Here is a 273841-nt window from a genome sequence, read left to right on the forward strand (position 1 = left end):
ATAAATGAGTATTTGAAAGTTAAAGAGGAAAGTTCATATGGAACCTTCAATATTAGATCATTATGTTGATTTCCCTTAGTAAATAACAATGCTCATATTTTTACACTTCCTTTGTCCTAATCTTTTGGAGCCCTGTTAGTATAGTGGTTATGCCTTGGATTGCTACCCACAAGGTCAACAGTTCAAAACCAACAGCCATTCCTCGGGAAAAAGATGCAGCTTTCTACTCCTGAGGAGGACTTGAAGTCTGCGCTGATGAAGATCTACGATTGCAGCTTTCAGTATGGATTGTAACTCAATGTAAAGAAAACCCAAATCCTCACACCTGGACCAGTAGGTAACAACATGATAAATGAAGAAAAGATTGAAACTGTCAAGGATTTTTGCCTTGCTTGGAACCACAATCAAGTTCATGGAAGCAGCAGTCTGAAGATCAAATGATGCATTGCGCTGGGAAAACCTGTTACATAAGACCCCCTTAAAGTGTCGAGAAGCAGGGATGTTGCTTTGAGGACTATGGACCCCCTGACTCATGCCATGCTATCTCTATTGCCTCGTGTGCATATGGGAGTTGGCACAATGAATAAGGAAGACCAAAGAAGAATAATTGCATTTCAATTCTGGTGCTGGTGAAGAATATTGAAATTACCATGCACTACCAAGAGAACCAACATATCTGTCTTGGATAAAGTACATCCAGAATGCACCTTAGAGGCAAAGATGGCAAGACTTGGCTTCATGTACTTTGGACATATTTTCACAAGAGACCAGTCCCTGGAGAAGGACATCGTGCTTGGTGAAATAGTGGGGTAGTGAAAAGAGGAAGACCCTAGTTACTCTAATACCTAACAACTTCTTTTAATTTTAATCTGGTAGAGTTCATCATTGACTGGTTCTCCCAGCATAATCCCTAAGTCATTTAGTTCTCCTCTGGTGGATATTGTCTGCTTTACATTTGAATTAAGGTCAGGTGTGTATGATATGCTTAGGCCCCACCTTTTTCTTCTCAGAACCTTTAAGACATCATTCTAGGTTAAAAAAAAAACAAACCCAAAACAACCCAAACCTACTGCCATTGAGCCTATTCTAATTCACATCAACCCTATTTGTACATAAAGGATAGATTGGAACTGCTCAGTAGGGTCTCTGAAGTTGTGAGTATTTATGGGAGCAAACAGCCTCATCTTTACTTTGAGGAGCAACTGGTGAGTTTGAACTGGCAGCCTTGGCCACCAGCCTTGCCCAATGCTTAATCCAAAGCACCACCGGGGTTTCTTAAGGAAGACACAGATAAAAGGAAATTGTTTTAAAATGACAAATACCTCATGGACTACTAAAATACTGAAGCAGTTTCTAGTAAAATCAGGAATAATTCAATATTGTTTTGCATTCTTAAGAATATAATAAGAAAATAGAGTAATGCATAGGAAACTACTGATTCAATTTCTAATAAAATTATGAGGAACGCAGAGATGTACATTATCACTCTTATTTCAAAAGAATTCTGGCGGTTCTAGCTAATCTTTAAGAAACTAAAATAGGTTAAACAGTAGAAGGAAAAACCAAAATTATCTCTCTATGCAATGTGCCTTACTGACATCCTTGAACAATTCTAAAGCCCTGGAGCCCAACTCCTACACATTTCTTATATGGATCAACTAGAACTCTTACTTAAACCATGGTTGGATTTTTTTAAATTAAATGCAATCTCATTAGATACAGATCTTTGTCCACTCTTAACCTGTACCTCCAAAGCCTCATACAAAACCAGTTAACTATTATATCTGAATAAATGATTTATTTTCATTTATCTTGTCTGGAGTGCAAGAAGAATTTTCAGTTTCAGTTTTTCATCAGCCCATGGAAAATGGACATATTTAAAAATATTTTATTTGTTTAATTTTTATTTCTTCATCTGTTTTCTAGAATAAATTCTAATTGCATGTGTATGATATTCCAGCACAAAGAAGGGGAAAGGGTGGGGGGAGAGGGAGGAAAAGAAAAAAAAAGGAGGAAATGGCGGGGGGAGGGGAGGGGAAGCCGGGCACTAACCCATCCAGGGGGAGAGTATTGTTCATGTCGCCACAGATTGGAAATGTGTATGCAGACCCAACCACAGTGCACCCGACCTTGAGGGCAACGTAGCCATGTGGAGAAAGGCATGAAAAGACTGGGCTACAGGGCCACCCCAATCAGAGCCAGGTTGACCCCAATCAGAGCCAGGTTGACCCCAACCAGAGCAAGGTTGACCCCAATCAGAGCCAGGTTGACCCCAATCAGAGCCAGGTTGACCATCCCCTCACCCCTTCCCTAGAAGCATGTGCTACAGAGGACAACACTAAGCCTACAGGTTGGGGAGAAGGGCCGGCGTGCCATGCCCACACAGAAACCAAGAAGGAAAAAGAGAAAGGGACAGTCTAGATCCTATATCTACACACCAAGCCCGGAGGAGGATTTCCCTGCACAGAGCTGCTAAGGCACAGGGAGGACTGTAGGGCCAACAACAGCTCAAGACATGATGTCCCCTCACTGGATCATACCATGACAGAGGACAATACTGGGGGCACACAACAGATCAGCAACAGGAGCAAAGCCAAACCACAAGGTCCCTAACAAGTCCCCAAAATAGACCAGGCTAGGAGGGGCAGCTCCCAGAATTCCCCCAGGATCAGTGGGGGACAGTCATAAAGGTCAGTGAACAGACCTGAAATTATGTATGTTTTTTTTCTTTCTTTTTAAAAAAAATTGATCTTTTGTTTGCTTTTTGTTCAGTCTCTGTTATTGCTGGCTAGGCTACTTATATAAGATAGGCATGGGAAACAGGCTTTAGGAGAGAGCTATGGGATCGATGGTCCCTTAGGGACTGCGGGGAGAAGGAGGCAGGGGAAGGAGCAGTGAGCAAACAATGCCATAGACGGAGGAACAACTAGGAAACTAAAATCACTAACAAGGAGGCCATAGAGATCCTGGAGGTGTTGGAGCAACAGAAACCTAGCTGAGAGGAGTGTGCTGGTGGGGCAGGAGGAAGGTAAAGGAAACAGGAATGATCTAGGAAGCAAAGCTATGGATAGAGGTATAAGTATAGGCATGTACATATGTACATACATTAGTTCATAAAAATAGAAATAGTCGTCTAGGTGCATATATTTATATAGCAATACACTGAGGTAGTGGATGGACTTTGGGCATCTGCTCATAATCTCCCTCAATGCAAGAACACTTTGTTCTAACAACCTGGCATTCTGGGCTGGTCACCTTCCCAGCACAATGGCTGAGACAAAATGGATGCACAAGCAAGTGTGGTGCAGAAAGCAGATGGTGCCCAGTTATCATTTTGAAGGCTTGAAGTTAAACAAGCAGCCATCTAGCAGAAAAGACACAAGCCCACATTGGAAGATGCACATGGCTGTGCAATCATGAGGTGCCACCAGGATGGAGTAAAAGGCATCAAAAAACCATATTGTTGAGAAAGAGGGAGGTTGGGACAGAGACCCAAAGCTGATCGTCAACAATGGGACATCCCCTCACAGAGGGGTCACAGGGAAGGGATGAGTCAATTAGGACATAGTAAAGCACCAGTGAAACACATAATACTACTCTGGTTCTTTGAGGCTTCCTCACCCCCCCCCAACTATAAAGACGCCCCCCCCATAATGACGCCTTTCACTGCGGGCTAGACTGGAGCATGCGCATACATACAGTTAAGAGATAAGAGCCCAGGGCACATGGAATCCAGGAACAGGAATGAGGGTAGCGATACCAGAAGTGTAGGGGGAAAGTGGGGAGAGGAGGGGCGGAAGGGATATCCAATCATGATGATATACACATAACCACACACACACCATCCTGGGGGGCGAACAACAGAAACCACGGAGGAAAGGATGCGTTGGTTCGTATAAGATATGAAAATAATAGTAATTTATAATGTATTCAGGGGTCACAAGGGTGGGGGTGGGGAAGAAGAGCAAAAGAGCTGATATCAAGGGCTCAATAGAAAGTAAATGTCTAGAAAATAATTATGGCAACATATGTACAAATGTACTTGATGCTATTGATGTATGGATTGTTGTAAGAGCCCCCAATAAAATGATCTTTAAGTTAAATAAATAAAATAATTGCATGTGTAGCCTCATATCTGTCTTTCAAAATCACTGAGCTCTTCCTCAGTATTTTCCATTTATATTTCCATGTTGTGATATTTCTTTTTAATGAAATTAATAAGGATTTATTCATATTCACATAATTAATGGAAGACCTGAAAATAGAATGAAAAAGTCCCAACACCTTGACTTCCATTCCAATAGGTACTATGAGGGAAATTCAAAAATTGGGTTTTCATTGTTTTAAAAAATCATTTTATTAGGGGCTCATACAACTCTTATCACAATCCATACATACTTCAATTGTGTCCAGCCCATTTGTACATATGTTGTCATCATCATTCTCAAAACATCTACTTTCTACTTGAGCCCTTAGTATCAGCTCCTCATTTTTCCCTTCCCTTCCTGCTCCCCCACTGAAGCCTTGATAATTTATAAATTATTATTATTTTGTCATATGTTGTGATCTTTCTAAAGATTAATCTGTTATAGTCTACAAATTTGATTCACAGTAGTTACCAGACCCACTTCTCCATATTTTAGCTGTTGAATGCTTTTGTTTTGATTTGCATCTCTTGAAGGACTAATAAATGATACCTTTTACTAACCAGGAAGTCTCACTAAGGTCTCCTCAAGCTATTTTATCTAAACAATTGCAAACTCCCAGCCCTCATTTATCAGCAGCTCCTCACATCTTCCATATTCATTGAGTCAATTCTGATTCAAAGCAACCCTCCAGGACAAAGTTAAAAATATCCCATAGGGTTTCTGAGAGTAACTTCATTAAGACAAATCCTGGTGGTGCCATGGCTAAGCATTTGAGGCCCACTGAAAGGTCTTCGTTCGCAGCCTCAAGGAAATGAAGGAGAAACTCTTGCAGCTACCTAGAGGAGGGCTTATGTAGACAGAAGAAAAAGTAAGAGAAGAAACTTAGAGGGAGTAGCATGCTGGTGTTCTAAACCATAAGTACAACAGCATGATTCGAGTGGAGAGAGCAAGAAGAAAAAGCTAGGAAATATATGAGACAGACAGATATAGGAGGGGCAGATCGCGTGTGTTTTACAGGATATTGTGCTGTACACGAGTCGGACAACAACAACTGAGACATGAGATTGGAAGAATTAAGAGTTTATTAACAAAGAAGCAGTAGAAAAAGAAGAACCTGCGCGGGGACCAGCAGCCTGAAAGAAAGAGCGAGCTTGTCTGGCCGGTCCCCTTGCTTACAGACTTAGGCTTTTATATCCTACAGTTCTGGTTCTACCTCAGTGTAGTCCACCTCCCAGTACTGGCCCGGGGAGTGGCCGCGCTCTCGATGCTGAGGTGCTGGGTGAACCCGGTGGGGGTGTTTACTTGGGCGCAAGTGATGCACTTTCCAGCAGCTGCTTGAGTCCACTTTTGGAGGTGTGGAATTTTGTACCTTGTAGACAGATGTCGGTACAGCTTGGTTCTCACCAAATGAGTGGTTTTCTGAAGATGGCCCACTAGTTTTTTTCCAACTGCTTCTGGGACTAGCCTGCGGTGGTCGGGTAGGATTAGCCATCCGTCTGGGTCCTTGATGCAGGCCAGCAGGGCTGCCTTTTCCACCAGTTGTTGGGCTAACAAATTCAGAATCAGACTAGACAGGGTGAACAGGCAATTTAGGTTGGAGCAAAGTGGGTGGCTTCTTACCTTTGACTAGGGCCACTGTCACTCCCAGGTTCTGAGCACCCACGGCTGCTTCCTTGGCCGCGTGGTCAGTCAGGTTGTTTTCTTTAATTGCTTTTGAGTTTCCTTGGGTTACCGCACAGTTATGGATTGGCTCCTCGACCATCTTGTCGCGCCACAGGGGTGCAGGGTTGAGAGTGACTGTTTTGGAAAAATGGACACTGGGTGGGTTTAGCAACAGTACCTGGTATTGGAGCACGCGGGCATTTGTTATCCAGTGGTCAGGTGAGCTTCTTAGCAGGCTTTGCACCGAGTGTCCTCCGTGACAGTAATGTGCTGGCCCAGCATGAGCTTTAATGCTTCCTTTACCAACATTGCAGTAGCTGCTATGGCCCACATACATCCTGGCCAGCCGGCAGCTACCGGGTCCAGCTTTTTAATAGGTTGGCCACGGGTCTTCTCCATGGTCCCAGGTGCTGCTTAAGGACCCCCTTGGTGAGCCCCTTACTTTTGCAGAGCGAGAAGAGCTAGGGCTGGGGCCGACAGAAGGGCCCTTTAAAAAATTTTTTTTAAAGGCAGCTTCTTGCTCAAGAGTTTTCAGGACTTCCTGCCCCTCTCCTTTTTTGCTTTCATACAGTAGCTTGGCGATTTCTTCAAAACCAGTTAATCACAGACGGCAGGTACCCCACTGCGCCCAGGAATTAGCGTACCTTGTCCTTTTTCTCTGAAAAAGGTATCTGCAAGACCACATTGATCCTGTTGTTAGATAACTTTCTTTGCCCCGCCTGGAGCTGATAACCCACATATGTGGCTGTTGTGACACATGGTTGGGCCTTTTTCTTTCTTCCCAGGGCTTTTGGTCTTTTTCTTCCCGCAGGACAGCCACCATGGTTTTTGCCATCTGCCTTGTGGAGGTTACAGGTAGATCCTCCCTGTTATTATAAATTTTTTGGGCTATCTTTATTAACTTACTAAGATTTTTACCTTCAAACCCCTTAAGCTTTTGCAGCTTTTTGCAGCTATTTGGGGCTGATTGTGCTACAAGCGCTATATTTATGGCCCGCCGATTTTCAGGGGCCTCAGGGTCGATTGGGGTGTACAACCTGTAAGCCTCCATTAGGCGTCCAAGGAAAGCGGCTGGTGTTTCACCCTTAGCTCTCTGCACTGTCTCGCTTACCTTAGACAAATTAGTGGGCTTCTTAGCAGCCCCCTGGAGGCCTTGCCACAGATATTGGCGGCACCTGGTCAGGGCTTCCCTGCCCTGTGCATCATTGGGGTCCCATGCAGGACGCTGAGTGGGAAACAAGGCTTCTTGCAGATGGGGGGCAGTTACTGGCTGGCTGTCAGCCCTGAGAAGGACCCTATGGGCTTCCTGCTGGACTCTCCAGCAGTGAATAAGACCTGTAAGAGTTACTGACAAACATCCCAGGCAGGTTGGTGGGTGTGGACGACAGTTTCCAGTAAAGAGATTAAACCCTGGGACTTATCAGAAAAAGATGGATTTTGTTGCTTCCACTTATAAAGATCACTAGTAGAGAAAGGAACATAAAGCATAAAGGGGACTGCCTGATCTGCTCCTGGGGGTGGAACAGTTTGTCTTAATGGGAAAATGCCGACTGGAGCCTCGTCCGGTTTATTTTGCTCACTCTTGGTGTTTACATATATTGTTTCCCACCCCCACCCCCCAGGTATGGGGAGGACTGAAAGGCGCAGACATTACAGGGGCAGGCGCCGGACCCATCCTGGCCATCATGTATGGAGGAAGGGCCGGGGCCCGGCTGCCTCTGGGGGGGCTTGTGGCGGCAGCCGAATTTCAAGTTCTTCTTCAGCACTCTGGAGGACTGGATAAAGTTTCTGAGGCTTCCTGTTTTTAGCTTGGGTTTCCTTTCCATTGCCACCAGGACCTGCTTAGGGGGAAGAAACTTTCGAAGATATGGAGGAGGGTTAGGGGCTATATTAACCCACACATCAATGTACGGGATTTGGTCCGGGTGACCTGGTTTTCCATAGACAAACCTTTGAACTTGATATAGGAGGGGCAGGGAATAGGTGCCCTCTGAAGGCCAGTCGGGTACTCCCCCAACTCAATCTGTCTCACAAAAGAACCTGAGACGGAATGCCTTAGTTTTGAACCCGTAGTTTGACATAGACCTTGTAGAAAAATCAGAACAATTATTTACGAGGCACTGGAGCGGAGTCGACTGCTGTTGTCCCGTGATCTTTACTCCAGCTGCTTGAAATCAAATAATAACGGGTAATGAGCAGGAGCAAGAGCAAGCCAGCCAAGGACGAAAACACCGATAAACAAGGAACAGCTATCTTAGACACACAAGACAAATAACAAAATAATACCAGCAGGGCATTAACTTACAGGAACAGGAGAACACAGGGACGTCTCCCTGGTCCTTTGGGAGTGTCCGAATGATGCGTCCAACTGAACCTATTCTCCCAATTCAGGATGTGCACACCAATTTCTATAGTGCTCAGGATGGGGCCCAGCCACTGGGGCGGAGGAACATCTTTCCGAGGCCTTCCCCTAGTTGCGGCGCTGGCTCAGGAGATCACCCGTTCCCAGGGTCTCGCTTGTCCTGCTGATGCACAACCTGGTCACCAAGGATCTCTGAGGAACCTCCAAAATGTTGTACATGAGCCGGACAAGAACAACTGAGACGTGAGATTGGAAGAATTAAAAGAGTTGAAGAAGAAGAAGAAGAACCTGCGCAGCCTGAAAGGAAGTGAGAGCTTGGCTGGCCGGTCCCCCTGCTTACAGACTTAGGCTTTTATATCGTTTCATCAAACAGTTGAGCTGTGCAGCTAAGCAAGCAAGCTGGTACAGAAGCAGATCTTGTGGTTAAGCAGCGCAGCTGAGCAAGCTGGTATAGAAGCAGGCTTTGAGGTTGCACAATTTCCTGGTACAGGATCATCTTTTGCTGGTTCTAGGAACAAGGGGCTATTTGTTTTTTTTTTCCGAGAATGCTATAAGGCCCGTGGTTGCGCTTTAGGACTGGTGCAGAATGTTTGCTTAATATAAAATGGCTTTACTTAAGCTAACTATTACAATTGTAGATACTTGATGTTTACTCTAATGAGAAGGACGTCATTGGAGGTCTTTGATCAGACGTAGACCATGACATGACATATGTTAATGAAATCACTCTACTGTGCTGATGAAGACCAGGGTGAAGGCAGGAGACTAGTGAACACCTATTATCATTCCCAATTGAGAGATTACGTAAACCGAGACTTGGACAAAAGCAAACCCACACAGGTAGTTGCAAACCAAGAGCACTGACATCACCTGGAAGTTAGAAATATAGAATCTCAGGCTCCCCCATCCCTACCCTACCCAACACCCAAACTCCAAGACCAAACTTATTGCTATCGAGTTGATTGCTGACTCATAGTGACCCTATAGGACAGGGTAGAATTGCTTCTGTGAATTAGTAAGACTATGACTCTTCATGGGAGTAGAAAGCCCCATCTTTCTCCCATGGAGCCACTGGTGGTTTCAAATTGTTGACTTTGTAGTTAGCAGTCCAGTGCAGAACCACTCCACCACCAGGGTTCCTTCCCACCCCAACTCAGAGCAATTGAATTAGAATCTGTATTTCAGAACCACACCTACATGATTTCTGTGCACATTTAAACTTGAGGAGTGTTGGCCTATACTTGTTGTTGAAGCTTAATCATCAGAGGAGAGATCATATCACATCAAAGTGATATTCTGAAGAAAGATTTATTTGGTAGCAAACAATGCACAGAAAACTCAACTATCATAACCTAGACATTAAGGTCAGATTGACTGAAATAGGGTAGTGACTGCAAATAGGATAATGAAATATGGTTATTGAGTCAATTCTGATCCAAGGCAACCCTATCATCTGGTGGCTTTGAACTACCCTCCTATGGCTAGCAGACTAACCCACAATGCCACCAGGATTTTTCTAGGGAAATAAGAATTGCCCTAAAAATAATTTTATCAAAAGAAGGAATAGATACCAGAATTTTTTATGAGGAAAAAAAAGAAAAGCAAAACTAAGCCCACAGACCTTAAGCACTGATGAAATATAGCAGAGTGGTGATGAAAAAACACAAAACATTAATGAATGAATGATTTAATACTAAAATGGAGTACCGAGTGAGAAAATTTTTGCAATCATGAAGTACCTCAGCCATAAATGTCTAGCTGCTTACTCAAGTAGTGTAAATATGAGACTTTAAAGACACATTATTTCCAGTAGAGAAGTTACAATGATTGGCTCTTAGTTCTGCTTTTAATTGAAGGGAGGGTTTTACAAAACATGGTTTTTTTGACAAATTGACTTCTTAGGTATTATGCTAGGCAGGGTTCTCTAGAGAAATAAAACCAGGACACTTATGATTTTATATATATTTATATAGATAGATTTATACGACATAAGAAATAAACAGCTAATTAGTCTATAGGGCAGTACAAATGACTCAGTGCAACTCACTTCCATGAGACAGCTAACATACTGGTTATCCTTCAAGTCGAAGGCCACCAGGTATAAGTCAAGGAAGCTGACAGCTGATTCTTCTTTGGAGCAATTCAGGTAATCTGGCCACAGGCAGCAAATAGCAAAGTAGGTCACTAACAGTCAGCCAGATGACAGGGTCCGACAGTCCCCAACTCAAGTGATATATACTCCAGCAGCGTGGTGCAGCAGGTCTTGAAAGAACCTCATACTACAGTGACACAGTCCCCGGGTTGGGTGTCCCACAGGTAGTATATCTCACAAGTTGAAGCAGAGAACCAGCTAAGCCAGTGGCTTAAGAAAGGCAAGGTTCACCGAGCCATTTCTCTCTCCACCCTTCAATTAATCCCACATGTGTTCATTGGCCAGGTTGGCACAATAAACCTACATAATTACAGGTATGTTTGTCTGTTGAAAAATAGTGGTGTATATTTAAGGGTCAAGTTGTTCTTTTCATGAAGTGTCTTTAGCTAGCACATTTAGAAAATTTCTTATTCTGTCAAGATTCCTATCAGGAACAATTGGCCACTTTGATTTATTTAATTTTTGGTTTTGCATATGGCACAAATGGCTATGAATTTTTTAAAAAAATTAACAGTTGACATAAATAGTAAAATATGACTTTGAAATTTCCAACTTGGTTTACAAAAAAACACAAAGCCAAATACACTGCCATCAAATTGATTATGACTTACCTTATAGAAGAGGTTAGAACTGCCCCTCTGCATTTCTGAGACTGTAACTCTTTATGGGAGTAGAAAGCCTCCTAATTGTAGGTCTACCCTGCCCTATAAGGTCATCATGAGTCAAAGTGGACTCAATGGCAGCAAGTTTGTTTGTTTCTTTGCTTTTGATTTAACATGTAGGTAATTTGGTGAGAGTGAGGATCAGATAAGCTTGTCATCATTGTTGTCAAGTGCTGTTGAGCAGGTTGGCCACAGCTTAGTCCTGCATTGTCCTCATAATTGTTGCTATGTGAGTCCATTGTTCAGTCATGGTGTCAATCTGTCCTGCTGGAATCTTCCTCTTTTTCATAAACCTTTTACTTTATCACGTGTGTTGTCTTCCAGGAACTTGTCCTCCTGATAATGTGTCCAAAGTACAGGAGACAAAGTCGCTCCGCTCCACCTTCACTTCAAAGGAGCTTTCTGATTGTGCTTTTCCAAGTCAAATTTGTTCTTTTGCGGGGCAGTTTATGATACATTCTGTATTCTTTGCCAACAACATTTGCATCGAATCTCCTTTAGTCTTGCTTATTCTCATACTCATTTTTCAGCTTTTGCGTGTATCTGCGGCAATTGCAAATACCATGCTGAGGAAAGTGGTTACTAAACAGTACGTTGGGGAGTTGAGGGTAGAAGATCAAAGGGATAAACCTGACTTGAACAGTTCAAACCTCATCAGTTGATCTCGCCTCTGATGCACTCTGGACCTCATCTCATTTTCAACATTTTCTGTATTTTTTTCTTTGTTTTTTTTCAAGTAAGGTTTATTTCAAATGTATTATGTCGTTGGGGGTCACTGCCTTGGATTTGTGTTATCTGTTTTTCGGTACATGAATCCCAGGATTGGTGAATCTATAGGACAGCAAGTAGAACAAGGATTTCTGGGGGTGACATCCAGTGCTGGTGGCAGTGGCCATGGGAGTAAATGGGAGCTGATGTCAAGAAGTCCAGGAAGGAAAAGAATGTTTGGAAACTGATTGCGGTAGCAATTATTCAGTACTGCTTGATGTGATGGAGCTATGGAATGATATATGTAAAAATTCCCAATTAAAAAATTTTTTAAATACCATGCTTTGGGTCAGGCACACCCTAGTACTCAAGGTGATGTCTTTGCGTTTAACATTTTAAAGAGGTTTTTTGCAGCTGAAATGGCCAATAAAATACATTGATTATTTCTTGATAATTGCTTTCATGGTCATTGAATGTGGATACCAGTGAAATCAAATCCTTGGCAACTTCTCTCTTGGCTCCACTTATCCTGTTGTGACTTAATAGTTTCGTTGTGAGGGCTTTCGTTTCTTTAGTCTGGGATCTTCATCAGGAATTGAGCCCAGTGCTCATTGCTTTCAGCCAGCGATGTTGTGTTGATTGCATCTTGTAAATTGTTAACATGTCTTCCTCTAGTCCTGATGCTGCATTTTCTTCCTAAAGCTTAAGTTGAGAATTGTTCACGTGTGCATATAGGGCCCTGGCAATCTTCAGCAGGTGATACAGGAATCTCGAAGTGGAAAATTCCGGCAGCTGAAACAGTCACTTGTGATTTTGAAGTCAAATACCTAGAGTAACCTACTCATGCAATTGAGCTAAGTGGTTCAAATATTGAGGGAGGAGACCAATAGAATACCATGCCCACCTACCTAGTCCTGGTGATGCAAAGCTTAAGCTCTTGGCTGCTAAGCAAACATTCTGTGGTATGAACCCAATAGTGGGAGAAAGAGCTGGCGGTCTGCTCCTGAAAAATAACCCCAAACCAAACTCACCACCAAAGAGTTGATGCTGACTCATAGCAACTCGATGGACAGGGTAAAACTGACCCTGTGAGTTTCGGAAACTGTACCTCTCTCTGGGAGGAGAAAGCCCCGACTTTCTTCAGAGGAGCTGTTGGTGGTTTCAAGCTGTTGCCCTTGCAGTTAGCAGCCCAACACATAACCCCTATGCCAACAGGACAGCCCTGAAGACCCACTGGAGCAGCTCTTCTCTGACTTATAGGAGAACTAAGTTTAAATTGTGTTGATGGCCCACAACAACAACATAAATGTTAGACGAAGTCAAACAGATGGATCTTGTCGTTGTCAGGCGCCATCACATCAATTCAAACGCTCAGTAACCCTAAATACAACAGAGGGAAACACTGCCATCCTCACAATTGTTTCTATGTTTGAACCCATTGTTGCAGCCACTGTGACACTTTTTCATTGTCCCACTACTTTACCAAGCATGGGGGCCTTCTACAGGGACTGGACTCTCCTGATCGTATGTTCAAACTGTAAGATGAAGTCCCACCATCCTGGCCTTTAAAGAACATTTTGGATGTACTCCTTCCAAGACAGATGTTTGTTCTTTTGGTCGTTCACAATACATTTAACGTTCGCTGCCAGCAGCAGAATTCCAATGCATTGCTTCGTCAGCCTTCCTTATTCAATGTGTAACTTTCACATGGATCTGAGGCCATTGAAAATACCATGGCATGGGTCAGATGGACCTCAGATGTCAAAGTAATAGTCTTGCTTTTCAACACTCTAAAGAGGTTTTGTGCTGCAAATTTTGCCTATGAAATGTATCTTTTTATCTCCTGACTGCTGCTTCTGTAAGTGTTGATTGTGGATCCAAGCAAGGCAAAGTCCTTGACAACTTCAGTCATCTCCCCGGTGTTACAGGTTGGTCCAGGTGTGAAGACAGTCGGTCCTCTTTATATTGAGTTGTAGTTCATGCTGAAGGCTGCAGCCCTTTATCTTCCTCAGCAAGTGCTTTAGCTCCTCCTGACTTGCAGCAAGTGCATAGAGTCAGCTGGGTGTAACGAACCACCCAGTGATTAGGACAGTTAGAACAATACCATTGTGTGAATGAGTGTGTGTCATTTCCCTCCTAGCTGTTTGTTGTAGCCTAACAAAAGTAAACAAGGGAATGGGCATTTGTAATGTAGAATGCCTTGTTTTTTATGTACTGCATTGTTGCTGTAATTAGATGCATGGATAGGGGCTCACTCAGAGTGACCTTCTATGTCAGAGGTCAAATTGTCACCCCGGCTAGTGTAATCCTCATAAATGCTGCTATGTTTGGACCCAGTGTTGTAACCACTGTTAGCGCCTTGAGGTTGTTATTTTGTTGTTGTTGACATTCTACTTTAACAACCATGATGTCCTTCTCCCTCCTAGTGATATGCCCAAATTGAGCAAAAGAAATCTTGCCATCTTTATTCTAAAGAGCATTCTGGTTGTACTTCCTCAAAGACACAAACCATTCAAAACTCACTCAGAGCACTTCTTACAAAAAGAATACATCCCAGCAGAGAAAAATTAGCTGAATACTTTACAATAGTTAGATCGCCTCGAAATAGGTTGACCATTTGGATATTTATAATATCATTCTAAGATCACATCAGCCAAACATTTAAACAACTAATATGATGGCAATGGCTGGAACAGCTTCTCTTTTGTGAGGCCTGTGATATTCGCTGGTATTGATTGTGGGGGGAAATGCCAGCCCCCCCCTAATCTCGGGTTTGATAGGCGCAATTGTATGGTTAATCTCTCTCTCTCTCTCTCTCTCTCTCTCAAATAGTAAAGTCCTAGAGAGCATGAGAAATGAAAGAGAGATTGGAATAATGGAGTCAAGACACATTTCATGGTAGCATGCTCTGCTCACCTCAGCCCTGCTTGGTGGTCCATGTGGAGATAGGATGGGGAGCAGGACAAGGGGAAAGGGAACCGGGGATGGAGGAAAGGAGAGGAGAGGGAGAACTGACCAGAGGCCAAGAGGGATCTTTATTGCTAACCCAGCCCTATATACCTTTTAGGGGAGTATAAACCCCCTAATTACAGGTAAAGACATACATCACAGGAAGGGGTTGTACTATAGGTAATATACAGCAATGAAAGGAGGACAATCTAGGGATATACACGCAGCAATAGGAAGAGGAGGAATTGGGGGTATACATGTGACAAGATGGGCGGATCCTAGATTCAGGATAGCAGCCTAACTTTAGAAGGCACTGAGCAGGTTTGACCTGTTCTCTAGATCTCCATAGAAACCATTATCAGTAGGGTGCAAACCCCACCTACTGGGACCAGACCAATGGTCCCATAATTTAAAGAAATGGTATAATTCCAACACCTTCTCACCCAATGAATTTAGGGAGAAGTAGCTTATTGTCCTTAACAGCAGGGAGTGGGCCCTACCTGTGGTGGGACCAGTCAGTAGTCTGGCAGCTGACTGCTTTCCGGGAGGTAACTTGACAATCATTTACCATTGCAAGCAGTGTCCTAAGTCTAACATATATTTGGGGGAGATGACTTGGGAGAAATCTTTGTTTCCCATAATTGATGATTTTATGAGCCTTTCGTGGCCCTAAGGGTGAGCGTTCTCCACCCATTCTAGAGGAAGTAAGTTGGGAGGGGGAGCAATGGTAGAGAAAAAAGTTCATAAGAACTCTGAGCCAATGATAAGTATTTACATATAATCTCCTCCCTGGGGGACAGACAACAGAAAAGTGGGTGAAGGGAGACATCGGACAGTATAAGATATGACAAAATAATAATTTATAAATTCTCAAGAGTTCATGAGGGAGAGGGGAGTGGGGAGGGAGGGGAAAAAGGAGCTTATACCAAGGGCTCAAGTAGAAAGCAAGTGTTTTGAGAATGATGAGGGCAACAAATGTACAAATGTGCTTGACATACAATGGATGGATGGTTGGATTGTGATGAGTTGTATGAGCTCCCAATAAAATGATTATTTAAAAAAAAGATCAACTCTGAGCCATCAACCTACTTCTAAACCAGCAATCTAAAAGATGCCAGGAAAGTAAAATTTGTAGCATCATAAGCACAACAGACAAAGCGCTTACACTCTTCACACAGCTGTCCAGGAGGCCAGTTTTGTCTCTTGGGGGCTCCTTAGCCCCGAATGCGCGTCTCCTTTCATTGTGCTGCTGGAGTGGAGCTCTAGGGCAGGGCCCCAAAGAAACCTTGTGCTTGTATTACTGGCTCAGGCTCACAAGATACAGCACAGCAGTTTAACTAAATAAGCCACTGTCATGATCTTTTCATGTCTGCGGAAGATTGGGCTTTTATTTCTCCAAGGTTTTAAGAAGGGCTGATATGTAATTTGTCGTTTGATAAAGAGTGAAAGAAAAGAATAGTGGAGTGACTTCCTGGTGCCTTGCTGGTGTTTTTGTTGCTGCCATGTAGTCAGGCAGCTCTGATTCATGATGATGGCCCTTCACGACAACTGAAATAAACATTGCTCGGTCCCCTGCCATCTTTATGACTGTTGGCGTCCATTGCTTGCGTCCATTGCGGACATTATGTTAAACCAAACCAAGGAGGTTTTCCTTAGCTTCCACCAAACCTCCACTTTACCAAGCATGATGCCCTTTTCCTGCCCCTGCTTTTTCCTGATGATGTGCTCCAGGTACGTGAGCCCAAATCTTAGCAGCAGTACTTCTAAGCATCATTGAAAGGTAGGTCCTCACCATTTCCCATGCTGTTGGTGTTCAAAACAGGCCTATCCGCAAATAGCTGAAGCCCAGTTAGGGCGAGAAACAGGGTGGGGAGAGCAGAGGGGCGGCTATTGTGACTGATATCTTTGGCATTCTAACACCAGGTTCTGTGTTAGAATGTGAAACATGTTTTAACGAGGAGCACAGAAATGAAAAGTATTGGAGGAGGGAGGGGAGAAAGGGGAGTTGGCATCAAAGAGTTCAAGAAGAAAGAAAATGTTTTGAAACAGATGGTAGCAGCAAAGTACAATTATGCTTGATTTGATTGAATTATGGATTATTATAATATCTGTAAGGCTCCCAATAAAGTGATTTTTTAATACCTTTTTAAAAAATCTTTTTATTGGGGCTCATAAGGCTCTTATCACAATCTGTACATACATCAATTGAGCAAAGCACCCTTATACTTTCGTTGCAATAAAGTGATTTTTTTAAAAAAGAAGGAAAAGTAAAAGCAAAACCTTACATAACCAGTCTAGCAACTAGCAGCACTCACAAAGTTTGCACAGGCTGTAAATACATAAAAACAAACAAAAAACCAACAGCTACCCCCCCCAACAAAACACCACCGAAAAAACCGGACATTGAATTCTGGTTGCTAAATGCCAGCTCAGCCGGAGGCAGTGTATTCACAACACACACGCACTGGCTTGAAAAACTGATCTCTCGCAGCTGGAGAATTCAAATAGATGACAACCAGACTGTTAATCATTTCCGGACCTGGCAACCCTAGTCACAAACAAGTTCCTGCTGAAGTGAAATCACTCCTCTGGTTTGCATTTAGCACCACTCTCACTTCATGGTGCAGTTTCTCCTGCCTGGTTAAGCCCATGGAAAATTGGTGGGCAATTCTGCTGGTAACACTCTTTCCAGCCGTAGCTCCCTTGAGCTGGGATTTAGCCGATTGTGTGGTGGACGGAAACTTCAGGATACAATTCAATGGCTGAAGGCTGAAGTGCCGACTACGCTGACTGTGGTTATGAAGAGGGTGAGTGCATGAGTCTCTGAGGCGCTCTGGTGTTCATGTTTCTTACACTGCGTTTGAGAGTGTAGAAGGCAAATCTTGCCATTCTAGTTAACCACTTAGATTTGCATGAGGGTTGTTTTTAGGTGACGACAGGTGAAAGAAAATGCAAGAAATTTAAGTGTATGATTAAGCATCCATGAAAAATAGGATGACTTCAGTATTCTCTTAAAAGAAATCATCTTATTAATTGAACAACTCATTTATTGAATTGAACTGTTATTGATATGTTGTTATACGCTGAAGTAACGTTGGATTGTTCAGTAAATAGACTGGTGATAATTTTATGAGAATGAAAAGACATCAATCATTTTGATTACTGATGGAAATAAGAGCTAGAATGTGAATAAAGCATTTGGCGGGGGCGGGTAGACTTAAAATGTCAAATAATTCTAATCCTAATAGAAATAATGTGTGTTTCTAATCACAGGGCAATTTTTCTTTCTTCCCCTTTTAATCTATTTGAGATCGTTTTCTGAATAAAAGCTATACTGATGGTTCAATTATTTTATTTTTTAAAAGAAAAACAAACAAACACTAGAAGGACTTTCATTAAAAGCGTCATTTCCCCCCCTGGTTTATTTCAAGGAAAATTTCATTTCAGAAAACCATGCAGAGTTCTCTGTTTTTGAAACCTAGAACATCCCTAGAAAAACTTGGAAATAGGTACCGATTTTTTCTCTTTTTAAGGTTTCACTTATATTAATGGAACTTAGAAGATATTTTCTAGTTGGTTGAATACATTTTCTTAAGGTCTAAGTCCATGTTGAATCAAAAAGAAGTAGCAGATAAAATGTTGACCTGAAAGAGACTTAAATGCACATCTTAGAACTCACTCTGATCCAAACAACCTCATTTTCAGAGAACTTCAATGAAAACTTTGCTATGTTTGAAATAGGATAAGAGTGGGCGTGCCTTTTTACAAACTTTTCCACCACTGTGAAATCTGGAAACCACCAAATGCGAATGCACAGGGTAGCTGTAAAATATAACGGAATATGATATCTCTCTTAAAGAGGATGAGGTGAACCTCTGTTTATGAGGGGGCTTCAAAAGTGTATGGAAAATATGGTTGAGTTTTTCTATAAAATTTTTGAAGCGCCCCTGTATTAACATAAGACTCGTCCAAGTTATATTTTAAAGTAATAATAATAATAGAGTAAATACAGTATATTTCACCTTTTCTACAATACATGCCAGTTTCTTAATTTATTCTATTTGTAGAAGAGAATATATTTATTTGCCAAACCATTTACAGTGATTATTTTGTGGGACTACTGAATGAGACTGCTTACTTTGTACCTTATAGATGGTAGGATGTAATTGGCAGGAACTTTGTTTTATTTACTACGAAATCCTCAGTGCACATACTGGTGTTTGGCATATGACACACAGTAAATAGTGCCGAATGAATGAGTAATTGTTATTGTTAGGTGCCATTGTTTCCCACGTACAGTTATAGACCAACAGTGCAACAGAATAGAGATTCACCTCGCCTTTTTTAATTGAAGGTGTAAAATTCCATTATAGTTAATCACTCCCTTGTTTGTTAGAACTTGGTGGTTTCTAGGTTTCACAATGGTGAAATAGGTTGTTATCAAAACACTAGCCCTGGCTTAATAACAATATGCTCATTGATCCTAGAACTTTCTTGTGCTAACCTCATAATCTTAGCTTTGTTTGAGCCCATTGTTGCAGCCATTGTGTCAATTCCCTCTAGATATTTGGTACTGAGGGTGGTTCTGGAGAAAACAATTCTAAGGATGAGTTTTCTAAATTGGTTCTCGAGCCTGGCTAGTTTTGAAGAACTGATGACTTTGCTTGGAAAGAGGACACTACGAGTCAATAGTGCCAAATGGCTACAGAAATAAGCAAAATATTACCACCAATAGAGAAAATATTTGTGAGAAACAAGGGTCTTGTGATGGCATATTGGATGATTTTCAAAGGTTTTATGAGAATGAGGAGAATAAGGAATCAGGTTGGTTTGACTTCCTTTCACTAGGGCAAGTGGTGAAAGAAAGAGATGAACCCAGGGCTGCTAAGTCACAGCTTAACCTTTTGCACAAATGATTCGAAAGTTGCTGCTTGTTCTCTGAAAGAGAACCTTATTTCTTGTAGCAACAAAGCTGATATTGCTAAAAATAAAATCCGGAGACTTGTCGTAAGAGGAGCTGAATTACAACAACGATTGAATTCTCGACCTTGAAAGCTAAGGGGAGGCATTGATTTGGAAGAATTCTTGGCCAAGTGAATGTCATTCTCCCTCAACCAGTGGAGAGGGTCATAGTCCTCAACCAACTCCAAGTCCGACGTCACTTTACAAACCCATAACTTCTGGAATGAAGTATATTCCACTCCCCTTGTGGAAGCACTGCAATGTACTACCAAAATATATACTGGTATCGTGTCGTATCGTGTCCCTTCCAACCCCCAAAGAGATCTATGGTTTTTTCACCAGAGTTCCTGGGGGAAAGGAAATACTCAGACTTTTAAGGGAATACTGGATGCTGGCTCTGACCTGATGTGGATTCTAGGAACTCCACAGCATCACAGTGGCCCACCAGTCAGAGTGGAGTTGTAGGAAGGACAGGTTATTAATGGATTTTTAGATCAGGCTATTCTATAGTAAGTCCAGTGAATCCCAAAACCCATCCTGTAGTGGTTTCCCTATTTCCAGACTGCATAATTGGAATATAAACACTCAGCAACAGGGACTCTATATTGACTCTCTGACAAATGGAGTCAAGGGAAAAGCCAAGTGGAGGTCATTGTAAATGCCCTTGCCTAAGAAAATAGCAAACCAGAGCAACACTGTCTTCCTGAATGGTTTGCAGGGATTAGTGCTCCCAGAAAGTACTTGAAGCACACAGGAGTTTTGATTTCTATCAGAGAGTACTCAACGTGCCTATTTTGCATGTGCAACAAGACAGATGGATCTTGGATAAAGAGGTGGATTATAGTAAATTTTAACAGGTGGTGACTCCAGTTTCAGCTGCTGTTCCAGATGTGGTTTTACTGCTTGAGTGAGTTAATATATCTCCTGGTACTTGGTATTCAGCTGTTGATTTGGTCAATAATTTTTTTCTCGATTTTGATTGTAAGGAATCACTCGTAGTTTGTCTTTAGTTGTCTTCACTTGCTACCTAAGCATATGTCAATTCTCCAGCGTTGTAGCATGGTTTAATTCACAGGGACTGTGTGAAATTGGTTGACTAGAGAGACAAATACAAAGACACTTACATATGTGTCGGAGCTTTATGTCAAAGAGTTGGGACCGATTGACAGGCTAGACTTCACCCCTCCACTTATTTATCAGGTTGACATGAAATTATGTAGCTACCACAGAGACCTTGATAATTTTCTCCTTACACAACATGTCACACCAGTCCCTTACATTAATAACATTATGCTCATTAGCCTAAGGAATGAATATCAAGGATTCGACACTTACAAAAATACTTTTGTGTGTTAGAAGGTGGGAAGTGAACACAACAAAAATTCATGTGTCTTCTAACCTTAGTGAAAATTTTAAGAGTCCAGTGGTGTGGGGACAGGTCAAGTTATTCATTCTAAAGTGAAAGATAAGTTAATACATCTACCCCCTTCTACATCTAAAAAGGAGGCACAATACCAGGTGAACCTCTTTGTAGGCAACATATTTTTCATTTAGGTGTGCTACTCCAGCCTATGTAAAAAGTAAGTTAAAAGCATCTCGTTTTGAATGGAGCCCGGAACAAGAGAAGGTTCTACAACAGGTTCAGGCTGTTGGGCAAGCTGCTCTGCCACTTAAGTTCCATGACCCCACTGATCCAATGGTGCTTGAAGTGGCGGTGACAGATTGAGTTACCTTTTGGAGTCTTTGGAAGGACCTTATCTGTGAATCAAGACACAGACACTTACATTTTTGGAGCACAGCCCTGACATCCTCTAAAGATAACGACTGTCCTGAGAAGGAGATATGTGGGCATCTTGGAAAGTGGACAGTAGCAGCACTTCATCTCCTTTCTGTGACATCTGTGATGAACAATGGTGACGGAGATCCTCCCAATGGGTAGACCTGGTTGTTAATGTTGCTTGGAAGGAGAAATGGCCACATTGCAGTTCTATACTGATTGACAATCTGGCTGGCTAATAAGGAACATGATTGGAAAATTCATGATAAGAAGGTTTGAGGAAGAGGTTTGTTGACAGGCCTCTCTGAATGGACCTAAGAAGTGAAGATATTTGTACCTCATGTGAATGAGCACCAAAGAATGACCTCAGCAGAGGAGACTCATAATGATCAAATGGATAGGATGACACATGGAGACCAGTCAATGGAAAGCAGTCATTGTCTTTACTCAGTTAACCTTGCCATTGCCCAGTGGGCTCCTGAACAAAGTGGCAAGGATGGAGGATATACATGGATTTCTACTCATCAAAGCCAACTTGGCTAAAGTCACTGCTGAATTCCCAATCTGTTGGCGGCAGAAACCAACACTGATTCCCTAATATGGCACCATTTATCAAGGCTACCAGCTAGACACTTGGTGGTTGATTGATTATATTGAGCTACCTCCACCTGGTATAGACACTCTCGATACAACTCTGTATTTCTTACATACCAGGCCTCTGACAATGCGTACTAAATGCAAAGGAAGCTAGTCACTTTAGATACTGTAGTCTATTTAAAGCTTTATAAAATGTCTTCAAATATGAATAAGTTACGTAGAAAGAGCACTGGTTGTGCAATGGTTTAGTGTAGGGCCGCTAAAGGAGAGGGCAGTGATGTGAACCCCCACTGGTTTCTTCACAGGAGAAAATGCCTGGCAATCGGTGGGTAAAGATTTCAGTGAAAGAGGTCTTACTCTGTCATACAGGATTACTGCGAGGCAGAAGGGACGGGAGGCCACACAGCAACAGCAATAACGAAGCAGTAAATGCAAGAACTCATTGCACTCTTTAAAAAGGTATAAGGAGACAGCAACTTCACATGGACGATGAAAGGTAGCGATTATCTGACCTTAGTCTGAAACAGTCCTTCTCAAACTTCACCCCAAATTAAAATTATCTGAGGATTGTCCTGGTTTCCAGATTGAGAGTTATGAAAGCGTATGCAAAACTTTTCCTTCAAACGATTTTTAGAAATGATAATTGTTTGTGGTCGTATTAGAATTGGCATTCTGAGTCCGTTGCATGATTTTGTGGAAGAAAGCAAAATTCAGAGTAGATCCAGAAATTCAGAATTATTAATGGAGATCTACTTCTTCCATCTCCTCTGTCCTCAAGAACTCCGATTCTTGAAACCATATTCTTAGACCACAGTACTATAAAACTGGAAATCAGCAATGGAAAGAATAAAGAAACAAAGACAAACAATTGGAGATTCAACAATATACTACTCAAAAAAATACTGGGTAATAACCCAATAAGGGATGAACTTAGGGAGTTCCTAAAAATTAATAAGAATGATAACACAACATATCAAAAACCCAGGAGATACAGTGAAAGCAGTTATCCGAGGTCACTTTTTAGTAATTAATGCACACATGAAAAAAGATGAAAGAATCAAGTTCAACACCTTAACACAACACCTCCAAAAACTAGAACAGTCAAGAACATAAACTGTCCAACATCAAAAGACAAGAAATCATAAAAATAAGAGCAGAAATAAATGGACTAGAAAATAGAAAAACAATGGGGAAAAAATCCACAAAGCAAAAGTTGGTTCTTTGAAAAGATCACCAAAATCGACAAACCACTATTAAAGTCAGCAAGGGAAAAGAAAGAGCAGGCGACAGTATCTAGAATTAGGGATGAAACAGGGGGAGTCACAACCGACCCAAATGAAATAAAGAGTATGAGTACTCAGTACTATGAAAGACTGTATTCCAACAAATTTGATAAGCTGGATGACACGGACAAATACCTAGAAAAACACTTTTTCCAAATTAATGCATATGGACATTAAGACCTTGAACAGACACATAGCAAATGAAGGAGTAGACAAGGGCATCGGGAAACTCCCAACCAAAAACTGGAAGGTCCAGATGGCTTCACAGGAGATTTCTACCAAGTATTCAAAGAAGAGCTGATTCCAATCCTACACAAACTCATCTAGAATACAGAAAGGGACAGTGAACTCCCAAACTCATTGTTATAAAACCAGCATAACCCTGTGACCAAAAGCAGGCAAAGACCCCCAAGATAGAGTGCTACAGACCAATATCACCTCGTTAACATAGGTGTAAACATTTTCAATACAAGCTTGGCCAATAGACTCCAATAACATATAAAAAATAATACATCATGACCAAGTGGGATTCATACCAGGGATGCAGGGATGGTTCCACATTCGAAAAACAACATAAGCCACCACATTAACAAGAAAAAGGATAAGAACTATATGATCAGATCAATTGATGTAGAAAAAGCATTTGACAATATTCTACACCCATTCCTAATACAAGCTCTTAAGAAGATAGGAATCGAAAATCCTCAACACAAGAAAGGCCCTATATGAAAAACCAATAGCCAATGTTATACTCAATGGAAAATAGCTGAAAACATTTCCACTGAGCAAGGGATCCGACAATGATGCCCCTTATTCCCACTCTTATTCAACATTGTGCTGGAAGTCCAAGCCAACGGAAACACCAACGATAAGACAACAGCAATTGGGCAAAGAAGAAGTGAAACTTTTGCCATTTGCAGATGATGTGATTTTATATATTAAGAATCCTAAGGGGTCCAAATTGGATTACTGGAAACAATTGAGTTTAAAAGAATAACTGGATACAAGATTAACAAACAGAAATCAATTGGATTCCTATATACCAATGATGAGTATACCAAAAAACACATCTAGAGAACAGTACCATTCATAATAGCCACACAAAAGCTGAACTACATAGGAATATACCCAACCAAAGACCCAAAATACTTGTACAAAGAGAACTACAGAACATTATTACAAGAAAGCAAAAGGGACATAAACAAGTAGAAGAATATTCTGTGTTTGGGGATTGGAAGACTTAATAATGTGAACATGTCAATACTACTTAAAGCAATCTACAAATTCCAGCATAATTCTTTAAAGAAATGGAAAAACTGATAACCAAGTTCACATGGAAAGGGAAGAAGCCCAGGATAGGCAAAAGAACTCAAAAAGAACAAAGTAGGCAGTCTTGCACTGTCTGGCTTCAAAACTACTACATAGCTACAGTAGTAGTATGTTAGATACATAGGCCAATGGATCCGAACAGAAAACCCAGAATAAAAACATCTTCATACAGACAACTGATTTTTGACAAAAGCCCCAAAAGCATTAACTGGGAAGGAAATACCTTCTTCAATAAATGGTGCTGGAAAAACTGGATATCCATCTGCCTAATGTCCCTAGTGGTGTGCACCAAAGGGGAAACATTGACCCAGGCTTCTGGGCGCATCTTGGGGACCCAGGTCAGGAGTCACATGGAATGCTGGGGCATTGAATCCTGGATCTTCAGGGCTCACGGTATGCTCCAGAGGCTGCATCAGTGAGATCCGATGTGGAAAATCCACTGGGTGAACTGGACTCTACCTCAGACACACATGTACTGTGAGGACTTAAGACTAACAATTCATGGTGCCTGAGGAAGTGGAAGACAGTTGTATCAAGATTGTTGTACTGTTAGTAGGCAGACAAACGTGGTCTTGCCACATCAATTCACTGTATGCTGTATTAGATAGCTACTATTCTGGCAGACCTGTGATTGATACTCCCATTGTTTTTGTAAATAGCATCCAGCCATGAAAGGATTGACTCTGTACCAGTGAATAATTAAGGTACTGTGATATAGAGTTATCCCATACTGGCCCAATATCCCTCTCTCAACAGTGCTTTTAAAAATTAGTACCAGGAGCTTATCAAAGGCAACATTAATGGAAGATCACATTATGCCATAGGGGGATGATCAATAAGACTCTCTACCATAAATTAACAAGGAGAATCTGGAAGGGAGCCAAAGAAAGATTTTTTTTTTTTAAAAAAGCAAAAAACATAGATCTAGGAATGGGTTTTGGGCTTGCTCTAAATCCTAACTCCAAGTTAAGAACAATGTGTTCTTACATCATGGCCCTGTCAATACTCGCTCTCAGGAAGGGACTATAGAAGATATGGGTGCTATAGCAAAGTGTGGTGCCCTGCTATCAGAAAATAGCACCTGGGATCTTTAAGGCTTATTTTCAAACAAGCAGCCAGCTAAGTAAGATGTCAACTAAGTCCACATGGAAGAAGAACACCAACATCAGTTACCAAAGGATTATAAATCATACAATCTGAAGCTGAAGGAGGAATAGTATCAAAGCCTACATTGTGAGAATCTGGCTTGAAGTAGGCCATGGATGACTTTGGGAGTCCAAGATACATTTGTGGGATCTACATAGAAAATAAGCTTCTGATGATTTCCCTCTGTCCATAACAGAGGGATGGGAGGACAGTGGGTACCAAACAGAGCGCACTGGAGAAATGACTCCAGAAGATCCAAATGACCAACCTGACTTGAATGGTTAAAACCTTTTCAGTTGACTCCCTACCACTCTGATGCATGTTAGGCCTGATCTGGTTTTCAACATTTTCTGTATTTTTGTTTGTTCATATTGGGGTTTATCTTAGATGTGTTATGCCATTGGGGAACACCGTCTTGAATCTTTGTTATGTTTTCCTGTTTTTCAGTATATCAAACCCAGGATTGATAAACCTATAGGGACAATAAGTAGAATAAAAGTTTCCGTAGGGTATGGTGGTGGGGGTGGGGTGGGGGTGGGGTGATGTCAAGGAGTTCAAGAAGGAAAAGAATGTTTGGAAATGGATTGTGACAGCAATTATACAACACTGCTTGATGTGACTGAACTATGGGGTGATCTATCTGTAGAACTCCCAATGAAATGGTTTGGGGAAAAAACGAGAAAGATTTAATAAAAATGAAGTTACATAAAAATCTGCAGTCCAGAATTAAAAGTAGAAATCTAGCTGTGAACTTACAACCTATCTATATACTGAAAAGATTTCAGTGTAATGACTGACATATTATAGGCGCCCATGGCACCCAGATTTGGGTCTTTTACAAGTCCATTTCCCAATCAAATAAACCTGGGATTCTTGGAGAGGGTCCAAGTTTGAGCCAAGACATTTACAAAAATACCCTGGGTTGTCTTGATATATTAAATAGCAAGGAAGCTCTTAAAGCCAGTTATGATGATTTATTAAGGACTCTAGTACCAATATGGAGGAGCTCGGTGGCACAGTGGTTATGAGCTGGCCTGCTCACTGCAAGGTCAGCAGTTTGAAACTAGCAGCCGCTCCAAGGGAGAAAGACTGGGCTTTGCACTCCAGTTAGCATTAGTCTCAGAAACTCGGAAGGCAGTTCTACCTTGTTCTACAGGGTCACCATGAGTAGGCACCGACTCAATGGCAGTCTTTTAGTAACACTGTGAAGAAGCTCTCCTTGGGCAAAGATGGGGCAGATTGAGTTTCAGTAATGATAACAATGATAACAAATTGTGTCCTCATCTATTGCAAGTCACTTTGAAATGTAGTTTAAAGCGACACACTTTTATTATATCACACAGTTCCAGAGAGGCATTCAGAGGAGCTAGTTTATTAGTCCTGTTTCAGCTGTTGGCTGGGGCTGCATTCGTCTGACTCTGGCTTTGAAAGGGCTGCTTCAGCTCACACATATTTTAGCAGTTGACAGTTTCTTATCATGTGAGCCTCTTCATAGGGCTCCGTACAACATCAATAATGGCATCTTCAGATTTAGTGAATGAGTGAGTGAAAGAAAAGATGGAAACTGTTATCTTTTATAAAATAATCTCTCAGTTTGTTGTTCACAAAGACCAACTCGGGTACAATGTGGGATGGGACGATACAAGGTGTAAATTCCAGAAGGCAGGAATCTTTGGGGCCATCTTGGAGACTGGTATCCATACTATGAAACCAATCATATGTCCTTATCTCTTAGAGTTCCCAATCATATTTAAACAATAGTAGCAGAACCAAACCAAGCTAGTTACATCTAAAGATGACAGAGAAATGATCTATTATTTTGCAAACAGGTGTTACACTGACATTTTCCCCATATGAACGGGAGCGTTGGAACCAGATAGTAGATGAGAAGTTTTTGTCTTATAAAATATCCTCAGCTTATAAACACAATATGAAGTGATAGTATTGTCATTTTTTCATATTGCAACCTCTAGCAAATGAAAGAATGTAGACATTGGACATCAAATTTTGCTAATTGTTTTGAGTCTTGTGCTCTTTCAAAGAACTGTCTAGATCAGTGATTATCAACCTTCCTAATGCTGTGACCCTTTCATACAGTTCCTCATGTTATGGTGACCCCCCAACCATAAAATTATTTTCGTTGACACTTCATAACTGTCATTTTGCTACTGTTATGAATCATAATGTAAATATCTTTTATGCAGGATGTATTTTCACTGTTACAAATTGAACATAAGTTAAAAATAATTAAAGAACAATGATTAATCATAAGCCATCATGTAATCTGATATTGTGAAATATTTATGTGTTTTCCAATGGTCTTAGGCGACCCCTGTGAAAGGGTCATTCGACCCCCAAAGGAGTCACGGCCCACAGGTTGAGAACCGCTGGTCTAGATGTTATCAAAGTGACAAAGTGTATGTCTGTACGAGACACACAGAGGCCAGTGAGTTCGTGGAGCAGAAACAGCTCAGGACTGGAAGGCGAGATTGGTTGCCCAACTTACCCAAGGAACTGAACCCCGATCTATCTGATCAGGCCTCTGTATTCAGCCGTCAGTTTTCAGGAGAAGTGGCCAGAGGAATGTGTTGAACTATAGCACATGGATACTGAGATAGTTAAGGGTTATATTGGGGCAACCTGGTCAATAAACACATATGGGGTTAATGAAGGGCGGAGAGATAAATGACTCAGTGAGCGTTGCCTTTTGAGTTCTCTGGTCTCTTGCTTTCTGATGCTCGGACCAGGGTGCAGCTGCCTTAGCCAGTTCCCTGCTTCAGTTGGCAAGGCTCACTTCCTGCAAGACTTCCTTGAGGAGAAGCCACATGGACCTACCCCGAAGCAGCCCTGGGTGCTGGGCAGCTGTGTGGAGACCCCTGCCACTGCTGAGACGCTTTCACACTCACTGACTCGGCTTTCCTCCTGCAGTCAGCATCATAATGTGTGTTTTATGAGATTGAGGAGGACTTTGTAGATCTGTGTCGGACATATGGACTAATGTTGGACTTACGGACTTGGGTAGCATTGGGTTGGGATGTTTTATTAATGTATACTTACCCTTTATATAAAACTCTGTTTTATACATATGAGTTTCTGTGGATTTGTTTCTCTAATGTACCCAGACCAACACAGATAAAATCAGGAAAAATCCAGACTCAAGGAAACTATAGGTAAATGGCTTATATTATGCAATAGAAAATTCTAAGGAAAGAAAAAGGTGGAAGGGGAATTGATAGATTAAAAACAACATACGAGAACTAGTCTTAAACTACGGGCAAGATTATCTACTGCAACAAAGGATGAAGGCTTGGTTGACAGGACACTGAGAGGAAATGATAGAAGTCAGGCCAGGGTTGGGACTGTGATCCAGGTGGGCGCCTGGAGGGCTTTCTGAATGCCTGCCAGATTTTCCTTTCTTGTTTTAATTGATGGCTTTATAAGTGTGATCACTCTATAATACATCTCCAAGACATTCATTTGTTCCATGTGTTTCATAACAAAAAAGGTAAAAGCACACGCACCATAATTGTTTCTGAAGGTAATGCATTAATGCAGTAAAGCAGAGGTGTCAAACTCAATGAAAACGCGGGCCACTTGGTGCAGCAGGCAAGATTCATGCGGGCCGCATCACATTGACAGATTTTGTTAAATTTAGATTTTGAAGTGAGGATTCAGGAATATGGAGGGGATAATTAAAACACGATATAATTGCTTTTATCTAAACATTAATTTTATTTAATGTATTTATAAAATGAAAATTATTCTTTTTTACCCAAAACTTGCCAGCACTTTCCTCCTACTAGCTTTGACTGGAAAACATAACAAAGAACAAATAAAAAGCACAAAATGTTGGACAGCTGACAAAAGTGATGCACAATCGTCATGGCTTCCCTCTAAAAATGTGAACTAGCGCTGCCGCTGGGTGTGATTCATAACAGCGCAACCCAGAGTGCCCTTTTTAACCTTTCCCTATTGGGATCTGTTTACATGACGCGACACAGAGTGGCAGGCACGTCGCTTCCAAATGTCGCCGGAACTGAGTGAGCGCGTTTAGGCACGTCCACAGGCCCCCAGGAAAGGCACTGGGCCACGTGTACACTCGTCTTCGGTAGTTAAAGGGTTAACGAGGGAATTGTGTGTACGGTATTGCCTCCATGTCCCCTAAGTGCTATTTTCTTCATCGCAATTGTTTCTTTTTTCATTTTATTTCAGAGCATGGCAGGCCACAAAAATTTCCTCGGGGGCCGCATGCGGCCCGTGAGCGCCAGTTTGACACCCTAGTCAAGTATTTAAACGAGGGAAACATTTGTACAGTGAAAAGTCAGTTTTCCTCCCTATTCATCTGCCAAGCCTTAACTTTTCTCTCTCAGAGCTAGCCACTGCCACTTGCTTCTTACGTATCTATCCATTCCTACTCAACCGCACTAACATATTCTAATCTACAAATAGCAGTTGGCACAAACAGGGAAGAGCTCAGCCACTAGTGGGATGGCTGACAGTCGGAGGCCACTGAGAGGTGTCTTGGAAGACAGGTCTGGAGGTCTGTTTCTGGAAGGGCGCAGCTCCAGGAGGCCACACCAGCGATTTAAAGAAGCCGGCACCTTTTCCAGACACATCCTCCATTAATTCTCAGGATGCAGATGCTATTCAAATTGATTTTGCAGGAGCATATTTTTCATAAAGTTCACACGGATCTTTTTCTTGGCTGAGTGTTCAATGTAATCAAACCTACTCACCCTTAGATTCGGACGCGGTTCCCTGGGGGAGGGTGGCCTGCAGGGTAAGAAAGCGGGCGTTCTCAGCACTTTCTTTCCCTCCACGAACCCAGCGGAGAGTTTTTATGACAACAACATACCGTCGACTGTAACCTTTGTGCCTCTTAGCCGATAGCGGCCACGTATGATAATAAGTTTCACAGGGAGACAGATTTACAGGCGTCCACAGTTTTTACACTCTGACCTTGGGTTAGTGAATGTTTTCTAGGGCATCAGATTAAAAGATGGTAAAAGAAAATCTGGTTAAGTGTTCGAACTATCTTTTTGCTTCGTTTAATCGGTTTCACTTCTCAATCTCTTAAGTAGTATTTATTGGATCCCTACTAATGTTGTCACCATGAGTTGAAATTAAATCGACAGCAACTCACTTGGCTTTTGGTTTATTGCACAGTTAGAGCTCCTGGATGGTGCACACAGGCCATGCACTTTGCTGTGAACCAGAAAAACGTTGACGGGTGAGTCCATCCGGAACACCCCAGAAGAAAGACCGCTGATGTACTTCCCCAAACGAGCTGTGGATGACCTTCCTCTGGCACATACGGGCTCATCTTGATTTAGAGTTGGCTACACAGCACGTGGCTTGTAGGGAGTTAAGCAGAGTGTTCAGTGCATCAGATACCAAGGCATACAGACTTTTCAGTCTCACAGGGGATTAAAGCTATACATAGCTAGTGAATAAGGCAAAAATATATATGGCTGTGTGCTTTCAATATGAACCCTGGTGGTCTAGTATGTTATATATATGTTCTGTGAGTACACGGGAGAAAGAGGAAGCTTTGTACTCCCATGAAGATTTACGGTTTGGAAGCCCACAGATGTTGCTCTATTCGGTCTTACAGGGTCAGTCTTAGTCCAAGTGGACTGATGGCAGTGAATCGATTTTGGATTTTTGAATGTGCTTTAGTGATATACAGCCACGATGTAGATAGACCATTTTCAGCTATCTTATAAATATGTATGCATAGTAAGTCATGTGGCAAAGTCTCCAGAGGACCGGCAAGATACAGTGACGAAAGTACACGAGGAGACAGTAAACCAAAAGCAGTTGGAAGCAGAGGTCAAGCTGGTTGCTGGGCATGATTCTTCACTGCAGTAAGGTGTGGAGCTGAGTTTTATTTTGTTTTTTGAATAGTTATAGATTCTCAGGCAGTAGCAGAAACAGAGCAGACACGTTCCATACACCTCTCATCTAGCCTCCCCAGTGGTAGATCTTCTATATTCCAGAATGGTCTCAAAGTTGGGCCATGGAAGTTAGCACAACCTACAGAGCGAATGCCGCTTTCACCACTTTTACAGGCGCATAGCAGGGTGAGGTTACACTCTGAGCATCACCTTTAACAGGCAAGACAAAAGAGGGTCGACGAGTGAAACCAACCAGCCAACCATCCCGCTGCTGTCGGGTTGTGTTGACTTGATTTCCACTCACATGTATCAGAAGTGTGCTTCAGAGGGTTTTCAACAACTAATTTGTAAAAGGGTATTGCCAGGCCTTTCCCCAAGTTCTCCCTGAGTAGACTCAACAGCTTACTTCTTTGGTGAGTATCTGAGCACGTCAACCAGTTGTACCATCAACTGAAGAGAACCCAGAGTAAAAGCAAAGTTTCCCAGCGAGCAGTCACTTTGAAGTGTTCTCTTTTCTTGGTTTTTGAATGCTTAGCCATTGCACACAGTGCGATACATTTCCACCCTGTCTTCCTCATCAGGGGTTGGCTTGCTACTGCCCCCAATGGCCCACAATACTCATATTATCTTATTCCAGCAATCTAACTATACATTATGTAGCATTAAATGTCTAAATGTAGCAGTGTTTATGATTACCATACATGGTGGTGGTGTTGGTGGGGTGGCAAGGAAGAGGGATTTCGGTGGTGAGAAGAGAAAGATTTCAGGTTGGGGTCTCTGTACTATGTCCAATAGACTGTGTGTGTGTATGTGTGTGTGCGCGCGCGTGCGCACATGTGTGTGCATAATGCATTTGAAGACCACATTCCCATGCTAGGAACATGTTCAATCATAGCTACCATTCTAATGTTCCATACTGTCACGGTGCACAGTGCCAATACTGAGAGAAAATACCCCTTTGCTGTTACTAATTCCACAAAGTAAAAGCTTGGCTAAGTAAAATACTCACCCATTTTACTCTCTGGCCTATATAAGAGATAACAGAAGATGGGACTTCTGAGGAGACACGGGACTGATGAGGACAGTAGGGTGGAGAGGTCTATAAAAGAAAGGTATTCGAAAGAAACATACCAAGATGGTAGTGGTTTTCCACAGGTGGGGGAATTACCAGCGTTACTATTCATTCTCCCTCTGTTCTCCAATTCTGATTTTTCCTTTGCATCTTTCTGAAGTTTCCATTGATTCTAGAATTTTAAAAATGTACATCTGAGTTTTTGAAGCAGTTTCTACGGTTGGAATCAGAGTAGATGGCACAAGCGTGCTCCTTTGAGGCAAGAGGTGAAGTGGATTCTAGGCCCTCTAGTCTCATAGGAGAGCCTTTTGCATACAAACACATGCATGCACATGCATGCATACAAGCATGCCCACACCTTGCTGTGAGGTCTGATTTATTTGGTTGATGATTAAAAACTAAATGGGACTCACTCACTCTCTACTCACTCACTCACTCACTCACTCACTCACTCACTCTCTACTCACTCACTCTCTCTTCACTAACTCACTCACTCTAAAAAAAAAAGATAAAAAAAAAACAAAACTAAATGGAATCCGTTACTCTCCATTGATCCTGACTCATGAGTGACTCCGCAGAATCATAGGTATCTCAATGTCTGTGTTTTTGGCAGACGAGTGCCAGGTCTTTCTTCTGAGGTATGTCTAGATGGGCTTGAGCCTCTAAACATCTGATTAGTGGCTGAGCGCATTAGCTGCTTGCACCATCCAGGCATTTCAAACATTAAATAAAGAGAGGTCCTTATACTGATAGCAAAGATGTAGCCTTGTCTGTGGGTCTCCAAATGGGGTGTGAAGTTATGGGTTCCTGCCGGGCTACAAGTGTCTTCTGCCCCAGGTTGATGCTATCATTCTGGAAAAGTTATATAGGAAACTTGGTAGGCCAGCTCAGATAGTTCTTGCACCTAGCTTGGTATCAGCAAGGGCTCATGTTCAACATGGGGAGAATGAAGGCAACGCCTTTGACCTTTGAGTGGTATCTCCCTGAACTAAATTTCTTTTCTTGGATGGTTCAGACACTGAATTTGGTCCCTCATCCTGATCACATATCATCCAGCTCAATTTCTGCATAAAACCTTAACTAGCAACGATTGACCTTCTAGATCCTTCCTATGTTATGCTTTGTTTAGAAATACTTACGTCGGGTCCACAGCCTATATAGTCTGAAGTCCATACTTCTAATCTGTTTATCTCACTGAAAGCCAAACCAAACCAAACTCACTGTCATCGAGTAAATTCTGACTTATAGTGACCTCCTAGGGCAGGGTGGGGTTCCCCCGTGAGTTTCAGAGGCTGTAGCTCTTACTGTAGTAGAAAGCCTCATGTTTCTCCTATGGAGTGGCTGGTGGTTTTGAACTGCAGACCTCATGGTTAGCTGGTCAGCATATAACCATTAGTAATTATCCTCTCCTTTTGTGACTTTTTTTTCTTTTAAATCATTTTATTGAGGGATCTTATAGCTCTTCTCACAATCCATACATATATCTATTTTGTCAAACACATGTGTACATATGTTGACATCATCTTTTTCAAAACATTTTTTTCTACTTGAGCCCCTGGCATCAGCCATCAGCTCCTCATTCCCCCCCTCTCTTCCTCCCTCCCTCCCTTATGCCCCCTTGATAATTTATAAATTCTTCTCTTTTTTTCATGTCTTACACCGACTGCTGTCTCATTTCACCCACTTTTCTGTTTTTGGTCCCACTGGGATGGGGCCCATACATCGATCATTGTGATCGGTTTTCCTTTACCCCGCCCCCTCCCCCAATCTTTGCTCTTCTAGTATAGCTGTTCCTCAGGGGTTTATCTGTTTTGAATTCTCTGTGTTATGAGCTCTTATCTGTAATAGTATAAATGTAGAATTGGGGTCATGGTAGTGCAGTGGGGGTGGAGGGGCAGGCAGGAGGAAGCATTAATAAAGAACCAGAAGAAGATTGTATTTCATCAGTGCTATACTGTACCCTGACTGGCTCTTCTCTTCCTTGTGGTTGTTCTGACAGGGGGTGTCGAATTGACTCCTTATGGACTTTGGGTCTCCACTCTGATCTCCCCTCATTTCCATTAATATGCTTTTTTTGGGGGTCTTTGATGCCTTTTTACATTTTCACTATGTGATCACAACTTTGTAAAATGCAGTCCCTGCCTTACCTCAATTGATGAGATTCCTGTCTGACTACCATTCACTCCATTGTCCATCCGTTCTGGTGTAATTTGAACACTTAACTTTTTAGTTTTTATGATTCGTGCCCTTTTTATCAGTATCTTTATAAATCTGATCTTTATTAGTCTTTAGGGGTGGAAACATGACACCTTAGAACAATGAGAACATCAACAAATTTCACACCATCCCATGATGTAGTATATATTGCTAGCAATAAGATGCAAGAAAGGAACAAAAACAAGTATGTGGTCATCGTTGGAATGCAAATTCATTGTAAATTGGGGATCGGTGAAAGCCACAATCTGCTTAAGGTGGAAGCCTATCAGAGAATGAAACACAATGCTTTCTACTAAATTGAATGATACAAAAGTGATTGTAGAAAACTCTCGAGACCTGGGAAAATGAATCAGTCCCATCTAATTCCAGCTCTCACAGGCTTTACTTTAGGGTTTGTAGGCAACTATCATATAAATAACCACCATTTCCATTGAGTACATATAGATTCATCGCGCCCCAACATGGGGTTTCTGAGACAGCACTTGTTGACAGGCGCAGGTAGCCTCTTCTTTCGGCTTTGAAACCACTGTGGTTAGCAGTCCACAGCTCATTGGACGGTGGCACCAGGGCTCCTTAGGATACTAATAGATAGTGATTTTTAGGAAATGCACTACTAAATAAATCTTTTTTCTCCTTATAGATATAATTATGTTAGCTTAAGCACACTAATGACATAAAAGCCAAAGAATGCTTCAGCTTGTTTATTCTTCATGTTTTAAAAAATTAAGCAACTTTAGGCCCCATAAAATATAGATGCTTAGAATTTGTCTGTTTCTTGATTCTTTTTATAAATCATTTTATTGGGGCTCATACAACTCTTATCACAATCCATACATACATCAATTGAGTAAAACACCCTTATACATTCGTTGCCCTCGTCATTCTCAAAATTCGCCTTCCACATGGGTTCCTGGAATCAGCTCATTTTCCTTTTCTCCCTCCCTCCCCGCTCCCCTTCCCTCACCTACTTTTCTGTTGCCCATCCCCCAGAGAGGGGGTTACATGTAGATCTCCCTTTCTACACCCCCTTCCCTCCCCATGTTGCCACTCTCACCTGAGGGGTTCATATGTCCTAGACTCCCTGTGTTTCCAGATCCCAACTGCACCACTGTGCATCCTCTGGTCTAACCAGGTCCACAAGGCAGAATTGGGATCATGATAATTGGGGGGGAGGAAGTGTTCAAGAACTAGAGGAAGGTTTTGAGTTTCATTTTTGTTACACTGAACCCTGAGTGACTCATCTCCTCCCCACTACTCCTCTGCAAGGGTGTCCAGCTGTCTACAGATGGACCTTGTGTCCCCATCACACACTCTCCTCATTCACGATGATATGATTCCCCCCGCCTTTGTTGTTTGAAACCTGGTCTCCTCGGCCCTTCATGATCACATATGTTGGTGTGCTGCTTCCATGTGGGCTTTGTTGCTTCTGGGCTAGATGGCCACTTGTTTACTTTCAAGTCTTTAAGTCCCCAGACGCTATATCTCTCAATAGCCGGGCACATTTAGCCTTCTTCACCACACTTACTTATGCATGCACTCATCTTCAGCGTTTATGTGGGGACAGTGATCACACAATGATGGTTTTTGTTCTTTGTTGTCTGCTACCTGATCCCTTCAACACTTCGTGTTCACTTAGGCCATGTGCTTCTTCTCTGTGGGCTTTGTTGCTTCTGAACTAGATGGCTGCTTGTTTGTCTTCAAGCCTTTAAGACCCCAGACATTATATCTTTTTGATAGCCGGGCACCATCAGCTTTCTTCACCATGTTTGCTTATGCACACGTCTTGTCTTCAGTGATCATGTCAGGAAGGTGGGTATCAGGGAATGACCGTTTAGCTGGGCAAGGTGTATTGAGGGAGTGTGCACGAGGAGGCCCAATGTCCACCTGCTACCCTACTACTGAACCTATAAATATATGCACATAGGTCTATTTACCCATAATCATAAATATATTTACATATGTACATGTCTGTATTTAGGCATCTCTGTATGCCCTTTGCCTCCTACTCCTTTCCTCTATTTCCTTACGCTCTCCTCCTGTCCCACTACCATGTTCAGCCTTCATTCTGGTTTCAGTCATTCCTCTCAGTTACCTTGCCCTTGGTCATGTTTCTTGATACTTTTAAAGCAAGAGAGGGCGATTTTCAAAAAGAATGATGCTTTACTGAAGAGTATAAGACCATAAGGCAACTGCTGCCAATTGAGTGCCACTTGCTTGAATACATATTATTTTCAGGTTGGACTTGCATCTAAATAAATGTTGGTGTTGCAAAAGCACGCAAGAAATAGATCTTTTCTTCAGGACATGTACTCTAGTAAAAGCAAAACAAAACTAGGGGAAGGTGTTTAGGTGGCTCTCCCTTCTGCGACAGTAGTATTCAAGAAAGCAGAGTAATTGAGTGGATCTGGGAAAAGCGATAGGGTGATGACATAAGTATGAACTTTGTGAGGAAACTATTGTTATTCTTCTGAACTGCTTGTTAGCCTCAGCTAGAATAGAAAAAAGTTCATGGTCCTGCATTATCTTCATGTACGTGTCCACTGTGGTAGTCATGTGTAAAGCTTGCCGACGCAGGGACCCATCCTCCAGCACTTTATCTGACAGTATCATCTTGAACAACAGCATTTTCAATGGTCAGTTTTCAAAAGCAGATCGCTAGGCTTTCCTTCCTAGTCTGCCTCAGTCTGTAAGCTGTGCTGAAACCTGTGTACCATGGGTGATCCTGCTGGTATTTGAAGTATTGGTGGAACAGGTTCCAGAATCCCAGCAACACGCACGCTACCAGAGCCCGACAAACTGGCAGAGGGGTTGTGGTGACAGTAAAACGGGGTCCTTCATATCAATGCCTGTGCCAGAGGCATACCCAGAATGTATTTTTTACAAATAGGAGGTTGTGATGCCCCTAGTTAAAAGCTGGGACTAAGGAGAATTTTGTATAATTTAACTGGTAGGGAAAGACAGTAGAAAAGTTGATATCTACTGTAGAGTAGAAAAGATGTTACAACTGGGCAGTTAGTGGACACTCTCTTCTTGTTACACTTATTTGATCAAGAGGCAGTTTCATTACCACCCCAGCCAAACTCACTGCCACCGAGTCATTGCCAACTTGCAGCAAGCCCATAGGACAGGGTAGAACTGCCCCCGCGTGTTTCTGAGTCGGTAGCTCTTTATGGGAGTTGAAAGCCTGTCTTTCTTCTGAGAATTTATTTAGAGACATTAATTAATTATGATGGGTGGAGGAGGAGACTTAACAAAATAGAGGGTTGTAGAGAAGAAGAGTTTTTTTCTTTGAGTTATTGTTAATCCTCCAGGGTTCCCCTTTCCAAAGGTTCCCCTTTACAGGTGAGACCTGAGCAATAAAGATTGGACCTTGGTGGCAGAGAGATCTACATGTAGCAGCTGCTGGGAGGCACTGAGTTCGGGACTGCTCATATCTGGGAGACGCCACTAATAGATGCTCCGGGTTTAGCACTTCATTTGTTAACTCTCTGCTATGAGACCTAACTTTGTTTATTTAGAAATTGTAGCTATTATTTTCCCTCCTCCCACCTCCACGGGGATTTTATGATTCGTAGACTAATCAGTATCATGAATTCAGAACTTTGTGGATGAAAGATTTTTAGTTAGTTCAACATGTTTGTAGTGGCAAAAAAAATTTGGATGGGCTCAAGAAATCACATGTACTTAACAAAGCAGTATGCAGGCAAGCTCTACCTGTGCTCCTTCTGGGCCTTAGTGCTCTGAGGACTCTGGGACAGACAACGTCTTAGGTCAGTGACACAGTCCCCATTGTCTCAGAGCCAAAAGAGCGAACTTGATTATATGGTTGAATGAAAACAATTCTGAGTTTACTATCTACTCATCATGGCTTTTTCTACCCAAGTTTTGTATCAGTATATATTTAACGAGATTGCAAAAATGCATGAGTTGGTTGAGAGCAGTGGTTCTCAACTTTCCTCATGCTGCTACCCTTTAGTACAGTTCCTCATGTGGTGGTGACCCCCAACCATAAAATTATTTTCATTGCTACTTCATAACTGTCATTTTGCTATTGTTATGAATTGGGCGACCCCTGTGAAAGGGCCGTTTGAACTCCAAATGGGTCATGACCCACAGGTTGAGAACCACTGGTTTAGAGCATCATGTAATCTAATGAGCCCATCTGTTCTGGATGTGTATCCGTTCTTCATTCTGCAGATGTTATTCTACTGAATGGTGGTGGTGGGTGAGAGGGGCAATCAACAAACAGGTCTTTGTCCAGAATTTAAAAATATTTTCACTGAAGTAAGGTCTTAAACAGCTAGATAATAGTAAAATGAAACCACATTGGAAAACGGACATTTAAATTGGGTAAGGTTGGAGCTTTTATGTGACGGAAAGACCATGGACCTTTCGAGTCAGATCACCAAGTTTGGAACACCCCCACCCCCCTCTGCCATTCACTCTCTTGTGACTCTTGGCAGCCATTTTCACTTTTTCTGAAACTTTCTTATAAAATTAGGGACAATATCGTGTTAAAAAATATGACATTTAGGCTCTTCTACCCTGACCGCTCATTTCTGCCAGTGTGCTATTCCAGCTACTCCAGGATTGCTCCCAACTCCGGACTTGATTAGCCATCAGATGTTCCCTGATCCTTACAAGATCTGGGCAATTGAGAAAGACCGTGTCTGCAGGTGGAAGGAAAGAGAGACAGAAAGGAACACTGATAACTGGTTACTGTCTTAAGGGGAAGGGACCAGGAGCACAGTCATTCTTGGTCAGCACTGCTAGGAATAATTACTGGCCGGAAATCAGCCCCATGAAAGAAACCTACAAAAAGTGCACAAAAAATTATATGATTCCAATCAAAGCAAGATTGAAGAAGAGAGACCAGAAAGAACAAGGTATTTTAAGTTCCTCTATAATTAACATATCATACAGTTGCATGGGCTTACATATGGGGGAAAATACACAATCAAAACAAAACACGAAAGGACCCAAGAGCAATGACACAATAAAACAGAGAAAAACCTCAGTCAAAAACAAAGTGGAAAATTTTTAATGGAACAATTATATATTGGAGCACGAGGGTCACATTTTGACTTAACTGAAATTGCAGTGATCTGTCCCATAAAGCACTCTTTCTGTTAACAAGGCCTATTCCATCTCCGGTCTGTACCTAGAGGTGATTCATCTGAGGCTTAATGCGCTGGGGGACATAACAAATGAGTTTTGAGATTTTACTGTCACCCAAAGCTTTCTGAAAACCACGTGTTCATAATTTAGACTCTAATACCATTCCCTTCTCAGGTTTGGCTTTTGTTATTTGCCAGCCTTAGATCACACAGGTCTGTGTGCTTATTCCATGTGGATTTAACTGACACCTCACTTAGATGGCTGCTTGTTTTAAGATAAGTCTAAGACTCAAGATGCTATTCTTTCTGATAGCTGGGCACTATATGCTTTCTTCACCCTATTTTGTTTCTTTCTTAATAAATCATTTTATTTGGGGCTCTTCTAGCTCTTAAAACAATCCATACATCAATTGTATCAATCATAATTGTGCATATGCTGCCATAATTTTCAAAGCATTTGTTTCTACTTGAGTTTGTGGTATCAGCTCCTCTTTTTTCCCTCTTCCCCCACCCTCCAACCCTTATGATCCTTTGAAAATGATAAATTATTATTTTGATATCTTACACCGTCTGCTGTCTCCCTTGACCCATGTTGTTCGTCCCCCTCGGGGAGGGTGGGTGTGAGTTATATGTACCGTCACCCTACTCTCATGGTATCGGTACTCCTGTTACTCTTCCTAGTAGTTTTATCTGTCCTGGATTCTGTGTTTTGAGAGCTCTTATCCGTATTAGTGTACATACACTTGTTGAGCCAGATTTGTAAGGTGAAATTGGGATCATGATAGTGTGGGGGAAGAAGCATTAAAGAACTAGAATGTTGTGTGTTTTGTTGGTGCTATGCTGCATCCTAGCTGACTCATTCCTTCTTTGTGACCCTTCTGTGAGAGAAAGTCTAATTGTCTACAGATGAGTTTTGGGTCTCCACACCTCCCCTACCTCATTCTCATTGATATGATTGCTTCTTTGGGGTCTTCTGATGCCTGATACCTGTTCCTGTAGACACCTCATGATCACACAGGCTGGTGTGCTTCTTCCATGTGGGCTTTGTTGCTTCCCAGCCTGATGGCTACTTGTTCATCTTCACACCTTTAAGAACTCAAGCACTATATCCAGGCACCATCAGCTTTCTTCACCACATTTGCTTATGTACCCATTTTTACTTCAGTGATTGTGTCGGGAAGGTGAGCCTCACAGAATGCCAGGTTACTAGAACAAAGTGTTCTTGCATTGAGGGAGCACTTGAGTAGAGGCCCAATGTCCATCTGCTTCCTTAAAGCTTACCATTTAAATATATGTACACAGGTCTATATACCTTTTGTTATATATTAATATATTTACATATGTACATGCCTAAATTTATACCTCTGTAAATGTCTTTTGTCTCCTAGTTCTTTCCTATTTATTTTTACTTTCCTCCTGTCCCACTGTCATGTTTGACCTTCAGTCTGCTCTGGTAATTCCCCTCAGCTACATTGCACTTGATCACCCCCACCAGACGTTCTATACCCCACCCCCTCAATTTTAGATCTCTTGTTGTTCCATTGTCCTTGGGTTTGTTGGCTCCCCGCGGAGTCTTTGTCCTTGTTATTTTCTCCTTGGGATTGTTTATCCTCCCTATTTTATATGGATAGACATGAGGGGCGGGGGGGAAGCCTATGAATAGTTCCAGGTCTGTTTGATGACCCTTATGAATGCTTTCCAATTGGGTCTGGTGAAGTGTCAATCCCTGCTCAGGATTCTGAAGTTTATTTTCAGGATTCTTCGGGGACATCTTTGCTTTGCTGCCTGCCTGCTTGCCTGCGTGCGCGTGCTTTCGTGTGTGTGAGAGAGAGAGAGAGAGAGAGAGAGAGAGAGAGAGAGAGAGAGAGAGAGAGAGAGAGAGAGAGAGAGAGAGAGAGAGATTGAGGGAGGCTTAAGGCTTGGCGGGCCAGGATGCAGTCCACTCTCTCCCTCACTCTCTCTTCTTATTTTGTTCCCATGTGGCGTGGGCAAACTCACCCTTATTTTCACTGATTGCTTTATGGGGGGCAGGCATTGAGCATTTACATATTTCCTTACTCCAGAGCTGCATGCGACAGCTTCTTTGAAGTGGATTGATCATATCAAGGATGATTGGAATTTTCAGTCGTCACTTTGGGAAACCTGGATCCCATTGATCTTCTTTCATGCATTTAACTTTATATTTCTTTATTCATGTACGTTGCATTACTGTTTTGTGTGGTGATGTCTAAAACTGTTAGCTGGAGAGATCACTGGTGCTCGGTGCTCACGCCGGGCTCCCTGCAGGCAAGGAGGGGAAGCCACTTTGGCAAGGGTGGTCCCTGCGGGCCCCACCACCTGAAGCCAGCGGGTAGCCCCACTGGGGGAGGCGGCGGCTGCGCCTGGTCCATGTGGATCATTTCAGGACACCCCCAGGAAGCGGAGAAGACACCCCGTGGAACAGGAGAGCATATTTACAAACCATGCATCTGAAAGGATATTTGAATCCAGAACAGAAAAATAACTTTTTCCAGTGCAACAACCAGGCGAAGGATTTGACAAGAGAGTTTTCCAATGAAGATATACAGTAACACTTGGGAAGATGCTCAGTTTGATCCCAGCATATGGTGATTCTACGGGAGAGAGTAGACGGTGCTGTGGGGTTTCCAAAGCTGTGATTGCTCCTGAGGAAGACTGTCTCACCTTTGTCTGTTAGAGCAGCTGCTGGGTTTGAAATCCTGACCTTTGGGTTTGTGGTGGAGCCCTTGACCATGGCACCCCCACTCCTTGGCTGTATGACAGTAAATATATAAGTCATCTGCATGAACAAAACCAAAAGTTAATTCAAAATGAAACGTATAATGAATCTGAAAACAACAAAACAAAGCTGTAAGCTGTAATACGAAGAAAAATTGGAGAGTCAGAGTGTAGATCACAGGCCGCGGCCCTGCTAGCCTGCTGTTCTAGTGGGCCCTACGCATGAGCGAGCTGATGATTTTCATCACAATGGCACCCACATAGACACATGTTTGTGACTCACCTATGAAACTAGATGGGGCTCTCTTTCTGTTTTGACTTTTTAAAAATGGAACCGAGAGCTTGACTTTGATCTGTAGAGAGTGTTTTTTCTGGTTTTCCACTTGTCAGGGGTGTGTATGGTTGTTGGATTTGGAGGTGGCCAACCATTGGGTTGGGGGCTGAGAACCTTTACAGTCACGCTGACCAGCTGTAGCTCTTTGCTTTCGCTGAGTTCAGCTCTTACTGGCTGTAAGAGAGTTGATACTCTCAGTGATGACTTCTGACTGTAGCTAATCCTTAAAGGGTCTGCAGTTTAAAAACAAAGAAACAATAATAATAAAATAACCATTTTGGTCATCTATTGCTGGGCAACTTTCATGGGTTCTTACAGGTTCCACATCAGTTTATGATTTCTCACGATTCTGAGAGCTGAGTGCGAGGTTCTGGGGGGTGGCTAGGTTTTCCAAGCACTATTTCTTCCTAGGTTGATGCAGCAAGGTCACTTGGGCTCTAGGCCCAGGAAATGAAGCCATGTGACTTTGGCTCCATTCTGTTGGCCACACCACAGTCGTGATTCTGAAGAGGGATACTAAGTATATTATGGGCTGCTAGAACGATGAACAAGTCTATCTTGGAAGAAGTATAGTAAAACATTCCTTAGACAAGAGAATAGAAAAACTTTGTCTTGCTTACTTTGGATGCATCATAAGGAAAGGCTAATAGTTAGAAAAGGATATGATATGTACACTGGTACAGATAGAACTGGAAACACAGGGAATCCAGGGTGGATGATCCTTCAGGACCAGTGGTGAGAGTGGTGATAATGGGAGGGTGGAGGGAGGGAGGGTGGTAAGGGGGAACTGATTACAGGGATCTACATATAACCTCCTCCCTGGGGGATGGATAACAGAAAAGTGGGTGAAGGGAGACGTCAGATAGTGCAAGTCATGACAAAATAATAATAATTTTTAAATTATCAAGGGTTCATGAGGGAGGAAGGAGCGGGGAGGGAGCGGGAAAAATGAGGAGCTGATGCCAGGGGCTTAGTGGAGACCAAATGTTTTGAGAATAATGAGGGTAATGAATGTACAAATGTGCTTTACACAATTGATGTATGTATGGGTTGTGATAAGAGTTGTATGAGCCCCCAATAAAACGTTTGAAAAAAAGCAAATATAAAATAAAATGAAAGAAAAGGATATCGTATTTAGTAAACGAGTGGGTCAGTGAAAATGAGGAAAGTCTTCAATGAGATGAGGTGACACAGTGGCTGCAACTGGGTTCAACCATAGCGGAATTTTTGAAGATTCCTTTTCCTCCGCTTTGCTAGCACAAACACTTTAATTTTTGTTTCTGTGACAAGAGAAGTCTCTACTTTTGTAGCACATACAACCTCAAATCTGGAGTATACTCTCACTGAAGAGCAACATGAAAGAAAAGATAACCAGCAAGCAGAAGGAAATAGAGCATTTCTCTTCAAAGGGGAATTTGATTCACAGCAATTTAGGAGAATAGAGCAGAAGACAGACAGACAGACTGCCACAATGGGACAGAGTGGAACGACTCCTTTGGGTTCCTGCGACTGCACATCTGCACAGGAGCAGACAGAGTGGATTTGAATGTACCAACCTTGAGTTAGCAACTTGATGTGTCGCCTCTAGGCCACTAGTGCTCCTATCGGAACGCCACTCTGTTTATTTTGCTTTATTTCTGCTTTTGAACAGAAAAAGTAGCAGTGACCCAAATGAGACCCCTGGGGCACAGTGGTGATAGATGTTCATGGCGGGAGCTGGACTAGAAGGTTTCCTGTGAGGCTGGGACTTTTCTGCGCCTGATGCAACAAATAGTTTTTCACTGAGCTTTGTGTGTGTGTGTGTGTGTGTGTGTGTGTGTGTGTGAAAAAGTATTACTATGCTAAACTTCCAACAAGTCTCCCAGAAAGGAATCCAAAATCCATACTAAATCCAAATCAAGCTTGAGACAATTTTCTGCAGGAAAATAATACATGTATTAAAATTATTTCTTAGTGACCACTAACTATTATGACTCATTAGCATCTTCATACATTAAAACAAAGAAACACACCCACAAACAAACAAACAAAACATCAACTCCTACCCCTCCCCCCCAAACTGACCATATGGATTTTTATTAGATGAAAAGTCAGCCAGTCATGTCCATTTTCAAATCAATAGGCTTACGTTAAAAGTTGGTGGAGTGTGTATTCTAACACTATGCTTAATCAGGATTCAGCCAGTGATAATGTTCACAAGACCTAAATTTAAATTTTGTAGCTAGTCTCTGGACATGGGCCAGAAGACTTTTAGAAACAAGATTGTCAATTGATTGGAATATTTATGAAATATACAGATTCCTGGGCCCCATCCTAGAAGTTGTGATATAAGAACTCTGGCATCAGTAGTGGGATGGTAGGACCCTGAGACAGTTTCTGAGGCAACTTGGGAGCCAACCAAACCAATCCAAACCAAACAACTTGTCTTCAGGTTGATTCTGGCACAGTTCGATGCCAACACACGAGTGCTGGGGACTAAATGCCACGAGTAAATTGATCAGATATCTTCAATTTTGGGAGTGCCCTGCTATTTTGGCTTTCTGTCCCTTAAAAGCTTGATCTGAGAAGAAGATACGGCAATCCTAACATATAAATTGACTAAAGAGATACGTTAGAAGACAGTCTTCAGGATGGATCAAGAATCTGAAGAATGTTAGGTTTCAAGGTCTCTGTCAGAGCAATCCAGCCTCTAGCAACCGAAGGGTCAGCGGGTGCAATTGTATGGTGATAATAGGCAACAGGATGTCTGCTTCTGTAGGGAGATAAAATCAACCCTTGCTCACTTGAAGGCTGCATAGCTGTTAGGGGAGAATCTGTGAGAGCCATGTTTAAAGCAGGATACTGTACTTGGACTTTATTTCGAACTTAGAAAGTGGAGGCTTTCCCACTGTGGAATACTAGCTTTCCAGATTCCCTCTTATAAGTTAGGGAATACAATCCTCATCGTCTTTAGCTCAGTGTTCGTTTCCCACAGGTCTCCAGATTTCTAAGAGTTCCTTTGTGGTGTTCCTAGCTGCTAGTCCTTGAAAGATGAACAGGACTGGGGTGGGGGTGGGGTGTAGGGACAACACAAATCAGGAGAGATGTATTTGCTTCTGAACCTGAACTATGTACAGATCATCAACTCTTGGAAGAGAATGAGCCAAAAGGAGGAAGGGAGATTAAATGTGTTCATGGGAAAACAACCTCAACAAAACACCAATATAAATATGAGGTGTCTAGATTTTAGTTTTTTAAAATACAGTAATTGATTTTACGTTTGTTGTTATTGTTGAGTATACTCAGGAGACCAATCTATTAGATTGGCACATGTACAATTCAACGCTCTCGACTTGCTTCTTTGAGTTGTGGCCCCATTTTCACCCTCCTTCTAAATTTTCTAATACATAAACCAGTGCCCATTATAATCATATTGCGAAACGGGTAAGTGTTTGTTAGCAAATGTGAGCTCACTGGGCAGAGGTTCAGAGTGGACCAATGGGGACGTGCTCCTGTTTTAAAGTCGGTACCAGGAATGAATAGGCAGCATTGTTGTTTACAGCACTTGTAATAAGGCCAGTATCACCCTGCCCAGGTGCTTGAGCCACCTGTGCCTATATACAGGGCTCCACCGCCTCCACCCACCACAGCCTTTCTCAGGGCCACCTAGCTAGAAATCCCCACGGAAATCCCAAAAACCTTTGGATGGCACTTCAGAGCACAGTCAGTGATTTCTTTTATTCGGTATAACTTTTTGATGGAGATGCACTTATTTGTTGTTATTTCCAATGCATAGAGGAGGAAACTGAGGCCCAGAAGGGTCACGGCATGTGCTCAATGTGTAGTTTTGCTGTGACCCCAAGTTTCAGGTGCCTTGCCCTCACGACAGTAACTCACCCAAGAACAGACGTCAGAGTCGTGAACTCTCTCTGTGATGCTGGGGAGCAGCTCATTGAATCCTCAAGATACTCATTTTATTGACAGAAGTTCAGAATTACCACCTTGCTTGGCAGGGGGTAACCGAGGTCAACACGTCATGTACAAACCCACAGGCTATAACCTGCAGCGTGAGGAGGTGTTGTCCAGATTGTCCAGGACCACAGTCCAAGTCTCAGAGGAGATTTTGATGGCGGGCCAGGATCAAGAATGAAAACAACATGTGCACTAGCAGGTCTGCTTGGATATGCCCAGTGTACTCATTCATACAAGTATAGAGATGCCTCGATTATCTGCAGCACTGGGTGGCAAACATTGTTATGTGAAATTAGCATGAGGACAGATTTAGGGGTCTGCAGTCTTGGGCCTGTTGCTCCCCACCTCTCCTCTCCGCTGTGGCTTAGCCCAGTGGCTGCCAAGGTCTCTCCTATGACGATATCCTTGGTGGTGGGCCGGAATGGGCACACTGGGCACACACAGTGACCTTTTAGGACTCAGTATACTCACCTATGTAGTGGAAATAAAAATGAAGAAATCCACCTCCCCCTCCACCCTAAGAATTCTCAAAGTTGTCATGGAAAGTGTCAGGTGGTGACGAGTAAGCACAAATTGGGAGTCAAGTATCCTTGTCTGTTACCAAAGACAGCCTCCCACCAGGTCTCCCAAACCCTGATTTCAGGACCGGAATGGGAGCCTGGGATAGGGTGGCCTCAGGCTGGTAACCTAAAGAGGGGGTTCCGTTTAGGGTAAGGGAGAAACATTTTGGGACCCGAGGCTAACTCTTCAGGACAGAGTTCAGATGAGGTAGGAATTGGAGCTGCGAGGCTAGAGAGGCGTCGTTCGGAGGGGCCAGTTCCAAGTCTGTCCTGGCCGGCGGGGGCAGCAGATGACCGGGGGCGGGGACAAGGTGAGCTGGGAGTCACGGTTCTAGGCGTGGGTGGCAGCCGAGCTCAGGAAGCTGACTGCTGGCACCCCAGTGAGTTCCTGCGCACGCCAGTCTAGGAACGATGAGAATGCACATCAAGGTAAACGCTGCCACTTTCTGTTCCAACCCTTTACGCTCCCTTCCTGGGCTCCCTCGGGAATGCTGGCAGCCAGTGGGGGAGGAAGTGGGCGCAGGAGGGGGATGCACCGGAGCGCAGCCACAGCCTCTGGGAGGGTACAGGCGAGAGGAGGGTATTCTGAGTGGCCTGGAAGGCAGGCAAACCTCCAAGAGGCTTATCGCTCAGCTGTTTCTTTTGGACTTGCGTCCAGTGTGTATGAAAAAGCAATGCCTTTTGCTGAGCACCTTGGAGTTCCAGGCACTGTACTGGATGCTCGACGCAGGTTAGTTAGTTCGTTTCCACACAGTCTGCTTGAGGCCGCATGCTCTGGGGCTCCAGGACCAGAGAACTGCCCGGCTCCACTGCTTGCTTTCTGGCAAAGACCTTGGGCGAGCTCTTAAACTTTGTGCCCTGGCTTTCTCATCTGTAAAATGAAAATAACTGTTATACTTTGCTACTTAGATATAATGCTGTATGGCATGCACTTACAAGAATGCCCAACGTATTATAAAGTGGTAGGAGAGAAAATAAAGCAGATTGTAAGACGGAGTCAAAATTGACCTGAGGGCTGGGTGCAGCTAAAAAAGAGTTTGCTACAGTTTGGGGAAGGTGCAAATTTTTAACAGTGCAAGTGCCTGGGAAGAAAGGTCTGGCGAACTACTTCTGAAACATCAGTCATTGGGCTGTATGGAGCTCATGAAGCAGAGTCGACTCTACCAGCAACTGGTCTTTTGACTATTGTTATTATTTCGTTTTCACAATAACTGTATGACAACCAGGTATCCAGCCTCCTTCCATTCCGTGGTTTATAGGTAGGAAATGGGTGGAGAGTCAGAGTTGAGAATTGAACCCAGGTCAGTGTTTTAAAACACGAACAAGCACCGAGTTTCTGTCTATGCAAAGGATTTGGATCATGTGTTCCTAAGGAGAGCTGGCGTACCCTTAATGGTCAGATTCAGCATCTCTTCTGTAGTGTGCAAGTTGTTTCATTTTTCATTTGCTTTGGATTCTTCCAAAGCATGAAATAGTTGGCTTGACTGGTCCTCCTCTTCTGGGTGTAGCTGTAACCATCTCTTTGGCTCACTCTTGGGTTGGTTCCCCAGCAGGGGCTGTAGACTCCTTGAGGTGGAACTTAGAATGAGCTTCCTTTTTTGGCCCAAGACTCAGGACTGGATAGCATTAGGCTTATCTTAATAGATGTGAATAGCAACCAGGGCTATTCAAATAAATAGTACTTTGAGATGACTGTAACCTAGAGGAAAGAGACTCAGGCGGTGTATTAATGAATTGCCACATGTTTTGGTTTTACCTAGCCTATTTTCCATTCTCTGTCACAGCTAATTTGGGGACAGGACCTCTATGCCAACACTATAGAGCAGTTAGTAAACACTGTACCTGAAATGTCTTGCTTCTTCCGCCCCCTCCCCCGCCTCTCTGGATTCTTAATACCATTTCCATTGGGCTTTAACTTGTAAAAATATAACTGGGTTTTAAATCATGGGTTTAATGTATATACTAATGAACTCAAATAATCTCAGAGTGACTCTTATTATATTTCTGGAACAATTAGATAATGCTGGACCTGAATATGGCTGTCCTTTCTGCTATCTGGTTATTTCTTTGTATCACACCATAAGGCTGTATAGCAACTCTTTCAGCGATAATGCTCATTCTTCAGTAAGGTGTTCTGATATGTGTTTTAATACTTATCTTTGCACCTTTTTTGAAGTTTTAAATACACATAATTCAGGATCAAGTAATTCCATAAGGTTTGTTACTAAAAAAAAGTAGAATCTTCCTTATTTCTTCTTTTTCATCTCCTTTAGCTAGTTAGTATTTCTTCATGGCCTTGGCTATAGAAAAAACAGGTAACAGAATTTTGAGATCCCAATGACTTGTTTATTACAAATACCATTTAAACAAACAAACAAACAAACAAAATAAACAGGGATTATACACTTGGACTTGGCTGGATGGAATGGGATCCACAGGAATCAAATCAACCCTATCTGGTCGTGTACTGGCTTGCACTTGGGCTGATCTTCGCAAGGTCAGTAGTTTGAAACCGTTAATGCTTCTGCATGAGAAAGATGAGACTTTCTGCTCCCATGAAGACTCATAGTTTCGGGCCACTGCGTCCGTTTCCGCAACTTTTAAAAATAAACAGGAAAATCCTGTCGTGTTATTTAAAAAACAAAATGCAAAAAAAAAAAAAATCCTGGGTTCGGAGGCCGCCCCGCTCGCCCCGCCCCCACTCAAGAGCTGTGCTTCTGCCGCTTCCAGAAGCGCCTGACGTCGTTGTGGCCGGCCGGCCTGACCACCATGAGCCTCTTGACCGAGTTCTCATGCACGAGTATGCCCAGCTCGCGCGCGTGCGCCAGCAACAGCTCCAAGTCCACCTGCGACAGGAACTGGTTGTACAGGAAGCCTGGGGTCCGCAGGGCAGGTGGGGGGGAAGTGGGGGGGAGAGAGAATACATTCTGAAGGGTCATATAATCAACACACACACACACACACACACACACACACACACACACACACACACACACACACACACACACACCCCTGCAGTTATATTATGTCCTATGGGTACACTGTGAGTCAGAATCAATTCAAATGCAGTGAATCCGTGAATGCAAAGAGACAATGAAGAATCTCCATATCGCAAGTTAGAATAAGATCAGGACTGACTGTGGAGCAGAACATCAATTGCACAGATGCAAATTCAGGCTGAAGCTGAAGAATATTAGAAAAAAATGTATGAGAGCCAAAATACAGCTTTGACTTGCACCTGAATTTAGATACCCTTTCAAGAATAGACTTGGCACAGGAGCACTAATAATTGAAAACCAGAGAGTTGTGCGGTGACATCAAGAACATTACATATGAAGATAGTAAAAAATCACTGATATGACAAGAAAGAAAGAAAAGACCAAACGTGATGTCAAGAGAGAGCTAAAACTTGCTCTAGAATGTAAAGAAGCTAAAATAATTGGAATAAATAAGTAAAAGAGTTGAACAGAAAATTTCAAAGGGGCTCAAGAAGGCTGCACTGAAATGTGCAGAAACCTGAATTTAGAAAACCAAAAGAGGAGAAGATGCTCAGCATTTATCCATGGGGGAAAACTGAAGAAAAATTCAAGTATTGAAAGATTCTATGGGCAAAATATTGAAAGACACAGGAAGATGAAGGAATACACAGAGTCACTTTACCAAAATGAATTTTGGTTTAACATCCAACCATTTCAGGAGGTGGAATTTGACCAAGAGCCAATGGTTCTGAAGGAAGATATGCAAGCTGCCCTCAAGGTATTGGTGAAAAACAAGGTTCCAGGAATTGACAAAGTAACAATCGAAATGTTCCAATAGCAAATGAATGCATCGTTGGAGATTTTTACTCATCTGTAGCAAGAAATTTGGAAGACAAATGCCTGGTCTACTGATGAGAAGAGATCAATATAATTAATATCACATGCAAGTAAAAATAATTTTGAAATGGTGTCATCAAGACAGGGAACTACTAGAAATTAAAGCCAGATGTAGAAGAGGCTGTGGAATGAGGGCTGTTGTTGCTGATGGCAGACGGATCTTGGCTAGATGTAGAGAACAAGAAAGATGTGTACGTTTTGTGGGCTCTGCAAAGTCATTTGACTGTGGATCATCACAAACTATGGGTAGCATTGTGAAGAACAGGAATTCCAGAACACTGTGCTCATGCAGGAACGATACATAGACCAACAGACAGAGCAGAAGAAAGTTTAAACTTAGGAAAGATATGCATCAGGGTTGCATCCTTCCACCATGCTTATTTAATCTGTATGCTGATTGAAAATAACTCGAGAAACTGGATTATATAAAGGAAGATTCATTAACAGCCTGCACTATGCAGATAATACGACCTTACTTGCTAGAAGTGACTCACTCTTACTGCCATCGAGTCAATTCCAACTCATAGAGACCCTGTCGGACAGAATGGGCTGTCCTTGTGGGGTTCTGAGACTGTAAATCTTAACAGGAGAAGGAAGATTCAGCTTTCTCCCATGGAGGGACTGGTGGATTTGCAGTATTGATCTTGCAGTTAGCAGCCCAGCCCTCAACCCTCTACAGCACCAAGAGATTTGAAATACGACTGAAGAAGGTCTAACACTACACGGCCATCTCTATGGATTTCACTGCAACATAAAGAGAACAAAATTCCTGCTGGATGGCTGAGCGACGTCGTGATGAACAGAGAAAAGAAGGAAGTTGCCTAGGATTTCATTTTCCTTTACAATCAATGTCCATGGAAACAGCAGTCAAGACATCAAAAGATGCATCCTGGGTACATCTGCTGTACAAATGTTAAAGGGCAAAGGTGTTTTCATCCATAGTAATGTTCATTCTGTCCATAGGTATGAATTAATAAATGGAACAATGCTTGTACTATTTATTTTTTCATTTCATAAAGCTCATTATACTTTTGATGAAGTATTAAATTTCTCTTCTCTCATGTTTTTTGCTTCAGTAAACAAGCACACAAGTAAAAAGAAAGTGCCAAAAACCAGAGGGTGACATGGCGTCATTCGTTTAGCATTGTGTTATGGCCAAATTTCCACTAGATATGATGAGTGAATTATATAATTCCTCAAAATGTTCAAAGAGCTAAAAATATTGTTAGAACAATTGCTCTAAGAACAGCAGAAGCAGGAAGGGGTTTTTCAAGGATGAACATAATATGTTCAGAGAAGAGAAGTCGCCTAACTATTTCTACTATATCAAACACAATGACTATTGTCTAACTGGCCTGCCTAAAGGAATGGGATCCTACTCCTACAGAGAAAAGATGGTTAAGGAGAAATCACAGCCGATGATGCTCAGATAAAAGCGAAGAAGAAATTGCCAGTGAGGATGCCAATCATGAAGCAATATGGAATATCTTAAATAACAGTTTTGATTTTTGTCAGGATATTATTGAATATTTTTCAACTCATAATCTAGTTTTATGCACCTCTTTTAGTATTACTTAAGTATTAACCATATGAAATAATAAACTACCTGTTGATATAGCTCTTTTTATACTTACAATGGTCATAGGGCATCGAACCAGTTGCTAAATTATTTGAATCTCACCACTGCATGTACTGGCAGAAGGGTGAACACAGCTGTCTTGGAAGACTTACAGCTGGAGTACTCCTTAGAAGCAAGGATTGGGAGACTTCATCTCACACGCTTTGCATCAGTTCCTGAGAAGGGATATCACACTTGGTATTGTGTCAGTGAAAAAGAGGAGAACACTCGCGGAGAAGGATTGATGACGTGCCTGCCACACTGGGCTCAAGCCTAGGAAAGGCTTAAGAGTGATATTGGCCCACGTAGTATTGCATTCTGTTGTACACACGCTCCCTATGAAGTGGACCTGATTTGTCAGCACCTAAAACAGCATCAACAGCAAAATAGCACTTCCATGAAGACGTCTTGATGTTTTAGGTTTGATAATTATGTACTGATATTTCAAATGTAACATGAAGATAGACCTCTTTTGGCCTTTGAGGTAGTTAGTTTATTGTGCCAACCTGGCCCATAAACACATGTGGGATTAATTGAAGGGCAGAGGGATAAATGGCTTGGTGAGTCTCACCTTTCGAGTTCTCAGGTCTCTTGCTTTGTGATGCTCGGATCAGGGTGCAGCTGCCTTCGCCAGTTCCCTGCTTCAGCTGGCAAGGCTCCCTTTCCGCAAGACATCCCTGAGGAGAAGCCACATGGACCTACCCAGATGCAACCCTGGGTGCTGGAGCAGCTGTGTGGAGACCCCTGCCAGCGCTGAGATGCTTACACGCCCACTGACTCATCTTTCCTCCTGCAGTTGGCATCATAGTGTGTGTTTTGTGAGATGGAGGAAGACTTTGTGGATTGGTGTCGGACATATGGGTTAGTGTTGGACTTGTGGGCTTGGGCAGCACTGGGTTGGGATGTTTTCTACGTGTGCACTTAACCTCTCTCATGCATGAGTTTCTGTGGATTCAGTTAGGTCAACATTATTCTGCCTTCTAAAACAGTGGTAAGAGTTGATTTTGTGTGGCATACTATGTGTACTTTCCAGTTATTTTATTAATTTTTTTGGGGGGGTTGGGTTCATGCGTGGGTTTGCAGAATTTTCTATGGAGTTTCCTTCAACTTCTCTCACCCCCTGTTCTTGGCTAGATGTCTAGACTTCCTCACAAGATGCTTCAATGGAAGAGCTGTTTCAATCACTTGTATCTTCCTGAAGGCGGCCTTTCCGGGGCCTTCTGCTCCTCTTGGCCAATTTGAACTGATGTGTGATTTGAAACTGTTACCTTGGGCTCTGCCTCCTCACCGCAGGGATTCCTTCCACCTCTCTGCTGTGAGGTTTGCCTTCCTGTCCCACTTCCTATCCGTTTTTATTTGCCTCCATCATTTAGTGAAGCAAATTTTCCAGTGGCTTTCTGGGAACGGGGTACGTGTAAAGTAAATGGAATTGATACCTTCCTAAAACAAAGTGGGAGAAGTATGATGCTGTTTGTGCTTGTAAAGATGTACAGCCTCCGAAACCCAAAGGGGCAGCTCTGCTCTGTCCTGTAGGGTCGCAGTGAGTTGGCACTGAATCTTTGGCAGTGGGTTTGGTGCCTATTTTCCTTTGTCTTAATTATTATCTAGGCTGTAACTTTTGCTTGAGCAGAAGAGATCACCAGGTCTTTTCTCCTGCAGAGCTGAACCACCAACATTTTGGTTAGCAGCCAAGCACCTGACTCATTGGGACCCGTGCACAGTGGAATGAAAATCTGTTCAGTTCAGTTTGATCCCTTTGATCACACACCTGTGATCTATGGAACTTTTACCAGCTGGATTTTGGAAGGAGATCAGCAGGTTTTTCTTCCTACTAAGTCCACCTTAGTATGAAAACTCCAGATTCCTTTTCTTTAAAAATGTTTACTAGAAGTACACCCCTATTTAATTATAAATTATTCTAATATTACAAATAGAAATTTGTACAGAAAATTCTCACTTCAACACTTTATACACTTAATACACACTTAATAGTTTTTGAAAATCAATGTCAATTCCTATTGATGCTCTCAAGATGTTCGGTCTCAACTCTAAAACTTTTCTTTGTATTGCTCAGTTTCCCACGGCATTCTCTCCTTTTTAGACTTTTGGTTGGCAACTGAGTGTTGAACTATTTGCACTACCCAGGGACTCTTCTGTAATACAAGCATCACATAGTCAAGTCTGCCTTAGTATAAAATCAGGAGCTCCATGTCTGACATGCCCTGGATTAATAGAAGCGTAGTCTTCACATATTTAAATGACTTCATAATGGGATCTTCTCCACACCTCAGTTATGGTGATTGTACCTTCTTTCAAGTGGCAATCTCAGCTTTTGCCTGGCATCTGTAACTGTTGCCCTTTTCCAAGGTGTGGGGAGGGAGTGGCCGTGTACTACCCCTGGGAATTTTCTTCTGATGGACTGACTTGGCAACCTGGCTTTTACCTGGTACCTGAATTACAGACAGCCAAAGGTCTGTTTCCTGGTGCCAGAATTACAGGCAGCCAAAGGTCTATTTCCTGGTGCCAGAATTACAGACAGCCAAAGGTCTCTTTTGTTCATCTTGATAGTGACAGGAGTGTTGGTATTTATTTTTATTTTTGAGTGTTGGTATTTTTGTTTGCCTTGGAGGCTGAATACTTTCTCAGGGTTTGTGAGAGAGAAATGTACTTTTTCCTCTGAGAGCTGCCAGTTGCACTTTATTTTGAATGGAGGGAATTTACCTGTTGCACAGGTAAATGCCACCATGGGCCTGGTTTTCCTGTATTTTCTTTATGGCATATTTGGTTGGTAGCTGAAGTCTGCCTGAGAGGACCTGTCATCAGGGTCACCCAAAGTAAACAGGTTTCAGTGGAGCTTCCAGACTAAGAATGGACTACAAAGCAGGAATTGGCTGTTTATTTCTGAGGGATTCGCCTCTGAAAGCCTTTTGGATTGCAGTGGACCATTATCAGGACTGTTGAGTTAGTTAAAATTTATTGTGCCAACCTGGACGATAAACACATGTGGTGTTAATTGAAGGGCAGAGGGATAAATGGCTCAGCGAGCCTCACCTTTCCAGTTCTCTGGTCTCTTGCTTTGTGATAGTTGCACCAGGCTGCAGCTGCCTTAGCCAGTTCCCTGCTTCAGCTGGCAAGGCTCCCTTCCTGCAAGTCATACCCAAGGAGAAGCCACATGGACCTACCCAGATGCAGCCCTGGGTGCTGGAGCAGCCGTGTGGAGACCCCTTCAGCGCTGAGATTTTTACACACTCACTGACTCATCTTTCCTCCTGCAGTCAGTGTCACAGTGTGTATTTTGTGAGATGCAGGAGGGCTTTGTGGATTGGTGTCGGACATATGGGTTAGTGTTGGACTTGTGGGCTTGGGCAGTACTGGGTTGGAATGTTTTCTTGATGTGCACCATGCATAATTTTATTCCAGGAAGACTCAAAGTGCGGGGAAGTGAATGATGTGGGCGATCAAAATTCTCTCAATTTACTGATGTGGACTAGAAGGTTCTTACCGTGTGTGTGTGTGTGTGTGTGTGTGTATGTGTGAAACTATATATATATAATCTTAAATCATTTTATTGGGGGATCGTATAATTCTTATCACAATCCATCCATCCATTCATCTTTCCATTGTGTCAAGCACATCTGTACATTTGTTGCCATTATCATTCTCAAAACCTTTGCTTTCTACTTGAGCCTTTGACATCAGCTCCTCATTCCCCCCCCCTCCTGTGTGAAACTATTGCCACTGGATCTCTTCAAAATGTTGACATACTCCACACAGAGAAGTCATTTTTGACTTGAGCAGACCACGTGGCCAAGGGAAGAAAACATCCCTATTGGTCATATAAGTGTGATGCGTATAACAGATTTTTGGGTGACCTAGGGAAAAGCACACCGTGTGTGTGTGTGTGTGTGTGTGTGTGTTAGACCAGCTTGACTAGAGAAACAAATTCATAGACCCTTATATGTGTATGAGAAAGAGCATACTTTATATAAAAGAGCAATTTTATATTGAGAAAACATCTCAGCCCAGCCAAGATCAAGTCCATAATTCCAATATTAGCCCATAAGTTCTATATTAGCCCATTAATTCCTATTTGGACTCACGCAGCACATACAATGGATGCCAAATGCCGGAAGATCACAGATCAGTGGGTGAAAAGTCTGCTGGCAGCATCTCGGTGCTGGTGTGGCTCTCCATGCGACTCCTCCAGCGCCAGGGCTCTGGTTGCCATCAGCATGGCTCCATGTGACTTGTCACAGGCTGGGGAAGCAGAGGGACAGAGTGTCCCAGAATCCTCATGAGAAGGCCACGCCCACACAGAGGTATCATAGTATATGATCTGATTGAGAAGCTAGGCTCTCCCCATTCACTCATAATAGCCTCAAGTTGACAGGTAACTGCCTCACTGTGTGTGTCCTAGGGATTTTTTCTTCCTTTGTGTGCAAGTTTGACATCTTGTTCTTCCCTAGTATCTGAGCGTGTTGGGATATAAAGAAACTTGGGTCAGGTAAAATTGTTTTACTTGTTATCAAAGGATGATAAAGTCTGGAAAAGGGTCGCGGCTTTAGGAAGGTTGAGAAGCACTGTACTATACAGCCAGCTGGCAATAGTCCTAGATTAACTAGTATCCCAGCAGTCCTAACGCACTGCCATCAAATCAACTCTGACTCTCAGAGCTTCTGTTCCTATGTAAGGCTTCAAAGGATGTAAACCTTTCCGGAGAAGATAGTTTCATCATTTTCCCTTGAATGGCTAGTAGGTGTGAACCATCAAACTTGAGGTTAGCAGCTCATATATAACCCATTACACACACCTCCAAGGTGCCGGTGAAAAAGAAACCCGAATCACTGTTGTTGAGTCCATTACAACTCACAGTGACACATGCGGCAGTGCAGGTCTTCCCCGGGGGTTTCTGAGACGGTAACTTTTATTAGCAGTAGAAAGCCTCATCTTTCTCCTATGGAGGAGCCGATGGTTTTGAACTGCTACCCAGGCAACTAGCAGCCCAACTCATGTTAATTTTTTTTAAAGGACTCAAAACTCCTGCCATAGAGTAGAATCTGACTCATAGCGAGCCCTTGTGGCCTAGTGGGTTACTCACTGGGCTACTAACTGCAAAGTTGGTGGTTTGAAACCACCAGCTGCTCCATGGGAGGAAGAGGAGGCTTTCTATTTTGGTAAAGAGTTACAGTCTTGGAAACCCACTGGGGCACTTTGACCCTGTTCTATAGGGTAGGGAAAAAAGGCTCGAGGATGCTCATTTGAAAATGGACGAGGGTATGTGAACTGAGGCATACTTGGATATGTACATCTACTTCTCAATTACTGCCTTGCTTAGGTTCCAAAGCTCAGGCTGTTGTGCAAAAATAAAAATCATATTATATAAGAGTCGGGTGTGCCTGCTCTTTGATGCTGGTGTCTCCTCAGGCTACTCACGGGTAGCCTGTGCTGTATTGTGGGGTGTGTTGGGGGTATGATAGCCTCCTTAGCCACCAGGCCTTCCCCATCACTGTGGCTTCCGTGGAAGTGGGGTATGGTGGCAATGATACTTGGGTGTTGCCTGCCACCCCCAGAGAATCAGGGGTGCAGTATTACCTGGCCACACTCCAGCTCTTTCTTTGGACCCGCACGACTCACCTTACCACCTTTGTGCGCTGCTGGCCCTGAAACGGACTCTATAGGACAGAGTGGAACTGACCCTGTAGGTTTCTGAGACGACATCTTTATGGGAGTAGAAAATCTCATCTTTCTCTCATGGAACACCTAATGATTTTAAACTGCTGACTGTGGGGTCAGCAGCCCAGCATGCAGCTCACTATGCCACCAGCTGTCATTGGTAAAGAAGAGTCAGTGAAAAAGAGGAACACTCCCGTCTAGCCAAATTGACACTGTGGCTATAAGAATAGACTCAGACATGTCGATAATTGTGAGGATAATGCAGGACCAGGAAGTGTTTTATTCTGTTCTGCTTGTGGCCACTCTGAGTTGGAACTTCTTGATGGCACCTAACAATAACAACAACCACAACATCAATTGTAAAAACCAATATACTAGTAAGATCTAAGTTATTAAATCATGATGCCTACATCACACAACTGTAAGGAGATGCTTCACACATTGTAATAAATTAAGTAGACTTAATATCTCCAGAAGTCAATGAAAGGTAATTTATTCTGGAAAAGGATGTTCTCTTTTGTTCTATGTCAATCATAAGGAGTTTCTTAAAAGTAGAAAATATTTCTAAATAACTTATGCCATATATTATAAGGAATGCATTTTATGTAAGGGAAAGAGGTAATTTTGTCTTGAGGTTAAGCTAGCAGTTCCAAAATGAGAAAAATAAACAGGACAAGCTTAGAGAAAAATAGAATAGAAAGGCTAGCCAACAATTGCTGCAGTACTGCTGCCATGGCTTCCAACCTTGTGGCAACATGTTACCTCAGCACAGCAACATTACAGGTGAGAGTTTTGTTTTTGAAATTAGTGCTAGCAAAATAGACCAGTACTCAAAGTGACCACCGATTTCACAGACTGTTGTTAATGAGTTCAAACCAAACAGGGCCTGCTACACCCATTGATATTGGCCATGTATTTCGTTGGGGCTCTACTGGGAAAATCTGATACCTTCTTGGATTTGGCAAATTCTATTTTGAGATGTTATATGCACTACAAAGTAATCAATTCATCAACTTCACAATAAATATTGGATTCAACTTCAAAATGCAAAAGAGCTCAAGACTTACTGAGGTTAACCTCCAGATAGTCTGTAGAGACAAAGTTGAACGAGAACAGTGTAGGAATGTTGACCAACCACTTCAGATCCTACTTCTGACACCAGAAAAATGAAAAAGCCTAAGTGTGCAGAGCAATACCAGAGATTAGTATAACAGAATATATTTGCTGTGAGTAGATATGACTTGAATCACATAGTGTCAACTTGAAGGTGTCATGGGCTCTGACAAAGGAGCGTGAAAACAGGTGATCTAAACAGGCTCTGGGCAAGGTAGTTTCCTGATGGTCTTAGTAATTTTCCAAAGAAGCATAACACCTAAGGTGAAACAACCTCTACTAGGCTGCTTACTGGGCTTTTGTTTGCCTTGAAGGTGACTTTAGGTCAACAGTTGCTTAAAGTCTCAAAGTTCAAAATGACACCTCAGGGTAAACGACCTGAGTGTAGCACCTCAGCTCCATGGACCCGGAAATTTAGAGTTCCAGAAAATTAAAATGCTTTGTGTGGATATGTATTCTCATTTCCCTTGGGTATATACCTAGTAGTGGAATTGCTGGGTCATATTGTAAATATGTTGACTTTTTGAGGGGTTTCTACCCTGTTTTCCAAAGTTGCTGCACTAGCAATGCATGATAGTTCCATTTTCTGCACATTCTCATCAAAACATTTCTTTAAACTTAGTATAGTCATCCTAGTGAGTATGAAAAAGTATCTCATTGTAGCTTTGACTTGCATTTCTCTACTGACTAATGGTGTCAAAGATCTTTTATTTTTTTAAAATAGTGTTTTTGTACTTCATCCATATATATAATTTAATGGTTCAATCATATCCAGAAGAGTTGTACAATCATTACCAAGATCAATTTTAGAACATTTTCTTCTTCCTTTTACTCATTGTTATTCATGAAATATACTTTTTAATTGTGGCAAAATTTACCCAACAAAACATTCTGCAATTTAACAATTTCTACATGTTTAATCAATATTCTTCATTTTGTGCAACCATTATTGATATCCCTCTGCAAATTTTCTACCACCGTGAACATAAATTGCATGTCCCCCTAGGCAGAAACTCTTCTTCCTTCACCCATGGTAACCATTGTTCAAGTTTGGTTTTCTTTTCCTTTTTTTAAAGTAGTTTTTTGATATAATATTCACGTATCATACACATACATAATTAAATCTGTTTTTAAAAGAGTTGTATATACATCATCACAATCAGTTCTAATGCTCCCTCCCCTCTCCCACAATCATTGTTCCCTCCCCTCTCCCACAATCATTGTTCCCTCCCCTCTCCCACAATCATTGTTCCCTCCCCTCTCCCACAATCATTGTTCCCTCCCCTCTCCCACAATCATTGTTCCCTCCCCTCTCCCACAATCATTGTTCCCTCCCCTCTCCCACAATCATTGTTCCCTCCCCTCTCCCACAATCATTGCTCCCTCCCCTCTCCCACAATCATTGCTCCCTCCCCTCTCCCACAATCATTGTTCCCTCCCCTCTCCCACAATCATTGCTCCCTCCCCTCTCCCACAATCATTGCTCCCTCCCCTCTCCCACAATCATTGCTCCCTCCCCTCTCCCACAATCATTGTTCCCTCCCCTCTCCCACAATCATTGTTCCCTCCCCTCTCCCACAATCATTGCTCCCTCCCCTCTCCCACAATCATTGTTCCCTCCCCTCTCCCACAATCATTGTTCCCTCCCCTCTCCCACAATCATTGTTCCCTCCCCTCTCCCACAATCATTGCTCCCTCCCCTCTCCCACAATCATTGTTCCCTCCCCTCTCCCACAATCATTGTTCCCTCCCCTCTCCCACAATCATTGTTCCCTCCCCTCTCCCACAATCATTGCTCCCTCCCCTCTCCCACAATCATTGCTCCCTCCCCTCTCCCACAATCATTGCTCCCTCTCCTCTCCCACAATCATTGCTCCCTCCCCTCTCCCACAATCATTGTTCCCTCTCCCCCTCTTCACCCTCTGTTCCAATAAACCATTGCATCAGCTATTGTCTCTATGCATCCACTCCTTCTATGCCTCACAAATTGGGAAACCTAACAGAACAATAAAGACACAAAACAAAACAGAACTAACAAAATAATAATAATAATATAAAGATAAAAATAGAATAATAATAAACAAAGGTCACCATCATATTACAAAAGCCAGAGAAGAAATTTTATGAAACAATCAAGAAATATGTGAACCTAGAGAAAATTCAGGTTGGGTTAAGAGGGAGGTCAACTGATCAAGTATCATATTATCCCATGATTGGTCCACCATAATCAAGTAAAACTTTTTGAGTCCCCTCCCTGGGGCTCCAGGAGATCTACCTGAAGCTTAATCTGACTAGATACTCTGCAGATGGGATTTTAGGCTCCTACTGCCCTTCCTAGCCTTCTAAAAATTGGGTGTTCACATTTAAACTCTGATACTTTTCCCTTTGTCACGTTTGCATTTTGTTATCATCATCTTTGAATCACACAGGCTGGTGTGCTTCTTCCTTGTGGACGTAGTTGACGCCTCACTCAGATGGCTGCTCCTTTTAATACAAGTCTTTAAGGCCCCAGCCACTATTCCAATTGATAGCAGGGCACCATCTGCTCTCTTCACCACACTTTGCTGTGTCACCCTTACCTTCAGAGATCTTTTCATAAAGGTGAGTATTGAGCAGGTCCATATTATCAGAACTAACTGTTTGTGGATTGTGGTTAGAATTAAGTGGAAGCCTAGAAACCATCTGCTTGTCCCAGGGTTTTGAATGGCTTTGGTTAACTTTGGTGGTCATATTATGACAAAAACCCAAACCAACAAGAAGAACAAGCACAGCAACCAACAACCAGACACAAACAACCCCAAAGAAACAGAAAGTATTCTTAATCATCTCCCTGGGGTATGAAGCAATGGTATTGATAACATGAAAATTTATCCAATGACAAAGAATTGAAGGTACTTTGATATGAGGAGTTTATGCCAGTACAGTCCAATTTTAAACCGCAATCCATGAATTGTTGCTTTGTACAGATTGATTTCCTAACTGATTCAGCTCTGTTTACATTGATCATGAGGGTTAGTGCTAGGGGCAATTTCCCTGTACTATTTCTTACAAGAGCAGATCCATGCTGTGTTAGTCTGGGTACTTTAGAGAAACAAATCCACAGAAACTCATATAAGAGAGAGTTTTATATAAAGGGAAAGTGCACATCAAGAAAACATCCCAAACTAGTGCTGCCCAATCCCACAAGTTCAACATTAACCCATATGTCCGACACCAATCCATAAAGTCCTCCTCCATCTCACAAAACATACAATGACACCGACTGCAGGAGGAAAGCTGAATCAGTGAACATGTAAGCATCTCAGTGCTGAAAGGGGTCTCCACACGGCTGCTCCTGCACCCAGGGCTGCATCGGGGTATTTAATTTTGATCCAGGTCCTGAGGTTTTCATCTGAAACATGCACACATTAACCTTTACACACCAGTTTTTATGTACTTTCTAGGGGATTATGCAATGTGAGGACATGGTATATGGCAAATATTTTGTGTGCTTGACTGCTATTGAGTCGATTTCCTCCAGGACAGCGTAAAATTGCCCCTGTGAGTTTCTGAGACTGGAAATCTTTTTGAGAATGGAAAGCCTTGTTTTTCTGCAACAGAGTGGCTGGTGGTTTTGAGATACTGACCTTTTGGGTAGCAGTTCAAGATATAACCACTCTACCACCATCAGCACCTCCTTCCTAGCTGCCCTGCTTTGGATAAAATGTGTTTACATAAGCAAAACACTTATGAAGTTCTCAGTATAGCGCTAAACTGTTATTTGTACTATTTTTATTGAACGGATCAGTGGTTAGGTTGGTCTTTGAATATGAAAACATCTTCCTTCTTTCTGGGAAGAACAGATATACTCCCCTGGCCTTTTAAAGGGCAAAAAAATTCCCTGTCTCCATCTTTTCTTTTACTTCTTCATTCCCACTTGCTTTATCTTTTCTAATAATTTCAATTTATTTTGTATTGCTCATTTGTTTACATTTACAGAAATCTCTTAGAAATCACTTTAAATAAACTGGATTAAAATGATAAAAAAATTAAAGGGCAAAGAGGTTTTGGTAAATCGAATCTAGTAATCTTCTCAGAAAAGAGAATTTTCTTCCAGAATAGATTTGTTTGTTCAGGTCCATCCTTGGACAATTAATCCTCTTTAACCTTTGTCTCCACTATTAGTCTCCCCTTTAGAATAATGTAAGAAAAGAAAACAAACCAGGTACCCTAAGCCTTTGTCCTTACCTGGCCTTCTGACAGGGGCAGTTTTGCTGTTTGATCCAAAGGTCAAGCAAGTAGATATTGTTGGTTTGGAGAGGATTGTCCTGAATCTGACAATTTTAAATCCTCTTAATATGAGCTAGAGTTTATATAACAGGCCTCAAAAGGATAATCAGGAGGGAGTTCTGACCCGATGTAGGAACCTGATAGATGGAATTTTTATTTACCAAGGAACTCAGGGGCCAGTCACAGGCTCAAGTCTGTGTCTCCCATGCTCCTCACTCTCACTGTCCTGAAGGAAACCACATTCCTGAGAAAGCACTTAAAGCAGACTGATTTCCACATTGTCTTTTGCTGGCTCGGAGCCTGAGGTGAGGAAATACTGAGTGTGTGGAGTGTGCGGAAGAGAAGCTCCGGCCTTGACCCTGAGGGAACCCAGCAAAGTCCTTCTCTGCGGGATCTCCGAGAGCCCAGCCCCCTTTCACTGTAGGGACAGCTGTTGTCAGGGCTGGCCGCAGAGCTGCTGCGAGACACCGAGATGCGTTATTTTGTCCCCTGTGCTTTCTGACCGATAGACAGGAATACTTTTTGCACCTGGGCTTGCAACCAGAGAGGGCTAAGACAATCTATGAGCATTTGAGGGAAAACATTATTTTTTAAGGCTGTTTTTACTTCATTTGTTTATTTAATTCCTCTTTTATAAATACCTTTTGGGTCACTTCAAGGTCTCTTCCTTATGGATAGAATATATTTCTTCTCCGTTTACCAAGTTAAAAGAAATCAAATCCAGAAGAGACATCTTAAGAGTCATAAGACTGTAGAGATGGAAGCTTATTCTGTAATTTCACTCCTCAGCGAGGGAGAGAGGCAGGGGGCGGCAGCAGTGCTTTCCTTACGGAATTGCACCGAAGGTTCAGCTAACTTCTAGAAACAACATCGGGACTTTAAAAATCAGGTGTAACAGCATGGAGAAGAAATTAGAAAATTTGGGGGGAGGAGACGAGCCAGTCAGGATGCAGTGTAGCAATGATGAAACATATAACTTTCCTCTAGTTCCTAAATGTTTCCTCCCTACCCACTATCATGATCCCAATTCTACCTTATAAATCCAGCTGGAGCAGAGAATGTACACTGGTAGAGATAGGAACTGGAAACACAGGGAATCCAGAACAGATGATCCCTTCAGGACCAGTGGTGAGAGTGGCCATACCGGAAGGGTGGAGGGAGGGTGGGGTAGAGAGGGAGAACAGATAACAATGACCTACATATAACCTCCTCCCTGGGGGACGGACAACAAAAAAGTGGGTAAAGGGAGACATCGAACAGTGTAAGATAGGATAAAATAATAATTTATAAATTGTCAGGAGTTCATGAGGTAGGGGGAGCGGGGAGGGTGGGAGAAAACTAGCTGATGCCAGGGGCTTACGTGGAGAGCATATGTTTTGAGAATGATGAGGGTAATGAATGTACAAATGTGCTTTATACAATTGATGTATGTGTGGATTGTGATAAGAGTTGTAGGAGCCCCCAATAAAATGATTTTTTTAAAATCAGGAAACAAAAAGAAATTAGAAAATTTTATTCCAGCAAATGATAAACCAGACTAGGAAGAAAGGCCTCTGATTTCAACTTCTGAAACAAGAGCCAGTGAAAACCCTCTGAATGTATCATGGTCCAAGACTGCCATGACCCTGGGCCAGAGTCAACAGCAGGCAACAGTCGCCACCCTCTCTTTCATAGACAGAGCTGCTGAGGCTCACCTTGAGTCTCCCTCTTCCTACGTTGTTGGCTGGTGTGGTCCGGCCAGTTCTGCCTTAGCGCAACCCTACGTACAATAGAAGGAGCTCTGTCAGGTGCTGTGCCATCTTCACATTTGTTCCATGGGAACCCATCGTTGCAGCCACTTGGTCAATCCATCTGGTAAAGAGTCTTCCTCTTTTCCAGTGACCTACTTTACCAGGCCCGATGTCTTTTTCCAATGTCTGTTCTCTCCTGATAACATATCTAAAGTATGTTTGATGTGGAATCTCACCATCCTCGCCAGTAAGGTACATTCTGGCTGTATATCCCCCCTAGATGTGTTGGTTCTTCTGATCGCCCATGGTACTTCCAATATTTTTTGCCAGCACCATAATTCAAATGTATCAGTTCTTCACTAGTCTTCCTTATTCGTTTCTAGCATAAGTAAATATTTACATGTATTTTTGGAAGAGTACAGAACAAACTATATCAGAGATTGGCTTTGGAGAGGGAAATTGGTTGGCAGGAAAACAAGGGTAAGAGGCAGATTTAATGTTTCCTTATATCAATTTTTGTAGGTTTGGGATTTAGTACTATTTGTAGCATTGGCTATCTTGAAAAAAACAGTCATCAGGACCTGGCTTACCAGGTCTCAGGAGTACAGACCAAGATTATGAGCAAGAACTAATTACAGTATTATATTGAAATAACATGGCAATTGGGTACATATTTGCAAAGGGTTAACAGGAAGTGATTACAATTAGCTTTTTTATTTTTTTAAGTGAACTGCCTATTTCTAGGTATAGCTAAGAGTGCTGATGATCCTTTATATCTGGAAATTACTGTAACAACCTGTGAGGTCATTCACCTTGAGAAAAGGACATCATGTTTGGTAGAGTGTCAGCATCAAAGACCCTCGGTGAGATGGATTGACGAAGTGGGTGCAGCAATGGGCTCAGACAGATCAATTGTGAGGAGGGCTGAGGACCAGGCAGTGTTTCATGCTGTTGTACATAGGGTAAGGCTGAGTCAGAGCCAACCCCACGGCAGCTAGCAAGAACAACGACCCCTTTCAGATTCTCTTTCTTACATCCTCTCTTGTTCCCATCTTCATCCCTCTCTTACCTTGTCCTGATTTGTACCATTGTCCAGTGATCTTAAATTCCATGCCCTCTGACCCACCCCAAACTTCTATTCCCTCCATGAAGAATTCTGAAGACCTACGTATTCTGAGGCATGGTAGGCAAAGCTCAGTTTAATAGGGAAATCTATGGAATGTGGTCCTGCGATTTCCACTCGAAGGTGTCAAATACTATATTAATCTGTGTTCCCATCTACCTTCTACCATCCATCTATCATCTTGTACCATCCTGGTTTGTCTGTAGCAATGTTAATACAACTATGCTTTCAAATACCAAGAGGATCACCATTGTGGACAAATCTCACCGGAGCTTTCAGACTGAGAGAGAATAGAAAGATAGGTTTGCCAAGCGACTGGTGGTTTCGAGTTGCTAACCTTTTGGATTGCATCCTAACTCATAAGCACAATGCTACCAGGGCTCCTCTGGTTTGTCACTTCACCTAAATTTGGCTATTGAGTATGAGCCACCGGATGTTTTGTTCTGAACACTTATCTAATGAGCTTGCCAGGGAGACCCCATGGATGGGATGTTGGAGAGGACACAGCTAGCTACAAGGTAGAAAACGAGTAGTAGTTATGTGCTTGCCTGAGTTCCACATGGTCAGCAGTTTGAAACCACCAGAGGCTCCACAGGAGAAAGACTGGGCTTTCTACTCCTGTAAATATTTCCTGTCTCAGAAACCCACAAGTGGTTACCATGAGTCAACATTGACTCTGGCAGTGAGTTTGGTTTTGGTGAATTGGAAACATTTGTAAATGAGAGCTGCTGTTCTTTGCCCGCGGCATTGAGAAAAGGAGATGGGGGTTGCGGAAAGAAAGCTTCTCATTTCTTGTTATGCCATAGGCTTTCTGTGTATAGCTTTGGAGGGGAACTATATCCGTGGGTTCCCAAGTTCTATTTTAAATTGGTTCATTTTGTTGCTCTTTCAGTAATCATTGGGTTGGGCCCCGGGGCAACAGTGTTGACTGGCACGGGGTTGGTAGAATCTTGAGAAGAGAGGCAGGGGTGGGGGAAAGTGGATTGGAAAAAGTAATTAATTTGTGGTATGTGAGGCCTTGTGAGTAGGGAGATTTGGAGGTCAAGAGGTATTTTCCTATGGAAAACAAAACAAACACACATAAAATGAATTTTCCGATATACCAACCTAAAGCTAATTTTACCTTTGACATTGTGAATGATAATAATAACAGCTCATTGTCATTGAGCCATAATAAGTCCCACGCAGACTTTTCGTCTTTAGTTTGTCTAATACTTGCGATGACCCTGTGAGGTAATGCTATTAGTGTTTCAGTTGTAGAACACTTGCCTTCCACAAAGGAGACCAGTGTCCAATTCCTGCACTTCATTTGTAGTCTTCTCTCATCTGTCAGTGATGACTTACAGGTTGCAATGAGGCTAGATAGGTTTGAGTAGAGCTTTCAGACTAGGAAGAACCATCCGCCTATCTAATTACAAAAACCAGCCAAATTCCTAGTGGCGCACAGTGGTCTGATGCCACTGATCATGGAGAGGGCACAGAACTGGACAGCCTTTCCTTTGTTGTGCATGGGGTCGCCAGGACAGGGCAACTCAATGGCTACTGACAACAACATGCGCTGGTAGTTAAGTACACTGCTGTCATCGAGGGGGGAAAGAAAACTGAAAATCTCTTTAAAGTAAAAACAAAGAGTTCATTACAGTGAAGTAGTGTTTATTAAATTGAGGAATCAACAAAATCAGCTCCTAACAATGTGCTCTGGAGAACAACGGAGATACGAAGCTTTACTAAATCAGAACTACCGGGGTGTATTTGTAGATTTGGGGTATATTTATTGTTAATATTTACAAAGATTCAGGGGCTTGAGTTTTATAACCATCTCTTGAGTTCCTTTCCTTGACCAGGATGACTCTGGATGACAACATGTTGCTCATTTTGAATTTCATGGAATATTAAAAACTATAGATACAGAGTGTTGTAAAAGGGGTTCAGGGACATTTTTTTAAAAGTAGTTTTATTGGCCTATAGTACACTGACATAATTGAATCATTGATTCATATTCAAAAGAGTGGTGCAAACATCACCAATTAATTTAGAACATGGCCTCCTCTGTGGTTTGCTCCCCATTTCCCCCCACCTCCTGCCCTGCCATGTCCCTAGGTAATTAGTAATCCAGTTATAATCCCTATAGATCTATCTATCCTGGATTTCATATGCAGAAAATGATACAAAACACAAACAGGAAGCAAACAAGCAAAATAAACCCCAAATAGTGACTCGATAAAATATAGAAAAATCTCAGTCTACAGGAAAGCAGGAGCTATTAAAAATGAAAATAGCTTTAAAATGGGTCAAGAGGGAAATCAAATGATAAATTGTTATACTTTAACTTAACTACCTCTGCCATAATTGACTTTACAATGTCTAGAAATGTTTTCTGAGAAACACTAAAATCACCTGTTTCCAACACTTTAGACCATTGAAGCCAGAAGTGGGAAACATCTGGCCTTTTAGCATCTAAGATCCTTGAAATCACCAGCTGACATCATAACATCACCCATCTCACCACCGAGCAGCAACTCCAGACATCACACTCTCAAAGCCAAAGTTTGCCATTGAGTCAATCCGACTCACGGTGACAGTATAGGACGGGGCAGACCTGCCCCTGTGTGTTTCTGAGATTGTAGCTATTTGCGGGAATAGAAAATCCCATGTTTCTCCCCTAGATCTGTTGATAGTTTAGAACTGCTGACCTTGTGATTAGCAACCCAACATATAACTACTAAGTCACCAGTGCACCTTAGCTATAACATTACCAAAAACTAAACTAAACTAAACTAAAAACACATTCATTGCCTTAGAGTTGATATTGACTCATAGTGACCATATAGAACAGAGTAGAACAATCCCTGTGAATTTCTGAGATTATAACTGATTAGGAGTAGAAAGCCCAGTATATCTCTCTTGGAGCTGCTGGAAGTTTCGAACAGCTGACCCTGTGGTTTACTGCCCAACTGGTAGCCACCATGCCACCAGGGCTTCTAGCTAGCACCTTAGAGGTGAGTGGAATGAATGTTTGGCCAACATGGCCCATGAATGATGTTATAAATATCCAAATGGCCCATGGCAGAAAAAGGGCCCTCACCCCAGAACTCAACCAAAGGAGCAGTACTGGGGTTAGATCTGCATTGTCCTGGTGGAGTCTGTTACCACACAAAAGCTAAGAGCTTGTTGAAAGACTACAATTATCACAAGTAGAAATGCTAAATATTTTTATGTTTAAAGAGATAAAAAAGGTCTTAATTCAGAAAAGCTTTAAGCAGGTCTCTAACATTAGTGTGTTCTAACTGTGAATGCATCTCTATGAAACAAAACCAAAACTTGTTTCTTTAACATCTTATATGAGTGAGAAAAACCACAGTTTTCCCTAGAATTGCTTACTTCTTGGTCAAAGGTACAGAGAAAATTGTACAGAAGTAACAGGCTGATTTTATGACAGAAAAATACAAGATGGAATCATTGATGACTAGGAGACATTTGGATCAGACCTTAAAAATGTTGGTCAAGTCAAAAGTCTTAGTTAGGAATTCCAGGCAGAAGTGGAATAGTTCACTGTGGGACTACTAAATTTGCAGGTCAGGTAGCTGGGATATGAGACCAGGTTTCATAGCACCCCTGGGTTCTTTTGCCAGTTCTCCCACAGAGAATGCAGATGTGTTTGTAAAGTGCGCGGTCCCTTTTCACAGCACCCTCCTGTATTTTACATCCCTTGTCAGTGTGGTGGAAACTTGCCAGTGTCGGGACGTGGTGCAGGACAGTCTACATCTTATAGGCCTCCCATGGATGCCTGCATGGACTCTAGGGGAGCCTGGACATTGGAAGCCATGGTGCCCTGTGGAGTAGAGTTCCCATTGGTGGTAATCCCTAGCCACCAAGGCCCAGCTCCCTCCACTGGTGGCTGTACCGAAAAATAATTCCAGCTAGTTGGAGAGAGATCCAGCACCAGGGAAAGAGAGGAACTGTTAGAATCTGCAATGCATCAGGTTCCAGGTGGTTGATAGAATTGTTCCTATTTTGTTTTGAGAAAGGAGACACAAAACTCCTCACCCTGCCACAGGAAATGGAAACAGGCATTTCTGGGTTTCTTGGGGACTTCCTTTCCAGTCTAGATAACCCTCCGATCAGAAGCCCCTCTTCCCTGGGACATCCATTATAATGGCCCATTTATACCCTAGGACCATGTGTAAATGGTTAATTTTGACTTGTGCAGGAATCCAGTTATAAGCACAATAGTGGAAAGACTGTACTTTCCCTACATGATACACAGGATCAATAAGGGACTTTGGTAGTTTCATTATATCCTTCTCTTACCCCAACAATGATAACCTCTGGAATCTGTTCCCTTCACCTCAGAAACCTACGACCTCCTTTAACTTACCAAGTAAAATTGCGTCTCCCATATCCCTCTTCTTCAACTCATTAAAAACGAATGGCTTCCTATGGTTAATTCCACCACTTGCAACCTACTCCTGAGAACCTGACCCTAGTCATCCTACTAACACTCTCTCCTCATCTACACACAATACTTTTTCCAATACCTATCAGTCCTCCCCTAACCCAAAGAGCAAGCCACTGCCCCACTACACATACCAGAAGATTATGCTTCACCTAGAGCTGACCAAAGATGTGACGCAAGCAACAGCCATCACCAGCAGCTACCATAGAAAATCTAGAGAAACAAAAGTCAATCACTGAGGATGATACAAACCCAACAGTTTACACAGAAGAAGCAGCCCTTGAAATGCCAGTGAAAGAATGTTGAGAATATTACTGAGCATTGTATAGGAAATTAGAGCATCAATCCTGAAAACAAATGAAAAAAACAGAGCTAGTAGGATCCTCACACTGAAGGGAAGTTCAGGAGTTAAGGAATAATATAGCATAAATAGATAAAGAGGTGAATGATATCAACAATAGAATAGAATAGAAGATTGTAAAACCCAATAGAGTGGAAGAAATGGAAAACAGCATCTGTGATCTCAAATATAACCAAGCAGAATTCAGCAAACGAGATAATCAGTCAATCAGAAAAGCAAAACAATCTGAAGCAAGCCTAAGGAGGATGTGGGATTCCTTTAAGTGATACAATATTTGAATTGTTGGGGTCCCTGAACAGGAAGACATAAATAAATAGTAAAGTAATTCTTGAAAGAAAATTTCCCCGGTATCACAAAGGAGGAGACAATAACTATTCAAGAAGCAGAGAGAACACCAATTAGATTACACACTCCTTACCCTACCCCCCAGGAAAAGCCCCCCAAATACCATGAAGACATATAGTAGTTAAATAATCCAATTTTGGAAGAGCAGAGAATTATGAGAACAGCTAGAGAGAAGGAAGCAGTCACATATAAAGGTAAACAGATAAGGAAAATTTAGACCTCTCCACAGAGACCACACAGAAAAGAAGACACTGGCGCAATGTGCTCTGAAAGTTGAAAGACAACAACTGCAATAGAAGAGTCCTGCATCCAACAAAGCTCTCCATCAATTTTGAAGGAGATATTAAAGTTTTCTCTAATAAAGAAACATTTAGAGAATTCAAGAAAACAAAACCAGCATTACAAAAAACACTTTCCAATTCTTTATGGGCAGAAAACCAACAACCAGAACATTCAAACATGAGACTACCACAGGGTATAACACCACCAAGAAACCAACACACTGAAAATAGTACCCCAAACATTACCGATCTGGTGGAGAGAGAAACACAAGAATGAACTCCTCACACATACACATCACCCTATAAAAGGGGAAGAGAGGAAAATATCAAGCACAAATAGGGTGGCAGCTTGGATTAGACAAGAAAATCTATCAATCTGCTGCCTTTAAGAGACACGGAGACAAACATAGACTGAGAGTCAAAGGATAGTGAAAACTTCACCAAGGAAATGTCAAAAACAACAAAAAGGCAGGGGTGTCAATACTAATGTGACATAACAAGAGATAAGAATGGGCTTTATTACATAATGCTCAAGGGATCAGTAGACCAAGAACACATAAACGTAATAAACATATCTACGCTCAACGAAAAGACTCTCAAAATTCATTAATAAAATTCTCAAAGAGATGAAAAGAGAAATCACAGATCAACAATTATAGTTGAATATATGAGCTATCAGAATTAACACAGGAAACACACTCTGTGCATGATAAAATAGATGAATGGGACCTATTAAAAATAAAACACTTGTGTACATCAACAGTTTTTAATAATAGAGTAAACACAGAGCCCACATACTGGGAAAAGATATTTAGTAACAACATAACAAAGGTGTAATTACTAAGATATACAGAATTTTACAAGCTTACAACAAGGAAAAAAACCAACACCCGCCCCCCCCCCCAAAAAAACCACCCCAAATAGCTCTCTGGGAAGATGGGTAAAAGACCTGAAGAGATGATTCACAAAGGATGACACTCTAGTGGCTAATAAGCACATGAGAAAATGCTCCAGGTCATTAGATATCCAGGAAACGCAAGTCAAAATAACAACGAGTTACCACTTAACACCAATGACTGTAGCTCAAGTAAAAAAAAACCGAGAACAACAAATTTTGGAGAGGCTGTGTTGAAATATGAATTCTTACCCACTGCTGTTTGACTTGTAAATACATACAGTCACTGTGGAAGGTGATATGGCAATACCTAAAACAGACAGCAATTTACTACCATTACTGGGCATATACCACAAAGAACTAAGAAACAAATCATGAACATATGCTTGCTTCCTCACAATCACTGCAGCACGGGTCATAATATTAATAAGCTGGAAACAGCCAATTTTCCATCAGTAGAAGAGTGGATTAAAAAAGACCTCTCTGGTACACAATGGAATACTATGCATCCCTAAAAAAGTGATGAAACCATGAAACACCTCAACTTGAAGAGGGATCTGGAAGACATTTTGCTGAATGAAGTTAGTTTATCACAAATGGACAACTACTGTGAGTCCACAGCAGTAGGAACAAACAACAGAATGGGACAAACTCTAGCTTGCAAGCCGTCCAGTCTTCTAGCTGGGGACCAGAGAGCCTGGTAAAGAGCTGGATCATTGCTAGTGAGGCACACATCATCCGCTCCAGGTTAGTTGGCTGGAGAGCACCTCATGACGGCTGGGATCAAATGGTCAGGGGACAAGGGGGATACTGCCTGCTGAGTGGTAGCCATGTGTATCTGGGGTGAGGTCTATAGGAGAGGTAGGTGGCCCTGTCAGAGGGATGAGGCTTACTGATGGGACGGGCAGCACAGGAGAGGGAAGAGGAAATGGTCAAGCTTGCGCAAACATAGGTACATGTTTGTTGAGGGGAAGAGAGGAAGGGCTGACCGCCAGGTGAGGGGGAAGAAAGATCAAGGACGCCCTGAGAAGGGTCTTTAGTGGCGTGCAGCATTAGGGCAGTGTTGACCTAGAGTGTCTAGGGTGTCCCAGGAACCCAGACCGGGTGCCGTGGAATGTCGAGAAACTGAATTCTGGATCTTTGGGATGCACGTCATGCTCTGAGGCTGCATTGGAGAGACCCCATGTGACACTGGTGCACTGGACACTACCAGCCAACTTGTAACCTGAGGACTTAAGACAGAGAACACACCGTGTCTGAGGAACCAGAGGCTGCTGCACGTAGTGTTGTTGGTAGTAGAACAAGCTCTTGTTACATCGATGCCCTGTGTGCTCCATTAAGATTCCTTTATTCTGGCAATCCTGTGATGGCCATTCTCTTATATTCTGTTTATTATTTTTTATATTAGGGTGTATCTCAGAGGTATATCACCATTGGGGATCACCCCTTTGAAGCTGTATTATTATTTTTGGTAACGAAACCCAGGGACGGGGAGCCCACAGGGAAAGAAAATCTAACAAGGGTTTTTGGGAAGGGGCGTATAGAGCGGTGGGGAAAATAAGAGGAAGATGGTGTCAAGAAGTCCAGGAAAGAAAAGTATGTTTGGAGACTGATTATGGAAGCAATTGTACAATTGTGTTTGCCATGATTGAATTATAGAATCATATGACATATGTCTTAACTCCAAAGTTACAGCAAATTAAAAAAACAAACAAACAAACGGAGATCCAGGAATGAGTTTGGGGCTCACATTAAAGCCTAGCTCCAACTTAAGAATAATCAATTCTTACCTCCTGGCCCTGCTCCCCTTCATGAAAGGATCACTGAAGGTAAGTGTACTATAGCAAAGTGTGGTGAAGAAAGCAGATGGGCCCGGCTATCAACTGGAACAGTGTCTGGGGTCTTAAAGGCTTGTATTCAAACAAGCAGCCATCCAAGCGAGGGGTCAACTAAGTCTGCATGGAAGAAGCACACCACCTTGTGTGATCCAAAGATGACAATTGCATGATTCAAAGATGGTGAGGAGAAAAACATCCGAGCAAAAGTTATGAACACCCAATTTGTGGGAGCCCCAACCCATCTGCAGAGTGTCTAGTCAGACTGAGTCACTGGCAGATCTGCTTTTGTCACAAGCAAGAGTCTTGAACAGCCTTACAATCAGGGAGAGACCATTGTCATCTTGATTATGCTGGATCAAACTCCACACTTGGCCAGCTGACTACCCTGTAGATGCTACCTGAATTTGTTCTGGGTGCAAGTATCTCTTAGTGGTTCCATGACAGAAATTTCTTCCCTGGCTTTTTGAATGTGAATGGGGGTCTTTACCTTCTTAAGTTATTTGTATTTTTCTTTTGGAACTATTATGATTTTACCCTTACCACCTTAGTGAGATTTTGTTTTTGTTTTCTGTTGGGTCTCCTAGCTGTGAAGCACAAGTGGAGTGGATGTATAATGATAACTCATAGAAGGGGATATTGGGAATATAGGGCTGGGGTGGGGGTGATAGGGAGGGAAAGGGAATTTTGGGAGGAAATAATGAAGGCAGGAGTGGGGAGAGAACACTAGAATGGATTGTGGTTACATAACTGGTTTTAAAGGTGATTTAACCATGGGGGTTGGGGGGATGCTCTAAAATTGATGTGGTAATGATTGGATGATTGAACTCTTGAATTGTATGATATGTAAGCTCTGTGCCAATAAAACTGTTGGAGAAAAAAAAAGAGTTAAAGTCTTGGAAACTCATAGGGGCAGTTCTACCCTGTCCTATAGAGTCACTATGAGTTGGCATCGACTTAGTCAATGGTAGTGAGTTTGGAGTTGGAGGTATATTAAAAAATTTCTGTTTAAACAACAACAAATGTCTTAATTCTAAGAATGCTCTTCCTCACTGTTCAGAAGTGCTTCTGCAAAGAGTCATGCAGCTATCTTTTAAAAAGGAGGGAGTAGTTAAACATTGCTTGCGTCATTCATGCCTATATACCCATTGTCACCAAGTGGATTACCATTTCTAGCAATCCAGTAGGTTTTCCACGGCGATAAATACTGACGGAGTAGACTGCTTTGTCTTGCTCCTGTAGAGCATCTCATGGGTTCAAACTGCAAACCTTTTGGTTAGCAGCCAAACTCCTGAACACTATGCCGCCTAAGCTCCTCATTTGTGCACCTAGATTTTTCAATGAAAGACCCTTTGTGGAGCTGTGTTTAATTGTGAATCAGTGCATATAAGTTTAATGAAATTAATTTCATATCTGTTTCCTCCTTTAAGTTCCTTGAGAGCAGATACCTTATCTTCCTTATAAATGAATTTGTGGTATGTACCCTGAAGATGGTTCCTAGGTATCTGTTGAGTGAGTTAGTAGATTACTCTTTGACAATGCTGACTCTTGGAGGACATACTAACTTCCTAGTGCTTTCCAAAAATAAGGTGCATAATAAATGGTAGGAGAATGGATGTATGAATGGAACGATAAAAGTATTTGAATAGTAGCAGGATTGGCTTACCAATTATAAAAGACGGTGTCATTTCTTTTTTTAAAACAATTTATTAGGGGCTCATACAACTCTTATCACAGTCCATACGTATACACACATCAATTGTATAAAGCACATCTGTACATTCTTTTCCCTAATCATTTTCTTTTTTTTTCATCCTCTTTTCTTTTTTTACATTTTATTAGGGACTCATACAACTCTTATCACAATCCATACATATACATACATCAATTGTATAAAGGACATCCATATTGTATAAAGCACATCCATGGTGTCATTTCTTGTAGTAAATGAATTCTAAAAGTCCACTGTCTAGTTCATTCTAAATTCTGTGACTCTGGATTTTTCTAATTTTATATGCTTTTAGAATACCACCGATTTAATAAATGTTTCAAATACAAATTGAAGTTTGACTCTTATAAAAAGTTTAAGTATAAATAAAACCATACAAAAGGGTCAAGTGGGTAGAATAATTTACAGTGACTGACTTAGGTCCATCTAGAAAGTTTTCCTTGTTTGTAGATGACAGCTTTAAGTACACAAGAACCAATCCGTCAATTGCTTTTTGTTTGTTTTGTTTTGATTCTGTACAAGCTTTAGCTTCTGACTAAGGACTCTTCTGTAGGAGGATTCTTGCCTTCCGTGTGAGAGACCCAGGTTCCATTGTTGGAAAGTGCACCTCGTGTGGAGACACCACCCACCTGTCATCGGAAGCTTACATTCTGCGATGATGCCAAACAACTTTCTGTGGGGCTTCCAGACAGGAAACAAATAGCCAAAGAAAGTCCCATATATCAGAATCATCCAATCTGCAACTGGTCATGGGGATGGAACAGAGCTGGCGGCATATTGTTGAGCAAGGGCTCAGGGGTTGCTCTGATAGCAGCTAACAATTCAATAGTGAACAGATTTATGTTTAGTGTTGATGAATAGCAAACTCAATCCACCAAAGTTTAATATGTAAGGGATTTCACTGTACGCAGCCTTATTGGTGGACCTTATCTGTGGACCTGAGGAACGGGCAATAATGGATGTATAACATGTCTTCAGCTCCAGTACTTCATTACCAGTGGCGCCCTGGGAATAAGTGTGAGCGTAAGGTTTCAATTCCATTGCACTAAGGAGGAGTTTGAAATAGCTCCATTGTAGATTCTATATCTCACTTTCATCTCTGCTCTTATGTACAAGGTTGGCAGTTCAAAACCACTCCATGAGAAAAAGATGAGGCTTTCTACTCCTGTAAAGACTTACTGTCTGAGAAACCCACAGGGGAAGTTACGCCTGCCCTATAGGGTTGTTATGAGGATTCAGCTGATGGCAGTGGGTTTGGTTTGGTTATATCATGCACATACAATGCGAAATTACTTACAACCACACTTAGATTCTTTTATCCTGTAGAGTCGGGCATTTTTATTGTAAGAGAAGGAGTGGCCATTAATTGCTTTGGTAAAATTGTGGCTCCTGGGTCGTCAGCTTGTAAATTTGTAGTAGGCATACAGGAGCTGAAAGAGTGTTGTCAACGGGAGAGATTTTGTTAGGAGGCGGAGAGAGGACCGGTGTACCCCTGGAATTTCTGCTGCTGTTAGCCTCTGACGTATAGTGACCCTGTGCACAATAGACCGAAACATGCCTAGATCTGCGCCAGCTTCCCAATTGTTGCTATGTTTGAGTTCACTGCTGCACTGTGTCAATCCGCTCGTGGAGGGACTTCTTTTTTGCTGATCCTCTACTTTAGGAAGCATGATGCCCTTCTCCAGGAACTCCTGAGCACACATCCAAAGTACTCGAGATACAATCCCTCCATCCTTACTTTCAAGGAGCACTCTGCCTGTCTTTCAAGACAGAGTTGGCATTAGGGACAGTCATAGAGTGTGTAATATGCAGCAATACGGCCGTTGCGAGCTATGCTTACAGAACACGCATGGACTCCTGCTGGGGCTGTGTCTCTCCAACTTCCTACGGAGTTCTAGCGAAGTGGGATTTCAGGAGTATACATTTTGAAATTTGAGGATGATGATATTCACTCAAGATTATGGTGTAAGATATCAAAGTAATGCTTTGCAAATCTAAGGGAGTATACCAGTTGTATCTTTAGCTCCTTGCTAGCATATGTCATAGAGGAATTTTAACATTTTCAATGAAATTATAGACCAACTAATTTTGTGAATATGCTTAAGTTCATAGTTGGCTAATTGTACCTATTTTTAATAGAAACCTGTAAATGTTAAGCTTGCTAAGATTGACCTTGAGGCTTTAATTAGTGCCTGTGATGTTCAACTACATCTTCCCTATCTGAGTCATTGTGGTTATATGGTCTTTTCACTTACAGAATATTAAATTGATGGCATTTTCTGTTCAGTCGCAGAAATCTTGGATTGAAGGAGTATTTGACAAGAGAGAATGCAATACAGTCATACCCAGCTCAAAAGACCCTCACAGGTACAATTTTTAATTAAAAAGAACTCTAAAAATAAATAGAATTCCATGAGAGACTGTGAAACCTAGTTAGAGATATGACTATTTAGCAGGTTTGATATTAGCTATTTTAAAAAGTATTCATTTATCTTCAATCTCTTTTTTCTCTTTATAAAAGCAATACTTTGTCATGGTAGAAAATTTGCTAAAAACAGGGACCTTGTCAAATTGCACTTCACTTCAACCTCAGTCCACAGCAGCATCTTCCACACTTGAGAAATATCTGTTGAATGAATTAATAAAGAGGAAAACAGTCAGCTATAATTGATGGAAGTGCTCTTAACATTCTGGTGGATTCTATTTCATTCTTTTCTCTTTGATTTACTTATTCTTCTTGATGAAGGTAAAATAACAGGAAAATATCTATTGCTACATACTTCCGGTAAGGTTGGGGTAAATAAATTTCCTGAGAGTTGACAATTATTGTGATTGTTTCTTACCCACAAATAAATTGCTGATATGATGGTTCTTTGGGGGTATTTCAGGCCACTGTACGGAGACTATGCAAACAACGGGTTTTAGTTCCATGCTCCTCCACAGATTTTCATAATAGCCAATGGTCAGCAGCCTGGAATGACTTGGGGCTGAGTCGTCTAAGTTCTTGACAACCCTTTGGAAGCTCTACTCCAAAGAGCAGTCAATGAAAGAGAGGACGAAAGGGCTATGGAAAATTCCCCAGAGCAATCATGTCCATGGAATTAAGATTGGGTGGCTTTACCCTTGCTCAATAAATAAATAAAATGAAAAGGCAATATTTTAATTAGGGGCATCACTCTATTTTTATATTTATTGAGCATTAGCCTTTGTATTCATTTGAGGTTTAAAAAGTACACCCTTATGATTATAAAGGGTAACTTGGTGGGGTTTGTGCAATTCTAGTCCTTGAGGGTGATTCAAACGCAAAGGTCTTTCCCTCTGTTAAATATTTTCTAGTCCCTCCCTTCTTGAATTACCTATGCTTTGTGAGTCTCGTGTTAGGAAATTCTCATTTTATGTGCTTACAGTATGCATATAGAAAGCCAGGGTAACCTTGTTTTTCCCCCTTAAACTTTTATGACACTTTGGAATGCGATGGTGGGTGCAATGGAAAGCAGATTTGAGTTCACATAGCTCCCGCAGTCTGTAAATGGAGCATGATCCTCACACAACTACCTTGAAACTGATGATAAAGAAAAGCTTCAGGTTATTGGCCCACAGACTCAAAGAGAATATTAATCATCACAGTGCCCGGAATGGCCAAAGAAACATTGCATTTTATGAGGGAAAAAGTCCCCAATTTTTTGGAGGTTATTTTTAAAGTTAATGGACATTTATGGTCATTCTTCCGAAGTCATTTTTCATTCCCTTAGATCCTCTCAGGATTCTCAAAAGTGTAACTTTCATGTAATTTTATTCATTATATTGCACAAAGGAGATAACATTTATTTTTTATTAATTCTTAACTGATTCTTTTGTAGCTTCTAACCAGACACAAATCTGATGGGCTCAATTACATATTTCTTCTTTTTCTCATTTTCAACTTGTTAAAATGAAACTTTTGGATTTCAGATTCCTGAAAAGCAGGGAAAGGAAGATATGAGAAGCCTAAATAGTAGTTTCTGAATAATTTGGAGTAACCTTAAGTGATTACTTTTTCTTCTACTATATTAATTACTTATCTTTTATTCTATCAGAGTTAGTTGTTGAAACGTCTTTATACCTAAGATATAATCTAGGATCTAGCATTACCCCATTACCCCCTAAATTCAGAAGTTTCTTCTGAATCATTAAAAAATAGATTGTTAAGGATAATACTTATAATTGTACTAACTTCTCCTTGTATTGGTAGTATTTTATGATTTAAAAATTGCTTTTATTTTACAATTTCTTACTTGAGTTTCAGCAATCATCATAATTTACTAGTAATAATTAAGCTAGCATTATTATACACAGTGCACAATACCTTACACATATTATCGCAGGTAATCCTTCGGGTAACTTTATGCACCAGAAATTATTATTCTGTCTTAAATGTAACAGCAAATGCTTACAGAAATTGTTATATTAATAATGAGATTGAAATTGAGGCACTGCGGTTCCAAAGCCCAAGTTCCCTTCATACAGATCCTTGTTGTGAGGTACTGCGCAGGGGGTTCTGACTCATCGGGACCCATGTATAACAGAGTGAAGCACTGCTGGTCCTGTGATATCGTCACAATTATTCTTCTGTTTGAGCCTATTGTGCAGCCACTGGGTCAATCCATCTCATCCTAGCATGTATGATATCCTTTGCCCGGGCCTGGTACCTCCTGCTAGTGTGCCAAAGTATGCAAGAAGGTGTCTCATCTTTCTCTCTCCTAAGTAGCATTCTGGCTATATTTTTAACATACATTTGTTTATTCTTTGGGCAGGTCATGGTATATTTAATATTTTTCAGTGGTATTATAATTTAGAAGCGTCAGCAGCTGCCATGTAATTATGTTTGGAAAATGACATATTTGGGAAATTATATATGAGTATTTACCAAATATTGATTTCTAGACCATGGAAGATAACAGATATTTACTGTATGCACATTACACATGTTTCACACATGTCAGAAACTAACCAAGGTTTTCATTTAATTAATTCAGATGTACTGGAGGGTGCCAGGTCTGCCAGAATTTAATCAGGTAAGATTTGGATGAATACTGTTATTTAATTGTTATTTAAACCTAATTGACACAGTTTCTTCACATCTTCCCCAGAAATCTCATTCCTCTTCCCTCCTTTCCCGCCCTCCACTTCAGGGCTGAACCGTTGTCTGGGGTGGGGTTGGGGGGCGGAGAGAGACTAGCAAATTCTGATCCCTTGTGGTTTGTAAGGGTTTAGAGAGAAGCAAATAAAGCAAAGTGTTAAGCCACAGCTTTATTAAAGCATAGGTAGGATCACTTCCAAAGAAATGAAGCAGTTCCGTCTCGGGAGGTGAGAAGGACTCGTTAATCATAGAAAATAACACTTTGATTCAGGAGAGATACCAGGCTTGAGAACAGATGAGGTCAGGTCCAAGGGAAGACTTTCAAAGGTCAGAGGGCTGCAGCTCGATAGGTGATCGAGCAATTTTCTAACTAGTTACACAGCTTGTCCTTGGGTCTCTATAAGATAGTCAAGATAAACAATCCTGAGGAAAAAGCAATGGGACCCATGGTTCTTGGGGAAAAGGAGAGAGGAGAAGTGGGGGAAAGGGAGGAGGAAACCAACAAACCCAGGGACAAGGGAACAACAAGAGATCCAAAATCCATGTTGAGGAGGGCATAGAATGCCTGTTGGGGTTTGATCAAGGGCATTGTGGATAAGAGGAATTACTGAGAGTCATATGAAGGTCAAACATGAGAGTGGGACAGGAGGAAAGTAAAAGGAAAAACAGGATAGAACTTGGAAGATAAAGACATTTATAGAGGTATAAACATAGGCATGAACATATGTAAATATATTAATATATAATGATAGGGACATAGCCCTATGTACATATATTTATATTTAAGTATTAAGGAAGCAGACAGACATTGGATCTCTACTCAAGTACTCCCTCAATACAAGAACACTTTGTTCTAATAACCTGACATTCTGTGATGCTCATCTTCCTGACAGGATCCCTGAAGACAACATGGGTATATAAGCAAATGTAGTGAAGAAAGATGATGGTGCCCAACTATTAAAAGATATAGTGTCTGGGGTCTGAAAGGTTTAAAGATAAACAAGCGGCCATCTAGCAGGGAAGCAATAAAATCGACATGAAAGAAGCACTTCTAAAAGTTGTAAATAAAAGATGAACACAGAAAATTTGTTTTCAACATTTTTGCGATTTATTGATCTATTCTTTCTATGGAGTAACCTTGCCACAATTTAATGAACTGGTCAAAAAAGAAAAGAAACTACATAGACTCGAATCAAGTGCATTGAACTAGAAATGTACTTAGAATACAGTAAGTGAATAACGGTCCCATCAAAGAGTAGTGTATTAGCCCTCCAGATATGAACTGTGCCTTACTCATTTGCTTGCATGTTGTGAATAGATGATCCTATTATACACCATTTTTGATTAGGAGATCTTGCCTCCCTGTATTCCATATATTGGGAAGTAGCTCTCCTCCCTGTGTTGTTGAGCTCATTGAAGTATGGAACCCCAATGTAGTCATCCATATCCTGACTTCTTGTTTCCTCTTCATCCTGTCTCCTTGAGTATTAGGACTGTACGATTTGAACATGTCCTTTGTTTTCATTCATAATCTCTTTGGAAAAACAAAACCAACACAGGTGGCTAAAAAGACTCAATATGTAACAAATAACGCGAGTAACCTCTTCCTGTGTGCTGTCTGTAGCGGCAGCTCATCAATATTGCTGATCATCTCTTCCAGATGTGGTTTCTGAACAGTGAGAATTGCAATATTTTCCAAATTACAGAATGAAAGTGAAGGAAAGGACATTAAAAACCCTTGTTTTCTGCTATGAACTTCAGAGACATTTCAAAGTGAGAATTGGATAGGCATAGCTGTAATCGATAGAACTGAATATTCTGTTCTTTCTATATTTTTAAGGATTACAAGAAAAATATTAAAAAGTATTATTTAGGACCTTCATTTAAAGCAATATTGTGAAAGGCAAAACGCACCCTAAGCCATTGTCATTTTTTAATTTAAGGGTCATAAGTCACTGATTAAGACCTCTGACTAAAGTAACAAAGCTTATCCCAAGAAAAAAATACGTATTCAAATTTCTAAGTTTACTCTCTAAACAATATCCTGGTCCATAGTCTCCCATCTGATACTAATGCCTGCCAAGCTCTTCTTGGAAGAGTTAGTAGTCCTCTGAACAATTCTTCAATTGAAACCTTGGTGAATATTTTCTAGTGAATTTTAAAATACAGTTCACCCTATGGACTATGTAAGGAACATGATTTCTTAGTAAATATAATCTTTAGCTTTCATTTTAAAAATCTGGGTTTTTTGATGACAAACATATCAAATATTTATATATTATTTAATTTTTGCTTAGAGTTAAAAAGTTTTAACATTTGTATTTTTACACATAAATGCAATTTTAGTTTTTAGTCTTTTTAAAATTAAAGTTTATATACAAGGATTTTTAAAAATCATTTTTTGGGGGGGCTCATGCAACTCTTATCACAATCCATACATACATCAATTGTATATAGCACATTTGTACATTCGTTACCCTCATCATTCTCAAAACATTTGCTCTCCACGTAAGCCCCTGGCATCAGCTCCTCCTTTCCCCCCCTCCCTCCCTGCTCCCCCTCCCTCAAGAACCCTTGATAATTTATAAATTATTATTTTGTCATATCTTGCCCTGTCCGATGTCTCCCTTCACTCACTTTTCTGTTGTCCATCCCCCAGAGAGGAGGTTATATGTAGATCCCTGTAATCAGTCCCCCCTTTTTACCCCACCCTCCTTCCACCCTCCCAGCATGGCTACTCTTACCACTAGTCCTAAAGGGATCATCTGTCATGGATTCCCTGTGTCTCCAGTTCCTATCTGTACCAGTGTACATCCTCTAGTCAAGCCAGATTTGTTAGGTAGAATTGGGATCATGATAGTGGGACAGGAGTGGCAGGGGAAGAAGCATTTAGGAACTAGAGGAAAGTTGTATGTTTCATCATTGCGACACTGCACCCTGACTGGCTCATCTCCTCCCTGTGACCCTTCTGTAAGGGGATGTCCAATTGCCTACAGATGGGCCTTGGGTCCCCACTCTGCACACCCCCTCTGTCACAATGATTTGATTTTTTGTTCTTTGATGCTTGATACCTGATCCCTTTGACACCTTGTGGTTACACAGGCTGGTGTGCTTCTTCCATGTGGGCTTTGTTGCTTCCTGAGCTAGATGGCCGCTTGTTTACCTTCAGGCCTTTAATACCCCAGACGCTATATCTCTTGATAGCTGGGCCCCATTAGCTTTCTTTGCCACATTTGCTTATGCACCCGCTTTGTCTTCAGCGGTCATATTGGGAAGGTGAGCACACAATGATATAATTTTTTGTCTTTGATGCCTGATAACTGATCCCTTCAGCACCTTGTGATCACACAGGCTGGTGTGCTTCTTCCAAGTGGGCTTTGTTGCTTCTGAGCTAGATGGCTGCTTGTTTACCTTCAATTCTTTAAGACCATAGATGCTATATCTTTTGATAGCGGGGCCCCATTAGCTTTCTTTGCCACATTTGCTTATGCGGGTGCCTTGTCTTCAGCGATTGTATCCAGAAGGTGTCAGTTTAATAGAACAAAGTATTCTTGCATTAAGGGAGTACTTGAGTGGAGGCCCAATGTCCATCTGCTACTTTAATATTAAATCTATAAATGTATGCACATAAATCTATTTCCCCATCCTCATATATAAATATATTTACGTATGTACATGCCTTTATTTAGACCTGTATAAATGCCCTTTGCCTCCTAGCTCTTTCCTCTATTTCCTTTGACTTTCCTCTTGTCCCACTATCATGCTGAGCCTTCATTTGGGTTTCAATAATTCCTCTTGGTTACATTACCCTTGATCACGTCCTACCAGGCTTCATACATGCTCCTCACCACTGAGTTGGATCACTTGCTGTTCTCCTGTCCCTAGGTTTGTTAACACCACTTCCTTTCTCCTCACCTCCCCCTCTCCCATGTCCCCCGGAACTGTCGGTCCCCTTGTTTTCTCCTCCAGATTGTTCATCCAGCCTATTTTATTTAGGCAGATCTGTGGAGATAATAACATGCACAAAAAAAGACAGAGCAAAACCAAGCAACAAAGGAAAACAAAACAACAACAAAAAGCCACTGACAAAAAAACAAAACAAAAACCCAACACCACCACAACAAGAAAGAGAAGCTTGCAGTTAGTGCAAGGACTGTTTGTTGGCCTTTAGGAGTGTGTTCCGGTCGAGTCTGATGTGGTGCCAAGCTCTGACCCCAAAGTCTATTTTTGGTATTCCCTGGGGACTTCGTTGCTCTGTTCCCCTTGCTGTTCTGTTGCATACTCTTAGTGTTTTGCCTCGGTGTGGTGGGATCAGATTGGGCGCAATTTCCACTCTGTCTCCAGTGTGGTCCCCTGTAGGGATGTTGTGTCTCATATTGGGGCCGACCATATGATCTTCTCTGTGGATTGGCTGCTCTGAGCGGGAATCTCATTGTCAAGGCTTGGTGAGCCAGGATGTGCTCCACTCTCTCTGCCCCGGCCCCCTTCATTTGCTCATGTGTGTTCTAATCAGACACTTCCCTCTATCTGAGCTGCAGCCTCAGTGTTATACTTTGAAATAAATTCTTCTGCGGGGAGGGGTAGGTATCCACGCAGTTGGGATTGTGGCCGGCCACTCAGACCTCTCCACTTGTTCCGTACTCCATGCTGGCATGCAGCATTCACATCTTGGAGCACTGGGTTGAAGTCTGGCCCCTCTTTCCCTGTGGAGACATAAACAATACCCTCCCGTTGGTGGGTTAGTGCCCTGTGGTTTTTTTAAATGACAACCATACCATAAAATGTTTATTTATTATTTAATTTTTGCTTATAGTTAAAATTTTTTCATATTTGTATTTTTACACTAAATGTAATTTTAATTTTTAGTCTTTTAAAAATTAAAGTTTATATATAAGGATGTTTGTTTAAAAATCATTTTATTGGGGGCTCATACAAGTCTTATCACGATCCATACAGCCATCCATTGTGTCAAGCACATTTGTACATTTGTTGCCATCATCATTCTCAAAACATTTGCTTTCTACTTGGGCCATGGTATCAGCTCCTCATTTTTCCCCTTCCTCTATTCTCTTCCTTCTTGAACTCCTTGCCATCAGCTCCCTGTTACCCCTCCCACCACTGTGCCTACCACACACCCTTATTCCACTTGCTGTCCCTGCACATCAAGGATTTATTTTCCATTTTGTTTCAGGGAAGTTATTACTACTGGAATTCCTAGCAGAGTGATGAAAATCTCTGCTGTGTCTGCAGTTAGCATTCTATCTCAGAGTCCTGCTTTATTCTTATGGCCAGTGTGACCCTGGAAAAGTCGCTTAACCTCTTCAACCTATGTTTCATTCATTAATGTCTGAGGGGGGGCTTAAAATGTCATAGAATAATTGAGTGAAAAGATACTGGTATTTCTCCATGAACCTTTCCATGCCATATATCTAATCCAAAGGCCCACATTCAGTGCCATCGAGTTGATGTCAACTCATAGTGACCCAATAGGACAGGGTAGACCTGCCCCTGGGGGTTTCTGAGACCGTAATTATTTATTGGAGTAGAAAGCCTTATCTTTCTTCTCAGGTGCAGCTCTGTCTTTCTCCTGAGAATGGCTGGTGGGTTGAAGTTCCTGACTTTGAACTTAGTAACCCAAACAGTAACCATTAAGCCACTAAGGCTCCTAAGCCACCTATATAAGGCATAGACACACATATATACTCATACACACATCTATGCAAATTAAACATTTATGCATATATTTAATAAGACATATAACCCAGATATACATTTTTATGTGAAGTTTTAAAAGTTGTTAATTTGTTCCAGCTATACATTACCTTAGAAACATTTTGAACGATTTTATCTGTACACTACTCTTAATTTGATTTTGATCTTGACTTTTAGGTGTTACTGTGGACGATTGATTGGAGACCATCATGGAGTAGATTATCCCTGGACTGTCTCATCTGCCAACAGAGATGAAGATGAAGAATGGTCCGTGGAAAAACACACAACCAAAAGTCCTACAGACACCTTTGGCACGATTAATTTCCAGGATGGAGAGCACACCTATCATTCCAAGGTTTGCTGATAAAACAATTGTTCTATTGGTTTTTAGCAAAAATAGTTACCAAATGTGCTGCTATTGCCAAATGGAGACAATCAAACCTGGTTGGCAAATGTGAACAAATTTATGGCCTCCTTATATTTCCTTTGGGTCTAAGGGAATTGTTTCTTTCCAAGTTGCTTTGCAATCAGATTTTATCTGAGCTTTTCTGGCAAGTATCTACTCTCTGCTTCTCCAGAAGAGAAATACCTTTCCTTGAGACAATTGTATTGCAATGTACCAAGGCTTCTTTTTTGAAAGGAATGCAAAAAAGTTAAGAGTGTGGCTTTAGGTGAAATATCGCAATTAGCAGTAATTTATAGCCAAGCACACTTTGCCAAGTGTCCTTGGAAAGGTTATTCTAGGATGGAAATAGAGGAATTTCCTTCTGTACTTGACCTTTTCAGCCCAGTATTTCTACTGTCCTTAACATACTAATTTTGCATGTGATTTTCATAATATTAAAATGTGTTTTCTCTTGAGCCTGTTAACCACCTACTGCTTTATTAAACAGAGACAGGTTTTCATGGGGTGACTGCAGGTGAATCTCATGTCAACAAAGCTTGAAATCACCTGGTACCATCTGCTCAGATGGATTTGAAACAATAGTTGTAAGTAGTACAATCATCACACATAACCTTATCATACCGTCGAATAGTTACCAGTCTTCTTAGATTTAATTTCATTTGTTGAGATTTACCCTAAAATTAGCAGGTAATCTGTCTTCATCCCCCTTTCCAGTCATTTTTGGGAACTGGCTCTCAGAGAATCCTGGATGCAATTTTTCCAGTTTGTTTTAGTCTTCTTTTTGCTTTTGTGCTTAATACCGTAGCCTTCATTCATTCATTTATTCACTCACTCATTCATCAACAAAGTCGTTCACACTGTGCCTTCCTCCAAGGAGCACATGACATTCCAGGTGCCGGTGCTGCTTCTAGTTGAGGGGAAACAATACCCAGTTTTCACAGATGGCGATGACGCGGTGAAAGGGAATTTGGGATGCTTTGAGTGCACTAAGAGGGCTTCTCCTACTTTTTGGCATGGACAGGAGAATCACAGAAACCATCTGGAAATGAGAACAGCTAAACTGAGATTTGAAAGACAAGTGAGGTCACTGTATGGTTAGGCAGAGAGGTCAGGCCACTCTACACACAAAAAATAAAGGTCAAGGGAGAACGTGAAACATTGAGGAAAGCTGAATATATGGTTAGAATAGATCTCTTGGTCATTAATGTGCCCTTATGTGTATCACTAGGTTGTCTGTACATGAGGCGATGGTACGCAGGGAGTAACATTTCCCTGAGGTTTGGAGAAAGGGCCATAAGCTTCACGTCCCCCAAAGAAGCCCTTATTTTATTTAATCTTGTATAAGCCGTAATATATTCATGCAGATTTAGATCATAATCATATTTACTTCATGCTTATATTGAGCTGTGAGAAAGTTTGCAAGAGCTGTACTCTCCCCGCTGATGCATTCCTTGTCGGAGCCAGCCGACGACGAGTCGAACAGTCCTGACAGGGAGAGTGAGGATTAAGGATAAAAGAGAGGCAGAAAGTATTAGGAGGGCAACAGTGAATACTGAAGCCCCAAGTTTATTCTACATACTCCTTTTATCCATGCAGAAACAACCCGGGGTTAATTATCTCATTGTTAAGCAAGCACATTTGATACACATAGCAACTCTATCTTCTGCCAAGCCAGACATCCTTGAGAAAATTAAACAACCTGTTTTTCCAGACCTTGCATACTTTCTTGTTCCTGACAGTCTATTCAAAACATTAAGTCACAGAAGAAATCAGCAAACACTGACACATAGGTCATGAGAATTCCCAGCTGTTTCAAGGCTGAGTCTTAATGGCTTCAACAATTCCTTGTGTAGGTGTTCGCCTCTCAGCAAAGGCTATGAGGTGATCCTTTGCCAGTCTGATTTAGCCTAAAGGTTGCTGTTGTTTTTAGATGCCTTCAGTCAGTTTCAACTCATGGTGACCAGAGGTAAAATCGAATGGAACTGCTTGGTCCTGCACCATCCACATGATTGTTGTTATGTTAGAACCCATTAAGGATCTTTTTTGTTGACTCTCTACTTTGCCCCAAGCATGATGTCATTTTCCAGGGACTGGTGTCTCCTGTTAACTATAGCTGAGATGTAAAGATAAGTAAGCAGATGGTGGTGCAGTGAGGTATAGTCTTTGCTTGACCTTTAACACAGCCTGTTGTTAAGAATCCCGGTAGGGATGTTGGGTAAGCGTTGGACTGTTCACCAGAAGGTCTGTGGTTCAAAGCCACCGGCTGTTTGGTGGGAGAGATAGGACCGTCTGATTCTGTGAAGATTTACAAAGTCTTGGAACTCCTAACTAGGATTCCTAGGAATTGGAATGCACTTCATGGAAGTGCTTTTGTTAAAAACAAAAACAAAGCCATTTTTGCCCAATAGGTATATTCTTACATCTGAGGGAGTCTGAAAGTCTTCTAGAACTAAAAGAACAGTCGGGCAAGCAGGGCACCACATAGAAATAATTGAAGGTGAAAAAGAAGAGCTACTTCCTCCTCCCTCCGGTTATTATGTTGAACAATATAAGCCATGGCATGAAACCATGGAGAGAATTCCAGCTCATAGTGACCCGACAGAACCCGGCAGAATGACCTCCAAGATGGTGAAGCAAATTGTCATGTCTTTCTACCACAGCGGGCAGGTGAATTTGAACTGTCAACATTTTAGTTACCAACTGAACAGATTAATCAGTGTGCCAGCAGGACCCCTTATGTCACAAAGATCACTTTCCAGTTTTCTCATTGGTTCAGTATTTACTAAAGGGCTGCGGTTCAGTTTCCTCACTCGTAATTTGAAGCCTGGTTCTCCTCAGAATCTTCTTGTCTCTTACATTGTGATAGCAGCAGCATCTCCATGTTCAAGAATTTGAATATTTTTATTGTCAACTAAAGGGGATATATTTTAAGTAATTAAAAGAAGAATTAAAATTATTAAAATTTTTATGATGTTCTATAAAACAATGTGATAATTCTGATTCGTATGCTTGAAGGTATGACCTGTGATTGTTTTTGGCATAGCTTTATGACTCATTGATTCTTATTGACCTTCATTCTGGTAACTAGGACTTGTTCTTACTATTGGCTGGCATGGATTTAAACAAGCGAAGTCATGTGCCTATGATGTGCATGGTCCCGAGGTGACTTCATCTGCTGGGAAGACAGCCGTCAATCAGGCAATAACTTGTAGGCCCAAAGCACATGCTTTGAGGACTCCCAGTTGTATGTCCCTCAGTGCTTGTGACTTCTGGTTTGCATTAACTATTCAGAAAAGACTGTTTTGTAGAAAATACCTTTTTTTGGGAGAAGCTGTTTTCAATAGGGTAATTGCACAGAAAATATATGAATGAGGAGCATCTAAAACTTTCCGTCCATTTTAGATGCATGCTTCTTGATTTTAATTTAAATTGTGTGACTGCGTGAAGGGTTAAATTAAAAGCGGTAACATTTATACAAATTCCACTTTTACCCTATTTCTCCAAGATATTTATTAGCAGGTTTACAACAGCAGGGGTTTGGGCCAGCTATTTGAAGCATTTCTTTCGTCCCTCAGACCTTTTACAGAACACTGCCGGGCCAATCTTGAAAACCGCAGGAGATAGTGACTTACCGGAATTCCCAGTAGACGGAGCTTCCCGAGGACGTGGGCTCTTTAAACACTTGACCTCTGAAGTCACTTTCTTCCAAGTTTGGGTCCTTTCAGTGGCCTTGCGAGGCGCTTCTTGTTGTTATTTTACATGTTGTGTTATGTGCATGTCTTTCAGTACATTAGAACATCGTATGACACCAAGCTGGATCGTCTGTTACATTTAATGTTGAAAGAGTGGAAGATGGAACTGCCAAAGCTGGTGATCTCTGTCCACGGGGGGATACAGAACTTTAAAATGACCTCCAAACTGAAAGAGATATTCAGCCAAGGTTTGGTCAAAGCTGCAGAGACAACAGGGGCGTGGATTCTGACGGAAGGCATAAATACTGGTAACATATGCTCCCCTTTCCTCTTTTCCTTCCTTCGTTCTACTCCGCGGATAATGCAGCATGACACTGAATCGCTGCGTGGCGCACCCTTAGGGTATGTGGTGTGTGAAGGAGAAAAAGGAAAAGCCTAGTGGCTGGTAAACGCAGAAGAAACAGAGGGCTACCCTGGAAGGTGATCTGACCATTGTCAGTGGCAATGTGAACTTTTGGCAAAGAGAAAGAATAAGCTTTGATGGGTTTCAGACGTTAGTGAAGCTAGAAGGGACAATGGCTCCAAGAAGCTGTGTCATATGTGCGGGAATGAACTTTAGCTTAATTCATGTTATCCTTGTCAAATTCTCATACACTGGAAATCAGTGATCTGTATGATCATTGCAATCAATATCTTGGACAAGAACAGATAATTACCCCATATATATATATATATATATACATGCTTCACATACACATTATATTATGTACACATTATTATACCCAGATTTTTTAAAGCTATGAATTTAAATTTTTTCACAAAACAACTTGATCACCTTCAAAGCATTCTCCATTTCACTTAATACATTTGTCAAATCTGTAATTCCATTCTTGGAAACATTTTTCAAACTCGTCTGTGTGGATGGCTGACAGTACTTCCCTTGTTTGTTTCTTGACCTCCTCTACATTGTCAAATCACTGTCCTTCCATGTCCCTCTGCATTCGCAGAATCAAAAAGAAGTTGCGTTGAGCAAGGTCAGGTGATCAGGTATGTGGGGCAAGAGAGGCATGCTGGTTTTTGCCAAAAACTGATGCACTGAGAGGTGAGCTGGTGCATTGTTGTGGTGGCAAAACCAGTCCCCTGTCTGCCACAAATCAGGCCATTTTTGTCACACACCACTAAGCAATCTTTTCAGAACCTTTACATAGAAAGCTTGATTAACAGTCTGAACCAGTGAAACTAACTCCAAATGCACTATGAGTTGACATTTTCATACATTTGGGAAGTTGACGGACATCCAGTGGAGCTTCTTAAAAATTTTTTTGGGGGATAATCCCTCTTCTATGTTTCTATAGCTATATATACATATAGGTATATATGCATACACACATAGAAGCATATATCTATATTGCTTCATATATATATGAAACAATTTTCTGCTCTTTGCCAATGTAAGGGAGCCCTGGCTAGGCAGTGGTTATGGGGTGGGTTGTCATCCGCATGGTTGGCATTTGGAAAACATCAGCTGCTCCACAGGAGAAAGGACTTTCTTCTCCCGTAAATAGTTTCATTCTTGGAAACCCATAGGGAGGTGGCTGTGAGTCAGCATTGACTTGATGGCAGTGGCAAAAAACCCATCACAGCCCACCTCTTCACTTTATGTATAACTATGCAACTAACAAGGTACTTGTGTTAGGCTGGGGGGACTAGAGAAGCAAATCCAGGAATACTCATATATGTGTAAGGCAGAGCTTTACATCCAGAAGTAGTTATACATCAAGTGAACCTCCCAGCCCAGTCCAGATCAAGTCCCTAAGTCCAATAACACTCCTTACGTCTGATACGAGTTCATAAATCCCTCTTCTGACTCACACAGCCACATTCAATGATGTAGCATGCAGGAAGATCACTGGGTACAAAGTCTTGAAGAGCCAATGGTGGTGGACGCATCCGCAGGGCTCTGGCTGCCATCAGCATGGCTCAAAGTAGCTCATGAAGCGGAGAGAAAGGGTGTGGTCCACTTCAGGGAGAAAGAGGAAAGCCAGCCTTGAAGAGCCATTTATCTTGGTCAGATCAAACTGCAACTTGATTGACAGGTTAAGCTCTGGCCACATGTTTCTACAGGAGCCATGTTGGCTCAAAATACCTATCACAGCTCACTCCTTCACTTTTTTTTAATCAAATTGAGATGAAGTTATGTAACTACCACCATTCTTTCATCTCTATTTCCTTCTCATGGATTCTCCTTTATCTCCCTTAGAATTTCAGGTAGGGGCATTTTAAGGCTAACTTTACCCTTTGCCCTGGTATTTATGAGCTGGCTGCACATTAGAATCATCTGGGCAGATTTTAAAACCAACGCAACCCACACCACACCACACCAAAATATCCACAGATACCTAGACTCTTCCCTTAATGGATTAGCTTCTTGGAGGGTCCTGCTTGTGAAGAATTTCTATTGCCTAGCTGGGGCTGAGACCATGCCACCATAAGTACTCTCTCAGCAATCAGTTATTAACTTGTGGGTTTCAATTTTTCTCTGTGTTTCTTCTTTTGGATCTTCCCACTCGGACTGTAGCCAGTACCTCCTATGCTACTTTGCCCATCCTTTTAGCTCAGCATAAGATGGCATGAAGTATCTTTTACATTTTTAAACTACAAGCACTCATTTTTGTTTCTGTAGTGTACGTGGCCTGCAGCACTTGCAAGATTTACCTATAGAATCATACTTGTGAGAGCTTGATTTTTCCAATCTTGAACGTCTTCCGCCTCCACGCGGTCTTACTCCTTTTCCATCACTCATTTGAGTGGGCAGCATTTGAGGTTCCCTTCACTGACAAAGATGCTCAGGTGAGAGAAAGCTGAGACTGTCTGCTCCCATAAAGATTGACAATCTCAGAAATCCACAGGGGCCAGTCTACTCTCTTTCCTAGGTTGCTCTGTGTCAGAATTGGTACTATAGCAGTGGCTTTGGTTATTGACTTTTTTCCTAACAAGTTTCCACCTTATACAGACTTTAGCTTAGAATATTTTATGTGGGCACTTAAAAAGTTCATATTAAAATTCAATTTTCCCACAAACATTATGAAGCCACTCTAAATTGCATCTATTGCCTTAGAGGTTGGGGATGAGTCTACTGCATGGACTCATTTACCACTCCTACCAATAAGGAGGGACCTGAGAATTAGTAACACATTTTGGTTGAACAAATAATTCCTTTGACTGAAAAGAAATGAATGACACAGATGGCTGCAGAAAAAGTAACCTAGCAAAACAAATTAAAACCTAGGGGTTTGTCCTATCACTAATGGATAACTCAGGAGTCCACCTTGTACCTTTCATTAAGGTAATTGCTGGTTCACATGCTTGGTAGAAAATGAAGTTGGCAGAGTTCTAAGTCCATTGTACACTATGTGTTTTATTTCCAGTTTTAAAAAAACCAGAGCGGGGCAGTGGGAGGGATAGGGATGGTTCACAGAGTTCAGAGAAAGGTAAACATGGGCAAAGATTTTCTTTGAATAACTCACTGCGTTGAATGCTTTCTCTTAAAGATTCCCCCCCTATTATGCTACTTTTATATTAGGGAGAATCAAGGAATAGAAATACAACAGTGTGAAGACAATTGTAATAGTTCCTATGAACCAAAGCAACGGGAAATAGAGACTCTTAGGGCTTGCTTAAGCAGCAATCAGGATCTGACTCGATTGGACCACCGCTCCTGTGTGGCCGGGCTGGTGAAGGAGTGGTCCAGGGACCAGCAGCCTGGTCTCCAGGGGGGCTTGTTGGAAATGCGGGAGCTCAGGCTGCACCTTAGAACCGAGGAGGCAAAATCTGCATTTTAAAAATCATCCCGCCAATGAAGCGAGGCCGCAGATCCAGGATGTTTGGTGACACAGTGAATAAAGTTAGAGGGAAAAACACGGACGGACCTTTATGATGTCAGGGCCGGCCTTGCTCAAGAGGGAGGATGCTCAGAATTTTCTGGCCAGGGGAAAGAGCGGTCATCGGTCAGCTTTCATGCAGCACATGCCCATGAAGAGAGGGGCACTTTCCAGGTGGAGAGACCAGCACTAAGGAAAGAGGCATTGAGAGGGAGTAGAAGTAGGCAAGATATTAGAAGGGAATTCTTCAGAGCCAGCCATTTTTCCTAAGCTTTCACCTTTTGCATTACAGGTAACTTGCTTTTCAAAAGTTCACTTTACTTTGACGAAAGACTTACATTAGTACCTGTTTGCATGGACTGAAAGCAATTCCAGGCGGATTTTTGCTTTCAAAAAATGTGGGTGGATACAAAAAATAATAAAAAAATAGAAATGTGGGTGGTGGGGTGGTGGGAAGGGGTTAAAACTATCTTTTAGCACTTAGTTTTTCAGGGAGCCCTTGCAGAGGCAGTGCCTACCCTCTCCCTTCCAGGAACCTGCGTCTCAGCCTCAAAGCTCCATAGCATTGACTGGTGTGAAAACTCTATGTTAGAGTTGCTTAGGGTGAATATGTTGTTTAATATGAATCGATAGTTTATACTTTATGTCTGAATAGCTCAAAATAAAATTCCCACAGAAATGAATGATACTTGCTTCTTTGCGTTACACCATTTCACCCAAGGAAAGTTTCACAGGAAAGTCAATTTACAGGTGGCAGGAAAACCTGTGCTTGCTTACGTGTTTCTTTCTGGCAGCCACGGTGCTTCTCATGACTTAGGAGGTAAAGTATGACTTGTTGTTCACAGGCGTGTCCAAGCACGTTGGCGATGCCTTGAAAGCCCATTCCTCCCAGTGCTTGCGAAAAATCTGGACCGTTGGAATCCCTCCTTGGGGTGTCATTGAGAACCAGAGAGATCTTATTGGAAGAGATGTAAGTGAAACATTACTTCACACTAAGTGGGAATGAACCTACATCCATTAACTAACTTATTACTTCACTTGGCTGTCTTGTCAATAACTCAAATGTAATACAGGTTGTCCCCAATTATGACAGGGTCTGAGCAGATAAGTGTTAGTCATTTCCGACATAAGTCAGATACTTCATCAAAAACAACAACAGCACATCATTAATGTCTTATTATCAGCAGCTGTATAAATCCAATTGTTACTTGTTTTGGGATATTAGAAATATAACATATAAATTTCAAAAACTCACCTCTGCTTTGTTTCCAGCTCATGGTGAGCCTGCAGTTCCAAGTAGTCCCTATAGTTTTTTGAGGCTGTAAATCTTGATGGGACCACAGAGCCTCCTCTCTCTCTCTCTCTCTCTGAGAGGCTGGTGGCTTCAAACTAAGTAGTTCAAATTTACATAGATATTTTAATGCATACGTGTATACAAAAACCCATACAAATTGTGAGAATTTTCTTTGCTGATGAAGAGGAGTTGGACGATTCTGTCATTTTTTTCAGTTGGGTTGGTAACTTCACAGTGGCAGATTATGGGTGATCTGGATGGTCTGAGGGAATGGGGATGGCGTTTCTAGTCAGACAAATAACAGGAGCTGTCCATATATTGTTCTGTCATTTTTTCTTCATATATTTCGTGGTAGTATCTCACAGTTTCCCAAAACTTCCTGTTAACTTTAGCAAAGAGAACAACCTTTGGGAACATGTTTTCAACCCACTGAAACTGCTCATTTAGTTTAGGAGAGGCTCCACCTAATACTTCTTGTGACATTGTGGACACCTCTCCTACCGCTTTCTCAGTTTTTCTGTCTTCGTAAGCCTTTCTTTCCTCGTCCAAATCCAGTAGGTCCTGATTTTTCCATTTCTTTTCTAAATATTCTTTGAGCTGTTCCACATCAAGTTCTAAATTCATTGTTGCCACACAGGTAATTGTTTTTTTCACCCAAACTTTCCATTAGATTATCTGATCAAACACTTACAGGGTATCCGCAGAACTTAGCAAATTTTGTTTGGCCTGCATGTGTTTTTCCTACAGCGTCTTTTCAGGAAGACGTATTAACAATAAGTTGTGTATAAAGGGGAACACTTTAACCGCTGCTCATCATATTCCAATACGGGGCAAGTAGGGACAACCTGACTCCATCTACAGAGTGTTTGAGAAGAAAATCTCTGTGGACCATTACCGCTTCTTCACTGTTGAAAACAACTCGGCGGTCTAGTTGGGAGTTGCTGAGGCTGGGGAGTAATCTTTAGTTCCGACCCTTCCTTGTCTTTGCTGTCTCTCAGGTGGTTTGCTTGTACCAGACTCTGGGCAACCCCCTCAGCAAGCTCACCACACTCAACAGCATGCACTCACACTTCATCTTGTCTGATGACGGCACTATGGGCAAGTATGGAAATGAAATGAAGCTGAGGAGGAATCTGGAAAAGTACCTTTCTCTGCAGAAAATACACAGCCGTGAGTACTGAGGAAATGTGGATGCGTGTGTGTGGGTGGGGTGGGGCCGGGAACTGTGGTGAGCAAGGCACTCCATTGGTTATCTACAGAGAATGTTGTTAGTCGCCGCTGAACTGGACCCTGGCTTAGAGTTACTCCGTGTACAAATGCTGCTTAGTCCTGCACCACCCCCATGGTCATTTGCAGATTGCACTCTTGTGATCCAACTTTCATGGGCTAATGGCAAAGCCTTTCATCCTTGCCTGTTTTCCTCTGAAAACTCCACTGAAACCTGCTCACCATGATACCAACGTAGAACCCTTCACTGCCAGATGGTGGTGGCATGTGAAGTTCATTGGTTGGGAATCAAATGCAAGTCTTGTGAATTGGAGTATTATACCACGGAACCCTCAGTGTCCCCAAGTCAGCCCCTGTCCTAGAGCAGCTGGAGAGATGAAATGAATATGTGTGAACTCACAGCCAGAAGGCCACTGACAGCAAGCTAAAGTAGAATTGTGGGTGACAGTAATGAGAGGAAAACCTTTGGATTAAAACATACTTAGGGGATGTTTCACACAAGAATCAAGGTTTTAACTGAAGCTTGGAGAGCTTTCAGGAGTGGATGGATATTAGGAAAAAGAAGTGTTGATGTGGGAAAGAGGATGGTGGTAGAGCAGTCAGGACACTAGCCTGAGAAGAGTGGACAAAAGCTTTGATGACCATGGAAGATGTCATTTCTTTTCTATTTTTTGTGTTGTTTGTTTTCTCTTTTCTTTATTTTTTAGTCATTTTATTGGGGCTCGTATAACTCTTATCACAATCCATCCATCCATCCATTGTGTCAAGCACATTTGTACATATGTTGGCATCATCATTTTCACATTTTCTTTCTACTTGAGCCCTTAGTATCAGCTCCTCATTTCCCACCCCCTCTCTTTCCCATGCTCCCTCCCCCATGAACCCTTGATAATTAATAAATTATTATTATTTTTTCATGTCTTACATTGACCGATGTCTTCCTTCACCCACTTTTCTATTGTCCATCCCCCTGGGAGGGGGATATATGTAGATCATTGTGATCGGTTCCTCCTTTCTCCCCCCACCTTCCCCTTCCCCTCTTGGTATCGCTATTGGTACCCTCTCATTATTGGTCCTGAGGGGGTTATCTGTCCTGGATTCCCTGTGTTTCCAGTTCTTATCTGTACCAGTGCACATACTGTGGTCTAGCTGGATTTGTAAGGTAGAATTGGGGTCATGAGAGTCGAGAGGAAGAAGCATCAGAGAACTAGAGGAAAGATGTGTGTTTCAACAGTGCTGTGCTGCACCCTGACTGGCTCCTCTCTTCCTTGTGACCCTTCTGTAAGGAGATGTCCAGTTTCCTACAGATGGGCTTTGGTTCTCCACTCCGCACTCCCCTTCATTCGCAATGATATGATTTTTTGTTCTTTGATGCCTGATACCTGATCCTATTGATTCCTCATAATCACACAGGCTTGGTGTGCTTCTTCTGTATGGGTTTTATTGATTCTCAGCTTGATGGCTGCTTGTTTATCTTCAAGCCTTTAAGACCCCAGACATTAGATCTTTTGATAGCCGGGCACCATCAGCTTTCTTTACCACATTTGCTTATGCACCCATTATGTCCTGTGATCATGTCAGGAAAGTGAGCATCATGGAATGCCAGGTTATTAGAACAAAGTGTTCTTGCATTGAGGGAGTACTTGAGTAGAGGCCCAATGTCTGTCTGCTACCTTAATACTAAGCCCATAAATATACGTGTATAGATCTATTTCCTTCTATATATATGCCTGTATTTAGACCTCTATAAATGCCCCTTGCCTCCTAATTCTTTCTTCTATTTCCTTTTACTTTTCTCTTGTCCCACTATCATGTTCAGCCTCCATTTCAGTTTCAGCAATCCCTCTCAGTTACATTGCCCTTGATTAAGCCTTACCAGGCATCCTATGCCCTTCTCGACATCGATTTTAGATCACTTGTCTCCTTGTCTGTCCCTGGATTTGTTAACACCCACTTCCTTTCCCTGCCCCCCGCACCATGTGTTGCTCGCTCCCCCGCCCCCACCACCCCTGTGCCCCTGCCTGCTGATCCAATTGTTTTCTCCTCTGAATTGTTTAACCCGCCTATGTTTATCTAGATCAGTGGTTCTCAACCTTCCTAATGCCATGATCCTCTAATACAGTTCCTCATGTTGTGGTGACCCCCCCCCCCCAACTATATAATTTTTTGATTGCTACTTCATAACTATAATTTTGCTACTGTGATGAATTGGGAGACCCCTGTGAAAATGTTGTTCAATCCCCAAAGGAGTCACCACCCACAGGTTGGGAACTGCTGATTTAGATAGACATGCAGAGACAAAAAAGCACAAAGACATGACAGAGCAAATCAAAATAACAAAAGAAAACAAAACAACCAAAAAGCAAGACAAAAAAGTCTATAAATAGTTCAAGGTCTGTTTGTTGACCTTTAGGAGTGTTTTTCAGTCAAGTCTGATGGGGGTGCCAGCTGTGGCCCCAAGGTCTATTTTTGGTATTCCCCGGGGACTTTGCTGCTTTGCTCCCCTTGCTGCTCTGTTGCACACCCTTAGTGTTTCACCCAGGGCAGATGACATTTCATATGAGGGTAAACCTAGATAGAGTTTTTAGACATAGGGATCGTTTGAAGGTGTCACAGTTGTGTTGTGTTCACAGTGGTGTTGAAGAGACCTATCTGGTTTTCTTGAGAGAAGGGGCTCAAGGAGGGCCAGAGTCTGTGACTGTCCCTGGGTAGAGAAGTGGTCATCTTTACAGAGAAGATGAGGCTTCAATGTTGCCAGGTGAGAAAATGCCCTGGGGCAGGGGGCATAGCTGACCCTTTCTGACTTCCCTATTGCCACAGGCAGACATACCTTCACCCTTTTTCTTTCTTTACTTACCTGGCAACAGCCACTTAATCAGCACTCTGCTTCTCTGCTGACTTTGCTAATCCATTGCCTCAACCACACAGAAGGCACAGACAAAACTCACGATTAAGGGGGTTTATTGGGAGCGTTGCTAGGTTACCAAAATCAGGATCAATAAACAGTAATGATGCAGTCATTGGTCTTTAACAGTGCTTCTCCTTAGCCAGCAGCCAAGTCTCTATCTCTGGTTCTGTCTCCTTTAGCTTCTGCCTCCATGGGCCAGAAAGCCTGCCTTTATGCTGCTCTTCTGCTGTGTCCATGGTCTGTGTGCCACAGCTTCTGTTGCCCGTGGTCTTGACCTCTGCCGAGTCAGACAGAGATCTTCAACATGCACTGCTGGAAGACTGTGTTTCTCCTTCTGACATAGCTGTAGATATATATATATATATATATATATATATATATATATATATATATATATATATATGGAGGAGTGGATTCTCTCTTTTAGCAGTCCATGTTCGCAAGGAAACAAGAAGTGCACTATGGCTAGAAGGACCATATTAAGTAACTAATGATCTCTCACCAGGGGATTGATGCCTTTTAGTTCGATGTAAGAGGAATTGAAGGAGTCACTGTGTGAAGCAAATGGTTAAAATGCTCAGCTTCTCACTGAAAAATGGAAACTTTAAGACTATCCAAGGTGCTCTGTAAGAAAGGCCTGGTTATCTGCTACAAAAGACTCCCCAGTCTTTGGAAACCCTAAATAGCACAGTTCAACTTCGACACACAGATGTCTCCGTGAGATCGACACTGACGGCAGTCGGTAGTTGTAGTGGAACAGAAGGTGAGCTCTGCCTCATGTGCTCATTTGGATCTTCCACAAAATACTGGTGCATGTCACGTCGCAGCCTGAGTGCATATGCAGCGTTTGCGATCTCATTTTTTAAAAAGGGGTAGCTGCTCTGCTTTTGCTCATTGTCCCTGCCTATGGGTTTAAAGACCCCAAACCCAGACTCTTGCAGCCCTGGGCCATGGGTGGGATACATGGCCGGTAGAGGACATGGCTCTAGGCATGGGCTCTCTGGATCTGTCTGGCAGGTGGACAGTGGGGACTGTAGGGCTGTTGCTGCTGCTCAGATAGGTGGTACTGAAGGTAGAGTTTTCTTCCTACTTGATTCTTCTCCATCCACTTCTGGCTTCTGCTGTCACCCTCTTGGTCACCAATAGCTGCTGCCTGTTCCTCCAGCCTCTGACAGCAGCGACAGCAGCAGCAGCAGCGTTAGCCGGAGCCACAAAGATGATTGGCAGTGGGCTCCCCTAGGATTCTAATACGGTGTTCATACCATGTCCAAATCACCAATGTCCTGTATCACAAAATGTTCTGTGGACATTAACTGACACCTACCTGTCTTCTCATGCTTTGGAGCAGAGGCTCAGGGAATGGGAATCAAGGAAATCAAGGTTCTCGCTAACTTTTGACCATTACCTGGTAAATGCTGAAGCTCCTTTTAGGTTCTGGCTTTGATGCCCGAGGCAGCAGAGTGTAGCCACATCAGGCAGACAGAAGCATGGTCATTTACTCCCCTGTGACCTTGCGTAATGGAGTTAACATCTGGCCGACTCTGTTTTCTTACAAGAATGAGAGGAGTTATCTATCTCATATTACCTTTATTGTGATTAAAACAAAAAAGTAAGAAATATTACTTAGTTGTATCTAGAATAGTGTCCACTGCATACCACATCCTTAATAACTATCTACTTCTTCTTACTCCCTTTCCTCCTTTGTCAAAGAGGTCATCTCCTAGGTGTGGGAGAGAGGCGAGAACGATGAGGATTGTTGTCAGTTACATAGTGTGGCTGTAGGCTTTTGAGGCTCAATGAGGTCAGGTTCAAAGGAGAAAGGATTAGGCATGTGGTGACTGTTGATCAAAGGGAGGGAGGACAGGCTGCAGAAGAATCCCTGCTGGGAAGACCCAGGCTGGGGTCTGAAGTCTGAATGACCGGAAATGTTGATACCAAACCAAACTCACTGCCACTGAGTCAATGCTGACTCATAATGACCCTTGTGGGCTTCCAAGACTGTAACTGTTGACAGGAATAGAAAGCCCAGGCTCTCTCTGCTGTTGCTTTCGAACTGCTGACAGTATGACTAGCAGCTCCATGCTTAACCACTACACCCCACAGAGCCGAAATGTTGATGAGTCACCTCTATTGTCATTGCTAACCATACACATTGTTCCAGGTTCGATGCAGCATTACAATGCAAATTCAAAGTCTTCCTTAGTCCCAGGTCATGTCCCCTTAATGAAATAAGAAAAGCAACTCTGAACTTACCCAAAGCAGTGGGTGACAGTTCTACTCTCCAGACCTTGAAATTGAGAATTTACCCTCAAGATTTAGAGATTCATAAGAATACGGAGGCAAATTGCAGTAGATTGGTAACAGTTGGGGATTTATGGAGAGTTAATATAGAAATAACAAAAATAAAGAAGTCTCTTATGATACACACTCAAGAAAAGAAAAGAAAACAAAGTCCCAACAAAGACAAAATTCTTAGGTATCAAAATGGATCATGCATTAGGCTTTTAATTACAAGACCAGCAGTTCAAAGCCAGCAGGTCCTCCGAGGGAAACAGTGAGGCTTTCTCTTCCTGTAGGGTTACAATTTCAGAATCCCCCAGGGTACTTCTACCCTGTCCTATAGGGTTCCTATGAGGAAGAGTTCACTCGGTGGCAGTGCGTTTTAAAGCTGATCTTCGTACCTGATGCGCTACATCATGGAGGTAGTTCCAGCACCTGTCAGTTTGAGGTATGGTGGTGGCTTGCATATACCTAAGATTCTGGAAGCTATGGGATTGACATTTACAACTCATACAACGGACAGGTTTCGGTGGAGCCTCCAGGCTATGCGATTTGAAGTAAAGGTCAGTGTGGGGGAAAGGACAGTCCCCCACAACTAATCGCAGGTTCGATAGGCACAATTGTATGGGTAATAGATCGATAGATTATAATAAAGTCATAGAGAATAAGGAGAGATAGAAGAGAAATCGAAATAATGGAGTCAGACACATTTCATGGTAGCATGCTCACCTCAGCCCTGCTCAGTGGTCCACATGGAGAGAGGAGGAGGGGAAGGATGACAAGGGGAGAGGGCCAGTGTGAGAGGGAGGCTAGAGAGAGAGAGAGCGAGAGAGAGCTCTTTATTACTAACCAAGGCTTATATATCTCTGGGGTGTGTTCAAGCCCCTTAATTACAGGTAAAGACATACGTCACAGGAAGGGGTTGCACTATAGGTTATACAGCAATGAGAGGGGGACAATCTAGGGACATACACACAATAGGAAGGGGAGGGATTGGGGATACACATGTGACAAGATGGGCGGATCCTAGATTCAGGATGGCAGCCTTCTTCTGGATGTCACTGAGTAGGTTTGACCTGTTCTCTGGCTCTCCATGGAAACCATTATCAGTAGGGTGTGAACCCCACCTACAGTGGACCAGACAGCACAGTCTGAATGCCTTCAGGGAGAAGACCTCTAAGCATCTGAGCTCCCACCAGGTGCTGGCAAACAGCCTCTAATGTTTGGCATATCTCTGGGGGAGACAAAGCTGGGGGGAAGTCTCTTTATATCCCACAGGTCAGTGAAAATCCTATGGATCTAAACATCACATGCTAGAATCGTAGATATGAAGACATTAAAAATACATGGTGACTTTAGCAGTTGGGAAGAGCAATTCAATGGTCATGAAGATTGTGGGTGCAGCACTGGGCAACACTTTGTCCTATTGGACTTAGGATGGCCACATGTAGAGCCCACGCAACAGCCACTAACAACTAGCATGTCCAGATTTGTCTGTGAAGTGGTTCAGAGGGATTTGCGGTGATAGACAATACTTAAATAGTTTGATAGTTTCTTTCATTTATCTTACTGTGGCCCTGAGGCAATTCCCAAATTAAAGACTGAGAAGAGATACAATGCTTTACTGCCTGCATTGTATTTTTCAGGAAGCCAGACTTTATGGAATCCAAGGCAAGCTCTTGATAATGGCAGAAAATGCTTATAAAGAAAAGAATACACACTTGATAAAGTTGTAGTAGGAACCCTTCAGACAACGGAAATGCAATGAATATAGGCTTTGGTTAGGTTATTATTATAATTATTTTAAAAATAGTCCTTTATTTCTTTTTGTTGTCTTTCTTTTAATAAAGCAATATTGAGTTATGATAAGAAATTCAAACAGTGAAGAATGGGGAGTTAGAAAAAAGAAAAGCCTTTTAGGGATATACATGCAATAGGAAGGGGCGGGATTAGGGGTACACATGTGATACGATGGGCGGATCCTAGATTCAGGATGGCAGCCTAACCTTGGATGTCACTGAGCAGGTTTGACCTGTTCTTTCATTTCTCTTAATGTGGCCCTGAGGCAGTTCCAAATTAAAGACTAAGAAGAGATAGTAAATGACAGCCAAGGGCTGTCTTTTCTTACTCCCATATCTCAGATATAACCACAATTAAATTTTATTGAATATGGAAGGTCGATAATTTTGGTTATGAGTGATGGATATTGTGGGATCCAATTATTGTTCTTGCTTTTAGTCATACTTGAAAATTATCATAAAGAAAAGTTAAAATTTCCTGATGACTACTTATAGTCTGGAGTCCTGGCTATTGCAAAGGAGCCCTGGTGGTGTAGTGGTTACGAATTGGGTTGCTAACTGTAAGGTCAGCAGTTTGAAACCATCAACTAGCGCTTCAGGAGAAAGGTGAGACTTTCTACTCCCATAAAGAGTTACAGTCTCAGAACCTCACAGAGGCAGTTCTACCCTATCCTATAGGGTCACTATGAGTTGGCATTAACTCGGTGGCAGAGTTTGGATTTTGGTTTTGGATGTTGTAAATGGTTAAGCTCTTGGCTCCTAACCAAGATATTGGCAGTTAATGCCTACCCAGAGGAGATCAGAAGAAAGGTCTGGTGATCAGGCTCCAAAAGATCATAGACATTGGAAATCCCATGGGAAACAACTCTTCTCGGTCTACTCTGCATAGATGGGGTTTTTATGATACTGTATTGGCTTGATACTAACTAGTACTTACATTTTAAAATATGCTCAAAGTTTGTCAAGTAAAAGCTTGCAGGTGCTTTCCCCATATTTGTCAAATACTATATTTGAAATCCAAGTCCCTCACTTGGTCTTAAAGTAAGGAAGCCTGAGCAAAGTAAGAGAGACATGGCAAGGCAAGTGATGTGCATATGGTACTCAGAAGACTTGTGTCTGGAAGTTCAAATAGATGAGTGGCTTACCTGGACATCTGTATAACCTTGTGGCATGGTTTGTGATTTGAAACAGGGACAAGGCAAGGTGTGCCTGTGGTGGGTCTGGTGGTAGAAGGAGGTCCCAATGTGATCATCTCAGTGTGGGAGACTGTGAAGGACAATGATCCAGTGGTGGTGTGCGAAGGCACAGGCCGAGCTGCTGATCTTCTGGCTTTTACCCACAAACACTTAGCAGATGAAGGGTGAGTTGTTGCTTTCCATTGTTGAATTCATGGAGGCTATGAATTTTTCTCTTTTAGTTCTTTACACCATGCAGTTATATGGGCCAAAAGTACTGGTAGTGAAACATTTTCAATGTAAGTCAAGGGGAAAAAAAGATAAATTGCATCGGGCAATTTGCTGCAAAAGACTTCTCTAACATTAAAAAAAGTAAAGATATCCTTTTGAAGACAGAGTTACACCTGACCCACACCATGGTGTTGCAATTTACCTCACAGGTTGTAGGAAAACTAGGTGAAAGACTGAAGAATTGATGTCTTAAAATTATGGTATTGGTGAAGAATATTGGTTATACCACAGACTGTCAAAAGAACAAACCAATATGTCTTGGAAGAAGTACAGCTAGAATGCTCTCCAAAGCGAGGATACTAATAGTTTCCCCTCTCATAAGATGGACATGTTGTCAGGAAGGACTGATCCCTGGAGAAGGACGTTAGCACCATGCTTATGAAAGTAGAGGATCAGCAAAAAGAGGACTTTCAATGAGATGGATTAACACAATGGTGGAAGAATGAACTCAAAACCAGGACTGACTGTGATGATGGTGCAGGAACAGGCTGTTGAAACCAACTTCATGGAACCTAAAAAGAAACAATCCTGGTCGTTCAGAGATTGAGATTGGAGTTCATTTATCAGTGATGAAAAAAAAATTCTTAATCAACAACCCAGTTCCTGCCAATGATGAGAGCTGATGCTTCCTTCCCTGAAGAATGGCCTGCTGAAGCTTGAGTCCCAACGGAGCTTGAGAAAGGAGCATTTCTTAAGGGAAGAAGGCAGAATGTGCTCAGGCACTTGGCCACTGTAACCAAAACAGCCCGACATCGAACCAAGATCACCTTCATTTCCTTATATTTTAAAAACCTAGTATGAATTGCTGTATTCATTTCTCCAAAATTTGTGGAAAATTGATGTCCTGGCCATGTAGAGCCTATGTTGTCCTTATTTGGGAGTTGTATATATTTTCCTTTCAAATAGGAAGGTAATTTTTCTTTAGCTATTCCTATATTCAGTGTGATTCTTTCCTGCTGCATATTTCAGCTATGTAAATAAATATGGTGCCTGAGAACAAGGATGCAGTCCTTACTAATTTACTTAGTAAGTTCTCAATCACTGCTTTTGAAGTAACTGCTCTGGGACCCTTTCCTTCCGATTTCTCTCCTCCTTAGGACCCCTGTGCTCTACTTACTCTTTTTTCCCCTTTCTATTTATTTTTTTTACACTCTCCCCTTCTTAAAAGCACCCTAGATGATTAGTTCATAAATATTTTGATGTCTGAGGTATTTTTGAGAATCTCTTACACATAATTTCTGGAAGTTCATAGCCCTGTTCCACCCCTTACTATGGAAATCTTTCAGCCCCTGAAAATTGAGAAAGAGGAGAACCATTATTTAGGAAGCATTGAGTTTCCATTTTGAGGATGGGAAATTTGGCAACAGATACTGGTGATGGTTGGCACAGCATAATTCATGTAATTGATGCCACTGAATTGTACATGTAAAATATATTAAATTAGTAAATGCCGTGTTATATATATATTTTACAAGAATTGGGGGTGGGGGAGCTCTGCTTCTGTGTCCCTATTTTAGGGCCCTGGAATATCATTCTATTTCCACTTTAATATTCAGCCTCATTCAGAGCCACTGCTTCTTTTTGCTTCCTGCTGACTTGCCTTTCTGGAGAACAGTCTATAGAAATTGTCTCAGTTAGGTGGGAGGTTGGTTTTTCTTGTTCTGATATTTCTGGATCATTCCTTTCTCTGGGCTGTGTCCAACCACAACCATTTTTCTCTTTCCTAGGACTCTTCGTCCTCAGGTGAAAGAGGAGATCATTGACATGATTCAGACCACTTTCAACTTCAGTCTAAAACAGTCAAAGCACCTTTTTCAAATTCTGATGCAGTGCATGGAGCACAGGGACTCGGTGAGTATGAGGGGTACGTGGTTTGGTGGGAATTAAACATTTCTGATTTCTAACAATTATCCTATTTCCAATTATTTTCACAAAGTTTTTTTTAAACTTTATATTTTATTTTATTTATTTTTAAAAATCTTTTAATTGGGGCTTATAAGGCTCTTATCACAATCTGTACATACATCAATAGAGCAAAGCACCCTTATACATTCGTTGCACTCGTCATTCTCATAATTCACCTTCCACTTGGGTTCTTGGAATCAGCTCGGTTTCCCTTTTTTCCCCCGTCCACCTCCCTCCCCGATCCCACCCCTGGTCCCTTGATAGTTTATAAATAATTATTATATCTTATCTTACACTCCCCGGCGTCTCCCCTCACCTGCCTCCCCATTGCCCATCTCCCAGAGAGGAGGTTACACATAGATCTCCGAGATCGGTTCTCCCTTTCTACACCCCCTTCCCTCCTGGTGTCGCCACTCCCACTGCTGGTGTTGAGGAGTTCGTCTGTCCTAGATTCCCTGTGTTTCCAGATCCCTACTGCACCGCTGTACATCCTCTGGTATAACCAGGTCCGCAAGGCAGAATTGGGGTCATGATAATTGGGAGGGGAGGAAGTGTTCAGGAACTAGAGGAAGGTTTTTAGTTTCATTGTTGCTACACTGAACCCTGAGTGACTCATCTCCTCCTCACTACCCCTCTGGAAGGGATGTCCAGCTGTCTACAGATGGGCATTGGGTCCCCATCATGCACTCCCCCTCTTTCACGGTGATGTGATTCTCACCACCACCACCCCACCTTTGTTGTTTGAGACCTGGTCTCCTCTGCCCTTCACGATCACCTGTGTTGGTGTGCTGCTTCCGTGTGGGCTTGGTTGCTTCTGGGCTAGATGGCCGCTTGTTTGCTTTCAAGCCTTTAAAGTCCCCAGACGCTATATCTCTCAGTAGCCGGGAGCCATCAGCCTTCTTCACCACACTTATTTTCACAAAGTTTTAAAACATGGAATTAAAAATGATTTATCACTTGACTATATATAACTCTACTGAACTTGGCCCACATTTAAGTAAAGTTGGCTGCTTTTTTAATGCTCCCCAGCCTTGAAATTCTAGAATCTACTTGGGGTGGGGAGTAGGGCAGAAAACATACGTAACATAGCAGTGTTGAAGAAAAGATCTCAAACTTATTGAAAAAGATGTGTAAGTCTTGCCTGAGGGTAAGTGAAGTCAAGTCTGCTTCCATCATAGTATCCTTAGTACATGCTGCAGGAGATCATTGAGGAGGTAATTACACAAGGAGATAGGTGAGACTGTATCCTGAGATAGAAAGTGAAGTCTGCTGTGGGCTGTAAATACAATGAGGAATAAAAGGAAAAGAAAACCTCACTGCCATTGCGTTGATTCTGACTCATACTCACGCCCCGAGGGTTCCTGAGATTGTAACCCTTTACGGAGCAAAATTCCTCCTTTCTCCATTGGAGCAGCTGGTGGTTTCCAACAGCTGACCTTTAGGTCAGTCGCTCAGTGTGCAACCCACGGTGCTGCCAGGGTTCCTTCAAAGTGAGATGGAAGGGAAGGGCTTAGTGTTTTAGAGTACTTCGATCAAAGTATTTTTATTAGTGATTTGGATCAAAGTTTGTTGGTGATATGACCAGAAAGATGTGAATCAGTGTGATCTTTCCAGAATTTGAAGGCTAGGCCAATTTATATAAGATTAAAAAAAATGATATTTCAGTACCTGGCCTTAAAAAAAAACAATTTAGGCTAGAGAAAATGGGGCTAAATACATGTGAAAAATGACTTGCGATTTTTGTTCAACTAATAACAATAACAATAATAAACCACATTTACAATTAGCTGTGTGTTTTTATATACATTCATATATGAAATAGCTCCATGAATTCAATGTGCCAGTGATTGTTTATTTCAGCTTTAGAGATGATGAAATTATAGCCCAGAGAGCTTAAGTAAAATGCACAGAATCATGTAGTTAAGAAATGGTAGAAGAGGAACTTGAGCTGAAGACTGGTCCTCTATGTAGTTCATTCCAGAATTCCCAGAGTATTTGGCAAGTTAAAGAAAAGAAAGATTAGACGCTCTACCTTTGTGCTTGTCTCTTCCTGTTTTCAAGGGGTGCAGTCATGGATGCTCTAGTTGTAAATTTTGTGCCACAATATCAATCATAAGCCTCTCTTCCTTTTTCATGTGTATATGTATTACTATGAAACTTCCTCTGATAAGTGCTTTTTCTATGTCCCATAAGTTTTGGTATGTCATATTCTCATTCTCATTGGTTTCTAGAAATTTCCTAAATTCATTTCTGATCTGGGCCAGTACACACACCTTTTACAATATAGAATTATTTATCTTCCAATTGTTTGCTCTTATTTTCAACATCTTCCTTTTGTTGATTTTCAGCCTTATGGCACAGTGGTCAGAGAGAGAGCATATTCTTATTTGGGAACTTTTATTTGTGATTGCTTGTTTTTCTGTATCTGCTCTTATGATATTCTCCTTTTCCTCAAAGTTGGATAGTTTAACTATTATGTGCCTTGGTGACTTCTTGGGATTCAGTCTAGCTGGTGGTGTTTTTTCAGCCTCCTGAATGGTTGTCTGGTTTTCATTCATTAAGCAGGGGAACTTTTCCTCCATGAATTTTCTCACTATTGTTGCAGATGTCTTCTTTGTTGTGTCTATCTCTGGTAATCCAATTATTCTGATGTTGTTCCTCTTTGTAGCATCAGACATAGCTTTTAGGTTTCCTTTAGATTCTCTAATGATCTTTTTAGATTTTTGTTCACGTTTGTTAAAGTCTACTTGGGTGTCCTCTAGGTCACTGGAGGGTCTCTGCCTCCTCCAGTCAATTGTTGAAGTCCGTGAGTCTGCTACTGTTTTTTGTTATCTCCTCCCTAAGCTCTTGTATTTCCATTTGGTGTATGGACTTTATCTCATTCTTTTTCATCCCTTTTCTGTATTGTTTTCCTTATATCCTATATGACTTCAAGCAGCATTCTGAAAATTTCTTTCTGTGGCAGATCAATGTCTGCTTCTTCTATGCACGTTGTTAGGTTCAGGACATCTTCTGCCATTGCCCTTTGGTTCTCCTGTTGTTTTTTTGTGTTTTTTTTCGTTGAGGTTATTGGGGCTGATTGCATTGTCTATGTTGCATTGTTTTAGAGGAGCCAGGTGCCATTTTCCAGGGAGTCGAAGAGCACTGGCTATCTCTGGCAGACTTGAAGGAATGCTTCTTTGAACTGCCTGTAGCTAATGTCACTATGGAATTGGCCTACCACTTTATCCTTCTGTGGCTTCACTCTTTCCCTAGTCAACCACTATTCTGTTATTTGGAGGGCAAGTTGGATAGTCCTCTCTGGGGACAGTGGTTGGTTTGTTGTGGATCCACGAGCATGGTGCTGTACTCCTGGTCTCATAAGAAGTTGTGGTGGTATGACCCACGGCAGCTTGGGGCTCTAATGAGAGCATGTGTGGGTGCTGACTGCAATAGGAGTGCCACAGAAGTCTGGCGGGATGTCTGCTTTGGTGTAGAGCACTGTAAATGGTGGACAGAATTGCCCTGGTCAGGAAGATGCCTTTGGCTGTTTGGCAGAGGTTCCTACAGCAGTGTGGAGCATTGGTGAATGCTGGCTGAGCTGCCTTAGGCCATATGCGGCACTGCGGCAGGCAGGAGGAAGTTCCCTCAGTCAAGTGGAACCACAGAGGATAGATAGGAGCTCCCCCAGCCACACAGGAAGGATTTCCCCCCAAAGAATGTGCGCAGGGTTTCCCCAGCCACATGTTAAGCACTGTAGAGGGCGGGCAGGCAGAATTTCCCCAGGAAATAGGTGGGCAGGATTTACCTCAGAAGAAGTTCTGTGGAATATCCCCTGATGGCGTGTGGGCAGGCTTTCCCTGCCTTGGGTTATGTTGCAAAGTGTGGGACTTTCCCAGTGGGTCGAGGGCAGATGTAAATGCCCTAGCCTAAAGGGAGTTGTGTGGAGGTTGTCAGTGGCGTGTGAGAGAAAAGGGAAGAGAAAAAGAAACAAAGCCAAACAAAGCCTGGTGAGACTGTGGGGAGGAGGAGGGGAAATAGAGGGAAGAGAGGGAAACAAAAGTTACAATCTAGATGAGCCCCTATTCCTAACGGTGGAGCTGGAGTGGTTTAATCCCTGCCCCGAGGTAGCAGCAAACTGTGACTGTGTTGCAATAAAGCCCCTGTGCCAACTCCAAGTGATCCCAACTCTGGCTGAGACATTGCGGGGCTAAGGTCAAATCCAATCGGCCTCCACTGTGGTAAGCCAAGCGCCCCCAGCTCCTGAAAACCTAGTGGATCTGTGCCTACTTATCGTTAGGATGCTTCTGTGACCCGGCAGTGTGGAATTTCCCTCTTAGTAACTCTCCTGTGCTGATTTCTACGGAGTTCCTCTGGTATGTGTTACTCAGTTGCCATCTTCCCAGAAGTCCCCCGAAAATAATTTTTTAAACTGTAAATTGTTTTTGACATTAATGAAAACTGTTTCCCTTCATTCATTAGCTCAGGACAGAAATCTGTGGGTACTTTTGAAAGCAGTGCTTTGCTGGGTCTTTCAAAGGCATGGTGTTCTCTTTTTAATTGTTGTAGATTACCATATTTGATGCAGATTCTGAGGAGCAACAAGATCTCGATTTAGCAATCCTAACAGCTCTGTTGAAGGGTGAGTATCTGAAGTGGTTACAGTTGTCCCATTGAATGGCATGTTGTGTTTTTAAGCAGATATTTTGAATTTAATATAAGTATGCATTGCTTAACATCCATGATAGGTTCTATGAAAGAGAACCTTAGGCTATTTGGACGCTGTGGAAACACCATCTTATAATATACAAACAGTCCCTGTACAAGCCATACTTAAATCCCTGTAAAGCCTATTATATTAAAAGCTGCAGACAAAGCTGTAGGACTGTAGCCACCGGATACAGGAGACAGACCTTCTTGGTGGGCAGCTAGGGCAGGTGGAGGCTATGCTCTTGGCTGAAATCAGGGTGCGGGACCTTGTAGATGTCCAGGTAATGGGGGCAGGGGTGAAGGGAGTTTTCAGAGTACTGCTGCTGGTGGTGGCCTGGGCTGCCAGAGCTTCCTTAGTCTAGGTCACATGCTGTCACTGCCACTACTGCGCAGAGTAGTTGCTTCAGCAGGCAGAGAGGAGCCACAGCAGGGACTGCGCTGTGCCCACAGGGGTTGCTGGGTGGGTGAATGAAGACACAAGGAAGGGAATGAGAGGGTGGCTTTCCAGAATTGGGATGTGCCCTGGAGCACTTTGTGTACTTTCTCACTCCAGGACTTTGGGAACTTTCATATCATTACTCACTGTTATCAAGTAGATTCTGACTCAATTCAAGTGACATAAGTATATAAGATTTCCAAGACCAGAACTCTTTTCATGTGTAGACATTCTCTTCTTTCTTCCTTGAAACAGCTGGTGTGTGTGTGTGTGTGTGTGTGTGTGTGTGTGTGTGTGTGTTGAACTGCCGATCAACAAAAGGTGAGTGAGTTTCCTTTAAACAAAACCTAACAAAACAGGACAGACCAGAACATCTTCTGGGATGTACATATATGTGGTTGGATGTTGCCCTAATGAACACAGAGGGACAGATATCTGAATGTGATTCCTTTTACCCTAGGCACAAATTTATCAGCTCCAGAACAATTAAATCTGTCAATGGCATGGGACAGAATGGACATTGCCAAGAAGCAGATTTTAATTTATGGACAACATTGGAAGGTGCGGTGAAAACTTTACTCTTGGAGATTCCTTTAGCCCCTCTGTCTTCTGTTAGAGCTCCTGGTTCCTTATCCCATGCTGGCCTTTTTCTCGAGTAACACCTTGTTTTGGTTGGCAAACATCTCTGAGTCACTTCATGAGAGTGGGAGTATGGATGATATACATTTTAAAGATTTACATATCTGAAATTATTTAAATTTAATATTGGGAAACCTTTTTTCTTCAGAATTTTGGATCCTTTGTTCCCAAGCCCCAGTGTGCTGGTCTGTTTTCTGATCTCCTATCACCTTTTTCTTTTTTCTCCCTTCTCTGAAAATTTTTAGAATATTTTGTTTTTCCAGTGTTTTGCGATTCATAATGACATTTTATGAATGTGTTCGTATCCATCATATTGGGCGCGTGATTTCAATCTGTCAATCATGTTTTCCTGTGTTATGGAATTTCTTCTCTATTTGCTCTACTTTCTAGAATTCCTCTTATTTGAGTATTGGACTTTATGGACTGCTGTTATAATTTTCATAGCTTTCTCCTTTCATAGGTTTTTGAGGTTTTAATTTCCAAACCTTCTATAGAGTCATTAATTTCTGCTAACATGCTATTAATTTCGAAAAGCAACTCGATCTGTAACTGTATCCCCTCCAATTATTTCTTCTTTTTAAAATAGCATGTTGGATGCAAACTCTTTTAAAAATATTTAATGATATTAATGATAGATGTTGATGTCCTTTTATTTTTGTGTTTGGGGTCTTTTTGTCTGGATGGTTATTATTTAAGATTGGTCATTAGAGCTCATTAGAAATGCTGAGACTGGAGGAGGAATTTGTTAATTTTAACCTTCAGAGAAGGATGGTTTAGCTGCTATTTATTGGGAATACTCTGTTATTGGCATATATTTTCTCTTGTGTTAGTCACATTACCAGAAAATAATCATTTTATTTCCTGCCTGGAAGGTAAATGCCTCTTGATGGGAACTTAGCAGTACACTGCAGGGGGAGTGGTTGTGGACTGGGAAGGCTTCACCACTGAGGCTTCCATATGTTTAGGTCTTTCACCTGAATACTCATAGAATTCTGTGATATCAGTCTAATTTATTCTTGACTTTTCCAGAATTCAGTAGTAGGCTTTCTGGAGACTTCAAATCAATCACCATTGGTCATCTGTTTTCTAACTTCCAAAAATATTGTACTCTATCTTTACTCTTATTCTCTTAAAAAATCATTTCACTATAATTTAGGGGAGGGTTGTGTAGGAGTAAACTCATATGATTTGTGTTCAATATACCATGTATAACTAGAAATAAGTTGTAGTTTACGTGGTTCAAGACCATGGGATGAGTTTTCACATACGTAGGGCTTCTTTTATGACGTCAAACTCATTTCCCTCTCCCCTTCTCTTGCACATTTCTTAGTAAGCTTGCATTTCATCTTACTCCATCTGTTTCTTTTAAAATTTAAACTTATGTAATTCTCTTTACAACTTTTATTTATTTCTACCCCTTGAAGCCTGGCTCATTGGAACAAGCAATGTTGGATGCTTTAGTGATGGATCGAGTAGATTTTGTGAAACTCTTAATAGAATATGGAGTAAACCTCCATAGATTTCTCACCATCCCCCGGCTGGAAGAGCTTTATAATACTGTGAGTATTGGGTCATTTCACCAATCAGCTCCCTGCCGTCTCATTTATTAGTGAGTTTAAGGTTTACTGTGTTCTTAAATGTTCATGCACAAAGATAGTTATAGAGTACAAGACTTCCCAAAGAAGAAATGTTCTTATCATTTCTGTTTTATCCTATCATCATTTTCATATTTCCAATTTTAATACCCCATGGTAATTTTTGTGCTTACGATTTTAATAAAACATGCTTGAAGAGGTACTCAGTCATTACATAGCACACCACGTAACGATATAGACAATGCTATAGAGGTGTAAGCTAAGAAAATATAGAAGTAGGTGTAATTAAAGCAAAAGACATGAATAAGAACAAATGGATTTTATTGAGATATTGAAGGCATATCAACTTAAGGCCACTGCTAAAATTCTTTTCCTGACAAACATCCGATGGAAACTCTTTGTTGCTATAAGACACACTTCCTCAGTGTGAAAATACCAACTGCCCAATGCACCTGACTTCAAATGATTTCCCTTTTGGTTTTAGTGGATTTTGCCTTTTACTCAAAGCCATAATCAAATCTTGTCTTCGTCGTTACTCAGGTTTATCCATCTAGTGTTCATCAGTGGCGAATTGATTTTGAGCACACACATTTTCATATTATTGCTTTCTCAGTGGAAGTACCTCGTCTCTTTCATTAGTTTGTAAACAACCTACGAAGAAAAAGCTAATATTCTTTCTTTACTGAGTTCTTTAAATCTTGATTAAACATAGTACGTGTTTAATAAATATTTGTTTTTAGACTGAAGTTATATGATAGGATAGATTACAATAAAATGTTCATAAATACTAAATGTTACTTTACATTTCATAAGATTAGAAAAAAATTTCCCCCTGCCTCTTGGCACATAAATTTAATTTAATCCTTCTTTCCCATCCTCCACCCCCACGCCCCCCCCCACACACTTTGCTTTGAAAAATATTTCAATGTAATTAGATCTCTTGAGAAACACCTTCCTTAAAGTTAATTGACTTAAGCTTTACTGCTAAAGATATTGATGAAAAATCTCAGATTGGGTTACTTATATATACTGAAACAATATTCTCCCCTTAGCACATAGTAGTCTTAGGGATAATTCTTCCTTTTGTTTATTATAGAAACAAGGATCTACTAATATGCTCTTACACCATCTTGTCCGAGACGTGAAACAGGTAACCTGATGGTAAAGGTGTGGAAAGATTGTTTCTGTGTGTTGTTTGGCTTTATGACAGGGAGGGTTTGCAAAATACAGATTTGGATTTTTCTAGCAAATCATCTCTTAAAACATGTGAATCTGAACAATTTCTTTACTAAACCAAAAATTTCCCTTAATTTTACTGTATATTAAGTTACCAAAATTTTTTAAAATTTAAAACTTTATACTCTGTACCTTCTGTTTTAATTATCAAGAATTTTTATTCACATCCACAAAAAAATTGAGAGTGCCTTTTAATTGACATCATGCTTAAAATCTCTTAGCAGCACATTCAAAAGTGTTTTTCTACCACAGTTCTTAAAACAATCCTCTTTCTAATATTTAATATTTGATGGAGAGAGTGTGGGTTTCCTGGGTGTATTGACTTTGCGGGGGGGGGTGGGGGGGTGGAGAGAATTGCAGGACTTCAGAGGAAGACATTTAACTGGCAAATCCGTAGTAAGCAAATCCATGTGGATGTTAATTTAGTGAGTGTTGATTCCTATAAAAATGAAGCTGCCTTAGTGGTGTCACTTGTAAAGCATCCAGCTACTACCTGCAAGGTCAGTGGTATAAACCCTCCAGCGACCCTGGGAGACAGTTTCTGTAAAGATATAGTCATGGAAACCATATGGGGCATATGGGGGCAGTTTTGTTCTAGAATGTTTCTATGAGTCAGAATTGGTTTCCAACTTTAGTGTTTTGTTTGCCTTACTCACGGCTTACGTGTGTCAGAGACTGTATTCATGAAGCACTCTAGGTCCCTCTAAAATTTTACAATGAAGTAGATTGTCATGAAGAGTCTGTCTTTCTAAGACAGATCTCAAAGGGCCGAAATAATCTTCATCTTGATGAAGACTCATTGCACTAGTAAATTTGTGGCTCGGCCCTCCTACCAGCAGGAACATTAGTCTTTGGACAGCCTCATGCTTGCTGTTTCCTTTGACTCTGTCTTCCCTTGTTCCCTCTTCTTTCTACGTCCTTCCATGCTCTTCTATGACATGTGACCCATTGAACCCAGGGAGAAGTGTTAGAGCCATTCCCGTGAAGAGCGAGGCTATTGATTTAACCTCAACTTCATGTTTGATCATACAAGCTCACCTCCTGCGTGGTTAAGTTCCAAAGACCAGGCCAATTAAATAAAAATCTGTGTTAAGCAAAAATGGAGGATGATCACATCATCTCACCCCCTCACCTGCTCTCTGAACATCCAGCCGAGCTGGACCCTGTAGAAGTCACCTACCAGCCTCACCTCCCATGCCCTCATGTCATCTTATGAGAACTTGGCCCCAATTGCCACCTGCCTGGAAGGTCTTCCCGCTCTTCCAGAGCTAGGGTGGTCCATCAGCCCCCCTCTCCATCCCTGCATCCCTTCCTCATTTTCAGGATGAGTGGTCCTGGCATCTTAACAGCCACAAACTGCCCTTGGTAGTTTGGTTGGGGGAATGGAGGACATAAAGGAAGGCAGGAGGGCCTGGATTCCATGGGAGAGGATGCATGAAGCCCACTAACTCTTTGCCCCAGCATCTTCTGGTTCTTGCTGAGTGGCCTTGCCCTCTTCCATCTTCATGTTTCCTATGAGAATTAACAATCCAGAGCAGAGAATATGATGGCCAGGCTCTGTATCCCCTAGCCTAGCCCACCTTTACCTGTGAGGGGCTGCTCAGGTGCCAACCGGCTGACCTGGACTCTTGCAGGCCCTGGCGCCCAAGGGCTCCATCTCACAATGTTTCTGTTCACGACCTGGCTCACCTTTGTCATCTCTTGGGGCTGGGAGTTGAGGCCAGATGTGGAGCCCACGTCCCATGCTGAGGGTATACCTTCAGGATATACTGGTTATAGCTGCCCCAGGCTTAGCCCCGAATGGGCACTCAAAACCTGCCAGAGTGTCCAGTCACTGCTGGTTCCATTTTAGCACCCCTCATGATTAACCAATGCCCCTCCACCTCTGCTACCTGGCACCCTGGTAGCTCAGGGAGACTGCACCCCTCACTTCTGAGTGGTAACATACGATACAATAGGAACTGCCTTTCTGTGTGTACACAGAGTCTACTCATGAGGGGCCTCTGGAACTGTTATTGACAGATGCTTGCCATTGATATACAAAACAGCTGGATGGTGGATTTTTTACTGTTGTAAATGTGAAATGTTGGATAATGAGTCAGGACGTGAAGACTAGGTATATATTTTCCCAGGGGCAAATAAAATTTGTACCTGTGTTTACATGTATTTTATTCTAAATTGCGAGTGCACATGTGGATGCATGAGAGCGTGAGCTAACACGGATGCTACCTTAATAGCAAGTAGCTCCTAATGCAGCTGTTCCTATTACTTGATCAGTTTATAGAGCTTATTTAAAAATGTGAATCTACTCTTTGAGCAAGATCGATTGGGTTATGGTGAAAGAGATAAAAAATAGAATTGAAAGTTATAAATTTTAACTTGTTGTTTTTGTTACAGAATACCCTTCTCTCAGACTACAAAATCACCCTGATTGACATTGGACTGGTCATTGAATACCTCATTGGTGGAGCATACTGCAGCAGCTACACCAGAAAAAGCTTCAGAGCGCTGTACAACGGGCTCTACAGAACACGCAAGGTAGCAGCAACGGAAGGTGCCAACAGAAGTAAAGTTGAGGAGGATTAGCATTTGTAGTTTTAGGGAAAATGATGGGAGCATCCAGACAGGGTTTGCTTTTAAAATGGGCCCTCTGCTCATCCTTTACGGAGAAGCTCCTGCATGTCAGCTACCGTGCTAAGGACAGGCATGCTGGCTGGATGGGAATACAGCTGGGGCTTTAGAAACCAGAGACTGCAGGCGTGTGAGTAACTTGTCATGGGACAGTACACACTCCTGCATTCTATGTGCTATGTGACCATATATGCTGTGTTATTCATGCGTTATATTGATAGATACAACATGGACCATCGTGACAGAGAAGGAATTGGATGAGAAAGGTTATAGGAGGGTGTAATCAGTTCTCTTTTTCACTCCTCTTTGTTTCTTTTTTGAAAATACAGAGGTCAAAAATTTACCAGGACTAGATGTTTAAACCACAATGTTCCACATCAAGGGTTGACAGATTGGGGTAATTACACAGAGATTGTATTGGAAGATAGATGCAGAATGTACTTTCAAGACTAGGTTAGAAAGTAAAATGTGCAGGTTATATATTTTAAGTCTAGAAATGAAAGGTTAGAATTGCCAGTTGCTAGATTGGCAGAGATAACACTACCCATTTCTTAGAGTTGCCTTTATAGACCAATAACTAGAGAGATTAATTCTCATTAGAGGACAGCGAAGCATTAGAAAAGGCAATTGGGGTCAGCCAGAGTGCAATGTAGGAACAACGAAACACAAAACATTCCTCTAGTTCTTTAATGCTTCCCCCCCACCATCATGACTCCAGTCCTACCTTAAAAACCCGACTAGACCGGAGCATGTCCTACACTGGTCCAGATAAGAGCTCTTGACATAATGGAATCCTTACAGATAACCCCTCAGGAACAGTAATGGCAGTAACAATACCATGAAGGTAGGGGAAAGGTGGGAGGAGAAGGGGGAGAAAAGGGGAACATTGCAAGGATCCATGTATTATCCACCTCCCCTCCCCTCGCAGGGGGACAGACAATAGAACCGTGTGGGTGACAGAGACAGCGAATGGTGTAAGATATGAAAAAAGTAATGATTTATAATTTATCAAGAGTTCACAAGGGTGGGAGGAAGGGAGAATGAGGGGAAAATGAACTGCTACCAAGGGCTTAAGTAGAAAAAAAATGTTTTGAAAACAGCGATGGCAACATTCGTACAAATGCATTTGATAAAATTGATATATTGAGGTGCAAGAGCTGTAAGAGCCCACAATAAAATTGTAAAACAAAAGGAAATTGGGAGAACTTTTTGGTTGAGGAAAATGAGAGATAGTGAAAGGTGAAGAGCTGTGGGCATCAGTGTGTTTTTGCAGTGATCAGGAAACCTGTGTTGTTGGAGAACCCAGAAACTGAGTCTGAAAGGGAATTTTGGTCTACCAAACTCGAATGCCAAACCAGTTTTGACCTTTGTTTTAAAAGGATCAGGTAAAGTAAAAACCACCAGTGCCTTTAATAATTGAACAAACGAAGCAAAACAAAATAAAAGATAACCCACAATAATAAAGAAAATGTTCTTTATTAGGATTTCAGAGGTATTGGGATACACTGCAGGAGGGAGGGATTAACTGCTTCCTGTAAATGGAGTATGTGCTTTGTGGTGAGGTTGCCAGGGGCAGGTATGAAGATTTCTTAGTGCAAACCCCTGTGGAGGTTGTTAGGGGATGTTACTATAGTGCAATGGTGTTTGTCAGAGAATGTTGCTGCTGTTAAACACCATCTAGTTGGCTCTAACTCATAAAAACCTTCGAAGTAAACGAAGAAACATTGCCCAGGCCTCGCCATCTGCATAAGTGTGGGGACCTTTCTAGAAATGACCCACCAATATTAAATTATCCAGTTCTCAGGTCCTTCTCCGCAGAAGGAGTACAGAGAGCGTCGCATTTCATAGTGTACTACATTGAAGCAGTTGTCAGTACATGACTTACTTAAAGTTAGAGAGAATTCAGTTTCATGTCTAGTTTTGCTAATTAACTAATTTGGAGCAAGAAATTTAACTTCTCTATGGTCCAATTTCTTCACCTATAAAATGAGGATATTAATATGCCTCTTATACATTTGATAGAGGAATTAAATAATATCCCAAGCCCATATTCCTACCACATAGAAGGTGAAGAGTAACTATTAACAATGATAATCAGTATGATTATTATCATGAAGCTGTTAATTTATATCATAATACTATTAATTTGGTTATTATCTTTTAAATGTCTTGTTCTCATAATTTTGATGTCTAATTTTTATACATAAAATTCAAACTAAGAATAAATAAAGCAATCTAAGGCTTATGATTTGTACCTTTTAAAACATTAATTAATTATTTTATTGCCGTGCGTAGCTTAAAAAAAAATCTTAGTCCATTTGAATGCTGCCTTTTTTGTTTCTCATTGATGAGTATACCATAATAGCAGGGAGTGGCTACTGGGTCAAGCCACTGGAAACCCAGTGAGTATCTCATGTAACACCTGGAGAAGTTACAGTAACAGTCTAACTTAACCTTAACCTTGGAGCTGTTTGTGGGTAGAGGGTTTTTCTTATCAGAATGGGAATCTTTATTGCCTGTTCTGAGCTTGTTCCAGGGATAAACTGCCCATTGATGTCAATGGAATTTCCACCCAGAGAAGGACTGCAGACACATGATTAGGAACAAGAGAGCATGCTTTCTTACTAGTAGGAAATAACAATGTGCTAATAAGAAAGAGGCTTTTGTTAGGTGAACGTTTCTCAAGGGAGGTTAAATACTCATCATGGATGAAGACAGAGAAACCCAACACATTTGTTTTCCTTAGAAATGAACTTAAAAAAAAAGAAATAAGCTGTTGATTGTTACAACTATCATTTCATTTTCTCTTTGTGCTTTATTTTAACAATAAAACAACAACCAACACCAGAGCATGAGCAGCTGTACTCCGAGCCTTTCCCAGTCCACTCTGCACCGGAGACGGCCTTCAGGACACAGAAACGAGTCTGTAGACATCACATCCCATTCGCAGTTCATTAGAACGGCCCAGCCTTACAAACTCAAGGTATCGTTTACTTGTTTTTAGACTTGGAAACAGCATTGGTTTTGCAGACTGTGGCTGTGTCTTCATTTAAAGGTGGACAAAGGGAGGCACACACAGAGGAACCATTTATAAGTACCCTAAACCTGTTCAAGTCAAAAGCATAACACAGTTGTCCTCTAACCACAATGCACAAGGGTTCAGGACAGAGGAATGGCGATTAATAGACAGCCTGGGCTTGTACTTCAGCCCCTCTTCTGTGTTCCATCTCCGCCATGTCCCACGAGTGACTCAGAAAAGTAGTGCAGTGTCACCATTGGACCAATACCACACCCTGTTGCTTTATCCTCAAGGTTAATTGGATGTTACTCCTTTCTTCTTCCCTTCTCTCTTTGCATCTTTTCCCCTCTGTGAATCTTTCTTGAGATTAATATTACAGGTAGGAGAGTCTGAGGGTATTTATATGTATGTGTCTGAGAGCCACCTTGTGGCTCCATGTCTTCTGGTGCCCTTAACACCTACCTTCCTCTGGGCAGGAATGCTTTTGGCCTAGAGTTTCAATGTAAATAGCTACTGGCCAGAGAGGTATGCTTTCCATAGCTCCGGGAATTAAGATATATTTTATAAATTCACTCTTGGTCATCATCAGTGAACACAAATTCCCTTTATCTATAGAAATGACATAAATGCATGGCAGTCTTTCCTATCGCCCCTCTAAACCCAAATAATAATTATTGAATTTTTTATTTTCCAGAAATTATGCTAAATACTTAGTTGAATTTGGGATGTAGGTGGGTAGGGAAAATAATGCTGATTGGGAAACTGGCCCCACCTCTCTCTTCAAAGTAATAATCATAATAGGATCAGATGAATTTTGAAATAAAAAGTCATATCGACATCCACAGGGAGTGAGAGAATAGAATTTGAACTGAACTCAAAATGGTGGGTTACCCAGGTGGAGAACATAATTCTATTATTATATCACCACAGCTAGAAGCATAGAGTCAGAATAAATGAAAAGGAACTTAAAAATCCATTGATTTGGGTTCATGGGGGCAACACCAATGGCATTTTTTCTAAGGGAAAGATAGTGAATCTCTTGCTCAAGTGAAATTAGTCCTTTATGCTTTTCATTTATCCAAGTAAATTGTAATTTCAGCCTGTTCTCTTGAGTACCTAGAGAGATGCTGCTTTAACTTGTGTTAAATGAATGGAAGGCATCGTCTTGGAGACGCTGACTAACACAAGGAATAGATTACCTTTAAAAAGTCTAAATATTGGTTGCTGACTTATAAAGTCCTATTATCTCCATCTCTTTTTTAGTTCTGATATTAAAAACAAATTCTCTAAGATCTTTTATATGTTTCATTAGGTAGGTAGAACCATCATCTGACAGGGTAATCCAGCCCCTAACACATCATCACGGGTCCAGAAGGCTCAAGTGTACAGCAATAATAAATAAAGATTGTAGTAAAGTCATAAAGAGCATGAGAGATAGAAGAGAGATTGAAATAATGGAGTCAGGCACATTTCATGGTAGCATGCTCACCTTAGCCTCACTTGGTGGTCCACGTGGAGGGAGAGAGATATTTAATGCTAACCAAGGCTTTTATATTCTCTGGGGACATGTAAGCCCCCTAATTACAGGTGAAGACGTATGTCACAGGAAAGGGTTGTGCTATAGATAATACAGTAATGGGAGGGGGTGGTCTAGGGGTATCCACGCAATAGGAAGAGGGATTGGGGGTATCCATGTGGCAAGATGGGCAGATCCTAGATTCAGGATGGCAGCCTAACTTTGGATGTCACTGAGCGGGTTTGACCTGTTCCCTGACTCAACTATGGAGACCATTATCAGTAGGATGTGAACTTTGCCTACAGGAACTGCAAGCCTTTAGGGAGAAGTAGCCCATTGTCCTTAGCAGCAGGGAACAGGCTTACCCTTGGTGGGACTAGACAGTAGTCTGGCAGCTGACTGCCTTAAGGGGAGTAACTTGACAATTACTTACCATTAGCTACAAGCAGTGTCCTAAGTCTAACACATATTTAGGGGAGGCAATTTGGGAGAAATCTTTGTGTTCCCCACAATCATCCTCTCATGTGTTTGGAAATTCATTCCTATGTTATTTTCCAACAGGAAAAGACTGTAGCCCTTCATAAATCGAGGAAGAAGTCAAAAGAACAAAACCTATTAGAGGACCCTGAGTCTACTGGCTTTATATACCCTTACAATGACTTGCTGGTTTGGGCTGTGCTCATGAAAAGGCAGAAGATGGCCATGTTTCTCTGGCAACATGGGGAAGAGGCCACGGTTAAGGCCGTCATTGCTTGCACACTCTACCGAGCCATGGCCCATGAAGCTAAGCAGAGCAGCATGGTGGATGATGCCTCTGAAGAGCTGAGAAACTACTCCAAGTAGGCATTCTCTCTTCACTTCACGATAAACATTGATGTTTCATTGAATGTTTAGACACTTTTATCTCCCTTCCCCACTCACTTCTACACGTATAGACTCGTTGTGCATATTTTGGACTTCCCTATTTAAAAAGTCCTTGCGTACTTCAACAAGGAACCCTTCCAGGTATTGGGTTATGAATCACTCCACGTGAGAAAAATTAGGCTTTCTACTCCCTAAAGATTTATAGTCTTGGAAACCCACAGGGACAGCTCTGTTCTATCGTCTAGGGTCACTATTAAGTCAGACTAGACTCGAGGACAATGAGCAAGTATTCAAAGGGAGTCCTTATGGCATAGTGGATTACTTGTTGGGCTGCTAATTGTAAGGTAAATAGTTCAAACCTACCAGCCTCTGCTTAGGAGAAAGAGAAGGCTTTCTAATCCCATAAAGATTTTTAGCCTAATCCCAATTCTACTTTACAAATCTGGCTAGACCAGAGGATGTGCACTGGTACAGATAGGAACTGGAAACACAGAGAATCCAGGGTGGATGATCCCTTCAGGACCAGTGGTGAGAGTGGGGATACTGGGAGGGTGAAGGGAGGGTGGGGTGGAAAGGGAGAACCAATTACATATAACCTCCTCTCTGGGGGATGGCCAACGTCTCTGGGAGACGTCAGAGAGTATAAGATATGACAAAATAATAATCTATAAATTATCAAGGGTTCATGAGGGAGCTGGGGGGGAGGAGCTGGGAGGGAGGGGGAAAATGAGAAGCTGATGCCAGGGGCTTAAGTGGAGAGCAAATGTTTTGAGAATGATGAAGGTAATGAATGTACAAATGTGCTTGATGCAATGGATGGATGTATGGATTGTGATGAGTTGTATGAGCCCCCAATAAAATGATTTTAAAAAATAAAATAAAGGAAAAGTTAGGTGCAGAACACTTTTGAAGACACACACACACACACACACACACACACACACAGCCTTGGAAATCCTAGGGAGTAGTTCCACTCTGCCTAATAGCAATACGAGTCAGAACGGACTCTGCGGCGGGTTTTGTTTGGCGGGTTCGTAAGCATAGTGAGGAGCTGTGTGGAATAAGTTAGAAGACTTGGGTGTGTGTCCCAATAGAGCTGCTTACTACTAGGTCCAGTCGGGAGGCATTTCTGGGTGAAAGCATCTTCATTGTAAACTGTAGCTTTGATGACAGTGAAAGTCCCTCATGACCCCCAAATTCTTTAACACTGAATCAAAGGAAGAGCCGCTGCTTCACATCTCCAGTGAGAGAGTGAGCAAGAGAAAAGCATCATGTTAAGGAATCAGAGTGTGATGGTTGAGCAAGAAATTTGAAGAAAAAAAAAACAAAAACAAAAAACAAAAGCCTTTTTGATGATCAAGTTAGTAATATGTGTGATTTAAAATTGTTCTTTATTAGTGAGGAAAAAGGGGGATCCGGAGTTAATGGAAACTAATGTATAATTTTGATGAGAAAATAAAGCAAAATATCAGAAAATGAAAACACCTATTTGTCAGAAGAAGCAGCCTTATGGAAAATGACAAAATCAGAGGTTTGAGGGCGTTTCCGGTCTGGCTTTTTTCTGTTATTCATAGATTTTGTAGAATACTGAAAATCTATCCCATTTAAAAAAATCTTCAAAATACAACAAACTGGTTTCGCAATAGTTTTGAAGTCATTTTTGCCCAGATGTGATTGATTCTTATCAAAGAGTTCAAAGGTAAAACTTCCAATAGAGGTCATTGTAGTACAGGGAGTGGGCTTCTCTCCATGAGTCACCCAGGCACCTCTGATGTAAAGCCAATTCTGTCGTGTAGTTCTCAGGTGCCCTTGAGCCATTTCCCACCCACAGTGACACAAAAGGATGAAACACTGCCCAGTCCTGCTCCATCCTCATGCTCATGCCTGTGCTTGAGACCATGGTTGCAGCCGCTGCGTCAATCTATCTTACTGAAGGTTTTCCCCTTTCTTGCTATCCTTCTACTTTACCAAGCATGATGTCTTTCTCCAGGGCCTGGTCTCTGTTGATACTATGTTCAAAGTACACAAGACTAAGTCTCCCCATCCTTGCCCATAAGGAGCACTCTGGCTGTACTTCTTCCAAGCCAGATCTGCTTGTCCTGTTAGCAGTCCATGGTACTTTCAATATTCTTTTCCATCACCACAATTTATCTATCTATTTATCTATCTATATCTAAATGAATCAATTCTACTTCGATCTTATTCATTGTCCATATTTCACATGTACATGAGGCAATGGAAATTACCATGGTTTGGGCCATGTGCACCTTACCTCATAGTAACATCCTTGCTTTTCATTACTCTAAAGAAGTCTTGTGCAGCAGATTTACCAAATGCAATATCTTTTAATCTCTGACTGCTGCTATCATGAGTACTCATTGTGGATCCAAGGAAGACAAAATCCTTGATAATTTTAATCTTTTCTTCTGTAGCCTATTATATATGTACACACACACACACACACACACACACACCCTCTCAGTCCTTATGAGAGGCAATACCTCTAAAATGACTTCTGTAAACTTAGTTTAACAAGTTGCTATTGCTTTTTACCATAGCTCACTGTGTGTGTCCTACCCAGTGTTTAGAGTGTTTCTGAGCTGACCTACTTATATTTTCTCAATTACTGCAGACAGTTTGGCCAGCTGGCGCTGGATGTTTTGGAGAAGGCATTCAAGCAGAATGAGCGAATGGCCATGAAGTTGTTGACCTATGAACTCAAGAACTGGAGCAATGCTACCTCCTTGAAACTGGCAGTGTCAGGAGGATTGCGACCGTTTGTCTCCCATACTTGCACCCAGATGCTCCTGACCGACATGTGGATGGGGTGTCTCAAATTGAGGAAGCACCCTTGGTTAAAGGTAAATTTGCTTGCCTTATGGAGGTTAATCTTAATGTGGTGTGAAGCGCTAGGTGCCTGAATTCCATTTTCGGCTTGTTCTGAAGTTCATCTTTCACAAAACGAATCCGTCTCTCTCATTCTCACCTATTAGCTGAGGGTACTTACCTGTAGAACCTCAGACGACCAGTTGAACTTCCATTACTGCAGCTTATTTTTTACAACGGGGGGTAATTGTATCTGTTTGATCCATCCCAGAGCCACCTTGAACTAGAGATGCTTAGAAGATGTGAGAAGCATCTGCAGGCATGCAACACAGCTCATTGCCAGCGAGCCCGTTCCGACTCCGAGGGACGGTTAGGTTCAAAGTCCTTTGGCCCTGGCCATTCGAATGTCACTAAACTCACTGTTTTCAAGTTGATTGTGACTCGGAGCATCCCCATGGGACAGGGTAGAACTGCCCCTGGGGCTTTCTGAGACTGTAGCTCTGTAGGGAGCAGAAAGACCTTTCTCCTGCAGCACGACTGGTGGCTTGGAATTGCTGCTCTTGTGCTTCGCAGTCCCAGGTGCAACCCATTGTAGTAAGACTTTTATGTGGAATTTTTCTCCACTCATGAATCCTAACAGATAATAAACTAAAATTAGTAAGCTAGATGGCTGTTTCTTAAAGCCTACTTCACATGCTTGTCCCCACACACCCTGACCACCTCCAAGGCTCTCCCCCCGCCATTTCATCGTAGTTCAATCTCATTGCTCACCCTTGAATAAACAGTAGCCATTTAGTTACTTCCCAAGGACATTTGAGCTCTGACAGAAAACCCACGCCGAATGCTTTAGAATATGGTCAAGCTTTAAAAAGCACAAATGCTTATGAAACTAAATGAAGGAAAATAAAGCATAAGCATTAAGAGGCTCACCTTCGATTTTTTATTTTCCTACGCAGGGGAAAACAAACAAACACTTTCTAGTGGCTCTGACTCATGGCGGCCTGTAGCTGTTAAGGTAGAAGTGTGGTCCGTAGACCTGGAAGGGCAGACTTTTTTTCTTCTTCTCCTCAGAATTCGATGATCAGGCCTTTCTTCTGAGGCGTCTGTCATTGAATCATCCTATCAACCTTTCAGTTAGCAGTTGAACTTAACCATTTGCACCGCTTTGGGATTCCTCTCCAACTCAGAAAATCTCACTGCCATCGAGTCAATTTTGACTAATAGCAGCCCTATAGGACAGACTAGAATTGATCCTCTGGGTTTCTGAGACCTTGACTCGTCACTTGAGTAGACAGCCTCATCTTTCTTTCATGGGAGTGACTGGTGATTTTGAACAGCTGACCTTACGGTTGGCAGCTCAGCGTGGAGTCCACTGCTGCACTAGGACTTCTTCCTATTCTCCCTAAAGTTCTTAAAAATAAAATGTATCCCATTTAAATGACTACTTTTGATGAACCGTCTAGACAAGACTCCCCAAAATAAACCAAAGTAAACTATAACACATTAAAAAGTCTGCACATCTTAATGCACCAATGAAGTAACAGACATAAATGTCAATCTGATTACCTTACATAGCTATCTCTTTAACAAAGGATCAAAGAAACAGAACTAAATTGTTTCCAAAAGAAATTCTTGAAGATGAGGAAATCTCTTTAACCTGTGCCGAAGTTCACTTCACAGCTCTAGGAGCAGCCAGTGTGAGATGATTATAGACAACTGAAAGTTTAGAAATACTTTTTCCCATGGCTACATATTTCAGCTTGCTGTTAAGCAGTTAAGAAGACTTCTTGCCCTTCATTTGTTCTTAGCTGCTGTCATGGGAATTCCAAGCGCAGTGGGCCTGACACCAAAAGAGAGATGTAAAGAAGCAAGAGGAAACTGCCCTACAGCATAGAAGTGAATAAGTAGTAAAGGAGCCTGGATCAGCTACTTAATGTTTCTGATGTGTGACATAACAATATAATAATGTAAACCACATTATTTCCAGTGGCTAGATCCTAATTCAATCAGTGCTTGTCTTCTGAGTTTGGCAAAAAACGTGCAAATCATTCTCAGGTTTCCCTGATCAGAATAATTCCAAGTGGGTGGAGACTGGAGGAAGACTCCCGAGGGTTACATGGACGAGTACGTCATTACATTGCTTTTAGGGTAATTGGTTTGATGTTAGCGCTTAGCTACGGGCTAATGATGCCATTGTTTCTCAAGTCGGTTGTTCTGTAGTAGACAGGGCCAAGAGGATGTGAGACCTCATCCAGAAGTGGGCTAGGAGTGAACGAGTGTCAGATGATCGGTGTTTGTGCTAACCGTGCTATTTCTAGAGCTAAAAGAGTTCGTTTTGGGCTTTGCACCTGGATAGAAAATAAACAGCACCTGCGTATAATCCCATGTAAGAAGGGAGAAAGCCAGAGAACCTTCACTGAGATCAAGCTATAAAATACAGCAAGAAAAGACAGCTCAGTATTGAAAAACCCATGGTCTACCCTGCAAAGTTGACCAGTGAATGATCAGTGGTGGCACTAGGTTGGAGCTAGTCAAACTCCTGGCAGTTACCCCTGCACTTCCAGACCAGGTAGAATCCCCAGTGATGTTCAGTATGACCCTGAATCATAAAGCAATATGATAAATACAGTTGCAAATTGCTTACATGTAATTCTCTTAGATTATATAAATGTGAATAACAATGTTTTTCATAAAATATTTCTGCATGGAATTGAAACATTATTAGTAACATTATTAGTAATTAGCAGAAGCCATTTCTAACTTATATTCCTTGTTAGAAATCGTTTCAGTCGTATAATTCAAGTATCATGCAAGTCAATAGTTCAATCACATTAAGAAGTGTACAATCAGTACGACAATCACTTTTAGAACATTTTATTCATTCTTGTGCTCATCGTAATTGGCTCTTCGTTTCCCCCAACCTGCCCTGCCATTCTTCAAGGAACCATTAATCCAATTACCTTCTCTATACATTTACCTATCTTAAATTTCATATACAGAAAATATTTTTTAAAAACCCTAAACTAAGAATAGTAAAAAAGTAAAAAAACAAAAACCTCAATCCAAAAGAAAGCAGAAGATAATAAAAACTAGGACAAATATAAAGTGGGTCATAAGGGAGATGAAATGATAAGGTGCTAAATTTTAACCCAACTGTATCTGCAACAATTCATTTTCCACTGCATTTGATTTTGATTCATTTTCCTTTAATTGCTACTATTTTGTCAAAAATGTTATTGACCTAGGTTCACAAATATATACTAATTGCCATAATATTGTAGCTAAAATATATACTATATTTTATAACTAAATATATAATATATAACAATATACAGTAAATATTATAACTAAAATATATATTAAGTGCCATAATATTATAGCTAAAACCAGGAAATAAATGACAAAATCAGTGCCTATATGAAAAATGATAGCAACAGAAACACCATCTTGGGCTTGAAGTACCTACAGGTGAAATCAGGTAACTTGAAGCATCAGAGTACTTGGGTAACAGCCCTGGCTGTAGTCCATTAGAAGGTTCAAAAAGAAAATTAGCCTAAAGCTGTAGCTTGTAGGTAGAGCTTGTGTATCTATGGATACTCATAGAGTAGACTTCTGAAAACGGTTTTTGTCGTAACTACCAGCAGGGGTTTTAAATAAACAAAATAACTGTCAGCTTGTACACTGCTCAGACAGCCCGTCATCATTTCGGTGCCACCTCTCAGACATTGTCACTGAACCCCTCCCCCACAACACCCCTAGTGGCATCACAGTGTTGACTTCAGTTTATAGAATTTTGACTGGTATCTAGTTAGGTTGGATTTTTGTCTTTCTTCCCTGTATTAGAGAACACTAAGGTCCACAAGAGACCATGACCGGCAAGTGATTTTGCACCTTCTCCAATATTTAGTAAATCTAACCAATTTTTAACCTTGAAAGGCCTCAAAATTGACTATATAAAAATGCTATCATGAATGTAGCACTCTAATACCAAAAATGTGTTTGAATCTACGCATTCCATGAGTTTGTCTAGCAGAGAAAATATTTACCGTATGTAGGACGGGTCATAGAGCTAACAGAAGGTGACCCTTCTTGACTTTATAATATGACTAAATTTCAGTGTGTTTTATGTGATACTTACCGCTTAAAGGTTTTTGCACGTTATTAAAGCAATTTGTGCATTGAAGAATATTTCAGTATTGAGGAACTCCTTCTCCTTGGCCCCTCTAAAGCCCAAAGCAAGCTCCCTGCTCTCACAATCATGCTGACTCATAGCAGCTCTCTATGGAGTTTCCAAGGCTGCCAGTCTTCAGGTGAACAAGCCTCAGCTTTCTCCAGAGGAGCAACTGGTAATGTTGAGCAAATGATCTTGCAGTTAGCAGCCCAAACCTCACCTGGCAAAACCACCTAAGCTCCTGTAGGGGTAAGCAGTGTCAGTGTGAGCCACATGTTGTAAAAACATTTACATGCACATGTCCATATGCTTGTTGCTCTGCTATTGAGTCAATGCCAACTCACAGTGACCATGTAGGACAGAGTAGAACTATCCCTGTGAGTTTCCAAGACTATAACTCTTTCTTTCCAAGATTATTTCTCCCATGGAGTAGTCTGGTGGAAGCAATGGATGACTTTATGAATTTCAGCCCAATGCTTACCCACTATGTAACCAGGCTCCTGTATATGCATATAGTCTTAAATAATTAAAAGAAATAAAAATAAGATTATACTATATACATGATTCTCTAAGTTGTTTTTGTCCCAATTAACCATCTATATTAAATACTTTTTCATTACGTTCAACATTTCTTTTATCTTTTCAATGCTTGCCCAGTATTCTATATTGGACACACCAGCTATCTCTCTATAGGTGAACAGTTAGGTGGATGCAGGTTTTCTGCTATTACAAATAACCATCAGGAATACCCTTACCCATATATGCTGGTGCTGATGAAATCTCTTTAGGGAGATGCTTTTATAACGAGTTACTGAGTTACAATTATGCGTAGAATTGAGGTGTAAACTGATTTGTGAATAGCCCTGAAATTTTATATACATTTACATTCTTAATTTTTTATTTGAATATTATTTGTGCCACGCATAAGCCCCACTATTTGTTTTGCTTTGTTTTCTTTTAAAGATCATCATAAGTATCCTTTTACCACCTATCATCCTGACCCTGGACTTTAAAAGCAAAGCTGAGATGTCACACATCCCACAGGCCCAGGACTACCAGTTTACGTGGAACTACGGTGACCAGGGCCCCGGCAGTAGCAAGGAAAGTGCTTCTACGGTCAGTGCAATGTTATGTCATACATGCGCTGTCATTGTGAATTGAGTTTCCGTAATAGGGCTCAGAAGCATACACGATGAGAAGCATCCTTACATGGCAATCTGTCGAATGGGAACGTTGCTCGCACGCTTTCCAGTGATGACAGATGATCCTGGAGTTGAAAAGTATTTTTAAAATGCCTTCTGAACGATTGCGCAGACATTTTATTATCTTCTGCATAATCGGTAACTCCGTATATGATGTAGCAAAATATTCCAAAGCAGACATTTATCTTTCCTTTTCCTTTGTGACCAGTCGAATAAATCGACGGTGCACTTCTCTACGGCAACAATGAGAAACGCCTCATCTTCAAATATTTATTTGTGGATAGGGCAAGATATGACAAAATAACGATGTATAAATTACCAAGGGCACATGAGGGAGGGGGGAGCGGGGAGGGAGGGGAAAAAAAAAGAGGACCTGATGCAAAGGGCTTAAGTGGAGAGCAAATGCTTTGAGAATGATTGGGGCAGGGAATGTGCGGATGTGCTTTATACAATTGATGTATGTGTATGTATGGATTGTGGTAAGAGTTGTATGAGCCCCTAATAAAATGTTTAAAAAAATATTTATTTGCGAAGGCACAGGCTTAGCATTTGTGTTGATCTTCTCACTTGTTAAATCAGTGGCTATGGAAAGTTTCCCGTGCATTCTAAGATTTATACTTTTTCATAGGCAACTTGTGTGATCCACTTCTCTCGCAGCCCGTCTTCGCTGGGAGAATGTCCCACATGCAGTGCATGTATCCTCAGATCATTGTTTCTAAAGTTGTGACTTGCTGGCAAGTGTAGTAAGATATCTTTCTTGGTTCCTACTACTCGGTGAGTCTACTGCACCATAGAGTAATGGAAAGCAAGGCTCTTACTCTGAGGCCTAAGGCGCTCCTGACCCAAGCCCTGGTAGTTTCCATTGCCTCGTGTGCATGTGAAAGTTGAACATGAATAAGGATGACTGAAGTAGAATCCATGCATTGTGTTTCTGGAGAAGGATATTAAAAGCATCATGCCCTGCAAAAGTATAAGCAGATCTGTCTTGGAAGAAGTCTGGTCAGGGTGCTCCTTAGAGGCAAGGATGGAGAGACTTGGTTCTCACGTACTTTGGACCATGTCAGGAAAGACGTGTCCCTGGAGAAGGACGTCATCTTTGGTACAGTGGAGCTGCAGTGAAGGAGCGGAAGGCCATCAAAGAGAAGGATAGGCACAGTGGCTGCAACAAGGGGTTCCAGCATAGGAACAAACGTGAGGACAGTGGAGGACAGGGCGTTGTTTCATTCTGCTGTGCACCTAGTTGCTGTGAGTGGAACCCACTTGATGGCACCTATAACCCCCTCCCCCACCCTTCCTCTCTCATGAACTCTTGGTAAGTTATAAATTGTTATTATTTTTTCATGTCTTACACTGACCATTGTCTCCCTTCACCCACTTTCCTATTGTCCATCTCCCTGGGAGGGGGTTATATATAGATCATTGTAATCAGTTCCACCTTTCTCCCCCCACCTTACCCTTACCTTCTTGGTATTACTACTCTCAATATCAGTCTTGAGAGGTTTATCTGTCCTGGGTTCCCTGTGTTACCAGCTCTAATCTGTACCCGTGTACATGCTCTGGTCTAGCCATATTTGTAAGGTAGAATTAGAGTCATGATAGTGGAGGAGAGAGGAAGCATTAAAGAACTAGAGGAAAGTTGTACGTTTGAACGGTGCTAAACTGCACCCTGATTGGCTCATCTCTTTCTTGTGACACTCCTGTAAGGGGATGTCCAATTGCCTACAGATTGGCTTTGGGTCTCCACCTCGTACTCCCCCTCATTCACAATGATATGATTTTTTTTTTGTTCTGTGTCTTTGATGGCTGATACCTGATCCCATCAACACCTCAGGATCACACAGGCTGGTGTGCTTCTTCCATATGGGCTTTGTTGCTTCTCAGCTGGATGGCCACTTGTTTATTTTCAAGCCTTTAAAAGCCCAGGTGCTATATCTTTTGATAGTCAGGCACCACAAGCTTTCTTTACCACGTTTGCTTATGTACCCATTTTGTCTTCAGCGATCATTTTGGGAAGGTGAGCATCATGGAATGCCAGGTTATTAGAACAAAATGTTCTTGCATTGAGGGGGTACTTCAGTATAGGCCCAATGTCCATCTGCTACCTCAATACTAAACCTACAAATATAAATACATAGATCTATTTCCCTATCGTTATATATAAATATATTTATATATATACATGCCTGTATTTAGACCTCTATAAATGCCCTTTGCCTCATAGTTCTTTCCTCTATTTCCTTTTGCTTTCCTCTTTTCCCACTATCATGTTCAGCCTTCATTCAGGTTTTGGTAATTCCTTTTGATTATGTTGCCCTTGATCAAGCCCTACCAGGCCTCTTACACTCTCCTTGCCATCGATTTTAGATCACTCTTGTTCCCTTGTCCCTGGTTTTAGTAACACCCACTTCCTTTCCCCCTGTCGACCCCTCTCCCATGTCTCCCTGGAAGCTGTCCGTCCTGCTGTTTTCTCCTTCAGCTTGTTTATCCCGCCTATCTTATCTAGATAGAACTTCAGAGACAATAATAAGCAAAAAAAAAACAAAAAAAAAACAACAAAAAAACAAGACAGAGCAAAACAAAGCAACAAAACAACAACAAAAACCGCCAACAAAAAAAGACAAGCCTATAAATACATTAAAGTATATTTATTGACCTTTAGGAGTGTGTTCTGCTGAGTCTGCTGGGGGCCACACCCTGGCCCCACAGTCTGTTTTTGGTATTCCCCGGGGGACTTCATTGCTTTGCTCCCCTTGCTGTTCTGTTGCATGTCCTTGGATTTTAGCCCCAGTATGGTATACTCTCCCTTTCATAGGGGGCAATAAAAGGTAGAACTCGCTGCCATTGAATTGATTCTGACTCATAGAGGCCGCTGCCATTGAATTGATTCTGACTGTAGGACAGGGTAGAATGGACCCTGTAGTTTTGTGGGACTGTAACTCTTTATGGGAGTAGGAAGCCTCATGTTTTCCACCCACTGACCTTTTCATTAGGAGTCCAATGTGTAATAACCACCACACCACCCGAGCACTTCATAAAACGTGAAAGGAAGTACGAAAAGTGCAAGAGCCCCAGTAGACCATCGACATGACTTGTTGCTCCTGTTAAAGCTATTCTCGTTTTACCGAAGCCAGAGAACAGCCCCTCCTCCTTTACCCCAGGGAGGTAGATTTCTGGGTTTCTTCAGATGACGGCCATCTTCCACTAAAGTATGTACTGTATGCCCGCCGGTAGTTCGTATGCCTATTAGCATCTGCAGAGACAGCGAGCGAACAATTGTAATTGAGGACACTTGTGCGTCCTAAAAGCACTTTGAGAAATAGGATGTGAAACATTCTGTTTGTCTTAGTTTTTCATATGGACTTAGTTTACGTGTTTGTTGCGTGAAGGAGACTGTCCACATGCACATATATAAATATGTTGGATGTTTCTGACCCGCGGGAGCAAGTAAGCTTCTTTCAAGTAGATGTAACTACTCCTTCGGCTTTCACAGGTTCTATTGTCTCTTTGCCCAGGACAAATGTACTTTCACAACTATGTAACGGCTTTGCAGGTAGCTGGAGCACTCCACTAAGCAGGTAAGCCTCCAAAATCCAAACTCACTGCCAATGCATTGGGGTAGTCTCAGAGACACCCTCGAGGATAGGGGAGAAATGCTCAAGACTGTAACTCTTTTTTTTAAATAAATAATTTTATTGGGTGCTTAGAACCATCTATACATCAATGGTATCAGGCATATTTGTACATGGGTTGCCATTGTCATTTTCAAAACAGTTTCTTTCCACTTGAACCTTTGATATCAGCTCCGCCTCCCCCACTTCCTCATCCATCCTCCCACCCTTGTGAACCCTTGATAAATTATAAATTATTATTATTTTCATATCTTACACCGGCTGCTGTTTCCCTTCACTCACATTTCTGTTGTTCATCCCCCTCAGGGTGTGTGTGTGTGTGTGTGTGTGTGTGTGTATGTATTATACATCAATCATTGCGATTGGTTCCCTCTTTCTCCCCATCTCCCCCCCTTCCCCTACCCTCATGGTATTGCTACTCCCATTATTGTTCCTGAGGGGTTTATCTGTCCAGATTCCATGTGTCAAGAACTCTTATTTGTACCACTGAAAATGCTCCGGTCTAGCCAGATTTGTAAGGTAGAATTGTGGTCACGGTAGAGATGGGGAGGAACTCTTTAAAAAAAATCACTGTATTAGGGGCTCATACAACTCTATCACAATCCATAAATACATCAATTGTGTAAAGCACATTTGTAAATTCATTGCCCTCATCATTCTCAAAACATTTGCTCTCCACTTAAGCCCCTGGCATCAGCTCCACATTCCACCCTCTCCCTCCCCGCTCCCCCTTCCCTCACGAACCCTTGATAATTTATAAATTATTATTTTGTCATATCTTACACTGTTCGATGTTTCCCTTCACCCACTTTTCTGTTCTCAGTTCCCCAGGGAGGAGGTTATATGTAGATCCTTGTGATCGGTTCCCCCTTTCCAGCTGACCTTCCCTCCACCCTCCTGGTATCACCACTCTCATCACTGGTCCTGAAGGGATCATCCATCCTGGATTCCCTGTGTGTCCTGTTCCTATCTGTACCAGTGTACATCCTCTGGTCTAGGCAGATTTGTAAGGTAGAATTGGGATCAGGATAGTGCGGGGAGGAAGCATTTAAGAGCTAGAGGAAAGTTATATGTTTTATCCTGGCTACACTGCACCCAAGTGGCTCATCTCCTCCCAGCGACCCTTCTGTAAGGGGATGTCCAATTGCCTACAGATGGGTGTTAGGGGGAAGTAACTCTTTATGGGAGTAGAAAGCCTCGTCTTTCTTCAGAGGAGTGGTTGGTTTTTTTCAAACTGCTGATCTTTCTGTTATAAGCCCAATGAGTAATCACTACACCACCTGGACTTCATAGTTGATACTAAAGGAGGAGAATATTAGAGAGTTTCTTTCTTGAGTGTCAACTAAATATGCTCTTAACAGATGATATGGCTGTTAATTATAGACAATTTAATCTTAAATTTATTTCAAATCACAGCACCCCTGAGAAATAAAAATTGGACTGTAATATAAAACCAGTTGCTACTGAGTTGATTCTGACTCAGGACAGCCCCTGGGTGCCAGAGTAGAACTGACTCACTGAAAATCTACAGGGTCTTCAAGGGCTGACTTTTCGGGAGTAAGTCTCCAAGCCATTCTTTTGAGATACGTCTGGGGCACTCACGCTTGCAGACTTTTTTAGCAGCCAAGTCGTCATCTGCACTAACCAAGAACTCCTAGACTGTAATATAGTGGTCCTGTTTATAGCAACCCCCCACCTTGATGGCTCGGACACGATCCTATTGAGTTATGAATTTAATGGATAGTTAATGACTACCTTCTGTGTGATGGACAAGAATTAAATCTGAGGAGCTATCGCCAATCCCAACTACGTGGACAGCCCCTCTCCCTGCAGACGAATTCACTTCAGAGGACAGCACTGAAGCTACAGCTCAGGGAGAGGGACATGCCTGATCAGAGCACACAGGAGCAAATGAAGGGGGAGGAAGAGAGAGTGGAACACATTCTGGCCCACCAAGCCCAGAGAATGATATTCCTGCTCAGAGCCACCAAAGCACAAGGAGGACCATAGGGCCAGCCCCACTACCAGACACGATGTCCCTTGCTGACACATAGTACTCTGGGGGGCAACACTAGAGACACAGTGTAGGAATTACATCTGATTTGACCCCACTACACTGAGGTGAAACAATAAGGGTGTGCACAGAACATCAAGGGGAATAGAGCAACAAACTCCCCAGGGAATACCAAAAATAGACTTCGGGGCCAGGGCGTGATACCCCATCAGACTCCACCGGAAAACACTCCTAAAGGTCAACAAACAAACCTTGAACTATTTACAAGTTTTTCTCTTTTATTTTTGGTCATTGTTTTTTTGTTTTGTTCTCTTTAGTTGCTTTGTTTTGTTCTGTCTTGTTTTTTTGTGTGCATTATTATCGCTGCAATTCTAGCTAGATAAGATAGGCAGGATAAACAAGTTGGAGGAGAAAAACAATGGGACCAATGGTTCCAGTGGAGACATGGGGTGGGAGTGGCGGGGGGGGGAAGTGGGTTTTAACAACCTCAGGGATAAGGGAACAACAAGTGATCCAAAAATTGATGATGAGGAGGGTGTAAGAGGCCTGGTAGTGCTTGATCAAGGGCAATGTAACTGAGAGGAATTACTGAAACCCAAATGAAGGCTGAGCATGATTGTGGGACAAGAGGAAAGTAAAAGGAAATGAAGGAAAGAACTAAGAGGTGAAGGGTATTTATAGAGGTCTAAATATAGACATGTACATATATAAATATATATATATGATGGGGAAATATATCTATGTGTACATATTTATAGGTTTAGTATTAAGGTAGCAGATAGATGGACCTTGGGCCTCCACTCAGGTACTCCCTCAATGCAAGAACACTTTGTTCTATTAAACTGGGATTCCATGATGCTCACCTTCCCGACAAAATCACTGAAGACAAGTGGGTACATAGACAAATGTGGTGAAGAAAGCTGATGGTGCCCGGCTATAAAAAGATATAGCTTCTGGAGTGGCCAGCCAGCTGAGAAGCAAGAAAACCTACATGGAAGAAACACACCAGCCTGTGTGATCATGAGGTGTTGATGGGATCAGGTATAAGGCATCAAAGAACAAAAAAATCATATCATTGTGAATGAGGGGGAGTGCGGAGTGGAGACCCAAAGCCCATCTGTAGGCAATTGGACATCCCCTTACAGAAGGGTCATGGGGAGGAGACGAGGCAGTTGGGGTACAGGATAGCACCAATGAAACATACAACTTTCCTCTAGTTCTTTAAGCTTCCTCCCTGCCTCCCCCCCCCCACTATCATGATCCCAATTCTACCTTACAAATCTGACTAGAGCAGAGCATGTACATGGGTACAGATTAGAGCTGGAAACACAGAGAATCAATAATGAGAGTAGTGATACCAGCTGAGAAAGAGGAAGGTGGGAGGAGAAAGGGAAACTGATCACAGTGATCTTCATATAGCCCTCTCCCTGGGAGATGGGCAGCAGAAAAGTGGGTGAAGGGAGACATCGGACAGTGTAGAAATGAAAAAGAATAATAATTTAAAAATAATCAAGGGTTCATGAGATAGGAAGGGTGGTGAGGAAGGGGAAAAACGAGGAGCTGATACCAAGGACTCAAGTAGAAAGAAAATGTTTTGAGAATGATGATGGTAACAAATGTACAAATGTGCTTTACACAATTGATGTATGTATGGATTGTGATAAGAGTTGTATGAATCCCCAATAAAATAATAAAAAATAAAATAAAATAAATCTCCTCAGAACAGGCAGATATAACTGAGCATGCGCGCGCACACACACACACACAAGTCTGGGCATGCAATGAGGGCAGATATGATCTCATTTCTGATATCCATGATTCCTCACCATTCTTCAATTTCAAACATTTCTTGAAAAAGTTTCAAGTCTCTTCTGAGTGGACAGCAATAATAGTGACACATTGTCTTTTGCCTTTGAATTTAAACATCAGCTATTTATTATCTGTTAGTGTTTAAAATTTTGATGGGTGGGGAGGAGGCAGCACTTTGGCAGGCTAGTAGTTGCTTAGGCCAGTGCGATAGTTTATTGTGCCAGCCTGGCCGATAAACACAAGTAGAATTAATTGAAGGACAGAGAGATAAATGGCTCGGTGAGCCTCGCCTTGCTTGTCTCTTTCTCTTTAATCATTGGACCTGCGTGTGGCTGCCTTGCTTGTTCTGTGCCTCAATTGAAATAGTACACTACCTGTGGGATGCCTAGCCTGTGGACTGTGTTACTGTGAGTTAAGGTCCCTTTAAGCTCACATGATTGGAATGTTCGTCTCTGGAGCTGGGGACTGACAGTTGGTGACAGTTGGGGACCTGCCTTGCTGTTTGCTGCCTGGGTATACATAGCCCAGCTCTCTCTATAGAAAGGAACTGGTGGCTCTTAAGACTTAAAGGACTGCTAGTGGCTCATTGCTTTATAATTTAACTGTTAATTTTGTGTATTATCTCTATGTGTATAATTTAACGGTTCATTATCTTGTGTTATATAGCTATTTATATATATATATATATATATATATATATACTAGCAATCTGGTTTTGTCTCTAGAGAACCCTGTCTAACATAGTCAGGGACATATTTTCCATTTTGTGCTTTGGGGGAAACTCCCAGACAGATGACATGAAGAGCTTTTAAAAGTGGAGCGTCTGTGCTTTGTCTCTGGAGGACTCATGGGTGATAATGAATGTCACGGAAGCTCTGATGGCAGTTGAGGGAAGACCATTCTTACTGAGTTGAACAGGAAGATAATCAGTTACTGCATTTATTCAGTGACATTTTAGAAATTCTTTATTGAAATTCCTACAGGCCAATTAACTTGATGAGAAGTGTAACTCTCTCTATTTACAAACTTGTTAGAAGCATGATTTTTAAAAAATGTCGTTAAATGTATGTAACAAACCATTTGCTTTGTCGACATGTGTACATTTACATTTCAGCAATGTTCATTATGTTTATCAGGTATAACATCATAATTCACTCTCAATTTTTTCTATCACCTTGACTTTTGATGACATATGCTTTCTTAGAAATAAATTATAGCAAGATGAAATAACAGAGAGGACTCATCTTACTAAGGGTCAGTAGGCGAGGATTAGTGATGTATAACGGCTTCATAATTGAAGTAGTATCAGAGCCCTGCCTTGGAAAACATGGGGAGCGCTTATCATTTAGTGGGAAGCAAGACTAAGTAGGGGAGCAGAGGTGGGAGAAAGCAAGACTTATTAGAACCAGGGAATGATTTGGTTGTATAGTTTGGCTGAAGCACAGGTTGTGGGAAAGGACATAAATTGAGTTTTTGTAGGTATTGTTGGAAACATAGATTGAGACTCAATCATGGAGACTGGTGTATATTTTAGGAAAGAGTATTGTTTTTCTTTTGTAGGTAGTAGAGCATCATTGAAGGTATGTGACCAGAATAGCAAGGGACACATTAGGAAAATTCATTTTGCTTCCCACATATGGGGTGATGCAAGTAAAATTTTGCTGAAAATCATACAACAGCAGTTGCAGCAGTACATCGACAGTGATAACCTTCAGAAGAATAGGATTTCCTGAAAAATTCTTTGTGCTCATGCAGAGCTTGTTCATGGATCAAGGGGCAGTTGTGTGCACAGAACAAGGGAATACTATATGGTTTAAAATCAGGAAAGGTGTTCATGAGTGTTGTGTCCTCTCACTCTCCTTAGTCAATCTATCGGCTAAGCAAACAATCAGAGGAGCTAGACTGCATGAAGAAGAAAGTGACATTAGGTTTGGAGGAAGGCTTATTAACCTGAGCTATGCAGATGACACAGCTTGCTGAAAGTGAGACCTTAAAGCACCTGTTGATGAAGATCAAGGATTGCAGCCTTGAGGATGGATTAAGACTCAATGTCAAGATGGCCCTCCAGTTCTCACAATTGGACCAATAGGTAACATGTCAAAAGGAAAAAAGATCGAAATATCAAGGATTTAGTCTTTCTTAGAGCAACAATCAACGCTCGTGGAAGCAGCAGTGAGGCGATTGAAAGATAAGTGGCAATGGGTGAATCTGCACAAACTCTCTTTAGAGAATTAAAAAGCAAGGATGTTACTTTGAGGACGAAGGCCCTCCTGACTCAGGCCAGGCTCTTTCCCATTGCTTCATATGCATGTGAAGGTTGGAGACTGAATATGGAGTACCAAAGAACTGATGCATTTGAATTGTAGTGTTGGAGAAGAATATTGAAAGTACCATGGATACTTTTCAGAAGTACAAAAGGACGTTTTAGAAGTACAGCCAGCATGCAAGACGGTGCCTTATATATTTTGGATATATTGTCAGGAGAGATCAATCCCTGGAGAAAGAGATCATGCTTGGTAAAATAGAGGAGCAGCAAGGCAAAGGAAGGGCCTCATTGCGGTGGATTGGCACAGTGACTGTCCAATGGGCTCCGGCATTGGAACAATTGTGTAGACGGACAGGCTTTTACTGCATTTCTCATTGCTGTGCATAGAGTCACTATGGCTCAGAACCAACTTGATGGCGTTTAACACCACCAGCAACACCAGCATGTGGGATGATTTCATAAGCAGACAGGCTGGAAGCAGGGAGAATGTAGGCTAGTGAGAAGGAATAAGAGTCAGAGTAAGTAGCAATGGAAGGTGTGGAGAAGAGAGCTGTTCAGAGATGATGTCAAAGAGGGCCTGAACATTGAACGTGGCTAAGAAGGCAATGGCAAAGAAGGTGGGAGCATGATGAGGAAAAGGAGGTCACCTGAAGCATCTGGGAAGAGAAGCAGGTTTGAAGGGCAAAGATGGATTTTAAAAATTGAATAATGAAATCTATCTTATCAAAGTATCATTAAACAAGAAAGGTGACTATAACACAATGGAAACTAGTCATGAATTATAGTAGGGTTGATTGTTGACATTTTAATTTTATTCTGTGTGCTTGCTGGTCACTGGAGAGAGAAAGAGCGAGATCAGCAGACAGACCTGTGAATGGAATAAAAGTTTGCTCAGCTAAATATTTACCTTGTACCTTCATTTATTAAAAAATGAAAAGCCTTGAATTTGAATTTATATTTCTACATTGTCTTTACCATGGCGTTGGTGTCTTGGAATGCAACTCAGAATTATTCTCTATAAACATTTTATAATCTCTAGATATCAAAATTGTCAAGAATAATCAAGATCTGATAAAACACTACCAGAGGAAATAATAAAGAAGTTATTTAATAATAAGACAATCACCTAAATTACTTTCCAAGGTCTTTCAAAGTGGTATAGATGTCAGTAAGATATCAATAAATGATGATTTTTCTAATGGGCTTTAAGCCACTTTTGCTCTAAGCTGCCTCAGACCTGTTAGGAGTGGGGGCAGTTGTCATACCTCTAAGTCACACATACTTCTCCTACTGCTCAATGTGACTCGAATGACTGAACAATCCACTAGGTGATGTAGATAACACATCTAGATGCCTGGGGCCACAAAAATCACATTTGCCTCTAACCACTCGGCCAATTCAAGCAAAACTTGAACAATCTTGCTAACCTTGCAGACCTGGCATTAGAGACGTTTTGTGGGTAGGCTGAAGAAATGTATTCGTCTGAAGGACAACAGAGAACATTCCTTTATTTTCTTTCAATATGACTTTTCAAAAGTTACAATAGTAATGCATTTTCCATTAAAAATTCAAACCACACAGCCCTTTATAAAGTAGTGCAAAATCTCTTTGTTTCCCTTGAATTCCCTTCTTGATGCAATGATCTATAAGATCTCTTTTCCTTTCTTTTTTTAAAATTCCCTTCTGAGTGGTCACTTAAGTAGTTGTATGCATAGAAAGTTACTGGCTACACACTATCTTATCAGGGTGAACCCTGAGCTTGAAACATAATGCATTGTTAGAGGGCGTAGTCCATACGATCACTCTCTCTTCTCATGCCAATTTCAAGTTTTGGGGTCTAATTTTTTAAATTTTAGGGTCCTTACACCCATGATGAAGTTTGATAATTTGGTAGAATGGCTCACAGAATTCACTGAAACAGTTGTTCTGATGTTTATAATTTATTGTCGCTAGTGAATATAGATTAAAATACGCCAAGGGAGGCAGAGTTCAGGAGAATTTCAAATGTGGAGCTTCCAATTGCCTTCTCCCAATGGAGCAGAGGACAGTGTTACATTCCTGCGTGCACCAAGTGTTACAAACCAATAAGGCTCATGTGGCTGACTTCCCACATGACTGACATCAGTCTCCAGTCTCCCCAAGAGGCTGATCTGATACCATGTGACTCAAAACCTCTACCGTAGAGCATATTGGTAAGACTTTCCAATAGAGTTCACAATCCCAGATAAGCAAAGACATGCTTATCAACCAGGACACTCAAAGTGTTTAGAAATTATCCCCCAGAAGCCTAAAGCTGAAATCACTAATCTCTTTCATTGAAGCCCAGTTCTTTTCTAGATACTTGTGGTGACTCAGTGGTAGAATTTTCACCTCCCTTGTGGGAGATACAAGCTTGATTCTTGGCCAATGTGTCTTGAGCTACGTTACAACCTGTCTATTGTTGGAGGCTGGGGTATTGTGATGCTGACCAGGTTTTAGCAGAGCTTCTAGACCAGCGGTTCTCAACCTGTGGGTTGTGACCTCCTTGGGTGTGTGTGTGTGTGTGTGTGTGTGTGTGTGTGTAATGACCCTTACATAGGGGACGCCTGATTCATACCAGAAGCAAAATTACAGTTATGAAGTAGCAACAAAAATAATTTTATGGTTGGGGGTCACCACAACATGAGGAATTCTATTAAAGGGTCCTGGCATTAGGAAGGTTAAGAACCACTGTTCTAGACTAAGATTAGAAAACCAGATCTGGGGATTTACTTCCAAAAATGAGTCAATGGAAGCATTACTGTTATCTATGAGTTAGGCACCAACTTGATGCCAGCCAGCAAATTCTTTACTACCCACATAGCTTTGTGTTATGGAACATTTGATCTTTTCCATAGAAAAAATGCATGTACACACAAAACATGGGATCCAAGAACTGAAGTTAAAGAACCTCAGGTATACACAAGTGGAGAAGTTATTAAAAGCACGGCCCTGACACTGGTACTGTGCTTTCCTATGACTCTGAACAGATGCATCATTTACAGTGCTCATGTTTAGCTCCTGTACCACGGAAATAACTGGGTTATGCATGACCAATTTCACTGGGATTTTATGACTACCCATTGTTGTTGTTGTTAGATGCCATTGAGTGGCTTCCAACTCAGAGCGACCCTACGTACAACAGAGCAATACACTGCCCAGTCCTGTGCCATCCTCACAATTGCTGTTATGTCTGAGTTCATTGTTGCAGCCACTGTATGAATCCGCCTTGTTGAGGGCTTCTTTTTTGCTGCCCCTCTACTTTACCAAGCATGATGCCCATCTCCAGCGACTGGTCTCCCCTGGTAGCATATCCAAAGTACTTGAGATGAAGTATCACCACTCTTGTGTCTAAGAAGCATTCTGGCTGTACTTTTTCCAAAACAGATTGGTTGGTCTTTTGCTAGTCCATGACACTTTCCATATTCTTTTCATGCACCAGAATTCAAATGCATCACTTCTTCTTTGGGCTTCCTTATTCTATGCCCAACTTTCACATGCATAGGAAGCACTTGAAAATGCCTGCTTTGGACGAGGCACATCTCAGTCCTCAAGGTAACATCCTTGCTTTTTGATGCTCTAAAGAGGTCTTGTGTATCAAAATTACCCAACACAGGCATCTCTCGAGCTCTTGGCTGTTGCTTCCATGAGCACTGGCTATTGATTCAAGCAAGACAAAATCCTTGACAACTTAATTTTGTCATTGCTTGTCATGGTGTTATCTATTGGTCTAGTTGTGAGGTGTTTGCTTGTCTTTATACCGAGCCTCTGTAATGAAGGCTGCAATCTTGGATCTTCATCAGCAAGTGCTTGAAGTCCTCACTTTCAGCTAGCAAGGTTGTGTCATCTGCATAGTATAGGTTTTAAAACACCTTCCTTCAGTCCTGATGCCTCATTCTTTGTAGCATCTAGTTTCTTTATTTGGTCAGCATACAGTTCGAATATGATGAGAGGATATAACCCTGATGTACATGTTCTCTGATTTTAAGCCATCTATTATTTCCTTGTTCTCCCAGCTATAACAGCATGTAAGTGAAGGAAAGAAGGAAGTTGTCAGTGATTTTGTCTGGCCTCGATCCACAATCAATTCTCATAGAAGCAACTGTCAAGAGGTCAAAGTACACCTTGCACAAAATCTCTGTAGAGTACTGAAAAGCAAGGGTGTTACTTGGAGGTGCCTGATCCTAATATTTTCCATTGCCTCATATGCCTTTGAAAGTTGGACATCGAATTGGGAAGACCACACCCGACCTCCTGATCCATGTACAGCTACCTTAGTACAATGAAGTTGTGCTAATGGAATTCCCATTCTTCACAAGGCTATCCCCATCTAGTCTGTGTGTAGATTATGAAATTACTCATAAAGGAGATCAAATAGAACAGAAACAAGGTTCACTTTTAAATCTCAAGGATTACTCTCAGTTTGATTAGGTGTGATTTTTGGAGATCCGTCTACAATTTGGAAACATATTTTTTACCCTATTGAGGACTTGCGCAATACATGACATTTTCTCTCCCTTTAAGCCTAATAGTCTAACCTGCCTGGTATGTGCTTAATTCACTTGTAATCTATTATTATCATATTTATCATTGTTTGTCCCTATTGATATTTTAGTTAAGTCATTGATAATACATAATTATTTGCTTATTTTACAGAAAGATTGTGATGTGGAAAGGGGAACAGAGGAGAAACTTGATGAAAACCATCACTTTGATTTAAAGAGTGAATCCCAAAGTCTTCCATGGACTAGAAAGATCTATGAGTTCTACAGTGCTCCGATTGTCAAGTTTTGGTTTTATACGGTTGGTCTTATTTAAATATGGTATCAATAGCAGTTAATAGAAATGATGATGTTGGTAATAATATGATTGACTTGATAGTGTGCGACAAAGCCATTAGAAGTGCAGTAAAAAAAACCTTGAGGGAGGATGAGAAAGGACGTAAAAAAGATGACCCGGTAGGAAGATAGTTAGAACAGGCATCTGCGACTTTGAAAGTGAAAGAGCAAGCATTTTCTTCTTTCTTGGAATGTGTCTAGTTCGCCCAGCTGAGACTCAACACTGGAAGCTCTGTGGAGCATTAACAAGTGTCGGAGGATTAAGTGACATGTAGATGAATTCACTTTTTAGCTTGGGCATGAGAATCAGTAGTGGAATCAACTTTTTATTGTCGTAGGAATAATGTGTGATATAGATTAAAAGGCTAATGGTTGCTATATCATAGGAGATGCTTCAGTAGGATATGCTTAGAAGTCCAGGGCACAAAACGTTGAGAAGGCTCATGGTATAAACAAATACATACTGATTGTGCGTAGTGGAGATACAGGGAAACATGAGCTGTGCTTAAACTCTCTTGGGTGAGTGTCACATTCATTGGAGGAGCACTCATGTCACTGATCTACACTTAAATTGCTCACGGCCAAGAGTTTGTGCTTCTAAATCATCTGAAAAATGACTATAAAAGGATCTTTATCTAACTATGTTCTCCAAAAATATTTACTTGGCCACTTTTACACTTATTTTCATACTCTTATGAAATAAGTGCATAGCTCTGAATACCAAAATCGTTTACCTTAAATAAGATCTAATTTCATAAGACCAGTTTCAATGGCTTTTATAAACATGCCACCAAATATCCAGAGACTCTGATAGTAGACCCAAAAGAACTTTAACTATGTCCCATCACTGAGGACAAAATATTTCAATGTGTATTTCCTCAGAAATCTGAAACCAATGCATTTTTAGAGAGGGGAGCAAAGCTAAGCAATAGAGTGAAGCCAGCCAGACCTCCCCCCACCCCCACAGCAGATGGTTTTCGCAGTGATGGAGGGCATGTAGTCTCACTGTTAGAGAATGGCCTATGTGCTTCAGTGTTTTGTCATAAGTATATTAATGATAGAGAAGCAAAAATATAAACATTTCTGGATCAAACATTTAAGAATTGGAAAGAAACGAAGAATCAAAAGCAAGAACAACAATCTACAGTGTTTGTGTGAAGCTTGAGCAACTGGGGCATCCCGGATGTGCATTGGGCTGTAATCCACAAGATCAGCAGGCTGAACCCACCACCCACTCCTCAGAATAAAAACAGGGCTTTCTCCTCCTATAAAGGGTTACAGTCTCAGAAACTCACAGGGGCAGTTCTACCCTGTCCTACAGGGCTGCTATGACTTGATCCTGCTGACGCAGTGAGTTTGGCTTGGTTTGGTTTGAATGAACCCCTGAGTTTGTTTGTAGCCTTCCTGGTAGGTTGAATCGGATCCATGGTAACCATATCAGGCAGAGTGGAACATCCCCTCTCTGTAAGGTTTCTGAGACTGTAATCTTTGAGGAAGCAGATTTCCATATTTTCCTCCCCAGATGGACAGCAAACAGACTTTCGTAACCCAACTTTTCACAAGTAAAGGATTTGCTTGCTTATCAAGATGATTACTTATTGCATAAGCTCTTGGTCTCTTGCTTAGAAATGTGTTCCATTTATACAATTGTACATCAAGAAGAAAGCATTATGGACAAATTTTATATAAGGTTTAGACCATGCAATAGTTATCAGTGAGATCTTCTTTAAGACATAGTATTCTGTGCTAGTGTGATAGGAAGCAAATTATGGTCTGGTAAGGGAAAATGTCTCTGTATACGAATGACTTGAACACAGGACAGGACAAAGTACAGATAATGGAATAAGGCAGCCCAGGGGAGGAGGTGTTCAAGATAGTCCATGTCCTTCAGAGTACAGGCTAAGGAGTCACTTGTATGGTCACCGTGAAAGCAAAGAACAATGTAAACGTGGACTCTTGATAGAATGAACTTGTTTAAATCACATCTCAAAGAGTTAGTGAAAATACTCAGCTTGTGAGATATAGGCCAAGATCAATATAGGATTAATGAAATTTACCTTCACTTTCTTCTTCTTTCCTACTGTAGCTTCTTAATTTGTAGGCAGTAATATATACTGTGATTGTCTTAAATACCATCTATTACAAGTAATAGCATTATTATATAATCACAAATGGCTAAAGCCATTCCCTAGGTAATCTATGCATAAGTAAACTTAATAAACATATCAAGAAGTAGACTTAGTAAATTTAGATACAGCTCAAAAAGATACAACAAATAGGGTTAAGATGAAAATAAGATGCTTCTTGTAAGGTGTGTGAACACACACAACACACACCCCTCTTTACTAATACTGGATTTTTAACACAAATGCCACTCAGTGAGTCCTTTGTATTTCATGAACCTACATAAAGGGATGCACCATCTCCTTTATGACTAGTTATTATGCAAACTGATACAGCCTTTCTGATGATGATTTAGGATTACATGTCACAGTTTTACCAGTGTATGTCCAGCTAGTCTACTTCTGAGACTTACAAAGATAAGACAAGATCACAAGACTATTAATCACTATGTATATCCATGTGTGTATTTACTGGGTTTTAATTCCTCTGGAGATGGAAAAATCTAGTTACTATGGGCACAGCTATGTTTATGGAATATCTACATTGTACCAGACAGAATACTGGCTGCTGAAGATAAACATAACAGCCTTTAAACACAAGGGCCTCACATTTGGGTAAAACTTTTTTTATTAACCAGATTTTTTAAATTGGTGTAAAATAAAGTTTCCAGCAGTAGTTACATTTGAAAATTCACATCTCTTGAGACTGCTCATCTGGTGTATTGGCAAAGGTATTTTCTAGGTTTAAACTGGAGACAAAGGCATGTGAGTCCTCCTGGATTTATGGATAGCGCAAATGGGCATTCTGGTCAGCAGTCAACAAGCTGAGCCAGGAATCTTGGCTCTTGCCATGAAATTCTAGACTAGACATCCACACATTCCTGTGCGTTCCTTAGTAGCTGATCTTCCACAATCAGAAGATAAACCTAGTTACACTTTCATGTCATTGTATCGGAGTGCATGGGTGTGCTTCTGCTTAGATAGGTCTGTGCTTGGCATTCTCCTTGCACCTCTCATTCATCTCCAGGGAATGTGTGTGTGTCCCCCTTCCCCCTCATAGATGGCTTATTTGGCATTCCTCATGCTGTTCACTTACACTGTGCTGGTAGAGATGAAGCCCCAGCCCAGCATGCAAGAGTGGCTTGTTATCATTTACATCTTCACCAATGCCATTGAGAAAGTCAGGGAGGTGAGTTGATCCTGGATGGAAATCAACAGGTCCAGGGGGGTTGGGGGTTGGGGTGGGGGGAAGACTGGAAGTGCTGCTCCTGATTCGCATGATCACGTGGTAAGTGGCTGTGGAGCTGACTCTGGTTTGTGATGATACCAAGTACAAAATGGAATTGCTGCCTGGTTCTGCCCCACCATCACCATCATTGGTATGCATGAACCCATTGCATGATACAGTATTCTGGGGGAAGTATCCTTTATTCTTGCCAAATACTGTCAGGGGGTGGCTGTTCTTTGGAAGCAGCTGTCTTAGGATAACATAGATTATTAGAAGTTTCTTAATCATCTTCAAAGGACACATCTTACTATGCTTATCAGGGCTAATGTGATATGTTATTATTAAACCTTCTAACCATTTGATTTTCTGGAAGTGTCTTTTTTATGGGATTGATTTTTATAGCTTAGCATTACTGTACTATGAGTTTCATTTTACAAAGTGGCACAAAAATAGACAACATTGTGCAACATATAAAATGTTCATTTATAGCTCTTGAAATATTCTGCTTTTGAAAATTGAAACTGAAAATGCCTTTAAGGCAAGTCATCTGAGACACAAAACAAAATTCTCATTTGCAATGAATCTTTTTAAAATGAGAGAGAGAGAGAGATTAGCATTCCCAGGCAGTAAAATCTGTAATTGCATACAATTATTATTTAAACTGCTTTAGATGTGAATATATGCGTCTTTTGTACCTATGTGCTTATATACATTTATCATGTCTCAGAGCTAACATGACTCATTATATATTAAGTAGCCATATTCTTGCCATTTTAACGATATTGCCTACTATTTACTATTATGGCCTTTACAGATTAGCGAAAACAGTTCAGGAGAAAATTGTTCTCTGAATTTTCCAATTTCTTAGTGCTTCAGACAAAATAAGTTTACTTATTTTACCTTTAAATTTGTCTGATATTCTTTCACAGGGATAATTTCCTGCAACAGTCAGCTTGATATCCTTTCTTAGTCAGTTGTCGGCAATCCACTAGATAGCAACACCGGGACAAAAGCTTAGTGTTTTTAGTTTCCATCTTTGTTTCTGCTCTGCCTCCGGAAGTGGAACCGGAACACAGTCGTAGCTTCCTTGCAAGCTCTAAAGGTTAAGCATGTCTTCCTGGTTCCACTGTAAGTTGGGACTAATAAAAGGTCGAAACATTACATTTTGTTTTGTCGATTTCTTTGTGTTTGGGGTTGTGTTTTCCGTGGCTGGCTGGCATTCATGACGTCGTTAACATACACTGATATTACCCATTGGCCATCAAGTTGATTGTGGCTCCTCACTCCCCTGGGTGGTAGAGTAGAACCCACCGCTTAAAGCTGTGATCCAAGGCTGTGACCTCTGTGGATGCGGACCGCCACATCATGCTCATGCAGAGGCAGGGCTGCTTTCCAGCAGCCACCCTCTCAGGTGGCAGCCCAGAGCTGTAACCATGACCCCCGGAACGGGTTAGTCGCTCACTACCTGGGGATAGCCAAAGCCTCTAGACACGCCATGTGATCTCAGGACTGGCAGAATTTAAGTGATTCATTGGGTGAGAGGATAATATTAGAGAAAATAACATTGCTGAGATGCTGAAGTTATACCCCTTCACATTTCCCTCTTTCTTCTTTTAGGTCTGTATTTCAGAGCCTGGGAAGTTTACTCAAAAGGTGAAAGTATGGATTAGTGAGTACTGGAACCTGATGGAAACTCTGGCTATTGTCCTGTTTTTAGTTGGTTTTGGCCTCCGGTGGGGTGATGACCCTCTTTACACCGCAGGAAGACTCATTTACTGCATCGACATCATCTTCTGGTACACAAAGCTCCTGGACTTCTTCGCTGTGAATCAGCATGCAGGCCCGTATCTGACCATGATTGCAAAAATGGTGAGTGCTACCAGATTTTATATTTAAGGTTCTTGATAATGAATACCCAATGGGTTGACATTTGAAATTATTTGTGGAAACACAGTCAGAAGATCCTCTTTATCAGGTACTTTTCTTATAACCACAAATTAATATTAAAAAATGCATAGCTTTACATAACGTGTTGGGTAGTTGATCAGTGCACTCAGTCTGCCTCAAAGTCAGGGATTCGTGCAGAGTGGTAGAAGGCTTCCCTTCTGTGCAGATGACCTTGAGTTCAAATCCTGGCCAATGTCCATCTGTCTCTCAGTGGAGCTTGTGTGTGGCTGTGATGATGAGGATATTCCAGTGTCGCTTTCAGACTAAGGCTGTAGTAGTCTGGGTACGTTGTAGAAACAAATCCACAGAAACTCATGTATAAGAGAGTTTTATGTAAAGGGTAAGTGCACATCAAGAAAACATCCCAACCCAGTGCTCCCCAAGCCCACAAGTCCAACAAAACCCATATGTTCGACACCGATCCACAAAGTCCTCCTCCATCTCACAAAACACACACAATGATGCCAACTGCAGGAGGAAAGTCGAGTCAGTGAACATGTAAGCCTCTCAGCTCTGGCAGGGGTCTCCACATGGCTGCTCCAGCACCCAGGGATAGGTCCATGTGGCTTCTCCTCGGGGATGTTTTGCAGGAAGTGAGCCTTGTCAGCTGAAGCAGGGACCAGGCTAAGGCCTCTGCACCCTAGTCCGACCATCACAGAGCAAGAGAGCCAGACCTAGAAAGGCGAGGCTCACCGAGCCATTTGTCCCTCCACTCTTCAATTAGCCCCACATGTGTTTCTCGGCCAGGTTGGCACAATGAAAATTCACTATCTCAAAGGCAGATGAGGATCTGCTTCTGAAAAAAAGGAGTCAACGAAACCTCACGGAGCACAGCTGCTCAATCCTATTATATTCCCAAGGGCCAGATGTGTGCCCTGACTCCACGTTCTGAAGATGACACGGACGAAGGGATATCATTGCTGACATGGGAGGGGTTTTGGTTGAAAACAAAGAATATCAGCATATTTCATTGACCGAAAGGCATTAGTTTGTGTGGATCCTGACAATCAATGGGGATGTTGTGTTGAGCGGGAACACCTCATGGTGCTTCCCTGGCACTTGTCCAGAGGGCAACCATCCAAACAGAGCAGGGAGTCATGGTGGTTCACCGTCAGGAAGGCTGGGTGTCAGGATTGGTCCTTTCACCATACTTATTCCACCTGGCTTGTGAGTACCCCACCAGAGACGGAGGACCAGATGGCATCAAGACAGAAGGCAGACGCATCAACAACCTGTAAGATGCAGACAGCACAACCTTGCTTGCTGGAAGAGAAGAGGACTTGAAACATTGACTGATGATGATCAAATAATACAGCCTTAAATCTGGATTACACCTTCTCATAAAGAAACCCAATATTTTCATCGCCCGGCCAACAGACAACATGACAAACAGAGCGAAGATGGAAGTTATCCAGGATTTCATCTTACTTGAATCTAAAATCAACACCCATAAAATCAGCAACCACACAATACACTGCACCTGGAAAATCTGCCGCACAAGATCTCTGACACGCGTTCAAAAGCAAAATTGTCACTGAGGTACAACGGGCCGAATTCATGGCATTTATAGACCATGGTATTTCTCAAGCACCACGCAGACAGGCTGAAGTAGATCATTGTTGTTCAGTTTGAATGCTGTATTTGAATTATGGTCCTAGCAAAGAGTGCTGCAAGGACCATGGACTGCCAGCCACCAGAACAAACAAACATGTCTCGGAGGAAGTATAACCAGAAGGTACCCGAGAAGCAACGAGGCCAGACTTTGTCTCACCTACTTCGGACCTGTCACAAAGAAAGACCAGTCACGGAAACAGGACATCGTGCTTGGCACATTAGAACAGGGAGGTGCTCAGGGGAGATGCTGACAGTGTGGCTGCAGGGACGGAAACGTAGCCAATGTGAGGATGGCCCGGTACGGTGCAGTATTTCTTTCCTTTGTTGCACGCACAGGCTCACTTTGAGTCAGAGATGACTGGATGGCACCTAACAGCCACAAGAATCCTATTATCTACCCTTTGCAAGAAAAAGGCCGAGTACATTTCCAAAGGCACATATAGAGAGATTATTATTTGAATGTCAGCTGCCCCCAGGCTCCAATCTGTTCCCTGAGATCCCTGTCATCTCGTCAGCTCTCTCCATCTGGCCTTGCACGAGGGTCTAAGATCTGAGCTCTAAACGCAGCATCTCAAGGTCACCTATGGCTTTCCCTTCTAGAACACTCACCACCGGGCATGTGGCAAGCTCTTAGAAACGAGAGGCAGGGCAGACAAGAAGGGGGCGGGGAGTGAAGGCGAAGAGAACCTCCGGGATCCCACAGACAGACCTTCTCACTCCACACTTTTCGCTTAGACTGGAAATGCTTTTTTTGGTGTGTGGCCCTGGTGACGTTTGTTAGATGGTATGTGCTGATGCCACCCGTCGCCTTAATTATTTTCACAGTGTTCTTTCTCCGTGTACTGAGTTTGGGGCGAGCTCCACACTCTGATCCTTTAGCAGCAGATCAGCACTTTTTGATGGATTTGAACTGCCCACCTTGTAGTTCACAGCCATGTGGTTAACTCTTTACACCACACGGGGCCTCCTTCACAGTCTCTTAAGGACCTGGCATCCGTTCACTGTGTAAACTCCATGTCAGCATGTGAATTTCAAGCTTTCCTACAGCAGTACCTGAGAAAATCCAAGGAAGCAGAGTGACAGAATTCAATGCTATTTCATCAGTCCTTTTGCGGAGGTCACGTGGCCCCAGCCTCAGGACAGGGAAGATGAGAAATGTAGAGACAGTAATTAAATAGTTTTAAGTTTCAGCTCTCTGGTAAACCCCCCCTTTTGCTGTGCTATTTTGCAGACAACAAACATGTTCTACATCGTGATCATGATGGCCATAGTCCTGCTGAGCTTCGGAGTGGCACGTAAGGCCATTCTTTCCCCAAAGGAGCCTCCATCTTGGAAGCTAGCTCGAGATATTGTATTTGAACCCTACTGGATGATATACGGAGAAGTTTATGCTGCGGATATAGATGGTGCGTATGGGCTCTTCAAGGGCACCGGCAGTTCGGTGGTAGAATTCTCACCATTTAGGCCGGAGACCTGGGTTTCATCCCCATCCGGTGCCTGTCAAGCACAGCCACCTCTCAGCTCGGTGGGGGCTTGTGTGTTGCCATAGTGTTGAACTTGGCCCATCGGAGCTCCCATGCAAAGGAACAAAGGGCTGGTGACAATCAGCCAGTGTTAGTTTGATCCTCTTGTGTGGCCTTGAGTTGTGGGGTGAGATGATGGCAGCTAACACAACAGTGACAGCAACATGGGATTTTCTATTATGTAGAAATTGATTCTTTGTTGGACCTTAAATTTTTTTAGATCTGGAAAACAATAATCTGAATATTAAAAATATCAAATATGAGGGTAAGTCCAAGAGTATTGCAACAACAACGATAGAACTGGTTATTAAACAAAAATATAAAAGTGGAGAGCTATCATTTATCCCACATATAGGTCTATGCATTTCTAAAGCAGTGGCTCCCTTGTGCTAGCCCTTCTCCGGAAAATTCTATCTCTTTGATTTACACCAAGAGCTTTGAGAACAAAAAGAAGCCTGAATGGGGCAAGATCAGGACTACAGAGTGGATGGGGCAAGCCTTCCTAACAAAATTCTTGTAGGACAGCCCTGGCCATCCTAGAAGCAGGAGCAGGTGTATTGCGATGGGAAATGTTCCTGGTCTTTTTCTCACCAACAGTTTTCAGTTTCCTTAAAATTTCATAACAAGCCCCCTCCTGGTCATCCTGAACTCCTACGAGTTCTAGAAATAATGACAACAGAAAAACAGCTTCCACAACCCTCTGAGCTGACCTCTCTGCCTTGGATGTTAGTGGCCCAGCAGATCCTGGGGAAGCCTGTTTTGACTGGGCCTCTTTGGAAGCTAGGAAGCCGACAACAAGGGTATTGCTGAGCGGACTCGTGTGCAACCTTCCGCTGATTGTGGAGACATGCTTTTGCATGTGTTGTTTGGAGCCAGCTTGTGCACGTATGAAGTAGCACTCAAGTAGCAATTCTCTCTGACTTACCCTCATATTTTTAGTATTCTGCAAAAGCGATGTGCTAAAGATTTGTCCAGAGGCATGTGACTGTAATTTGTTTTACCTTTCTTTTTAAATTTATTATGTTCCCATTTGCAGTTTGTGAGAAGAACACCTCGTGCCTTCCTGGTTCTTTCCTTACTCCGTTTCTTCAAGCTGTCTACCTCTTCGTGCAATATATTATCATGGTGAACCTGCTCATTGCTTTCTTCAAGTAGGTTTGTTTCCTTAACTCCAAACGGGGACAGGCATTTTGGGCAGATTTATCTGTCTTGTGAGAAATCAACCCTCTGTTTTGGTGTGGTCTGTGTTTTATCATTCTGTTTTAAGACATGAGCATGCAAACGTGTGTCGGGTAAAGCAAAGACTGGAAAGAGAAAAATCAGCGGGTGGAGAGAAATAGTAAGGACAGAATAAAAGAAGACCATGCGTGGTAATTAAGCAACCAAAGAGCATCTTAGGAGACTCCCTGTAGTTGCTAGGAGCCAGAGCTGTCTAAGGAGGTCTGGGTAGACTCCCTTGACTTGACCATTGATGTATGTCATTCCGTTTTCTTCTGTCTCCTTTTTCATGGCATCTCCTTGCATGGGTTGATGTCTTCCAAACCTTCTCACCCGGGGGTGTTCTTGGGCTCAGAATTTACCCGTCTTCTGCCTTTACTTGTCTGGAGATCTGATTCCTGGAGCTTCCTATCTTGCGGAGCGTATGCTGCTGGCAACCCCCGGTTTGCATCTCCAGACAGATCTCTTTTTTAAGCTCTGATCAGTCATACAGGTGCATGTGGCCCATGCACATGTAGTTAAATGCGCAGATTTCCAAATTTAAATGTTCCAAGCAGGGTTCTTGATTCCTTTAACTTTCCTATTTCGACTGGTAATCTCTTAAAAACTTACGGCGAAGACCATGACAGTTTTTTTTTTTTGTGTGTGTGTGGCAATTCCATCTTCCCAGTTGTTCAGATCAAAAATCTTGGAGTCATTCTTGAAGCTTCTTTACACCGTTACCTCTAACCTGTCCGAAGCCCCATCTATCCAGCTACCCCTAACAATCCCACTACTATGAACCTTATGTCCCTGCTTCTGCCTTTGGCCCCTCTATTCTGACCTTAACGCCGTCATTAGAATTACCCTTAAAAACTTATGTCAGATCATGTGACGCCCAGGCTCCACCAAGTCATTGCTCAGATGCCCTCTTTTTAATTTTCTTTTATCTTACGATTGTGTGTGTGTGTGTGTGTGTGTGAGGCTGAAGAGAGGCAGGCTCTTTATTGGAGCACTTGTCACAACCACACAAATCAACAGCCCCTTCCTGCTCCTTGCCGCCTTGCCCTTCCTATTGCTAATGGCAGGGGCTGCTCGCAGAGGTGCGAGCAGGACCAGGGCTGCCCTGGGATCGCAGGTCACAGGGACAGAGTTGGGACTCTAGGCCAGGGGAGGAAGTGCTGCTCATTGGGTGTAGAGTGTGGATGAGGTGGGCAACCTAGGAAGAGGGCTACAGCAGAGAGGGGAGGGGCAGGGAGGGGAGGGGAGAAGGCCAGTCTAGGGGAAGAATGGATCTACAAAGGTGGGAGGAGGCCAGGAACTCTCCTCCCTAGCCTCCCTACCCTCAAGTAGGGAGCCACCTTAAGATAGGGCAGGAAGCTCAGGCCAGGCACACTGGGCCTGGAAATCCCCGCCCCCCTGGGTGGGGGGTGGTAATAGAAGAAGAGGGGGCCCCCAAGGTGCTGAAGCCCATGGAGGAGACCATGCTACACAGGTCTGTTCTGGTGGTCCCGGTCGGGGAGGGCCTCATGCTCTGATTGTCACCTGCAACTCCAGATGTACTGGGTCGCCCACACTACAGGTGGTCTCTGCCTTGTGCGCACCCAGCTGTTCATGCCCCAGCACATCCCAGTGAAGGGCCACCAGCTTCAGGTGCTCCAGGACCAGCTGGTCACAGAGGTCTTCCATGAGGGCCTGTCCATGCTGCTTCAGGGCCGAGATTTCCCAGTGGATATCCGACTGGCTGTTGTTCTCCAGGCCGAAGACTTTCCATTTCTCTTCCTCCAGCTCTTCAGGGTTTACCAGTTGTCCCTTCTCCCCAGAGGAGTCTGGGAGCCCCTGGACGTTGAACTTGTCCACTTGATGGCAGGTGGCTGGCACTGGCCCATTTGCAGGATGAGCTCGCCATTGCTCTGGGTGTGCACTCTCAGCTAGGGCTCCATGCCGTTGAAGGCATCCAGGAGAAGGTGGCACTGCTGGCCGCCGGTTGCAGGCAGAGTGGTGACGTGGGTAAGAAATGCCTGATGTTCTCCCTCCATGCCTAGACACAGAGGGAGGCTCCCCTCCAAGTGGCCTGGGCCTCTCTCTGGAGGACTTGAACTTGAGAATGACTTCCATAGTCTTCACTTGGCTCAAGTACTGGCCCAGCCTTACTGTCCACGTAGGACCTCATGGCCTGTTGGACAGGACTGGACAAGGGGACGTCACTGACGCCAATGCCATCATTGCTGAGATTGTGGGGGACAGAATCAGAGTGAGGCCATCTGGGAGGGTGGTGGGTCCCATGGCCCCATGACACTTGTAGAGTTCTCCAGGCTTTGATTCACGTCTTTTTTCCCCTGATCTGACAGGACGTGCAGCATGCTGAGCTCCAGAGGACAACTTCCATTCGCTGCATTTAAAATATGACCTCTTTTCCTCTAATAGTAGTTTCTGCCTAGACATTATTCTGATTAGGATGTTAGTATATTTAATTATAATAGGAAATTTATGAATTTTGTTTGGTGAAAGGTGGACTGGAAACCTAGTGAGGATAATTTTTTGGGTAACTGTGTGGTAATATGGAGTGACTTAGTCCTCACAACTGGAAAAAAAAGAATCTGAATCCCGTGTTTCAGGTTTCAGTATTTTAACATTGACTCTCTCTTTCTGCAACACACAGCAATGTTTACATGGATATGAAGTGCATGTCCGATAAGCTATGGAAATTCAACCGCTATCGCTACATCATGACCTACCATGAGAAGCCGTGGCTGCCCCCACCTTTCATCCTGCTGTGCCACGCTGGTCTCCTCATCCGATCCCTTTGCCATCGTCAGATCCCAAATGACCAAGAGGAGGAAGATGTTGGATTAAGTGAGTACTTGCTGGTGGGGCAGAAAGGGGAGATTAAATTATGGTGATCCAAAGCCAAGGCACTGGAGCCTTGTGGATAAAACAAATTCACGGCTCAGGATGGAAGGCCCTGGGAGCTAGCTGACAACCGAACACCAATGGATGCTCTGTTTTGTGGGTCATCCTAGCGTCAGCTCCGATGTGGGGCAACTTTATGAGCGACAGAGTCAACTTCACCTGACTAGCGCCACTCTCCTGACTGTTCGTGTGTAGGAGTATAATATTGAGTTCTTCCAATCCAAGAGCCTTAGTTTCCAGCGCTCTACCACCTAGGACTACACTGTGAGTCACACGGTTTTCAATGACTCATGTTCGCAAGGGTTACCAGGTGTCTTCTTCATTAACCGTATGAGTACGAAAGCGCTACTGAAACATGCCCATGAAGAACGACCACACCGGCATTGGAAACACTGGAATTCAAGCTTCCAGCATGATAGGAACACGCATGCCACCCTGAGAGGCCACAGTGACAGACACGTGATGATCGGGGTCTAAGTAAATGCATTAGCAGCCACTCTGGTCAAGATTATTTGAAAGGAATTATAGGCAGCCGCAGCCACTCTGCTTGCCCGTGTGAAAAGGTTACATCTGTGACTCCTCTGCTGTCCCAGGCCCTTGTCAGAATAACTCCCACAGGACAACCACAAGCATGTGTGCTCATGTCCTGGTGGTTGAGGATGGAATTGCACTAGAGAAGGCCTTCCAGCCTGAGCACACTAGACCAGCCACGTTTTCCGCTTCCCAATCTCTTGAGTGGTGAAGTCATTCTGAAGTGAATCTTTTGTATTTTCCAGAACTTCGGCTCTCCTTTCTGCAAAGTTTAAGTCCACACATCTGCAGGTTATCCTAGGTCATCTTGCTCAGTCCCTGCCTGACCACGTGACGTGACCATCGCCCGGTTGTGATAAGAGAACATGACTTCTTATGGGCTTTCTTACTGATCGATGAGGTCCCTAGCAAACCTTCCCACCATTAGTGGGTTAATGCCCAATTTCTGTCTCATTTGTGGGCATGAGTTCACAAACCTTGTCCTGATTTCCATATGCAAAATATCTCTGATAATGGAAAGCTTCACCATCAGTCATTGGGGGAAGACTTCCTTGGGTAACAGAATGTACAGACCCGGGTGTGAGATTAGTGATCCTGTTCATCCCATAGGTGAATGCGTATTCATTCTGCTGCAGAAACGAGAAGGTGTTTGGGTAGGGGGCTGCCCTATATGCGGCCGAGCATTTTACTTCATTTTCTATTATCTGCACTGCATTACTTTTTCAGACCTAGAAGAGAAAGCAGTGAATTCCAAAACACGCCTGGTCCCAGGGTTTCACAAATAGGATTGTGCATTACGAATACACATCGAAGCAAGTCCTTGGGGCCAGGCCATTGCGCAGTGCATAGAGATAGGTAAAGCGGGTGGTCTGCGTTTGCTCCTGATGTTTGGCTCTGTGATATATTTTTCTCCCCTTGACTCACTTGCAAGAAGAGCCTGTTTTTATTCCTTCCTTTGAAAGATTCAGCTTGCAAGAGAACCACCGAAGGGCAACTGAAGTTACTTTGCAGACTTCTAATTGTACGATGTTAGCCTTCCGATGTAGAAGTCTCAGGAGCCCTGGTGGCATTGAGTCTCAGGAGCCTTGGTGGCATTGTGACACTGGGAGGCACCGGGTTAACCACAGTACGATGAGACTGTCTGCACCTGTAAAAATATACAGTCTTGGGAACCAGGGTTACAATGAGTTACAGTATATACCGCCTAGTGGTGGGTAACACAGAAATCTGAAATCAAATACCGGCTGTTTTCCCAGAACCATTGCCACCTAGTCATGGAGGTGAGCTAATGCGCCTCGCTGCTAACCCAAGGGTTGGATTCCACTCAGCGGTGCCTCTGACTGAACAATACGAGCTGCTTGAGAGACACTGGGATGACTAGGATCTGGCCAGACACCCAGCAACTTACCAGAGAGCTGTTCTTGATCTGGGCTTACAAGATGACTCTGGTGAATTTTATGATGTTCAAAAATGAGTCACCCCCAATAAAATTTGGCATATGCCAAAGTGAGTTCACCCTTGGCTTTGGAATTTCTGATTGTAACATTACTTCCAATCTGGTGAAGTGAGCCTAGACAGCTCTCCATGCGGGGCAGCAGCGCCACCAGGTGGACAATCATAAGAAAGCACCACAAATCGTCTCAGCCACTGGAAGTGCTCCCTTGGGTGTCTGCTTTTAGGAATCCATAGAGAACTCAAATCGTCTCAATTGTAGAGTTTTCCGCTCACAGGGCATTCTTTGCTGTAAAGAGGCATTTAGAGTGGGCTGGGGAGACTGCTTTTCTATGTAATGTCTGAAAGATTCTTCCATACCATAGAACTCAGAAAAAGTAGCATACATTCCCCCCCCCCCCAATAATTTTATTGGAGATTCTTACAGCGCTTATCACAATCCATATGAACATCTATTGTGTCAAGCACATTTGTACATATGTTGCCATCATCATTTTCAAAACATTTACTTCTACTTGAGCCCTTGCTAGCAACTCGTTTCCTCCCTCCCTCACCCTCCCTGCCTCATGAACCCTTGATAATTATTTTTTTTCATGTCACCCACCCACTTTTCTGTTGTTTCTCCCCCTGGGATGGGGGCTTATATGTAGATCATGTGATCGGGTTCCCCTTTCTTCTCCCACCTTTCCCCTTACCTTCCTGGTATGCTACTCTCATTATTGGACCTGAAAGGTTTACCTGTCCTGGATTCTGTGTTTAGAGCTCTTATCTGTACCAGTGTACATGCTCTGGTATAGTCAGATTTTTAAGGTAGAACTGGGGTCATGATTGTGGGAAGGGAGGGAGGAAGCATTAAAGAACTAGAGGGAAGTTATATGTTTTATCAGTGCTATAATGCACCCTGATTGCCTGGTCTCCTCCCAGTGACCTTCTGTAAGGGGATGTCCAGTTGCTTACAGATAGGCTTTGGGTCTCCACTCTGTACCCCCTATCATTCACATTGATATGATTTTTTGTTTTGGGTCTTTGATGCCTGATACCTGATTCCATCGGCACCTCATGATCACATAGGCTGGTGTGCTTCTTCCATGTGGACTTTGTTGCTTCTTGGCTAGATGGCTGCTTGTTTATCTCCAAGCCTTTAAGACTCCAGATGCTATATGATTTGATAGCCGGGCATCATCAGCTTTCTTCACCACATTTGCTTATGCACCCGCTTTGTCTTAAGTGATCATATCAGGAAGTGAGCCTCATGGAATGCCGGGTTATTAGAACAAAGTGTTGTTGTGTTGAGGGAGTACTTGAGTAGAGGCCCAATGTCCATCTACTATGTGGATATTTAACATGTAAATATATGTACATACATCTAATTCCTTATTATATATAAATACATTTACATATGTACATGCCTGCATTTAGACCTCTATAAATGTCTTTTGCCTCCTAGTTCTTTCCTCTATTTCCTTTTAAAATGTAGTATGCATAAGTTGTTAACCTATTATACTTCTGACTACTATTTGCCTTAACCAATATGTTTGTAATTAAAGCTAGCATTTCAGTTTTCATTATATTGCAAAATAGTGAAACACGTGCATTTTTTGAAAAATCCTCAAGAGCTGTAGAGATTCTCTCTCTCTCTCTTTCCCTTCTCACGAATGGAAGTTGACACTCTTGAAGGAAGGGAACACTTAAAATGTTATATTTTTAGCAGCATCATTGTATTACCATTTCCAAGTATTGAGAACTTGCTGAAAAGGTGAAGCAACATGGTTGCATCTAACACTGCTTAGAGCCAGAGTTCACACGGTAGGGCGAATGTGCAGGGTGAAGGTTGGCTCAGTCGTTCATTGGCCTCATCATATCACAGAAAATGTCTTTTCATGAGTTCGTTATATCCAGCTAGATATATATCTTTGACCGATAATAATAGTCTCTTTTTCCATAGACTGACTTAGCAGCGTAACAACTCAAAGCTTTCTTAGATTCACTGAATATAGCAGACATTCCCTTTTGTCATTGATTTTAATTTATAGATCACTCATTGTCATTTGGATAGCTAAAACAGTTGGCAAGGTAACACAAAAGGCAATCAGATTCCTTTCTATTTGCATATCCATGTAGTGATTTTTTTTATGCGACTGTGTGACTACAGGAAAATACTGAAGAGAAAGTGTTTGCTCCACACAAACACATTTCTGAATGGTCCCCGGCTGTTAACGGAGCAAGTCGGGAAGAAGCAAACCAGGGCTTCCTCTTACTCCGACCTCAGCCTCACCAGCAGCATTAGGAGTTTCACCTTTTCTCACATGCGCTGCGGTTTATAATTCTTCAAGTGCAAGACAGGCACGTTGCATCTCTTGCATCAACTTCTCACCAAAATTTCCTTTGTGCGCACTGCCCTTATTTCCACAGAACTCTACCTGAGTCCCGAAGATTTGAAAAAGCTCCACGACTTTGAAGAGCAATGTGTGGAAGAATACTTCCACGAGAAGGTGGAACGCCTGAACCGCAGTTGTGAAGAACAAATTCGGGTGACATCAGGAAGGTAAACGATATCGCTTTCTTTATCCTCAAATTTCTCTCAAAACCTCATTGGAGAAGTGAACCTTCTAGAACATCCCCAAATCAGATGTCTACAAGAGTAGAACATTTCACTTCTAAACAAAGAGATTTGGGTTCTCTAAAATTGGAAACATTCAGTAACACATTGAATGCACTATTCATTCCATATGCATGTTTATTGAGCATCTACTATGTTTCAGACACTCTTTTTGTTCCCAGGGATAATGGTTAGAAGGAGGCAAGCACCCCTCCCTTCACAGGAGTTATATTCTGGGGTGTGTGTGTGTGTGTGTGTGTGTGTGTGTGTGTGTGGTAGGGGTAGGGGAAGGGCAAAATGTAAGCAAATAAACACATTATTTAGTATAAGTTACAGAGCTGCAGGGAGAATAATGTAGTGTAAGGAAGTAGGGAATGAGAGAGGGAATTGGATATCACTTGGACTCTTTTGGATAGCACAGTCCAGGAGTATGAGCAGGTGACCATGGGAAAGAGAAAGAGAGCCGAGGAAGCCAGGCAGAGACACTTCATTTGCATAGTATGCTATAGTAAGCTCACTGGATAGTCCATAGTCACTTTATTTGTCTGGCATGCTGTCCAATCCCAGGAAGGCATTTCAGCCCACCTCAACTGATGGCTTACATCTTATTCGGTTGCATTGTGGAAGCTGCTCTCACCAGCTTATTTGATCCTGTGTGGCTACCTATGACCGGCCCTCTGCCAGTTTGACCTCCTGGGGTGGCTAGTGGGTTGCTGTGAGGCTGGAAGCTCTGTCGCTGATATTTCAAATACCAGTAGGGCCACCCATGGCCAACGGAGCTCATCAGGGCGTTCAGAGTAAAACACGCTAGAGAGAAAGGCCGGACGACCTGCTTCCGAAAGTCAGCCAACAAAGCCTCCGGGAACCACAGACTTTGTCTCAGAGTTCACTGCACTTCGCTTCCTTTGGATGGGTGCCCGGGAGAGACTGAGTCTGAGAAACATCATATGAAGTAAAGTAGAGAGTCAGCAAAGAAAAGAGAAGCCCTCAGGGAGAGAGACTGATATAGTGGCCACCAGAGTGGCCTGAAATAGCCGGACTTACAGGGCAGTGAAGGCCCAGGCAGCTCAGGAGTAATGACCAACAGCTCCACAGTAGAACTGGCTCAGGGGTTTTTCTAGGTTGCAAACTTATATTCTTACAGAATTGAGTTGTGAAAGTGGAGAAAGAAGAGCACTTGTTAAGGCTGTTTACAGGATATAATTTGCTTCTGTATTTCCAGCACTGGCTTGTTTTTGACCCTAGTTGTAAACCAACATTTCCCTTCTAGTCTGTGGAGTAAGATGCAATGCTGTGTTCCTGGACATTCAGCACATTTGAATATAGCATGCTTGCTAAACACTGCATTGAAAAGGAAAGTTTACATGCTTTACCATCATGTGCATAGTGACTTGAAAACAGAGTTGTAGCTTTGGAAGGTTTCATTATTGCTTTTTCTTTCTTGTTGTTACCAGGGAACTGTTAAGTAATATCTAAGAACACCTCTAAGAGGGGGGAATGTTGGTGTAATTTATTTCATCTCCTTGTTGTTCTAGGACTCCAAAAGAACCTTGCCCTATATGAGTTACTGACAGGTACTAGAGAGCAGTGGTTAATGGCATCCACCATGAAGTCAGACCGTCTGGGTTTAAAGGTGGACTCTATTACTAACCAATCATGGAGGTCTGACCTAATACCCAATATTTCTTCTGTGGGAGAGTCAGCATTTCTGCTTATCTTGCAGGGTAAACTAAATAAAATGTGGATTAAATAAAATCATACGTGTAGGGACTTGGTGAAGTTCCTGGCACACACTGAGCACTCAGTGACTATGATGTTGATTATAACGACCTTTTCTATCATCTCATTTGAAAGACTGAGGACTTAGGATAAGACAATAACCACCCCAATCTTCTCTTCGCTCTCCTCCCTGGCTCATACGAAATAAAAATGATGAAAGATTTGATTTTACATGTCCTAATGACTGAAAGGATAGATTGAGTTAATGTAGCTGGTGGTCTAGGGACAGAATTAAAATGTGTTTTGTAGGACATCACAGCTCTAGAAAAGAAGTGTCGGTAAAAGCAAGAGGGCCTGGTCTAAGGGTGACCAGGTTATTTGCTTAAGAGGTTTCCATTGTGCTGTGTTACCTGTTGCTGTGAATGGTTGCTGGTTTCTATTGTATCCATTTTATGTGAGGGCTGCTAATGGAATTTAATGAGTCTCCATTTACGGCTGTTCAGATTGTACTGTTTTTGAATGAGAGGAAACTGAACTGGTGGAGCGGTGCTAATTAAGCGTATTTGGAAGAGAATATACATATGTTTTGTTCTCTCTCCCTTACCATCTTTGCCAATTCTAGTTTCGCTGTTTCCAGAGGGTCAGAAAGCTCTCATTAAGCTTCTATTGAGTTATAGCAGAAGCAAGAAAAGAGAGGGCTCTGCCTATATAGGATGGAATACAAATGGAAAGCACTATGCTCTTTATTTTTTAATACCTACCTACAAAGCTCCCCAAAAGAAGAACTGGAAGCTCTTTCAGTCCACGTGACTTGAGATGTGTTCTACAAAGGGAACCTCTGACACTGGTTTGGAAAGCACTGGATACAGTATGAGGTGTTTGGCAGGGTAGCATATTCGCTACTTCATTTGCTCCCAAAGAAGAGCGGGGGGGGGGGGGGAGGGTCACTTTTTATTTCTCATATAGTTGTGTCCAGCAGTGAAGCTACTGGTTAGATTCACTTCCCCTTGTTATTTACTTCATTCTGGTTGATCAAAATTTTTATTATAGAGAAATTGGAAAATATCTTCTTTTTTCCCTCAAAGAAGCAAATCACAAAAGAATGAAGAGAAATAAAGGAAAGAACATTCTTGAAGGCTGCCTTTATGTGCTTCATTTAAGAAAAGTAACTGGATGATAAATGCGTGCACTGACACAGCCGAAGCTTTGTGCGTGTGTTGCTTTCATGCGAATCGGTAGCTGGACCTAAAATATTGGCATAAAGTTTTCAAAATAATTTACAGAACTGTTTCAGCAATTCTATGAGTACAGTTCTGTTTGGAACTTGGGAAGCCTATTGAAGCTGTAGACTGGGAGTCTTGCTTGTGTTTTGAATCTCTATAAAGTCCTTCCCACCCCTCAGTTACATATTTGATTGTTGATTTTGTTCGTATCGTTGTGGTTTTTCCCTGAGGATTTCCTTTCCCCAAAAAAGTAGCCCAGTGCTTGCCTAGAGGAGTTATTAAAATATCTGTCATGCACACGAATGAGTGAACACAGGGTGACTAATCAAGTGACTAGCGGGATGACTGAAAGGAAGATGGAAAGGTAGCTTTGATGTGGAAAGAGAGGACCAAGGACTGGAAATGTAGATAGGTAACTTTTTCTCTTTGGGGTGTGTCTTAGTTACCTTGTGACGCTGTACTAGGAAAACCACCGTGGATCACTTTAACCAACAGAAATCATTCTCTCACCGTTTAGGAGGCGAAGAGTCCAAATTCAGGGCACTGTTCTAGGGGACGTCTCTCTCGCTGTGGACTCTGGGGTACTTCTTTCTATATCTGTGGAACTCGCTTTGTGTCTTAGCATCATCGCCCTCATTCTAGGGGGGTGTGAACTCAGGAACCCTCGGACAGCCGACACCGTTCCTGGCTCTTCTTTATTGGCGGTTGAGGGCCCTCCTTATCTGCTCCACTAGCTCTTCTCACCTCTGGTATAAGCAAACACCCTGTCCCATAGAAATTCCCCTTACATTGGTTCAGGGCTCTTATCTAAGTACGGGTGTTGCATCCCCTCCTAATCCCCTTACAATGGATCGACTTATCACATCACGGAGGATGATTACATCATTTCATAACTGCCGGTGAGAATCATAGCTAAGGCTGAAGAACCGTCTGTGGATGAAAACAGGCCTGGCATAGAGGAAGGCAGGTTATCATTGGCTTCACGTATTCATTGTTTTTCTCTCTTCTCTCACAACTAGGGTTACAGAGATGCACTTTCAACTGAAAGAAATGAATGAGAAAGTGTCTTTTATAAAGGATTCCCTAATGTCGTTGGACAGCCAGGTGGGACACCTGCAGGATCTTTCTGCACTGACCGTAGATACCTTAAAAGTCCTTTCTGCTGTTGACACCTTACAAGAAGATGAGGCTCTCCTGGTTGACAGAAAGCATTCGACCAGCAGAAAACTTCCCCACAGCTGGAGCAATGTGATCTGTGCGGAAGTTCTAGGCAGCATGAAGATGACAGCGGAGAAGAAGTACCAGTACTACAGTACGCCCCCTTCTTTGCTCCAGAGATTGGCCAGAGACCAACACCACCCAAGGGTTCAGGGGCGCTCCCTTCTTGAGATGGCAGACAGCCCGAGGCAAGCGCCAAATGTAAGAGGTGACCAGAAAGAGCAAGAAACGAGGAATGGCATCGCTGCTTCTGGGGTGCCCCTTAACTGGCAAGCACATCCAAAATATGGCCATTTTCTCCTGGTCCCTTCTTATCTGAAGCAAACTTCTTTTTCTGCAGACACTGATTTGTCACCGTCCAGACCACCGGTGGAAGCCAGGGCAGATATGCTGGCACCCGAACAGCTCATCCAGAGTGAGCCTCCACCAATTGTCTCAGACCCAGAGTTAATAGTTGAACCCACAAAGCAGTATGAGCCAATCACTCAGGTACCAGCCAAGCAAGATAAGAGGGAACATGTCCTACTTCCTTTGAGTTCCAAACCTGCGCCCATGAGAGCAACCTCCCTTCCTTCCCACGTGGACGGCATGCAGATTGGAGGTGGCTATGTGAACTGGGCATACTCAGAAGGCGATGAACCTAGGGGGCACAGCATCGAGAAACAGTGGCAAACCTGCTTACCCTTCCCGCGGAACAGCGACTCAAATCAGAGTGGGCCCTGCCAGATGCACAGCCAGGCCCGATCCCTATCCGAGAACTCAACAGCCCTGGCTCAATGTGGTGATTGCTCAGAGGTGGGGTCATGGCTCCAGCCCAACTCCTCCTTTTGGACGAGTCCTCTCCGAAGAAGAAGAAGCAGAAGCAGGTCCCTTGTAAGGAATCATAGTTTCAGATTCCACAAAGAAGAAAAATTGATAACGAGCTGTAAGATTAAAAGTAAGACATACACCCTTTTCGCCCCCAAATTGTACTAAAACTACATTGCTCTAGGTTCTTTTTCTTAATGAAATATTCTTCCAATTCTTTCCGTCTTTTCTGTAAAACAACATAGTTTATCCAGAGAGACTTAACCTTATATACCATTTTTTTTTTTCTCACAGATCTTTCACGCTTTTCTGAAATAGGGCCATCAGCGTGGGTCAAAGAAAAAATTCTAACAAAACCCAGGAAATTATCAAGGGAAAAGAAGAAAGCCCAAAGATTGCAGGTGCCAGTAAGTCTACCCATATTTTTATATTTGGGCCATTAGAGGTCTGAGTCTACGTTGGCTGGGTTTTCATTATTAAAAAGTTTCAGAAACACAAAGTAGCATTGGAGTGTTATGAGTTTAGACAGGAAAGTTAGAACTATCAAAGTGGATTGACTTTCATTTATGTTTGTTCATGTATGATGGTTTTGATTTTCCTTCAGTTTTTAGTGTTGCAAAATGAACATTTGTGTACAAGTCTTTATGTGGATGCATGTTCTAATTTCTCTTTGTACCTAAAAGTGGATTCTTGGGGTCTTATGGTAAGTGTACGTTTAATTATTTCAGAGGATGCTAAAATATTTCCCAAAGGGGCAGTACTTTTTAAAAATATTTGTACCAACTCTTCCATGTACTTACCAGCACTCAGCATGCTCAGTCTTGCTTTGTACACACTCTAATCGATGTGTAAGGGATCCCGGTGGCAGTGTCGGTTAGATGTCAGGCTACCAACCTATGCACCAGTGATGCATCTGCAAGGTCAGTCTCCCTGCTCCCATCAAGACTGACGATCTCAGAAGCCCTGTGCCCTGCCACGCCTCCATAGCAGTAGGTTCTTCGATCTCAAGTGGTAGCTCACGGTGATTTTCATTTGTCTGGTGATCTGTATTGTTCAGAATCTTTTCATCTGCTCGTTTTCTCTCTCTATGTTCAGATTTTCATTTTGAAATCTCAATGGTTTGTGCTCTTACTGAGTTGTGTGAGGTCATCATACATTCTACCTCCAAGTTCTGTGTAGCATATGAGCTTTTCAAATATTTTCTCAATTTTGGCTTGCCTTTTCATTGTCATACATGTCCTTTGAGGGGATAAACACTTTCATCTGGATAGTGTCCAGTGCTTTCCCCCTTTTCCTTAAAAATATATGCTTTTGGTGACATATTAAGAAGTGCTCAATTGCAAACCACTCTGGTGTGTTTCTTTTAGAAGTTGCATGGTTTTAGTTCTTACATGAAATGTGCAAAAACCAGGGTTAGGGAATCAAAAGGGAAGAAGACAGTGGCATTTCTCAAGGTGAAAGACCTTGGGTAGAAAAATTCAAGCCTCGGGTTGCACTACTGAAGATTTCTCTGGGCAAAAACATTGACTGACGTGTGATGCATCAAAAGAAGGAATACACAGGATTACTATCAAAAGATAAAAATGGTCACCATGTACCCATTTCATGAAGTAGCATACGACCAAGAACGGAAGGGACTGCAGTACTCCCTAGATTCACTGATGGACTACCAACTGAGACGTTCCAACGGTGACATGTAGCCGGGATGTGCCAAGAAAATGGGAAGACAGCTACCTCCCCAACCCTTCCAGTCAGAGGTGAGGCAGCAGAGTGTGTATGTGAATTAGAGAACAACATCATTCATATCACACACAGTTAAAATTTTGCTGAAGACAATTTAAACAATGACTGCAGCAGTGCATTGGCAGTGAACTGCTAGAACTTCAAGCCTGATTCAGAAGAGGACTGAAGGATACCATTGCTGACATCCAATAGATCTGGGCTGAGAGCAGATAGTAACAGAAAGATGTTTACTGTGTTTTATTCACTATGAAAAAGTATTAGACTGTGTGAATCATGATAAACTGTAGATACCATTTTAAGAACTGTTACTCTAGAACACTAAATGGTGTTTATAGGCCAACATACTTTCTCAATCCTTCAAAGCATGTTACCTTCTCTAGGAAAATTCTCTTCTAATGTGTTTGAAGTATATGAATTAAAGTTTCATGACCCTCACTTCTAGGGAGCATTTGGGTTGTACTTTGTACTTTTTCCAAGACAGTTTTGTTTATTCTCCTGGAAGTCTGTGGTATATTCAAGATTCTTTGACAACACAGTATTTTAAAGGCAACAAATCCTTTTCAGGGTTCCTTAATTGTTAACCAGCTTTTGCATTCGGTAGTTGTTCACATAAAACAAGAGATGTTGGATAAATCAAAACCAAGAAAAGTCTGTGGCAAGGTTGTATCTTTTCAGAATACCTTATCCAGTCTGAATGCTGAGCAAATAGTCCAAGAAGGTGGACCATGTCAGAGGAATACAGCATCAGGATTAGAGAAATACTCAATAACAACCCATGAAATGCAGAGGACACAAAGATTTCTTGTTCAAAGTGAAGAGGCCTTAAAGTACTTGCTTATGAAGATCAAAAAGCACAGTCTTCCCCTGAACATAAAGAAAACAAAATCCGCACACAATCCCGATAAACAGAAAACATAGAAGTCATCAAGGATGTCATTTCACATGGGAGGACCCACAATTAGTGTCCATGGAAGCAGAAGTCAAGAAATCAAATGACATATTGCACTGGACAGACTTGCTGTAAAAACCTCTTTCACATGGTTCAAAGCAAGGTTTTCACCTTTAAGACTAAGGTGTACCTGACCTAACCCTTGGTATTTTCATTCACCTCCCATGAATGCAACAGCTAGTTAACAAATAAGGAACACTGAAAAGGGTTTGTTGTCTTTAAAATACCGTGTTGTCAAAGAATCTTAAATATACCACAGACTTCCAGAATAATAGACAAAACTGTCTTGGAAAAAAGTACAACCAAAATGCTCCCTAGAAGAGACGGTCATGAAACTTCACTTCATATACTTTAGACATTTTATTAGAAGGGACTATTCCTTGAGAAGATAACAGGCTTCGAAGGGTCAAGAGTCAGCAAAGAAGAGTATGACCTGTGGTGAGATGGAGTGACACAGTGGTGTCAGCAGTGCACAAGCATAACAAAGTGGGGACAGAGCATGCACACTGCTACAGATCGGAGCTCTCGACACCCAGAATCCAGGACAGATAACCCCTCAGGAACAATATTGAGAGTGGTGATACCATGAGGGTAGGTGGGGGAAGGTGGGGCGAGAAGAGGGAGAAAGGGTGAACCGATTGCAATGATTGACGTACAACCACCCCCCACCCTGCCTGCCTCCCAGGGGGATGGACAACAGAAATGTGGGTGAAGGGAGACAGCATTTGGTGTAAAATATGAAAATAAAAATTTATAAATGATCAAGGGTTCACATGCGTGGGATGGTGGGGGATGGAAGGGGGACAAAGGAGGAATGGATACCAAGGGCTCAAGTAGAAAGAAAATGTTTGGAAATGATGATGGCAGCATATGTATAAATGTGCTTGATAAAATGGATGCTGTAAGAGCCCTCAATAAAATAATTTATTAAAAAAATAAAAATATAAGGCGAGGACGGTGCTGTACGGGGTAGTGTTTGGTTTCTCTCTCTCTGTCTCTGTCTCTCTCACTTTCTCTCTCATACATAGGGTCTCTCTGAGTCGGCATTTCATAACAGCAGTTGTTACATTTATATCTGTATTAATTTTGAGTATATAATTCATTTTTGCATATAATGATAGATAAGGGTTCAGATTCTTTCTTTCTTTGGACTACAGACTTCCTGTTTTTCCCTTTCTCAAAATGGCTTACTCCCAGCACCATAAACATCACCTGGGAACATCTGAGAATTGCAAAATTGGCCCCTTTCCCTGAACCAGCATCCTCGGAGGAGTCCCGCAACCCGTGGTTTCAAACAGCCCTCAGTGAATTCTGATGCACAGTCAGACTTGACCCACACTTTGGTTCTGAAACAGGACCGCAATACAAACCACTCTGATGCTTGAGTGGCAGGTTTGGGTTTTTTTTTAAAGGTTCCCAATTGATTATGTGTTGGGCTGCTAGCCGCAGCGTCAGTCATTCGAAACCATCAGCTATACTCCTTGGGAGAAAAACAGGGCTTTACTCCCATAAACAGTTACAGTGTCCCACCCTCACAGACACAATTCTACTCTGTCATATAGGGTCGCTATGCGTCGGCATTGACTCGAAGACCGTGAGTTTTTTGTGTGTTTTGTTTTGGCTTTTTGAGACCATTCTGGTGTGCAGCTGTGGTTGGCAACCGTTGCCCGTTGCCATGGTTCTTCCAGGAATATGACTGAAAGTGTTTTCACGTCTCCTTGTGTCTGCCCACTGAGAGCCTTGCCTTTCAGGTCATCACAGTCAATGGCTGCTCGCAGAGTGACCAACCAGAGTCCACGCCAGGAGAAAACAGCATCTCAAGAGAAGAGGACGGCAGCAAGAACTGGCTCACAGTGTCTACATTTAGTCAGATAAGTATGTCACTGTCTCCAGTCTTGGGTTCTAAGTACTTTGGTAGAGCTTTCTCAATGTAGGGTCTTTAGATCCCTGGTGGTCTCTGTTCTTCTTGCAAGAGGAAATGAAGGATAAGGGAGTTGATAACACATCCCAAGAATGGCCTTTTCCAATTTTCAGTTTTTTGAAAGGGATTCGTTTTCCATTTTTTAAATTGAATCGTTATAAAAACTGAGATAGACAGATAGATAGATAGATAGAGAGAGAGAGAGAGAGAGAGAGAGAGAGAGAGAGAGAGAGAGAGAGAATTAGAGTCTCCTGTCAGACCCGTTGAACCTGCTCAGAGTGTTTTCTAGAAAGCATCAATTTAGCTGATTTATGGAGAAAGGAAAAGAGTATTGGCCCAATTTTGTAAATTCATAAGGTTTCCATGAATATATCAGGGTCCTAGGTACCTTTACACACAACTCATTGGATTGAGTCATGGTTGGTGTGTTAGTCCGGGTAGACTAGAGAAACAAATCCATAGACACTCATATAAGATAGAGTTTATATAAAGCATAATTGTACATTAAGAAAGCATCCCAATCCAGTCCAGTCCAAGCCCATAAGTCTGATATTAGCCCATATGTCTGATACCAGTCTATAAAGTCCTCTTCAGACTCACAGAACACATGCAATGACACTGAATGCAGGAAGAACACAGGCCAGTGGGTATAAAGTCTCTGGATCCAGTGGCGTTGTAAGCATCCCAACACTGGCTGGGGTCTCCATGTGGCTTCTCCAGCACCCAGGGCTGTGTCAGGGTAGGTCTAGGTAGCTTCTCCTCAGGGATGTCTCACAGAAAGTGGACAGAGAGTAAGATAGTGTCTTCTGCCTCCAAGGAGGAAATATAGGAGTTCCCAAACTTCTTAGGAGAAGGCCATACCACATGGAGGCTTTGATCTGATTGACAGACTAGACGCCACCCTTTCACTCATAATCCTCTCAAATTGACACCAGAGTATGTAACTACCACAGTTAGCTATTTACTATTGCCTACATGGACTGTTAGGTCCTTGTTCAAGAGTCATTTAGGTTCTTTGATCATGGTGTTGGTAGAGAAGACAGGTCAAAGCAACAAGCTAGGAAGGAAGACTATGACTGGGTGCAAGGGCGAATGGAAAATAACCCTGGGCACATAAGAGGAGGTAGATTGAGGCTAGAGTGGAAGACATTCATTAGAACTTTGAACTGCCTGCATTAGGCATCTGCATTGCACAAAAAGGAACATATCAATTTTTCAACAGGGGAGACTAAATGACCAAGGAGTCATAAGGATTTAAAATTGTTTGCAATACTAAACGTAAGGTCAACACAGACACTGCACTGCCATTTATGTTTTCATGCTTCTTTAAAGCCCAGCTGTGTTTCCGTTTTTCTATATCAGTGGTTCTTAGGGGGGCATTTTGCACCTCCCAGCAGTCTGCCTCTGGGATGCTTGACAATGTCTGGGACATTTGGGGGTGTCACAGGTGGGACAGAGGGTGCTGCTGGCATTAAACATTCAACAAGGGACAGCCACCACAGTAGAAATGATTTGGCTCAAAATGTCTAGGCTAAGATGGCAGAATTCTGATTTACATTTCAAAGCTACTTACTTGTCTCTTAATCACCGAGAATCAAGTAGACTGTAAACCAAAAGCAACATTAGAAATGAAATCATTAACAGATCTGTTACAGATCTGAAAGGAGAGCTTACTTATTCCAAATCACATCATTTGCTAAGGATCATAACTTTGAGTACATCAATTTCTACACTTTAAGAAATGGTTTTGGGACCCATGAAAAATATATTCTTTTTGTTTGTAAATATTGTCTGTGGACATATTATCTATTTGTTTTTAAAATGGTATGATAGATATTTGGTTACTATATATGAGCCTTACTGGAATTATTTAAATTCTTCCAATGAATTTCTAACAGAGCAAGATGTGAGTGGCAGGAGAGTTGTGGGAACGAATTCCATTAAGTCAAATCAGAAGGGGGGAGATGATAGAGATTAAGCTACTGCAAGGGACTTGCTAGATGTAGGAGCTAATGGTACCCAGGCTCTTCTTTGAAACCCATCTCTAGAATCTCCTTTCTGAAGTATGTCTAAGTTAAGGATTAGTTGAAAAGGAATTTGGACAATAAAAATGTGTGTATTTGTATATAGGGGCTGAAGGGAGTGGAAATGAGGTAAGAGAAATGCTTTGTTAGGCAGTTCCCTTCAAATAGAACAAATAAGGGTCTGAAGAAATTAACTATGTAAAGAACAAGTTTGGTGCAGTGGTCACACACTGGCCTGTGAACCACCAGCCATTCCTGTGGAGAAAGACAGGGCTCGCTACACCCGTAAATAGTTACAGTCTTGGAAACTCACAGGGGGATTTCTACCCTGTCCTAGAGGGTCGCTATGGGTCTGCTTCGACTCGATGGCAGTGAGTTTGTTTTTGACTTTATAGTTATTTTATTTGAATTATGATACTTTGCTATCATTGAAACAATAGTTGTATCAATTTATGGTATCATTGAACAAATTATGGTAACATTGAAACAATTTATGGTATCAATAGAATAAAGCATATCATATGAAGTGTTATCATTTTCTAATGGACTATCTACACCCCTGGTGCAATCCCCCCCCCCAGCACAAAAAATTAAGGGGAAAAAGTAACCATTATTGACTACATATAGCCAGTGAATTTGACAAAAATATTATTTTTTTATTGGTGAGACGATACGTAGCAGAACATAGATCGAATCCATAATTTCTGCACGTACACTTTAGTAACATTGATTATGCCCTTACATTATCTCCCTCCTTCTCTGAGTCGTTCTTCCCCCGTTCGTATTAATCAACTCAAGTTCAAACTCAAGTATGCTGCCTAACCTTTCAGGTTGCTGTTGTCAATTTAATCCTGCAGATAGTTCCTGGCAGAGACCAATGTTCAAGGCAGACATTCCTGACCGATGAGGCTAAACTAGAATTTGGTTTCAAGACCACTGGGCTATTTTTGTTTTTAGGTTTGGAGGTGATCTTGGGGTCATAGCACAGGGGTTCACGCAGCATTAGTGGCTCCAGAAAGTCATGGGTTCACGACAACGTGAAATTCTGTTGTGCATTTTATCTCTTATTGATCAGGATTCTAGTTATGGTAGCTGGGTACTACCTGGTTCTTCTGGTTTTATGTAAATAGGCTAACCAATAACCCTTAGTAAATAATATTTTCATAATTAATTTAGAAAGCCATTTATTAAATACTCATTGAACATCTCCGATGTGTGCCGGCGACTCTGTAACTGCCAGATATAAGATAATAGCAGTAAGATCCTTACTTTCCTTTTAAGAAAGTCAATAACTAAGTCCATTTGATTCCCTTTTTAGTATTTCTTAAAATTTAACAGTTTTATTGACACATAATTCATATATAACACAATTCAATGGTTTAAATATATTAAAAAGAGTTGTACAATCATTACCATAATACATTTTAGAACGTTTTCTTCTTTCTTGTACTCATGATTATTTGCTCCTCATTTCTCCCCAAGCTCCCATGCTAGAACCCGGAGAAACTATTAATCTATTTACTGTCGCTATGGATTTACCTAGCCTGGATTTCATATGAAGAGGAACATATAAAAACAAAACCCCCAAACCATAATGAAATCAAGAGAACCCTTAACTGAGAGCAGAAAATAATAAAAACAAGGACAATGTTTGTTTTTGTAAATGAGCATTTATTAGCAGGAGTCACTGTGGATATTTTGTCTTGTCTTGGAGCCCACTGCACTGCAAAGACAGAATTAAATAATTGTTATAGAGTTGGTATGCCCCAGAAAGCTTAAAATATTTTCTTTTTTTTTAAAATTAGGGACTTATAAAACTCTTATCAAAATCCATCCATACATCAATTGTGTAAAGCACATTTGTACATTCGTAACCCTCATCATTCTCAAAACATTTGCTCTCCACGTAAGTCCCTAGCATCAGGTCCTCCTTTTATTCTCCTCCCTCCCCGCTCCCCCCTCCCTCACGAACCCTTGATAATTTATAAATCATTATTTTGTCATATCTTTCCCTGTCCCACGTCTCCCTTCACACCTTCTTCTGTTGTCCGTCCCCCAGGGAGGAGGTCACATGCAGATCCTTGTCATCGGTTCCCCCTTTCCAACCCACCCTCCTTCTACCCTCCCAGTATGGCCACTCTTACCACTGGTTCTAAATGGGTCAACAGGGAGAACAAATGATAACCTCACTACATGTGCATCGCCGTCCACTTTCCAGAGCTCTCGGTCTGATCGCAAGGCCATTTGCGTCCCTGGTCATGGTCAGAGGGCATTCACTGAGGGCTTCATTCGCGTGGGGACCCTGCAAATGGATTTTGGGCATTCACTGTCATCCATAGCTCTCTGCAAACCAGCTCCAGCATTTCTTTTTAAGGAGCCCACTGTGATATTTCATGCAAATGTAAAGGAAAGATTCCTTACATCTGGGAAATTCAACTCCATGTATTTTAAATAATCTACATACAGAGGGCAGGACGAGGTGAATGTTCAAAAAAAACTACTAAAAGTTTTGTTTTATACATGAGGCTATGGGAGATTGGGATTCCTGGGTGGTGCAATCTGTTAAGTGCTTGATTACTAGTCCAACAATTGCTGGTTCTAGCCAAGCTGGAGGTGCCTCTGAAAAATGCATCTGACCACCCTGTCTCTGAAAATGTCAGCCTTGAAAACTATGCAAGAGGTCTGTTCTATATACTTGGGCCTGCCAAGTGTTGGAATTGACTCTATGGCAGCTAAGAACAATTCTGGATAATTTAATGTTTGACTTGGTTAGGGAAGTATAAATCTATTATAAATGTAAAGGTAACTATAAATTCCAAAATTCACTGCCGACCGATTCTCTCCTGTCCTAGGTGACCCACAAGGATCGGATCAAACTGCCCGCGGTGGGACTCCAAGCCCGTAACTCTGTATGGGCCTAGAAAGCCTTGTCTTTTGCCGACTCTCTTTCAGAATGGCTAGTGGCTTCAAACTACCTACTGACGTGTAGCCTAAAGTGTAACCACGATCCAACTAGGGGGCCTACTATAAAATACTAGAAACAGAATAGAGCAGAACACTTAAAAAGTTGTTGGAAAAATCCTATTCTCTTTCAATTCCACTTTTTCACACATTTTTTGAAACCCCTTCATATTATTTTTAAGCACTTGAAGTAAAAGAATGAAGGCAACTTGCTAAAGCTTGTACAAACCCGTGAAAACTATAGATAAGTATATTGTGCTCAGATTTTTCTATTTGTGCATTTATTTGAATATAAAACATTTTTATGCATTTTCCAATTTTCTTTGTTTTTACAAGGTTTAGAACCATATATATACCAGAAAATGAAAAGTAAAGAAATTGAGCGACATGCTGTACAAGTCAACGATCACCTAACGCAGCCTCACGAGGTAGAAACATCTCATTTGATAGTTAAAACAAAGTCCATGCTCATACTTCTGTGTCTATATCTTGCCTTATAGCACTTAATTTATGAAGTCTGTTTTTATTAATCTTGAATTTAGATCTTTGTTCCAAAACCATCTATTAGATTTCTGCTCTCAGTTTCTCAAACCCTAGCCTATCATTTCCTTGCTTTTCCTTCAGAATTTACCTATGTATCCGATAATTTCCTCTAGAGATGTTTTGCTTGTATTGAAATGGCTTTCAAATATATGGTGGTTTCCATGTACAAGAAAAATTAGATATTTTAAATATGGTTTTAAGAGGTAGCTCTACAATCAGCATATAGACGATTCCGGGAGGAGGCTTGGCAAGAGAAATTTATAGCAACTGGAACTTTTCAAGGAAGGAATGGCCTGTTTCTAGAGGTTTGTGAGTCTGTAGTTATTTAAACATAGGCTGAATGGCGCCCTTGGCAGATGTGATGGAGGATCTTGGAGCACTGTCGAACATAGGATGATGACTGCTTCCCCAATGCTGACATTCTCTGATTTTTCCATCTGTCTAGCCACACGATCTACAAATATCTGCCTGTGTAAAGCCATTTACTATGTGGGAAACACAATATAGTTAGCATATCCCATGGCATTTAATTTTGGTCTTTCTATGAGCATTGTCTATATGAACTTGAAAGTACATGCACACTGACTGACAACCTCAGAGGTCCTTGTAGGAATGTAATCTGTGTAAGTTTGAAAGTCAAATGTGCTGTTCCTTGACGGAGGCAGAGGTCTGTGTTAAAACACGCTCTTTGTATAGGCTACAGAACTTTGCATAGTCATTAAACCACCAACTTCATTAGCTATTCTCTGCAATGGGCCTAATGGCAGGATTTGTTCAGGGATGAAGCTCAGAAGGTAAGAAGAAATAGTAAATACAGAGGAATGGAGGGGGCAAACACAGGGAGGAGGGGAAGGTGTACCATTACCTTGTGGCAATAGCAATCAATGTCAAGCAAATGTGTGCGCATTGTTGACTGGAAAGCCAATTTTCTCTGAAAACTTTTACCCCAAGACACACACACACACACACACACACACACACACACACACACACACACACAATACCCCCCAACTCCCCCCCCAAACCCAACTAAACAAACCCCAAACAAGGGTGGTGGTAGATCATGCCATCCTTATGAGAATATAGGAAAAAGCAAACAAAGAATAACCACCATATAAATGCCCCAAGGTAATGTCGTCATGCACTAGATTTCTAGAACTACTCACTGAATCTAATAGGAAGTAGTATGAAGTATATGGAAGTCATTTTGCTTTACAGCTCTGTTGGTAGAAGACTTGTCCTCTCTGTAAATGACAATCACCAACTGAAGGGACCATCTACCGAGGACAGGAACCACCAAGACAACCGCGGTCACCTTGAACCTCCATAGCTCGTTCGTGCCATTAACTAGTTCACATCTATTTCTATTAACACTTGCATACTGTAGCCTTTTCACGGAAGATACTCCCATGAGAATAGTTTTATTTCATGACAGACCATCACTAAATTGACTTAGTTACCCTTATGTGGTGCTAACGCCAAGCATCTTTCTAGCTTGGGTTTAGTACTGGGACTGAAAGAGAAATGGGTCTAAAAAAAAGAAAAGCAAAATATAATGGAATATAATAATGGGAACATTAGTGGAAACTTGGGTTGGGGGTCTGTTGGGTGTACACGTGACCGCCTCTTCCTTCTACTCAGGAGCCACGCGCAGACTCTTGGTGGAATTCCAGATGTTCCAGTAGCAACAGGAAGACTCTGTGAGTATTTCTAAACTTCTCCGGGTAAGCATCATTGACTGCTTCAGCTTCTTCTTTTTAGCCCTGGTTGATAGCAAAGTTTAATTTGGTCAGAAAAGGGGGAAAAAGTGACAATATAATGAGAGTGTTTTTTCTTTTGTTAGTAATAATGAAAATCACTTATTCTCCAAGATTTCCTTTCTGACAATAAAATCTCATCTCTGTGCCCCTTTACAACATAATGAGGCATATACTCCTACCGCCACTTAAGCATTTGCCTTTTTTAGTATTAAAAGTGAAATAATGATTATTGTATTAATTCTCACAAGATTATGAATTTGCATTGGAGAATGAAACTAATCTGCCTTACCTGGATAAGAATATCCAGGTGATCTGATTTAATTTTTTGTTTGAAAAAATGATAATTATTCCCCAATTTTTTTCTCTTAGCAATGAGGTTGATTCTTCTCATTTTTTCCCTTTGATTTTACAGTAATGTCCTACTTGCTTGCCAAAGCCATAAGAACTGGGAGAGAAAGGGAACAGGTGGGGAGAAAATCAAGGAGAAGGGGAATGCACTTGCTTGTGGATCTAAAAAAAAAAAAACTCTGGATTTTATTTTCTCAAAGAAGTAGACAGGCACATGGCTACTAACGGAAAGTTTGACAGTTCAGATTACCAGGAGGTAAAGAAAGGCCTGGCAACCAACTTCCTAAATGTCACAGCCTTTGAAAACGTCCAGGGGCGGGCACCCTTCTACTGTGACATACTTTGAATTCTCTTAATTCAGAATGGACTCAATTGGGTTTTTCTTTCTTTCTTTCTTTCTGTTTTTCAACTTTATTTATTCAGAGAAGTAAAATTTGAAAGCCAACCAGGAAAGTTTCCTCTATTTTGTTCTTGGTGTTTTCTGCCATTCCCCTCCCCCGCCTCCCTCCCCCACTTGCCATCAAAATAGCTGTCTAATTGATAGGAGAGTCAGTTGATCCCAAGCAAGTAGAGATGAGGTTCAGTCTGCAGTCAACTTGTCCTTTGAGATGGAGGGAGCTCTGCTGGTGGAGTGGGTGACAGACATATTGGGCTCCTGACCCGCCAGGAGCTCTGAGGAAGAAGAATGGGGCTGTCTGCTTCCACATGATTTTCATTCTCAGAAATCCAAAGGGCAGTTCTACTCTGTCCCATAGTGTTGCTAGTTGCTATGAGTTGGAGTGAACTTGGCAGTGGCTTTGGTTCCTCTGAGCTCCCTCTCACAATCTCTCTGTACAAACTGGCCTCCAGACTCAAAGGACACATGATTCTCTTCACCCGAAGGTTCAGTAGTTTGTGCTCACGCAGAGCTGTGGGTTATTGCAGCCTGAAATTAAACAATAATTGTAATTGTACTTTCTCCCCTAAGGACCCTATATACTGGAGATAGTCTTTGAATGTATTTATCCAGACTTGCTCGTGGCCACGTGTGCACTTGAGCAGGGCAACTAACAATTTAAAGTGAGCTAATTTCAGCCCATGAACATTTAGGGGCCACGTGGGCTAATGAAACTGATTTGTAGGTATGTCCAGAGACATTCAAAGACTCATTTGTAGGCATTTGCTTTGCATAGTTCAGGAACCCTTTAGTTTAATTGATCCAGTGCCACACAAACACAGTAAAATCTTATATCTGTTGTGTGATCACATAGCTAATTAAAGAAAATAACTGCTTTTAGTTAGCTTTGGGCATACAGTAAGTGATTTCCACGACTATCTGGTGCCTGCTTTTCTGTAAAAATAAGTAGAGGTTGGTAAACTATTTATTGATAAGGATATTGGTTAACGGGTAACTCAGCTTTCCAAGAATTTGTGTGTGTGTGTGTTGTTGTTACAGTGCTCTGGTGGTGCAGTAGTTAAATGCTCAGCTGCTAAATAAAAGGTCATCAGTTTGAACCCAGTGGCCCCTCCCTGGGGGAAAGATGCGGCAGTCTGCTTCCATAGAGACTCACAGCCTTTGAGACCCTATAGGACACTGCCGCTGTATCCTACAGGCTCACTATGCATTGGGTTTGCTAGTAGTAGCTTTTTGTGGTGGTTGTTGGGTGCCATCAAATAGATTCCGACTTTGAGTAACCCGTAGTGAGGTGGAGACTTCCCCAGAGGGCTTTCTAAGCTGGCATATGGCCAGGAGTCCATCTTTTGGCCTTTGGTCTGCCGCATTTCTTGGTGGATTTGAACCACCAACCTTTCAGTTAGCAGCAGAGTGTTAACTGTGGCACCAGCAGGGCTCATATATAACCCGTGTTGTTATTGCTTTACCTATTATTTCCTTCCTTTGATCACTGAATCATTTACAACAGGGTTTAAATAACTTCATTCTCTCCCCAACCCCATTTTCTCTAAACAGGTTGAGAAATTCAAGTGGAATTGATAGTAAGTTTTTATATTTAGAACTTTCATCTTTGTTATTATTTTCCATCGCATGAGTAATAAGGCTTGCTGTCCCGCTGGTATTTTTTTAGTTTGGGAAATCCTATTTATGATTCGGCACAGTGAACTGCCCATTGGGTGGCTAATCACAAGGTCAGCAGTTCAAAACCACCAGCTGCACCTTGGAGAAACACATGACATTCTAATCCCATAAAGAGTTAACAGACTTGGAAATCCACAGGAGCAGTTTTACACTAACTTATAGTTTCACTATGAATCAGAATCAACTCAGTGGCAGTGAGTTGGGTTTTTAATTTTATTTAAAGTAAGGAGTTTAATAAAAGAATAGAAAATTAAATCTCTTTCTCCAAAAATCTTAAAAAATTACCTCTGTCTTGCTATGATTCTGTTGTGTGTGTGTGTGTGTGTGTGTGTGTGTGTGTGTGACTGAAGTCATCATCAGTTCATTCATTTCCACAGTCCCACACTTGATCATTTGTTTCCAAATCGAAACCAAACTCGCTGCCTTCGATTCGATTCTGACTCACGGTGACCACAGAGGACAGAGTGGAACTGGCCCTGAGGATTTCTCAGGTTGTAACTCTTACGGGAGGAGAAAGTCTCTCTTTCTCCCCCTGGGGAGCTGATGCATTTTAACATGCAGCCCACCATGCAACTGCTTAGCCGCCATTTGTTTAATTGTTTATTGCTAATTCTGAGACGTTCCTGAACTTGTACGAAGAGCTTCAAAAAGTTCATGGAAAAATGGAGAAGATTGGCATTTTCCTAAAATGTACTGAAGCGCTTTGTATGTATATGCCATCTCCTTTATAGTTTCAGTAGAACTCCATGGCTTAGTTGGGACCCGGATCATGGGAGACAGCTGCACGGTGACGCCCCCCTCAGTAGCTACTCTCTGACTCATGGTGGCCTATAAGCTCCTTTCTACGTTCTGGACCCATCTGAGGGAGAGTGAGACCCCTTTTCTTCATGTTCCATCCCACTTCTTCAGGTTTTCTGTTCCCTTTTTGCAGTTACTTCCTTCTTTTCAGCTTGAAAATACATTCCTATCCAAAAATAAAATGAATTCTTGGATTTCAAATTTCTACCCTTATCCTTTCCCCCCAAATTAATGGAGAGAATATTGATGATTGACATCAGCCTGCCGCCTGTGGGTTGCGTCTCCAACACATGACCGAAACCCAGTGTAACTGCCAAGTAATGGGACCTCTCGGTTGCATCTAACTGGTGGATTTGGATGTTGGCATGATCGTTCTTGACATTCCCTCCTTCCAGGTGTCTCTGAGCTCCTTTTTCCATTTCTTTCTTTGTTGATTGGCTCTGGATCTCTGATTGTCAGCTCTTCTTTTAAAAAGGACGGAGATGCCAGTCATTTACAGTCCTCTTTCCTGCCCACTCCTTTCGGCTGTCATCTTCCCGTATGCCCCAGCATCTTGCAGAACTCCTGTGCTTCTCCACACCTCTGTTTTTGCTTCAAGGTCTCCAACTTTTATTTTCCGAATATCTCCACAACTATCATTGTGATTTAAGTTATCATCGTCTCTCTCAGATAGTATGACCTCCACACTATTGATCTTGAATAGTGCATTTCCTAAGAGCAGCCCAAAGAATCTCTTTAAACTCAAAGTTGAATTTAAATCGCCTCTCTGTTCAAAGAGCATGCCATTTCACTTTGTAACAGGGAAGTGAAAAACTGCCTACAAGCCTGTGTTGCTCTGCTCTCAGCAACCCCCCAGCCTCATTTCCTCTCTGCTCATTGCAGTCTGGTAAGATGGCCTTCCTTAAGCACTGAAAGCAAGACTATGCTTCAGGATGTTCGCACAAGATGTTGCCTATTCCTTTATCAGGACCATGCTCGAATTTCACCTTTCAGAAACCACCAGCCACTTCCAGGGAGAAAGATAGGGGTTTCTACTCCCACAAAGAGTTATAGACTCCAAAACTCACAGGGGCAGTTCTACCCTGTCATATAGCATTACTATAAGCCAGTACATTAGACAGAGTTCTCTAGAGAAATAAAACCAGGACACTTATGGTGACTGGTGTGTGTATATATATGTATATATAACACACACACACACATATATATACATATTTAACACACACATATATAACATAAGAAATAAACAGCTAATTATAGAATAGTGCAAATGGCTCACTGCAACTCACTTCCGTGAGACAGTGAATACACTGGTAGTCCTTCAAGTCTTGAGCGCCGCTGGTTGCCAGTCAAGGAAGCAGACAGTTAAGTCCTAGGTAAGCCATTCAGGCTATCCAGCCACAGGCAGCAAACAGCAAGGCAGGTCACCAACAGTCAGCCAGATGAGAGCGTCCGACAGTCCCCAGCTCAAGCGACGTATACTCCAGTGTCATGGTAAAGCATGTCTTGAAGGAACCTCAAACTACAATGACACAGTCCAGGGGTAGGATGTCCCACGGATAGTGTAGCTTGCAAATTGCGGCAGAGAACAAGCTAAGGCAGCTGCACACTGGTCCGATCATCAAGGAGCAAGAGACAAGAAAGGCGAGACTCACTGAGCCATTTATCTCTCTGCCCTTCAATTAATCCCACATGTGTTCATTGGCCAGGTTGGCACAATAAACCTACCTATCACAGTTGGCATCGACTCGATGGTAATGAGTTTGGTTTTTGGCCTGAGAGATGCCTTGATTAACCACCTTATACAGTATGAAGCAGCCCTGTCCTCTAAACTTCAAGACCGTTCACCTGCTATGTACCTGATACTGTGTACTGTATCCAATACTTGTCTGTCACTTTGTTGTATGAAGCCGAAAGCTATGTCACTGGTATTTCAATGCCAAAAAGGTTATCTAAAGTGGACAGGTTTCAGTAGAGCTTCCAGACCAAAAAACAGACTAAGGAGCAGAAATAGGCTGCCCATTACAGAGACAGCCACCGAAAACACAATGATTGGCACAGAAACATTGTCAGTTACTGAAAACCTAACGAATAGAAGCAGAATATTATTGGGGAGAGTGCCAGGAGCTGACTCCGTCTTGTTGGAAGACCCTCAAAATGTGACCGAGGAAGAGCTTCCTCCTCAGAGTACAGTTGGCCATAAGGATTTAGATGGAGTAACGTCTGTCGTGACGCTCATTTCCTGATGGGGTAGGACTCAAGAAAAGAAGAAACCGCTTCGCACATCGATTAAGAATTGGAATTTCAAATGTACGAAGGATAGCTAGAGGAAAATTGGAAGTCATTCAGAATGAGACAGAACACATAAAGATTGATATTCTAGGTCTCAGTGAGTTGACATGGACGAGTATTGGTCATTTTGAATAATAAAGCCATATGGTTTCCTGTGCCAGGAACGACAAAATTGGGAGGACTGGAGTTTCCTTCATGGTAAAAAAGAACACATCAAGATCTACTGATCTCTCCTTTCTGTGATAGGATAATGTCTACCTGAATATAGGGAAATCTAATCAATAGAACTATTATTCAAATTTATTAAAACTAGTGGTGCAGGAACTGAAGAATTCTACCAACATCTTGAGCCTCAAATTGATCAAACACACAATCAAGATGCACTGATAATTATTGGAGATTGGAATGTGAAATTTGTAAACACGGAGGAAGAAATAATAGAAAATATGATCTTGGTGATAGAAATGAAGCCAAAGATACCATGATAGAATTTTGCAAGACCAAGGACTTATTCATAAAAATACCTTTTTAAAAATCAACAACAGGAATGGTGATTATACACATGAATTTCCCCAGTTGGAATACACAGGAATCAAATGGACTATATCTGTGGGAAGAGACTATAGAGAGGCCAGGGAACAGACTGGCATATGTAAGATCAGGTTGAAGTTGAAGAAAATGAGTACAAGTGCACGTGAGTCAAAATATGACTTTGAGTCTATCCCACCCAATCTTTGATAACGTCTCAAGAACAGATTCAATGCATTGAACACTAATGACAGAAGACCCGATGAGCTGTGGGAGGCCATCCAGCACATGAGACACGAAGAAAGCCAAAGGTCATTAAAAAGACAGGAAAGAAAGAAAAGATCAAAGATGTCTGAAGAGAATCTGAAACTTGTTATTAACCATAGAGTAGCTAAGACAAATGGAAGAAACGATGAAGCAAAAAGCTGAACAGAAAATTTCAAGGGGCAGCTCGAGAAGACAAAATCAAATATTATCATGAAATGTGCAAAGGCCTAGAGTTAGAAAACCAAAAGGGAAGAATACCGTCAGCGTTATACAAACTGAAGAGTAAAGAAAAAATTTCAAGCCTTGAGTTGTATTATTAAAAGACTCAATGGGAAAAATATTGGCTGATGTAAGAAGCATCCGAAGAAGATGGAAAGGCTACAGAAGAGTCACTGTACCAAAAAGAACGAGGCGACACTCCACTATTTCAAGAGGTTACATATGATCAAGAACCGATGGTAATGAAGGAAGGAGTTCAAGTCGTATGGAAAGCACTAACCAAAAGCCAGGGTCCAGAGATTGATGGAAAACCAATAGAAATGTTTCATCAACTTGATGAAGCACTGGAACAACTCATTCATCCATGCTGGGAAATTTCGAAGACAGCTACATGGCCAACAGACAGGAAGAGATCCATATTTTTACTCATTCTAAAGAAAGGCGACCCAACAGAACACACAGATTATAGAACAAGACCGTTGATATCACATGCAAGTACAATTTTGCTGCAGATCATCTCAGAATGGTTGCAATATATTGTACATTGACAGGGAGCTGCTACAGGTTCAGGCCGGATCCCGATATTACTGATGTCAGATGGCTCTTGACTGAAAGCAAAGAATATCAGAAAGATGTTTACTTGTGTTTCATTGAGTATGCAAAAGCATTCAACTATGTGGATCACAACAAATGATGGCTAGATTTGAGAAGAATGGGAGTTACAGAACACGTCTTTGGCTCATGATGAACCTGTACATGGATCATGAGGCAGTTGCGCAAACCAAACAAGGTAATACTGTATGTTTGCCAATCGGGAAAGGTGTGTGTCAGGGTTTTATCCGCTCACCGTACAGATTCAGTCTGTAAGCTGAGCAAATAACCAGAGAGGCTGCATGATATGAAGAAGAATTTGGCACCAGGCATGGAGGAAGACTTAATAATCTGTGATACACAGATGGCACAACCTTGCTTACTGAAAATGAGGAGAACTGCTGAAGATCAAGTATGGTTTGCTACATTTTATAAAGAAAACCCCAATCCTCACAACTGGTAAAATCATAATAAATGGAGAAAAGATTGAAGTTGTCAAGGTTGCTTGGACCAACAATCAGTGCTCATGGAAGCAGCAGAATGAGATCAAATGACGCATTTCATTAAGTAAATCTGCTGCACATGAAGTCTTTAAAGTTTTGAAAAGCAAGAATGTTACTTTGAGGACTAAGGACATTGAATAAAGAAGACTGAAGAGAAATTCATGCATTTGAACTACTGTCTTGATGACAAAGACAAAAAGTACCATGGGCTGCTAAAAGAACAAGCAGAGTTGTCTTGGAAGAAATAAAGCTAGAATGTTCCTTAGAGGCAAGGATGGTGTGTGAGTCTGGGTACTTTAGAGAATCAAATCCACAGAAACTCATATGTTTAAGAGAGAGTTTTATATAAAGAGTAAATGCACATCAAGAAAACATCCCAACCCAGTGCTGCCCAAGCCCACAAGTCCAAAATTAACCCATATGTCCAACACCAATCCACAAAGTCCTCCTCCATCTCACAAAACACACACTATGATGCCGACTGCAGGAGGAAAGCCAAGTCAGTGAGCGTGTAAGCATCTCAGCACTGACAGGGGTCTGCACACGGCTGCCCAGCACCCAGGGCTGCATCGGGGTACGTCCATGTGGCTTCACCTCAGGGATGTCTTGCAGGAAGGGAGCCTGGTCAGCTGAAGCAGGGAACTGGCTAAGACAGCTGCACCCTGGTCCGACCATCACAAAGCAAGAGACTGGAGAACTAGAAAGGCGAGACTCACAGAGCCATTTCTCTCTCTGCCTTTCAATTAACCCCACATGTGTTTATCGGCCAGGTTGGCACAATAAACTTTATCTCAGAGGATGAGACCATGTCTTATGTAGTTTGGGCCTGTGATCAGGAGAGACCGTTTCCTGTAGAAGGACATCATTGTTAAAGTGGAGGGGCAGCAGAAACGAGGAAGGCCCTTGACGAGCTGAATTGACACCGAACCATTGTGAGGGTGGTGCAGGACGCTGTGGTGTTTTGTTCTTTTTACCAAGGGTCCCTATAGCTTGAACCGAACTCAAAGACTCCTAACAACAACAACAACAACAACAACAACAACATGCATTAGTCACACTATATTTTCACTTATTTATTTGTTCAGTTTCTATTTATCTTTCCTAGGATGTCCATAGAGACACGATTGATCTGTTTCGATGACTGCTTTTTCCCTTGAACGTAGCCCAGTGCCTGAGACATAGCCCAAAAGGCTCACTGCTACCGAGTTGGTGCTGACTCCTGGCAGCCCTGTAAGGACAGGGCAGAGCTGTCCCCGTGGCTTTGCTGCGACGAACTCTTACAGGAGTAGACAGTCTTTACCGCTGTTGGTTTCAAGCCGCCAGCCTTGTGGTTAGCAGCCTAGCGCCACTACCATGGCACCAGGGCTCCCGAGACGCAGTAAGTGCCCAATAAAGAGAGCTTGAATGAATGTGAAGAGGATCTTACAATTCCTTCAGCGATGAAGTCAAGATCGAAAGCCAGCTTAAGCCATCTCAGATGCCCTTACTTTGAAAATATTTCCCTCTATTTGTCTACAGAGATCTTATCCTCTAAGTAAAATTAGTATGCTCCTTACCTTTGGTATGAGTAACAAACTCTGATTCTAGTTGATGTCACTTTCTCTCCCAGCCTATCCTTTGTTGACTTGGAGCAGTATCTTCCGTATCTCTCTGGCAGGACCCATGGTGGAAGCGGAACACTTTTTTTTTTTTTTTTTTGCTCCTTGATGCTTGAATGAATTCAGAAAGGAATAGTTTTTCCTGCTGATCTTACTTTTACCGGGCTCCTCACCCCGCCCCCAGAGGAGGTCATTCTGGTTCCTTGCTTGCCCAGCAATGAGAACCCGGAGCGATATGTGAAACTCCGCTCATTATGTTGTTTAGTCTACTTGGTATAAAGCACTTGCTACCAGGAGACGGAAGCTCTTCGCTTTAATTTTGCTTTTATGAAAAGGCAAAACTGCTGCAGAGGATTTCTTGGAAGTCATACTCTAGGACTTGACCAGCTGGAAGAGAACCAGTTAAACTTTCAGGAGGTTTTCAACACACAGTCCCCTGTAGCCAAATAAATCCCTTGGTTTTACATTATCTCCTGCCTCCTTTGCTCTTGGTATATTCCTTTTAATGTGTTGTCATCATTTTGTTGTTATTTTAGGTCAGTGAAGTAGTCTGCAAATAACTTGGTATTAATAATGTCTTTATATGGGTACTGTGTCTTGGTAGGGAGCTCAGAGAATTGTGCTTTTGGGATGTCATGAAGTGTGATGGGCAGCTGAGTGCCTTCTGCAACCCAGAGGTATAATTGGTTCAGAGGAAATACATCTTTGAGGCTAATATTACCTGTCTTTCTTCAATTCCCCATATAAATATGCTTGGAGATATTACATTGATGATTGGAAGCTGTCAGGATACTTCCTAATATAATGTGGTTAAAGAATATTAGGCAATCTTTTTCAAATACTGAGAAGCCATTCTTATTAACCTGTTCAATAACAGCTTCGAAAGCAATATATTCATAAGCATGTATTTATCTCCAGCCAAGTAATTAAAATGCCAATCTTCTCTATGATTTCAGAAATCTCAGCCTCCTTAAAAAGCCCTCCGGAGCCTCACCATCATTACTCAGGTAGGATGCGTGTGCACATAGACATGTCAACTGAACTAAACATCTGTGGTCCTGCATTTGCAAATAGATATATTGATGAATTCTGTAATATTGTGATGGCTCCCCACGTGAAGAGTTATGACTCATGAGATGAACATTCAAATTTATGTCCTTTCTATTCATTGGGAAGAACAAGTTGTTGGGATTTAAGAAAATTTGGGTTTTAAAAAAAATGTTCGTTTGTATTGGCCAATTTCCAATTGGGAAGGAAAAAGAAGGCCTTTGGTACCAAACATCCCTTACAAGAGCAGAACCAGTCCAAAGCCAGGGGTCTCAGGATTTTAGTGGGGGGTAGCCACAGACCTGCAACTAGTTCTTGGGAGGTTTTTCATCTCCCTGGGCCCTCTAGAAACTGGACCACTGACTGGACACCAACCCCAAAGAGTAAGATCAACAACCACGCTTTACAAAGAGGTTATTCAACAAAGGCTCTTGACTCTCACAAGCAACATCATTTTATAGTGCTCTGGTTGCCCTTCTTTCAAAGTGGGGATAATTGTATTTGCCCTTCCCAAGGAACCATCTGCCAAAGGCCTCATTGAGAATTAAGAGAAAACACTTAGAAATGCAAAGCAATGTAACAACAAACTGGGCTGATGCTATTGGGTGATCTCTAGGGCCTCATTGCCTGCCACAGTGGATGAGAATACAGGGGCAGGCCTTTCCCCCAGTCTAAAGTTCAGTACTTAGGTAAGAGCTTTTAGGTATCGTAATTACAACTATTAATATATTGAGGTCATTTGATTAGAGTCCAGCAATAGACTGCTTTATACTGAATTCTCCTTGGCGGTGGATAGTATTTCTGTGGAGTCCTGGCTCCTTCTTTCAAGCTCTCAGGACTGTTTTTCAGCTCAACAGTAATCTATTACTTTGGCTTCAGCTGTCAACCTAAGAAAGTAAACGGTGAGGAATGCCATAATTCATATTGACTCTGATCCGCTGTGATAGGGTTCTTAATAAGAAAGCGCTGTCTGTTTGCTCCTAATTAAAATTGACCTGTGGTTCTCTCTGGGAGAACAAGATGAAGTGAGCAGAGTGAACAGTAGGTGTCCCCACAGTCCACTGTGCGTTAGCTTGGCCCTGGAAAAGAGAACCAGAGTGCAAAGACCACAGACCAGGAGAGTTCCTGGTACGTGGATTCATCTGAATCAGGTTTGCAGGAGAGTGGAAGGGAGACCACGTTACATAATCTCATAAATGGTGTCTATGTAAGATAGCAAAAAACATTAGTTTTCAAAATCCTCTATTAAAGTATTGCTTTAAAATGGTATTGTAGGTAATATAATATTACTTTTCAATGTCAATTGTAGCATAGATAATGGTAAGAATGAAGAATTGGCTTTCGAAATGGAATATTTTAGCATGATATTAATATAATGATGTTGGGAAGGCTTTTGCAAACGTAACCCACTGAGACACACTTAAAATAGTAACTATTTTTTGGTCTGTGTATAACAACAATAAGAGGAAAGGGCCGTTTCACTGTGGTTTACATCATGCTGTGTAACCATCACTACTTTCCATCACCCTCACGGGAGTCTGTTTTTTGTCTGCAGCCATTGAAAGGAATAATTTAATGAGACTTTCTCAGACGATACCATTTACCCCAATCCAACTGTTTGGTGAGTGCTGCTTCTGTCTTCTTGAGGAATTCCCATGACAAAGTCAGAATGACTTTCAAATCCATCAAAAGAGAATGGGTTCTCCTTCATCATTTAGTTGAAATTTTTGTTTTCTGGATGGCTATGGTTTAATGAGATTAATTTCCTAAAAATGGACACTCTTGGTAAGTGCTCTGGTGGTTAACCTAAAATCTCAACCTAATTCTATGTGGATGGGACCTTTCCTGAGCAGCTGGTGGGAAGTAGGCAATGATGTTGCACCTGGCATTCACTGATTCAAGACTGGAAGTAAGTAGCGTAGAAAGGGTCAAAGCAACCAGGCATACTAACCGAGGAAGCCATCAAAGTCGACGTGGCGAAAGCCAACAAACATCCAAACAGAAGTGCTTTGTAAATTATTTTCTTATTGTTTTGTTTTGCCTGGTGTCCGCTTATTTCCCTGAGCTCAGAAAGCAGTGGTCATTTTTACAGGTGGGAGTTGTAAAAGGAAACAAACTCACATTTCCCCAGGCGACCTCACCACAAGGTCAGCCATGTTCGCACGGACGCACTTACTCTTGCTTCCTTTTGTTCACAACACATCAGTAAGAGAGTCCAGCGTAGCATGATTTCTGGGTGCTCTCCCACGACCAGATTGGAATAGAGGCTTTGGTTCTATAGGAAGGTGCCAGGCAGATGCTAGGGGCACCTATAGAAGCAGAATCTTCAATGTGGCGAGAAAACGTGAACTTATTCAGGACAGAAATAAGCTCTTGCTTACCTTGCTTATGGGTAAGCAATAAGCCAATACTGCTACCACAGTTTCTCGGACCTGCAATATAAAGCATGAGCTGATTTAATAAGATAACCAAGGTCACGTCACGGTTCCAGAATGTCGTCCTCTCATGCCATATACACAGGTCAGGCTGGCTGCAATGCAGATGCTCTCTTCTCCCGCTTTCCTTCATATCTGGTTTTGTCAGTCAACAGCCTTGTTCCAAATCCACCAAATATTTAGAACTTTAAAGAGATCTTTGGTTCCATCGGTCTGGGCACCAAGCATCAATAGTGGAAAACATGCACTAAGCAGCTGTTATTTGCCATCCACTGGGCATCTGTTGCCTGGTTGTCATCCACAGTCCTTTCATGGATTGAATTTTCAGAAGTCCGTCCCTAGCCCTTTGTGCTTAGCCTGTCAGCCACTGACACCTGGTCTGCTTCCACTGGTGCATGGACAGTGGCTGTGCTTTTGGTGTATTGTATAGAAATTGAGCCCAGGTCTCCTACATGGAGGGCAAGAAGCCTACCACTAAATTACCACTGCTCCTTACTAAATATTATCAAATGTAAAAGGACATGGATGGAGCCTCATGTTCTGTAGATTAATACAGTGTCCACAAAAAGCCATTTGATGCCAGGGTATCAGAAGAAAATGAAATACAAGCTTCACAGGAAGCCAAATAGGATGTGGTGCTTCTGACAAGAAACACTGTATTAGGTGGAGTGGAGCTTGAATAACACTGTTCATCCTCAAAGTCGAACCTAACCGCTAACAATATTTTTGTACCCAAATTCTTTCCTTGGAATTGAATTAGTATCCGAGGTTCTAGTTCCCGTTCACTAGATCAGCATGTTGAATATTTACAACTCAACGAGGTGAGCCTTCTTTTCACCTCAACTATATTAATGAATAAATGGAGTGTTTAAATAGCTCACACCAAAGCACAAAGGCGGGAAGGGGAGGACGGAGGCATGACCCCGGTCATCTCTGACTCTCTAACTGGGTTAAATCCTGCATTCTCATTGGAGGTAATGAACTTCTAAGGGAAGAATGCATCTGTTTATTTTTATGTATAGAGCATCACTACACATGTAAGAGACACATAAAAAGTACTCAGCGTATGCATGGTTATAGATCTCATGGGGGGCAAGTGAGGTAAGATGTCTGATAGGTCCTTTAATTAAGGAGATGACCATGTACTTTTATTAGAAGCATTCTGTTAACAAAAGTAATGATATCTAACAACATACGTTCTCAAACTTATTTGGTCTACTTCCCCTTTTTCAGAAAAAAAAAGTACCCAGTGTCCCCTCTCCCCTGGCAATGGAAAACATTTGTACTATAGCCAACAATGCAGGGGAAGATGTAGTCATCTGCTTTTGCTGCCCCCCTGCATTGCTCTAGCAACCCCACCCCCTGGTGGGGGGGTGTAAATGTGCACTTTGGCATCACCCACTGCTCTAGTACCTTGGTTACACTATTGTCGACAATGATAGTCCTCATGAAGAACAGCTTCGTGCTGAGCATCGTTTGATTCTTTGCCCCTGAGATCCACGCTCACATTCTGCCCTAGTCCCTTCTTAGGCCCGATTTCCATTCCTCTCTGACCGCTGAGCGGGCTCCGACTTGATCGATTTATGGCCGCCACGATGTCAACATCTTCCCTTCTTTTTGCAGCAGGAGAAGAAGTGACGGTCTACCGCCTAGAGGAGAGTTCCCCTTTGAACCTGGATAAAAGCATGTCCTCTTGGTCCCAGCACGGGAGAATGGCCATGATCCAGGTGCTGTCCCCAGAAGAGATGGATGGCGGCCTACGGAAAGCCATGAAAGTTGTCAGCACCTGGTCTGAGGGGGACGTTCTCAAGCCAGGGCAGGTTTTCATTGTGAAGTCCTTTCTTCCCGAGGTGGTACAGACCTGGCGTAAAATCTTCCGGGAGAGTACCGTGCTCCATCTCTGCCTCAGGGTAAGCCTGCATCTCCGAGGAATGAAGCAGTGATGAGCTCGGTCAGAGACTTGAGAGCTGACTATATCCTGTCTGAGGCCATGATCCCTAACCCAAAGGATAGCTTATTCGTTTTGAAGCTGCTGGGGGCGTGGCAGAAGATGAATAAGGCGAAAAGTCAGTTAGCACGTCTCTAGGCATTTATGGTCATTAACTAGTAGGCAGTTGATGTTAATGTTATTGTCGTCGTTAGGTGCCGTTGTATCAATCCAACTCATGGCAACTCAGAATGGAGCACCGCACCATGCTCCCAATCGTGGCTGCATTTGAGCCGAGTGTTGTTGGCGCCATGGTACTAACTTCTTGTTTTAAATCAATGCTCCTGCAGGAAATCCAACAACAAAGAGCGGCTCAAAAACTGATCTATACCTTCAACCAAGTGAAACCGCAAACTATTCCCCACACGCCAAGGTGAGGAATCCGGGTAGCAGGCCTTTCATCGCAAGCATTGATCTCTTCTCAGCTTCATTTGTCTGGAGAAAGGCCTGGGCTCACCCGGAGGTTCCCAGGACCTTGTTTTTTAAGATCTTGCTTTAATTTATATGAATGAACAAGACAAGTTCTGGGAGAGGCCACGGTGAATATTTTTGTTTTGCTAAGAGAGCAGATCCTAGGTTTAAGTACCAACGTCCACAAAACACAGACAGGCATTTCTGTTTTAAGCATGGTTTCTTCCCAAATAGCTTATAGAAATTCGAAGCTTTGTAAGAGTACGCTCCTGCATTTGTTTGTCAAGACCTTGATAACAACACGATCAGAACTTGGTTCTGAGGATGTACAGTTAGGTTTTATTGTTTCATTGATAGGGAACGCTGTAGAACGTGGCAAGAAAAGGCGGGCTTAGTACTGATCACAAGAGCTGAGTTGAAATGATTCCTCAAAGAGAAGGGGAGAAAGCTCTCTGCTTCCTGCTTTTTCCATAAAAAGGGCAAGGGCAGGTGCATAGAGGCTGCAGCAGACCAGAGCTCGGCAATCTTACCTGCTCATGACAGTTGAGGGTGCTAAAGCCCACCTGTGCTGTCGGGTGAGACTCAGTGGCGTCTGTTTACATCACAGGTTCCTGGAAGTTTTCCTAATCTACTGCCATTCGGCTAACCAGTGGTTGACCATCGAGAAGTATATGACGGGAGAGTTTCGCAAGTACAACAACAACAACGGTGATGAAATTGCCCCCAACAACACGTTGGAGGAGCTGATGTTGGCGTTCTCTCACTGGACCTATGAGTACACCCGGGGAGAGCTGCTCGTTTTAGACTTACAAGGTGAGTGAGGGCAGGAAACGGGACAGCCAGCAGGAGGTAACGTTTAGAAAAGCCTGGGCGTGAGGGACTGCCTTACCGCCGTTGTCAGATATTTCTGGCCTCATGAAAACACCCGGCCCTTTCTTTGCTCAGGGCCTTGGTTGAATTTTTTGGGGGTGAGAACAACTCTGGACAGTGTTCGGCCTGCAGGCCTCTCTTTGAAGAAGGGAGGTGTGACCATTTGTTTCAGCGACTTCGTGCAGGGAGAATAAAGAACATTTGGTAGGTTTCCCATTTATCAAAGGGCAATTACAGGCCGATGAACAACTGCTTAAAATTTATAGACGTCCCAAGCAGTGGCCAGGAGGCACAGCAGTTCAGCACTCTGCAAAAACTGCAGTCACAACAACAGCAACAACAGGTTGACATAACAGAGAATGATTTTTGCAATAAATTGTCTCTTTTTTTTACTTTGCCCGGATCTTCTATGCGCAAGGTCTGTATTAGTACACCCAGGAGCCTTTCAGGTTGGGGGAGTTTCCAGGATTTTGAGCTCATTGCCTCTGCACTTTATAATTTCGTTTGCTCTCTTTGCTGCGTCCCTTCAGATGACAGTTCACGCAAGTACACCCTCGGTCTGTGGGAGGCGACGTACTCTTTTTAATGGAAGCCTTTGATCAGTACATCTCCCCACTATCAACACCTCACATGTGATTTATAATCCTGCAGCCCGAAAAAGAGCATCTCCGGCAGGCTTTCCTTGCAGGGACCGAGCGAAATGTGTATTCAGGTCAAAGTTTAGTCCTTGGCCTCACTGATGGGGACGTTGGTTTTAAATAAGGGATTAAGCCCAGGAACTTTCCTATAAGTTATCACATTTAATCCCAGCAGCAGCAGCAGCAGCAGCAGTGCCCCCAGGTAGATATTAGGGGGACTTTAGGCCCAGAAAGTTTAAATAGTTTTTCCAAGGCTGCACAGCTTCTTAGGAGAGAGCAGCAATGCAGACTTTGAGCCGGCGCGTCCATACCTACTCTCTCTTCTCCACACCGGCTTTCTCTTTCTGTTCTCTGAGCTTCATGCCCACGGGCTAGATCCATGTTGGGGTCACTTAAACAGCGCGGGCATTTTTTCTTTTCCTTTCTGATTTTCCCAGCTCTCCTGTCCTGGGATTTGATGCTGAAAGCAAGGCTTGGAGGCCACGGAAAGCCCAAGGCCTTGTCAACTGTGCCTAGTACGACTGTAGAGTCATTTTCACGGAAAATGGTGGCGTGTGCTCCAAGAGGCAGATACTCCTTTACGCTGCGCATCAGACCTTCTGTCCCTTTAACTACTGCTGTCCACAGGCTTGCAGCATAACTCTCACCCTCAGACCCAGTAGTCTAGGAAGCGATATAAACAAAATTAAGACAACCGCCACGAATCAGCTTTTAAGCCAGTGCGTACTTGATACAAAGAAGCCCAGGGCCCTGACGCCAAAGGCATGTGTTTTTGCAATTCAAGCTGGGTAAAGGCTGATGAATCACATCAGTATTTGTGTATTTGTGCTTTTTATTTTGGGTGGAGTTGTTTTAAAAAAACTCCAAACACAAACAAACAACAACAACAAAAAACAAACAAAGAAAAACTGTAAGGAATTACTGATGTCTCTTTAGTGTGTTTTGTATTCCACTTGAATAGGTTGTTGTTTAATGATGTTTATGTTTGGGGATTTTTATGTCTCTTAGTAATCCAAAGTGACATTAAACAGAACAAATGCTGTGTTGATAATCTTAGGGGAAAAGGGGCATTAACTTTATTCTTTTACTGGGCAATTATGCCAATTGTAGAAATAGGTCATTCCAAACAAACTCTGTGAAAACATTGACCTTCAAAGAAGGCAGAGTTGACATCATGGAATGGACATAGAGAAATTGACATACAGAGAGCTTAGGCAATTGGCAAGACCTGAGTTAATGGACATGCATGAATCCTATGGTAGTAATTACAAACATTTATAGTAGTGCTAATAACAATAATAATAGCTAACATTGACCGAGTGCTTATTTGTACCAGGAACTTGGCTAAAGGCTTGTCTATATTATCATATTTAATCCAACCCAGGTTGCAAAGCAAAATTAGGGAAAATATAAATTTGCATTTTCAAAATCTTCTTGGGGTTTTCAGTTAAGTTTTACGTTATGCTTAGTTATTTGTACTTGTAGTCGATGGAGAATTGAGGCACCTTGTTTGGGAAGAGAGGTGTGAAGACTGAGAAGCTCTAGAGGAGCACTTAGGGCAGGGCGCTTCCAGAGGCAGAGTGTCCTGCGGGATGTGGCCCTTGGCCCCTCCGTGAATTAACGATGTAGCTATGAGCGACCTCTTCTGGTCCCTCTCCTGTCATTGGCACAGAGTGAAGTTCTATTAGGCATCCATCACTTTCAGTTCTCATTAAAAATGTTACCCAGCTGACATCTAGAGTTGACTTCAACTCCTGCAGACCCTGGGTGTGCGCCATGGGGTTTACAATGGCTGACTTGGCGAACCCTTAGCCTTTCTTTCATGGGGTGACCAGAGGGTCTGGAACTACAGCCTTTTTGAGAGCAGCCATGTACTTAATGGTTTACATCACCAAGGGCAGGTGCGATTAAGCACCCCAAATGAGACAAATCCCAGACGCAAATAGGCCTTCAGTAAGTGTTAGTTCTTGTCGCTATTCTTAACCTGCGTGGCTCTTCATTCAGAATGTGGCTTCGTCTTCAGTTGCAGAGCTTTCGCTCCGCTCTGGGCAGTCCTACAGGTAGTGCTGGGGAGCCCAGCTCCTGCGTAGACGAGGCCCTGGGCAGCTTGTTGTGGCTCCCTGACGCTCGGAGGGAAAGGTGGAGGAGGGAGCCCTCACTGCATGCCTTATGCCTCTTCCCTTTCCTTTTTACTTTTTTCTGAGAGAGGGCCCATGATGAACCTGGGCACTGCCAAACCCTGCTGGGAAGGGGAACTCGGAGGACTAGCGTGACCAATTTCTGATTATACTTTAGTTTTCTGTGTCTGTTTAAACACCAACATATGAGGACCTGCCTCATCATCACCCCTGAAGCTCAACATTTAATTCCTGGCAATGGGAATTTCAAAGCGCTCCCACTACAGTAGGCTGTGGCAGTCAAGTATCTGTCTCTTTCTCTTTGTTTTTGTGAAGCTCAGTTTATTTCTCAAAGAACTTTTTTGGTGATACCAATTTTGTTTGTTTGATGCAAAAAGTGATGCCAGAAGAAGTCAGCATCGCAGCCACATCAGCAGCATCGACTGTGCCACAGAGAAGGACAGAGACAGTCAGTGACCATCCAGTGCAGTCGGGATCAGGACAAAACCCTCTGGATTTCTCCCCAGGCCATACTACGTTTTACCTGTGTGTTGGCACTTAACCCTGTTAAAGCTGGTAGAGAGAGACTTGGGGGATTTTTTTGTTGTTGTTGATATTACAAGGTCTTAATTTCTTTCACATTGTCCAAATATCTATGTCAGAGTCTCTGTAGATTGAATGGGTTTGGAAGACAACGTCTGCCAATGAGATGATTCCCAGGTAGCAGGAAGCGGGTGGGGGGGCTCGAGTGTAAGGATGAGGCAGCCTGACCCTGGGGGAGATGGTGGTTCTGTCAATACTTTGGGTTGCCTTCCTTTTCACAGATTGAAGTGCCCCTCTGCCACACACAGACCCCCAACTACACATTTAGTGGTTAGGCTTAGCATTGACAGATTGGTCAGGGGTTCTCCTGGCGGAACTGTTGATAGTCACCTGGCTGCTCTTTACCATCTTCCCTTCTATCTCTTCTTTAGGAGGTCTTGGTGGCACAGTGGTTAAGTGCCAGGCTGCTATCGGAAAGGTAGGAAGAAAGACTGGTGGTTGAAAACCACGAAAGGATGATACAACTTCCTGCTGTCATGACGACCATAGCCTTGAGACCCTGTAGGATGGTTAGTTAGACTGTGTCCCATTGGGTCTCAATGAGACTTGACTTGACAGCAACAGGTTGGTTTGGGGTTTGGAGTTTATTAGGAAACATAGTAAAACCTGCGAAAGCTGGAGCCTGTGTAAGGTGGAATCCCACAGAGAAGAAAACTCACATATCTCCCATTCATAGTGAGCGGTAGAAAAATGTCCCCCGTTAAAGGTAGAAAACTTATGAGAATGGGAAAAACAACCCCAAACCATCGACTTTTGGGTCTCTCAGTTTTCATTCTACTTTTGGGAATGAGCTAATCAGAAAAAATGTTTTACCTGTAAAACAAGATATGACAAAATAATAATTTATAAATTATCAAGAGTTCATGAGGGAGGGGGGAGGAGCTGATGCTAGGGGCTTAGGTGGAGAGCAAATGTTTTGAGAATGATGAGGGCAATGAATGTACAAAAGTGCTTGACTCAATGGATGTATGTATGGACTGTGATGAAGTTGTATGAGCCCCTAATAATAAAATAATAAAATTTTTTTTTACCATTGGTAAGAAAAGAAAATTTTATTTCATAAGAAGTCCTTCATAAAATGAAGTAATAACAGTTAATCTCTTTTTTAAACTTCATATGATGAGACACTTTGCTCTAAACACTTTGTGTAGGCCATTTAATTCTCTCAGTAACCCCAAATCATGAGTGCCATGATCATTCACACTTGCACTTGACAAAACAGAAGCTCCGTGGGTTAAGGAAGTTATCCAAGGTCACTCAGCTACTAAGTGATGGAGCTGTGAGTGGGACCCAGGCCATTTGACTCTGCCTCTCTAACAAAGAGCGCACTTTAAAGTAGCTGATGGGATTTTTAAAAAAGTTATGCATTTAGTTGTTGAGAATATAGACAGCAAGACATACACTAATATAACAATTCCTACATATTCAATTCGATGATTTATGTGATTGTGGTAGATTTTATTTATTTATTTATAATCATTTTATCACAATCCTCCTGTTCTCATCTGATATTCCTTCTTTAGGTCCTGTTTGAGCATCCATCTTAAAGTTACAATTTGTGTAGACATCAGTTTAAAGCGGTTGTTATTGCTGGAAACTTTGGACTTAAAGTTTGGTCAGAGTTAAACATATAAAGTCTGTGTAACCTTCTGTCTGCCTGTTGAGGATACTTGGAACATCTTTCTGTCCCGTCACATTGCATGGTTAAAAGAGCAAGCTCTCTCTAGTTTGTTACTTCCTGTACGTGCGAAGAGAAATGTATAAAGAGTCCAGTCTCGTCACACGATTGCTTTCTAAAAATAGAGTAAGGGCCCATTGAACCAAGCAAAGATAGCACATTTGCATCCCATCTCCACACCCCTACACCTCTAACCAAGTAGTTCAGTTTTTACTTTTCCTTACCCCACTCAAAACCAGTACACCAATATGATCTAAGACGGAGAGTTATGTGTCTCTGATAAAATTCATAGGGCCCGCGAACACTGATGGTGAAACAAAATCTATCTTTATTTTCACCAAGCTCTAACTGAAATCTATCGTTTTCTTTCATTATACATGTAGGTAGCCAATCACAGGGTGCTTAACACCACCTGTAACTTGGCAATAGAAAACCAGGTATTAACATAACACACTATAGTGGTGGCAGATATCTGAAGATACAACTTATTCTTATTCAAAATATTAACAAATAAGCACACGCATAAGCAATGCCCAAAAACATCGCGCCCGTTGCTATGAGGTTGATTCCAGCTCAGCTGAAAGGTTTGAACTGGCAACCTTGAAGTTAGCAGTCCAATCCTTAGCCCTCTATACCACCAGGATGCCTTTATGGCAATGAATCAACTTACAAAAAGATTTTGCTAATTATTTTTCAATATCATTGGCTTCCTTGTCAATCCTATGTATTTAAATGATGCCATTAAAAAAGTGTTTTGACATGGGGTGGGGTGGGTGGCGGTGGGCAGTGGTGGGGAGTGACAGACATCACCCCTAACCCACCCCCCCAAAAAAAGGAATGGAAAACTCCTATGTTAGGTAGTGCATCTCCCAAAGGCAGTCAGCTTCTTAGGGGAAAGGCTGATAACTATCTGGTATGTCCCTTGGCGCAGAGGTTGTACCTGCAAGAGCACACGGCGTCTTTTAACTCGCTGAACTCTGAAGGAATCACCTCAGAGAGGAAGACAGGTGTGTTGGCTCCACCAGTCTGAGCTGTAATGTTGGTCAGGCCATCAATGGACTTTACAACCTCCAGCAGATTACTTAATCTCGGAACATCCATGTCTTCATAAGTAAAACGAGGATACAGCATGCCGATGCTCTCCTTTTGTGATGGCCGGGGATTAGAGAAAATAAAATGAAAATGCTTATTATATACAAGTGGTTAATGATTGACAACTACTGCTATTCGTAGCTGTAAACACACAACTGAGACACGTTGTGGCCTACAGGGTTTATGATAGCAGAATTGAGGGGGTTGCAGCAATGAGTAACTAATTAATTTTCGAACACTCTTGGATGGCCTTTAGAGTGCATGCAGTCCGTATGGCACTTAGTTTACTACACAGCAAATGTTGGTTTTAAAGACAAAATGAAAATTTGATGATTGTTTTCTTAAGTTTCTGAAAAATGAAACCCCATTTGCTAAATCAATGTTTCTTCTTTTGAGGTGTTGGAGAAAGTTTGACAGATCCATCTGTTATAAAACCTGAAGACAAACGGTAAGTAAATTTATGATGTTACTATTTAGAAAATTGCCTTTATCACATTGTACCTGTTTTGGTAACTTATAAACATACATATCCTTGTCTAGATTTTAGAAAAGCTTCACCCTATCTTATGTATACACACACAGACAGCTTTTTAAAACAAGACCTAAATTAGGACACGAGGCCAACAATATAGCAATAACAAACAATCTGGAGGTAGGTCCCCAAACCCAAACACATTGTCATCCCATCGACTCCAACTCTTAGCAACCGTTCGGGACAGATGAGAACTAATCTACAGGGTTTCCAAGGCTGTCAATCATGAAGGAGGCAGAGTGACACGTCTTCCTTTTTCAGACCAGTTTGTGAGGTTGAACTGCCAAATGTTTAAACCACTGTGCTACTGAGGCTTCTGGAGTTAGATTACGCCACTGCTGTTGAGTCTGTCCATCTTTCCCCCCTCAGATGGGTTTAAACCATCGACCTTGCAGCTGGCTGCACAACACTCACCTACTAGCCCGACTACAACCGTAGTTTGATTAAAACACCTGCCGCCTTCAAGATGATTAGGGCTCATAATGACCCTATCTAAAATGTCCAGGACTATCAATCTTCATGGGAACAGATAGTCTTAACTCTTTCCACAGACCTTATTGGTAGCAGCCCACCATTTACCCCACAGTGCCACTGGTACTGGAGTTAGATTAGCTCTCCTAAATTGTACCACGAATTTCTAGAACAAACACATTTATGGAATGATGGAAGATGTATAGTCAAAAGTGCTCCTTAGAAGTGAGAAATAGCAATGGGAGGAATGGTTTCCTGAGGGGTTGGGAAGAGAAGTGGGGGAACAGAGGGGAAGGGGGAGCTGATAGCAGTGATGACTATATAATTCCACTGGAGGGGAACAAGCGACAGAATTGTAGGTGAACAGATACATTGGAAAGTATAAGATACAGCAAAATAATAATAATATATAATAACTTTCCTGGGTGGCAAAAAGGGGGAGGGAGGGAATAAAGGGGAGCTGGTATCAGAGGTCAAGAAGAAAGAAAATGTTTTGAAAATGATGGTGGCAGCAATTGTACAATTATGCTTGATCTAATTGAATGATGGATTGTTACAATATCCATAAGATTAAAAAAAGAGAAGACACACACACACACACCCAAAGAAGTGAAAACACGGAGACTTCATCTTATGCACTTTGAACATATTGTCAAGATGGAGACAAATATTATGCTTGGTTAAGTGGAGACTCACTGGCAACAAGACCAAACTCATTGAGATGAATTGACTCATTGGACCCAGCAGTGGGTCGAAGCATAGCAGTAATTGTGAGAACCGCAAAGAGCCAGGTTCATTCGCTTGGAGGTAGACTAGCTAGGAGTTGTAACCAATTTCATGGCAATTGGCAACAGCAATGCGGAGCCCCACCGCTAGGTAAGCAGTTTGAAACTGCCAGGTACTCTGCAAGAGAAAGACGAAGCTTTCTACGCCCTTGAAAAGTACTATGGATTGCCAAAAGGACAAACACATCAGTGTTGGCAAAGCACACCCAGAATGCTCTTTGATGCAAGGATGAAGACTTTATCTCATGTACTTTGGACATGTCATCAGGAGAGACCAGTCCCTGGAAAGAACCCAATGTAGAGGAGCAGTGACAAAGAGGAACCCCTCAATAAGATGGATTGATGCCGTGGCTGTATTGATGGGCTCAAGAAGAGCCATTGTGAGACGGCACAGGACCAGGCAACGTTTCCTTCCATTGCTCATAGGCTTGCTATGAATCGCAATCAACTGATGGCGCCCAAGAAGAACTACAGCAATACCAATGCGGTTGTTAGAGTTTGTTGCAAATTTGGCTTTGAATTCTTTGGTGTCCCAAACAAAAGAGAGACTTATGAGCAAATTCAGTCCCTACTGGCTTCCTGACATGGAATCAGTGAATGTCACAGAAGAAGCATGGTTTCCTTTGTAGCTCTCACAGTGACACATTGCATCTTATCACAGGCAAGATTTTCTATCACATGCCTATATGAGTTTTCACTAAAGTCATACACGATTCTATTTAGTTCCAACAAACGCATGAGAGGCCAACACCGCATGGGTGAAAATTAAGACTGTCTGACTTAATTCAGGGTCGATATTTAAATGATATAGAAGGATGTGTGATCTGAATATCTGTTGAATTATTTTGGGCATTTTATCCTGTAACCAGATTTTTGAGGCCATTTGTCAGTAAAGGACCTGAGGTTGTAGTTTTGTACTAAAGGAGCAAACTTTTACTATGAGTATACGTTGACTTGATGTCATTGAGTTTGGTTTTGAGAGAGTGAAGTGGTGGAGCTGAATAAAGACTGGTCAAAATAGCAGACTGTGAGTATGGGTATTTGAAAAGCAAAGTGGTGGTGCTAATTAAAGACTGGTCAATATGGCAGACAAAACAAGAACAGCAAAACCCAAACAAACCAGCTGATGTTGAGTTGGTTCCAGTGACTTGTGCGACATAATTTTTTCAATGGTTACTTTTTTAAGAAGTAGATTTTTCTTTTGAGGCACTTGTGGGTGAACTTGACCTTCCAACCATTTGGAGAGCAAATTGATTGACAATGGTGATTCTCATACATGAGCCTTGGTTTGTTTGTTTTTTTAAAATCATTTTATTGGGGGTTCATACAACTCCCATCACAATACACACATACATCCACTGTGTCAAGCACACATGCACATCCATTGCCATCATCATTCTCAAAACACTTGCCCTCCACCCTAGCCCTTAACATCGACTGCTCTCACCTTTCCCCACTCTCCTCACTCTCTTCAACTCCATGAACCCTTCACAAGTCATAAATTATTATTATTTTGTTATATGTTACACTGTCCAATGTCACCCGCTGCCCTTTTCTCAGCTGTCCATCCCACAGGGAGGAGGCCATATGTAGATTCTTATAATCGGTTCCCCTCTTCCACCCCATATTCCCTCCACCTTCCAGTCATCGCCACTCTCACTACTTGTCCTGAAGGAGTCATTTGTCCTGGATTCCCTGTGTTTCCAGTTGTTATCTGTACCAATGTACATCCTCTGGTCTAGTTAGATTTGGGATCATGATAGTGGTAGGGGAGGAAGCATTCAAGAACTAGAGAAAAGTTGTATGTTTCATCGTTGCTACCCTGCACCCTGACTGGCTCATCTCCTCCCTGCAACCCTTCAGTAAGGGGTGTCTGGTTGTCTACCGATGGGCTTTGAGTCTCTACTCTGTACTTACCCACATTTACAATGATATGATTTTTTTGTTCTTTGATGCTTGATACCTGATCCCTTCGACAGCCTGTTGTTACACAGGCTGGTGTGCTTTTTCCATGTGGAGCCTTGGTTTTGAGTTGAGCTACTAATCACAAGGTCAATGGTTCAAAGCCAGCAACATTTTGACACTTTCTACTCCTACAAAGAGTTACAGTCTTGGAAACCCACAGGGGCAGTTTTATGCAGTTCTACAGGGTTACTATGAGTTGGAGTAATTTGATGGTAGTAAAGGTTTTTTTTTTTTGGACCCTCTAGGGTTTACAATTAGTTGATTTGGGGTTAAGGCTTATAAATCTGTATTCTAATAAGTTCATAGTTAATATATTGATTACCTGGGAGACCACATTTTGAGAACTATTGACATATAACCCTTCTACTTTTTTGTTATTCTTAAATGTCTATGTTAACACATGGATTGTAGAAAGAAAAAACACTACATAAGTAGGTACTATGTACATATGAGGGGGCCTCAAAAGGTTATATTAAAAGGTAATACAACAATTCCAAAAACCCTTTGAAGTCCCTTCATATTAAAATCTGGACTTTTTGCTTTCCCCCCTACAGAGACTAATAAATATTCACTGCCTCAATTCTCCTTTCTTTCATTGAACTATTTAAATATAGTCCCATGTGTAGGCTTCTAATCAAAGATGTCCTTCTAAAAGCGTTTTAACTATTTAGTTGGGCTAGGTGAACTAGACAAGATACAAGTCCATCTTATTGCTTTTGAGATTTTCAATTTCTATGATATTTGACTAGAGAGCCCATGTTGTAACCCCGAGGGTACCCACACAGGTTTTATTATTTTTCACTTTAGTTCTTTTTTTTTCTCACTTTAGTTCTACTAAGGTGTTTTTAGGTAAAAATATTATTTCTTCAATAGCCCTGCCCACCCAAGGATTTGTGGTAGGAACTTTGTACTATAAGCACTTCCTTTACAGCTTTGCAGTGAAAACTTTTTTGCATATATAATGAACCAAGTTTATATGCACCCTGGCTATCATTTATTAAATGGAATCTTGGCAGATCTCATTTAATATGACCTGAATATTGCTATCTTATAGAGTTATAAGAAGATTTTACTATTCCATTTGACAGTTGAGTATTTAATTGCATTCTATTGGGCAGTTAGTCTCAGTTTCTATTAAGGTCATCTGAAGAACTAAAAAAAGCAGCAGTAGCAGCAGCAGCAGCCCAGGACTGGCATGAAGTCAGAATGTCTGAAAATAAGGCCCTGACAGTTATATCATTTTTAAAAGTTCCCCATGTGAGTCTCATGGATAACCAGGGTTGGCAAGCTTTATCTTAAGGCAAACTTTGGTTTTTACTGGGGAGGAGTAGGCACTTTGAACTCTGATAGGATAGCATCATTGTGCTCGGCTCGGTTTGTCATCTAATTTTGGTGAAATTGTTCTTACATGGTAAAGATAATAAGATGTACAGTTATCTCAAAATGGAGGGAAATTTCATCGATTACCTTGAAAGAGGCTCACATTTTAATGCCTTGTGCATTTTAAGCTCTTGCTACCTAATGTATGGTCCATGGACTAGCAGTGTCCTCATCATCTGGGTGATGGTTGGAAATGCATAATCTTAGAACCGCGAAGGATGTCATGGGGGAGACCTACTGAACCAGGATCTGTATTTTTCATAAGATCGTCAATTGATGAGGCCCACCGTTTATTTACCTATTTTGATCAGGCATAAAGTAACGTGTGAGACGCACCCTTTTATGTGAGTCCTTTCCTGTGGACTTGCCCATTTTGACCTTGGACATGAGAATGCTGAGGTTGTAACTTGCTTAGGAGGAGGAGGGGTTAAGAATCCTTCATTAAAAATGCAGATGCTTTTGTGTTGTCTTTTATAATGTTGTCTCCAAAGCCTAGCGTCTCAGCTTCCCACAACCCTTTGCCTATAAAAGCAGAGTCAATAGGCCTTCCCTGCCAGATCCTGTAGGGCCACTTGAGTGGTCATTGAGACTGAGCAGTGTAGGCTGCTCTGGATTTTGTTAGTTTGTGATTACTTTAGATAACTCGTGTATAAGCTGAGTTTTTTTCAGCACATTTAAAAAAATAAATCATTTTATTGGGGCTCATACAACTCTTATCACAATCCATAACATACATCAATTAAGTAAAGCACCCTTATACATTCGTTGCCCTCATCATTCTCAAAATTTGCCTTCCACTTGGGTTTCTGGAATCAGTTCATTTTCCTTTTTTCCTTCCCCCCTCCCTCATGAACCCTTAATAATTTATAAATTATTATTTTATCTTATCTTACACTGCCCGGCTTCTCCCCTCACCCACTTTCCTGTTGCCCATCCCCCAGAGAGGAGGTTACATGTAGATCCCCGAGATCGGTTCTCCCTTTCTACACCCCCTTCCCTCCCGGTGTCGCCACTCTTACTGCTGGTCCTGAGGGGTTCATCTGTCGTAGATTCCCTGTGTTTCCAGATCCCTACTATACCGCTGTCAGCACATTTTTAAATGCAGTTTTTGTGGTAAAATCAGGTGCCTCGGCTGACATTCGGGTTGGCTTATACTTGAGTGTATACGACATATGTCTTTTTTTTTTAAAAAACAACATATGTCTTAAGTTAGTAGTTAGTGTCTTGACTGTTCGGGGACATTTGACAAGAACAAAACTGATGAGATCTGCGTGAAAACCATTGAGTTGATTCTGACTCACAGTGATCCTGTGTGGGGTTTCCGAGATGGTAGCTCTTTACAGAGCCTCATGTTACCCCCATTGAACACCTGGAGGCTTTGAAATACCAACTTTTTGCTCGGCAGATTGATACTGATCCCACAGCCCCACCTGACTGCCTTGTTTCTATATCTGAAACGGAAACACCACCTTGTTTGCCACTGAATTGATCTGGCCTCATCATGATCCCGTAGGACAGAGTCAAAGTGTCCCATAGGATTTCCAAAGCTGGAAATATTTGTTTTTCAAGATTAAATTGTTTATTGATTGCACGGTAACGGATTATACATAAGTTTCAACTATATAATTTTATCTGCTACCATATTCAACTTAGATCTATTGCATAGGATGCGCCAACAACCTCTTTTTATAGCCAGAGACACTCTGTTAGCTTGCTTGGGTGACCACTTCAGTGGTGAACTGCAGATTGCATGACACTAACTGCCCGTTTGACCGCAGCCAAGGTTTCTGACAACAAGGACTCCATTGCCCCCAAGCAGTCTTCTAAGGCTAAAAGCTATTTCAAGTCAGCATGGCATCACCCTGAAGGAACTATATGCTTCACATGTTAAGGGAGTTCATCAAGATGGTTTAAGAGTAGACTAAGTTTACACAGCACATTAAAAAAAAACACATCCTTTATTTGGCATCATGATCAGACTATTCCATTTAGCAATCAATAGTATGGGTAAAAGAAAACTACATGAAAACCCTTTGTTAGAAGACTTTAGACTTTCCACAGCACAGAAACAAAAATGGTCTTTTACACACAACTAGTCACAAATACAGTCTTCGAATTCTTTTGTCCATAGACAGCACTTGAGTATTGCCTAAAGCATGTCTTCTTTGTGGCCGTTAGGCACTGCCACCATGGTACTTGGTTGAGTTCACCAACCCGGTGTAACCTGTCACTTCCCTGCCACTTCTCTGGCTCCCCTCCCCTGCTAAGCTTCATTTCTGCCAGTCAGTGTAGTCTGTGCCACCGCCAGAGCTACTGCTGCTTGAACCACCATAGCCACCTTGGTTTCATAGTGTGGCAAAGGATTGGCATCCACCACCACACGGGCCAGAGCTTCAGCCTTCAAGTTTCCTCCCCCCGTCAGTCCAAAGCTTGAAGGTTGACAGTTGTACCTGCCAGAATCATGATAGCTTCTGCCACCCCCCAAACTGCTTCCATCATTACCAAATCCATTATAACTCTTCCCACTGCCTCCATATCTATCCACCACCGTTAAGCTACCACTGGAGACACCAGGTACACCGCAGTTTCCGCCCCTACCAGAGTGGTCATTGCCCCCAATATCACCTCTGAAGACACCACCAAAATGTCCCGAGCCACCTCAGCCATTTGGCAGGAAGAGGCATTGCCAGCCCTTGCTTTGACAGGGCTTTCCTTCAAAGGAAGTGGCAATCACTATATGGTTTTTCTGAACAACAATCTTATCCACGGATTCATGGTGTTCAAAAATTACAAAAGCAAGGCCCCTCTTCTTGCCACTACCTGTGTTAGTCATGATTTCAATTGCTGCAATATTCTCTCTTACTCTCTCTTTTAAAAAATCTTTTATTGGGAGCTTGTACAACTCTTATCACAATCCATACATTCATCTGTGTGTCAAACACATTTGTTGCCATTATCATTTTCAAGACATTTTCTTTCTACTTGAACCCTTGGTATCAGCTCCTCATTTTCCCCCTCCTTCCCCAACCCTCCCTCACTCATGGACCCTTGATAATTCATAAATTATTATTTTGTCATGTCTTACACTGACCAATGTCTCCCTTCACCCACTTTTCTATTGTCGATCCACCAGAGAGGGGGTTATGTGTAGATCATTGTGACCAGTTCCCCTTTTTCTCCCTCACACCTTCCCCTTACCTTCCTGGTGTCACTACTTTAGTATTCGGTCCTGAGAGGTTTATACATCCTGGGTTCCCTGTATTTCCAGCTATTTTTTTCTTTCTTTTTTTTTAAATTTTAACAATTTATTAGGGGCTCATACAATTCTTATCACAGTTCATACATATACATACATCAATTGTATAAAGCACATCTGTACAGTCTTTGCCCTAATCATTTTTTTCTCCTCTTTTCTTTTTTTACATTTTATTAGGTACTCATACAACTCTTATCACCATCCATACATATACATACATCAATTGTATAAAGCACATCCATATATTCCCTGCCCCAATCATTCTCAAGGCATTTGCTCTCCACTTGTATTTCCAGCTTTTATCTGCACCAGTGTACATCCTCTGGTCTAGCTGGATTTGTAAGTTAGAATTGGGGTCATGATAGTGGGTGTGGTGGGGGAGGAAGCATTAAAGAACTAGAGGAAAGTTGTATGTTTCATGAGTGCTACACGACACCCTGACTGACTCGTCTCCTCCCCACAACCCCTTTGTAAGGGGATGTCCAGTTGCCTATAGATGAGCTTTGGGTCTCCACTCTGTACTCGCCCTCATTCACCATGGTATGATTTTTTGTTCTTTTATGCCTGATACTTGATCCTATCAATACCTCATGATCACACAAGCTGGTGTGCTTCTTACATGTAGGCTCTGTTGCTTCTGAGCTAAATGGCCGCTTGTTTACCTTCAAGCCTTTAGGACCCCAGATGCTATATCTTTTGATAGCCGGGCACCATCAGCTTTCTTCACCACATTTGCTTATGCACCTGTTTTGTTTTCAGTGATCTTGTCGGGAAGGTGAGCATCATGGAATTCCAAGTTAATAGAACAAAATGTTCTTGCATTGAGGGAGTACTTGAGTAGAGGCCCAATGTCCATCTGCTACCTTAATACTAAACTTTTAAATATATATACATGGTTCTATTTCCCATCATCATATATAAATATATTTACATATATACATGCCTGTATTTAGACCTCTATAAATGACCTTTGCCTCCTAGTTCTTTCCTCTATTTCCTTTTACTTTCCTCTCTTCCAAGTATCATGTTCAGCCTTCATTTGGGTTTCAGTAATTCCTCTGTGGTACATTGCTCTTGATCAAGCCCTACCAGGCCTCCTACACCCTCCTTGCCATCGAGTTTAGATCACTTGTTGTTCCTGTGCCCCTGAGTTTGTTAACAACCACTTCCTTTACCCTGCCTTGCTGCAAAATTCTCATTTGTGCAAAATCATCTCCTTGGTGGTACTTTTCCATGTCTTCGTCAGTGCCGGGCAGGAAGATCTTTTTTCACAGCTAAATAGGCACCTGGTTTTGGAGCATCTTCTCATGAGGCATCCCTTTTTGGTCCACTTCTCTTCCCTTCAACTTCTATTTTCTTGCATCCATGGCTGCATCGACCTTCTCCACGGGAAAGGACCAGGTTCTGAAGTGCTTGATGTTTGAATCTTTCATTACCACACAGTCCATGAGCATAGCCCCGTGCTTAAACTGGCTCTACACACTCTCAGCTGCTGTTTCAAAGCTCGACCCTCTGCTGAAGAGTTTCCACAGCTGTTTGGGCTCTCTTTAGGAGGCTGACCTGGAGTAGGAGGAGGGGAGCTGGAAACCCAGTGATGCTTCCTCTGAGGTGCCCATAGGCAGAAAGGAGTGGCCTAAGGAACACATCTCAAAACTGTGCATCTTTATATCAGCAGGCAGCTTCATTTCTCTCTCCACAGAGCAGCTGGTGGGTTCAAACCACGGACCTTAGATGATCAGCTGAGCACTTAACCAGCGTGCCACCAGCACTCCTATTAATCTGTGTATGGATGGCACTGATTAGTTTTTCCTTGCATATAAAGACAAAAAACCACTTACTTTTCCAGTGTTGTGAAACATCTGGCACTCAGTAAGTTGTGTGTGAAAAATTTAATTATCCAAGGCTGCTGCAAGACTCTAGGCAGGCTGCGTGGTGTCAACGCAAATGAACATCCTGCCTCTTGTTCCGGCACAGGAAATGGTCAGCTCGCTGATAGACACATATGACAGTTTAGATTTTCTCATTTTTAATTTCACTAAGCTGGTAGATGGAAATGAGGTAGCACACCATTCTTAACATTTTAGAATTGGTGCTATGTGCTTAAATGCAGAGTTTCCGTGCTTTGCTTCAGGGACAGAAATGGCAGATATGGAATGAATACAAGAGCGGGATCCTTAGTGTCTGGGGTCTTAAAGGCTTGAAGGTAAATAAGCGGCCATCTACCTCAGAAGCAACAAAGCCCACATGGAAGAACACACCAGCCTGTGCGATCATGAGGTGTCGAAGGGATCAATTATAAGGCAGAACAAAAATCCTTACCATAGTGAATGAGGGGGGAAGTGCAGAGGGGAGACCCAAAGCCCATTTGTCGGCTGCTGGAGATCCCCTTGCAGAGGGGTCTAAGGGAGGAGATGAGCCAGTCAAGGTGTGATGTAGCAACGATGAAAAATACAACTTTCCTCTAGTTCCTAAATGCTTCCTACACCCCACCCCACCCCCACCCCATCCCCACTATCATGATCCGAATTCTACCTTGAAAGTCTGACTAGACCAGAGGATGTACACTGGTACAGATAGGAACTGGAAACACAGGGAATCCAGGGCGGAGGATCCCTTCAGGACCAGGGGTGTGAGTAGCGATACTGGGAGGGTAGAGCAAGAGTGGGTTTGAAAGTGGGAACCGATTACAAGGATCTACATGTGACCTCCTCCCTGGGGTCACAGAAAAGTGGGTGAAGGGAGATGTCGGACAGGGCAAACTATGAATTTATAAATTATCAAGGGTTCATGAGGGATGGGGGAATGGGGAGGGAGGGGAAAATGAGAAGCTGATGCCAGGGGCTTAAGCGGAGAGCAAATGTTTTGAAAATGATGAGGGCAATGAATGTACAGATGTGCTTTACACAATTGATGTATCCATGGATTGTATTAAGAGTTGTATGAGCACCTAATAAAACGATTAAAAAAAAAGAGTGGGATCCTGCTGGAGAATTATAAAAAGGATTTCTTCCATTTCAATGATCAGTGCCTTCAGCGTGCACGCAACAGAGTGTTGGGAAGCTCTTGTAGCCATACGGAGAGAGTCTTTCTTCTCTGTCACTTTTAATGTCATCTTGTTGCAATGCCTCCTAACCAAATGAACTGAAAGAGAGGCAGAGAGAACAAGAGACAGTTTATGCAGGTATAATATAAATACCGCCCACCAGAGCTGTACTTTGGAAGAACCATTGAGTGGCCAATAGAGTTAGTACTGGGTGTCTGCTCACTTTGTCTTCCCAAGGGGTTTCTTTTACCCACTCTCCTCAGAGCACAGAGGCAAGTTGAGATCCAACTGACATCAGTCCTCATTCCAAGCTTGGCACATCTTCAGAGCCGCTACTGTTTGTCTGCCAAAAGGAAGTGGAAATTGAGATAAATGTTTCAATCCTCAGATGAAAAAAAAAGTCCATTTTTATACCATGTCCCTTTTGAAAAACCGCATTCCTTAGAAACGAAGTTTATTGTTTCCTTTTGTGATGGTTTGCTTTTCTTTTTTCTTAAAACTTGGTATTTAAGAGCGGTAATTGAGTTCAGATTTTAAAATGTGCTGTTTCCACTGTGCATGTCATTAAAATAAAATATTAGCTTTTCTTTTTTCCTTCATAAAAAAACACTAGCTTTTCATAGAGTTCCTTTGGAAGTGTTTCTGGTGTGCTGTATTCTGTGGAGTTTAGCGTGTCAATGAATGCCTAAAGGATAATGGTGGGGTGTGTTATGATAATGAGTGAACAGTGATGCTAGAATCAACTAATGGTATACCCTATCTCTAGATAGTTATGATATATAGTATCTCAACTGTGCCTAGTGTATCAAGATTCTGTTTGTAATTTGGTCCCCTGAATTTAGCGTATGTAGTTTGCTTCCCCTATGTGGGCTAACCATGGCCTCTCTTTCCCATGAGGGAATCACGGTTACGGGTATAGCTCTTTGTGTGGTAACAGAGAGCTGTGGCAGCGAATGGGAGAGTCTAGAGCACTGGATCTCTTGTTCTCTGAGCTCTTTATTTACTTTGAGGACATTGACTATTGTTTGAAAAGTATCTTGGTTTGAAATCATGCACACGACTCTTTTTTGGACCATGTGTTCCAGTAGCAAGTTTATTTTTCTTCCTGCCTTGCCTCTTGGGTAGAACATTGGGCGGTCAATGTCATTCCCTCACCCCCTATGCATTCAAAAGGGGCTCTCCCTATTTTGGTTTACTGCGACACATAGAAATTTCACTCTTCTATCAGATTAGTGTTGAAACGAGTTTCACAGTAGGTCTTGGAGTTGAGTAAAAAGATTTAAGTGCATTTGAATTTTAAATTTGCCAACCTAACATTGTTGCCTCCCCAAAGTGCTCTGTTCTTTGTTGTCTCCCTCAAGTTTACTGGGTTACTATGGGAGACTGTTCGGTATCTTAGAGAATCCTAGTGGAGCTCCTTTTTCTTCACTGTGATCTAATTGATATTCTGATATTTCCTCTAGATCAAGAGGAATGGTGTTTGGACCAGCCAATTTAGGGGAAGATGCAATTAGAAACTTCATTGCAAAACATCGCTGCAACTCCTGCTGCCGGAAGCTCAAACTCCCGGGTATGCCCCAAACAATTTTATTTTCCTCTAAGTAAATCTCTCAAAGCACAACATCCATTGTAACCTGGGATGGAGCAGAAAATCTCCATCACATTTTTATCTCATTCGCAGTCAAGGCCTGACTTTCTGACTGCAAAATTTCCAAGTCTCTAAAGGGATTAAGAGGGCAGGGATTTACTCCGGGTTCTGCTAAAATGTGATAAAACAACACTGGGCCTGATGCTTGTCACAGCCACTCCAAAGGAAAAACTCCCTCAAGTGAAGCGGGTAAAATTGGATGGAACCAGCTCTCTGGCCCTCCCCATTGGATTGTGTCCACTTCCCACTGATGGCTGAGGCACGATGCCCCGGCGCGTCTACTACATTCTTTTACCCAGGAGGCATCGATGAGGGTGGAGAAGGGGCTATAGCATCCAGTAGTCAAAGTAGCTGTTTTTCAACAAAAACCTGCCACTTGAAACATACATTACACTAATTCTTTTTTTATTCGAATCTGGTATATGGCCCATTTTCTCTGAAACCAATCTACTCACCATAGAAAATATTCCTAAGAGTGGAATAAGCAGCTAAGGGCTGTGCCCAGCCTGCACGCTGGCAGTCCTGGTTTAGCAGCTCCATGCTCTCTGGTTACATTTTCTTCCTTTCTTTGGAGTGAGTCTGAGAGGGATGCTTACAGCCTCCCTCAGCTTGATCCCTCTTTTTCTTGGGTCATACCAAGCTAGAACGGAATTTCAAATATTTTGAAGCCAAGTAACCTTTCCTAACTTTAAAATAAACCATCACATACTGAATGGAAAAGCCGTAAAAGATCATCATCCTTTGTAACCTGGGATAAAGCAAGAATAAATTTAATGGAAGGAAGGTCAATTTCTAGTTATAACCCTTGGTTAGCAATAAAGTTTGGAGAAAAAAGGTCAATTTCTAATGTTGTTGAAATTAAAAGGCAAAAGGCTGGGGTTTGGACAAGAACAAGACTTAGCATAAGGCTAGAGTTTGAAGCGGGCCTCCGATATCAGAGGGAAATCGAGAGCTAACCCCAGGTGCTTGGTTGACGGTGGTCAAAGAGGAGCATGGAGGGAGGCCATAGTGCTTAGGGTATACGTACCCAGTATGCCTTCTAAACAAGCCATGCACTAGACTGTCTACAGCACATGATGATGGCAGGGCTGTTTGCCTGGCCTCCTGATTTGGTAGAAGAAGGGTCTAGGCTGTGCTGAGGGTTCTAAGACCTCCATGAGCTAACAAGTGTTTCAGTTATCCATGGCTTCCGGGCTGCAGTGCAGACCCTTAGCTCAGTGTCCCACTTCCCAGGTCCGATTCATCGGCCCCTAGACAAGACTATCTCTCCTTCTAGAAGACCTAGTGCTAACCCAGGAGAAAGGAGGGCTTGGTCTTTAACTCACTACTTTCAGCCTTTAAGCCCAGTGGTCAGTTCTCTATGATTAAGGTTGAAATAACTTTACCTACACCGGTGGGCTGGAATGAGTAATTCAATAATTCCTTCATCACCATATCTAATTTAAGTCTCCTGCCAAATATTTCATCAGCACATTTAGGTGGAAATCAAAAATAATTTAATTACTCAGACATTTGGTAATCTAAATTAAGATGTTTCGTCTGAAAAAGAGGATAAAGAGTGATTTTTTCTTTTTGTATCTGTCTCATTTTCTTTCTTTCTTTTTAGAGAGGTATTTTAGGGTAGTGTAGGAGAGCATGAGGTCTAGAATTAGGGTCTGGTCATATCCCGCTGCTATTTAATGGGCCTGAGCCCTTAGGGCTGGTTTTCCTCATCTGTAGAATTAGGAATAATAGCACCATTTCAAGAAAAGGATGCGAGCATTGAATGAGGTAATAGATGAAAAACAGAGTGCTCAATGAAACACACTTTGATATTAAAGTACAATATTTACTAGTTTTCTGCCAAGATAACAACCCCCATTCAACATCAAACAACAAGAAAAGGTTTTACACGTTTAAAGTTAGAAATTGTACTCAGCACATAAAAATTTAAACCCTGACCATCTTTCATACCTTTCTTAACAAAGCTTACCCTATTAATAGTTTCTGGTGATGATTTCTTCTTAAAATGGAGGAAGGATGTTTTAGGAAGCATCAGATGAAGGTGTCATAGGGAAATGCTAAGCCTGAAGTTCCAGGGCGAGTCAAAAAGTATTGCTACTAGGGTTCCAGCTTCTGCATAGATGCATTTAATCCAAATCAAATGCATTTAAACAAGTTTGTCTCATCAGTAGATGGCCACAGACAAGTTCGCTCAGTAACACATGTCTCTCAGTCTTGCGACAGTGCCTTAAAAAATGGGATGCCTTTGATGCCACAGGAAAAAACCAATTTTAAAGTCAGGGCTAATATCCAGACTTTTAGAAAGACAAAACAAAGAACACACTCAGCATATGTCAAGCTGAGGGAGTTGAGGAAAGAAATTCAAGTCACAGTTGAAATATTGAAGGATTCTATGGGGAAAATATTGAACAACGTAGGAAGCATCAACTGCAGGTAGAAGGAAACACTGAGTCTCTGCACCAAAATGAACTGGTTGGCATACAACCATTTCAAGAATTAGCACATGATCACTAACTGATAGTACTGGAGGAAGAAGTCCAAGCTGAAGACAGTAGCACAAAACCAGACTCCAGGAATTGACAGAATACCAACTGAAAATGTTTCAATAAACTGATGAAGCACATAATTACTTACACATCTATGCGCAATATTTGAAAGACAGAGATCTGGACAACCTACTGGAAGAGGTCCATTATTTGTGCCCATTCCAAACAAAGTGACTGAATGAAGGACAGAAATTATCAACCAGTACCATTAATATCACGTGCAAGTACAATTTAGCTGAAAGAAATTCAGTAGTAGTTGCAGCAGTGCATGGGCAGGGAGCTTCCAGAAATTTAAGCCAGATTCAGAAGAGGACATGAAACAAGGAATATCATTGCTAATATCACATGGGTCTTGGCGGAAAGCATAGAATACTAGAAGGCTAGTTTTATGGGCTATGTACAGGCATTGAACTGCATGGACCATAACAAATTATGGATAACATTGAGAAGAGTGGGAATTCTAGAATCCTTCACTCTGCTCATGTAGAACCTGTACATGAACCAAGAGACACTCCTTCCAATAGAAATCTGGAATTCTGCATGGATTAAAATAGAAAAGGTATGTGTCAGGGATGTGTTGTTTACCCATTCTTATTTAATTTGTTGCTGAGCAAATAACCTGAGCAGCTGGATTAGATGAAGAAGGTGGCTTTGGAACTGAAGGAAGGCTTTTCAACAATTTGGTGACCCGACCTTGTTTGGTCAAGCGAGGAGATTTTGAAGCACTTACTGATACAGGTCAAGGATTGCAGCCTTCAGTACAGATTATAACTCCATGTAAAGAAAACTCAAACCCTCATAACTGGACCATGTGGATCCAGTTGGGTTTTCACATAGAGATCCTCCTGATTGGATCGTGATAATCTCATGAAAAACAGAACAGATGGAAGTTATCAAAGATTTCATGATCCACAATCAATGTACCTGGAAGCAGCAATCAAATGCCAAACATGGTATCGCATTAAGAAAATTTGCTCTTTAAAAATCTGAAGAGCAAGGATACCACTTTGAGGACAGAGGTGGGCCAGACCCAAATGATGGTGTTTTCAATTGCCTCATGTGCATATACAAGTTTGACAATGAATACGGAAGACAAAGGACGAATTGATGCATTTGAATGATGGTCCTAGCAAAGATGAGAAAAAGTTCCATAGACTTCCAGAAGAACAAACAACTCAGAATGTTCATTAGACCCAAGGGTGGTGAGACTTCATCTCACCTATTTTGGACATATTATCAGGAGAGACTAGTCCCTGGAAAAGACATCACGCTTGGTGAAGTAGAAGGGCAGTGAGGAAAGAGGAAGACGCTGAGCAACACTTATTTACAGCGGAGCTTCAATAGTGACCTTGAACATAACAGCAGTTGTTCTGCTATATGTAGGCCTGCTGAGTGGAACCAACGCAACAGCAGCTGACAACAACCATATCGAATGTTTAGCAAACCTCTGGTGGACACCTTCCCACAGGTTGGAGCTTTGTAACATGTTTACGGGTGAATTAAGTGGGTTTTTGAATAAGGTCAGGGAGACTTCAAAGTCAAGCCAAGAGAAGGAAGACCACCAACCTCCACAAATGAAGAAACTGGTTGAAGTCCTGAAAGTGGTGGAAGAAGACCACAGCATGACCATTGGTGACGTAGCTACAGCAGTTGGGAGCTCGCATGGGTCAACTTCTGTAATATTAAGTGACCATCTTGGCTTCAGCATCTTTGAGTTTCATGAATATTACAAGTGTTACACAAAGGTCAGCTAGTTCAAAGAGGTGATCTTTTCTTCAAGCTTTTAAGCAAGATCGAAGAGAAAACTGATGGATTTATGGAATGAATTCTTACCGTGGACAAATCTTATATTTACCAATATCATCCAGAGGACAAGGTCCCATCAGAACAATGGCTCTCAGGAGAATCTGCCGGGCCAGTGAAACTCACGGTAGAGAAGTCAGCTTAGAAGGTTGTGGCAGCTGGTTTGGGGGGTAAAGTGAGTGTGGGTGGGCAGGGATCTCATAGGGACAATCTTGATGGATTTTTCTCAAAGGACATGAGATGATGACAGGAGGTTACAAAGCAGTAATTTTAAGAACATTGAGAAATGTATTGGTGAGAAAAGGACTAGGCAAACGGTACCCAGGAGTGTGTTTCTCTGCCTCAGCAGTGCATCTGCTCATTCGTGGAGGGCAGTTAGGGCTGCCCTATGAGAATCTTAATGGGCAGGTTTGCCCCATTTCACCTTACAGCCTGGATCTTGCCCCTTCAAATCCCAAGGACGTTGGAAAGATACCCAACTTGAGGCCTTCAAGAATGCCCAAATTGCAGTTGTGACCAAGTACTAATTGAAGAGGTTAGAGGGGCTGAAGCATCACCTTCAGAAGCTTGTAGACCTACACAGATGATCATGTTGAGAAACAATAGCCTCGTATTTTGATACTTTTGTTTAATATGGGTTTCTCTTATTTTATAGCAGTACTTTCCGACTTTCCCCTCATACAGCTTTGTTGCTGAAAACTGAACACAGGGCTATCCTTTGGGCTGATACCTCTGGGCCGGATTGCGGGCCTGGGTGCCATTCATCAATGAAAATGCCCTTTCCCTGTTTTCTCTCACTTGACTCCTGCCAAGTTTTTAAAGAACAGCATCTTTCCTCCCCAGCCAGAGTGGACCCAAACCTGAAAGACTTGGAGGGAGTTTGAATCGCACATGGATGTTGGAGAGGGGGTTTTATTAAATGTGGTTGAGTGTATACGTTCCATATATTCATGGTTGGGAAAGAAGAGTCTACTCTAAATTACTGGCAAAGTCTAGAGTCAATCTGGGTGAATTACTGCTCTCCGAGGAAAGGGTGCTGGAATAATTCATGGGGCCTCAAAATCAGATAGATACCTTTACTTTATCCTGGTTTATAGGCTGTAGTACAAAGGTTTTTAATTGCAGGGTATGAGCATGGCATGAGTCCCCATAACCTGTTTGTTTATTTCATTTCTTCCCCCCAAAATGGGGTGATGAGCCAAATAAGGTTGGGAACCTATGTGTTGATAGAGGATCCTCTGTGATGGTCTAAATTGTCTGCCTTGCAGATTTAAAAAGAAATGACTATAGCCCTGGAAGGATAAAGCCTGCCCTTGAACTTGAGGCCAAAATAGAACCAGCTGAAGGGGCCCCAGCAAGGGAAAAGAGCGACGGTTCCCCAGAAGATATCACACGGCTGTAAAAAGAAAGGGTGGGGTTTGAATTCACACAGAGGCACCTCAGAAGAAAGGCCGGTGATCTGCGTGTGCAAGCCAAGCCTTTGAAGACACTCCGGAGCACCATTCTACTCAGATGCACACGACGCATCCATGAGTTGGAGCTGACTGGATGACAACTGCTGTTTGTGTTTTAAGGGGGTGGTGGTCATTGCTGTCCCGTTACTGAACTGTACGGCGATGGGGCACACATGATGGCAAACCTTCCGTCAGGGTCACCTTACATTGTGGGCCTCCCTGTGCTAATAAGCTCTCTGAGCCTTGTGTCCCCCGCTCCCCAGTCGCCTCATTGGGATCGATGAACGGTTTCCCCACAAGACTGGCCCTTCTGCAGGGGCACTTGCCATGTATTCTTCACCCTCACGTTCATGCAGATGAGAACATACGAGATGAGGACATGCAGATGAGTCAACGGGGAAGATGACTGCTTCGTACTCCATTGTTGTTTCAACTGGGTCCTGGGAACTCTTGGAACAAAATGAGTGCTAGGCACTACATAACAATCAAGAAGCATTGATTTTCTCCCTCTGAGCAGACCCTGCCCTCCCCCATTGTTATTCACCACTTCACAACAGACTGTGTATGTATGTATGTATGTATATATATACATATGCATATCTATGTGCATAAAACTTTTGCGAACGCCTCGTTTCTTCTTTCCAGAAGCAAAGCATTAAAGTTTTGAAAGTAACTATAATGGGAGGAAACGGAATGAGTGGTTTTGTGTGTTTGTGTGATGGCAGCACACACTTTCTGTACAGATTGCCCCGTGAGAGGTCAGTGGTTCCAGTGAAATCAAGGTGAGTTTCATATGAATTTAGGTCTGACTCATATGATACCCGGACACCTCAGGTTTCTCTGAGCATTTGGAAGTGGGAAATCCAAAATAAGTGTCCTTGCATCTTAAAAAATAAAATTAGCTTTAATATAAGAAAGCAAGGATTTGTAAAACTGGAAATTATTAAGAAATATTTTCTCCTTTGTAAAGCTCGGGGCTGTTGGCGATTAGAGAGTTGACGAGGTTGATCTTGAAACACCACTCCCTTTTCTTACGTGGTGTGTAGAATGTTGCAGGCCAACTTATTCTGTATCAGGTCCTATGAGGGAAGATGTCATTTCTGACTAGTCTCAAGGTGTTTAATTTGTTCCAGTGCCCTTTCATTGGCTTGTGTGGAGTGCTGTTTATATTTCAGGGATGGCCTGAGAACGTGTAATCAGTTTCTGAGGCCTGAAGTCAAGGAGTCTGGCAGCTCCATGTCTGGGGGACCAGTTGTCTCACTTGCGTACCGTATGGCCCTACCTCAGAACATATAAACAAGGAAGAGAAGGGAGATGGGCAGCCCTCTCTTCCCTTCACCCCTCTTGGGTCTCCTTGCCGTACTATAAAGACTTACTATCTACCAGCAGCAAACCCTGGGGGGTTGAACATTTTCAATTTACCTTTATCTTTAACCTGTACATAGGCTGACTTGCTTCTGAGATGGCTTTAAAAATGTATGCCGACGTTGTACTTCAGGGAAAAGATGGCCCAGGCAGAGGGAGATGGAAAGTCATAGGCTTAGTTTACCAATGATTGTGGCTTTTACTGAGAGTTTTAGTTGTACAAGGGCTATTTTTTATCCTTTTTAATTTGATCTTGAGGGTAAGGAGAAGATGTAGATTTGGGTGATCTCATGATTGACAATGAGGATAATATGTTCATGCTTTTTTAGGGGCTTAACACCTTTATCCTGGTCTGCGAATCAACAAGGAATCTACTGGTACTTCCTTCAGTGCTGTGTTCCACTACAGACAGAAATAGGATTTGCCTGCCCAGGGACCAGACTAAAGGGATGACCAATTATGGCCAAATATTTGTTACCCAGAATGTCACTTGAAAGCAAATACACTTTGATTTCAAAATTTTGTATTGTGTTTCTATTTTAAAAAGAGAAACCAGCAGAAGAACGTTTTAAAAAGATGAACCCTGTGGGATTGCTAACCTCAAAATACCCATTTGACAGTCCTGACTCTGGGGTACCTAGGTGGAAAAGCTTGTGGTGTTCATTCAACCATCCTTTCCATTTTATCCAACGGCTGTGTGCTCAGTGCCTTCTGCTGTACTGTGGGGAGGATAACATGACGAGCTGGGTGCTTCTCTGCCGTCAGAAACCTTAATGTCTCATGGTTTGTTTGTTTTTTTCTCTTGCTTTCTGTTTCAAGTTTGTTATTTCCAGCTAGTGCTTAAAAAAAATATCGACCCCTGAGTCAAAATCTATAACCCAGAAATACGTCTCATTACTCTGCCAGTGGCCAGTCAGTTCAGACTGGGATTCGAGGATCAGCACAAATAAAAACAAAGTTGTTGCTGTTTGGTGCCATCGAGTCTGCTGGACTCATCGTGACCCTCTGCCCAACAGAGCAAAACATCGCACAGACCTGCGCCATCCTCACCATTGTTGCCCAAGACCAAGGACGCAGCCCCTGGGTCAATCCACATCCTTGAGGGCATTCCTCTTTTTTGCTAGCCCTCCACCTACCTTACTACACATGATGTCCTTCTCCTGAGACTGGTCTCTCCTGCCAATACGCCCAAAGGATGTTAGACAAGTCTTGCTACCCTTGCCTCTCAGGAGCACTCTGACCTGATTTCTTCACATATAGATCTGTGTGTTCTTTTAGCAGTCTATGGTCCTTCAACATTCTTCTCCAGCACAATTCAAATGCTTCTATTCCTCTATGGTCTTCCTTATTCAAAGTGCAACATCCAACTTTCATATCCATACGACGCAATGGAGAGTATGCTATGGCATGGGTCAGGCGCACCTTAGTCTTCAAAGAAACACCCTTGCTCTTCAATACTCTTCATCTGTGCAGCAGATTGACCTAAAGCAAAATGCCTCTTGATCTCTTGACTGCTGTTTCCGTGAGCACTGACTATAATCCAAGTAAAGCAAAATTCTGGACAACTTCAACCTTTTCTCCATTTATCATGATGTTACCTTTTGGTCCAGTTGTCAGGATTTTGGTGTGCTTGACATTGAGTTGTAATCCATACTTAAGGCTACATAAAAAAAAGGTAGGGCTGGTTTTTGGAACCACTGAGAAAAAATAAATGACTATATAATCCCTGTACGGGCACCCAAGGCCGCACAGATGGCGGCTTTATTCCAGGATCACAGAAACAGTCAGCTTCCAGTCACCATCTCCTGAAGACACCCAGCGTGCAGATGTTTTGTTCCACCAGACTGTGGGGTGCTCCACTGCTAGTCCAATATTTGGTGGTTTGAGACCACCCAGAGGCAGCTCAGAAGGCTGGCCTATTGATCTACTTCTGAAAAAACAATCAGCCACTGAAATCTGTGGTGCACAATTCTCCGTTAGCACTCCTGAGGTTGACTTAAGGGCAACCTGCTGGGTACATTTCTGCCCCATGCCGTCTTAAATCTTTTTATGGCTCTGGGAAATAGGCTCAACTGTAGATTGGATTATTTCGCATCCTGTTATTCTTTTTGGTGGCTTTTCCAATAAATACTGGTGACTAAGACTTCCCAACAATTCTTTATTCAATACTTAAAAATAAAACAACCCTTTTTGGGTAATATTTTTGTTGTGGTTTGTTACGGCTGTTGCTTTAGAAAACTTAGACCACTTTGGCTCTACAAGTCAGAGCAGGGATGTCCCTGTTTTATCTTGTTGTTCCACTCTCCCAGCCACGAGCCTCTATCACAAAACATGGCACGGAAATAAGCTCTCAAAAGTGTTTTGAATGAAATAATAAACCCTTTGAATGATGGTGAGTTTTATTCGCTAGGTAATAAATCAGATTTGCATTTTAATCTAGAAGGAACTGACTACCAGTTCCTGAAGACCAACACAGTTCTTTTGATCTCCCTCTGTTTTAATTTTCCAGGACAGGCTTCTAACAACCTACACCTTGCCCATTCTCAGGCAGCTCTAGCCCTTATCATCATCAGTGATGATGCCAGAATGCAGTCCTTCCTTACTGGTGACTATTGAAATGAGACGATAGCTTCCCAGAAACTGCCTGGAAATAATCACTTTATTACCCTTTGAAAAGAAGATTGATAGAAAAGTCATTTGAAAGATGGTTTATTACCATGCCCTAGTACAATTTAGTTACTTACACCTCTCCAAAGCCTGAGAAAGGGAGGATTATTCTCTGAGGTCGGAATTTGAAGGCTGTGTATTTGCCTCTTTGAAGTCTTGGTATTTAATTTTCTGTAGTCATTTCTTGGGCAATTTTCTAAGAAACTAGTTGAAGCTAATTTATCATAAGTTAAAGTCAAATGACAGAAAAGATCCCCCCCTCTAACAGCATTTTATTCCACAGAGGTTAGCTTCTGAAGGAGAATGAGACTTAAACAGCATTTTAAATTTCCAGCCACATGGGTGGGTACACAGACTAGAAAGGGTTTTGGAAACCATACTGACTTTTTATTTTTTAAAAAATTTTCCAACAGATTGCTTTGTGACTTTTCTTCCTAAGACCCCGATGTTCAGATAAGATGCTGTATGCTCACGAAAAGCCTTCCGAAAACAAGTATAGTGGTCGCTTCATTTTTCAAAGAAAGACCTTTAGTGCTCAAGGAATAACAAACTTTGGTCTTGCCTTTTCTGTTTCAGAGGTTTGAGGTAACTGCATGTCATTTGTTTAACCTTTCGTTTCCCCACTAACTGAAATGGAGATAAGGGTACTTCCTTCTTCAAATGAAGGCGAGAAATCAGGAGAGCTTTTAGAAAACTCTGATAATCTCACTGAAAGTGCTTTTTTTGCGTGTGTGTGTGTGTGTGTGTGTGTGTGTGTGTGTGTGAGAGAGAGAGAGAGAGAGAGAGAGAGAGAGAGAGAGAGAGAGAGAGAGAGAGCGAGAGAGAGCGAGAGAGAGAGAGAGCAGGGTATTCAGTTCAATAAGTAATAAAGGGTTTCTATTTTTTATATTATGTGATCATTATTTAATGTTTACAGAGGGTCCTCAGAGGACCTGCTTCAGTGTAAACACAAAAGTGATTTCTACTATTTCTCCCTTTCCAAGGAGAAAAGCTCACTGCTCTTTCTCCCGCTCTCTCTTTTTGGGTTTTGTTTTGAAGCTTAATTAAATAGTTCAGCATCAGCACTTTTATCGTTCCAGGTGTCACTTATTTGTTTTTGCCTTTTTAATGGGTTTTGGCTTACCTAGTCGACTTCTTTCATCCTCCTCTGGGAGAAGAAGTGAAGCCCAAAGCTTGCTCCATCGTTGGTGACCTTTCTGGGCATGAAAGGAGAGTCGGGAGGTCCATATTTCTGAAACCTGTTGCTATTGTGATTGGTGAAAATATACACAGAAAACCAGCTTCGGTGTCCTGATGCTGGTCCAAGTGATTGTTCTCATTCAAATTTGAATGGTGATTTCAATTCTGTCCTTTTGGAAATTATAGGGTGTTTAGTAATAACATTCTGACCTATACCTTGTCAGGAGTCTTCTCTCAGTAACTTCTTTGAGATGTCTCGTCTTCTCCTAGAGATTGTTTTCATGTGCATCTTTGGAAATCCATATACAGAATTAGTCACAAAGTTCTCACAGATGTTAGGCAGAAGGTAGAAGATAGAAACCCTTTTAGTAATGCACGTCCAACGGGCACATAGCAGTCGGCTCTTGCTGCCGGGCTTTCAAGGAATCCCCATTCTCTCCATGCCACTGACTTTCTTTCCCTCGATATTGTGTTGGTCTTTATGGAAGGGATGTCTTAGGGACAGAGAGGAAGCTTTCTACTCCCGTAAAGAGTTACCATTTGGGAATCCGACAGGGACAGTTCAACTCTGTCCTCTAGGGGGTGGCCATGAGTCAGAATCAACTCAATGGCAGTGGGTTTTGAGTTGAATTCTGTAAGAGATCATGACGCCTTAAGATGCTTTGCTAATCAAAAGAAGTCTTTGGCATGTTGCTATGTTACTGGAATTCTTTAGCTGCCCTTGACATTTTGGAGACTTGATTGGGGCAGGACGTGGAGAACAGAGGCCGGGGTAATGATAACTGGATACTAGTGGGGCAGCATAACCATATTTACTATCTGAAGAGCCCTTGTTGCACCACCCAGCTGCTCTGCAGGAGAAGGATGGGCCTTTCTATTCCTGTAAACAGTTACCATCTTGGAAACTCACAGGGTCAGTTCTACCTGGTCCTATTGACTCGAGACAGTGAGTTTGGAGTAGCACAATAATGAGTCCCAGTGGCTCAGTGAGTTAAGTGTTGGGCGCTTACCGAAAGGTCATCTGTTCAAACCCACCAGTTGTTCCTCAAGGGAAAGATGTGATTGTCTTCTTCCTTGAAGACAGATAGCCTTAGAAACCATGTGGGACAGTCTTACAGTGTCCTGTAGGATAGCTGTAAATTGGGATTGACTCTGTGGCAATGGGTTTTAGTGGCAGAAGACTTGACTGCTAACCACATGTTGGCAGCTCAGACCCATCCAGCACCTGGCTTCACGGTTGACAAGCCTAGCCATCTAGGAAGTCCATGCAATTATAGCCGAGAAAATGCGCTGCTGTTCTGCTCGGTCACAGCGGGTCGCTATTGGCCAGAGCTAACTTGGCACCTAATCGTTACAGCACTGACATAGTTACCAGTTTATAGATTTACAGTGAAAAACAACCCGAGTGAACTCCAAGGATACTTTTATCAATATGACCATCACGCTGTGTCCCTGGAGGATTTGGAAGTTGGATTATCATCACAAAGTTTCTTGAAGTACATGGAAGCAGAACAAAGGGAGTGGGATAAATCACACATTTAATGATTTCAGGCTTCAACGTCTCCTCTTCAGAAGGATGGGTCTTCCAGTGGGAGTGGAATCCCCGAAGTCTGCAAGACTCCAGACTGAATGCCAAAGGAAGCCACAGACTCCCAAGCGACTTTTTGATCAGCTTTGAGATGATGCTGAGAAAATTACTCTTTTTCTTTTCTTCCATGGTCTTCCTGGTTCTGTTCCCTTTCTGTGTGGAGGCTCTTGTGATCCATCATTTTGTTTGCATTGACTGGAACACAATGACAAGAGCAAAGGAGACTAGCAAACAGCAATCCAGACGAAGGTTTAAGAACCAGAGGACAGGATTTTATAGAACAGTTGTTAGCAATCTCTTTTAGGATTATTTAATAAGGTCCAATCCCTCATCTAATTGTGGATGCTTCTGGGAGATGGCGCATTCTTTGAAATGGCTCTGGTCTGTCTGCGCGTGTTTTTTTCCCCTATCGATAGAAATTTTTAATACAAATTTCTCTCTATTTAGGACATGAACACTATTGACAAATTCTCCCTGTCTTAAATATATCTATATCTATTTTTTATTGGGGCCTCTTAAAGCTCTTAGAACCATCCATACATCAATTGTACAAGCACATTTGTGCATCATTGCCATCATCATTTTCAAAACATTTTCTTTCTACTTGAGCCCTTGGTATCTGCTCCTCTTTTCCCCCTGTTCTCTCCCTGTCTTCTTGACCCAGACATTTCAAAGTGTCATCAGCCATGTTTCCTTTATTTTTTCTGTCATTCACGTACAATGGCAAACACTACTGTACACAAGTAGTAAAATCGAACTAAAATGGGTGTTAGCTTTACTGAGCACTGCTGGTTGGATGACAGTGATAAGATATTTCCATTGTCATGCTCACTCCCTGCTTGGCCCTAACCATCTCGCTCCTAAGCAATATCCTGTGAAATGAAACATTTCTTGCCCTCCTTATCTAAATTGCATATAATCAGCTACCAGGCAAATAAGCAGTGAGGTAAGAGTAAAATTTACATAAAGAGCCTATTAATATACCATACAGAGGAGGGTCCTGTGGAGAATGTTAATTCATTTCCTACATTTAATGGCCATGTTCACTGTAAATTTTTACCATGGAGGCAGGAATCTTGGATGGGATGGTACTAAATTTTAAGAAGAGAGTTAATTACATACCTTTTATACAAAGTAGAAGACCTTAAAATGGTGCTCTGTTTTAAAATGTGGGTTCATAAGCCTGAACATGATTTTTAAGAGTCATCTTGCACAATTTTTTTGGAGGGACATTGGGTGGGGAATTGAACATTTTAATGATATGCTCTAATGTATCAAAATGTAAAACTGATCACATTTCTCTGGTATGACTGTATTGCTTGATCTACTTTTTTCGAACCTGTCTGAGAACACTGTCTCATAGAGTATAGGTAGACAGAACATGTCATCTTTTTTGTAACTTTTTGTATCAGTTATAAATTGATAGCTTTATTGATTCAGTCATTGATTGAGTGAATATCAATTGATCACTCAGCATTTGACTAGCACTGTGCCAAGATTAGTGAATTTGGATGCCTTCCCTCAAGTACTTATAGTTCCATTGGAAGACAGATATTTTCAACCAACTGGTATCAAGAGCTGTTTAGAGTCAAGAAAGGGGAAGGGGTTCTTCTGCCCGAAGGAAGGGCAGCATCACAGAGGAGGCTAAAGGGGGTTTACCTGGAGGAGGGAATCATAGCTCTTCCACATGGGAGAGATACAGTTATGTTGGAGGAGTGGTGAGTGGGTGTGTGGTTACTTCTTTGGGTATTTATGTGGCTGTGGTAGAAGGAGCTAGAAGATGAACCTGGGGAAAGTTTTAGAGTCATGCTTTGAAAACGTTTCATGCAATTGAAAATAGCTCAGCTTCATTTTGCAGACAGGAAGCAGGAGGTTAGGGAAGGTTTTAAACAGACAATTCTGTATTCATGAAGCCAACTTGCAACTGAGTACAGAGCACTTGACCTTGGATGTATAACACTGAATAAGAGGTCAACCCTATTCATAAGGAACTTAGAGTTTACCGAATTCTTGCTACCACACAGAAGGCACGAAAGGGATTTTTGCGAAGGGCTTGCGTTACTCATAAAGAGCTCTGGTGGTCTATTGGTTACACATCGGTCTGCTAACCACGGGATCAGCAGTTGGAAACCACCAGCTGCTCCAAGGGAGAGTCTGAGGCTTTCCAACCCTGCAAAGAGTTACAGTCTGGGAAACCCACAGGGGAAATTCTACTCTGCATTGTTATGAGTTGGAATTGACTTGATGGTCGTGAGTATTTTTGTTGTTGGTAGGTAGCATCAAGTCAGTTCTGAACTAAGGGACAATAGAATGAAATGTCCTCTCCAGGGCTGCTCTCACAACTGGTTCATGCCTGAGCCCATTGCTGCAGCCATGGTGTCAATCCAGGGCAGTGCGAGAGATGTTTGAGGGCCTTCCTTATTTTCCTTGCCTCTTTGCTTTACCAAGCATGATGTCCTTCGGGGACTGTGTCTCCGGACAACATGCCCAACATATGTAAGATGAAGTCATGCTTCCAAGGAGCACTCGATCCATACTTCTTCCAAAACAGATTGAGGTGTCCTTTCAGTGGTCCCTAGTATTGTACGTATTCTTCTCCACAACCACAATGCATAGATTCTGCTTTGGTCTTTCTTGTTTAATGTCCAACTTTCACAAGCATATAAGCCAATGGAAGACACTATGGCTTGGGTTATGTGCACCATACTTCTCGTTACGGTAACATCCTTGCGCTTCAATACTCGTACAGAGGGCTTGCGCAGCAGATTTACCTAACACAACTCATCTTTTTATCTTTGATTGCTGTTGTCGTGAGCAATGCTTGTGGATCCAAGCAAGAAGAACAAGCCCTTGACAGCTTCCACCTTTTCTTCATTTACCATGATGTGCCTCACAGCAAGCAAGGCGTGTCATCTGCATACCACAGGTGGTTAATAACCTTCCTCCAATCGTGGTACCACATTCTTCTGATTATTCATAAGCTAGTTTCTCTGATCATTCACTCCTCCTCCAGATGGAAGGAGCATGGTGAGAGGCTAGAACCCTGTTGTGAATCTTTTGTGCTTCTCAACCACGCAGCACTCCCTTGTTCTGTTTGGATCAAGCATCCGAACAACTGCCTCTGTATCCATGTACAAGTTCCACATGGGCCCAATGAAGTGTTCTGGAATTCCCATTCTTTTCCAGGTTATCCATAGTTTCTTAGCATCCCCAGACTTGACAGTGCCTCCGCACAGACAGTTTGAGTTTTAGTTACTCACAGTAACAACATTGTTCCTATCAATTCATTTCACCATCACCATTATTTTGGGGTAGTCAGTGGGAACTTTCCAAATATTATGCCATGTTCCATCAAGCGTGTCTTTTGAAAACCAGTATTTTATTGAACATCATATAATCCTTGCGTATAAACAATGTACTTCACATCTAGGTTCACTAGCCTGCCCCAAGAACATTAGCCCCTCCCCACGCCTCCCTTTATAGGAATTCTGGAGTGCTAGCTTTTGAAGCTCAATGGATCGGGAGGTAAGTTGTTGCTCTGAGATGGTATTAACTGTGGGACAACAAAGAACAAAATAAAAAAAAACAAACACAGAAAATCAAAGCCAACAAACAAACTCCATCCATCCAGTCGACGCTGACTTGTAATGACCCCACAGGACAGGTTGGAACTGAACCTGTGGGTTTCCAAGACTGTCATTTTTTTATGGGAGTAGAAAGCCTCATATTTCTGCCATGGAGCATCTGTTGGTTTTGAACTCCTGACCTTGTGGTTAGCAGCCCAATGCATGACCACCACACCACCAGGGCTCTAGTTAATAGAGGGACACACTGACCAATTGTTAGGTGACCATGTGAACTCTTGGGAAGAAAGTAGGAGGAGAAAGCTCAAGCCTGCACTGAGTCACCAGCAACGGGAAGGTCGAGAAGAGCGGAAACAGGCATTTCCAGCAAAGGGAAGTCCAGGGCGCACAACAGCAACAAGTGCTCCGGAATGAGGGCTCTGGGAGGTCTGTGAAGGAGGAACTGGGGGAGAACTGCATGACCACCTGTTGAATAAAAGGTTTGGGAAAGAATCTTCTGGCCCATTTTTCTAACATCTCTTCCTGTACAAACAACAAATGCATTCAAGTGTAGGGGTTGAGGGTGGAAGGAAGTCCACAATTTATTTTCATTTGTGTAAAATATATATTTAACAAATGTTACCTTCTCCACATTCTTCGCTTGTGCAATTCAGTGACATTAATTATGCTAATGCTGTTTCACACAAAGTATATGTGTGTTATGTATGTGCATCTGTGTATGTATACATCTGTAAAACAGGCAAGCCGTACACTTGTGGCCGCAGAGCCAATTCCAAGTGCTATCACGATAGGGCCGCGGAGAAGTGTGCTGTAATGTTGACAGATGCAGACTATTTCCCTCAATCAGCCTCTTGGTTAGCAGCCGAGTCCTTAACCACCGAGTCCTTACTAACGCCACGTAGCTTCTCCAAGCATGCATTCACTTGCTCTAAGAAGTCTCATAAGATACTAAAAAACCGTGGCTCCTGTGTACTCTGCCAAAGATTTCGTCTGCTCTTGTCTCTTCCAAGCAAGGCCCTGGCGGTGGGCTACCAGGTGAGCTGCTCCTGGCAAGCTGGGCCATTGGAAGCCCGCGGGTTGGCTGGGAGAAAGAGGAGGCTGTCTGCTTCTATAGACTGAGCGCCGCAGAAACCCCGCAGAGCACTTTTATGCAGTCCTGTAGGGCTGCTATGGGGCAGAATGGACTCTGGCAGTGGGTGTGGTGTGGTTCCTTAAATGGCTACCATGGGTCAGAATCAGCTAGATGGTTGTGGGGGGCGTCTCTATTCATGTTCTAACTCTCCCGGTTTGAGGTTGGGCTGGCTGACATAACTTAGTAGACATGGACGGCCTGGTTACTAGGAAGCCAATTTTCATCGCATGCAGCATCTGAGGTTGGAGACTCAAGAGGTAGAAATAAACACAAACAACCACAACAAGACACACATGCAAAAGACCGTTGATGTACATGGTTTTAAAACAATGGAAAATGACTTTGACCCCATTTAATTAAATAATTTTTTTCCACAGCAAACCAAGTGAAAGCTTAACAGGGGAAGGTTACTGGTGTAACAGCACAGCGGTGTGTTAGCTGGCCCATAGAGTTTCTTGCGATGTCACGGATCCTTGGCTCTCTTCGCGTTGCTCTCACTCACTCCACCCACTTAGAGGAGTGGGAGGGATCTCCTAGTGCTTGGTGTGGTCACTGTGCAGCCTGTGTTTTCTTTACCAATATACGACAAGGCAAAGGATTTACCTAATGAGGTGAAAAGACAAGCAGTGACCTGTTGCTTATATTAGCATTGCCTTTTCTGAGCAGAAACATTTCAGAATGTCCTAACCAGACGGTCTTCTAGTGATTTCTCTTTTGCTGCAAATATGCATAGGTTGACCCAATAAAACACACGTAGACCTTGTGCCGGATCCTGGACTCTCTGTCTCCTGACCCGTGATCCTGCCCAAAGCAACTCCGACATCATGGAAACTGTTTAAATTGGACATCTCTGACTAATGTACTTTTCACTCCACACAATGCCAAAGTATTTCATTCGGCTTTGGAGAATTTGTTGAAAACTCTCTGTTGGTCTCTGGGTGAGGGAGGCTTCTATTGCTCGGGGCTCCCCTCACGATCACTTGCTGCCTGGGAGAGGACATTGCGGTGTACTTTGAGAGGAAGAAGCCCCGTAAGGCCAGGCAGGAAGGCCAGGCAGCCCCGGCAGCCCTGCGCCTCTCTGCTGACACAGAAAACTCCCTTGTCTTCTCATCATATTTGTGGCCTCACCTGGGTACAGTAACCTCCTGCTTGTCCAGCAGGGATCAAGACACTCACCCCAGCCTCCTTGATGAGCCTCCCAGCCCCAGCTAGGATCTGAACTTGTGGTCCCCAGAGCAGGATGGATTAGTGCTCAGGGCTCCCACACTGACTCCATCAAAGCCTTCCTCTGCACATCTCCATTATGTGAACAGCTCTGTTAACCAAACCTATTATCTTTCCCCCTTGGTTTTCAAGTTGAGAAAGGGAAAGCAACTTCTTTTAATGGCCCACAGATTGATGATTAACATTTTACATGTCCCTGCTGCTAAGTAACAGAACTGCTTTGCGGACAGTGAAAATGCCCAGGAGAAGGAAGCGGGAGTCAACTTGGTTTATTAAGTTGTGCTGCTTCATTAATCACCATCTTCTTTTATGGCGGTGCTTAAAGGCCGATCCATTGTACTTCTCGGGAATGGGGTAGATCAAAACCAAGTGCTTTTAGTGCACCTTTGACATCTGGCATAGCAGCCGGCTATCTGCGATATTGCTCTTAAGCAGTGTGGGGAGCCGCATTTACTGTGACCACGCTGGCCCCTCTGATTTAAGCTACTGCAGAGGGCCATGAATTACCTTAAAGGAGCTCCACTGCCGAACTCTGAGTTTTATGCCGGACCCCCGCCAGCTTCCCCACTTTATGAGTATGAACAATCAGACAATGGAACTGATTTGACTTGGCCACTCCTGGAGTTTCATTGCCTCGAACCTGGGGATGCAGTGATGGCAGCGCCGTGCTAAGTGCTGCGGTGACTGGCAGGGGGGCCGCTGCCCCTTCAAGTCGGGCATCCACTCTTGTTAGCTGCAAGCGGCTCTGATTTGCAGCAAGGGGGAAACTAGATCCCAGGCAATCAGATTAACGCCACTTGGAATGTTATTTTCACTTAACACTGTGGAAGCAGGCAGTGTCCCCATTTTTTTTTAAGTGGTAAACTCATTAAGAGGCAGGACTCTTTGGCAAGGAGTCTTATAGTACCGGCGCTGAAGGTACCTGCCGAGTCCTGATACAGATTGTGCACACACACCTTCATATGAACCTATGCATGTAGCCCACATACACCCCATATCTCCAGACAGGCTCAGACTCTACTGGCATTGCTTATGGACATAGGGCCTCTGGTCCACACGTCGCCTGAAAATGAGTCATTTGTAATGTTTGAAACTCATGTCAGTTCTTTGTGTGAAATTGAGGGCTACTGCTATGATTAAATTTTCTTTTTAAGTTTTACGGAACCAAACTAAACTCACTGCCAAGGAGTCAATTCTTAAAAAAAAAATCATTTTATTGGGGGCTTGTACATCTCTTACCACAATCCATCCATTGTGTCAAGCACATTTGTCCATTTGTTGCCATCATCATTCTCAAAATATTTGTTTTCTACTTGAGCCCTTGGTATCAGCTCCTCATTTCCCCCTCTCTCCCTGTACCTCTCCCTCATGAAGTCTTGATAATTGATAAGTTATTATTATTTTGTCATGTCTTACATTGTCTGATGTCTCCCTTCACCCACTTTTCTATTGTCCATCCCCCAGGGAGGAGGTTATATATAGATCCTTGTAATTGTTTCCTTCCCTCCACCCTCCCGGTATCACCACTCAGCACTGGTTCTGATAGGATCATCTGTCCTGGATTCCCTGTGTTTCCAGTTCCTATCTGTACCAGTGTACATCCTCTGGTCTAGCCAGATTTGTAAGGTAGAATTGAGATCATGATAGTGGGTGGGTGGGTAGGGAGCATTTAAGAACTAGAGGAAAGTTGTATGTTTCATCGTTGCTACATTGCACGCTGACTGGCTCATCTCCTCCCTGCGATCCTTCTGTAAGGGGATGTCCAGTTGTCTGCAGATGGGCTTTGATTCTTCACTTCGCACTCCACCTCATTCACAATGATGTGATTTTTTGTTCTTTGATACCTGATACCTGATCCCTTCGACACCTCGTGATCACACAGGCTGGTGTGCTTCCTCCATGTGGGCTTTGTTGCTTCTCAGTTAGATGGGGCATGCGGTCAATTCTGATTCATCTCAACCCTATGGGCAGAATAGACCTGTTCCCTTTGAGTTTCTTGGGCTGTAAATCCTTATGGAGGCAGAAAGCCTTATCTGTCTCCATGGAGTGGCTTGTGGGTTCAAACTGCTGACCTTGTGGTCAGCAATCCAATGTGTGATTCACTGGACTACCAGGCGCCTTCTTTTTGGATCAGAGGACATATTTACTTTCAGAATTCATGACAGGTAGAAGAAATTTTCTCTAACAATCTTTAAAAATAGTGTTAACGTATTTGGGGGGAAAAAACCAACCAACTCAATAGTTAATGGGAAAAAAATTCAAATCATGTGGCAAAGAATGTGAAAATTATCCATTCTCCACCATCCCGAGATGCCTATTATTGAATTTTTATCCAGATTACTCTTTTTATATTTGTACATTGGTTGATGAATGTTTCACAGCCTCAGTCATTCAACAGCAATGATAGGCAAATCTGAATGTTGAAACATTGTGAAAAAGGACCCATTTATTATATAAAATGTAAGCTTTATAGAGGTTGGGAATCCCCGGGTAGTGTAAATTCTTGAGACCTTGTCTACTTAGAGAAGGTTGGCTGTTTAAATCCACCTAGCTGTGCCATGGAAGAAAGTCCTGGGGATCTACTTCTGAAAGCTCAGAGTCATTGACAACCCCACGAGGCACAATCCTACTCTGAAACACACAGGGATCTTCATGAGTCAGAACCAGGTTGACATAGCAGTTTGCCCCCGCTCACTTGGCTACAGAGAAAGAGCTCTGGTGATGCTGTAGGTGGAGCATTGAACTTCTGACCACACAGTCCATGGTTCAAATCCACCAGCCACACTTAGGAAAAATAATGAGGCTATCTGCTCCCATAAGGATTTATGATCATGGAAATCCTATATACAGGATCATGATGAGTGAGAATTGACTATATAACAGTGGTTTGGGGTTTGGGTTACACACACAAACACAAATGCACACACACACACACATACACACACCTTTACACAAAAAACTCCCTGGAATATCAGACTTATATATTCTACTTGAAATTGCCAAGGATTTTCTCTTGCTTGGATCACAATCAGCTCTCGGGAAAGCAGCAGTCAAGAGATCACAAGGTGCATTGCATTGGGTAAAACTGCTGCACAGGCCTCTTTAGAGTATTGAAAACCACAGATGTTACTTTGAGGACAAAGGTACACCTGACCCAAGCCATGGCATTTTCAATGGCCTTGTATACATAAGGAAATGTAATAAGGAAGATGGTAGAAGAAGCGATGCATTTGAATTATGGTGCTGGAGCAGAGTGCTGAAAATACCATGGACTACTAAAAGGATAAACAGATCTGTTTTGGAAGAAGTACAGAAAAGCTGACCAATGTTGTTTGTTATGTATATGTACAAGACATACTCCCTCCGTAGGGTCCTTAAAAGTATTGTCAGTCATTTTTCCCCCACTAGAAAATTGGTGTTCCCCCCCACCCTTTTCTACCAACAGACATTTCCCAGACATGTCTACTTCCTTTCTGAGATCGTTAATGTTTATTGTGCCAACCTGGCCGATAAACAAATGTGGGGTTAATTGAAAGGCGGAGAGATAAATGGCTCAAGAACTTTCTAGTTCTCAGGGCTCTTGTTTTCTGATGGTCAGACCAGGGTGAAGCTGCCTTAGCCAGTTCCCTGCTTCAGCAGGAAAGGCTCACTTCCTGCAAGACATCTCCGAGGAGAAGTCACATGGACCTATCCCTGGGTGCTGGAGATCCCTGCCAGTGCTGAGATGCTTACACATTCACTGATTCGGCTTTCCTCCTGCAGTCGGTGTCATTGTGTGTGTTTTGTGAGATGGAGGAGGACTTTGTGTCAGACATATGGGTTAATGTTGGACTTGTGAGTTTGGGCAGCACTGGGTTGGGATGTTTTCTTAATGTGCACTTATCCTTTATATAAAATTCTCTCTCATACATGAGTTTCTGTGGATTTGTTTCTCTAAAGTGCCCAGACTCACACACTTTCCCATCTCCTGACTTCACTCTCCCATCAGTATTCCTCATCCCTCTGATAGCAATATCTGCTTGTCCAGGGGGACCTCGTCGTAACTTTCCATGGCAGCCTCTGAGTGGTCATCCACCTTCACTCTTTCTTAAAATTCAGATCCCAGTTGACTTGAGGACGGCTCTGTCAAAGTGACCTTTGACATGCACGGATAGGGAGGATGGTGTACCAGTCAGACTCTGGTAGGTTGTCTGGCTGCTCTGCCCAGCAGACTGAATGACCTCCAAGCCTGAGCCTGCACCCATCTGGTGCCCATCCCAACAGCAGTGGACTCAGACAGCATTTGTCCTTTTGTGATTGACTAATCTTACTCAGCATAACGGTTTCCAGATTCCTCCATGTCCTGAGGTGTTTCATGGATTCATAACTCTTTTTTCTGAGGTGCATAGTGTTCCATTGGGTGGATAGAGCAAAGTTTTCTTTAATTCATTCTTCTACAGATGGGGATTTAGGCTGTTTCCAGCTTCCAACTGCGCTGCAATGAACATGGGAGCGCATGTGTCTGTTGGTGACCTTTCTCTTATTTGCACCATGATTGTATGTATTTACAAGCCCACCTGGAGAGTGTAACAGTTCAGCATTTATTGTTTTCTCTCTCTCTGATTTTTAATCAGGCTGTGGTTATGGGTAGTAGATGGTATCTCATCACTGTTTTGATTTGCGTTTCCCAGATGGCTGGTGAATGAGAGAATGTCCTCATGTGCTTGTTAGTCACTTGGGCATCATACTTTTAAATTTGTCTTGTAGGTCCTTTGTCCACCTTTTAAGAGGATTATTTGTGTTTTTCTTATAGATTTTCAGAATTCTATAGAATTTATTGTTTAGTTCTTTGTCCTTTATGTCATTGCGAAATATATTTGCCCAATCTGTGGGCTCTCATTTTACTCTACTGCTGAAATCTTTTGATGTATCCAAGGGTTTTATTTTTAATAGGTCACATTCATTTATTTTCCCTTCCACTGTGTACACTTTCTTTGTTATATTTGGTAGCCTGTATAGGCAGGCTCGGCACTATATCCCTTAGATTTCTCCCAAAATTCTCATTGATGATCCTTATAGTTTTGGGTTTTACATTAAGGTCTCTGATCAACCTGGAGTTCATTTTTGTGCATGGGGGAGGTATGGGCCTTATTTCATTCTTCTGCCAATGGATATCCAGTTTTCCCCAGCATCATTTATTGAAGAGGGCATCCCATTTAATGTTTCTTGGGATTTTGTCAAAAATCAGTTGTCTGTGGGCAGATGCTTTTATTTCTGGGCTTTTCTGTCCAGTGCAATTGGTTCATGTATCTATCATTGTGTCAATTGCAGGATGTGCTGACAACTGTGGCGGTGTAGTAGGTTTTGCGGTCAGGTCGTGCATGGCATGATCACCGACTTTGTTATTCATTTTGAGAAGTTCTTGGCTTATCGTGGGCTTCTCCCCTCTCCTTATGAAGTTGGTAACTGGTTTTTCTAGTTCTTTAAAGAATTATGTGGGAATTCGGACTGGGATTGCATTGAATTTGTAGATTGCTTTGGATGGCATTGCCATTTTCACAGTAGTGAGTCTTCTTATCCAAGAACATGGGATATTCTTCCATTTGCGTTAGCCTCTTTTGGTTTCTTATGTTCTGTAGTTTTCTTTGTATAGGGCTTTTGTTTCGTGGTTAGGTTTATTCCTAGGTATTTCAACTTTTGTGTGGCTACTGTGAATAAGATTGATTCTTGCTGGTCTTTTCAAATCTCTCATCACTAGTATATAGGAGTTAATCTTGCATCCTGCCACTTTACTAAATTGTTTCCAATAGTTCTATTGTGGAAACACTGGGATTCTCTCTAAATAAAATCATACCGTCTGCAAATAGAATTTCACTGCTTCTTTGCCAAATTATACTTCCTTAACTTCTTGTTGTTGTGTTTGGTTCTGGCTAGGACTTCCGGCACAATGTTGAATAAGAGTGGCACAAAGGGACCTCCGTGTTGTGTTCTTGCTTTCAGTGGGAATGTTTTCAGCTTCTCCCCATTGAGTGTGATATTGGTCGCTGGTTTTTCATAATATACCCTTTATTGTGTTGAGGTATTTCCCTTTTATGCCTATCTTATTAAGCAATTTTAAAAGAAATAGGTTTTGGATGTTGTCAAATGCTTTTTCTACATCTTTTGATATGATTACATGGTTCTTAACCTTTCTCTTGTTTATGTGGTAGATTACATTGATTTTTTTTTCAAATGCCAAACCTTCAAAATTTTCTTTCTTTTTTTTTCAATTTTATTATATATTTTATTTTAAAGATTTAGCTTAAAAGTTAAAAGTAATTCTTTTTTTCATGATTCATCAAGATAGCCCTCAAAATTTTCTATATTAAATTGTAACATTGCATTATTAATAAATGCACCATTTTCATTTTCTCCTTTTTTCTTCAATTACGACTTTATTCTCAAAAAAGTTAGTGACACTTATTTGCAAGTGCTACTTACCACACGACTGTACGAAAACACCTTGAAATTTTACAAAGTCCGTGCATGTGAAACCTCTAGTAACAATGATAACAGCAGTGCATGCTTGTAGCCGAAAGGAGCAGTGAATTGTTTTTGAAGCTCTTCTAGCTAAAGTCTCTAACTTCCATCAAACGACATTTCCTGGAACGTCTCTGGTGATCAGGTGGGGGAGCTATTGCTAGGACTCCCTTGTAGTGCCATCCTGTTGTGTAAAAAAAAAGGACTCACTGAGAAGCAAAAAGAGGTAAATCGTTATCAGCAAGAGCCAGGAGTGGAGCCAAGCCAAGCTCCCTGCAAAGTTGACCTCATGACTCTAAATGACAGGTATATGATCAGAGGAGGAGCGGCAGAACCAGGAGCCAAAGCATGGAACAGAGTGATGAACTTCCCAACTCATGCAGCAAGTTAAGATGAATGCTTTTGTGCAAAAGACTGGCTTGTGGAGTCGGTGCCACTTGGGCATTTAAGTAGGGAAGCATGACTTGCTGACCCACAGAAGTGGACCTGAGTGCCTTTGGATGGAGGCTTACTGGAGTGGGGGCCTCTACACACTGAATTCAGGAGCTGAAGCTGAATGCATTCTGGTTGAGACTTACAGCAAAGTGGTATGGCTATTTGAGGATGTATTAACAGATCTGAAACTTTTGTAACCTGTCCTGATAAACAACTACTCTGAACACTTCTCACTGGCATTACAACTTGTTAACTTTTCTTAGTAGACCCTTTAATCATGAATTTTATCTGTTTGTTCTGTGAAGCCATACAATGGAGATTATGAGGGGGTATCTCAAAATAATGGGAATTGTGCTTGGCAGAGCGGAACTTTTGCAGTGCATATTTTTCCTGCTTGGCAAGCATCAAGCACTATGTTCTGAGTTGGTGCACTCAGTGGCATCGCCTGGGAACGTTTCTTCTGGTCACAGTGAATTTTTTTGTAAAAGCAGTTTTGCTTGAATCTGTTTGGTTTAGTTTTCTTTCCTTTTTTTAAAAAATAATTAAATCATTTCATTGGGGGTTGTTACAGATATTATAACAATCCACACATCAATTATATCAAGCAAACTTGTCCATATTTTGCCATCATCATTTTCAAAACATTATCTTTCTACTTGAGCCCTTAGTATCAGCTCCTCTTTTTCCCTACCCCACCCTCATGAACCTTGATGATGATGTATTATTTTCATACCTTACACCGTCCACTGTTGTTATGCAGCCACCATTGGCAAAAGTCATTTTTGTGATGGTCGATTTAAGAGAACAGTGTGCGGTTGTGAAATTTTGTGTCCTGCTTGGGAAAAATGCCACAGAAACTGTTGTGATGTTGAATACAGCTGACCAGGACAGCGCTGTGGGAACAACTCAAGTGTATGAGTGGTTTTTTCATTTCATAAAAGGTGAAGTGTTGGTTGATGGCAAACCTGACAACTTCCTGAAGAGAAGACAATGTCAGATCGTGGTGGATTTGGAGTCCATTCCACCAGGTCAGACTGTTAATCAAGCTTTCTAGTAGATGCTCTGAAAAGATTGCATAACAGTGTGCTACAAAAATGGCCTCATTTGTGGCAGACAGGGGACTGATTTTTCCACCAAGACTGCTTAGGAAGCCAGTTTTTTGCAAAAAACAGCATGCCTCTCTTGCCCCTTGCACCTTACTCACCCGACCTCATTTCACCCAACTTCTTTTTGCTTCTGCAAACGAAGAGGGACATGAAAGGATAGTGATGTGATGGCTAAGATGCAGGAGCCACTGTCAGTCATGCAAACAGATGAGTTTGAAAAATGTTTCCAAGAAGGGAATTGCAGATTTTACAAATGAATTAGGTGTAAAGGAGAGTACTTTGAAGGCGATAGAGTGGTTTTGTAATAAATAAACAAAGAAACAAATAAATAGAGACATAGCTTTGGGAAAAGGAAAAAGAAAAGATTCTGGGTTTTTTGGTACCCCTCGTAGAACCCAGAGACAGGAAGCAGAGAATAATTAAGGCAATGCAGAGCTTCTGCTCATAGTGCCTCAAGATGAAACCATGGATTCCAAGTATCATTGGAATTAGGCAATGACGACAGCTCTGACCAGAGAACATCGGAAGGCTCAGCAAGAGAATTAGCCTGTAGACATGTTGGTGTATGTAAGCTGGTCTTGTGAAACATGATTTTGCTGTCATAACTAATACAATAATAACTATTTTACACAAAATAATAATATTCCACTGAAACACAAAAAGTTTCTTGTTGTTAGGCACTGTTGAATTGGCTCTGACTCATAGGACCCTGTGCACAGCAGGATGAGCACTGGCTGATCTTGCTGCTAGGTGTGGACCCATTGTTGTAGTCCTTGTGTGAAACCATGCCAATGAGAACTTCTTTTTTGTTGAGCCTCTTTCTATTTGAGCATGATCTTCCCTTTCCAGGGACTGGCTGAGAAGTAAATAGTTTAAACCCAACAGCTGTTCTTAGCAGGAAGATGAGGCAGTCTTTTCTTGTAAAGATTTGCAAAACCTTGGAAACACAATACAGGATGACTCTGAGTAGAAATTGACTCGATGGCAAAAAAAAGTTTTACTGGCATATAATTTACACAATATACAATTCAATAGTTCAATCATATTAAGAAGAGTTGGGCAATCATTGCAATCAATGTTAGAATATTTCCTTCTTTCTTGTGGTCCTTGTTATTAACTTCCCATCCCGCCCCCCCACAGACCTTCCCAGCTTTTCCCCTCTTAATTACTGACATCCAGTGATATGCAAATTATTCCAACTCATCGAGACCCCATGGGGCATATTAGAACTGCCCTGGTGATTTTCTAAGACTGCAACTCTTTACGGGGACAGGAAGAACTGTCTTTCTCCTGCAGAGCGGCTGCTGGTTTCAAACTGCTGACCTAACCAGTAGCAGCCCAACTCTTAAATGCTAAGCCACAATAGCTCCTTGCCATGCCGCTAGGCAATTATTAATCCTGTTACCGTCTCTGTAGATTTATCTAGCCTGGATTTCATAGACATAACGTCTTACAAAACAAAAACAAGAAACAAACCAACAAACTCCCCAACAGTGACAAAATAAAATAGAGAAAAACCTCAATTGAAATGAAAGCAGAAAATCTTTGAAGCTGGAGCAAATTTAAAATGAATCAGCAGAGATCAAATGATAAGGTGTTACATTTAACCGAACTACATTGATCATAACTGACTTTCCAAAGCTCTCTGTCTGGTAACAAAGCTATTCACACCCCTGAACTACTGCCAGAGGGAATTCACTGGAGCATTAATCCACATGGCAACCCTGTGAATGGATTTTAGGCTTCCACTGACACTCAGACTCCTGAAAACCAGGTGTTCAGCATTTAAGCATGAATGCCATTTCCACCATCCAACAATAGTTGAAGGAGTACACCGAAGCCGGGAATTACCAGGAGCGCAGGCTGAAGAGGACATGGAATAGGGATATCATGCCTGATTTGAGAAGGACCTTGACTGCAAACAGGAAATATCACAAAGTCGTTTATTTGTGTTTATTGACTATGCAAAGTTGTTCAACTGGGTATCATAACAACCAATGGATAGCCTTTGAGAACTCCAGAATACTTCATTGTGTTCTTGTGGAATTTGTATGTTGATCAGGAAGCAATTGTGTGAACAGAACTAGGGAATACTTCATGATTTTACATCCCAAAAGGTATGTGTCAGGGTTGTATCCTTTTGACATACTTACTCAACCTGTATGCTAGGAAAATCATAAGAGAAGCTGGCTTATATGAAGGAGAATGTGGTATCAGGATTGGAAGAAGGGTAAGTAAGTCCCTGAAATATGCCGATGACACAACCTTGCTTGCTGAAAGTGAGGAGGACTTGAAGTACTTGCGAATGAAGATCAATGATGGCAGCCTTCAGGATGGTTACAACTCACTGTCAAGAAGACCAAAGTCCTTACAACTGGACCAATAGGTAACATCCTGATAAATGGAGAAAATGTTGATGTTGTCAAGGATTTTGCCTTGCTTGGATCCCCAGTCAATGCTCATGGAAGCAGCAGTCAAGAGATCAAAAGATATGTTGGACTACTGCCTGTGTAAGTCTGCTGCACAAGCCCTCTCCACAGTACTGAAAAGCAAGGATGTTGACTAAGCTGTGCATGACCCAAGCCATGATATTTTCAATCGCTTCTTAAGCATGTGAAAGTTGGACCTTGAATAAAGACGGACGGAGATTGATGCATTGACATTATGGTGCTGGAAAAGAATATCGAACGTGTAATGGCCTGCCAAATGGGCAAACAAATTTGCCTCGGAAGAAGTATGACTAGAGTACTCCTTGGAGGTAAGGATGGCAAAACTTAGTCTTGCTTAATTTAGACATGTTGTCTGGAGAGAGCGGTCTCTGGAGAAAAAATTGTCATGCTGGGAAAAGTAGAAGGGCAGTGAAAACGAGGAGACCCTCACCAGATGGGTTGACACAGTAGGCACAGCCATGGGATCAAGCATAGGAATAGTTGTCTGGGTGGCACCAGGCAGGGCAATGTTTTGTTCTGTTGTGCATAGCATAGCTATGGGGCGGGGGGAGACTGGCTTGCTGGCTTTACAATCTTTAGCTCACACAGGCTGACATGCTACTTCTTTGTGGATTTATTTGATGCCTCACCTAGATAAGTGCTTTCTTAAGACAAGCCTTTAAGACCCCTGATGATATTCTTTCTGATAGCCAGGCACCATTGGGTTTCTTTACCACACTTTGCTGTAACACCGATATCTTCAGTGATCTCTTCATGGGGGCAAGTATTGAGTAGGGCCATGTCATAAGGACTGATTATTCTTAGATTAGGACTATGATTGTGAGCCCAAATCCATATATCTATGGTTTATATATGTCTGTGGTTCACAAATAATATTCTTATTATTTTAAGAACATTATAAACCATCTCTATGAGGTGATTCTATTGATGATATCATTACTTCAGCCAATGATCTAAAATTTAAAACACTTTTGAGAAAAAGAAATTATACACGTATAAGTGGGCCTTTCATATCCCAATACATGAATTGCTGACTTGTACAGATGAACAGCTTGTGACAGGACATTATTTACACAAACAATGCAGGTTGGAGAAAGAGCACAACTTTGAATAGCCCTCATTCACAAAGTCCGAACCATGCCTGCGAATGAGTATATACCATAAAAAGAAAAGCGAATATAGTAGACATATGGTAGTCCTGGCCCACCGTTCATTGAACACCAATAGATCAAGGAATTGAACCATAGTCTTACAAAAATCCATTCCATACGCTTGTGATGGCCATCAGCTGCTTTTCTCACACCTTGGCATTTCAGCCTTATGCACAAGGAAATATTCAGTTCCTTTGTTACAGGTGAGTTTAAGGTAAAATCCATTTCAGTTAGTGAGGTTTCCAAATGAGATCTTTTTGCTGTAGTATTTTCTGTTTTCTTTCAAACTGGGGTGTATCTCTGTTGTGTTTTATTGCTGGTGGTCTTTTTGTCTCCTTTGTGAAGTATTTTTCAATGAATGTGAAATGCAGGAGGAGTGAGCCTATAGGGACAATAACTGAATTAAGGGATCCTGGAGGGTACAGCAGGGGAGGTTGGGGGAAAGTGGGGAGCTAATAACAAGGAGTACACCAAGGAAGAAAATATTCTAACACTAATTTTGGTAACAATTGTAAAACAATTGATTTTATTTGACTTAACTATTGAATTGCATAATGTCTGGATTGTGGCTGTGATAGGGAGGTTCATTGTGCCAACCTGGCCAATAGAAACATGCGGGATTAATAAGGTCACAGTTTAATTGGAGGACAAAGAGATAAATGGCTCATCAAGCCCCACCCCCCTCTCTCTCTTGCTCTCTGGTGATTGGACCAGCATGTGGCTAATAGGAACATGTGGGATTAATAAGGTCACAGTTTAATTGGAGGACAAAGAGATAAATAGCTCAGCAAGCCCTGCCCCTCTTTCTCTTGCTCTCTGGTGCTTGGATCAGCATGTGGCTTCTTTACCTAGTTCTCTGCCTCAACTTGTGAGCTATACTACCTGTAGGACAGCCAACCCATGGATAGTGTTACATAGGCTTGAGGTTCCTTTGAGACCTGCTTTGCCACACTGCTGGTATATATATCACTTGTGCCTGAGGCTGTCTGATCCAGTCAGCTTGCATTGCTTAAGTTCAATATCCCAATATCCCATTCGGGCTTGTTTCACTAAGCTCCTAAGCTGATGACCGTTGATGATCCAACCTGCTGCTTGCTGTCTGTGACCAGACTGCCTGTGACCCTAGGTAAGACTAGCTGTCTGTGTCTGCTTCCTTGATCTTGGACCCAGCAGCCCTCGTGAGTGGAAGGATTTCAAGTATATTAACTGTTCCATGGAAGTGAGTTGAACTGAGTCCTCTATACTGCTGTGTGGACTTATATATATAATCATAAGTGTCCTAGTTTTGTTTCTCTAGATTAGTGGTTCTCAACCTGTGAGTCACGATTCCTTTGGGAGTTGAGCAACCCTTTCACGGGTTGCCTAACACATCCTGCATATCAGATATTTACATTATAATTCATAACAGTAGAAAAATTGCAAGTATTAGTGGCAATGAAAATAATAATTTTATGCTTGGGGGGTCACTACAACATGAGGAACTGTATTAAAGGGTCACAGCATTAGGAAGGTTGAGAACCACTGCTCTAGACAACCCTGCCTAACACAGTGTCCTAATAGAATGGTTAAGAAACCCCACACAAATATTATCACAATAGAAATTAATGAAATCATGTTGAATTTTCAATTCACCCCCCCCACCCCGCCAGTTCTTTTTAGTTTCTGTCTATGACTTTAGATCATTGCTTCCAGGTGGAGAACACTAGATGATGTGTTGGATAAGCTTTGGAAGCCCTTCTTGTGGTGTACTTCCAGAAGCTGAGCAGTTAACAACTCTAATGGTGGTAACTAATCTATAAGCGTCCAGAGGTTTCCAGACCATTGCTTTCCACAAATTTGATGGAAGACCTGCTAATACTGGCAATTCGCAGATCATTTAAAAAGGTTCTAAAAGTAGTTCAGGTTTATCAATTTTATTCATATGATTAGAGCATTAGCTTTTGATTTCATTGATTTTTAAAAAATACTTTATTATGTTTAAGGTGAAAGTTTACACAACAAATCAACATTTTCTACACAAACTATTCAGTGATACGGAGTGTATTTTTCACAATTCCATTTTCGGTCACTCCCATTCATTCTGTTCTAGCTGTGTCATTTCCAGTATGCTCTAAATTTCCCGCCACTCTCCTTCTCATCTCTCCTTTAGAATAATTTTCAACGCTCAAATATCATACTCTTAAAACTCACTGCCATCGACTCAATTCTACCTCATAGTGAACTATTGGACAAAGTAGACCCACCCTGTGAGCTTCTGATATTGTTATGGGAGAACCCTTTTGGTGTAGTAGCTTATTTGTTGGGCTGATAACTACAAGGTTAGCAGTTCGAAACCACCAATCACTCCCCTTCTTTGTGCAGGCAGTTTTTTTAAAAAAATTATTTTATTGGGGGGCTCCATGGTGCCCAGGTGTCATCACTGATCACGCTTATCAGACAACAATTGAGGAATCCTAATAGAACAGAAGGAAAATGTGGAAGAGAATTGAAATTCTGAAAAAGCCCAAACATTGTACATTTGAGACTAGGGGATTCCCAGAGGTTGTTGCTCTGATATATTCTTTAAACCTTAAGCCAAAACTACCCCTTAAATTTATCTTCCACTCCGTGGAAGGTGAGCACACAATGATACGATTTTTTTTCTTCTTTGAGTGCAGGCAGATATTACTAACATGGTTTATTTTGGTTAAATTGTGTGTACTTCACCCACATTCCATATTTCTATCTACATTTTCCACTTCTATTCTTAAATTTATTCATTGTATTTTACAATATTTAATATATCAAATGGCATTATTTCTCATTTCCATTTCTTACTAATATATATTTAAATTTTAGGGTTTTGCATGCGGTTTCTAATGAAATTATCTTTTAAACTATCTTTGTAAGCAGAGTTATTTCCATCTCCTAGATGTGCTGCTGTTTTCAGGGGTCATCAGTCCTTTCCCACTCACAGTGATGTTATGTTCGACAGAAGGAAATGTCTCCTGTGCCATCCTCATCATTGCTGTGCTCGAGCCTTGGCCGCAGGCTCTGTGTCAGTCCATCTCTTTGAGGGTCCTCCTCGGTTTGAACTGATCCTCTACTTTACCCATCATGATTTCCTCCAGGGACCGGTCCCTCTTAATAACATGTCTAAAGGGCGTGATTTGAGGTCATCCCTTCTCAGGGCCTCCTGGCTGTACTTATAGAGAGGTACATAGTTATATTACTGAAAATATAGAGATCATTTTATTTAAAATATTCTATAATGATTATCAAGATAAAGATGAGACTTTTTGCTCCTAAAGATTTACAGTCCCAGAAACCGAGAGTGACAGTTCTACTTCATCTTACTGGGTTGCTCAGTCAGAATTGATTTGATGCCAGTGAATTTGGTTCTGGTTTGTTATAATACTTACCTAATTTTCTTGGTCAGGTATACAAAGTCACTTATATTTTATCTATTTTTAGGAATATGTTTCTGGAAGTTATTACTAAGACTTTGATTTTTCCTGGGAGTGAAAATGCAGGAAAGGGGTAATATTACTATATAATACAATGATGTCATATTTTTAAGTGGAAGGATTTATTTGAATAACTTTAAGTGACTTTAATTAGAATTAATTTTAATATTAAAATCTGAAGGATTTTCTTATATTCTTATGTTCTCAGCTATACTTTATTTTGTGTTCTGGTGGGCAATTTCATCCCATACCTGAATTTGGTAACTCTCTTTAAGAATTTTTTGCCTGTTTTGTAATATTCTTATGTGCCACGTCATGGGCTGTTGTGACGCTCACATGGAAGAATGCATGCAGAATGCCTTGTAAAATAAAAAGGACTCTACAAACACGAGGTTCTTTTTATGCTGTTGTTGTTATTAGGTGCCACTGAGTTGCTTCAGAGTCACAGCAACTCTGCGTGTAACAGAATAAAACGCTGTCCAGTCCTGTGCCATCTTCACAGTTTTTCCTATACTTGAGCCCATTGTTGCAGCCACCTTTTAATCCGTTTTGTCAACAGTCTTCTTCTTTTCGGCTGACCCACACGTCCTCTTCTAGGGTCTGTTCTCTCTTCATAACACGTCCAAAGTACATGAGACAAAGTCACACCACCTTTGCTTCTAAGGGGAATTCTGGCTGTATTATTAGAGTACGTGTCAATTTGTGTTTGATTCCCTACCATGTATTTCCTTTTCCACTTATCTACATATTGTTCAAATGGGATATGAGACCCTGTGGCCAGAGACATAGAAGCTATACGGGGATTATTTGTTTAAAAATGAATGAAGAGTTTCCTCTTCAAGCACCCTTTGGGTTTTTTTGGCTGGCGATTCTGACAATACATCTGTGGAATTCATGCTGCCCAGGGCTCATTTCGGTCACACACTAAGCTGAGCAGATGCTTGCTTGATCCCTCACCACCTGGCAGGCTTTTGTTTGCTTGGCAAGAACGTCCAGACTAGAATATCAGAGGAACACATTTCATTCCAACTAAAAGCAGGATTATAGGTTGATGATTTATGGTGAGATACAAGGTTTGCTATAGACAGCCATTGGAATGGGAAACTTGGGGCTTTTCATCCATCAGGCACAAGGATCGAGAGCCAGAAGGTGAATTAGAGACTAAAGATGTTTTACCAGCTGGTTAGAACTCACAATTGAATTCCAATGTCTCTTGTGCTGCACTGATTAACAAGGAGGAGCCAGCACAAGCTTTTTGCCTATGGGACAAGGCTTTTCCCCGAAACACACAGACAGGGTTCCCAGGAGTTAGAATCAACTTAATGGCGATCGGTTTTATTTTACCCTTGGTGGTGTTTTAGGTTAAACATTGGGCTACCAACCAGAGGGTCTGGGTTTCAAAGCCACTAGCCACTCCCTGGGAGAAAGATGGGGCTGTCGTTTCCCATAAAGATTTACTGTCGCAGAAATGCGATGGAACAGTTGTACCTGTGAGTCAGAATTGACTTGATGAGGTTGTTTATAAGGACACTATCTTTCTAGGAGCCAAGGAAAATCTTTGGAAAAATGCCCTTGGACACATTTTCCTCCTAGTTTGGATTCCACGTACTACTTCTCAAGCACACGACGAGAGAACTTCAGAAAGTCATTTCTCATTTCCCCTCCTCAGGCGTGTCCAGGTAGCAGAGCTCCTGCCAGTCATATTGCTCTTTACAGAAAAGTCATTAGACTCCATCACACTGAACTGTTCGGGGTCCTCAAGTCAGCTCTGACTAATCACCAGCACAGGGACAACTGCATGAAACACTCCCCAGTCCGGTGCCTTCTTATGCTCAGTTTTATAGTTGAGCAGATTGTTGTAGCCCCTCCACTGTACCGAACACCACGTCTTTTTCCAGGGACTGGTCTCTTCTAATATTGTAGATAATGTTCTCGAGACAAAGCTCTCATTTCTAAGGCCTGTTTTGGGGTGCACTTCCTCCCAGAAAGATTTGTTTGTTTTCTGAGAGTCCATTGTCCTTCCAGTGTTTTTTGCCAGCACCATGATACAAGTACATGCCTTTTCTCCAGTCTTCCTTCACATGCCTATCAGCACTTGAAAATGTCACAGCTCGGGTCAGGCACACCGTTTCTCTGATGTGGTATCTTTGCTCTTGAACACTTTAACAGGTCTTGTGCAGCAGATTTTCCCAGTGAAATAGATCATTGGATTTCCTGACTGCTGCTTCCAGGAACATTGATTGCGGTTCTAAGTAACATGGAATCCTCGACACCTTCAGTCCCACCCCCCCTCCACTTATCATGACATTGCTTATTGGTCTGGTTGTGAGGTTTTTTGTTTTATACTTGGAGGTGTCATCCATACTGAACGCTGCAGTTCTCGAGCTTCCTCTGCAAGTGCTTCAAGCCCTCGTTGCTTCAGCAAGCAAGGTTGTCTCATCTGATCCTGGTGACATTTTCTTCATGCAGCCTAGCTTGAGTTAGTTGCTCAGGATGCAGATTGAATAAGTATGGTGAAAGTCCACAACCGGAAGCACACCTTCCCTGATTTTAACTATGAAGGATCCCCCAGTTTTGTTTGAATGGCTGCCTCTTTTGGTCTATGAGCAACAAGGATTGCTCTGTCCTCCCATGCTTTGCAATGTTACTTATACTTTGGATAGTCATTCAAATGCAAGTAAACATCTTTCTGGTATTCTCTTATTAGGCAAGATCCATATGACATAATCAATAATAACCTTCATTCCATATCCTCTCATGAATGTGCCTCTAATTTCTGACAGCTCCTTGGTGATGTACTGCTAGTGATGAATTATCTCCAGAAACGTGTCCACCATTTGTCCATTGTCGGTTTGTTGTTCTGTGATGGTTTGTGTGTTCCTGCGATGCGGGAAGCTATGTATTTCAAGCCAGCAGAGTCATCCAAGTAAACAATTTTCAGCTGAGCGACCAGCCTAAGAAGAGACAACCAAGCACTCAGCTGCCCACTTCCGAGGAAGCAGCCACTGTACACCTTGTGCATACCTTTGAAACATTGTCAGAAGCCTAAGGCCTGATGAGAAGATGTAGCATGAAGCTAGTGCTGGAGAATGAGTCCCCAGGGCTGGAGGGCACTCAGAATGGGACTGAGGAGGAGCTACGTTCTCAGAGTGGATTCAGCCACAGATCTTACGAAGGCCATGTGAATGGAGTAAAGCCTGTGGTAGAGGAGCCCTCAGGGCCTTCATTTGCTGATGGCGGGTTGCTCAAGGGGAGAAACATCAGCTGCAAACATCTGCTAAGGATCGGAACTTGGAATGCGTGAAGTTTGAAACTCGGAATACCAGGAGTCATCAAAGATGAAATGAAATGCATACAGATTAATATCCTAGGCACTAGCTCAAATTGTAGAACAATCTAACTGATATCACTTGCAAATAAAATTTTGCTGAAGATTAACTATCAATGGTTGCAGCAGTACATTGACAGGGAGCTGCCAGAAGTTCAGGCCAAGGTCAGAAGAGGCTACAGAGCAAAGAATGTAATTGCTGATGTAAGGTAGATGGATCTCGGCTCAAAGATGTTTACTTGTATTTTATTGACTACACATTTACTATGACTTGTACGTGGATAAAGAGGCAGTTGTGCTAACACACAGGGAATACTGCATGGTTTTGGAGGTGTGTGTGTGTGTGTGTGGATTGTGTTCTCTCACCATACTTATTCAATCTGTGTGCTGAGCAAATTATCAGAGAAACTGGCTTATATGAAGAAGAATGTGGTGTCAGGGTTGGAAGCAGGCCTATTAACCACATGCAATATGCATATGACACATCCATGCTTGCTGACACTCAGGAGGACTTGAAGTACTTGTTGATGAAGATCAAGGATTACACACTTCATTATGGATTACAACTCAATGTCAAGAAGACCCAAATCCTCATAACTAGACCCAATGGTGACATCATGATAAATGGAGCAAAGGTTGAAGTTATCAAGGATTTTGTCTTGGATCCACAACCAATGCTCATGGAAGCATCTGTCTAGAGATCAAAAGATGTATCGCATTTGGTAAACCTGCTGCATCAGACCTCTTTAGAATATTGGAGAGCAAGCCTATATTACTTTGAAGATTAAGGTGCACCTAACCCAAACCTTGGTATTTTCAATTGCCTCCTATGAATGTGAAAGTAGGACATTGAATAAGGCAGATTGAAGAAGAATAGATGTATTTGAATTATGGTGCTGGAGAAGAATATTGAAAGTAACATGGACTGCTAAAAGACACACTGATTTGTCTTGGAAGAAGTACACCCATAATGCTCCTGTGAGGACAGTACTTTTCAACATTACTTTGAAAATGTTGTCAGGAGAGACCAGCCCCTGGAGAAGGACATCATGTTTGGTAAAGCATAGTGGCCGTGAACAAAGAGGAAGGCTCTTCAGGAGATGGATTGGCACAGAGACTGCAACAATGGACTCCGGCTTTGGGACAATTGTGAGGGGGCCGGTGTTTTATTCTGTTGTGCATAGGGCCTCAGGGGTCAGAAAGGAATTGATGGAACCTAATAACAACAACAGCAAAATTTTACATGCTGATGATATTAATAATATTGATCGATAATTTATGCATTCTGTTAGGTCACATTTCTTTAAAAATCATTTTATTGGGGGCTCATACAGCTTTTATCACAATTCGTACATCCATCCATTGTGTTAAGCACATTTGTACATATGTTGCCATCATCATTTTCAAAATATTTTCTTTCTACTTGAGCCCTTGGTATCAGCTCCTCATTTTTTCCCTTCCTTCCCCACCCACCCTCCCTCCCAAACCCTTGAAAATTTGTAAATTATTATTATTTTTTCATGTCTTACACAGACTATTGTCTTCCATCACCCACTTTTCTGTTAGCCATCTCCCTGGGGGGGGTTATATGTAGAGCACTGTGATTGGTTCTCCCCTTCTCCCCCCTTACCTTCCTGGTATCACTACTCTCATTATTGATCCTAGGGGTTTATCTGTCCTGAATTCCCTGTGTTTCCAGCTCTTATCTGTACCCATATACATGCTCTGGTCTAGCCAGATTTGTAAGGTAGAATTGGGGTCATGATAGTGGGGCTGGTGTGTGTGTGAATCATTAAAGAACTAGAGGAAAGTTGTATGTTTCATCGGTGCTATACAAGCTCATTTTTAACTTGTGACCCTTCTGTAAGGGGATGTCCAATTATCTACAGGTGGGCCTTGGGTCTCCACTCCACATTTCCCCTCATTCACATTGATATGTTTTTTTTTGTTCTGGATCTTTGATGCCTGATACCCAATCCCATCGACAACTCATCATCACACAGGCTGGTGTGCTTCTTCCATATGGATTTAGTTGCTTCTCAGCTAGATGGCTGCTTGTTTATCTTCAAGCCTTTAAGATCCCAGGTGCTGTATCTTTTGATAGCCTGACACCATCAGCTTTTTTCACCACATTTGCTTATGTACCCACTTTATCTTCAGTGATTGTGTTGGGAAGGTGAGCCATCATGGATTGCCTGTTTAATAGAACAAAGTGTTCTTGCATTGAGGGAGTATTTGGGTGGAGGCCCAATATCCATCTTCTACCTCAATACTTAACATATAAATATATGTACATAGATCTACTTCCCTATCATGATATATAAATATATTTACATTATTACATGCCCATCTTTAGACCTTATAAATGCCTTTTGCCTCCTAGTCCTTTCCTCTATTTTCTTCTACTTTCTTGTCCCACTATTATATTCTTCCATCATTCAGGTTTCAGTAATTCCCCTCGGTTACATTGCCCTTGATCAAGCCCCACTAGGCATCCTCTACCCTTCTCACCATCAACTTTAGATAACTTGTTTCCTTGTCCCTGGGTTGGCTGACACTACCCCCTCCTTTTCCCCACCTCCCGTGTACCCCCAGAACCATCAGTCCTGTTGTTTTCTCCTCTGTATTGTTTCTCCCGCCTATAGTATCTAGCTAGACATACAGAGACAGTAACAGGCATAAAAACAAGGCAGAGCAAAGCAAAACAACAACAACAAAAACCCCAACGACAATAAAAGAGAAAGGCATGTATAAAAATAATTCCAAGTATTTTTGTTGAGCTCTAGGAGCCTTTTCTGGTTGAGTCTGATGGGTGCCGTGCCCTGGCCCCAAAGTTTATTTTTGGCATTCCCCAGGGACTTCATTGCTTTGCTCCCCTTGCTTCTCTGTTGCAAGCCCTTAGAGTTTCACCTCAGCGTGGTGGGGTTAGATCAGGCACAATTCCAACACGGTGCCTCCAGTGTTGTCCCCTGCAGTGCTATGGATCAGTGAGGGACATCATGTCTCGTGGTATGGCCGTCCCTATGGTCCTCTCTGTGCATTGGCTGCACTGAGCAGGAATATTGTCCTCAGGGCTTGGTGGACCAGGATGTGTTCCACAGGTCACATTCCCTTGGAATGGGAAGAAATATTGATCTCTTTTATTCAGTAGGCCACGTATCGATTTTCCAAATTTCCAGTACTGGATCAGTTTGCCGAAACATTTTAATTGGTTTTCTGACAATTCCTGGAGCTTTGTTTTTTTTGCTAATGCTTTCAGTGCAGCTTAAACTTACTCCTACAATATCATCTGTTCTTGATCATATGCTACCTCTTGAAATACTTGAATGTTGGATAGGTCAACATTCAAGTGGCTCTTAGTAGTCCTTCCATATCTTTTGAGAATATTGATATTAATACTTAAATTATTTTATAAATGTAAATAGTATCATATCATCTACTAGATAATTCCAATGTATAGGTATTTTTAAAAACATTTTATTATGGACTCATAGAACTCTTATCACAATCCATACATACATCAGTTGTATAAAGCACATCTGTACATTCTTTGCCCTAATCACTTTCAAAGCATTTGCTCTCCACTTAAGCCCTTTGCATCAAGTCCTCTATTTTCCCCCTCCCTCCCCACTCCCTGTCCCTCATGAGCCCTTGATAATTTAGAAATTATTATTTTGTCATATTTTGCCCTGTCCAGGGTCTCCCTTCACCCCTTTTCTGTTGTCCATCCTTCAGGGAGGAGGTCACATGTAGATCCTTGTAATCGGTTTCCTCTTTCCAACTCACCCTCTACTCTCCCAGTATCGCCCCTCACACCCCTGGTCCTGAACGTATCATCCGCCCTGAATTCCCTGTGCCTCCAGCTCCTATCTGGACCAGTGTACAACCTCTGTTCTATCCAGACTTGCAAGGTAGAATTCGGATCATGGTAGTTGTGGGGGAGGAAGCATTTAGGAACTGGAGGAAAGCTGTATTCTTCATCAGTGCTACATCACACCCTGATTGACTTATCTCCTCCCCTAGACCCCTCTGTGAGGGGATCTCCCGTGGCTGACAAATGGGCTTTGGGTCTCCACTCTGCACTTCCCCCTTCATTCACTATGGTAAGATAATTTTTTTTTCTGATGATGCCTTATACCTGATCCCTTCAACACCTCATGATTGCACAGGCTGGTGTGCTTCTTCCATGTGGGCTTTGTTGCTTCTGAGCTAGATGGCCGCTTGTTTACCTTCAAGCCTTTAAGACCCCAGACACTATCTCTTTTGATAGCCGGGCACCATCAGCTTTCTTCGCCACATTTGCTTATGTAACCGTTTGTCCTCAGCGATCGTATCATGGAGGTGTTCACCCAAGGATATGATGATTTTTTGTTCTTTGATGCCTGATAAATGATCCCTTCAGAACCACGTGATCACACAAGCTGGTGTGTTCTTTCATGTGGGCTTTGTTGCTTCTGAGCTAGATGGCCGCTTATTTAACTTCAAGCCTTTAAGACTCCAGACGCTACGTCTTTTGATAGCCAGGCACCATCAGCTTTCTTCACCACATTTGCTTGTTCACCCGCTTTGGCTTCCGCGGTTGTGTCGGGAAGGTGAGCATCATAGAATGCCAATTTAATAGAAGAAAGTATTCATGCATTGAGGGAGTGCTTGAGTAGAGGCCCAAGGTCCTTCCGCCATCTTAATACTAAACCTATAAGTATAGGCACATAGATCTATTTCTCCATCCTCATATATATATTTGCATATGTACATGTCTTTGTCTAGACCTATATAAATGCCCTTTGCCTCCTAGCTCTTTCCCCTATTTCCCTTGACTTTCCTCCTGCCCCACTATCATGCTCCATACCCACCTGGGTTTCAGCTATACCTCTTCGTTACCTTACCCTTGATCATTCCCTACCAGGCCTGCCACACCCACCTTACCACCAATTTGGATCCCTTATTGTTCCCTTTTCCCTGGGTTTGTTAACACTACTTCCTTATCCCCCCCACCTCCTCCTATCCCATGTCCCCCGGGAACTGTTGGTCCCATTGTTTTACCTCCAGATAGTTCATCCAGCCTATCTTATTTAGACAGATCTGCGAAGATAATAACATGCACAAAAACAAGACAGAGCAAAACAAAGCAACAATATAAAACAAAACAACAATAACAAACCACTGACAAAGAACAAAACACATCAAGAAAGAAAAGCTTGTTGTTAGTTCAAGGATCGTTTGTTGGCCTCTAGGTATCTCAGGTCTTAAGGATAGAAAAGTAATTTTAAAGAAATGGTTGGCATTGACCCTGTCTTTGAGGTTTTCATTGTGTCCTGAAGCAGGAAAATCCATAGTCCTAAACGACAGATTTTGATTGAGGCTTGCCAGTGAGATGTGCTGTGTAACTTTCACAGTGCTGTAAAGCTGGAGCTAGGCCACCAGCAGTGTAACCCATGTAATACATATTTCATACGAGCTTCCAGGCCAGAGAGACTAGGAAGAAAGAGTATGAGGTAGTTAGTTTATTGTGCCAACCTGGCAGATAAACACATGTGGGATTAATTGAAGGGTGGAGAGATAAATGACTTGGCAAGCCTCATCTTTTTTGTCTCTTGCTTTTTGATCACCGGACTAGTGTGCAGCTGCCTTGCTTGTTCTGTGACTCAATTTACAAGCTACACTACTGATGGGACACCTAACTCGTGGACTGTGTTGCTGTAATTTGAGGTTCCTTCAAGACCTGCTTCGCCACACCATTGGAATTTACATCTCTTGAGCTGGGGACTGTCGGACTCTGTCATCTGGCTGCCTATTGGTGACCTGCTTTGCTGTTTGCTATAGATTCTCTTTGTTTATGCTGGCACACATGACAGGGGCATTTGATCCTTGGCAGAATGCAAGGAAGTGTCGGGATATTTGGAATTCACAAGCGATGTAAAGCACTTACTGGCGAAACTCAAAGACCATGGTCTTCTGTATGCATTACACCTCAGCATCAAAACAAACAGTCTCATAACTGAACCATGAGCAACATCGATAGACAAATAACATATTGAAGTTGTCAAGGGTGTTATTTTCCTTGAATCTATAATCAATCCCCACAGAAGCATCAATCAAGAACTCAAATGACATATTACATTAGAAAGATCTACTAAAAGAGCTCTTGGAGGTGTTAAATAGTAACCTTGAGGATTAAGATGCACCTGCCTCAAACCAGGGCATTCTTTTTTCTTTTTTATAGTTTTATTGGCACTTCGTGCACATATCACACAATTCAATCATTCAATCTTTCCAGGAAGAATTGTACACTCCTTACCACAATTAATTTTAGAACCTTTTCTTCTTCTTTGTATTCATTTGTGTAATAATATTTTTAATTGTGGCAAAACTATACACAACAAAACATTTTCCAATTCAACAGCTCCTACATGTATATCAATGCCATTGATTATACTCTTCGTGTTGTATAATCATTATTGATATCCTTTTCAAATTATTCAACCACCATTAATGTAAACTCTGTCTCAAAAGTTAATCCTTCAGCCAGAGTAACCATAGGTCAACTTTACTTTTTTCTCTTTCAGTAGTTTTCTTAAAATGATATTCACATATCATACACTTCCATGGTTAAATTGCTTTTTAATAGTGTTGTATATGCATCATCACAATCAGTTCTAGTACTCCCTCCCCGCCTCCTGCATTCATTGTTTGCTTCCAAATTCCGCCCCCACCACATCCCACCCAAACCATTATAAACAATCACATCAGTTATTATCTCTATGCATCCATTCCTTCTGTGCTTCATAAATTGGGAAACCTAACAGAACCAATTAAAAAAACAGAAAGAAGAAAATACTAATGATAATAATATAAAGATAAAAAATACAGTGTAATAAAGAATGGACTACCAACAATATTTAGAAGACATTTCTGTTGTGGAACGAGAGAGAATTATTTGAGCCTATAGAAAATTCAGGCTGGGTCAAGAGGGAGGTCAACTGGCCAAGTGTCATATGATACTATAGTTTGATCCAGCACAATCAAGTTTACAATAATCTCTGTCTCGTGGTAAAGGCGTTGAAGTCCCTTAGCTACGGCTCAAGGGGATGGGCGGAGGTTCAACATGATTAGATGCTCAGCAGAGGCATTTTGGACTCCCAATGTTCATAGCCTTTTAAAACTGTTTACAGTTTAAGCTTTGATACTTTCCCCTTTGTCATATATGGACTTTGTTATTATCATACTTGGACCACACAGATTGGTGTGTTTCTATGATGTGGACTTAGTTGATGCCTCACTCAGATGGTTGCTTGTTTGAATACAAGCCTTTAAGATCCCAGACACTATTCCACTTGATAACAAGGCACCATCTGCTTTCTTTGCCACCCATTTCTGTAGCTCTCATCTTCATGGTCTCTTTATGAGCGAGTATCAACGAGGGCCATGTATAAGAAATGACTGTGCTTGGATTGGGGCTAGAATTAGATGGGAGCCCAGAAGCGATCTGCTTGTCCATGGGTTATCATGTCCATGGTTATCTGGTTTACTTTGGTGGTTATCTTATGACAAAAACAAAAACCTACAAGAACCAGAACAACCACAAAAAAACCCCCACAAAAACAAACAAAAATCTCAAAAAAGGAAGTAAACAAAAAAATAAAACATTGTCAATCATTCCCCTGAGGTATAAAGCAATTGTAGTGATAGCATCAATAATTTAGCCAATGGCATAGAACTGAAGGTACTATTGATATGAGCAGTTTATGCAAGTGCAGTCCAACTGCAAGCTGCAGTCCGTGAGCTGTTTTTTTGCAGATTGATTTCTTAATTGATTGAGCTTTGCTTACCTTGAGCAAGGGGGTTGGTCCTAGGGGATAATTTTCCTGTATCCTTTCTTATAACAGCACATCCTTGCCTCTCAGATTAAAACTGGTTATATGAATGGCAGGGGAGCAGTGAGATATTAAATATAAGATGATGCTGGGTCCCCTTTCATTGGGCACCCATTAAGCCAGCAGTCTTACCCAAGATCCACTGACAACGGCTTCTATACTTGTGGGGTGGCCATTCTTTTGCTTCCTCTCCCATCAGAGTATATTAGTCCTAAGTCCAAGGGCACAGGGAGTTTTTAGATAGGGCCCAGGTCACTCAGTCAGGTTTCCAAGTTGAGTCCTTCTTGGGTGACCCTTGAGAGATGCCATATTCCCTAAAAGGCCAGTGTCTAATATCATCATAGTACTTAATCCACGACACAGTTTATCCAGGTTTGGTTAGAAGCATTTTAAATGTCTAGCCAAGACCATAGAAGTGGGCTTATTCTCCCCTGAAATTCCCTGAAATTATGGTTTAGCATCCCTTCCTGATGTGAGATTGCTTCTCCCCATTTACCCACCAAACCCACCAGCAGCAATCTCAGTGCCTCCTCTGGAATGTTGATGTTCCCCTCCCCTGGTCTGAACTTGATTTTCCAGAAAGGTTCTCCTCCCATTCCTGTGGGGGACCTGTTGATTAGTCGCAGCTTTGTCTCAATGTTGTACAGTATCAAGGGGATGGTCATCTCCCATTTCCTCTTTCTTGAAGGAGTGACCCCAGCCCTTTTTTGAGATGGTTCTTCTAACGTGCACATAGAGTGATATATGGTTCATGGCATTTTCAATAGTTTTCTCTATATCCAAAAAATGTACACAAATAAGGAAGGCTTAAGATAAATAGAGGCCTTTGCATTATGGTGTTAGTGAATAACACAAACATGTCATCTTTTAGAAGAATAAACAAATCTGTTTGGAAGACGAACAGCTCAAATTCTTCTTAGAATCAAGGATGGTAAGGCTTCATCTGACTTATCTTGTACATGGCATCAGGAAGGAGCAGAATGTTGAGAAGGATGTCGTGCTTGTTAAAGTAGATGGTCAGTCACAGAGGAAGACATTCGATGAGAGAGACTGGCAGAGTGACTTCAACAATAAGTCTGAGCACAGTGGGAACTGTGGGGATTGGGCAGCTTTTTTTCTGACGTACAGAGATTCCATATGTTGGCACCTAACAGCAACAGTGAGGTATGAATCTCTGCATTCACATTCAATCTGTTTACCTCTAACCTGCCTTTCATAACTTTTTTGAATTACCTTAGTTTTTTCTGATGCTGCTTTGACTTCTTCTTTCCTTTGTACCAGGAAAAAAAAAAACCCAAATTGTGGTCTAGCCAAATTTAATATTGGATTGTCAATCCATAAGCTCAGATATTCTTTTTTGTTTTGTTTGTTTTTTAAAAATCATTTTATGGGGAGCTCATACAATCCACACATGCATCCATTGTGTCAAGCACATTTGTATATCTGTTGCCATCATCATTCTCAAGACACCTTCTTTCCTCTTGAGACCTTGTTATCAGGTCCTCATTTCTCTCGGCTCCCTCCTCTTCCCTCCCTCCCTTACAAATCCTTGATCATTTATAAATTTATAATTTTTATTCATGCCTTACACTTCCTGATGTCTCTCTTCACCCACTTTTCTGTTGCCATACCCCAGGGAGGCGGTTATATGCAAATCATTTTGCTCAGTTCCCCTTTTCTCCCCCACCTTTCCCTTTCCCTCCTGGTATTGCTACTCTCATTATTGGTCCTGAAGGATTTATCTGTCCTGGATTACCTGTGTTTCCAGCCCTTATCTGTACCAGTGTACATCCTCTGGTTTAGCCGGATTTGTAAGGTAGAATTAGGATCATGATAGTGGGGGGAAGGAAACATTAAAGAACTAGAGGAAAGTTTTATATTTCATCATTGCTATACTGCACCCTGACTGGCTCCTCTCCTCCCTGTGACCCTTCTGTAAAGGGATGTCCAATTGCCTATCAATGGGTTTTGGGTCTCCACTCTGCACTCCCCCTCATTCACAATGATATGATTTTTTTGTATTTGATGCCTGATACCTGATCCTATCGACACTTCATGATCACACAGGCTGGTGTGATTCTTCCATGTGGGCTTTGTTGCTTCTCAGCTAGATGGTTGCTTATTTATCTTCAAGCCTTTAAGACCCCAGATGCTTTATCTTTTGATAGCTGGATACCATCAGCTTTCTTCACCACATTTGATTTTGCGCCCACTTTGTCTTCAGCAATCAAGTCAGACTTTTTTTTTTGGTCATCATTTTGTTGCTTTATTTTGCTCTGTCTTGTTTTTTTGTGTGTGTGCATATTATTATCTTTGCAGGTCTATCTAGATAAGATAGGTGGGATAAGCAAGCTGGAGGAGAAAACAATGTGACCGACGTTTCTGGGGGGGACAGGGGAGAGGGGGAGACAGAGGAAAGGAAGTGGGTAACAAACCCACAGACAAGGGAACAAGTGATCCAAAATCGATGACGAGGAGGGTGTAGGAGGCCTGGTAGGGTTTGATCAAGGGCAATGTAACCGAGAGGAATTACTGAAACCCAAATGAAGGCTGAACATGATAGTGGGACAAGAGGAAGTTAAAAGGAAATAGAGGAAAGAACTAGGAGGCAAAGGGCATTTACAGAGCTCTAAATACAAGCTCAGCTATTCTATCAGCTTCTTTTCCTCCTGAAATGACTGTAGGAAACCATCACCTCATGGAATGTGTGGAAAATTACAAAATCCTTGCAAAGCACACCACATGGAATTGTCAGAAAGTACACTCTGTGAAGGGAGGAGCTTTGTCTGTTGGTCACCATTTGCAGGGCTCAAACTGGTTTGAATTGGTTCCATCCTGACGGAGGGAAAGAAGAATGGTGAACTTGCCCCAGAGCAGCTCCCTCTCTTGTTTAGTGGAATTTGATCCAAGAAGGGAATGTGTGTTGGCCACCATCTCTGAGTGGTACACTCTTTCATGTTTCGTACTAAGGTCAAAATCTGATACATAAGGCATTTTGTTGCTATGCAACCCATCACTGCTCTTGCTATCACAACCACGACTAATCTGTGCCGAACTAGTTAGAAACCAGGCCATATCCTTAATTATGGCATCCTGACCGATCTTAATAGGTGTTCAATAGTTGGAGTGGAAGGAATAAATTCGGTGGCATCTGTCAGTTGTAATTAAATGCCTGTGTTCTAGAGTTGAGGTGCTTGGTGGTTAACTGAAAAGTTTGTGGTACAAAAGTACCAGCCATTCTGTGTGAGAAAAATGTGGTATTCTGCTTCTGCAAAGCTTGGCAGCCTTAGAATTCCCAAGGAGCAGTTCTACTCTGTTCCAGTGCAAATACACCCAGGGCAAAAGCAGTGAGGTGCCAGTGAATGAGTAGTTGCGCAGATACAGTGACATAAGGAGCATGTACACCAACACATGTAACAGGCACATTTATTGCATGCTTACACTGAGTCACTCCTTGCTTGTGGATTTGGGAGATTTAAAGTTGTGTGATACAAAGCTGTCGAGAAGTTTTCACTGTTTTAGAATAATATTTGTGCCCTTGGTTCAAGTTCAGAAACTCATGTGATTGAGAAGCCTTGTGATTTGAGACTAGGCCCTGTCAAGATGGCATTAGAAGCTGTGATTCACTTCTCCCTCTACCTTGTGTTGGAGGGGTTGGAGGTATTTGAAGTAGGGGAGCCAACCTTTTGTACCTGAAAAACCTCATCACCCTCGTTGGTAAGATGATGAGAAAATGTTGCTGCTTCCTGCTTGTGAATAAAGGAAGTGATTTGTGAAGAGAACAAATTGTGTGGCCATGAAAGGCTTCATCCAGGGTTTTCCGCAACGTTTCAAACATTGAACAATGTCAGCATATCTGGCCCAATGCGAGTCAAAAGTGTAAACTTCATTTTGTATATCAAGGTGGCCTGGATCTTGGCTTTTGAAAGAACTTTAGCTAACCCTACAGAAAAAAGAGCTGTCAGTGGAAAGTGCCATGAGCCTGGCCTGATTGGTGATGATGCATTTGTTGGCTGTGATGTGAAGACCCGATCAGGAACCACAGGGTATAAAGGAATGGTGGAGCAAAAACGCCACGAGAGCAGGATCTAACCTCTCGGTGCCAACAGTGCCCCGTGGGATTTCGATGCCTTGAGTAGAAATGTAACTGTTCGTGTGGACTCCAGGAGTTTTCTCTGGGTCAAAACCAGAAGCAGAGGGAAACGTTACAGAATGCTTCCTGAGGCCTGGCTGTTGGATGGGTCAGGGCTGCTTCCAGTTCAATTTGTTGCACCAGCCCCCAGAGCTTGGAGCATTTCAGCTAACAAAATGCTCATCTGCAGCGACTTCCAAACATTTGACCACCGGAAGGTCTCTTGTAGAACTCTATTGTCAGCATCTCTGTAAGGTTGCCTTTCGCCTCGGTCGCTGCCTCCTACAGCGCTCAGTAAGACCCGTGTCTTGGGGAGCGTTGATGCCAGTGGGGGCGCGCCTCGGGAATGCACTGCTGGAACAGGAAAAAGAAAACCAGATCTCGATCATTAATCTTCTTTAAAAGCTTTCATCTGATGTGGAGATTGTGACAACGATTTCCCTCCTTTGGCAATTTATTTCGACCCTGTTTGCAGGTGAGTTACTCCGATGTCTGCCAGCTGGGGCTTCCTTTTATGAAGGTGCTCAGAAAAGGCGAGCTGTGATCACTGAGAGACACGGCTCTCGTGTTAATGGCAATCTGGTAAGCTATTTGGTTAAGAAGCCTTGGTACTGTAGTAGAGTCCACTTTGGGCTGCTAAGCGCAAGGTCAGGACGTGGAACATACAATTTGCATGGGACTATCTCCTGCAGGAAAGATTTAAAGTCTCGGGAAAGGCTGGAAGGCAGTTCTATTCTGTCCTAGGGGGCTGCTGTGAGTCGGACTATGCATTGGAGTGGCTTGGTGACCGTGGGGAGCTATTGGGCAAGAAGGAAGTCTAGGTCTTTCTTAAGTGAACATGTGTAACCCAGGCCTAGGGCCCAAGAACTTCCTAAAGGGGGAAGAAAATCCCTGCTATTTACTGGAAAAAAGGACAATGCTGACTGTAAGAAGTGAGAGATACCGTTTTTAAAGCCACGTGGATCTATGTTCTTCATTCTTTTTTTATTTTTCCTCTGTTGGGAAAAGAAAACCACCAGGCAAGCTTTTTTTCTTTTTCTTCTTTTAATTTCGTTCAGCCTTAAAGGAGGGAACTTCATCAACATTGATTGTCATTTACAGAAAACATTCAGAAATCATGTGTGCATTATCAAGGAATGCTAACAGTATTCAACTAATAATTTACAGGACATGAAATAAGGACAAAACTTATTACATTCTAAAGTAATATAAAACTCCATTTTTTAAATTGTTAGGGAGCGATGTTTTATTCTAGTATATTTATAATAATAGAAAACTTAATGCGTACTTCCTAAATGACTCAGGCTGCAGTTTTACTCACATGTACAGAAATTAGGGCTTATATATTAAACAAGGAGAGAGAGATCAGAACATGGTAGAATTTAAACGATACATGTCACCGGGTTTACTTGTTATTTGCCTTTGCCTCAACAGGCCGATCATAACCACGCATGGCAGGAATGCAGTGATGCTCCAGAAAAAGAAACCCATGTCGACTCTAGGAGGCGTTATTCTCTTCAGGAAGTACAATTACTATGCTTTGTAGAAGGAATATTTTAATTTTACATACTTTCAGCAATGCAATTTTTGCTCATTGCCCACAAGGGTGTGCATGCTTAATAAGAAATGCAAACTGCCCAGCGCTGGTCCGCAGCACTACCCTCACCAAACAGCAATGCTGGTAGGGGCAGCGAAACCCCGGAGAGCCCCTGTTTCGACTGCTGGGTTCCTTAGAGTCTCTCTGCCCTTCACAAGCGTAGACGGGAGCCAAGATAAAAACATTAAAACTTCTGAACATTGGAAGTATATGAAAATCAAATTCTCTCCATCCTACAAGCAAGGAAGCATGGTCAGGGATTTCAAAAATATTGGAAAGTCTCCTTTAAATCTAAATATCATTTTTTTAAAATTATAAATTGATCATCATAAAATACTAGCCTTTGAAAGCCATATTTGGGATGCAGGAAAAGCATCATGCTCATCGGACTTGCTCCTGCCTGGGCTGCTATCTAGATCACGACAGCTTAGCTTTGCTCCCCTCAGTCTCCCCCTAGCCCTCCCCCAGGGTTCTTACAACCTTTATTTGGTGTGAAGGTCAGTTATGGCTTCAGCGCATGAGTGGTCTGACCTCAGGGTACTCATAAGAAATAAACGTGTACAAAAATACTTTGTTCGTCAGAAAGCAGAGCTTGTTTCCTGTAAGCTATTCCTTGCAGGAAGGATTTGGACAGAGCCATTCGCTACGAGGCAGGAGGACTTCCTTCTTCAGGCAACTTTTTGCTTTTAGTTTCTCTCTTTTTCCAAACTGTCTAGTTGAAATAGAATTTGTGGGTCTCAAACTAATCTTCACTGCCAACTCTTTGGGGGCAGATTTCATGGACAGCCCTGTCCCTTTCTCAGCTGTTTTACAAAAAGAAGCAGACACTTAACACCAACGACCCGTCAAGATGCTTAAACTGTTACAATCAGTTTCCACTAAAAAATAGAGAAGTACATAACACTCATAAAGGAAGCAATTACATATTTGCTCTTTGTTGTGTTTTTTCCCCCTCTAAAAAATTGTTACAAAGTCTTATGCTTAAACAGAGACATAGAAAAATCAGTGTATTCACTGTCTCCAGTTATTTACAGCAAAAATTTCAGAGACAGCATACATCGTATTATCCCTTCCACAAGCATATATTAAAAGTAATTACATTTGAAAAAATATTTTTATTTTTCCTCTACATTTCTACAATACATACTCCATTTTCTGTGTGTGCCTGTTAGCCAGATGAGGCAGCCGACACTGTGCTTCGAGGTGATACAGGTGATATTTGTAGCTTCCCAGACACCGTGTGTGTTCACGCATGTATGGCTGTGACAGGTGTAGCAATGCACTCCGCCAGCACTGCCAGAGGAGGAGATTTAGTACATGGATCGTGCGGCCCAGCTGCAGTGCCCATACCCTGTGATGCACACACCTGGCCTTATTCAATACTGAGAACCCTTGTGCTTAATTTTGGCCATGAGACCAGTCACCAGGCTGCTTTCTCTGATCCATTAAGATCGGGTTCACAGTCAAGCAGGAGGCAGAGATAACTCAGGCCAGTTCATTTCAGAGAAGTGTCAGCAGCTGAGGGGGTGGGGAAAGTGCTCAAATGGACAACCCCCATCTGCCGCATAGAATCCATAGTCCCTATTTTAGATGAACGAGAGGGCTTCCTGGTCATGACTCTACAAGGTTTTGTTTTTTTTTTTTCAGATACAATGACGGAAAAATAAAAACTTGTTTTAGAGATCAAAGACATAGACAAGTCATGCTCTCAGCAAAGGCTAAGCAAGAAACCCAGTCACCTGGCTTTCTGAAGCCGGGTGTCTGGCCAAGATAAATGCAAATGTCTTTTCTTCGGCATCATTAAAGAATTGGGTTCGTTTTTTTACCAGGCCATTTTCTCAGTTTTCCCACTCCCTTCTCTGTATCCTGTAGTTGCACTGTTAGGGGCTGTGGACTGCAGCCCAGAAAGAACCCCCTTGGGCAGTTTGGCTCCATTGGCCGAGATCAGCCAACCTCCTGAGCCTCTCACAGTGACAATCAATGTGGACCATGGCTCCACCCCTCAGGTTGTATCTGACCAGACAGGCGTCCGTTCCTCATGCTCCTAGATGTGAACCACTGACCCTGAAGCTAGCAGCCCAAGGCCAGGAGGGGAACCTGTGGGTCCTCCTGCATGCTCTGATATACTTGTTTGGTCCGCACTGACTTCTGAGTCAATTGCGTCTTTCTATGATCCATAAACGCTATCAACACCGTTTTTAGCTGAGTTGAGAATGTCTTTCTCAGATGGGGCAGTTCCCCTCTGGTTTGTTTGCACCCCCCCACCCCACCTCCACCGGCCTGCTTCACCATTTCCTTTGACTACCTGGCCCTTCTCGGTTTTTTGGGTTTTTAGCTCCTGCCTCAGGTCTGGACATGGAAAAAGAAAGGGGTCTCAGATCTCTTCATAGAGACCCACAGGCTTTTAGCTTAGCTGTCACTTGTTGTAGAAAGAGGAAACAAAGCATACAACCCCACTCCTTCTAAAGTGGGTGGCTGGCATTTCCCTCGTCTATACGGGGAGCTGCGTTCCAAGTGTCAGTGGCGATGCACGCTTTGAAGCTCTCGCTGTTATCTTGTCAGGGCACAGGCACCTTTGCCTGCACTTAGGGGCAGCGGGAGTAACTCCAATGGAAACACACGTTCATAGAGAGAGTCCAGGAAAAGAACATTGCTTCCAATTTCCAGTGGCATTCGACACTTTCCCTGTTTCTACAATAAAGGAGAAAACAAAACAAAACCAAAACCTGGGGCGGCACACACATAAGTGCGTCCTCCTAAGGTTTATGAAACAAGCTGCAAAGTTCTGGGCTGCTCCTGGGACACAGGCTTGTCTTCGTGTTTAACCCGGGTCCCGATGGGATTATAGGACGCGAGACTGAGTTGACAATGGGCAGTATAATTTCCTACAGTTTTGCTTGGCTGTTGGGTAGTTAGACGTTGAATGGAGCAGTCACATAGACAATGTACTGTGCCTCCCTGACAACTCTTGGGTTCACGACCAGAGTTCTCTGCGCTGAGGATCTCTTGGGTTCTCCCAAATAGCGCCAATTGCCAAAGGGACCACGTGTATTCTCTGTCTTGAGTCCAGAGCCGTTCTAATGGGATTGGAACAGCAGCACCCCAACAGAAAGGGTACAGTTAAGAAGCACACCTGTTTTCAGTCTTGGGGGATTAAACTGCTATAGAGAAAGGGGTACCAAGATGACTCCGGTCCCGGGCAGTAGGGGGCTGAACAGACTGTCAAACCAGATATGGAATCCCTTAGTCTCCCATTTCTTCCTCCCAACTTCACTTTGGCCTCTCTAGACCCAGAGCCCAGGGGGTTTGAATTCACACACCTTCGATTGCGCTTGTCGAGTTACTGCACGCTTGATTTATTAATTTTGCTCCAGACTGACATCTCAAGCTTGGGAAAATAAATATTCTTCCAAATGGGATCACTGGATTACTGGGTTCTTAGCAGATTTTAGAAAATGAGACTAAGAGGTCTCTGTTCAAGAGACGGTGTGCAATCCTTCAGCAAGTCCAAACAATAAAAGCAAGTTCCATTTTCCACCACGAAGGGACTGTGCTGCGTGTTGGGCTGAAAGCCTTTTGGGAGAGGGCTCCTCCCTGGCACACCGATTTATGTCCTTCTTCATTTTGTAACCGTGTTCCTGATGATTTGTTTTGTTATTCCTGATCCTTCTGGATGTATTTGTTTTCTTTAATGAAGCATCCCTGAGCGCAAGAGCTGCATCTAGCAGTGATTGTCATCGACGAAGCATGGAGTGAAGAATACAGAACCAGGGCGTGTTCTCCCAGCACACACTTTCCGCGGAGTGCTTGGGGACCTTTCTCAGTCTTCATGGTGAAGGGACAAAGTGTTGGGGTTTGCACGTGGCAAAGAAAGTCATCCTTAACACGGTTCCAAGTACCTTGGGATGTAGTCACAGGAGACGTTCGCGGGGCAGCTTGTGAAAACTTTGTTACCACGGGAAACGCAATGTGATTCTCTTTTAAGGGACCGATTTAGCAACTGCGTCCTGAAATGGAAATCTCTTCTCTCAACTGAAGTAGGCAGACCATCTACTGGTTTCGATTGGTTCTGGTTCAATCACTAGCTCCGTGCCCTCTTTTCCAGCATCAAAAGGTTCGTGTCCCCGGGACATGCTTGCATGAGTGCAAACAGCACACGTTCATAGGCAGTGCCTCCTGAGGCAAGTGTAGGGGAGCAATCTTTTTCCTACATCCCCCGTGGGACACGGGAGGGAAAAATTGTCAGCCACTTCATAAATTGAGCCAATTTAAATCCTCTAAGGTAAATTAGAGGGGACAAATGATTCGCTGTGCAGCAGAGCGGGAATTACAGGCCGGCAGTGGAAAACGCCAGGCCAACAGAACAATGGAACAAAGTTTGACATAAGTTCAAAGCTCAAAGGGAAACAGCAAGCAGACACATCAAACATGGCCTATCACAAGCCAATCATAAAACATACATTGCATTTGGAAATGGCCTGGTTTAATTGAGTGCCTTCCATTACCCTGTTTTCCTAGCAATCAGTAAAGTAATCTTTCCATTAGGAGGAAATATGACTCTTGGAATTAATTCTTTATACAAAGAACTAGCAGGAGTGACATTTAAACCGAAAAGAATGAAGTCCCTGTGGTCGCATAATAAGCATTCTACAGCTGTCTTCTTAGACACCGAAGGTAATTTGGTTCAATGTAGTTAAATTAATTGATTATAACAGTAGTTGAGAAAGAGATTCATTATTTTAAAGGCTTTTCGCTTTTCCCCATTGGTTTGGAATTCATCAATCACGAAACGGGAAAAGGCTCTGGGTTCTAAATGGAAAAGATGAAGCCCACAGTTGTGATCCTCAGTGACGCGTTCTGAGGCGAATTGAAGGTGGCTCGCAACCGTGCGAGCTTCACAAGAGAACGTAAATGAAAGAGAAAGAAAGTCGGTTTCCACCGACCGATACCTTGTAGGTATGTGTGTTTGTGTGTGTGTTTGACAAAGACAAAAGCCAGTTTTTAAAATAAGTGGGTGGCTGAGCTATCCTTAAAAGAGAACATGATTTTTCTCGCCCTATTTCTGAAGTTGCCCTTTATCTCCGCCTCTTCCTTTGGATCCAGGCAGAAGGCCGCCAGGCCCAGGTCGAGGAAACCGCTTGGTGTGAATCCTTTTTAGATTGGAGCACAGCGCAGGAGTCTCAGCTCTGGAGCTCGCTGCTTTCATTCTGTGTCGCTCAGATTTGCTTAACACGAATGCCAGGTTAGAGGGAAATTACATAGTTTCAAATTGCATAGGAGGGACTTTTGGCTTCCGGTGTTTAGTCCCACAGGATCATTCAAACATTTTCACTAGTCTGTCAAGGCTAAGTGATATTTTTATAAATCAGGATTTGGGAATTAAGATATGTTAATTATATCAATTAATATAATATAATTAATTATATTAACACAATATTAATTAACACAATTAATTCTTGTATATATATACATATATATATACACACACTCCCAGACTATAAGTACATGTAATGTTCCTCCTCCCCATTAAGTGCTATTTTTTCCCTACCAAATTACTAAAAACAATAAAGACTTGTGCTGTCCCTTGCATGTTCTTTTCCTAACTCTTCTGGACGTAACATGGTGATAGAGAAAATATTTGGATTCCTGGGTTCTGATTTCTTCTTTTCCTCTCATTTTATTAAAAAAATTGCTGATGATCATAATCTACAGACTGTATTTCTCAATTGAAGACACACTAAGCACTAAAAAACGCCCCCCAAAACAAGTTTCCCTCACAACAGGAAATCCCAAAAGGGAAATTTTATAAGTCCTTGAGAGATACAGGAAATGTCTATTGTTTGATCAAATACACTCACCCCCCGGCCTTGGCAGCCCCTCAGTGTAATCTGCAGTCTAATACTTAAAACAGGAAAATGACTCCAAATAGTTATTATTTCTTTCCCTCTTCATAAGAACCCTCTTGACAAGGCTCTGGGTTCACTGGTAGAAACTGAGTCCTTATACAGTAGCCACATCTTCTATTTACTGCTTGGTAGAATTATTTCTGAATCAGTACCATCCAGCCACCGACTATAGATGAAAGTCCTGGCCAGGA

The 273841-nt window shown here is 42.1% G+C and overlaps 1 protein-coding gene across 2 annotated transcripts; it reads left to right on the forward strand.

Moving 5' to 3' along the window:
- Window positions 1–17231: 17231 nt before the first annotated feature.
- On the forward strand, window positions 17232–223605 carry TRPM6 (transient receptor potential cation channel subfamily M member 6). Of its 2 annotated transcripts, XM_075560537.1 has the most exons (38): window positions 79194–79291; window positions 81940–81978; window positions 87933–88110; window positions 91948–92161; window positions 96580–96704; window positions 98027–98198; window positions 106434–106602; window positions 108436–108559; window positions 113162–113234; window positions 114199–114299; window positions 115802–115936; window positions 117069–117122; window positions 119606–119746; window positions 122688–122822; window positions 124936–125213; window positions 127871–128099; window positions 133199–133351; window positions 147830–147976; window positions 151195–151323; window positions 152980–153231; window positions 156155–156329; window positions 157483–157597; window positions 160306–160499; window positions 164952–165084; window positions 169100–170235; window positions 170400–170512; window positions 174549–174672; window positions 180040–180131; window positions 181888–181946; window positions 184303–184328; window positions 192181–192231; window positions 193827–193892; window positions 196330–196616; window positions 196984–197066; window positions 197712–197917; window positions 204499–204550; window positions 216998–217104; window positions 222803–223605. In XM_075560537.1, the coding sequence occupies exons 1-38, from the start codon at window positions 79194–79196 to the stop codon at window positions 222934–222936; spliced, it is 6099 nt and encodes a 2032-aa protein (XP_075416652.1). In that variant the 3' UTR covers window positions 222937–223605. The 2 variants fall into 2 exon arrangements, with proteins under 2 accessions (XP_075416651.1, XP_075416652.1); XM_075560536.1 differs by lacking the exons at window positions 108436–108559; window positions 113162–113234; window positions 114199–114299; ... (26 more) ...; window positions 216998–217104; window positions 222803–223605 and adding an exon at window positions 17232–17450 and having other exon boundaries at window positions 79212–79291; window positions 106434–106606.
- The last annotated feature ends 50236 nt before the right edge of the window (window positions 223606–273841 follow it).

Source organism: Tenrec ecaudatus, chromosome 10, assembly GCF_050624435.1.
Source record: "Tenrec ecaudatus isolate mTenEca1 chromosome 10, mTenEca1.hap1, whole genome shotgun sequence".
NCBI classification, from domain to species: Eukaryota; Metazoa; Chordata; class Mammalia; order Afrosoricida; family Tenrecidae; genus Tenrec; species Tenrec ecaudatus.

What these genes read in the sequence shown, in the direction of transcription:
- TRPM6 (XM_075560537.1), top strand. Translation starts at nt 79,194, where the DNA reads ATGGCATTTTCTGTTCAGTCGCAGAAATCTTGGATTGAAGGAGTATTT. An exon ending in GAGATCTTATTGGAAGAGAT is followed by an intron (nt 96,705 to 98,026) that starts GTAAGTGAAACA and finishes GCTGTCTCTCAG; the next exon opens with GTGGTTTGCTTGTACCAGAC. An exon ending in AACGAGCTGTAAGATTAAAA is followed by an intron (nt 170,236 to 170,399) that starts GTAAGACATACA and finishes TTTTTCTCACAG; the next exon opens with ATCTTTCACGCTTTTCTGAA.